The 241,781-nt window shown below is 58.0% G+C and overlaps 2 protein-coding genes and 2 long non-coding RNA genes across 6 annotated transcripts; 2 read left to right on the forward strand and 2 right to left on the reverse strand.

Annotated features, from left to right (window-relative positions):
- The first annotated feature begins 11,252 nt into the window (after positions 1 to 11,252).
- On the forward strand, positions 11,253 to 58,809 carry NCS1 (neuronal calcium sensor 1). 2 transcript variants are annotated; one of them, XM_042913452.1, is made up of 9 exons: positions 25,225 to 25,440; positions 26,061 to 26,126; positions 35,354 to 35,378; positions 46,832 to 46,970; positions 48,300 to 48,378; positions 50,088 to 50,176; positions 50,468 to 50,545; positions 52,073 to 52,190; positions 58,097 to 58,809. In XM_042913452.1, the coding sequence occupies exons 2-8, from the start codon at positions 26,081 to 26,083 to the stop codon at positions 52,169 to 52,171; spliced, it is 555 nt and encodes a 184-aa protein (XP_042769386.1). In that variant the 5' UTR covers positions 25,225 to 25,440; positions 26,061 to 26,080; the 3' UTR covers positions 52,172 to 52,190; positions 58,097 to 58,809. The 2 variants fall into 2 exon arrangements, with proteins under 2 accessions (XP_042769384.1, XP_042769386.1); XM_042913450.1 differs by lacking the exons at positions 25,225 to 25,440; positions 26,061 to 26,126 and adding an exon at positions 11,253 to 11,316.
- Positions 58,810 to 89,452: 30,643 nt separating this feature from the next.
- HMCN2 (hemicentin 2) lies at positions 89,453 to 233,906 on the forward strand. Its single transcript, XM_042912412.1, has 98 exons — positions 89,453 to 89,714; positions 109,658 to 109,728; positions 110,856 to 111,014; positions 112,327 to 112,449; positions 120,270 to 120,441; positions 121,322 to 121,428; positions 122,314 to 122,434; positions 124,534 to 124,797; positions 127,462 to 127,606; positions 128,092 to 128,213; positions 130,081 to 130,353; positions 131,613 to 131,754; positions 132,257 to 132,384; positions 133,050 to 133,163; positions 135,300 to 135,449; positions 142,027 to 142,215; positions 142,650 to 142,745; positions 143,047 to 143,174; positions 144,823 to 144,967; positions 148,071 to 148,183; positions 148,309 to 148,468; positions 150,096 to 150,261; positions 159,144 to 159,271; positions 160,981 to 161,235; positions 162,101 to 162,187; positions 164,869 to 165,063; positions 166,014 to 166,144; positions 166,380 to 166,527; positions 166,877 to 167,006; positions 168,359 to 168,513; positions 169,322 to 169,600; positions 171,107 to 171,388; positions 172,066 to 172,174; positions 172,365 to 172,534; positions 173,438 to 173,592; positions 173,958 to 174,054; positions 174,538 to 174,633; positions 175,374 to 175,550; positions 177,235 to 177,392; positions 178,017 to 178,140; positions 179,117 to 179,292; positions 180,340 to 180,436; positions 180,611 to 180,730; positions 181,702 to 181,863; positions 182,656 to 182,937; positions 183,562 to 183,729; positions 185,028 to 185,141; positions 185,625 to 185,711; positions 186,458 to 186,649; positions 187,367 to 187,540; positions 187,631 to 187,744; positions 188,295 to 188,437; positions 189,001 to 189,151; positions 189,772 to 189,990; positions 191,542 to 191,655; positions 192,041 to 192,228; positions 192,805 to 192,901; positions 193,169 to 193,330; positions 193,495 to 193,608; positions 194,503 to 194,705; positions 195,407 to 195,488; positions 197,052 to 197,183; positions 199,539 to 199,682; positions 199,775 to 199,934; positions 200,035 to 200,159; positions 200,627 to 200,810; positions 201,800 to 201,897; positions 202,397 to 202,663; positions 203,141 to 203,322; positions 203,791 to 203,872; positions 203,966 to 204,102; positions 204,425 to 204,566; positions 204,663 to 204,807; positions 205,770 to 205,897; positions 206,455 to 206,611; positions 207,941 to 208,062; positions 208,818 to 208,982; positions 210,557 to 210,664; positions 210,904 to 211,038; positions 211,382 to 211,516; positions 212,017 to 212,207; positions 213,046 to 213,259; positions 214,293 to 214,427; positions 215,349 to 215,539; positions 216,787 to 216,868; positions 220,608 to 220,877; positions 223,323 to 223,472; positions 224,495 to 224,632; positions 224,732 to 224,853; positions 225,666 to 225,903; positions 227,085 to 227,147; positions 227,280 to 227,402; positions 228,113 to 228,247; positions 229,343 to 229,471; positions 229,991 to 230,311; positions 230,992 to 231,111; positions 231,935 to 232,061; positions 233,067 to 233,906. Exons 1-98 carry the CDS (start codon positions 89,453 to 89,455, stop codon positions 233,410 to 233,412), a joined length of 15,228 nt encoding a protein of 5,075 aa, XP_042768346.1. The 3' UTR covers positions 233,413 to 233,906.
- LOC122204760 lies at positions 151,867 to 153,987 on the reverse strand. The gene is made up of 3 exons (XR_006195775.1): positions 153,518 to 153,987; positions 152,982 to 153,075; positions 151,867 to 152,240 (listed from the first exon to the last, which is right to left on the reverse strand). It is a non-coding gene; the product is annotated as an uncharacterized LOC122204760 (long non-coding RNA).
- LOC122204759 lies at positions 179,529 to 190,287 on the reverse strand. 2 transcript variants are annotated; one of them, XR_006195774.1, is made up of 6 exons: positions 190,063 to 190,287; positions 186,523 to 187,000; positions 182,154 to 182,250; positions 181,032 to 181,111; positions 180,584 to 180,680; positions 179,529 to 179,742 (listed from the first exon to the last, which is right to left on the reverse strand). It is a non-coding gene; the product is annotated as an uncharacterized LOC122204759 (long non-coding RNA). The 2 variants fall into 2 exon arrangements; XR_006195773.1 differs by having other exon boundaries at positions 180,584 to 180,716.
- Positions 233,907 to 241,781: the final 7,875 nt, after the last annotated feature.

The following is a 241,781-nucleotide window of genomic DNA, read 5'->3' on the forward strand; positions in this document are numbered from 1 at the left end:
TCCTTGGGATTCTCTCTGCCCCTCTCTCTGCCCCTACCTCTGCTCATGCTCACTCTCTCTCTCTCTCTCTGAAAATAAATATTAAAAAAAAAAAAAAAAAACAACAATGATCCAAGCTGAGAGGTGTCTGGGACACAGAGCCTGGGTCCCCAACCCCGGCTAGGTCAAGCAGAGCTTCAGGGAGGAAGTACCATCCTGTATAGAATGAATTAGCTCCATGAAGCCCGTGGTGGTGGACAGGTGTTCAGGCAGGGGGAACAGCATGTGCTAAGGCCCGTGATGAGAGAGAGCCTGGCCTATTTGGACAAATCCAGTAGAGCTGGAACCATGATGGGAAGTAGGGAGCCGAGAGGCGAGGCTAGAAAAGCAGGCGTGGCTTGACCGCAGTAGGCTGCTCTCTGCTGGAGTTTGGACTTACCCCAAGGGCAGTAGGAAGGCACTAGGAAGCTTTAACAGGGAACGGACCGGGTCAGACGGCACCATGACGGGCACCCTGGGAACTATAGCACCAAGGAGAGATGTGGGGGGACATCTCTTGGCTGCCTCTCTGGCTCCTATCCCCACTTCTTTATCCCAGACTGGACTCCTCCTTTCTCAGGATTCTGGGTTGGGGGGGACTGACCCCACATTCCTGCCTTTAGACTTGAGCCCTGATTGGTTTAAACGGATCAGTATATATCCCTTGTCCCCCTGCCCCACTACCTTGATTGGAGACTAGACCCATGACCTCCTTCCAGCCATCTGAGACCATGAGGCATCATCTTAGGGCCGTGGTTGGCAGGGTGAGGAGGAAACGGGTCACTTTTACCAGGATGTCCTTAGAATGGCCCCTGTGCTGAGGAAGCAGAGCCAGACATGGAGAAAGGAAACCCAGTTCCCGTCATAGCTGAAGTCTGGATCGAGCCTTGCCTGAAAGCGGAGACTGCTGGACTCCTGAGTTACACGAGTCAACTGAGTGACACGAGTCAATAAAGTTCTCTTTTGCATTCGTTTAGGTAGGTTTTCTGTTACTACAAAGCGCTGGACAGAAGAGACTCACAAGGCACAGGTTGCCCTGGAAAGTCCCAGAAGACTGCCCGGAAATGCTAGGGCAGAATTCTGAAAGAAGAGAAGGAGGTAATTAGCAAAGGAGGTGGAAAGGCTGTCATGGAGAGGAATGGATCATTTGTACGGTGTCTTTCCTGAGAATCTGCTAATGACATTCATTCATCATCAATACCCGGAAGGCAGGTGGCCGGGGGTGGATGTCATCAGCCCGTCAGGGGGAGGCCCTCACCCCCGACCCACACGGAGCATGAGACCCCTGCCGTCGAATTAGCTCATCCTCCCTCGCTGCTCCTCCCCATCCAAGGCGAGGCCCCAGGGGGCAGATGATCGGCCCACGGCCACACAGCAAGTGCTCGGACCTGGAGCCCAGGCGTGCTGCCCCTGGGCTGAGTCCTTTCCACTCACCAGTCCGGAAGCCACGAGCCTTCCAGGGCCCAGTCTGGGAACAGCTGATGTCATTGCTTTTGAGACAAAGCTCATTTACCCCATCTGGAATTCACACGCAGGCTCCTTTGCCCGGCTCCTTACCCGTGGGGCCCCTGGCTGTGGCTCCTGCCTTTTCACTGTCGCGGCCTCATCAAACCCGTCAGTGGGTGGCCTCGCTAACTCCCAGCCGGGCTTGACCTCCACGTAATGAGCCTCTCCAGGCCCCTAGGAACTACTCTTAACGCGGATCATCCAGAGGTTCCTGCACCAGGCTCATTCAGAGTTATTAACAAGGCTGTGTTTACTCCCCCGGAGGGGCTGGCTGGGGACCGTGACCTTGCCGCAGAGCAGGCGAATCGGGGGCCACTCGGGCAGTAAAGGGCCGAGTTATTATAGGGCTTCCCCACCCGCAGCCTCAGAGACCAGGCGGAGACAACCCGGAAGGGGCAGGGTGGGGCGGGGCTTGGCCTCCCCCAGGCCATGAGTTCACGGGGAAGGAGCCCAAGTTGCACCTGCCCCTCACTCCGCGCGTGTCGTCTTGCGTCTCTTCCCCCGCCCGTGAGGGTCACCGAAGGGCACCCGGGCGGGCTGCTCGGCGTCGGTGGGCTTCCTTCCAGGGGAGCCGGGAGCAAAAGTGGCTGGGGCAGGAAGCCCCAGGGAGATGGGGGCTGTGAGTCCAGGAAAGACGTTTCGGGAACTCCACCCCCAAACTCAGCCCTGTGCCTCCCACCTACCGGTGGAGCTTTTCCTACGTCCTCATCGACAACATTCCCGGGACCCACGGGAAGGCCCAGTCTGAGCCCCCGCAGCGGGCGGGTCGTTAGAGGGCGGGAATCCTGTGCTTGGCACGGACTTCCCTGGGCCGGGGGTGGGGTGGGGGCGATGGGGTGCCCACCGTCAGCAAAGTCCTGTTTGCTGGGCTGTCAGGCCCCATCTGCAAAGCTTCGGGAGGCGAAGAGCAGTCCCCACCCCCAGCTCTCCCAGGGCTCACTCATCTACACAGCAGTAAGTCCTTGGTAGCCCCGGATCGTGCGGACCCCCACGTCTCTCCGTAGCCGGATTCCGGGATGTCTCTGTGCTACAGAGTGAGCTCCCAGGCTGCGGGTCAGACAAGCCTGACTTGAATCCCTAGGGCCGGTCAGCAGCTGTGTGGCCCAGGCTCGGCCGCTCAACCTCTCTGGGCCTCACTGCTTAATTCACAGGATCCTGCGAGAGCTCCGGGGCCGATGGCACGAGAAGCCCTCGGCCTGCCGCCAGGCACCCTGCGAGGGTGCCGGTGAGTGGTGGCTGTGGCGGTTCCCCGGGGACCTGCTCTTTACCAAGTTCAAGTCTGAAAGCAAGAGAAGCTGAGGGACTGCAAGGGAAGGAAGGTGTCCTGCTTCCATCCCGGTCGGTTCTGACCCTTCGAGACTGGACCCCGACCCAGAACGGTTACAGCACCCAGTGGCCCAGCTGGAAGGAACCTCAGAGCCCCGCACTGTACAGACAGGGAAACTGAGGTCCAGCGGGTGACAACAGCTGTCTAGGTCTGCACCGGAAGTTAGTGGACCTGGGCATTATGGGATTCTGTGTGTGGCTGACCTCAAGGGGGCGGATGGACTTCATGTCATGGCCAATGAGGAGGTGAGGGGCTGGGGGGTCACCCCCGACCCATTTATCGCTGTTGTCTGAGCTTCCCGTCTGGGTTGGGCCCAACAGGGTGCGTGTGGTCCAGCCTTCCTGGGGCCCCTGCGTTGGCTCAGGGGTAACTGACGTATGGGGGACCAGCCCCCTACATCGGGGGCTCTTCGAGGAGCCACCCCTTGGATCTGCCCAGGGGAGCCCATATCCTGTTCCCTGGCCCCGGCACCCCCTGGGATGAGGAGGGGCTGGGCCCGGCTCAGAAACCAACAGGCATCTCGCTGATGCCCTGGGGACAGGCCAAGTGGCGGGCAGCTCCCTGGCACTGAGGGTGGTGATGGGCTGCTGGCCTTGGGCCTCCAGAAGAGCTGCTCCTCCGCCCCTGCCTCCCCCCCCCCCCCCCCGCTCTGATCATCTCTGAGCTTGACCCTGGGGGAGCCCGCTGCTTCCCGGAGGCTTCACCCTGCATCTGGCAGAAGCCACGGGAGGTGGCATCTCCTCTCTGCCATCTGGAAGGGGGGCACGTTGAGGCTTCCCGAATTGTGTGGTTGGTGATATTTGGCGGGTCAACCCAGCTCCCCTTTCCTGAGCGCAGACCTCGGAAGCCCTGAGCATGTGACCTGCCCCTCGTTGGCCAGGGCTCGTCGGACCCGGGCGAACACCTGACTCGCGTGGGCCAATCAGACCCTCTGTCCCAGAACCGGTCCCTGTGACTCACCAGTCGGTCTGGTGGGCAGGTGCTGGAGAGAACACGAGACCCAGGCTGGGGCAGGAGGCGCCGGGGAGGCTGCCTGCAGACAGAGAAAGTGCCCGGGTGTTTTATCGGATCCCACCCCAACGCCCCAACCGTCCCTCCCCATCCTTCTGGAAAAAGCACCCGGTTCCTGGGGGGAATTTCCCACCCCACGTCCGGTGTGGTCCCGAGACCCCGGCACAGCCCAGACAGTCTCTCTCAGGACTGCACTTCGAGCACAGACAGGGCCGCAGAGGGGGAGGCAGGGACCCGAGCTGATGGCTGCCTGAAGACACTGTTTTTCCTCGTTTTTGCCGGCGGGTCCCACATCCTGGAGATCGGGGGGACCTGCCCCTCAGTCCCCTGACGCTTCTGTGTGCCCCTTCTGCTGCCATCAGCTGCTTTGGGCTCTGTTCCCTCCCAGGGGTGCCCTGACCCTCGGGTGCCCTGGCTTGTCTCCTGTCCTTCTGATGAATTGGCCCACGCTGAGACAGCAGGCGACGGGCGGCCAGCCGTCCACTTGTAGGAAGAGCTTCACTTTGAGAGCCTCGCCGAAGGCCGCAGTGGGGAAGGTGAAGTTCAGACAGGGTATGTGCCCCCGGGCTCACGGGGCAGAGAGACTGTGAGGACCGGAACAGTCTGCCTGTTAGGGGTTGTCCTTCGGCAGGATGGCCGCGAACTCCCGGAGTGAAGAGACCTCCTGTCTCTTCCGGGGCATCCGAGAGAACCGAGGGGGGGAGGCCTTTACCCCCGGGCCAGATGGGCTCGGCACCTGTTTCTCGTTCCCGAATGTGCCCGCTCAGCTGTTCCACGCCTCCTGCCACCAGAGAAAGCGGCTCCGACCCGGGGCACCGCGGTCCCCGCTCACACATGAGGACACCGAGGCCCAGAAAGGCCACGTGCCTGAGCCCGGGTCCCGCAGGCAGGACCAGCACGCGGGCTGCTGGTTTCCGTGCTTTCCACAGATGGCTCCATTAAAGCATTGCTTTTCCCCCTTTGTCTATCACAGTGTGGATATTATTCAAATAAAATATTAGTCATCAGTAACAACAGCCGATCTTTACTGAGTAGTACGAAGTATTTTACACACATCACCTGACTTGATTCTTTTGTCAAAACTTTAAAAATTTTTGTTTTGAGAGGGAGAGCGGGCACGCCTGAACGTGCCAGCAGAGGAGGGGCAGAGAGAGAGAGAGAGAGAGAGAGAGAGAGAGAGAGAGAGAGGGAGAGAGAATCCCAAGCAGGCTCTGCACCGCCAGCAAGGAGCCGGACGCGGGGCTCGAACCCACGAGGCGCACGATCATGACCCGAGCTGAAGTCGGACGCCTAACAGACTGAGCCACCTCGGCCTCCCCCACGCTTGATTCTGATAATGGCTTTGTGGGGGAGGTGGTATCTTTGTCACGCCCATTTTCCAGGTGTGGAAACTAAGGCTTAAGGAGTTTAAGCAACTCGCCTCAGGCCACATCACCAGTAAGTGGCTTCGGGGCTGTGCCAACTGCTTCCCTCAACGGAGAGGAAGTGATTGGCCCCTTCCCCAGGCCCCTAAAACACGAGGCTGGCCAGAGGGCCCTCTGACACGGGTGGATGGTCCTTCCTCTCTGAGCCCAGAGTCCCCTGGTCCTCTCCGACTGCCATTTCCCCTGAGTGGGTATTTACTTAGGACTAACGATGCAGCAGCTCCCCGGCAGGCAAGATGGGCGGGTCAGACCAGAGAATTCTCCCAAGGGAACATCGGGAGGCTCTCGGCCCAGGCTGACCCTTCCTCCCGTGACCGTGACCCACAGCACGGGGGTTCACGCCACTCTCTCCAGCCACGCCCACCCTGTGAACACACCTTCTGAAGGTTGACTGCTTTACCTCCATCCGTCTAACCCTCGTGGAGGCTCAGTGTTGCCCCACTTACCTTGAGGGCATGCTCTCCCCATCATGTCTCCCAGGGGGGTCGGACCCATAAAGCAGTGGGTTCCTCGTGGTTATTTATTCCACAGGACACCAATTTTTCAAATGCTAATGGGAGTTAAGGGGGGGGGGGACAAAAAGGAGTGCTGGCCAAATAAGTTTAGAAAATACTTCAATAGAATAGATTCCTTCCCTGCAGGACTTCTCAGAGCCTTTATGGTACTAACCTACACCCTGACTTCTGGAGGGAGGGGGTTTATAGCATGGCGATTCCCCACAAGCAGGGGAGCCCTCCTCTTCCCGTGGGACGCATATACCGCACAGACTGGTGTTTTAGGAGGCACTGAATTACATACATTTAACAATTCTTTTTTACTGGAGAAAAATATGTTAAAAACTACTTAATTAAAATACTCAATGACGTACATACGTTTTTTTTTCCCCTCACATAGTTGGGATCATCCTGTAAGTTTTTGAAATCTGTGTGTGTGTGTGTGTGTGTGTGTGTGTGTGTTTGTGCTGTAAACAGATCTACACCATGTGAATAGCTTTCCAGCCATGCTATAATATGGTGTAGAATTCCACGGTTTGGTAGGTGAATGCCTCCTTTGGGATATGCAGATGACTTCCGTTTTTTTACTGTCGTTATTATAAACGCTGCTGCAGTCACATCTTTGAGGCTTGACATTTGTACGGATCTCTAATTGGTGGCTGAGGATAATTTCCTAGAAATGGAAGTGCTGAGTCAGAGAATATGGATATTTATTGTCAAACTGTTCTTTAACAGGACGTACCAACTTGCACCCTGCTTGGCGATGTCTGGATGCCCATCTTCTGGCTCCTTTGCCAACACTGGGTACGATTATTAACTTTTTGTTTGTTTGTTTGTCTTGGCCGATTTGTATTGTGCTTCTTTGATGGCTTGTAAGGGACAGCTTTCCTGTGGACTGGCCACTTGCATTTGCTCTCGTGTTGTCTAACCGGGTTCTTTCCCCAACTTTCTAATGAGGGCTCATCTTTTTCTTGGTGGCTTAGAAAGTTTTTTTTTTTTTAATGTTTATTTATTTTTAAGACAGAGACAGAGACACAATGCGAGCAGGGGAGGGGCAGAGACACACACACACACACACACACGCACACACACACAGAATCCGCAACCCCAAGGACCAGGGGGGCTTGAGTTCACCCGGGGGAGCCAAGGAGTCTCCACGGAGGTGATGTTTACGTGGAGACCTGAAGGGACATCAAGGAGCACTGCTCATCACGTGCAACTTTTAAGTTCCTAGTAGGCACTTAAAAGTTAAGATACCGAGGGGCTCCCGGGTGGCTCAGTTGGCTGAGCGTCCAACTGTGGCTCAGGTCATGATCTCGTGGTTCGTGAGTTCGAGCCCCGCATCCGGCTTACTGCTGTCAGCGTGGAGTCCGCTCTACTTTGGATCTTCTGTCCCCTGGTCCTCCCCCACGCCTGCTCTCTCTCTCTCTCTCTCTCAGAAATAAATAAAGCATTAAAAAAAAATTAAGATAGTGAAACTTTATATCCAAAGTATTACCAGTTCGATATGCAATTACCTTTTGAAAAATAGGAATGAGATATTTTTCATTCTTTTTATTTTGTACGCACCTTCAAATCTCCTTGGGATCTGGCGACCTTTCACGTGCTCAGTGGCATTTGCACGGGAGGGGTCTCTGTGTTGGACACTGCACGTCTAGGCGGTCGCTACAGCACGGGAGGGGACAACAGCCCTGGCGGAGCAAAGTCGATGAGGGGCGAGTCAGGAGAGAAGGCGGCTCAGAGAGGGCAGTGGCTGGATTAGCCTGGCTGGGGGTGGGGGATGGAATAAAGTGTTCAGCCTTGAGGTCTATTTAGGGAGTGACATCCAATGGCCGAGGTGCATTGGACGGTTCTAGAGAGTGGGGTCCCTGGGAGGGCAGGGGGTCTAAGATGTTGTACATTTCTGGCTAGAGCCAGAGTATAGGAGAAGCCATTTGCCCCAGGAGAGAAGATCCTTTTCTGGGGGTGGGGCGATAAGTTATGTTTCTGGCCTGGTGGATTTGGGGGACACTCAAATGGACACGCCCTGTGGCACATCAGATACGCAAGCTAAGGCTCGGAAGAGACTGGGCCGGAGCCGGGAAGGTCACCGTCGCCCAAAATGCAGTGACATAGGGAATATCTGATCCAGCATCTGCCTACCCCATGTACGTCATTTTTGTTCCCCGAGGGCTTTCTGGAAGAACTACTGAGCAAGCTTCTGGGGTCACACTCCCAGGCCACTTATAAAACAAGACAAGGGATTCTCTGCTGAAAGGCAGGGGGAGATCTAGAGGCTGGGTTAAGATGCGGATTCTCAGGCCACGCCCCCATCTCGTTCAGTCCCGCCCCTGTCTGGATGGCGTCTGGGCATCTGGGTCATCGATAGACTCTGGCAGGTGACTCGGGAAGGCACCTTCCCTGGGCCACCTGCACGTGAGCAAAATGACTTGACCAAATGTTTGTCTTATTCAAAAGCAGTATGTTTAATTGCAGAAAACAATCTGTCTAAAATACACGGGAGTTTCTGAATTTAGTAGTGGCGATGGTCGCACAACCCAGCAAATATGCTGAGACCACACAACTGTGCGCTTTAGAATAGTGAATCATATGTTATGTGAGTTACATCCAAGTTTTTATTTTATATACTTTATTTTTATTGTATTAAAAAAATTTTTTTAATGTTTTTATTTATTTTTGAGACAGGGAGAGACAGAGCATGAGCAGGGGAGGGGTAGAGAGAGAGAGGGAGACACACAATCCCAAGCAGGCTCCAGGCTTTGAGCTGTCAGCACAGAGCCCGACGCGGGGCTCGAACTCACAGACTGTGAGATCATGACCTGAGCTGAAGTCAGACGCCTAACCGGCGGAGCCACCCAGGCGCCCCGTTTATATACTTTATTTTTAAAGAACGTGAGCAGGGGAGCGGGGCAGAGGGAGGGGGAGAGAGAGAACCCTAAGCAGGCCCCCACGCTCAGCGCGGAGCCCATCGGGGGTACTCGATCAACCCCGGGATCATGACCTGAGCCGAGATCAACAGTCGGCCGCTCAACCGACTGAGCCCCCCAGGCGCCCCCAATTTTTTAAAATACAAGGAAAAATACAGAAGAGAACAGAAAACAAAGTGATCTGCATTCCCACCTGTGCTGGTAACAACTGAGACAACACCCAGGGGGTGTAGCCTTCAGACTGCTTTTCACAGGGGTACGTAGTTAATTCGATTATACTATACGCACGGGTTTATAACCCTCAGGGAGCCGCCCTTGACCCCCTTCCCCACCCAGGGACCCATCCCTGTTTCTGAGGGCTCAGTCCTCATGCTCCCTCCTTAGCGACCTCATCCTGCCACACAGCTCTTGATTCCATCTGTCCCAGGACGACTCCCCAGCTTATCGCCACAGCCTCCGTGACCCTGAACCCCAGGTGCCGGCATCACCTGCTTCCTCGGCATCTCATCCAACGCGCATCCATGCTTCACACGGCCAGAGCCGGACTCCTGCTCTGGCCGCCTCCACACCTGTCCACTCCCCACCCGAGCAACGGACAACCTGTCCTAACAGTGGCTCGGGCTCAAATCCTTGGCATTGACCTTGACTCCCTTCTCCTTGTCCCCCACCCAGTCCATCAGGCGATCCTACCGTCTCTCCTCTCAAAATATAACCTGAGTCTTAACTAGTCGACCCCACGTCCTCACCTGCCTCACCGGACCGGCCACCGCCACCCTGGCTGGCCATGCGGCGCCCTCCCGTGGGTCCTGCCTCTGCCCAGGCCTGCCGGGAATCGGTGCCCTGAGCAGCAGCCAAGGAATCCGGTTAAATGTCCACAGATCCGGAGTCGGACTCCCCTCCCACCTCCCCCAGGCTCTCTAAGCCCCACCTCGGCCGTCACCTCCTCCTTGCCTCTCCCTCCCGCGCCGTCCACCCCCAGGCCCCCGGCACCTTCTCATCACAGAGGTTTGCTGAGTGACCACTGCAGAGTCAGGTGCCTTGTCTTTGGAGCCGCAACTACACAGATGAAACAAGAACGCTGCCCCCGAGGGGCCTGGCGCTACGGGGGAGGGGACACACGCGACAGAAATACAACCACCCAGTGACACAGACAGTCTGTGATGGTTGCTAGGGCGTAAAAGGATAAAGCTGGTTAAGGGACAGGAAAGGTCCCAACATGTTGATATTGTAGCTGGTGTGGCCAGGGACGGCCTTGTGGACTCTCTTCTCTTGCCTCTGTCCGTCCAGGTGGAGCCCTGGCCACTGGCCTCAGCCTCAGCTCCCACCCGGAGCGCCCCTCCACAGGGGGGCCACCCCTCTGCGCGGAGGCTGGAGAAGATCTGACCCTGCCCCCCCTCTGCTTAAAGCCCAGAGGCCCAGTTCTTTGAGGAGGGGTCACGCCTGAGCCCACGGGCCCTGGCCCTGGTCCTGGTCTCGGGCATCAGCTCGTACCCCCCCTGCGCCTGGGGCCCTGTGCTCTGAGAGGAGCGCTCCCTGGGGTTCAGGCCTCCCCTCCTCCAGGTTTTCGGGGCCTGGAACGCGGTCCCAACCACCCACCCCTCCCTCCCCTGGCCTCGGAGGTCACCTTCCCCCGGGCCGCGGCAGGTATCCCCCATCATACATGTGACATCCCGCAGTGGCCCCCCCCTCCGCTCCGCCCCCCCCCCCCCCTGCGAGGGCTGGGACCGCGCCCGTCCCGTTCCACGGCGCGTCCCCAGCGCCCGACAAATCCGCGTCGAATGAATGAGTTTCGCCGCGCAGAGAGACTCGGCCTCATTCGCGTCAGATCTTCCGGGCCCTCCCCCACCCCCCACCCCGGCCGCGCCGCGGGGGTGGGGGTGGGGGGGGCCGGAGCGCGGGAGGGGGGCGGGGTGACCGTCCCCCTCCCGCCGCGGGCCCGGCGTGGGTGGGGGGTGGGGGGCGCCCCGGCCGCCGGCCGCCTCCGTGGCCGCGGGGCCGCCGTTCCGCGGGCGCAGGCCCGGCCGGGCGGGTGCGGGGCGGGAGGTGGCGCCGGGCGCTGAGTGGCGGCTCCGGGTCCACCCCTGGCGCGCCGGTGCGAGCGGGAGGCGGGAGGCGGGGAGCGCAGGGGCGGCGGCGAGAGGGAGCGCAGCAGCGAGCATGTGCCGCGGAGCCCAGTAACCAGGGACGACCGCGGCCACCCCGCGGCCCGCGTCGGCGCCCAGCCCAGCGCAGCTCCGCGCCGCGGCGCCCGGAGAGGGCGGCGGCCGGACGGCCCGGGCCTGCGAGCGGCCCGCCCTGCGCCCCCCGGCCCCGCGCCGCACCCCGGGGGGGGGTGGGGGCCGAGGCGCCGCCAGCCGCGCCGCGCCGCGCGCCGGAGCCCCCGCGCCCGGGCCCACGCGGGCCCGGCGCAGACAAAGGCGCGGCCCCGGCCCCGGCCCTCCGCGCGCCCCGCCCGCCGCCCGCCCCGGCCCGCGCCGGCCGAGCCGCTCCCGCCGGGCGCCCCGACGGGGTCCGGCCGGGGGGCGGGGGGCCGCGGCCGCCGAGGATGGGGAAATCCAACAGCAAGTTGAAGCCCGAAGTTGTGGAGGAGCTGACCAGGAAGACCTACTGTGAGTGCGCGCGCTCGGACCCCCGCCCCGCGCTCCGCCTCCGCCCGCTGGCGCCCCTCCCCCCGCGCGCGGCCCCCTCCCCCCCCCGACCTCTCCCCGGACCCCCGCGGCCCTCCCCCCTCCCGGCCACTCCCCGCCCGGCCTCGGCGCGCGCCCCTCCGCAGCCCCCGGCCGCGCCCCCCGGCCCCACACCTGGGCCTATTGTTCTAGGGCACCCCTCCCCCCCCTCCGCCCCCCCCTCCCCCCCCCCCCCCCCCCCCCCCCCCGCGCCCGGGACCGGTGCCGCCTGGCCGCGCGCGCGGGGCCACCCCCGGGCCGGGAGGGCCGGCTCCAGCCCACCCGCCGCCCCCCTGTCTGCAGAGCTGTCCCGAAGAGCCGGGGTGTGCCCGGGCGAGGGGCGGTGGTCGGGGAGGGGGCTCCCGGTTGCGCGGTGGCTCGGACTGGCACGGGCGCAGCGGGGTGGGTGATTCATGCATCACGATGCCGCTGCCGTTGCCGCCGCCGCCGCCGCCGCCGCCGCCGCCGCCGCCGCTGCTGCTGCGAGGTTGGCCTGTCGCCCCCTCCCTGGCCCGGATCGTGTGTGTTGGGGTGGGAGGGGGGGGGGGCGAGGCTTGTCAGAGAGCTCCAGGCGGCGGCGCGGGGTCCTGGGTGCCCTGTGGGCTGCAGGCTTTACGGGGTGAATTCTCCCCTGGCCCTGATCCCACCTCCCCCCCCCCTTTTTATCCCTTGTCTGCCACACCGGAAAATGGGTTTATACAGCGGGGGAGGGTGGGTGATCTGGGCGATCTCCACAGGTAAGCATTCGGGGCATCCCTGGGACCCCCCTGTCTGCCGATTTCGGACTTCTCTAGAGCTGTCTCCGTGTCTCTCCACTTGGCCCAACTTCACAAGTGTCCTGTACCCTCGGATCTTCGGTGTCTCCATGACAGACCTGTCCCTTCTCTGCAGCCTTCCCCCTCCCCCCACCGGGGGGGGGGACACCCCAGCTTGCCAGGGGTTAATGGTGCTGGGTCCTGACCGCTTGCTCTTTCATTTTGGGGACGGGGAGAAGAACCATTACATGGTCTGGAAGGGCTTCTGCCTGGGTGTCTGACTCAGAAGGGGACCCTGGCCCTGGGTATGGGTTGCAATTCGGAGCGGGCACCTGGGCAGCAGCGAGGGTCTAGCCCCTCTGCACTCTTCCGGGAGGCAGCAGACTGACTGCCAGCCTCCTGCGTTGATGGAGGCCGGGGAGGCAGCTTCTGGTGGTGCATTGCACAACCTCTGCCCCCCTCCCCCCTCCATCGGTCTTCTGGGCACGTTTGCAGGTCTGGCCAAGCCCACGGTTCAGGGCCAAGCCCACGGTTCCATGCCCCTCGCCCCCGTGTGCTGGGAACAAAGGGGGCTCTCCTGAGTGGGTGCTAGTCCGCTGAGAGGCACTGGTCCTTCTCCGGTGGAATTCTCCAGCAAAGAGCTCACATCCCAGTAGCTTCTCCTTGAAGCGTGGAGGCTCTGGGGACCGAGACTCAGTCCCTTACTGCTCTTACCCTCTTTCCTGGGGTGTGTGTGTCTGGGGGGGGGGGGGGGTGCTTTCCAGTTTGGCTACTGTTTTGTGACATTCGCTGGGCCTTCCCTCAGGCTCTGTGCAGGTGTGGGCCGCAGCTGTCCGCAGGCAGGCGGCAGGTGGGGCTTCCCAGGTTCCTGTGCCCGGGGAGGCAGAGGGCACCACAGGCTTTGCCAGGAGTGGTGGGCTTGGGTTGCACCGGGGCGTCCCCGTCGTGGTGGAGCCTGAGAGCCACCTGCGAGCTGAATGAAGCCAGGTTGCCCGCTATGGAGCATGTGACATGCCAGCCTCTTTGCGTCACCAGCTCATAGGATCGTCAACCGCCCTACACACGGTGGGCACTGTTACCAACCTCATTTACCGATAAGGAAACTAAGGCTCCCAGGGGTGAAGTCACGTGCCCGGGATCCACCCGGGACCGCGGGTGGCGGCAGGACTTTCAAAGTCCAGTCTGCCTCCAAAGTTCTGCCCCTTAAAAGACCTCACAGCTCAGGCCCAGAAGTCCGGAGGGGGTCTTCTTCTGTGTGTCCCTGCCCGGTGGCCGCCATCCGGCAGTGATGGTGGATTGTGGATGGGAAGGGGCGTGGGGCGGTCATTTTGTCCACCCCCCCCCCCTCCCTGGGGACATCCGTCAACTTTGGGAGAAGTTGAGTCAACAAGGCTTTGTTAGGAAGGGGTCTGGTGCGCTGGGCTGGCCTGGGCTATTTTTAAAGGCCTTTGGAGACGTGGAACAGTTTTTGATCGGAGAGAGCGAGCGGAGGAGTCCTTTCCTCGGTAGAGCCCTTATTAGGCGTGGGCTGGGGGAGGTGGCGGTGGGTTCATTTGCCTCCTGTCCGTCTCGCTCCCCGATGCTTGGGTGTGCTGGCACTTAGTAGGTCCACAGATATTTGCTGATGAAAGGCCTCCCAGCAGGAAGAGCAGAGAAAGCCTCCGGCTTGTTCTAGGGCCCTAGATGGACTTCCTTCTGATGGGGACTGGAGTCATCTGCTCTTTGTTCGGGGGGGGGGGGGGGTGGCGGGGAGGAGGGAGGGTTCTATGTGTGAGGTCAAGAGAGGAGCACTTAGCAAGGGCCGTCAAATGTCAGAGTCTCCTGGAGAGCCCGTTAAATACCAAGCGCCCGGTAGCTTCGCTCTGAGTTCTCGCGCTTAAGGTCTGGGCCGGGTCCAGGGCCTTGCATCCTGACGGGTGTTTGTCATGCGGATGTGGGTTCCCAGGAGCCCCAGTTGGAGCCCGGTACTGGTTCTGGGGGTCCTGGCATGCGTAAGCATCGCCCGGTGTCCTAGGCCACCTCGGGATACCGCAGCTGGCCACAGCGCCCGGAGGGGAGCCCAGATGTTCGCACCTGAGTCATTGCTGGCTGTCGCCCTTGGTGGTCATTCTCCTGCTCCCTTGGGAAGGACTGTCCTGGTGGTGTGTGTGTGTATGTGTGTGTGTGTGTGTGTGTGAGGAAGTCAGAGAAAGTCTACGAACACATCTGGATTCAGCCTAGCTAAAACCCTCCGTCTTTCAGGCTGAACACTGCAGAGGCTTTTTCCGCCTCTGCAGATAAGATTTTGTAAATCATCCTGCTCCATAACCCAGTCCTCACCCTTCCTGGCACGGCGCGTATCCAGAAGCAGCAGGAGGGGCTTCGACACTGGTGGGGGCCCCCCTGCCCAGAGCAGCAGTCAGCCGGCAGCCCGGTTTCTTTGAGGTCTGGCCCGCTTTCTTCCGGCTCGTCGGTGGGGCTGATCCCTGCGTGCCCAGGCTGTGGCACAGGCCGGCCCCTCTCCGAACCGCACCTCGCTTGCCTCATCCGCCAAATGGGTATGTCATGGCTTCTGGCTCCCCAGGGGATGTAAGTCGGCAACAGGACAATTCCCTTAGAGCCTGATTCATGGCCTGTGGCATAAAGGGTCCTCCTGAATGCACGACAGCAGTTGTCAAGGAGGCACGGGGGCCGTCATTACTGAGGTTTTGACTACACAATTCAACCTCATCTTGAATTGGGCTTAAAGGTATCTCGCGGGCAAAGTTCGTCTCTCCCCAGAGGAATCCTCCCTCGGCCCTGGACTTGGTGTCTAACACACAGGAGGCATGGAGAGGAAGGGGGGGATCTTTGGTTCTCCCGAATTTCAGCAGCTTCCTGTTTTACCTGCAGTGGTCTCCCCACACCCCCGCTTGTTAATTCTCGGTCTGCCCGGACCTGCCGTCCCCTGAGCGCTCGCTCCGTGCCAGGCGCCGACGCTGAAATGTGGGGAGAGATGTGGTTCTTGCCTTCGGATGGAAACCAGCCAGATGGCCCCAAACACCAGGCTTACGGGGCTCGAGGCGTTGGTTGTGGCCTGAGATGCATTGGTTTAAAGGCTTCTGGGCCCCAGCCAGGCAGCCCCAAGAGGCAGACCCCTCCACCCTGCCTCCCTTATCCTCCCCAGGGGAGGCCCTCCCCTGGGACCCTCTGCCCAGGGCCCAGAGGAGGTCACCTGCTCCTTGTCGCTCTCGGTCAGCCCAGGCTCTGCCTTGACCTTGCTTGCCAACCTTGAGTCTCTGCAGCCTTTTTCCTGATGCCCAGAATGGTGCCCGACACGCGGCAGCTTGTGGAGGGGAGGGGCCTCCAAATGGGAGGTCCGGGGAGCCGGCGGCTAAAGCCTCTGCCACCTGGGGCAGAGAAGGGGACCCTCGTTCACGGTCAGGAGCCTGGGGTGATGCTGGGTGTCACCATGACCCTCTGGCTTTGGGAAGCGTCCCTTCGCGTAAGATGAGGAATATTCTCTGATGATCACTCCCCCCACTCAGTGCCGCTCAGCCAGAGGGGGCAAGACATCGCCGGGGGCGGGGGCGGTATCTGGTACCCAGTTTGGGACAAATAAGGGCTTGGGGTGTGAAGGGCCCCACGGCCAGGCTAGGAATAAGCCACCCAGGAGAGGGAGGGCCCAGAGGGAGGAAGGCGGCTTCTGTGATCCCTACGTGTCCTGGGTACAAGAAGGGAAGACCGAGGAGCCTGGCTCCCTCTGTGTCCTGAGGGTGAGACACAGCGGCAGCCACAATTGAGATCGGGGTCTTTACGCCAAGGTGGGCATCTGGGCAAGAAACGCCAAGTCCGCTGTTAGGAAAGAACTCAGCATCCTGGAGAATGGAGCTGGGGCCTCAGTCGGGCTCTGTGACCTTGGGCAAGTCACTGACCCTCTCTGAGGCCCAGCTGGCTCGTCTGTAATACCTGCTCACGTGACTCCGTGGGTCCAAACGGGAGGGTGCTTTGAGGTCCAGAGCGTGGGCCAGAAAGGGAAAGGGGGTCGTTCAGCAGCAGGGTCTCGGGGCGGGGGTGGGGGGTGGGGGTGGAAGGCCTCTGGGACCAGATGTGTGGGTGTTCTAGCTCCTGTCTCCTGCAAGCTTTCTCCCAGAGTTTTCCTTTCCTCCCAGGGAAGACGGGCATCACAGAGGCCCCAGAGTTGGATTCACGGCCATGTGAAGGGTTTAGCCCGGTACCTGCTTCTGAGGGGACCCTTGAAACTTCTGGTGGCACTTGGTCCTGGGATACATGTCCTCTGTCTTCTAGAACAGGACACGCCGAGTGGGGGGGTCTGCAGCCTGCCCCCTTGTTGTGCAGAGAGAAGCAGAAGAAGCCAGGGAAGGACGGGACTTGCCGGGGGTCCCAGAGCCCAGGCCGCCTCCTCACACCTGTTCTGGCACTTTCTTTTTTTTTTTTTCTTTAATTTTCTTAACGTTTATTCATTTGTGAGAGAGAGAGAAACGGAGTGCAGCCGGGGGAGGGGCAGAGAGAGAGGGAGACACAGAATCCGAAGCAGGCTCCAGGCTCCGAGCTGTCAGCACAGAGCCCGACACGGGGCTCGAACTCATGAACCGTGAGATCGTGACCTGAGCTGAAGTCAGACGCTTAACCGACTGAGCCACCCAGGCGCCCCCCTGAAAACATTATTTTTTAGTGGTGTACCGTGTGAATGCAACATTTCATTTGATCCCCGGCCATTGGACAGTTAGGTTGCTTCCTTCCTTCCTCCCTTCCTTCCTTCCTTCCTTCTTCCTTCCTCCCTCCCTTCCTTCCTTCCTTCCTTCCTTCCTTCCTTCCTTCCTTCCTTCCTCTTTCTTCCCTCCCTTCCTTCCTCCCTCCCTTCCTTCCTTCCTTCCTTCCTTCCTTCCTTCCTTCCTTCCTCTTTCTTCCCTCCCTTCCTTCCTCCCTTCCTTCCTTCCTTCCTTCCTTCCTTCCTTCCTTCCTTCCTTCCTCCCCCCTTCTTCCCTTCCTTCCCTCCTTTTGCCAATATCAACAGTGCTGTGATGAACATTCTTGTACTAAATCTTTGTCAGAACAGCTTCGCAATAAATTTTGCACCAACTCTTCCTGAAGTTAATGCCCCAGAATGAAGCTGTGGCATTAAAGCCTGGGACATCTTAAAAGGCTTCTGATGGAAAAATTGTTAAATCACTCTCCGGAAAGTATGTTCCCATTTACATTTGCAGGGAACATGGACGAGAGGGTGCCTGTTGGCTTGCATTCTTGCCAGCACTGAGTCTTGCTGCTTTTCTGGATTATTGCTGATTTTGTGGGGCAAGAAAGGAGTGGCTCGCTGTTTCAGTGTTCATTCCCTTGATTAGGGGAGGGGCAGAGAGAAAGAGGGGGACGGAGGATCCGAAGCAGGCTCCGTGCTGACCGCGCAGAGCCCGACGCGGGGCTCGAACTCACAAACCGTAAGATCGTGACCCGAGCCCAAATCGGGCGCTTAACCCACAGAGCCCCCGAGGCGCCCTTGATTACTGTTCGATAGAATTCTGGAATCTCTGAGCTAGAGGGCACTTTGGGGTCATGTAGTCCAGTGCCCTTTTTTACAAATGGAAAACCCTAGTCTCAGAGAGGCGAGGTGTCTTTCCCAAGGTTATGTGGCAAATACCAGGCAGAAACCCAGGACGGCTGGCTCTCGTTGGGGGCGCCTCTGGTGAGGTCTTGCTTTTTTCTGAGATGGTTCGTCTTGTCCTAAATATCTCTTACTCTCGGGTAAGGAGAAAACCGGCATCCATTAAAAAGAGCATCCTTTTTACTGGCATCGTGAGATGAAATGCTTCGCACGTCCTGGGTGTGGTCTATTTACCAGGGCACAGAACCTCATAAATTAATGTGCCAAGTTTCCAGGTAGCTTGAAATCGGGGTCAGATTCCCGGCTGAGGGCAGGACAGCAGTGTGTTGAGGGCTTGTGGGCCAGCTTGCTGTCTTGTGGCCGTGGCCGTCCAGCCCCTGACCCCTCTGAGTTCTGGGTGTGCGTCTGGTGTGTGACACGGGATGGGCCGCAGGGTTCTTCCCAGCGGGAGGACACAGGGAGCGGCATGTAGTAAGTGCTCAGTAAATACCGTCACAGGAAAGAGGCCGCATAGCTGTTGGTGTCAGGGGACCGCGGTCCTCGGCCCCTCGCCTGGGCGGTCACAAGCCCTCTGCTAAATTGGGAGGGAGTGGCCAATAGGAGGGCCTCTGGATTTGGCCTCGCTGGCTGGTGGCAGGATCATTCTGAGTCGGGGAGGGAAGGCCTGCTTGGAGACGCTGGCCTTCCGATCCCTTGCATGGACGTGGCCTTGGAGGGCCAGAGAGATACCTGCCTGGGCTCCAGTCCCAGAACCCTCGCAGCCTGGACAGTGACTGTGGAGTCACCAGCGCCCCCCTGGGACTCAGTTTCCCCTTCTGTGCAATGTTCACATTGCCAGCTGGCGAGACTGTTGTGGGGCGGCTACACCGGGGCCCCCGGGGACGGAGCGCGCCCCGTGTCTGCCTCTGGTGTCTGCCTGGGAGAACGTGCTGTCGCGGCCACAGGCACAGTTCTTAGTTTCTCGTGCCTTGGTTTTCCCATCTGCGGGTTGGGTCCGCTGTGGGTGAGGTTAGGGATAGCGGAGGCGTGAATTTGGTGGCTCATCAGCGAGGGGGGAGGACCCGTAATCAACAACGCACGAGGATCAGCGGCCGTCTCTGCAGTAGGTTCGTGTGAGTGGGGGGGGGGGGGGGGGGCTCAGGGCTCCCATGTGCCCATCACCAGCTCCTCCCAGGAGTCCCTGGGGCGGGGAGGAGGGGGTCCTCGCTTACAGATGAGAAACCGAGGCTCACAGGGGATCAGGGTTGGCCCCAGGCCGCCCGTCCGCCGAGTGAGGCAGGTGGCCCTTGATCCCGGGCCAAGTGCGGGCCCTCGTGGGCGGGGGTGCCGCGAAGCTGCCGTGGCCGCGTGTGCGGGCGACCGTGAGCAAGCGTGGGCGCCTGGCGTGGGTGTGCGGCGGGGCGGGGGCTGGGATCACATGCGCCAGCCCCGGTGCCCGTGGGCGTGCTCTGGGTGTGAGTGACGGGGTCGCGGCGCGTGTCAGGAGTGGGCGGGCCGGCTCGTCTGGGCACGCGCGTGTGCATGCTGGTGTGCGTGAGGGCAGCTCCGTGCAGGTCGTAGATGTGGATGTGCACTGGCGCAGGCGGGGGTGGGGGGGGCAGCCTGGGAGCCTGAGTCACAAGCTGATTGCGCAGTTGCCAGCCCTGGGACCTGGCGACCTGGCTGTCCCTTCTCGGCCTCCTTCTGCCCTCCCCACCGTGGTCTGTGGGGGCCCGTCTGTCCTGGGGCAGTGGGGGGGGGGGAGGGACGTGAGAAGAATAACAAAGGTGACATCCCCCGTTTACCAAGGGAGCATGCGGTGCCCTGAATCCCGAGTACAGATTTATCCCCGCTGTGGTGTCACCGCGACCCGGGGAGGAGGGACTGTTGTGCCCACTTTACAGGTGAAGAAATAGAGAGGCCCGGGCAGATTCAGAGACATGCCCAGGGCCTCCCCGCCGGCCAGTGGCCAAACTGGGGCTCAGGCTCGGCTCTTCGTCTGACAAAACAATGCCCCCCACCACGTGCCTGCCTCCCACGGTCCCTGTGAGCCTTACGACCTTGGAGCTGCTGAGGAGGGTGGTGAACACCCCCCCAGCACCAGAGGCATTCAAGCAGCTGTTGGACATCAGATGCTGGCCGGGCGTCCCAGCTTCCCGGGCCGGATGTGAGCTCGGACAGCGGGTGGGATCCTTCTGGTTCCGTAGCCTCACGCACGGCCCTGCTGGTTCCAGATGTTTCGCCTCCTGCAAGGGATCTGGGGCAGCCTCGGCCTTGGCTGCCCCTGGGAGTCGGGCCTCTCTCTCGGCCTCTGCCCATCCCCGCGGAGGCTCTGGTGCTCGCTAGGTGCCCAGCGCTGTGCTCGCCTCACGGAGTCCTCCCGGCCCGTGAGCTCAGGAGCGGCGTGTCCCCTGGTGCGGTGCTGGCCCCATCCCTGCTCCCGGGGAGCCTGCGGGCTGGGGCCGGGAAGCAAGAGGCCGCCCAAGGATACGGCCGGCCGTGGAGAGCAGTGGTACCCCTGGAGCGCCCCCAGCTGTCCTGACCTGCCAGTGCCTGGTGCGGCCTGGGTACCTCGAGAAAGGTCTGTTGGGCGAAGGAGGAGACCACAGGTGCAGTGTGAGGCTCGGGGACATAGCAACAGAGGGGGACCTCAGAGGCCAGAGGTCTGGTAAGCTCCTTGAACGCTGGGACAACGTGCGGTGGAATTGTTTTTGTGCAGTGCCCAGCCTGGAGCCATGCACAGGGCAGGCCTGTGAACACCTCCGCATAAGTAAGGCTTTGGGCTTCCCAGAGTGTCCGTGTGTTGCTTTGTTTCGGTCGTCCCCCGGCCAGGGTGGGACCTGACTGTGCTCCTGACCCACAATCAGACGAGGCCCGGGGAACCTCCAAGGGAGTCGGGGTCTGGGGTCCTGGTTCCAGCCAGACTTGCTGTGGCTTTTGGCTACCCCCTCAGGGTCTCCATTTCTCCAGCGTCCTGCTGTCTGTGTGATGGGATGTCACCTTTTCTTTTTTTTTTTCTTTTAATTTTTTAAAATGTTTATTCCATTTTTGAGAGACAGAGTGCATCCGGGGGAGGGGCAAAGAGAGAGAGGGAGACACAGAATCCGAAGCGGGCTCCAGGCTCTGAGCCGTCAGCACAGAGCCCGACGCGGGGCTCGAACCCATGGACCGCGAGATCGTGACCTGAGCCGAAGTCGGACGCTTGACCCATTGAGCCACCCGGATGCCCCTGGATGTCACCTTTTCTTAGCCCAAGGGTATCCTGGTGGGGCCACCTAGGGGGCAGTGCTCCCCAGGTTGGGGGTGCCCAGAAAGGGGTGCAGGGCAGCTACTGGCTGTGGCACTCCTGGTCTCATGCGGTGGCACCGGGAAGCTGGCGGGGCGTCCAGGCCACCGGGCCACCGTGCTCTGGATTCCCTGGCAGGGGAGAAGGAGGAGGGCGGGAGGAATGTGGCTTTGAGGAATGTTTAACCCAAAGCAGAAATAGCACTCTGCTTTTTTTATTTCAGGCTTGGGTTTTCAGCTAGGAAGTGGGCTCAGAGTGCGCCTCTCTCTCTCTCTCTCTCTCTCTCTCTCTCTCCACCCTCCCCCGGCTTCCCTACTGCTCTGGCCTTTTGGGGACAGAAGGTGGCCTCTTTTCTTTTTTTTTTTTTTTAAACGATGAAGCTTCTGCGGGAACCAGAAAGGGCCCTGGATCTGGCGGCCCCCAGAGCCGCGTTCACTTCCCATCCCTCCTTCTCCACCTCCCAGCCCCGACTCCTGACTCCGCTTTCTCTTCTGCGGAGCAGGGGTGGGAGGGGTGGGGGTAGGGGGGTGGTGGGGGAGGACGACGGGAGCTGAGATGGCTTGTGCGCAGTGGGGCGTCAGGCGCTCCCGGGCAGGGTCCTGCCGGGCCTGCGGGCGAACCCCGGCTCCTCTCGGGAGCTCTGGGACCCTCGGCCAAGCTCGTTCCCTCGAGCCTCCTTACTTCACCTGTGAAATGGGCAGATGATGACGGTCCCACTTCCCAGGATTGTGGCCCGAACGAGTGTGAAAATACTGGCAAAGGGGCCTGGCCGGTCCCAAGTTCCCATACCTTCCTCTGAGCCCCGGCGGCCTCAGGGGACGGGAGATGCCTCTTGTAGGCTCGCTGCCAGGTTGAATGAGGGTCCGTGCCCCGGGCGAGGGGTCGCTCCGAGGCGCTTTTCACCCTCCCCTCCCCTCTGGTTCACCCTCTGCTTGTGCCAGCACCCAGCGGCCCCTTTACTGCAGGTGCCCAGAGACCGGCCAGTGGCCTCCCCGGATCGGGTGGCGGGGACACCTTCAGCTCGGCCCCTTCTCACTCAGCGATGAGCACCGTGAGCACGGACTCGTCTGGTCACGGGGGTCACCGCTGTCCGCCCCCCCCACCCCCCCGGCTCCCGGAAAGAAAGGAGCCCGGCGCATAACTGTTGGAAGAAATGAACAAACAGGAAAACGCACAAGCTAACAAGTGAACGGAGCTGCTTGTCCCCCCCATCGGGTCTTCACCCTCCGTTCCTGTGTGGCCCCCTCTGACCTCCTGGGCTGGGGCTGGGGGGCTGACCCTGTCTGGGGGGTGGGGGCCCTGAGAAGGCAGGCCTGGCGGGGACCTGGCCCCCCTCTCCTTCCGGGGCCGGGAGACGAGGAAGGGGTCCAGCCGGCCCACAGGGCCGCTCCTTTCAGCAACCCCCCCCCCCCCCCCCCGCTCCTGTCTCTTTGTTAGGAACCGAGAGATTCCTGTTCAAAGGCAGGAGATGGGGCTATTTTTGGCACTGTGGGGGAAAAAGCGAATGCTTCCCTTCTGTTCAAAAATACATGGTGTGTGTGCTGGGCAGACGAGGCTCGACAGAGCTCAAAGCCCGTGCTGCCTGGGCCTCTGCCCCCGCGGCCCCCAGGGTCCTGCCTCCCTCCCGTCCGTGGCTCAGTAGCCCCCACGGCCCCATGGGGAGGCAGTTATTTCCAGACATGAGGACGCCCTTGCTGGGCCGGAGCGCAACACGATCTTAATTAAAACTAACAGCAGCCGTCAAAATACAGAAGAGGGGCCTACGAGCCGCCCTTACCTGGATTTGTGTTTCCTTGGCCCTGGCTCTGTGGAGCCAGGGGCGGTCGTGAGAAGCGTTCTGGGCGCATCTCAGGAGAAGGAGGCCCAGCCAGCTGGGAGGGAGCGGCTGGAGGGCCTGGGTGCCCGTGCGGGGCGAGTTTGGCCAAGGGTATCCCCGGGCCACCTTGCCACCCTTCACTTCAGAGGCAGAACACCTCTGCGGATCCGCTGTCTGATGCCAGGTCCTGGGGGCGCCAGGACGCAGGGCAGTTGGATGGACGGATGGATTTCTGGTCTTCCGGCATTCGGAGCCGGCCGGAGAAACACGAGGCTCGGATAAGCGTCAAGACAGGACGTTCTGCAATGCTATGGGAGGCTACCAGGTCTGGGGTGGGGTGGGGAGGGGCATCTGGGAGGGCTTCCTGGAAGAGGTGATGTTTCAGTTGAACCCTGGGGATAGGGTTGCCAGCCATCCTAAACAGTTGCTCGTTGTTCACCTGAAATCTAATTTAAAATTTTTTTTTTTTAATGTTTATTTATTTTTGAGACAGAGAGAGACAGAGCATGAATGGGGGAGGGGCAGAGAGAGAGGGAGACACAGAATCGGAAGCAGGCTCCAGGCTCTGAGCCATCAGCCCAGAGCCGACGCGGGGCTCGGACTCATGGACCGCGAGATCGTGACCTGAGCTGAAGTCGGGCGCTCAACCAACTGAGCCACCCAGGCGCCCCATGAAATCTAATTTTAATCAGGCATGCTATATTTTTATATGCTGAATTTGGTGGCCCTACCTGAGGGAGAAGTGGAGAAGGCACAAAGAGGTCTTGGGGGGATTGGTTTGTGGGGGGGGCGGGTGTCGAGAGTGTTTCGGGCAGAAGGAGCGGCGTGTTCCAGGTCTGGAGGCATCTGGGTATGGCAGCTCTGAGGGGCTAGGGAAGGTGTAGGGGCCAGAGTGGAGGGGAGGCATGTGGGAGGGCAGAGGCCTGCCTCGTTAGCCCTGTGGAGGGGGGCCGACCCCACCTCGGGGAGCGCTGCTGGGGGCCGGTCTGGGGACCGAGGTGAGCCACGCGAAGCCCCAGGCACGCCTGGGGAGGTGGGCGCCCCTCTGGCCTCCGGTGGGTTCTGGCCAGGCCGACAGACGTGTGGCTATGCTTCTCTGTGCCCCATGACTGCTTGGAGTCCCAGTGCTGGGGTCCTCCTCCTGCCTGGGACCAGGAGAAGGACCGGGGTGGGTCACTTCTGTGAGGAGGGCCCATCAGGGTCAACCTCTGCCCTCGGTTCTTTTATTTTATTCGTTTTTTTTTTTTTTTTTTAATATTTTATTTATTTTTGAGGCAGAGACAGAGCATGAGCAGGGGAGGGGCAGAGAGAGAGGGAGACACAGAATCCGAAGCAGGCTCCGGGCTCCGAGCCGTCGGCACAGAGCCCGACGCGGGGCTCGAACTCACAGACCGCGAGATCACGACCGGAGCCGAAGCCGGACGCTCAACCGACTGAGCCCCTAGTTTTTTTCTTTTTGTTGTTATTTTTTGAGCGCGAGCTGGGAAGGGGCAGAGGGTAAGTGTCTGAAGCAGGCTCCACGCTGGGGCTCGATCCCGTGAGCGTGAGATCATGACCTGAGCCGAAATCGAGAGTCAGACCCTCAACCTTAACCGCCTAACTGAGCCACCCAGGCACCCCAGCCCTGGGTTCTTAAAGGGCCAGAGCCAGAGCTCGCAGCGCTGCTGACCCCAGGGTGCCTGGTTCCCATTCCCGGTACAGCCCCTGCTTAGTCTCAGTATCCCTGCCAGTGCTGCCTTCAGCGACCTGGTATGTGAGGGGGGGTGGGGGGGGGTGGGGGGGGCTGTCACCTTCCCTGGGTCTCTCAGCCCGCCCCCCTCCCCCCCCCCCAGCCGGGTTGGGCTCCGTTTACACAGATCATTAGATGGCTGTGCTGTCGTGTGCTTTAGGTCCGTCTCTCCTATTACATCGGAGACTCGTGGGACAAGGACCTGTGTCTGGGGGCCAGTGCCGTGTTCCAGCTCAGGGCCTGGCCCATACGCTGCTCGGCAATTCGTTATCGAATGCGTGAAGGGGGGAAAATAATCCCATTTGTTCTTTCTAACTACCCTGTTAGGAAGGTTATCGTTGCCACCATCGCCCCCGTTTTACAGACGAGGACACTGAGGCCCAGAGAGGTGAATTCCGTTTCCCAAGGTCACAGTGGGGCTAACGAGTGATTCCGCTCAGGGGCGCCCGGGGGTGGCTCGGCCGGTTCAGCGTCCGACTCTTAGTGTCGGCTCAGGTCACAGTCTCGCAGTTCGTGGGTTCGAGCCCCACATCGGGCTCCACAGAGCCTGCTTGGGATTCTCTGTCTCCCTCTCTCTGCCCCTCCCTGCCTCAAAATAAATACATAAACATTAAAAACAACAAAAAAGAGAAGGATACAGTGCAGAAAAAGACCCCTCCTGCCGACCAAGCACCCCGGTGCCTCCCACAGCCTCCGGTCTCGGCAAGTGCTTGGAAGAGGTTAGTGGACTTGGGCCGAACTGAGTCCCTAAGCACTTGGTTTGGTCCTCCACGGGGAGTCCTGAGAAGACCCTGTCCGCCGACCTTCCCCCGGGGGCCTCGAAGGAAGCAGGAGAAGGCGTGTGGTTCACCTCCTTCAGGACCGACTCCCGTGGGAGATTCAGAGATCCCGGGTCTCCTGACGAGGAAACCGACGCTCAGAGAGGTTAACTGACGTGTCTGAGGTCGCCCGGCTGGAACGCAGGGGAGCTGGGGTTGGTGGCTGCGAGCGGGCCTTGGTCTGGATCGCTCAGCCAAAGCGAGCTGTTAATAGATCAGCAGATTTCGAGGACCTTTGCTTCCCAGCCCGGGCGGGGAGTCAGAGAAGCCGGGGACTCGGGGCCTCTTTTGAGGAGCACCAGATGAGGCAGTTCAGGAGTCAGGCGGGAAGTGAAGAAGGGGACCCCCCCGAAGGCACTTGTGGGATGCTTGCAAAGCTGTACTTCTCTGGCAAGTTCGGGGAGTCACGCGGACCCTGCTTCTGGTCCCAGCCTCCCTGCAGACTGACTTTGGTCCTTGGGCAGGTGGCTTCGCCTGTTTGTGCCTCAGTCTCCTGATCTGTAGAAGGGGGGTACGAAGTCCTTGTCGGGCGGCGTCGTTCGGGCACTGCTTGTGTTTAATGCCTGCCAGGTGTTTAGTGCGGGTGGGTTCGCGGAAAATGCTAACAAATGGAGACGTTCCGCATGAGACAAAGTACATCTTCCTGCAGTTTTGACAGTTTGTGGGGGGGAGGGGGAGTTATTTAACTTATATAGAAATTGATAGATTTTATGACTTTATTTTTAGGGTAAAATAACTATTTATAAATGATGACGCAGAATGCAGACCTTGTGGAAATAGCTGAGCTGGAAAGTAAGATTTGTTTTTTTTTTAATGTTTATTTTTTTGAGAGACAGAGACAGAGCACAAGCAGGGGAGGGGCGGAGAGAGAGAGAGGGAGACGCAGAATCCGAAGCAGGCTCCAGGCTCCGAGCCGTCAGCACAGAGCCCGACGCGGGGCTCGAACCCACGAACCAGGAGACCGTGACCTGAGCCGAAGTCGGATGCTTAACCGACTGAACCACCCAGGTGCCCGTGGAACGTAAGATTTGAGCCACACCTTGCTTTTGGTGGCTGCCCTCAGAGGCTCTGGCGAGGGTGCCTTCGGGGAGCCCCTGGACGCCTCCGGCAGGCGGCCCTGCCCCGGGGACCAAGCACTTTCACCCCGCGTGAGCCGGTTGGAGCACACATTCTCACCCCGTTTGTCAGACGAGAAAACAGACGCGAGAGGCGTGACACAAACTGAGCTTTATCTGGAGGATGTAAATGTGGGGAGGGTCTCAGTGCCCAGGAGAAAGGTGGAGCCGGGAGCCTGGTTCTCAGGGGAGGGAGCGGCACGGGCCGCTGTGACGGTCGGGAGCCCCTGCTCCCTGCAGGACCATGGAGCTCACACTCCGTGCACCCCGTGCCTGGCCGCCGCAGGTGCTCGGTGAGTGCTGGCCTCAGCGGGTGGCCCCCTCCCTGGGGTCAACCGTCTCCAGGCTGAAGCCTCTTTGAGCACGCGGGCGACCAAGCTGGAGGGACCTGGGCGCCCGCCTCTACTCCTCCGCCACCGACTGTGACCTTGGACGATTGCCTTTGCTTCTGTGAAGCCTCAGTTTCTTCACCAGCTCGGTGGGCCGGCAGGGACCCCCACGTGTCAGCACGGGGCCTGTGGCAGCGGGAGGGCTCAGCCAACCGAGCCTGAGCCTCAGCCACCTGGGGCTCGGGAGGATCCTGAAGAGCCGGGAGGGAACAAGGGGCACCTGAACTGGGATTTGAGCGGCCCTGAGCAGCCTCTCCTCCCACACCTCGGTTCCCTTGAGGGCTTGGCTCCTCTCTGTCTGGGTCCCATCAGCCCTGCCCCATCTTCTGCCGCTGCCCCCACGGCAGTGAGACCCCGGACGTCTTATTCTGATACCATGGCCGTCATCGTGACGGTCCGTGTCCCCGTGTCCCTCGTCACGTGCCGGGCCCGGTGCTTTTGGCCTGCACCCTCTTTTTTGGCTCTAACGGCGGCTCCGTGAGGGAGGGGGGACCAAGGCTCAGAGAGGGGAGGCCGTTGGCGGAGGTCACGCAGCCGCGAGAGTGTGGCGGGCCTGTCTGCGCGAGGCCCGTGGTGGGGGAGAGCCTACCTGCTAGGGCTACGGGCAGGTCAGCCAGAGGCGGTCCCAGCAGCCGGGGGAGGGGAGGGCCTAGAAGGCGGGGGGTGGGGGGGCAACTCACCTAGTGCTGGCCAGAGCTGTGACCCCTGGCTTTACAAAATTCTGGGTGCAAAGGGCTTGGTGAGGGGCTAGACAGCTCGCAGATCTGGCCGCGGTGGGCCTGCGGATGCCCGTGGGTCCCCGCAGGCGAGCCGGCACCGAAGGTCCAGGGTCCGGTGTGAACGCGTCCCCGCAGGGGGCCGTGGGCCCCAGCCCACGCGGGTGGGGATAATGCAGAGGAGGCTGGGCGTCCGTCACCGTCACCCCGCCACCAGTGGGGAGAGGGGACCCAGAGGGGCGGGCTGGGGGTGGGGGGAAGGCGGGGGGCCCAGGGCTCGGGGGGGGGAGGAACTTGCTCCTTCTGGGTCAGCTAGAGGGGCTTCCGGCTCAGCCTGGAATGCCCTGGAATTCTGGGCGGGAGGCCAGGCGCCTTTCTGATGAACTCAGGCTGGCTCCCTCCAGCTGGGCATTTATGGAAGCCAGGAGAGGGGCGGGCGGGGGGCTGGCGGTCTGTCTCCCCGGCCTGGAGGAGGCGTGGAGCGAGGGTCAGCACCAGTGACCTGTGCGTGTTGTCGGCTTATAGCTGATCTCTGAGGCAGCCCCCTCTTACAGATGAGCCCCCCCCGCCCCCCCCCCCCCCCCCCCCCCCCCCCGGCCAAGGGCACCTAGCACCGTGCCTCCGGGACCTGGCCCGGGTCGTCTGGCCCCAGGCATGTGCCCCCCTCCCATTTCCGTCACGCTCCTGGTGGGTGTCCACAGCCTTCTCCCCGGGACACGGGGCCTGTGGGGTCCGCCGTCATCGGCTTACTGCCTGCGGGTCACTTCATGGGGTGCGGAAGCCGGCGACTGGAGGTCTCTGGAGACTGTGTGGCTGAGGGCGGCCGAGTCCCCTGCCCCCGCAGGAACACGAGTGTATTTCCACGCTGTCGTCTGAGCGCAGGGGCGGTGGGAAATGACTTGGGACTGCGGGGAGGGGGGGAGTTGAGGCACCTGGACGCTTGGGGAGTGTGGGTGTCTGCTCACCCTGCCCTCGGGTGTGGCCGGACCCCAGGGAGGGCGACTCCCAAGCATTTAACTCTTTCTTGTCTCCCCACCTGCGTGTGTGTGTGGCCAATGTGCGGGTGGTCCCGTGTTTTCTGCCAGGTAGAGCAGGAAGAGGGGTGTCCCCAGGAAGGAGAGGTCCAGGGGGAGGTGCGGGTCCTTATGGGCCACGTGGAGCGTGAGGGGCCCCTGGGCCACCGTGAGGAGCGTAGACAGGGGCTGAGCTAGAGGGGGGTGCGGGGTGCACAGGCTGTGCCCCCGGACAGCCGTGTGAGGAAGGGGCTCAGACGGACCCCGGTACTCGGAGGTTGAGCAAAGGAGAAGCCGGGGGCCCGTGGGCAGGGTGCCGCCCTTCTGGAAGCTGCCCTTGACTTCTGAGCACTCTCTTTGTCCGAGTGCTCAGAGGCGTCAGGACGGACGGAGTGTCAGATTTAGTGACAAGGGGCTGCCGGTGGCCAGGCCCGAATTTCCCCACTTCCTCTTTTTTGCGGGAATCGAACCAGAGAGGCCTCCTGGCTGCCCTGGAGGTGGGAGGTGCGGGTGACCCTGGCCCTTGATCCAGCCTCTGTCCCTGGAGAAGAAAACGGAGCCTGGGGCGGTCACAGGACGGTGGCCGAAGGGGCCCAGGGGAGCGTGGTCCGCCCGCCATCCCTCCAGGGCCTCTGTGGGGGCCGCCAGCCCCTGCTTTCCGTTCCCACCGTGTTTGAGCTGAGCCTCAATCAGCTGAGAGGTATTTTGCTTTAGGGAAATCAAAATCAGACTCAACATTTATCCTGGGCTCCAGGGACCGGCTCTCTCGCGTTCATTCCTGGCAGACAAGAGCTTCGTGCAGGGGGAGGAGGTGCAGGGAGCCGCCTCGGGAGCGGGGGGGGGGGGGGGGGGGGGGGGGGGGGGGGGGGGGGGGGGGGCTGTTCCTGCTCTTCCTCCTGGGTGTGGCAAGGAGAGGTCTCTGTCTGCACCCCTGCTGCAGGGCGTGCGGGCTTAGTGGCAGCGAGCCAGCTGGGGGAGAGCTGGGCAGAGGGCAGTGGCTGGGCCCCTCCCCACTCGGGGCCATTGAGCCACCCACAGGCCTTCTCCCCGCCGCTCCCCCTTCTCAGGGAGGTCCGTGGGAGGGGAGGGGAGGGGAGTGGAGGGGACACCCAGCCCCTCTCCTCCTGGCTCTCTGGCCTCTCTAGGCTGGGACTTTTCTTTCTCTTGTTTTCTTTTAAGATTTTTCTTTTTAAGTTGTCTCTATACCCTACGTGGGGCTCAAACTTACAACCCCGAGGTCAAGAGTCACATGCTCCAGTGACCGAGCCAGCCAGGCGCCCCTAAGCTGGGAGCTTTCTCTCCACCTTTTAAGAAGCCCTCCCAACGGCCGTGTCGAGTAGGAGTTTATGTAAACCCCATCTTTCAGATGAGGAATCAGAGGCTCAGAGAGGTTAAGTAACCTGTTCAGAACAACACAGCCTACAAATGGCCAAGACAGGACGCTGACCCTGAGCCTCCCAACGCCTCAGCCTTGGGGTTGTCAATACTGGTTTCCTATCGAGTCCGGGCTCCCCCCCGCCCCGCCCCGGCCTGCCGGCAAGAGCGAGCTGGAGAGAAAGACAGTCACAGGTTTCGTGAAGGTAAACCTGTACGTGAGAAACATAGTGTAGGATGTGTCCCAAATGCAGCCGGGTGGCTCGGTGACGGTGGGAAATCACCCGGGGTTTGTTCTCTGCCTCCGGTGTGCAGGAGGCTGGGCCGGGTGCCGAGGGCGATGCTAGGGTATGCCTCGGTCTCTGAGGGCTTGGCATCCAGCCGGGTAGAGGAGAAAACTGCTTCTGTTGAACACCTGCTAGATGGCAGACGTCGTGCCACGTGCTTTAAGGACACCCTCCTCTGATAAGACAGAGGCTGTCACTTGTCCCATTTTCAGATGAGCAAACCAAGGCTCCAAGGTGTGGAGTCATTGTTCAAGGCCACACAAGCAAAGCCCTGGCCTGGAGTGCTGGCCGAGCCGACCCCAGAGGCCTCTCTGCGGACCTCGCCACTTCACCGCTGTCCCCCTCGCCGACTTGGCCCCGGGCGGTCAGACAGACCGCGTGGCAAGCAGGGATTGCCACGGATCGGGGCGTTTCAGAGGGGGCCGTGGCAGGCGGGAGGGGTCTGTAGGAAAGGGGCATCCCAGAGGGGACCAGAAAGGTACATAGGGCTACCGAGGTGAAAGAGGTGAGGACGAGTGTCCTGGGCAGAGGGACAGCACGCGCAAGAGCCAGGAGGCGGGGGGATGGTTAAAGGGGCTTGGAGGCAGTGGTCCCGGGGCAGACAGCCCTGAGGACAGCCTTCCTTCCTGCTGGGCCCTGAGCCCTGAACTCCAGCCTTGAGCACGGACCCGCCCGTTACAAGTGCGGTGTGAGCGACGCCTGTTCATTTCTCACGTGGATGCAGGTTCCCCGGGGGGGAAAAAAACGAGCCTGGGAATGTCGCTCTGGTATCTGGGTGGGGCGTGGAGCGGGGGGACCCCATGATGTCCCCCCAGCCCCCTCCTCCCGCCCTCCCAGTGTCTGTGGTAGTCAGAGCTCCAGGACCCCCGGCCCTTCTGGCGCTGTGGGTGGGGTTGCGCACCCAGGCTGTGGACCCGAGGACTCTAAAAATCTCTCCCCCGCCCGCCGCCCCAACTTTTTATTTTGAAAAATCAAGAGAAGCAATTGAGAGGACGGCGCAGCGAGCACCTGTGTGTCCTTCCTCTAGAGTTGCCGGTGTCGACGTTTTTGCCAGGGTTGGCTTCTCTTTCTGTGTGTGTGTGTGTTTCTGAACCTCGTCCAAGAAGCTGCCGGTATCGCCTCTGGATCCTTCAGGGCACATCTGCGATGAAAAGGGACATTCTCCCACATAACCTGGGTGTCACTCCTAAGAAGATCGGCTGCGAGTCCATCAGGGCATCTAGTGTCCCCCCCCCCCACCCCCGCCCCGGTGGAGTTTCCCCAGCGCTCCGAATAAGGTTTGCTATTGTTGGTCTTTAACGCCAGATCCAGGACCCCATCCAGGCTTTGCGAGTTGCATTTGACGGCCTTGTCTCTTTTTCTGGAACAATCCCCTGCCTTGTACCTTTCACGGCGGCCCACTTACTCAAGTGTCCCGGCCAGCTGTCTTGTAGACTTGTCCCGCCTTCTGGATTTGTCTGCTGCTGTCCTCATGATTAGACTATTCTAATAGTCTATTAGAGTCTGATAGCCTAATAGGTTGACTATTTCTGGCAGGAGAACTCCGTGGGCACCACGTCCTTCCACAGCACCAGATTCGGTGGCGGGGGGGGGGGGGGGGGGGGGGGGGGGACACATGTTGTCGGCGTGTTTCCCTATCGGCGAGGCCAGGTTTGATCAAGGACGGTCATCTTCATGGTGATACTTCTGTTGTGTATTAGAAAAGATACGACCAGCACACGTCACGGGTGATTTTACGGCTGTTAGTGCTGAGGCTGAGGCTAGATGAGGCAATGAGTGAGCAGAGTTAGAGAAACGTCCCGAGTGAATCATCAGACAGGTGGTTAGGGAGGACTCGAGAAGGTGGTGCCGGGACGGCTGAGCTCCCGGAAACCCAGACAGAGTGGTCTCGGCATCGGGCGGACCTGGGCAGTGACATCCTGCCGTGCCTCCTTCTGGCCGTGGCCCTGGGTCCCTCCCTCGGGTCCCCAGCCCAGCTTCCTCGCCTGAACAGTGAGGTTCACCCTGGTCACCTCCAGGACTCCTGACCCTGGTGGAGGGGCCGGGGGCAGGTGGCTGGGCGCCCCGAAGGCTGCCTGATGCCTGCCCCACTCAAGACCCTCCATGGTGCCAAGGGGACACCTCATGGCTTCCTCTGTTCCCTAAAGGTTAATTGGCTCCTTAAAGCATCAGCAGGGCCCATCGCCCCAAGCCCCCCGGCTCGCATCCCCTGGGGCTTGGCTGCCTGCCCGACAACCAGTGTTCTGTGTTGAGGACCATAGCTGCTACATCCTGGAGACAGGGGCGACGGGGGGGGGGGGGGGGGGGGGAGGGGACTTCTGAGATAAGGGATATTCCAGGGGAGCCTCCTCGGGCCTTGTGAGGCCAGAGGCCAGCCCTGGGTCTGCTACCCGGCTCCTGCCGTTTCTGTCATGTGATGCCGAGGCCACACCTTGTGAGGTCACACGAGGTCAGGCAGCTCGTCGGCACCCGTCCCCATTGTGCGCTCATCCCGGGCTCCGAAGGCCGTCGCGGCCCTGCCCTTTCCTGGCAAGGTGGCCTCGGGTGGCTTCAGGCCAAGTACGCGGGACTTGTCTGGAACCTCAGCCTTGTTCGGGAAAATGGAACCACCACCTGCCTGTGGGATTCTTGTGCAGGTAAAGAACACCAAGCCAGTTAAGTCTTTGCAACGGCCCGTTTTACAGATGAGGGAATTGAGGCCCAGAGCGAGGAAGTACTTCCCCCCCCCCCCCCCCCCCCAGCCAAGGACACAGGGCTAGAAAGCTGTGGCTCTGGATTTGAATCCAGACGGTCTTGTCTGGCTCCAGAGCGCGGACCCGTAAGCTCCCGCCTGTGCCCTGGTGGGTTTCCTGTGTCTCTCCAGGTTTGGGTTTTGCACATCAACCCCTCCCCGCCCCTGCCGCCTCCCCCCCCCCCCCCCCAGGCGTGCGTGGCAGTCCAGGACAGCTCAGCTCGGGTTCGACCAAGGTCTGCTTCCCTCTCCACCCCCCTCCCCTGCCTGACCCCCTTCCCTCCTTCCACCCTCTGCCCGAACTCTCTTGGAAAATTGCATTCTCTAACACCGGGTCTGGCCGGTCCAGGTAATCGGCACCTCCCGCCCTTGTCATGCCTTCCGTGCACCAGCTGTCTGCTCTGGGACGGGCGCCTGGGATTTGGGCTTGTGGGGGGAGGGCTCTGGCAGCGGCCTCCAGGCTTCCCCGGGAGTCTGACCGCCCGATTCCAGGCTGTGGGGCAGGCGGCCGAGCCACACGCCCCAGTTCAGACCCTCACCCCATCACTTCAGGTCCTGGCCCCTTCGTGCCTCAGTTTCCCCATCCGGAGCCAGGGCAGAGTCACGCTGTCTTCCCTCGGAGCTGTGGTCAGGGCAGCTGAGCCAAAGCACAGAGGCCCGGCCCTGGCACAGAGCCGGGCTTCCAGTGGCCCCTTGGTATCTGGCACTTCGTACAGGCTCCCTTGGAGCGGCTTTTGGAAAGCGGCCTCCTCGTGTCCAATCAGCCACAGCAATTCAGGGACACCCCCTTGGGCCTCCCTTCCCTTTTCCCGGGGAAGAGATCGCAGTTCCTTTTCTCAGCTGACCTCCCCCTAACACCCACTTTCCTGTCTGTCCCTTCCTTCCTTCCCTCCTTCCTTCCTTCCTTCCCTCCCTCCCTCCCTCCCTCCTCCTTCCTTCCTCCTTCCTTCCTTCCTTCCTTCCTTCCTTCCTTCCTTCCTTCCTCCTTCCTTCCTTCCTTCCCTCTTTCCTTCTTCCTTCCTTCCTTCCTTCCTTCCTTCCTTCCTTCCCTCCTTCCTCCTTCCTTCCTTCCCTCCTTTCTTCTTCCTTCCCTTCCTTCCTTCCTTCCTTCCTTCCCTCCCTCCCTCCCTCCCTCCCTCCTTCCTCCTTCCTTCCTTCCTTCCTTCCTTCCTTCCTTCCTTCCTTCCTTCCTTCTTCCTTCCTTCCTTCCTTCCTTCCTTCCTTCCTTCCCTCCTTCTTCCTTCCTTCCTTCCTTCCTTCCTTCCTTCCTTCCCTCCTCCTTCCTTCCTTCCCTCCTTTCTTCTTCCTTCCTTCCTTCCTTCCTTCCCTCCCTCCCTCCCTCCCTCCTTCCTCCTTCCTTCCTTCCTTCCTTCCTTCCTTCCTTCCTTCCTCCTTCCTTCCTTCCTCCTTCCTTCTTCCTTCCCTCCTTCTTCCTTCCTTCCTTCCTTCCTTCCTTCCTTCCTTCCTTCCTTCCCTCCACAAGCCTGGACTGAGGCAACGTCTGTGCCAGGGAATCAGGAGCTCTCACACCGGTTTTGATTGAATTCTCAGGACAGCTCCCCTGGCAGCTACCGTTACTGTTATTCCCGCTTTACAAATGAGGAAACTGAGGCACGGCTTGCTGGACGCAGTCTCCCGAGGCCACCCCCAGGGAGAGTGAGTGCGGCCTTGGAGGTGGTTCGATGTGCTCATTCAGCGATTGTAGGGAGAGCGCTGGTTTGCCTCCAACCCGAGCCAATGTAGTACTTTTCAGAAAAAAAGAGATTTTTTTTGTTTGTTTCATGGTTCAATAAAGAATGACTCTTTGGGCTTGGCTGGATGTTCGACCACATTATGTGGCTTGTCCCAGGTTTTCGTTCTGGGCGCTGTTCTCGTACTGCCTGTAAAAGAACCTGGGACCGACCGCTGTAAGGAGCTGGAGGGGGCAGGCCGAGGAGGGAGGGCGGGGAGGGGGTGCGCAGCCTTTCAGTCCTGGGATCCCCCCGCCTCCCGTACACAGACAGGGCAGCCGGGTGCCCTCTCTGACTCCGCTGCGCTGTGCCAGGACTGCGAGGCGGGGAACAGCGTATCTTAAATGTTGGCCTGGGGGTGACGCTCCTTCCTGCACCCCTGCATGTGGGAGGCTGCTCTTGCCAGTCCTCGTGGACGCCCAGTGGGCGTCAGGAGGGATAGGCCAGGGTGGCCCCCGCGGGGGTGGCTGGACACGGAGCTCCTGACTGGGACTGGTCACCCCTGGGGCAAGCTCTTACTCAGAGCCGGCAGGTGCCCCAACATGGGGGGGGCAGGGGCGCCGCGGGGCGGGCTGGGGAGGGCGGGAAGGGGGCTCCCCCGGGGCAGCCCGTCCCCCTGAGACACCTCCCAGAGCTAAAAGGCTGCTTCTCTTTTCTCTTGCAGTTACCGAGAAGGAAGTCCAGCAGTGGTGAGTGACTACTTTTCCCCAAACTGTCGGCGGGGAGGCCTGGGGGCGTTGGCGTTGGCCTGCTGGGACGGCAGTCTAGCTGCCCAGGACGGGGGCCCGCGGAGGGGCTTTCTGAGAGTGGCTCAGCCACCATCCAAGGGGTTGGATTCCTCTGTTCCCAAGGGACTGACGGAAAGCCACTTGATCCGGGGCGGGGAGGGGTCGTTGGTGAGTCCTTGCTTTCTGCGGCGTCTCTAAGGACCACGGGGCCCCGCTCACCAGAAACGAGTCAGGAGGCTGGGTCCCAGGCCTGGCTTTGTCACTAAATCGCTGGTGGCCGTGACGAGTCTCTTCCCATTTCCGGGGTTCAGTCACCCCTTCTATTAAGTGATGGGTGAGACTGGACCAGGGATGGCCGATAGGTGTCCTCTGGGATGCCAGCTCTAATCAACCCGTAGCGGCTGCCCAGAGTGCCAGGTTAAGAAGGATTCTGAGGCTGCGTGCAGTGGAGCAAATGGAAAGTATGCCAGTGGGGGGTTAATGGGGGGCGGTGCCAGCTTACTGATGCCCGCCTGGGCTGGCGAGAGGGGAGTGGCATGTTGTCTTATCACCTGTGGAACGTGGAGCTGACAGCGGAGGTCACACACTAAGGCAGACCTGAGGTCGGGGCAGGGGGTGGGGGGCGGTGAGGGAGGGGACGAGGCAAGCTTGGACAACTTCCAGAAAAGTCTGGCGGTTTAGAAATGGACTGGAGAATCCTGACTTGGCCTTTCCTATCCGAGTGACCGAGGGTGACTCTCTGAGCCTCAGTTTCCCCATGTGTATGGCGGGAACGATAAAGCACTCGGAAGACATTCCCTGCAAAGGTCGTAGCACGGGGCCCAGGGGACGATGGCCACTGCCAGTGGCCTTCTGTGCACCGTTCAGGGGGAGCCTAGAGATGCGCCCCCCCACCCCCCATTGACAGCCAGGCCGTGAGGCTCCCGGGCAGCTGTGCGGTGCAGGGCCAGCCTCCCCCAGGGGCCACTCCGTGAGCACAGGCTGCAGAGGGTGGGAGCTGTGGTTGACCTGCCCAACCCTGCCGGCCCTGCGCTGGACGCCCGGCCGGTTGCTCCCACAGGGGGAGCGGATGTGGGGAGAACAGCCGCCGCCACCTCCCTCCCCCACCCCCCCCCCCCCCACATCCGAGGACCAATGCGTGGATCCGATCTGCCTCCGACCTCATTTTCACTTTCCTGCTTCCCCAGGTGAGCGTTCCAGAAAGGATCCTACTTCTCGGTCTTTATCTCCAAGGCTTTCCCTTCCAGAACTCGCCTGCCCTTCTTTCCTGGGCCTTTGTCTACCCCTATCTCCCTTCTAGAACTCCCCGCCCTTCTTGCCTACCTTCCTGGGCTCTCTGAGCTCTCTTCTCCCAAAGCTCACCTAAGTTACCTCCTCCAGGAAGCCTTCTGGGGTCCCCCATCTGTACATAATCCCCTCCTTCCCACCTGGCAGCCAGAGGGGCTTTTGCCTAAACCCTCCCTGGAGCTCAGGTGAAGTCCATGCCTCCGGCATGGCTATGTGGGTATGAGAACTGGTTTGGGCTGGCCCTGTTGACCCCTCCAGTCTCACTGCAAACTCCTTTCGCCCTCTGGCCTGCCTGAATTGCTGTCTGTTCCCGAACCCACCTCGCCCTCTGGGGCTTCCTGACCTTTGCTCGGGTTGTCCCCCCTGTTGGGGACACCCCTCCCCCTCTTTGCTTGGCTCCTATCTCCCCACCCTCAAGGCTTCCTCCCTGAAACCCCTGGGCCCTCCGGTTAGCTTCGGGGCCCCCACCACAGCCGGGGACACAGCAGGTAGCAGTCACTGCCTCTTTTCCTGGCCCTGAAGGCTGGCCCTGCCCTCTTCACGCCTGTGTCCGCAGAGCCTGGCCATAGTGGGTGCTCAGGCCCCAAGAAGCACACCCCATGTGCTTCCCATACATGGCTCTTGACCCCTGGGAGCTGCCCTGGGGGCCGACACGGTTTATTGTCTTTATGGCAGCTGAGGAAACGAAACAGAGGTGCAGAGAAGGGCCGGGCAGGGAGGAGGGTGGGGTCTGTCCCCTGGCGCCACCGTGTGCCCTGCAAGCTCTCAGACGCGGCCTCATTTTCCTCCTCACCGTCACCCAGAGGAGTGTGCCATCGTGGCATTTCCTAGACAAGGCCCCTGAGCCCCCCGGGTCCTGCCCTGCTCACACCTGTGTTTCCCCCCCGGGAACGCAGGGCCAGGTGGGCTCCAGAACCAGGGCGCTGGGCTTGAGCGCCCGTGCCCCGCATTCTGTTTGAGCAACCTTGAACAACTTCCTGGGCTTCTCGGTGCCTCAGTTTCCCCGCCTGGAAAATGAGGGTAATGATAGTCACGCTTTATAGGAATACTGCAGAGAGGAGGTGATCTGATTCACGTGAGACGTCCGGAACAGAGCCTCGTAACCTCCTCTCCGTTAGCGGTGTTGGTGATAATGCTGACGTCGTCACCAAGTATAACCCACAGAGCAATCCGGAGACTCAAGGCCCCCTGCTCGTTATGAAGACGGGGAAACTGAGGCCCAGGCAGGCGGAATGACTTTCGCTCACTCGCCAAGCTGGTGTGTCAGCTGCCCCCTGCACAGGGGCTCGGCCACGGGAGAGAGTTCCAGGCACAGGGCTTAGCAAGCACAGAGGCTCAGGGGGCTTAGGCCCTGAGGAAGCACAGAGAGCCCTGGAGGCTGGCCCGTGGAGAGCAGTTCTTGGGACTCCCGTGACAGAACTGGGGCCCGAGGCCTGGTGACACCCAGTCCTTGTGAGAAGGGGGTTCTCTCTAAAGAGCTTACAAAGACCGGAACGGATCTTGCTTTGCCGGAAAGTTCTGTGGGCCTCGAACACATGTCCTTTGGTTCATTTTGGTGGCGCCTTCGAGGTTAGGAGGTAGGTGAATCGGTGCCCACTACCCACCCCACTGTTGTGTTCTAGAATGGCTCTATCCCTTGGGGCGAAGCTAGACCAGGGATTGTTAAACAGGGACATTCCTGCCACCACTCTCTCCACCCATGCCCACAGCAGACATTGGTAATGGATCACAGATCCCGGCGCTCTGGGTCGTCTCCTGCAGTGCCCAGGGCCATCAGTGTCCTTGTTGCGGGCACACAAAACAAACGCATGTTATTATCCCTCGATTGCCCTGAACGTCACTGGTTCGCTGGGGCCGTGGGTGGCCCACTGTTCCCTCTGTCTTTTGCTCAGGAAACAGGTAGGATCCCAAGCGCCCTGGCCCATCTTCAGAGGACCTTTGTCACCAAGCCCCCAGCCAGCACCTTCCTGTTCCAGCCAGCTCTCAGGGCCCCCAACATCTGGGGAATGTGCCGATGCCCTGCCCTCCCTGGGAAAACACGGGGTTCCCAGGCCTAGTCCACCCAGGGCAGCAAACAGTTTAGGGCTGGACCGTCTGGGTGGGGGTGGGGAAGCAGGGGGAGGGGCATGCAAAGATCCGCAGGGCCACCGCAGACACTTCCTGTCCCACCTGCAAAGTGCCTGCACGGATCCAGCCAGGACAGCGGCTCCGGCTTCCTCCAATCTGTCTGTCTGTCTCTCTACACCCCACCCTCTCACTTAAAGCCCCTTAGGGCCTCCCACCGCCCTCGAAATAAAGCCCCAGCCCCTTCCCTGGCCCTTGGGGCTCCCCAGGGTCTCTCACCCCACCTTCTCCCCCGGCCTCACCGGGCACTTCCTGAACTTGCTGTCCGTCAGCCACACCAAACTCATTCCTACCTCAGAGCCGCCGTCCTTGCTGTTCCCTCTGCCCCCAGATCTTGGCGTCTCTTCGGAGAGGCCCGCACTGACCACCGAGTCCCTGTTTCTCCAGCATTGTACAGGATCACCTTGTTTTGTGCTGACTTTCAGCAGCCGCTAGGCAGCGAGAGAACCCAGGGCCAGGCTTTTTTTTTTAAGTTTATTTCTTCATTTTCAGAGAGAGAAAGAGAACATGAGCAGGGGAAGGGCAGAGAGGCTCTGCCCAGCACAGAGCCTGATGTAAGGCTCGATCTCACAACTGTGAGATCACGACCTGAGCCGAAACCAAGAATCAGAGGCTTAACTGACCGAGCCACCCAGGCGCCCCAAGATTTTATTTTTTAAGTAATCTCTACGCCCAGTATGGGACTTGAACTCACAACCCCGAGGTCTAGAATCGCATGCTTCACCCGCGGAGCCAGCCGGGTGCCCCAAGGCCCAGGGCTCGAAAGTGATTGTGTGATGGGCCCTGGGCCGGCCAAGGAGAGGAAACAGAGCCGAGAGTAGCACTCGACCTCGGCGCCGGTCGGGCCCAGGTTGTCAGGAGCACGGGCCAGGCCACAGCAATGGGTGCCCGCACCAGCGTCCTCTGGGCTCTCAGCCGGCACCAGGCTCCCGCTGCCCTCGGGGTCAACTCTGCACAGCCCTGCGCTGCTGTGCCGCGATCTGTACCTGGAGGGAGGGGGTTGGAGGCTGAGCGGTGAGGCCAGCGTCAGGGTCCACGGCCAGCCTGGGTCCCTGCCCCTTGCTCTTGACCGTCTCCGTTCCCATGCTGAGCATGATTTGTCCCCGTGGACGATCAGGAACCACACTGGGGGCTAAGAAACCGCAGCGGGTCCCAGGCCCTTCCAGATGATTGTGAAATTGCAGCCCTTGGAGAGCAGAGAGGCAGCAGGGCACACATCACCGCCCCCCCCCCCAGCCCGGCCCCAGGCCCTGACCGACAGCACAAGACGGGAGGGAAGCCGGCTGGAAGCTGGCGGTAGGTGCGTGGGTACCTTGGGTGCCAGCATCGTGGGTTGCGGTAGCTTTTTCTCTCGCATTTTCTATTTTCCAAATTTCCCCAAGAAACTAAAGCTCCGAAGGGCAGAGACGCTGGGCCCAGGTGGCCCAGGGCTGGGTGTATGTATGTGGAGTCTGGGTCCAGCCCTTTCCACCTCCGTGGCTCAGGCCGTGGGGGCTCAATCCTGCCGGCTCTTGCCTGGGCAGCCCCCCCAAAGCCGAAGACAGCGGGGGCTGGTGGGGGAGGAGAGCAAGGAGGAGAGACGTCATCCTCAGGGGGCGCTGGGACGGGGGTGCCAACGGGAGGGGTTGTTTGCAAAGATCACGGGCGCCGCGGAGACAGCTGGGGCTTGGGGCTGATTGCCGCTGGGGGTGACGCTTCGTCGTTAACTCACCTGTTCCCTGCCTTTCCCACGACAGCAGGCAGCGCTGTACCCTGGACAGGGAGGGACGGGCATGCAGGGAGTTGCGGCCAGCCTCCCACAGGGCCAAGTTCATGGCAACGGAGAGCAGTGAGTTCGGAAAGTCCCAGCAGCCTGGGGCCTCCGGGTGTCCCTCGGGGGTCTCAGAGAACAAGAAGCTGAATGGGAAAGGGATCCCCGTGTCAGGGCGAGCAGTCATTCATTCATTCATTTGTTCACTCACTCACTCAGTCGTTCGTTTAGCACCTACTAGGTGCCAGGCCAGTGCTGGGGGGGCTGGAGGCAGCTGGGACTGAAGGAGAGTCCCCAAGGGGACACAGGCGTTGGCCCAGGCTGGTGGCGCTGGGGAAGTGTTTTTGTTAAGTGACACGCAGCCTCCCTCGCTCTATGGAATGACACGTTTCTTTTTTTCCCTTTCCCTTTCAAAGAAGCGTAAGAATGCAGTTGTCGCATCCGCGACTCTCTCTTTTCGGCCCCGCCCTGTGTCGAAGAGCTGGCCCCCAAACACAGCCAACCCTGTCAGACGCCCGTGTGGCCGGAAGCTGCCCGCACGGCGTTCGGGGACGGTGCCTGTCTCCCAGGCTCAGTCCCGTAGCTCTCTGTCTGATTCCCAGAGGGGTCCCTGGCCCCCAGAGAGTTAAGAGCCCTGTTCTTGAACACGATTTCAAGACTAGTGACAGGTATAGAGAGAATTGATTTAATGAAATGTCTTCTTCGAACGTCAGTAAAAAGAAACAAAATAGCATCCACCAGGTCCTGGTAACTAACGATGGTTTTTAAAAGACAAAGGCAAACCTAGGTGGAGATGTGATGGTAGTTTGGTTCGGGTTTTATTTTTTTTATTATTTGTTTAACGTTTATTTCCTTTTGAGAGAGAGAGAGAGAGAGAGGGAGGGGCAGGGAGAGAGGGAGACAGAGAATCCCAAGCAGGCTCCACACTGTCAGCGTGGAGCCCGAACTGGGGCTCGAACCCACGAACTGTGAGATCGTGACCTGAGCCGAAGTCAGATGCTTAACCGTCAGAGCCACCCAGGCGCCCCCTCCGCAATAGCTTGTAAAAAGTCGCTCATTTTTTGGTGGATAACGGCCGATCGATTTCATGCTTCACTGATGTATCTGGATGTAAACAACTCTTAGTATCTCCGATTTGTCGTGTTACAGCCGACACATGTTGCTACAACACATGTGTTTCAGCCGACCGTACCTGTGTTTGATATTTTTATGCCTGATCTAGAACATTCTGTAATGCTTTTAATTACATTTTTTTCACGCGGTGAGATACACACAATGTGAAATTTACTGGCCTAACCGTTAAGGGCCTCCCTGTATGTGCCCCGGGCTAAGTGGCTGGATGCGGCAGGCGCATCAGGGGTCTTTGGTCTGCTGTCAACTCCCCCTTGGGACGGCTGGCCGCTCCGGGCAGCCGGGGCAGGGATGGTGGTGGGATCCAGCCAGGCCCGGTGGGGAAGCCTGAGCCCTTCCTTGTGTCGTGTTTACACTCCAACACAAAAATTTAACTTCTTTATATTACAGAATCCCTGCGTGCTCTGTGCGACCGAAGGGAACCATAAGCACAGAGCTTAGTCATGATAAGTACAAGCCAAAGATGCATCCCCAACTCCTTTCTGCCCCACGCGTGGGGCCCTTGTCTGAGGCGGGTGGCCCGTCACAGTGGGTTTTTGCGCAGTAGGCCCCCAGGGCCGTCCTTCCTCGGTGGTGCCTGGGGATTCTGGGGCTGGGCCCCAAGATCCTGCCCTGAGGTCCAGCCTGGGCTGGGCACCCCCAGTTGCCAGTTGGTGGAGGTAACTGACAGCAGCACAGGTTTTGTGTCTGACATGTGCCGGCGGCAACGCCGGGACCGCTGTGGCTTCCACCCTGGGCCTGGAAGCAAACAGAAGGCACCAAGGAAAGCAGGCCGACTGAGCGCGTCGGGCCTCGAAGGGCAGGATGCCCCATCCCGGCCCCCTCCCCCCATCCGACGCAAGCCCGGACGTGTGGCAGAGGGCTCTAGCGCCGGCTGCCTCATTTGCTGGCTGTGCGACTCCGTGCAGCATGTACTGAGCACCTACTGTGTGCCAGGCACGGGGCTGGGCCCCGCAGACTCAGGGCCGGGTGAGGAGACGTGGTCCCTGTCTCGATGCCCGTGTAACCGCCACACGGGTTACACGAGCCAGTCACCGGGCACAGCTGTACGAGGCGCCACCGAGGCCCGGGCCAGGGGCAGGGGGCTGGGAGTATGGCTCCGTCCGCGGTGGCCAGAGAGGGCTTCTCTAAGGCACACACCGAAACCAAGAATGAAAGGGTAAGTGGGAGTCAGCAGGGGAGGGAGGGGAAGAGTGGGCTGAGCAGAAAGTGTCCTGAGTGAAGGCCCTGTGCCTGGGCCAGACGGAACCTTCCCCAGCCTCCATTTCCCCATCCGTAAAGTGGGCATAATAGTCCTTGCCTCCTGGGCTCAGTGGGACCATTGCGTGAAATTGTGCCTGGAAAGTGCATAGCCGTATGCCTGGCTCTCAGTAGGTCCCCAGTGGTAGTCGTTTTGCAGAATCACAGACACCGGAAGGGCAGACGCTTGTGTAGACCCCCTCAAGTTCATGGGCTTCCCACGGGCCATCTAGTTCGGTATTTCTCCGCTGGAGTGGTTCTGCTCCCGGGGGGATACGTGGCCTTGTCTGGGGACACTTTTGGTCGTCCTCACTTGGGAGCAGGTGCTACGGACACCTAGCAGACGGAGGCCTACGTCGTACGGTGCGCAGAATCACCCAACCCCCGCAAGAATCACCCAACCCCAAATGTCGGTGGTGCTGGGGTGGAGAAACCCTGAGCTGGTCTAAGCCACTTATTATACCAGCAGGGGACCTGAGGGGCACTGCAGGGGAGGGGTACACGGGACTGGCATACAAGGCCCTGGCCTCCTGGAACGGGTTTTCTGGTGGCAGCATGTCTCAAGGGGAGGCGGGGGGGTGGGGGGCCCGGGCCTGTCGGAACCTGAGGCTGGGGGCCCTGGGTGGGGGCTGGAGTCACGTCTCTCAGTGACCTTGGAGCCGTGACGGCTCACAGGGTGGGGTGACCGGGGTGTCTGGGACAGCAGATCCCCCCATCTCTGCTCTGGCGAGGCAGGGTGCCCCCAACCTTCCCACGATGAACGGCGCTGCGCGGCGTTTGGGGAAGCAGGGCTCCAGCACGCGTTTGCACGGGGCGGTTTCTGCCTGGCCGGAGCTCTGATCCTGCTGCTGTGTGACCCTGAGCCGGTCTGTCTCCCTCTCTGGGCCCCCTGCCAATCCACCGAGGGCTGGGAGTCCATCAGTGGTTCTCTTGCCATCTGCAGGAAGCTCTCAAGTGCTGGCCAGGGTCCTCGGGGCTTAGGAAGAAGGCACTGGATACCTGGGTCTCACTCCGTCCTTGTCTGGCAGTTTGTGTGTTCATGCATTCGTCTGTCCGTCCGTCCATCCGTCCGTCCATCCATCTCCTCGGACAAACATTTACTGAGCCCCCATCATACACCAGCGCCCACCCCCCGCAAGGGGCTCTGCAGTGCCAGAGAGGTTACAGTGGGATGTCCCTCCAGGGATACGACCTGGAAGCAAACGGGATATAGCGACGTGCTGGGGATCTCCCAAGGGGTGAGGGAGCAGAGGAACCTGTCAGGCTCTGGGGCAGGCAGGGGTGGGGGGGCCTGGCCAGCATTCCCGGAAGCGACGTCAGAGCTGGACTAGGTAGGTGAGTGGCTGAGCCCAGTGAAGAGAAAAAAGATGTGTTTTGCGGCCAGAGGGGCCTACGGGTACCAAGGCCTGGAGGCCGGAGATAGTATGGCACGTTCTAGAAAGTGTGGCTGGGTGTGGAATATGGAGGTGGTTGGCAAGAGGAGGCTGGGCCCGGGGTTGCTTCCTGGGGATGGGCTTCCTGGGGCCCTCTGCAGGGGTACCTAGACGGTCCCCCTACCCCAGAAAGGCTCCCCATGGAGGCTGGCCTCTCCGCGTCCCCGCCTACCCCCAGCTATCACTGCAGGCCCCCCACTGCTGGCTCTCTGCAGCTGCTCTCAGCGCTGGGGGTTCCTGCAGCCAAGCAAACGCCCCCCCACTCAGGAGCCACCCGCAGGGACCCTCTAGGAGCGGCTTTTGTCTTCTCTCCATTGTTTTTAACAGGCTTTCAGGATCACTTAAATACCACACATCCATCGTGGGGCAGTGAGAAGCCTGCGGGGGGGCCCCCATCCCGCCCCCGAGTGATCTGGTGGCTGGAGCGCGCCCCCGCAAGGCCCCCACACGGGCACCAGGCCCGTCCCCTCCTCCTGCCCAGGGACCTGTCTTGGCCAGGAGGCCTGGAGTCACGGATCAGGTCTTGTCCCTAAAACGCCCCTGCTCCCTGGCCGTGCGTCCTGCCCGGGTATGAAGTTGGGGCCCAGAGCACCCAGCTGGGAAGGAGGCTTTAGGGGAGGGTCCTGCGGGAGGCCGGGTCCCTTCCTGGTACCTGCGGTGGGAGGGGCACCCGACCTCTTGCCTCCGCGCCTTCATCTGTGAACCCCGCATCGCTGAGCTCAGCGCCCAGCATGGGGCAGAGGGCGAGATGGGGCAGCCGTCCCGTTCCTGAGCAGGGACCTGGCCTCCCTGGGCCTCTGCTCCCTGCAGGTGTCCGGTGGGAGATGGGGAGGGGCGCGGAGGCCCGGCCTCCTTCACGGCCTCCTGCTGGCTGTGGGCGTCCACCCCGGCCCGACCCCCTCCCCCGTTCCATCTTCCCGCCTCCCCCTCACCCAGCAACCCCCATCCTGTTAACATCTGGCGTCCGTCGTGCAGGCTGACGATCCCCGAGTGTCCTGTGGGTCCCTTTAGGTCCTTGTATGTGCAGCACCCACCCAGGCCCCTCAGATTGTGCCCTGTGGGTGGGAGGGCAGCGGCCTCTCCACGTGCGACCTCTATGAATGGGCCCCCGCCACGGTGCCACTTCCCAGGGCCGGGCACAGGGTGCCCGGAGTCCTCTCCCTCGACGTGAGGGGAGAAGGGAGCCTTCACAAGGTCTCAGGACAGAGCAGTGGGGCAGGTGGTAGTCTCGGCGACCCCGTGGCTCGGAGCAAATGGCCTCAGCCCCGGTCTGGGTTGCGAGGACGTGCAAGTCGGCCCCTCCCGGGCCTTAGCTTCCTCATCCCTCAAATGGGCTTCCTCGCAGCCTCGCTCGCTGGCCGCCGTGGGCGTTCCGGGAGAGTGGGTTTGCAGAGAGTGGCCCAGCGAGGTAAGGGCTGGGAACAGAGAATAGCTGATGCCCTGCTGGCTTCCCTTCCTGCTAGGAATCTTCCTCCTCCAAGGAATCCTCCTCCAGCTGGGTTGCTAAGCTACGCCCAGGCGCCGACTCGCCAACTGGTTTCCGACAGCCCGTCTGAGTTCATAATGCAAAAGATCATGCTACTGATGGCTTTTTTTTGTGCCCAGCCCTATGTTAAGGATGCTACATCATCCTCTCATCTGAGGCCAACAAGACAGACGTGGCAGCCGTCCCTTTTTAGGGACGAGGAGACAGGCTCAGGGGGGTAAAGACACTTGGCCGAGGTTGCACAGCCAGCAAATGGCAAAGCCGGGGTTTGGGCTCCAGAGCCGTGCGGCGGTCAGCTGGCTGCTTAGCTGCAGAATCCTGGGCCGGGCGCTGGGAATACAGGGGGGGACAAACCAGGGTGCCCTCTGAGCTTGCTGCCCCGCTCCTGTGTCTCTTAGCACCGATCCCCGCGAACAGACGTGGGGGAGAGGGGGTGTGCGTAGTGGGGGGCGGGGTGCAAGCATGTGGGAGGAGCCGGCTGCTGGCCCCATATGGTGGCTCTGCCCACCACCGGCACCGCCAGCCTGCCCCCGCTCTGTGGTGCCAGCAGGGGCTCAGCGGAGACGGTGGGGGAGGCAGGGGTGCCCCGGTGTAAGAGCGTGACTTTAGGGGAGCTCGTTCGGGTGAGTTTTGTTTCAGCCCCGTTGTGTGGAGTGCAGGGCTGCGGGGGTAGGGGGGTGGCAGGTGCACGGTGTGCAGGTTAATTCTCACGGCGACTCTTATCCCCCTGGTACGGACGAGGCTCAGAGAGGTGCCGTCACCCGTCCCAGGTCACACAGCTAGCCAGAGGCAGAGGGGGGATGAGCCCGTGCTGCACAGTGTCCAGGCCTGTGCCCCCCCCCCCCCCCCCCCCACCCGGCACTGTCTCCCTGAACAGGATTCACAGCCTTCCGGGGACGCTGGCAGGTGGGTGGGTGATGCTGTCGCCTCTTTGACCCTCTCTCGCCCGGTCTGCCGCCTCCAGGTACAAAGGCTTCATCAAGGACTGCCCCAGCGGGCAGCTGGATGCCGCAGGCTTCCAGAAGATCTACAAGCAATTCTTCCCATTCGGAGATCCCACCAAGTTTGCTACGTTTGTTTTCAACGTCTTTGACGAAAACAAGGTGAGCCGGGGATTGACGGGGCCTGCGCGGGGGGGAAGGGCTCAGCTTCCCCTCCCCCTCTTCCCCCTTCCCCTCCCCCCCCCCCTCGGCTCCAGCAGGCCCCCCGCAGCGTCTCCACACCCACACTCCTCTGCCGATGTTCCCTTCTGGAGGAGGAACACACATACGTGTGCACACGCGCGCGCACACACACACACACAAACGCACTGACGCACGCACATGCACACCAATGCGCGCGCGTGTCCCGGGCGCACGCACTTCCTCCTGCGCCGCGCGGAGACGGGTACGCACGCCCGTACCGCGCACGCGCGCACGTACACACAGACGCACACGCACACGCACGCACGCCTCGCCCTTGCTCACGCGAGCAGAAAATGCAGATCCCTGCAGGGACCGTAGCAGGATTTAGAGCCGCAACTGACACTTACTGAATATTTACCACGGGCTCAGCTTTTCCCGTGGATCGTTTTGAGTGAGGTTTTACAACCAAGCACCTCTGGGGCACGTCCTTTGAATACCCCCCGTTTTGCAGATGGGGAAACTGAGGCTCTGAGCATCATACAGCGTGGGATCTTTTGTGCCTGGCTCCTTTCGCGCAGCGTCATGTTTCCAAGGCGTCTCTGTGTCGGGAGCATGTGTCCCCTCCCGGCGATGGCCGTGCTGATCTGTGGCGTATCCGCTGTGGGGCGCCCTCCGTCCTCAGCACCCTGGCCCACGCCTGCATTTTTTCCAGGCTCCCTCCTGTTCACGGGGCACTTACCGGAGCTCGATTTCACACTCTGGACTTCGGGCCCTCGGATGGTTTCCGTTCTGTCGTGCCCTGGCTTTCTCCTCCAGGTGCCCTCAGGCTGACAGTCACACTGCTTGGCCCCGGGAAGAGCTCTGCCCTCTCCGGGCCTCAGTTTCCCTATTGGCCAAACAAACAGGATTAAACAGTTGAGGGCCCTGCGCTCCTCAGAAGCCTCTGAGCCTGTAGTTTGAAGCGAGGAGAAGGGGTTTCCAGACTCTTGCCCAGAGAGGGTGTGTGTGGTGTGTGTGTGTGTGTGTATGTGTGTTAGTGATGACTTCTGGCTCTTTCTCCCATCACATGTGGAGTTGGGCTCTGCCTTGAGCCTCAGTCCTTCTTCTGTCCTTCCTACCTGGCCTGACCCATCTGTAATCGTCCCCCCCCTCCCCGCATCGCTTGTCCCTTCTCCCCCACCCTCCCCGCTTGGGTGTCCCTTAGCCGTGGGGTATTTGGTAGCTGCCACTGCCCATCAGGCGCCCGAGGTCAAGCCTGACGGGTGACCCGGTGCTGACTGCGGCCGCCCCACCCCTCTCTCCTGTCAGGACGGGCGGATTGAATTCTCCGAGTTCATCCAGGCACTGTCGGTGACCTCGAGGGGCACCCTGGACGAGAAGCTGCGGTGTAAGTCCTGTCCCCGGGTTCCGTCAGGCGCACACTGGCTGGTCCCAGGCTGGAGGGAAGCCAAAGAAGCGGGCCAGGCCGTCTGTCCAGGGCTGAGGGAGCGGCACAGATGTCCTGCCTTTCCAGGTCAAAGGAACTTTCCTGGAGGTGGCCGTGTAGGAGAAACGTGGCATAGCGAGGCACGGTGGACAGACGGGGCAGGCAACAGGTGCAGACACGGGCCACGGGCAGCTTAGCATCGAGTTAAAAGGCCTGATTCCAGCGCTGGCCGCACCACTTGGGAATTCACTGTTTTGACGACTGGTCTCACTCATTCACTTCATTCATTCATTCACCCAAGAGATACCAGGCCAACACAGCCACATGTGCTGGCCAGGAGGCGAGGACTCCACGGGGGAATCTGATAGGCAGGCACCTGCTCTCATGAGTGTCAGTCTGGCATGGGGACTTTTTTTTTAAAAATCCCATAAAACTGCAGCCAAGGCAGGAAGGAGTAGGTGAGCCGACAGGAGAGGAACTGTTAAGAGTCAGGGGCTGAGGGACGCCTGGGTGGCTCAGTCGGTTAAGCATCCAACTTCGGCTCGGGTCACGATCTCGTGGTCTGTGAGTTCGAGCCCCACGTGGGGCTCTGTGCTGACAGCTCGGAGCCTGGAGGCTGCTTGGGATTCTGTGTCTCCCTCTCTCTCTGCCCCTCCCCCGCTCATGCTCTGTCTCTCTCTCTCTCTCAAAAATAAATAAACATTAAATTTTTTTTTTTTTTTAAAAAGATCAGGGGCTGAGCTGGGGCCAGGGGAGAGCTGGCCGGGGTGGGAGGAGGGGAGAGGGTTGCAGGCAGGGGAAGAGCATGTCCGAGGCCCCAGGGGGGAGAGAGTTCCAAGCTGGAACACGGGGTGCAAAAGGGAGTCTGGAGAGAGGATGGGAACAGCTGAGCCAGAACTCCCTGCTCTCCTGGACCTTGACACTGCGTTGCGTTGGTAACAAGAAATGCCTGCAGTTTCTTTCTCTCTCTTTTTTTTTTTTTTTTTTTTTTTTTTTTGGAATAAAGGAGGATTTTATTCATGTAAAAGCTACACCCCGCCCCCATCCTGGGGGTATTCTTTGATTTTCTGAGTCAACCATAGCAGGAAGCAGCATGATTGTGGATGGATGGGCTGTGGGTGGAGAGGAGGGTGCGTCATTAGGGGGTCCTCCTGGTCCCTACCCCACTCAGCCCCGGCCTCAGCCTCCACTCTGGCAGACCCAGAGCCCCCTTCCTTTCTACTTTTGGTCTCTTTCTTTCCTTCTTTTTTCTTTTTTTTTTAGTTTATTTATTTATTTGAGAGAGAAAGATAGAGAACAAGCAGGGGAGGGGCAGAGAACGGGAGACAGAGGAGCCAAAGAGGGCTCAGCGCTGACAGCAGAGAGCCTGATGTGGGGCTCGAACTCACCCACGGAACCATTTGATTGCGGCCTGAGCGGAAGTCAGACGCTCGACCGGCTGAGCCACCCAGGCGCCCCTGGTTTCTTTTTTGGTTTTAAACCCTAGTCGAAATGGTGTGTATGTCAATGCGCGTGTGCCTGTCTGTCCATCCGTTTGTCCTGATGTGAATCCTCGTGGCCGATGAGTGTCGGGGCCCTTGGTCTCCCCTGTGGGCTGAGGGGCGGGAGGAAGGGGCGTGGCCCAGCCTGCCCTGCTCCCGGGTGACCCAGCCCCGGCCGCTTGCTCCCAGGGGCCTTCAAGCTCTATGATCTGGATAACGACGGCTACATCACCAGGAACGAGATGCTAGACATTGTGGACGCCATTTACCAGATGGTGGTGAGGCCTGGGCCCGACGGGGTGGGAGCGGCAGGAGGGGCGTCACATGTAGGGACAGGGCCTGGCCGCACAGCTGCGCTCCTGCCCGGGCGAGAGTTGGCCGGGGGAGGGGCGGCGGGCAGGGGCCACCGCCACCGCGGTGGGGCCGGAGGGGGGCGAGTGTTCTAGAGCCAGACTGCAGAGAGGGTGGAGGTGTGGGGAGGGGGAGCAGTCGGCGTCCAGAAGCAGCCCAGATCTGGGAGGCAGATTTCTGGCCGGGAACCCACCGCCCATCTTGTCTCTCCCTGGCAGGGGAACACGGTGGAACTCCCCGAGGAGGAGAACACCCCCGAGAAGAGGGTGGACCGGATCTTCGCCATGATGGACAAGGTGAGCCCGGGGCGGGGGGAGACCGGTCCTCGGCCAGGTAAGGCGTGGGCGGCAGTGGGGACCCTTATAAATGCACGGATGTTCAGGGGAGTGGCTTGGCCTGCCGAGATATCCACTGGTCGCCTGCTGTCCCCATCAAATGCCCAGAGTGTTAAATAAGTTTGCCTGACACTTTTTCCTCTCTCAATTAAGAGAGGGGCAGCTTTTTTTTTTTGTTTGTTTTTTAAGTTTATTTTTGGCAGAGAAAGAAAGAGAGAGAGAGAGCACAAACAGGAGAGGGGCAGAGAGAAAGGGAGACACAGGATCCGAAATGGGCTCTGCTCTGAGTGCAGAGGGCCCAATTCGGGGCTTGAACTCAGACTGTGCGATCGTGGCCTGAGCCAAAGTCGGGCGCTTAACGGACTTGAGTCGCCCAGGCGCCCCAGCCTCAACTAAGATTCTTAACCTTTTTTACTTCTTGCCATGGGCCCCTCTGACATATTGGAGATGTCTGTGGGCGTCTGAGGGTAATGATTTTCAGTGTATCCAATCAAATCCATGGGGTTGAAAAGGAAGGGGATGATTTTGGAATATAGCCATCAAAATATTTTATTTTATTTTACTTATTATTTTTTTTATTTACCTTGGAGACAGAGAGAGAGTGTGAGTGGGGGAGGGGCAAAGAGAGAGGGAGACCCAGAATCCAAAGCAGCCTCAGGCTCCGAGCTGTCAGCACAGAGCCCGACGCGGGGCTTGAACTCATGGGCCGTGAGATCATGACCTGAGCCGAAGTCGGTCGCTCAACCGACTGAGCCACTCAGGTGCCCCTTTATTTTTTTAATGTTTATTTTAGAGAGAGAAAGGGAGAGAGAGAGAGAGAAAGAGAGAGAGAGAGAGCGTGAGCGGGGGGAGGGGCAGAGAGAGAGGGAGACAGAGGATCCAAAGCGGGCTCTGCATTGTCAACACAGACCCCCCTGTGGGTCTCAGACTCACAGATCTCCGAGACCGTGACCTGAGCTGAGTTCAGATGCTCAACTGACAGCCGCCCAGGCGCCCCTCTGGGAGTCGTTTAAATGCCCTTCCGAGAGTGACTCCAGAGAAATGCATTCGGCTCTCAGCCCTTTGGAATTAACTGCCATTTATGGGATTTAATGGCCGTGATAGCAGGTGTGGAGTTAGGGGCGCTCGCAGGCTGCTGATCACTTTGCACATCTTAGGCTCCCAGAGCCGTCACCCCGGTGCCCTGAGGAAGCCATGTAGTTATCTCTCGTGCCCAGGTGAGGAAACCGGGGCCCGGGGAGGTGGGACACGTGCCCAAGGTCACCCTGCCGGCAAGCGCCCAGGTCTGTCTGATGCCCGAGCCCTCTTACCTAGTGAGCGACAGACACCGCCTCCCTCCTGACCTGACTTTGTTTCGAAGCTGTCTCTCGGCCAGTCCCGGGCCGGGCTTGGGGAGGGGATGTTCGGGGTCCGGCCCAGAGGCCCCTCTCCTAAGAGGCTGGTCGTCCCTCCACCTTTAGCTGTCTGTCTTTCTCTCTCTGCTTGCAGAACGCCGACGGGAAGCTGACCCTACAGGAGTTCCAGGAGGGATCCAAGGCAGACCCCTCCATTGTGCAGGCGCTGTCCCTCTATGACGGACTGGTATAGTCCACGGCCCAGAGCCGGGGTGAGTGGAGGGGCACCTGGGGCCTGGGGTGGGGGGTGGGGCAGGACACCTCCGTTCTGGAAGAGAACTGTCTCCCTTTTTCTTCCTCATTCTCTCCTTCCTCTTCTCTCTGCCTCTCCTCTGTTATGCGTCGTAGAGAGAATCCCAGGCAGGCTCCATGCTGAGTGCAGAGCCCGACGCGGGGCTCGATCCCATGACCTGAGCCCAAATCAAGAGTCAAACGCTCAACCGACTGAGCCACCCAGGCGCCCTGAAATTCACAGGGGTTTTGTAGATTAACCATATATCTATGATCCTGCTAATGTCATTTATCAAATCTAAGAGTCTGCCTTTGATTCTTTGGGATTTTTCTATGCTTTCTTTCTTTCCCTGCTTTCTTTCCGTCATCTGTTTCTTTGCCCTGCTTCCTTGCACTGGCTGGGCCTGCAGCACAGTGCCCCCTAGGAGTAGACAAGATGAGCATTCCTGTCTCACTCTTGGTCTTGGGGGAAAAGTTTCAAGAATTGACTATTAGATTAGTTAATTTAGAATTAATCCGGTAATTATTATTAGGATGTCTGGTATAGGTCTTCTGCTGGAAGGTTTTATCAGATTTAGAAAGTTTCCCTTTCTAGCTCGCCAGGAGTTATTTTTTATTTTATTTTATTATTTTTTACTTTTTTTTTAAACGTTTATTCATTTCTAACAGACAGAGAGAACAGAGCGTGAGCAGGGGAGGGGTCCATGAGACAGAATCCAAAGCAGGCTCTGGGCTCTGTCTGAGCGGTCAGCACAGAGCCCGACGCAGGGCTCGAACTCACAGACCGCGAGACCGTGACCTGAGCCGAAGTCGGCCTCTCAACCCACTGAGCCACCCAGGCGCCCCGTGGTTTTTGAATGCTAGGTCACCCTTGCATTCTCAGAATAAAACTCCACTTCCGGAGGTGTGCTAATCCTTTTGATGTATCGTCAGATTTGGTTTGCTGATACTTTCTTCCGGAGGCTTGTGCCGTTCCGAAGCTTTTCTGATGATGAGGGTGGTGACTGTTTTACACAAGAAATCCTTTTCCACTGAAGAGACGTCACAGAACAGGTTGAGGGGCTCCTGGCTGGCCCAGTCCGGTGGAACACGTGACTCTTGATCTCAGGGTCGTGAGTCTGAGCCTCGCGCTGGGTATACCTAAAAATAAGATCTTAAAAAAAAAAAAAAAAATGTTGAAGAAGAACGCCTGCCTACAAAAAGTTTATTTTTACAAGCCTTCATGTATTCCCCAGATAGAACCGCTGGGCGCGTTTTTGTGTCCGGGGCGATTCAAAAAGAATTGAACGCTCACAAAAACTGAATCCTCGGTAACTGGGTCAGCATGGGGATAGGTAATCAAACCGGTTTCTAAAGGAATCATCACAGTCCCTTCTCTAATCTCAGAAGAGCCCAGTGTGTGTCTCTGGATCCCACGGTGCGTATGATCCTCTGTCACATCTCCCAGAGGCTCCTTTTTTTTTCTTTTTTAAATTTTTTTTAACGTTTATTTATTTTTGAGACAGGGAGAGACAACGTGAACGGGGGAGGGTCAGAGAGAGAGGGAGACACAGAATCTGAAACAGGCTCCGGGCTCCGAGCCGTCCGCACAGAGCCCGACGCGGGGCTCGAACTCACGGACCGCGAGATCGTGACCTGAGCCGAAGTCGGCCGCTTAACCGACTGAGCCACCGAGGTGCCCCTCCAGAGGCTCCTTTTGTGTGGTATCTGTCACCAGTAGCCTCCGTGGCAGCTGTCACGTGACAGTGTTGCTTGGTCTCCTGCAGGCCGTGGAAGAAGCAGTATGCACAGAGGTTCTTGATGTTTCTGTCCCCCAGAAAAAGTCACATGGCGTCATTAGTCTCTTTACAGCAGGTGATTATTTTGGAATCACCCTAATTGTTTCCGTCTCACGGTTTTCTGTGAACACATATGGGTCTGTATTTCCCCAGCAACAATGAGCTCGTAACCATATGTTGGCGGTTGGTTTTTTTGTTTTTTGTTTTTAATGAACAACTTATAGGGAATGTTTCTGTTTTCTTTTGGCAACTTAACAGTAGGAAAAGAGATTTTCTTAATAGTTTTTTTTTATGTTTATTTTTGAGAGAGAGAGCGAGCGAGAGAGCAAGGGAGGGGCAGAGAGACAGGGAGAGGGGACCTAAAGTGGGTTCTGTGCTAACAGCAGAGAGCCCGACACGGGACGCGAACTCATGAGATCACGACCTGAGCCCGAAGTCAGACGCTTAACTGACTGAGCCACCCAGGTGCCCCAAGAAAAGAAATTAAAAAAAGAATTTTTTTTAATGTTTATTTATTCTTGAGAGTCAGAGAGAGAGAGAGAAACAGAGCATGACTAGGGGAGGGGCAGAGAGAGAGGGAGAGAGGGAGACCCAGAATATGAAGCAGGCTCCAGGCTCTGAGCGGTCAGCACAGAGCCCGACGCGAGGCTTGAAGTCATGAACCGTAAGATCATGACCTGAGCCAAAGTCAGACGCTCAGCCGACTGAGCCACCCAGGCGTCCCCAAAGAAAAGACATTTTTAACATATTTTACCCAACTTGGCACAAAGTCCACTTCGTGCTGTGTCTACACTGGCTTTCCTTCACACCATTTATGGAGACACCCATCTTACCCTCACCGGCAACATGGCGGCCGAAAACATGCTCCTTTATTTTCATGACAGACTTTTCACACAACCTTCCTATAAGCTCGCCCTGAAAATTGCCTTCCTCCTTTTCTTAGGCTTGTCCTCAAACCTACTGGATGGTAATTATATCCAACTTGTGTTCCATCATTTCATATTTATTCACAGATTCCTGATGTATCATAATTGTTAGATAAGCTCCTGTTACATAATTCGCTGAACCACTGAGGAACTGAGATCCTGTATATTTCCTGCATCGGTAAAAATGTTCGAGGCCATCATTTCTAATAGCTGCGTAGTATTCTGTTGTGTGGCTGGGCCATACTTGACCTAGGCCTGTGCTTAGGACACGTAGGTTGTTGGAAATCTCAAGGTGGATTTTGTTGTTGTTGTTGTTTATTTATTTATTTTGAGAGAGAGAGAGCGCGCGCTTGTGAGCAGGGGAGGGGCGGAGAGAGAGAATCCCAAGCAGGCTCCGCGTTGTCAGCACAGATCCCAATGCGGGACTCGAACCCGTGAACCTATGAGATCATGAGTAGAGCTGAAATCAAGAGTCAGACACTTAACTGACTGAGCCACCCAGGTGCCCCATGAGGTGGGTTTTTTAAAAACTTCTGTTGTTGTTTTTTTTTATTTATGAGAGTGAGAGAGACAGAGTGCAAGCAGGGAAGGGACAGAGAGAGAGGGAGACACAGAATCCGAAGCAGGCTCCAGGCTCCGAGACATCAGCACAGAGCCCGACGCGGGGCTCGAACCCACGAACCGCGAGATCATGACCTGAGCCGAAGCTGGATGCTCAACCGACTGAGCCCCCCAGGCGCCCCAAGATAACATTTCTTTATAGAGAGTCCATAATAGCGAAAAAAAAAACCCCAGTACTAATTCCCTGATACCCCCCAGTCTGCAGCTAAGCTAGTCTTCCCATTTCCTGTGGCCTCTCAATGTTTTGTTTCTTGGAAACAGAATCAGAATGAATTCCACCTATTGTAATTGGCTGATAGGTCTCTCACGTTCATTTTAATGTCTCCCGCTCCCCTTTCTTTTGCTTTGCTATTTGTCGAGAAATACATTCCGTGGAGTCTCCTACCTCGTGGTTTGCTGATTGTGCCCCCGGGGGTGGTTTTAACACGTTCTTCAGTTGCCTGTTCTTCCTGGAAATGGGCACTTAGATGGGCAGGCTTGCCCGGCACTCACTTTGACCCACTTTTGACGAGAGCACCTCCCGAGGGGGGCTTTGTGTGTCCGCCAGGCATCACGTGAGGTCTGGTGACATCAGCAGCCACTGGTGACGAGCCCTTCATTCGTTCGTTCATTCACGCATGCATGCATGCATTCATTCATTCAGTAGGTGGTGTCCCAGAGCTGTCCGTCCTTCTTTGTGGTTAGCTCGGTTGTTTACTCTACTGGGAAACTTCCCCCTCATCGACCGTGTGGTTACTGCAGCCTCATTTCTAAAGGAAAGGCCGGATAGAGACTCGATTCTTCCTGGCTTCCAGCTTTTCAAAAAGAGGTGGGTTTCTAACATCGTTCAGAGGGGACCAATCACGGATTTACGGATTTAAACGCGTTTGATGGGTTCCATCGTGTTTGCGGTTTGAAGCAGCAAGTCCAGTGCTGGGGATCACAGGGGGTCACAGATTTGCCACAGAAGGCAGGGCACGGGATTGGAAACTCAGCCAAGCGCCCCGGGGTCGGCACAGGGAGGACCCTTCCCTTCACCTGCACCCCGGCGGCCACCCCAACTCTGCTCCCGTGGGGCCTGCCTGCTCCTTTGGGTCACCACCGCGTAGCTGCTGACTCGCCCAGCCCAGCCGATGCTTTCTGGTCATGTCACACAGATCTGGGAAATGACCCCTTTTGGATCAGACGCCTACCCCGTGCGTTCGGGGCAGCAGGGACTTGGGATTTAAGTGGAGCAGGGTTACGGGAAGGATCTGTGGATCGTGCAGACGGTAGCAGGCAGCCCGGTCCTCCGTGCTGCTTTTTTCAAAAACATACTGAGGCGCAAGTCGCATGACATAAGATTAACCATTGCATTAAAAAAATGTTTTTTAAGATTTTTTTTTTTTTTTTTTTTTTTAAGTAACCTGGGGCTTGAACTTACAACCCTGAGATCAGGAGTCACACGTTCTACTGACTGAGCCAGCCAGGCACCCCCAAATTAACCATTTGATTTTATTTATTTAAAGGAGGCTCCATACCCTCGCGGGGCTTCAGACTTGACCCTGAGATCAAGACCTGAGCTGAGATCGAGAGTCAGACGCTGGGCGCGCCTGGGCGGCTCAGTCAGTTAAGGCATCCGACTTCGGCTCGGGTCGTGATCTCACAGTCCGCGAGTTCGAGCCCCGCGTCGGGCTCTGTGCTGACAGTGTGGAGCCTGCTTGGGATCCTCTTTTTCTCCCTCTCTCTGTTCCATCCCCGCTTGTGTGCTCTCTCTCTCTCTCTTTCTCAAAAGAAAGAAAGGAAGCAAAAACCCACCTTCATATCCATTAAGCACTTTCGCCCCATCCCGCCTCCAACCCAGCCCCCGGCAGGCAGCCTCAGCCTGCCTTCTGTCTCTATGGATTTGCCTACTTGGGACGTGTCATCGGAACGCAGTCTGTCACATAAAAGCCATACGCGGCTTTTGGCGTGCGGTACCCTTCACTTAGCGTAACGTCTTCGAGGCTCCTTGTCGGAGCGGGTATCAGGACCTCGTTCCTTTTTTACCCGGGAGTGAAATTGCTGGGTCCCACGGTAACTGTGTGGAGCCTTTTGGGTGACATCTTTTGCACTGCCACCAGCAAGGGTGAGGGTCCTAACTTCTCCACGCCCTGGCCAACACTTGGGACTTCCCCGCGTGTTGAGGATAGCCATCCCGGCGGGTGTGGGGTGGTGTCTCACCGTGGGGTTTATTTGTGTGTCCCCGGTGACGAAGCCTGTTGGACATCTTCTGTGCCTGTCGGCCACGCCGCGCCTCGGCCTTCGTGGCTGCAAATTATCTGATCCTAGGGCTGCGCCCTCATTTATCCGACCGGCTCCCTGGCTCGCTCCCTCCCTTTGTATGTCGCTGTCGCAGATGATACTGTGGGAAACGCCTCCTTTGCCTCTTAAGGAGACATGCGAAGCGCCAAACAGGTGGATCCGAGGGTGCGCACGCTGAATTTTAGGACTTCTGACGGAATGCCCCCCGGCCCTCCAGTTGCCTCCCCTGCCGGCTCCGTGGGCGTGGGTCCCTGGCAGCCAGCCAGCCCCGCACCTGTCTCACCTCCTTGTGTCTTCCAGATGCCTGGGAACCACTCACCTCCTCCCGTGCCATGAGGCCACCTCCACCCCCGACGCCACCCTCCTGTGTTCCCCCAGCCTCTCTCCGCATCTACACCCAGCCGGGCAGCCCTGGAGCCGCGGGGCCCGGCTCTCCTCCCCCCTGCCCTGCACCCACCGCCGCCTGAAGCCACTGGCTCCAATCGCCAACAACCTCTGCTTGTCCAGAAACCGACACGAAACGGAAAAGGCTACAGCCCCCTGCAAAACCAAGGCCTCGGCTGCTTCGCGGGCAGCCTCTGGGTCCTTCCTGCTCTCCTGTGCGTGTGCTTTTTTTTTTTTTTTTTTTATTTCAAACAGACATTGACAAAGGGAAAAAAAAAAAAGAAAAAAACAACCACCTTCTGTCCTAGAAGATACAGACTGACAGATGGGGAGAAGGCTGCCGTGGACCTCAGAGAAGACTGCCTCCCGCCTCGGCTGTCCTTCGGCAGCCGGAGAGGCCACGGGGAGTCACGGCCTCGGCCACGGTGTGCTCGGGGGCATTGGGGGAGGCCTGCCCGATTCGCGTTATTTGTCGTCCCATCCTCGAGCAGCCAGACCACCTGCGTGGCAAGGATGATGAATTATGATGATGATGATTTTTTTTTTTTTTTTTGTGATAACAGTATTGTGCTTTTTGTGGGGAAAGTGAGGTGTTTTTTTTTTTATACATATATAATTGATACCTTTTATTTATTGGTTGTTAACTGTTGCTGCTGCCTCGTGTGTCCAAAGTTCCCAGGGATGCGGGGCCTACCGTTTATATGCGCACGCCCCCGCCCACCTGCGCCGGAGAGAATGGTGGCCTGAAGCGGCCAAGAAGCCAAAAACCTTTTTTTTCTTTTTCTCTTCTTCTTCTTCTTCTTTTTTTTTTCAGATACTGTGCTTGATGTTTGGAGAGGGGAAGGGTGGGTTTCTTAAATGGCTAACGCACTGTTCCCCCAGCCCGAATGCCTCCTTCTTGAACCCCTTTTCTCCGCTTCCTGCCCATACTCCCCCTTCTGTTCCTCTTCTGGGTCCAGAGCATCTTTTCTGAGGACAAACAGGGGACGTCTTTTGGCTTCTCCACTCTTGCTTGGCGCTTGCAGCAGCCTGGGGACTGGGGGAGCCCGGAAGGTGGGCTGGGGTGCGTAAGGAAAGACGGCGGGGGAGGACGCTCTTGGCAAGCCGGTGAGCAGAGGAAAGTTTCCTTCTCCCTCCTTGGTGGGTTTTGAAGAGAGTCCTTCGGTTCTCTCCCACTTGCTTTTCTGCCTGCCCGCCTGCCTTGTCCCGTAGATCACGTGGCCTCCCCTTCCCTTTCCTCTCTCAGCTTAAACGCTGGGAGGGAGGGGAGGAGGGAAGGGCCGCAGACGGTCCAGTCCGATAGTGGCTGTCCCTTGGGGCTGCAGCCCATATGTGCTCATAGGAAGCTTGGAACGCTGCCTGCCACTGAGCCCGGGTGGCCCCGGAACCGCCACCAGGAAAGTCAGAGGCCAGGGAGCCTCTCCGGGAACCTGCGGCTGGCCCTTGCTCTGCGATCGCAGGCAGCCCCCTGCCCTCCCTGGGCCCCAGCTACCCCAGCGGCAGAACCAGGAGGCTTGGGCTGGTCGATCTGGAAGTTTCCTGTACCCACACCGAGGCCGTGTCATTGTGAGCCTGGGTTTCTTGCATTTATGATTCTGCGGTCTTCAGCTGTTTGCCACGCCCCAGCAGGCACGGGCACGGTGTGCGGCCCTCTCCTGTCTCTTGGCACAAGTCTTCAGGGACATGGAAGCCACTGGTGGTTGTGTGCGGGATCAGATGACCTACTTTGTTCTCTCTTCAGCTCTTCCTGGTCCCTCCTGGACTCTCGGGCTGTCTTTTTTTTTTTTTTTGGCCCAGAACTAGTCCTCTTCCAGGGAAGGCTCCCGGACTGAGAAGCAGCCTCCCAGACTATTTAGGGCCAGGCCTGAGTCTCGAATTCCTGCTTCTTGGCGAACTCAGCAGCCTGTCCTCTTCCTTGCTTGCCCCTTACCCGGGAGAGAAAAAGCTGGCCCTCGGTTCTCACTTTGAATTGTCCTTGGTTCTCACTTTGCACTTTCCCGGGAGGCCAGAGCGTCTGCCAATTAACCCTCAGCCGACAGACCCTCCGCCAGAGAGCGGCGCTGCTGGGGCGGGTCTTGCGTGTCCCTTCCCGCTGGCCGGACCGCTCAGCTCGTCCCAGACTCCTTTCTTGCTCAGCAGGGCCTCGGGCTGTGCTCTGCATCCACTGTAAGCCCCCAGATCACGCAGGCACGGGGAGCGCTTCTCACAGGCGACTTTGCAGGTTGGGATGAACTTGGTGGCTTGGGGTTGCGTGGGGGGGTGGTTCCCCGCGTGGCATTCCTCCCCTGCCTTCTGCCTGAGCCTCGATGTGCATCTCTGGCCCAGTGGGAAGGAGCAGTCGCACAGCCCAGTGCTAGAGGCACCATCTCGGTGAGGGACTCGTAGCCCAGGACCACCCAGGGTCAGGAGTGACGGATCCCGCCAGCTCCGGCATGGGCATCGATTCCCGGGTGTCTGTGGAGCAGGTGTCTGCGAGGCCTTCCTTCTCCCTTCTTGCCCTTCGGCCGTTTAGTTTGGAGCCACAGGTGGGGCTTTTGGCCTTAGCAGGCGGGACCGTGGACCTGTGGCTCAGGCGCACCTCGGGTCCGTGTCCCGGGGACGGCCCAGAGCTGCAGGGAAGGGCCGCCCTTCTTGTTGGGCAAGGCGCTGGATACTGGCCATTTGTGCCCGAGGTGGCCGGGCAGGGACAGTTGTGTCCCCTCCTCTCACCAGGCCTCCAGATATGGAACCTGAGCAGCTGTGGGCCTCTGTCCCCGGCACCGATTCACCCCTCTCCCCACCGCAGGCCCAGGTGGGTCACATGCTGCTCTCTGGGGATTCCAGACCCACCGAAGGCCAGGCTCTCAGTCCCTCCGCCGGCCCTCGCTCCTCGCTCCTCGCTCCCTGGCCCAGGAGCAGCGGCCCTGGCCTCTCCCCAACAGTGTCCGCTCCCCACTCTGTTGATGGCATTGACCAGAATGACAGACTTCCTGATATTTAACCAGGCAACGTTCAATGTCAAGGCAAACGCGTGTGTCCTCCTTTCCCCGAGATGCTTTTCACTTTGACAGCCAACTTCCCAGACGACACCTGGGCTTTCGGGAAAGCGTCTCTTCTCTGAGGGGAGGAAAGTGGGGGGTAGGGTGCCCTAGATCTCCCCCGGGAGAGACACCCTCTCCCTGGAGAGAGGCCCTCTGCGGACCCAGCGAAAAGCCACCCGGTTCCCCGCGGCGCCTCCGGGGTCCGAGGGAACGCGGGCGCGCCCCCTGGTGGCCGGGAGCTGCAAAGGCATGTGGGGACCCCGTTAGGCCCAACCGGAGCTTGGAGGGGGGACAGCGGGAGGTGCCCTGGGCCCCAGCCTCCCGTGGCTGGCAGTGTGTGTCCGAGGTGCCCCTCTTCTAGGTCTCCCCAGGGCTAGCAAGTTAATGAGCGTAAGGGCGCCGTGATGGGAAGCCTTGCCCTCCCCCCTTTTTTTAATATCTGCGGAATAAACCCAATGGTTGATTTTTGAATGAATAAAAGGCTTTTGTTGAATAAACAGCTGGTCCCATCTTCTGTCTTGGCCTCTAGGCTCAGGCTCCTGTCTACTGCCCAGGCCTGGGACAAACGCAGCATCCGCCTCGCCTCGCCCCACAGCCTGTGCCGTTCTGTTTTTCCCGCATCTTGACGGTGGCCCCGGCCCATGGCTCCGGGGACAGCCACCTGCTCCCAGTTGGACTCAGTGACCAGCTTTCTCTGAGGCTCGGGGCAAGTGGCTCCCGCTCAGTTGCTCTGTCCCTCAGATGGGAGCAAGTGTCTGTCCCTCACAGGGTGAAGGGGGAAGTGGGGAGTGGGCGTGGGCGGCGCGGTCACCTTGCAGAGGTCGAAGGCCAGTGGGGCAGGGCAGTCTGAGTGGTCACGTTCCCCGCCCCCCGACCCGGAGCCTGCAACTTTGTAAAGGAATTTGGACAACTCTTACCAAAAAACAAAACAAAAAACAAAAGCAACGTTTCCTGGCTATGGTTGTGTTCTTTCTGTTTGCCTCTTTGCCTTTCCAACCCCCTCGGGGCCTCTTTTGGGGGCCGCTGTCCTGTCTGAATCCGCTGGTGTCTGTCTCTGGGGACGAAGCAGGCCCTTGTCCTGGAGGTGCCGGTGGGGGCGGGGCGAGGCCCCGGGGCGGACAGGGGCCCCGCAGTGTGCCCAGGCCTCCTCTCGTGCTCCTGATGTATGTCTTCTGTGCCATGCCAATTAAACACGCTTCCTGACTTGTCCTTGCCTCCCTTGTGTGGACCTGTTGCTTTGTCTGTTTCTGTTCTTTTTTTTTTCGTTTCATCGCAGGCTTCTTCCTCCCCCCCACCCCGTGACCCCCTTTCTCTCGCTTCGGGGGTTGTCTGCCCAGGTTCCCCAAGACAAAGACTGTGCCAAGTGAGAGGCGTGGGCGTAACGGTTAAACCAGCGCATCGCAAGGAGTGTCGTGGGAAGCCCAGGCGTCCCCAGGGTGGGCCCCGACCCCACGTCTCACCCCCCGCCAGCCATTCCTGCCTGTGTCCTCTCCTGGGGGTCCCTAAAGCGTTTCTCTAAAGATTGTTAAAGGTTTGAAAACAAAGGCTAGGGCCTTTGCTAGGCCCTCCTGCGACCTGGGATCTTGGAGGGGCCCCCTCTTGCCCTCAGGCGAGGAACCAGCCCTTTCTCAATACAACGGGGGGCCTTCCCACATGCTGGGTGATTGGGGAAGAGGAGGAATTAGAGGAAGCGATGGCCCCTTCCAGAACTTGCCGCGAAAGCATTAGTTTGCAGAACAATAGAAGGTGATGTCCCTACAGGGATGTCCCTGTTGGTTGAAAATCCATTATTGCTCTGGGCCAAAGGCTCTTGGGAAAAACGCGTACGTTGATGAGATCCAACGGCCAACATGAGAACGAGCCCCCTCCCCCGCCGCCCTGCGGGAACGGGTTATGTTTCAGAGTTGGTTTTGTGAAAGGAATCATCCCACCGTCGCCACCGCCAGACGCAGCCCGAGAGCCCCATGTCATTTCCGCTTGGGGGCTACAGCGGCCACTGAGAGGGGGCACCCAAAGATGGCACCCTTTGTGGCCACTTTGGGCACCCAGCATAGTGCCTCAGCCTGGCAGGGTCTAGAGTAAAGGCTAGAACTCTAGACACGTGGGAGCGAGTCGAAGGCAATGTGGGAGGGCAGTGTGGGTTGGTGGTTAGGGGCGCCGGTGCCAGGATCAGACCTAGTTCCCAGCCAGCCTCCACCACTTGCCATTGGGCATGTATTCTAACTGGCCGGGTTTTCTGGTACAAACGTGGACCCCTAGTTAGAGGCACGTGATGGCTTCCTAGACCCGCCACCCCAACAGCCTTGCCACCAGATGGAATGCTATAACAAAAGCAGGTCTTAACCCCGCCAAGTGTCCCAATATTTACTAGCAAACAAATACAAAGGAAGCCAGACCCCCGTGCCTGGCTGTCCAAGGAGCGAGGGGACCAAGCCCCCAGGGTCTTGCCCCAGAGCACCCCCGGGGAGGTGCCAGGCTGCCGAGCTCACTGCCGGGAACCTTTTAGACAGTCCGCTTCTCTGACCACCTCACGCTTCTCCTAAGAATAAAGTCATTTCTAACAGTTCTTTGCTAAGGAATAAACTGTGGTATCGATTTTTTTTTAACTTTATTCATTTATTTTGAAGGAGAGAGAGAGAGAGAGAGAGAGCAGAAGAGGGGCAGAGAGAGAGAATCCCCAGCAGGCTCCACACCGTCCGCACAGAGCCCGGCGTGGGGCTCGAACCCACGAACTGTGAGATCACGACCCAAGCGTTGGTCGGATGCGTAGCCGACTGAGCCACCCAGCAGCAAAGGCTGCTTCAGATCCTCTGTCTACCCCCCTCTCTGCCCCTCCCCTGCTCGCATTCTCGTTCTCTCTCCCCACCCCCTCCCTCCCTCTCTCAAAAATAAATAAACATTTTTTTAAACGCCTATGTGATACCTTCTGGAGAGCAGATTCCTAACTAGGGTATTTCAGATGCTAAGGGACTGTCTGTGGGGCGGAAACTGGAGGTAATCACGCACACCCTTCAGTTCCACCTAAGCGTTCCAAGTAAGTGAGTGCATGGGGGCACCTCTCTCTGGAAAGACCGGGATCTGTCGAGGGGCTGGAGTGAGGGTAGCCGGGGGCCCAGCCGTGTCTCCAGCAGGCGGTGAACTACAAGTAGGTCACCGGAGTCGACTCCCGTGTTTTCCAGGCAGCCTGGGGAGGCATCTGCGGGGACAAGGTTCAGAGTTCCTGCTGCACGGGCTGTGCGCAAGTCATGGGTCAGAGTCCCTCGCTCGGGATCAAGCTGAGGTCTGCACTGACCTGCCCATGTGGGTTGAGGCTCCATGGAGGCAGACGCCTGGCCTCTTCTTCCCCGTCTGGGCCACCTGCTTTTCCAGGATGTCTCTAACTGGCTGCCATCTGGGTGTGACAGCGTGAATGAACCCCCCGCCCCCCACCCCAGGATGGCCCCACTTCTCCCCACCCTATCCCTTTAGCCTGCCAACCCCCAAACTCACGTCTGCATGTTAGAAAGTATCTCCCTGACTCTTTTTCCCCAGAGCCCAATTCAGAGCATCACCGGGCATAGAGAGGAGAAGGAAAAGAGGAGGGTGGGCAGCGGGGGCAGGGGGGTGGGGAATGAGATGTGCGGACGCCTGCTCTGCTCTGGCCGACCTCCTTCCCGCCATCTTTTGGGGGCGGGCCCAGACCAGGTTCCATTGGATCACATTTGGGGACAGAAACTTTATACCCTCCAGGTTCCCTGGTCTGGAGGAGCTGGGCCGGGCGGTGGGCGTGGAGAGGGGCTTTAAGGCCACCTGAGTGCAGGAAAAGTGAGCTCACATAGTTATGGTGGAGGCTTCTATGCTCATATCTCTTGACCCCTCTTAGCTGCACTTAGGGCTGCATGCAATAAAGGACTACATTTCCCAGCCTCCCTTGTCACTGAATATGGCCACATGACTCAGTTTTGACCAATGGGAGGAGAAGGATGCACACAAATCGTCTTCCAGGGTCCCTTTCCCTCTGGCTGGACTGAGGACTCGGAAACAAGCCTTCCTAGAACCTGGGTCCCTGACCCCACGGAGTCAACATGGGGCTTGAACTCACAACCCTGAGATCTAGGGTCGCATGCTCTACCGACGGAACCAGCCCCTGGGTCGTTTTATTTTTATTTATTAAAAAAAATTTTTTTTAAATGTTTACTTATTTTTGAAGGAGAGAGAGACAGAGCGTGAGCAGGGGAGGGGCGGAGAGAGAGGGAGATACTGAATTGGAAGCAGGCTCCAGGCTCTGAGCTGTCAGCACAGAGCCCCACGCGGGACTCGAACTCACAAGCCGTGAGACCATGACCTGAGCTGAAGTCGGGCACTTAACCGACGGAGCCACCCAGGCGCCCCGCTCCTGGGTCATTTTAAACGATCAGATGCCACCGACAAATGTCTGCATCTAAACTCTCAACTTACGCTAAAGTGATTTAACAAAACCGCACAGGGCAGTGTGTCCCCCACATCGTCTCTCCTTGCCTGTAGCTTCCTTTTTCCTCTTCCTGTCTCACTGTGCCCTCCTCCACAGGCTTAGGGACCGAGGGTGCCACTGGGGAGGGCTCCGGGGCGGAGGGCTTTCACTGAAGGACTAGGGATGGGAGACAGAGGCCGGGGTGGGGGTGGCCCTGGGAGGTCCCGCACGACTAGTCTCGTTGGGTCTTTGCTGGGAAACCACAGTGAGGGCACTGGGCGGGCCGGCCTCGTGTTAGGGGGCCCGGGGAGGCGAGGCTGGCAGGCCCAGAGCTCCTTGCAATCTCTTCCAACTCCCATCTCAGAGCCTGTGCCCGTTCCCCAGAGACCCGAAATAAAGGCATTGCATAAGCAGATCTTAGAATTAACAAATGTGATGAAACATAAACCAGCGTTGTTCAGAGACGGGGAGGAATCATCATCCGGCTGAGGGTGGGTTCTATTTTAGTCACGGGTCTGCTGGTGTGTTCTCTGTATTTAAGAGTCTCTTATGTCATATCCCCCTCCCTGGTTTTTTTGTTTTGTTTTGTTTTGTTTTTGCTTCCCGAAGGATCATATTTGTATAAGGTCAGAGGCCAGAGCTGGGACCTTGGGGTGAAGGTGCCACGGGCCAGCCTGGGAGGAGAGGGAAGGGAAGATCCCCGTCACTGGAAGGGAATCATCATCATCATCAGGGAAAGTCTCTAGCCCCCTCTGAAGTTCAGAGTCATGCATCAAATCAACTAGCCCAATGCTGGGTTTTCTAGGCAGTTTCGAGGCGACAGCTTAAAGCGAGCTGGAGTCCTTAACTAGCTTCTGCAGGGACGAACGGGTCTGGTACGTGAACTGTTGGGGAGGAAAAAATTCCCCTCCTGCTCGTCCAGGTTCTGTGGCTGGTCCAAGAATTCAATTGCCATAAGACAGACCAACAGGAAAAAGCAGATGTAGTCGTATACGTACATGAGGGAGTCACAAAAAGCTATCACTCCAAAAGTGGCCAGATGATTTACTCATGTGCCATCCTGAGCTCGGGAAAGGGATAGGGGTTTGGGGCTTCTAGGTGGGGAGGAAGCAGTTCACGGGAAGATGAGAGGAAGAAATGCATACGACAAATGTTACCTTGCTTTGCGGGGAAGTCTCTTGGACGAAAATAAAGTTATCTCTGGTAGCAGCTTCCTTCCAGGGACTGGTACCTTTTCTAATGGAAATTTCCTTTAGAAATACAGATTTCCCTTCTACTCTGTTTCTAGAGCGTCTCCTGCTGCTTCTCAGAAATAATCAGCTCAAAATAATCCTTAGGCCAAAGGGGCAGATGGGGTGGCATACTCTGCTCCCCTTTAGCGTGCTGGGTGGTCACAATGTTGGGCTTTGGCCACAGCCTTTGATAAACGTGCTGGTTAGTTCAAGAAGGAGGGCACGCCCATAGACGGTCAGGAACACCAGCCATGGATGGGCAAGGCCGACCAAGTGACTCAATGGGGGGCCCACCTGCAGTCACCAGGGGTCCTCCCGAATGAAGAGGGGCTTGGGGTGGCCTTGAAGAATGGCAAGATCCAAATGAATGAGGAGGAGGGAAGGGCATCCCAGGCAGGGAACAGCAGGTGCAAAGGTGCAGAGATAGGATTATAGGACATAGACCAACCAGGGGAGAGGGGAAGGCAGACGGAGCCAACGGCAGCTGCCTATATGCCAGTGAAACATCAGATTTTTCTAGGATATGATCCACACAGAAGGACAAGATACAGGTCACCTTCAGGGAGTTGGCACCCACACAAGCCGGGGGTGTCTGAGCTTATCACCCCGTGGCCCTCTTTCTGTGCTTTTGGGAACCCAGGTGGAAAGCCCCTTCTCCGTAACCCACCCATTTTAACTGTTAGCAAAGTGATCATGACAATATTGAGCTTGAGCAAAATAGTTGTGTGCTAGGTTCGCATGCATTAGCTCATTGACGCTTTCTGGCAGCGCCCCCTTGAGGCCAGTCTCAGTATTACCACCCCACATTTCAGAGACAAGGGTGCCGAGGCCCAGAGGGGAGGTACTTGTCCAAGTCTCACAGTCTGTAAGGGACTTCCGGGCTCCGATCAAACTGCGTTCGGTCGGAGGAAGGGGGCTGGGGGGAGGTAGCTTCTGTTCAGTCCAGATCTGGGCAGTGGCTGTTCACCACTGTTCTTGCCAGGTGCTTAGTGTTGAGGGAGGTAAGGTCGACCAAGAACGGGGCCTGCCCAACTGGGTCCATCAGTGGGAGAAGCAGCTCAGAGCAGGGTGGGGGAGGCAAGGGGACAGGGGTAGGGGCAAAGGCAGGGCCCATCGAAGAGGGCCCTGCTCACAACCTACTTGGAGCTGGGGGCCCCGGGACCCTGAGGGTACCCAAGCCCTAGAGCCCCATCCACACCTCGGTAGCCAAAGAAGTGTGGGAGGTGGGGGTGGGGGTGGGGGTTCTCCAGGGCATAGGCATGAAGCAGAAAGTCTAGAAAGGGTCCCAGGGCCCCTCCTGGGCAGGATTGGAGCTGTAAAATGGGGTTGATCATGGGATTCACCTTGCAGAACGTTGTCATAAACATCACCTGGCTGGGAACAGAGCGTGCTGATTGGTGCCGGGCTCTCCACGAACGCCCACGTACGGTTGTCGCGGTTGCAACGATGGCTTTGCTCGTGCTGGCTCCCAGCCCCTCCTCGCTCCTGTCTCTGCCAACCACCGCACCTGTGCGCTGTCCCCTCCCATCCAGTGAGGTAGCTGCTGTCCTTAGCTCCCTTTTCAGATGATGAAATCTAGTCTCAGAGCCACTAGATGGGAGAAGAGGGATTTGAGGCCAGAAATACTGGACCCAAAGCCGTAACTACCACTATGACCCATCACCTTTGGCCTTGTGTTCACTCTCTCTCTCTCTGACTCCACCTAGAGACAAGGTGGCACTTCCCAGGGTCTGGAATTTTCCACCAGGGCCACAGGGCTAAATCCTCATGTGAGGCAATGTCGTTTTCTTGATGCGAAGATGAGTCAGACCCTCGGCTCCCTTAAAGGGCTGACCCTAGTTGGGTGTCCTTGGCTGGCTTCTGGCCTCTGTCTGCCCTGGACGCTCCGGGAAGCCAAGGAGACAAGGAGCCGGCCACTCCCCTGACCCACCCACCCTTACCCTCCTGACCACTCTGTGGACAAGGCAGGACAAGAGGGTTTCTTTCACAAAAAGGGATCTGATTGACCTCCCGGTGGCCTGGGGAGGCCTGGGATTCCCCGGGGTGGGGTGGGGCCTGGGAAAAGACAGCTCTCATTGGCCTTGTGGGCTGGGGTCAAGACATCTCCAAGCCACCCCACTTGCTGCATCATCTGGCTGTAAATTAAATGCTGCGGGGGTTAGGAAGAGGGCCCCCCTCTTCCCCCAAAGTTTCTTGCCTCACCAACACAACATAATTATGTCCTTTCCCTGGGTTCCCATCGTGGCACCTCTGCCCGCTGAGGGATCTGGGGTAATACTGAATATGAACCCCTCTTTTTAAAAAAATTTTTTCTGGGGCGCCTGGGTGGCTTGGTCGGTTAAGCGTCCGACTTCGGCTCAGGTCATGATCTCACGGTCCGTGAGTTCGAGCCCCGCGTCGGGCTCTGTGCTGACAGCTCGGAGCCTGGAGCCTGTTTCAGATCCTGTGTCTCCCTCTCTCTCTGCTCCTCACCTGTTCATGCTCTGTCTCTCTCTGTCTCAAAAATAAATAAACGTTAAAAAAATTTTTTTAAAAATAAAAAAAATTTTTTTCTTTTTAACATTTATTTCTTATTGAGAGACAGAGCATGAGCAGGGGAGGGGCCGAGAGATGGGGAGACACGGAATCCGAAGCAGGCTGCAGGCTCCGAGCTGCCAGCACAGAGCCCAACGCGGGGCCCGAACTCACGAACCTGAGCCAAAGTCGGACGCTCAACCGACTGAGCCACCCAGGCGTCCCTGCATATGAACCCCTCTTAGCCTCACTTTCCTCGTACGTAAACTGGGGACGATAGAAGCACATTTTTTTTTCCACTGAGAATCAATGAATGCGACACGTCTGAAGGCCTTTTGCAAAGGGAAGGCGGTATGACTATTGCTAACATCCACTGGCCCCCATCCCAACGTTGCTGCCCCTTTCATTTGATCCAATTCTGGCCCAGCAGCATGGCCCCCAGCTTCTGTCTGTCACCATTTCTGCCACTGGTTAGACCGCACTCAACATCCCAATCTGAGTCCCAGATCCTAGAGGGAAAGACCCAAGTCAGGAGCCCAGGCAGAACCATTCAGTGGCCCAGGGAGGCTCCCTCCCTGCTCACAGATCTTCTGCCCTCCCTGCGCCTGCCCCCGTTGCTGTCTCTGGAGCACCCCAAGCCCCTAAAACCCTCCAAGTGCATGAAGGATGCTGTGCCAAGAGCAGGGAGAAAGCCCCTGCCTTTTGCTCATCCGGGGAGGGGTTTAGACTTAACCGTGACCTTGCTGCCGCCTTTCCCGTGCCCTCCTTTTCTGGAGTCGCGAGGACTCAAAGAATCAGGGAACTCCGCAGCAAAGGCAGCCCTTTGTCGGCAGTCTCCGCGACTGGCATCGGTAACTCGGAAATTCCCCAGATCGATACCCAGCGCAAAACGGGCTGAGCTCTGCTCCGGGCCACAAGAAAACCGGAGAGCTTACAAAGACACAGGGGACGGAGAGGGACGCGAACGTGGTTTTTCCCATAAAGTGAAATGAAATGATTTGTAATGCGTCCCTAGCTCCTCACGAGCAGAAGCAGCTTGCCCAGGGAGGGGACACGCAGCCACTTCCGGAGTCCGCGTCCCCGCCGGCCATCGCGGGGAGCGCTTCACCGTCACCTCGGGTCAACCAGACCGGGTTCGGATCCACCGGAAGTAGCCGCTGAACACCCTGAGCGGCTACTGTCCCCCAACGTGTGTGTGTGTGTGTGTGTGTGTGTGTGTGTGTGTGCGTTTGCAATGGAAAAGAGTAATGTATTTAACGCTTTCGTGCCATAAGCGTTCCACAAAAATGAAAGGCGAAGTTGAATTATATCAACGGAATGGACTTCAAATATGTCACCGATCAGGCCGAGAACACAGAAGAGAAGGATCATTTTATTCCCACAGGTTGAGGGTTACTTTCTGGGGCTACATGTTACCGCTGCGATCCAGCCAGCAGTCACTAGCGGAGAGGGCAAACGCTGATGAATTAGGCCTTAGTCAACACGATTGTGCCTCTCAGGATTCATGTTTCTTTTAATGCTTATTATTTATTTATTTATTTTTGAGAGAGAGAGACAGAGAGACAGAGCACGAGCAGGGAAGGAGCAGAGAGAGAGAGGGAGACCCAGAATCCGAAGCGGGCTCCAGGCTCCGAGCTGTCCGCACAGAGCCCGACGCGGGGCTCGAACCCAGGAACCGCGAGATCGTGACCCGAGCCGAAGTCCGACGCTCGGCGACTGCACCACCCAGGCGCCCGGAGATTCATTTTTTTTTTTGTTCATTGACCTAAAATTCCCGTAACACAAAGTTGGCCATCAGCCGTTTCGATGTGTTCAATTCAGGGGCATTTAGCACATCCACAGTGCTGTGCAACCAGCCCCTCTGTCTAGTTCCAAGACATCTCCATCGCCCTAGAAAGAAGCCCTGTTCCCAATGAAGCAGCCACTCCATCTCCCCCTGTCCTCGGCCCTGGGGAACCCCTCGTCGGCTTTCTGTCTCCGCGGATTTGCCTGTTCTGGATATTTCCTAAAAATGGAGTCCTGCAATGTTTGTCCCTTCGTGTCTGGCTTCTTCCACGTAGCGTGATGGTTTCGAGGCTCGTCCCTGTTGCAGCATGTGTCGCACGTCAGGACTTCTTTCCTTCTGTGTGCTCTCTAGTCTTTAAGTTGGGGTGACCGAGCCCACGTGGATCTGCGGAAGGGAAGGGAGTCCCTGCCCGCCCCCCCAGACTCTCCAGGTGGCTCCAGGAGGGTGTAGGTGACATCGCGCCACTGTCACACGCACAATCCTCGCATCAGCGGGGACAGTACACTCTCTCTCTCCTCTTCTGCCAAGTGGGGATCCCAGGAGGGTCCGCCTCCCAGCCCAGTGTGAGACTCACACTATACGTAGAAAACACTCGACAGGGGGGCGCCTGGGGGCTCAGTCGGTGAAGCGTCAGACTTCGGCTCAGGTCGTGATCTCCGCGGTTCGTGAGTTCGAGCCCCGCGTCGAGCTCTGTGCTGCCGGCTCAGAGCCTGGAGCCTGTTTCGGATTCTGTGTCTCCCTCTCTCTCTCTGCCCCTCCCCCACTCGTGCTCTGTCTCTCTTTGTCTCTTTTTCGCTCAAAAATAAATGCACATGAAAAAAAATAAAAAAAGGAAACACTCAACAAATGATCCTATGATCCTCCTGGGCTCCTCCCCCAGGCAGGCCTCGGCAGGAAGCCCCCTGTTCTTCGAAGGGCCCTTGATGTGATGAGCTCTAAGGGCGGAGGCCCGAACCCCATCCTACCAATGGAGTTGTCTGCTGGCCTGAGGGCTCTCCAGATCTCAAGGCTGAAGTATTCTCTCTCTGGACTCTGCTGGGTGCTCACTGCTCACGCGTGCTTTGGTTCCCGTCGTACTTCCAGGCTCCCCAGAAAAGGTCCTGCACGAAGGCTTCAAGGACCAGGATTTATTTAAGCGGTGATCCCAGGGAACCATTGCAACAATCCAGGAGGTGAGTACCATTCCCCCCATTTTACAGATGAGAAAACGGAGGCTCAGAGAAGGTGAACACGTGGATATTAACATTACGCTTGGACTCCTGTTAGATTTTGCAAAAGATGTTATTTTTAAGCAATCTCTATACCGTGGGGCTTGAGCTCACAACCCCAAGGTTAAGAGTTGCACGCTCCACCGACTAAGCCAGCCAGGCGCCCCTCCTGATAGATGTTTAAATCGTATTTTCTTGAAAATCCTCCTTTTGTAGACGGATATCATATGATTTCACTCATATGTGGAATTTGAGAGACTTCACGATGAACCCATAGGTGAAGGGAAGGAAAAATAAGCTAAAAACAGAGAGGGAGGCAAGACTCTTAAATGCAGAGAATAAATTGAGGGTGGATGGGGGCTGGGAGGTGGGGGAGTGGGTTAAATGGGTGATGGGCATTGAGGAGGGCATTGAGGAGGGCATTGTTGGGGTGAGCACTGGGTGTTGTATGTGAGTGATGAACCATGGGAATCTACCCCCAAAACCAAGAGCACACTTTACACACTGTATGTTAGCCACTGTGACAATTTGACAAAAAATTCTATTTAAAAACAATAAATGATATTTATTGACAATATTATATTTGACAATAAATTATATTTAAAAAAAGGGGGGGGCACCTGGGTGGCTCAGTCCGTTGAGCGTCCGACTTGGGCTCAGGTCGCAATCTCACGGCTCGTGAGTTCAAGCCCGGCGTCGGGCTCTGTGCGGACAGCTCGGAGCCTGGATTCTGTGACTCCCTCTCTCTCTCTCTCTCCGCCTCTCCCCCCGTCTCAAAAATCAATACAAACATTAAAGAAAATTTCTTTAAAAAAAAACCCCTCACACCCCTCGGAATGTCTACCGTCAAACAAAACAAAACACCCAGAAAATAACAAGTGTTGACACACGTATGGAGCGATTGGAAGTCGTGTGCACCGTCGTGAGTGTAAAATGGTGTAGCCATCGTGGAAGGAACTCCTATCACAGCCCCTCAAAAACTTCGACTTACCATGAGATCCAGCAACCCCATTTCTAGATACACACGCGCGAGAATTGAAAGCCGGGCCTCGAAGACCCGTTACGCGTTCATGTTGAAGCCGCGTTAACTCGCGGTGGCCAGAAGTGCAGCCCGGGTGTCCCGTGACGGATGAATGATGGGCAAAATGTGGCGGGTCCGTGCCACAAACACACTATTGAGGCATAAAAGGAAGGAAATGATACAAAGCCGAGTGCCTGGAACCAGCACGCCATGGATGAACCTCGAGGACATTCTGTGAGGTGAAATGACGCAGAAGGACACGGAAGGACAGGTACCGTGGGATCCCACTTAGATGAGGTGCCTAGAGGAGTCGAATGCGGAGACCAAGTCAACAGCGGTGGCCAAGCGCTCGAGAGAGAGAAGAATGGGGAGTTGGCGTTGAAGGGGGACGGAGTGTCCATTCTGCGAGATGAAGTGTTTTATGGATAGGTGGTGTGACGGTCGCCCGACAGTGTGAATGTACCTGACGCCCCTGGTCTGTACACTTAAAAATGGCTCGGATGGTTTATTTAAACAAAACAAAACAACTGTTTGCAGAAGAACACAAACAAGAGAAAGGAGGGCACTTTTCCGGAGAAGCACTGGGTGTCGCGTAAGAGGCGAATCGCTGGGTTCTACGCCTGAAGCCAAAATTACGCTGTATGTTGGCCAACTTGAGAATGCTACTAATAATAATCAAATCCTACTTTCGTGACTTCCGAGGGTGTTTAACACGTTCAACTTCATTAGTAAACCAAGAAATACATGTAAAAACAAGTATAACGTATTTCCATCTACCGTATTGACACAGACTTTTTTTTTCCTTTATTTTTCAAACATTTTAAGTCATCTATACACTTGACATGGGGCTCGAACTCAAGACCCTGAGATCAAGAGTCCCGTGCTCCACCGACCGAGCCAGCCAGGTGCCCTTAAAACAACTTTCCACATCGGAAAGGGTGTGGGAGAACGAAGAACATCACTTACTGCAAACGGAAGGATATATTGGTACAGATTTTTTGAGGGCAATCTACAATTTCTATCACAAATATGTATTTGGGGGGCACCTGGGTGGCTCAATCAGCGAAGCGCCTGACTCTTGGGTTGGGTTTGGGTCATAATCTCACGGTTTGTGGGTTCGAGCGCCGCGTCAGGCTCTGTGCTGGCGGTGAGGAGCCTGCTTGGGATTTCTCTCTCTCTCTCTCTCTCTCTCTCTGCCCCTCCCATGTCTCTCTTTCTCTCTCTCTCTCAAAATAAATAATAAACTAAAAAAAAATCATTTAAAAATATTTTTTCAATTCTTCAATTCCGAATTCTGCTTCCAGAAAACGTTCCATCCCAAATAAGTATGAATAGGGACACCCGGGTGGCTCAGTCAGTTGTGAGTCCGACTTTGGCTCGGGTCACGATCTCGCGGTTCATGGGTTCAAGCCCCGCGTCGGGCTCTGTGCTGACAGCTTAGCGCCTGGAGCCTGCTTCGGATTCTGTGTCTCCCTGTCTCTCTCTGCTCTTTCCTTGCTTGCTCTTTGAGGCTAATTTGTAGGCAATTTGTAAAGTGCAAAGATTTTCCTTTCTGCTGGCGAGAAAATAACCCCCCAAATAATCCCGGTGTTGTATCTAATTTAGCACTCTGTCACCGTTCCTTTGTTCACCAACTGTATACAACCCCACATGGTTTCATTGTCTCTGAACCAGTTTCATCGTTCTGCTGATTCCCTGGCTAATGAACTTGACTGCGTCACACTATTTGTATGTGAATCATGTTTTGATCCTTTTGAAAATTTTGCTTTCACAGATATAATATGAAAGATAGGAGCCAACAGCAGTGGCTGATGATAGGGCATTGGCTGAATAGATTACGGGGTACCCATGGCACAATGGATTATAAAGCAGCCACTAAAAAGTCAGGTTGTAAGGGTGCCTGGGTGGCTCAGTCGCTTAAGCATCTGACCTCAGCTGAGGTCATGAGCTCACTGTTTGTGGGTTCGAGCCCCGCATCACGCTCTATGCTGACAGCCCAGAGTCTGGAGCCTGCTTCGGATTCTGTGTCTCCCCCTCTTTCTGTCCCTTCCCCACTCGCACTCTGTCACCCTCTCTCTCAAAAACAAACATTAAAAAAAGGGTTGGTTTTTTTTTAATTAAAAAAGCCGGGTTGCAGAAGACTCTTTAATGGCATATTGTAAGTAACACAGCAGATTCCAAAGTATAGGCACAGGATGATGTCATTCTTGCCGAAAACAAAGTCAGATGGACCGAATGTTTGTGTCTCCCGCCCCTCGCCCACTGCAAATTCACGTCTTGAAATCCTAACCTCCAAGGTGCTGGTGTTGGAGGGGATTTGGGGAGGAGATTAGGCTATGACGGTGGAGACTTGTCAATGGGTTTGTGTGTAGAGATGACTTAAATAAAAAAAAACCTCTTTAATTAATTAATTAATTAATTTATTTATTTATTAATGTTTATTTTTGAGAGAGACAGAGTATGAGTGGGGCAGGGGCAGAAAGAAAGGGAGACACAGAATGGGAAGCAGGCTCCAGGCTCCGAGCTGTCAGCACAGAGCCCGACGCAGGGCTCGAACCCACACACTGTGAGATCATCACCTGAGCTGAAGTCAGACGCTCAACCGACGGGGCCACCCAGACCCTCCCCCCCCCCCCAAAAAAAAAACTTTTTAAAAAAGTCTCAGGTATATTAGTTTCAAAACTATAGATTGATAGCTCTTTCTATTCTAATCTTTTTGGGCTTCTCTATTTTTTAAGGTTTTGAATTAAAATCCAGTACAACTTACTTACTTTTCTTTTTTCTTTTTATGCTTATTTATTTATTTTGAGAGAGAGAGGACCCCCAAGCAGGGATCTTATGAACCAGGAAGCAAATCTTTTCCAGACACTGAACCTGTGGGCATGACCTCGGACTTCCAAGCCCCATTGCGGGGCTCGATCCCCCAAACCCTGAGATCGTGACCTGAGCCGGAATCAAGAGTTGGACGCGTCACCGACTGAGCCACCCAGGCGCCCCTGGTATAAAGTTCTGTGAGTGTTAGCACATGTTTAAATCTGGGTCAACGCCACCCCCTTCAGCATCCAGAACACTTCTGTTGAGAACACTCAAAAAAAATGCCTTTAGGCTGTCTCTTGCAGTCACGGGCCCCCCTCACTCCTAACCTACAGCAACCACTGACTGGGTCTTGTCTAGACCACTAGAGTTTTTGTCTTCTTGAGGACGTCCTGTAAATGAACACATGCACTGTTGGGGTTGGTCATCGAGAGGACAAGACTGCCTGCTGACCCTCGAGCCGAAGCAGAACAATGGGAGGCTCCTCACCCTCTCCCCTGTCCCCGGAATGTACGTCCCGCCCCCTGTCCCCACAGAGGGAGCCGCTCTTCAGGGACACCGCTTTGAGAGAGTGAGGGGTCTTGGAGGTGTCTGGACGGTGTATGCGATGGGCCCCAGAAAACCTCTTTAGAAACTTTTAGCATTCTGCTGGCGGCTGGGGAGATCTACTGGTCTTGCTGTCCCTAAGACAAACCTCCTAAGTTCCCTTGCTTCGTAAGCCTGCCAGATGCCCATCAGGAGCGCCCTGACTCCGTCTTTGGCCTCTCCCTGCCTTCTGAGTACAGGGGGCCGGTTTCAGATTTCACCCCAAACTCCCAAGGGCGCGAACTAACCTGCAGCCTATAACCTTTTTAGGCTGGCTTCTTCCTCTCTGCCTATGCGGGTCGTCGCCTGCCTCAGTAATCATTCCCGAGTTGCAGGGTTACAGGGAGGGATCCACTCACCTGCCGAGGGACATCGGAGTCATCTCTACACCCGACGTGGGGCTCGAACTCACAACCCCGAGATCAAGAGTTCCGTGCTCCATGGACTGAGACAGCCAGGCGCCCCTGCCCGTTGGTTTTGTATAAACCAGGTCAGGGTTCTTTTTTTTTTTTTCTTTTTCTTTTTTTTTATCGTTGTTAGTGTTGGCATATGGATGTCTAGTTGCCCCCAAGACCACCCTTTGAAGAGTTTATCCTTTCTCCGTGAAATCGCTTTCACACCTTTGTCAGAATCAACTGGCCGTGATTATGAGCGTCTGTTTCTGGACTGTCTCCTCTGTTCCATTGATCTCTGTCGCTCCTCCCTCACCGAGTCCTGCCCTGGCTTGATTCATAACCGTCGCTGTAGAGTAAGGCTGAACACCGAGGCGTGTGATTCCTCCCAATTTCTTCTTTTTTTCAAAATTGTCTTGCGTGTTCTAGGCTCTTTGCCTTTCAGTAGGAGTTTTAGAACCGGTTTGTTTAGATCTCGAAGGCTGCTGAGATCTGTATTGAAACTGCATTAACTCTACAGACCAATTTGGGGAGAACTGACATCTCTCCTATGTTGAGTCTTCAAGTCCGTAAACACAATATGTTCTTCCATTTCTTCAGATTTTCTTTCCTTCCACTCATTAGCACCTTGTCATTTTGGGCACGTGGGTCCTGTAGAGGTTTTGTTAGATTTATAGCTACGTGTCTCGTTTGGGGGACCTGATGTGAGATGGTGTCTTTAAAATTTTAATTTCCAATTGTTCATTCCTAGTTTATAGAAATACGATGGGTTTTTGTGTGTTGACCTTGATTCTGCTTCTATGGTAAACTTACAAACTAGTTTGTGAGCTTTTTGGAAGTAAATTTATTGGACTTTTCTATTCTGACAATCATGTCATGTGAAAAAAGAGAGTTTTACTCCTTTTCTTTTAATGTTTCTTTATTTTTGAGAGAGAGCATGAGCAGGGAAGGGGCAGAGAGAGAGAGGGAGACACAGAATCGGAAGCAGGCTCCAGGCTCCGAGCTGTCAGCACAGAGCCCGACGCGGGGCTCGAACTCACGAACTGTGAGATCATGACCTGAGCGGAAGTCGGACACTCAACCGACTGAGCCACCCAGGCGCGGCTTGGTGTGTTTCTTAAAATATGAATTTCTGTATTTGGTGTTAATATTTTGTTGCGAATTTTTGCGTCTTTGTTCTGAGAAATGTTTGTCTGTAGTTTTCTTTCTTTGCATATGTTTATCTGGTTTTGGGCTCAGGGTAATCCTGGTCTCATAAATTGAGTGACAAAGTGTTCCCTTCTCTTTCATCGGGAAGAATTCCCACCCCCCCCCCCTTAAATATTTGGTACAATTATCCACTAATTATCTGGACAAGGAGTCTTCCTTTCTGGATGGTTCTCAAGCTACAAACTTCGTTTTCTTTATCCGTTATGGGATGAATCGGATTATCTGTTTCACCTTGGTCGAGTTTTGATACTTTGCAGTTTTTGAGGGATTTGTTCATGTCAATATAATTATTGGGATTATGTGTACAGAGTTGTTTTTTTTTTTTTTAATTTTTTTTTTCAACATTTATTTATTTTTGGGACAGAGAGAGACAGAGCATGAACGGGGGAGGGGCAGAGAGAGAGGGAGACACAGAATCGGAAACAGGCTCCAGGCTCTGAGCCATCAGCCCAGAGCCTGACGCGGGGCTCGAACTCACGGACTGCGAGATCGTGACCTGGCTGAAGTCAGATGCCCAACCGACTGCGCCACCCAGGCGCCCCTACAGAGTTGTTTTGACTATTTCCTTATTATCCCTTTAATGTCTGTGATGGTGATATCTCTCCTTTCATTCCCGATATTGGTAATTTTTTTTTCCCTCTTTTGCCTTTGTCAGTTGGCTGGAAGTTTATTAACCGTATTGATCTTTTCAGAGAACCAGCTTTTGGTTTCGCTGATACTTTCTCTCCCCCTAATTTTTCTGATAGCAGAGTCATTGATTTCCGCTGTAATCTCCATTTCCTTCCTTATGCTTTGGATTTATGTTGAATTTCTTCTAGTGTCTCAAAGTGGAAACCCAGATTATTGATTTGAGACCCTGCTTCTCTTCTAACATGAGCCTTTAATGCTATACACGTTCCCCTGCTTTACCTGCATCCTGAGTATTTTGATACGTTATAATTTCATTTTCCTTCTTGATTTCTACTTTAGTGCCATGACGATCGGAGGACATACTTTGCGTCCTTTAATTCTTTGAAACTTGTTAAGGTTTGTTATGATCCAGGACATGGCACACCTTGGCCATTGTCCCCGCTGCTATCGAAAAGAACGTATATTCTGATACTGTTGGGTGGAATGTTCTATACACGTTCGATACAGGGGGTTGATGGTGGTGTCCAGTTGGATATCCTTGCGGATTTTCTATTTACTAGCTCAATCAGTTGAGAGAAGCTGTCCTCGCCTGTAGGCGTTTGTCACGTAGGGGACAAAATGCCATTTGTGAAGAACAAGATAGCTCGGTCTCCAACAGGCTGAGTCCTCACGGGGGCACGGGCGTCATTCAGTGCATCATCCTGGGAGGCAGACACGCCATGAGTGTGACCCTCGTCAGTCCCCCTCGCCCCTAACGGGGAGTTCACGGTTCGTGGGTTGAGTTTCAGACATGACCTATGTACATCCAAACGCGTGTATGCCTAGAACCCACTTGTCCTCATGTTCTCATTAGGACAATTTTTAAGGAGGGAAGGTTGACGGAGTCTGGGTGTTCACTGCCTTTCCCCATCCTTGACTTCCTAATGAACATTTTGGTGTTTTCTGTGGGCTCGTTGAGGGGTAATGGGTGAAGGTGGGACAAGTCTAAAGGGGGCTTGGTTGGTTAAGTGTCTGACTTCTGCTCGGGTCATGATCTCGCGGTTCGTGAGTTCGAGCCCCACATTGGGCTCCCTGCTGACAGTGGAGAGCCTGCTTGGGATTCTCTCTCTCCCTCTCTCTGCCCCTCCCCCCTCAAAAAATACATAAATAAACTTAAAAAAAAAAGGGCTCATCTTGGGGTCTCTGGGTGGCTTTGTCGGTTAAGCATCTGACTTCGGCTTGGGTCCTGATCCTGTGGTTTATGAGTTCGAGCCCCGCATCGGGCTCTGCGCTGACAGCTCAGAGCCTGGAGCCTGCTTCAGATTCTGTGTCTCTCTCTCTCTCTGCCCCCACCCCGCTTGTACTCTGTCTCTCTCTCTCTCAAAAATAAATAAGCATTAAAAAAGGGGGGGCTCCTTTCTTGATCTTGGGGTCATGAGTTCGAGTCCCACTTGGGGTGTAGAGATTACTTTGCATAAATTACTTTAAAAAATAATAAATAACAAATAAATACATAATAAAACGCTTTCATTGCTATCGGAAGGAGGAAATAATCGGAAGGGAGAGGGGAGCTGGAGTGAGGGAAAGGAGGAGAAACATTTGGGGGTGCAGCTATGGGAAGGGGACATCTTTGGGGAGACATGGGGAGAGGGGAGAGCGGGTATCGTGAAGCATGATGGCCCCTTTGCCAACACCTAAAAGTCTTCCGTAAAGATCGACCTGACTGATGTCGCACTTGTGTTTCTTCCGGCTGTGACGTCTTGCCGAGCGGGTCGTGAAGGCCAGACAGCGGCCAAGCTGTCCCGTTCGATGCACTCACATGGGAGGCAACGTACAGGAGCTGGTGGCAGTGGGTTTTCCCTCGTGGCACTCCCAGAAGGCACAGACCTGTGCGCCCTGTGCCCGCAGGGGAGACTTGGCAACAGCGTGTTGCAAGCTGGGAGTTCAGGAAGTCCTTAATCGTGGAAGTGCTGTGTTCCAAGCGGAGGGCTTCCTCCAAGGGCAGCTCATCGACTCCCTTAGTGAACACCGTTTCCTGGTCACATCAAAAAAAAAAAATGTTGATTTTTCCCTTCCTCAAGCTCACAGAGTTGTGGGAGGACCCACTCGAGGCGGGGTCGTAACTGGAGAGGTTTGGAGGAAAAGGGGAAGCAACCCACGCCAGACCCAATCCCCTTAGCAGCCTGCGAGTGGCACCACCCCAGATACAAGAGTCCTCCCTGGGAGAAACATCTCAGGGAAGGATGCTGATTGGCTGTGCTGGGGTCACATGTCCATCTCTAGACCAATCGCTGGAGCTGGAGGGCTGGGACCAGACGATTAGTTCAGCCTGGGTCGTGTGATCATCTTGTGGTTGGGGGGAGTCTGGGGGCGCGGTTATCGGAAGGAACGGATCAGTGTTCTTTATTATTTATTTATTTTTTGTAAGAAGACCTCACACCCAGCGGGGAGCCCCCTGCAGCGCTTGAACTCACGACCCTGAGAGCAAGACCTGAGCTGAGATCGAGAGGCGGGCACTCAACCGACTGAGCCTCCCAAGTGCCCCTAGATCAGTGTTCTTCACTGAAGACAGCAAGAGCTAACTTTTGCTCATTTAAGCAGTGCTTTTGGGTGCTCACAACGAGCTAGAGAGCCACACTTGGCGTTAACGAGGCGCGAACAAGCCTGATGATGAGGGGCTGGAGCTCACACCCTGCCCCGCCAGCCCTTTTTCCGGCCATGTGGTCCTGTTTCTACTAAATGTCACATGGGAAGTATCACACCTCCTTTTGCAAGGAGTCCACCCCATAAATCTTGCCACTTGGCAAGCCGCCCCTCTCCAGGCTGAGAAGGTCGCAGCTTGATGTCTGGGCTGGCGAGCATCATTTCTCTCCTTCAGATTTCCCAGTTGGGGCTTCGGGGGAAGCAGTTCCAGGCACCAGTAGTTTAAACACCTTTCATCTGATTCTTTTTGCGGTTCTCTGCTTTCATCAAAGGTCAGCTGTCAAGGCTCAGTTGTCCTAATTGATCTGTTTCTTTGATTGCCGCCATCTCCATGACACTATGGATCCTTCGGTGCAGACTTCCCGAGGGGAAATTGAATGGGCAAGAAGTTAAAGGAAGCTGGGGGGCAGGGCCCCAGGGTGGTGGGAGAATCCATCGTCCGCCCCCGCCCCCCCATAGGGGCTGGGCTCAGCCTTCCCAGAGCTACCCTCCCCAGATCCCCGGGGGCCTTCCAGAAGCCTTACTTTGGTTTTCCACCCATCTTCCCCAGGCATCCATGCCTTGCCTGTGTGTGTGTGTGTGTGTGTGTGTGTGTGTGTGTGTGTGGTGAAATACACATATCATAAAATTCAGCATGTCAATCATTTTTTTTTAAGTTTATTTATCTATTTTAGAGAGAGGGAATGAGAGAGAGAGAGAGAGAGAGAGCAAGTGGGGAAGGGGCAGAGAGAGAGAGGGAGACACAGAATCCGAAGCAGGCTCCAGGCTCCGAGCTGTCAGCACAGAGCCCGATGCGGGGCTTGAACCCACGAACCGTGAGATCACGACCTGAGCCGAAGTCGGACGCTCAACCGACTGAGCCCCCCAGGCGCCCCCATTTCATTGATTTTCAAGTGTACAATTCAGTGACATTTAGGACACTCACAATGTTATGTATGCAATCATGAATTCCATTTAGTTCCAGGATATTTTCATCACCCCGAAGGAAACCTCATACCTGCAGGGCACTCACTCCTCACCCACTCCTACCCCCAGCCCCCACTCATCTGCTTTATGTCTCTAAAGATTTGCCTATTTCATATTGTGGGTATTTCCAGATTCTACTTAGATGATTCCATATGAATGGAAACATACAACCCGTGGCCTTTCGTGTCCAACTTCTTTTACTTGGCATAATGTTTTTACGGTTCATCTGTGCTCTGGCAAACATGGGTAATTTCTTCTTATTGCTGGATAACATTCTGTTGTTTGGCTAGCCCAGACTCTGTGGATCTGTTCATCTCTGATGGACGTTTGGATTGTGTCCACCTGTCGGCTGTTGTGAGTAATGCTGTTATGAACATGGGTGGACAACCTCGTGTTTGTGCACCTGTTTTCAATTCTTTGGGGTCTCTGCCTAGGAGTGGAATTTCTGGACCACAGTGCAATTCCACGTTTAATCTTTTGAGGAAATGCCAAGCTTCCACAGCGGCTGCCCCACCTTACACCCTTACGCCCTGCTTTTCCTGACCCGGCGTCTTTAAATGTTTTGCCGTGATTTTTCGTGGCTGTCATGCTTCCCTTCCATTACCTGGGGGGCAGGCTCTCAGAATCTCCTGGTCGACAAGAGCCGGTCTGCTGAACAATCCAAGCTAATAAACCGACGAGAAAGGGCGAGGGTCATCTTATCTGAGCCAAGCGCTGTATCTCAGGGGCCTTCTGGAGCAAATTCCTTCACCTTTGCCATGTAACACGGAAGCGGTGCTAATGGTGAGCCCTTCGATGACAGGAGGAGAGCCACAGCTGTGGCAGGAAGGGTCCTGATTTGGGGGCATCGCTCTTTAATGACCCTGTTCCCACCAGAAGCCTGTCCAATTCTGATCACATTCTTCAAACATCTGGGGGGAATTGTTCCAGTAATGGGAGAGTGTAAATTAGGGAGAATTGGTTAAAGAACAAGGATACGGTTTATGGAATTTAATTGTCCCGATAAAGCTTGTGGGTTTATAACACAGCATGGGAAAGGGCTTGGACTTTTGTCGTTCATCCGTCCATCCATCCGCACAACATTTATTGAGCTCCGCTAGGTGCTGTATAGGGCTTGGGGCTCTGAATGAAACAGAGTCACATGTGGTCTCTGTGCTTTGGGGACATGTTCTTGTGGGTCGCTTTTCTGCAGCTCTTTCCTCAGGGTAAGTTAGCACCTGCCCCAAGGGTTGGAGGCCAAAGGCAATGCATGAGAAGAAACGTAGATATAGAAAAATTGTTTGATATTCCCTTAAACTAGTCATGACGATCAGTGTTCTTAGTTTGTTTGCCGCCTGAGTAGAAACATTTGTATCAAGTTGTATGCCATATGAAGGAAAATCAAGAGGACGGGCATGTCTCCCTGAGGATGCTTTTGGCTGCAAGTAACAGAGAATGCAAGGCAAGTGCCTTAACCAAGAAGGAAGTGCATTATTGCGCATGATGATAAAGCCACACACGGGCGGCTCCCAAGCTCTCTTCTCGTCAGGCTGGCTTCCTCATGGTGTCAGGCTGCAAAGTTCCAGGAGTCCTAGACAGACACGATATCAAGTGGAAGAAGAAGGGCTCTTTCTTCCTTGTGGTTCTTTTTCCAGGAGACTTATAGTTTAGCTTTTACACTTCGGCCTAGGAATCATTTCAAATTAGCTTTTGCGTATGGTGTGAGGTAGGGATCCAGGTTCATTGTAATTCCAGGCAGCTATCCAGTTGTCGTCCTAAGACCATTAGCTGAAAAAGACTTTCCTGTCTCCGAGGGCACCTCTGTCAAACATCAATTGCCCATATATGTGTGGATCTATTTCTAGGCTCTCTTTTTCCATCCTCTTGGCCTTGTCCCCTTTCTTTTTGCCTCTATTACAGCGTTTTCATCACTGTTGTTTTAGAATAAGACTGCAAGTCAGGTGTGTAAGTCCTCTGACTCTGGGGAGACCCCAGCACATGTTCCTTTAAGTCTCATTGGCCAGAACTGCATCAAATATCCCTCCCCAGAGTGAGACCGCAGGAGTGACCTATCCCATCAGGTTTCCCCTGAAGGGAGGAAAGGGTCACTTTTCCACAAGTCACATGGAAGAAGGGTAGAAACGTGAATCAGAAAGCTGATGGGCTCTGTGTGTGTGTGTGTGTGTGTGTGTGTAAAGCCAGGCTTTCCAGGAAGAAGGAGGGAAAGACTTTAGGGTAAGAAGTCAACAGTGTGTGTCACAATGTATGAAACAGTTCAATGGAATTTTAAATTATGAGGTAGATAGATAGATAGACGATAGATAGGGATGGAGAGAGGGGACACAAAAATAAAAGGGATGGACAAGAAACCTCAACTCGTTCTGGACATTCTTGCCAGCCACTGATGACAATGACAAAGGTGACAACATGGCCTTAAATGACAACACAGCTTAGCGTCCAGCACAGTGAGCTGCCAATGAGGCAGGCTCTTTCTGCCCTGATGACAGCATCTGGGGCTCGGTGGCACATGAGCTCCGTCCAGGGGTCTGGGTGGCTGGGAGCAAGTCTTAGAGCTCTTGGCTCTGGCTTAGCTCATCTAATTATTTGTTCTTGAAAACATGGGGATGGGCAAGGGTTCCTGTGTCTCTTGAGCTGCTCAAGTATTTCTTGGGACAGTCTCAAACCATTCTTTACGGTACATGTGACTTGGAAGCCGGTTCCCTAGAAGGACCGGATTCGGCAGTAAATCACTCAAGTGATTGGAGCCCTTGGCAGTCATGCAGATTCTAACTTCCTGCCTCCTCCTTCTCCTCAGTAGCTCGGACTCCCTGCTAGCCCTGTCCTCCAGGGCCCTCCCTTCATTCTTTAATTCCTCCCCAGAAGAGAGAAAACAAGGCTTTGAGACTGTTTCCACTTCTCAGGCCCTGGGCGCATGTCCACAGAGCGATGGCCAACCGCACCTGTTTACCTACATGGTGGTTTTCTCTCGAATCTCATTTTGCCCAGGCAGTTTGGCTAATTATGGATGGGTAGGCTAGTATTCTTCAGCATTACACAGGCGCTAAGTGTCTGAAACCTGAGGCCAGGTCCGGCCCGAGGAGCCGTGCTCCAGACTCCACGTTAGTTCTAGAAGTTTTGCTTGCTGGGAGCCCTGTACGAGGCACCCCCACGTTTCAGAGGCAGCGTGCAGGGGTGGGGCGGATCACAGGCTCTGGAGGAAGGCAGCTGTGATGCAAAATCCAGCCCGGATGCAGGACTTCACCTCTCCGAGCCTCAGTTACCTCATCGGTCACGGGAAGAGTAAATATTGACCTTAGCCGTTGTTAGAGGGGATCTAATGAGGAGGTGATCTCCGCAGAGTGCCTGGCACTCAGTAAGGGTTGGCCAAATGCCCTCCACCCGAGGGACGGGGCAGAGTCCCTCAGGAAGAGGGCTGGGTGGGACGAGGCGAGAGGTGCTTGTGGAAATCAGAGAATCTAATGGGGTCACACTACGGTACATTTAGGGCATGGGACATAAGGAAGGCCCACTGGTAGGGAGGGGCCGCTTTTCTTTGGCCAAGTGTCCAGAGCCCTGGGTTCTGATCCAGCCACCCATCTGGTCTTGGTTCCCCAGTGTAGACACAGTGGACGGGACTGGATTTCCAAGCCAAGGCTGAGGGCGGTGGGGTGAACAATAACAGTGCATGTTTCCTGGATGGGCCAGGCCCACGGTGTTCTCCACAGCAAACATGTGGGATGTTAGGAAACTAAGAACTCCTCCGGGACCGCTCCTTCTGGAAATAGGGGAAAAATGCAGATTATCGCCAGTTCAAAAATGTGGGCTCCCAGGTGGCCTGGAAGGTCGGGATGGAAATTGATTGATAAGGCTGGGTTGTTTTCTCTGGGCCTTCTGCTCTCTTGCTCGGTCCTGGGGCCTTGCCCCCTTGGGGGACCACAGTTACAATCTTGGTCAGCACTGAGCATCTGGAGAGGCCCATGCTTGGGGCGGCATACCTGGACGGAGCGACGGGCACCTGCCCAAGGCTCTCTTCCATGGCAAGTGGGGAGACTTTGTCTCCAGGAGCGGAGACGGTCTTTCGAACGTCTTTCGAATCCTTCCTGTGCCTCCTAGGGGCTCCTGGAGGCGGTTCTAGAATGGCGAGGATGCAAGAACCATAGGGGGTCCTCCCGTTAGCCCCCCTCCCCCTCAAATAATTCTACGGATGGGGAAACCAAGGGCCAGAGAGGGGGAGGGCCGTGGTCAAGTTCACAAAGCCATTTCAGGACTCAAATCCATGATCCCACAAGCCTTTGGGATCCGCCCAAGGCGACGCATCTTGTTTTCTCTGGGGTCAGCTCTGCTCTTACGTCCTTGGGGAGTAGGTTTATGGCTTCTTGGTGCCTGCAAGTTCGACCCTCTGAACTTCTGCCCGCTGTGACCTTTCTGAAATGCAAATTGGATTCGGTTGCTTCCCTCCCTGACACTCTTCAGTGGCTCCCCCGTGTGTCTTCGGAGGAATCCCACACTCTTCACAAACCGATTAAGGTCCTTCAGGATCTGGCCTTCGCCCCCTCCTCTGCCGTCACCTTTCGGTCACACTGGGCTAGCCGTGGGTGACTCGCGACTCCCTGTCTTTGCACATGCTGTTCCTTCTCCTCCAATGCCCTTCCCCTCTTGTTCTGAAAGGCTTCTCAGGCTCACTCTGAGGCCTCCTGTGACCCCTTAGGCTCAGCCACTCCTTCCTCTGAGCTCCCAGAGCTCTTGGTAATTCCTTTATTAGCACTTATGTCATTGACTTAGAATTATTTGTTTACTTGTCTCTTCTCCCCAGGGTAGGAAGCGTGTCTTCTGCATCTGTGTGTCCCCCCTCCCCCACCAGTGCCTAGCGGAGTGCCTGACGCCCGGCTCAGGCTCAGCCAATGTCTATGGAGTCAATGACTCGAGGAGTTGTTTGTCCCCAAACGTTCCCTGCACTGTGCCTGAGATGTCACCGTCCGTGAGCCCTGCCTGATCCTGGCTCCTGTTCGCCTTTGGGGCCTCTCTTCTCTCTCCAACAGCTGGGGCCTCTCTTCTCTCTCCAACAGCTGGCCCAGCCCTGCCCAGGCTCTGGGGCCAATCACGGAGATTTAAAGAGCCCGCGTTCGGAAGTGCAGGTGACACAACCTTCCGTGAGAGCGGCGGGGAGTTAGACTCTCACGGGGCACTTGGCTCCCACCAAGGCCCTGGTCTAGAAGTGAGTCCCCGAGGACACCCAGGGACGCCTCCCCTCTGCCGCCCACCGTTACCAATGCCCAGCTACCAGGCCTCTCTGATCCCCACTGACCCATTCATGGGGCAGACCTTCCTTGGGCACCTGTCGCGTGCCAGGCACTGGATCTCTGCTGCCACAGAGCTCACAGCCAGTGGGGGGGGAAGGGACAGATCTACGGACATGGCCCTGGTGATAGTGTGGGCTGTGCTAGGACGAGGGGGGCAGACTGTGGGGTCACAGAGCAAGGGCACTGAGGCAGCCTCAGAGGTGGGCTATGAGCTGAGATTGAAGGGGACTTTCTCCTGGTTGAGGCTCTGAAGGGGCAGGGGCTGGAGAATGCCCCCCTCCCCCCATCCCAACAACCAATCACAGACCCAGAGCCCTTAGCTCTGTCTAGGTGGCTGCCTGTCCCTGTAAGTTCTCTCGGCGGAGGGACCGGGTGGGGACGAGCTGCTCTCTCTCACATGGCTCTCAAAACCAGGCAGAGGCTCACTGTCTCTCCCTTATCTATTCGGGCAGCATGTGGTGAGTCCCTCCCTGTGCCAGAGACTGGGCTGGGAACTGGGGGCTCACTGGGGGAACCAGACACAACCCTGCCCTCAAGGTGCTCAGAGCCAGTGGGGAGAGAGGTGTAGAAACAGGCCAGGAGATCACAGAGGGGCGACCCTCATCCTCTGGAGGAAGTCTTACAACACTTAGGGGAGGCAGCAGAGCCCAGGGGCTCTGGAATCTTTCCAGATACGGCTTCTATCCCTGTCTTCGGTATCTGAGAGCTGACTGACTTCAGCAGATCTGACTTCGCCTGTTTGCAGCGGACCGCGAACCTCAGTTTGCTCATCTGTAAAATGGGGTTGTGTTCGTGGTTTCCCTCCAGGGTTGTAGCGAGCGCTGGAGGGAGTAATAACTATGTAAAAACGCTTAGCACACAGTAGGGGCTCAACTCAGGGGGCTTGATGATAACGGTAATAATTGCAACAGTTGGGAAGCGAGGACCTCTGCGGAAAGAAAAGGCCTTGCAGTGTCGGCGTGTGTTGGGGAAGGGGGGGTGGTTTAGGGGGATGGGTGGGGACAGCAACAAAGCCAAGGCCCCCTGTGGCCAAGCCTCTGGGCCGGCGGTCGCGTCGCCCCTCCCTCTTCCACCCCCACAGCGGGGCGCGCCTTCGGCGGGAAGCGCAGGTGTCCGCGGCTTCCCCGCGCGTCCCCATCCCTCGTCGCCTTGGCGGCGGCCCCAGCTCCCTTCTGCCGTCCGCCCCGCGTCCTCCGCTAACCTCGGGTCTGGACTGGTGAACGGCGGGGCCGGGAAAATTTGAGTCACGTTGGGGGGGGGCGGGGAGCGGAGGAGGCGGGCCGTGACCCTGAACGGGGTGGGCTCTAGGACCCGCCTCGGGCTCCCAGCAGGGGGACCCGGCGTGAGCCCGCGTGCCGCACGCACCGGCCCCGACGGAGGGAGACGCCGCGCCGCAGCCTCAGCCGCGCGCCGCGGCCGCTGGGTGCCCCCGGGACGGTCGCGCTCGCCCAGCGACACTCGCGCCTCCACCGCCGCGGCCGCCGGCCGCCCCGGCCCCGCACGCGATGCCCCGGGCGCCGCTCCTGCGGCGGCTGCTGCTGCTGCTGCTGGCGGTCTCCGCGGTGGCGGCGGTGGCCGGCGAGCCCGGGCCGGCGCTGCCCCTCCCCACGGGGGACGCCACCCTGGCCGTCGTCTTCGATGTCACCGGCTCCATGTGGGACGACCTGATGCAGGTGCTCGACGGCGCCTCACGCATCCTGGAGAGCAGCCTGAGCCACCGCAGCCAGGCCATCGCCAACTACGCGCTGGTGCCCTTCCACGACCCAGGTAGCGCCCCCGCGGACCCCCTTCGCGCCGCGGGCGCCCGGTCGTGGGCGCTCACCCATCCCCCGCCCCCCGCCGGCCTTCGCGCCCCGGGCGCACCTGGAGGGCCGCACGCTGCTCCGCGGCCGGGCGGGGGCGCCCTCTCCGCACATGCGCGCTGGCGGACCCCCGCACCTGGGGCGGCCTCCCCTTGCCTGCCCCGGGGAACCTGCTGGCTCCCTGCCCCGCGCCTTCCGGGTTGCGGGGTTGCGGACCCAGGCCTAGTGACCGAGAGCCAGCCTCTTGGCTGTGGGTCTGAAGCAGGTGACCTCACCTTCCTGAGCCTCGCTTGCCTTAGCAGCGAAACGGGGTGGGAACTGTCCCCAACCCTTGCTGAGCCGTGGATCACGACGCAATCGTGCCCAGGGCCCGGCACGCGACGAGCCTTTGCGCGGTTTGCGTTTTGACTTCCTTGTTCCTTTCTTAGACTTTGCTCCCAGCAAGGGCTTCGGAGGCCAAAAGAGCCCCCAGAGGCAGGCAAACACACCCACCCCTGCCTCGGTTTGGCCCTCGGTTTTCCCTAGGAAAACGGCGGCTCCTCCGGGTGGCCTCCACCTGCCCGATTCTCACGCCCCCCCACCCCTGCGCGCCGCGCCTTCTCCCCTGCAGCCACCTAACTTTCAGCTCAGCGTGAGGGGCACGGCCTTGAAAAGGGTCCCTGGGAGACCCCACGGTGGGGAGGTCGGGGAAACCGCTGCGGTGTCTGTGCAGAGCTCTAACTTTCTGAGCAGCGGGACCGCTTTTTCGCCAACATTTTTTTGATGAGAAATTTCAGATTTACATCAGAATGGGGAGGGGGGAGGGCGGAGGGCATCGAACATCTATCTGCACCCCCCCCCCCATGATCCTATGATTATTGTTTTAGAGTTTTATCAGGTCTCTCCATCGAGCCACCTTTCCATCCAGAACGATAGCTTTATAAAGCCAAAAAACAATAAAAATGGCAGATTCCTTGCAAAATTGGATTACAAAAGGAAGCCTTGTGTTGTTGTTGTTGAAGGATTTGCCTTTATTAATTACCACAGCATCACAGATTTGCAAAATGGGCAACAGCGGGTGTGATATAATCGCCACGCAGCCCCCCAGGCTCTGCTTCCACGAGTTCTGGGTTCTGCAGAGCTCTGCTGCTCAAAACCCAGAGGCCAGGGGGTCTAGAAAAATATTTCTGGGAGCATTAAAAGGATAGCTCCCACCTGCCGGTGGCAGGCAGTTGTGAAGCCATGGGGTATGGGGTGTCCTGGGGTTTCAGCTCAGACCCAAGTCACCCTCTATCCAACCCCCGCCCCCCCCTTTCTGGGTCATTCTCGGGCTTCCAGAAGCCATCGCCTGGAAAGAGCTGAGAGATCATCCAATCTACCCCTTTTTCTTTTTTTTTAATTTTTTTTTCAACGTTTTTTATTTATTTTTGGGACAGAGAGAGACAGAGCATGAACGGGGGAGGGGCAGAGAGAGAGGGAGACACAGAATCGGAAACAGGCTCCAGGCTCCGAGCCATCAGCCCAGAGCCTGACGTGGGGCTCGAACTCACGGACCGCGAGATCGTGACCTGGCTGAAGTCGGACGCTTAACCGACTGCGCCATCCAGGCGCCCCTACCCCTTTTTCTTAAAAGTGAGAATCTGAGTCTCAGGACATGGATGGGGCTTCCCCAAAACCACCTGCTAGGATGATGTAATTTCGGATTCATGACCCACATGTGTCTCTAAAATGCTTGGTCGCATCGCGGGGCAGGATAGGAGCCTGCTGGAGCCAGACATAGCGTCCCGGGGTCCAGGCTGGGGCTCCTGAGGGCTGTTCTCCCTGCCCCGCCCCTGTAGCTGCAGGCTTCTGGAAGCTGCCAAGTGATTACCACCCCCCAGCCTTTCCTCCCTTCCCTGGAAGCTGAGCAGGTGTGCGTGCGACTCTCTGACCTTCACTGAGTCCTCTATGAAACAAAAGCCCCAATACCCCGCCCCGTTCCCCCAAACCACCCTCCCTACAGACACCCCCAGGTCTGGGCACCCCAGCGTTTACTGAGCCCCTTCTGTGTGCACAGCCTTTGTGAGGCCCCCAGCGTGAAGGGGGCAGGCATCCTGCTGGGGACAGGCCAGGTGGAGAGTGGAAAGTATCACCTGGCTCCCGTACCAGCTCCCGACGATGGGTCGGTCAGCAAGGAAGGGCCCCGACCAAAGGCTCTCTGCGGAAGCAGCGTTGGAGCAGGGCTTGGACACGCATGAGCGTTTATCTGCTTTTGACCACGTGCCTGGCCCTTGCTGGGTGCTGGCCATGCAGCGGGGGTGGCGGTCTCCCTGAGTACGTGGAGGGGGGCTGCGTGGTGGCTGACATGTCCGGGCAGGTGTGTGTGGCAGCTGGGAGCGTAGGAGTGAAATGGGAAGGTGGGAAAGGCAAGACTGGTCCCGGCTCTGACTTGAGCACTGGGGGGTTTGGAGCACTTAGATTTCCTTGTATGGGCTGCGAGCGGCCACCGAGGGTTTCTGAGCAGGGATTAGACGGTGGTTTACGTTCAGCTGTCTTTTGAATCGGCCAGTGGAATTCTCTCTGGTGGAAGAGAAGCTTCAGAAGCAGGGCTTTTAGCTGACTGTTCGGGCCCCCAAGGCCCCCATACATAGAGGGTCTTCTTAAAGGAGACCCCCCCCCCCCATCCTAAACCCAGAGGGCCAGTCTTTGTAGGGCGAATATCAGTGGTTCTGGACTACAAGTGTTTGGAGAGAAACCAGGACCTGTGCTTTGGAAATATTCTTAAAGTTTTTTCTTTTTTTTAAGTTTATTTATTTATTTTGAGAGAGTGGGGGGAGGAGCAGAGAGAGAGAGAGAGAGAGAGAGAGAATCCCAAGCAGGCTCCACACCACCAGCACTGAGCCCGAATCAGGGCTCGAACCCACGAACCACAAGATCAGGACCTGAGCAGAAGTCAGACGCCTAACCGACGGAGCCACCCAGGCGCCCCCTTCTTAAACAGTTTTTAAATGAAAGAAAGTGCTGTGTTCCCATCCTAGAAACTTAGCGTTTTGGTAACGGTTTCATCTTGGCTGAAAATTCAGCTCGTTTTCAGGTTTTCGTTATTAACGTGTTGCCAAAAACACCCCCGTGTGCAAATACGTCTGTCTGTCTCTGATCGGCTTTTTTTTGCAGGATTCGGTTTCTGGAAGCGGAATTCCTAGGCCGTTTTTAACACACCAAATGGGTGGGCAGCTCTTCAGATTGTTTTCCAAAATGTGTCAGGAGTTGAAACTTGCACCAGGAGGCTTTGAGGGGCCAGTTTCAGAGCAACTACCCCCCAACGCTGGGAATTCAGATTAAACCGGTTTTTTTTTTCCCTAATTCAAAAGATGGAAAATATCTCCTTATTTTAATTTCTAGTGAACTTCACTACATTTTCAAGGGCTCACGAGATTTTGGTTTCCTTATCAGTCACTGTGAGGACTTTATATTGATAATATTAACTGTTTTTTTGTTAAGCGGTTAGTATATTTCCTGATTGTTTGCCTTTTAATATTTGTGATTCCTGGTGTTTTGAGTTTTAAACACGTATGTCGCAAAATCGATTGACTTTTGCTCTTTGTAGTTTCTTTACCTACGTGCTTAGAAAAAAATTTTCTTTTCTGTCACAAAGTCAGTTAGGGACATGTTCTTTTTTTTTTAATTTTTTTTTTTTTAAGTTTATTTATTTTTGAGACAGAGAGAGACAGAACATGAACGGGGGAGGGTCAGAGAGAGAGGGAGACACAGAATCGGAAGCAGGCTCCAGGCTCTGAGCCATCAGCCCAGAGCCTGACGCGGGGCTGGAACTCACAGACCGCGAGATCGTGACCTGAGCCGAAGTCGGACGCTTAACCGACTGAGCCACCCAGGCGTCCCTAGGTACATGTTCTAGATTGCTTTTCATTGGTTTTCTCCTTATATTTAAATCTTTAACCTGGAATTTTTTAAAAAGTTGGTGTAAAAGTCATCTACCGTAATTCCTAGAATGGGATAATTGTTCAGGTACATTCTATCAAACAATCTTCTTCTCCCTCCCCTCCCCCCGTTTATTTGGATCCTGTCCTTGTCTCCCATGACTTTATCTCTTAAGAATTTATCTGGGGGCGCCTGGGTGGCTCAGTCAGTTAAGCGTCGGATTTCAGCTCAGGTCATGATCTCACGGTTTGTGAGTTCGAACCCCCGCATCGGGCTCTCTGCTGTCAGCCTGGAGCCCGCTTCAGGTCCTCTAGCCCTCCCCTGCCTCTCAAAAATAAATAAACATTTTGTTAAAAAAAAAAAGCGGGGCGCCTGGGTGGCTCAGTGGGTTGAGTGTCTGACTTCCGCTGAGGTCATGATCTCACGGTTCGTGGGTTCGAGCCCCACATCAGGCTCTGTGCTGACGGGTCAGAGTCTGGAGCCTGCTTCGGGTTCTGTGTCTCCTTCTCTCTCTGTCCCCCCACCCCCTATGCTCTGTCTGTCTCTCTCCCTCTCTCAAAAGTAAATAAACATTAAAAAGAAAAACCCTTTTTTTCCCCCTGCTTTACTGAGATCCAAGGGACGCATATGTTGGGTTAGCATCAGGCAATGCGACCTGTTGATTTGATGCGTGTGTATATTGCAAAACGATTACCACCATAGCGATAGCGAACACCTACGGTCGCGTCCGTAATTGCCATTTCTTTTTTGTGGTGAGAACATTTAATATCTGCTCTTTGGCCACGTTCAAGTATATGATACGGTATTAGCCATAATCACCATGCTGTACGTTAGAACTCCAGAACTCATTTACCTTCTTCCTTTTTTTTTTTTTTTTAATGCTTATTTATTTATTTTTCAGAGGGGGGAGAAAGAGAGAGTGAGCGGGCGTGAGCAGGGGAGGGGCAGAGAAGGAGAGAGAGAGAGTCTGAAGCAGGCTCCACGCTGACAACCGCGAGCCTGATGTGGGGCTAGAACTCACAAACCGCGAGATCATGACCTGAGCTGAAGTCAGACGCTTAACCGACTGAGACACCCAGGTGCCCCTCTACTCTCTGTTGCGGAGTTTGGCTTTTTCAGATCCCACATGTCAGGGAGATCATACAGCATTTATCTTTCCTGGTCTGACTTAGTTCAGTTAGCATAATGCCCTCAAGGCCCATCCGTGCTATGGCAAATGGCAGAATTTCCTTTCTCATGGCCGGATAATATTCCATGATGTATAATCGTCTTTATCCATTCATCCGTTGATGGTTAAAAAAAATTTCAGGGGCACCTGGCTGGGCTCAGTCCATGGAGCATGTGATTCTTGATCTTGGGGTTGAGAGTTTGAGCCCTACGGTGGGTGTAGAGATAATTTAAAAAAGTAAAAAAAAAAAATCTTAATTTTTTAAATTAAACTTAATTTTAATATAGTTTCGTTTTATTATTTTTAGCACAGTTTTATTTCAGATTTACAGAATTCTTACGAAGATAGTACAGAAGTTCCCGTATGCCCAACTCCTTGTTCCTCCTATTATAATATCTTACGTTACTGCGGTACATTTATCACAATCGACCAACCAAGATTGATGTATTATTATTTTAATTTTTTAAAAAATATATATTTTTGAGAGAGAGAGAGAGAGAGAGACAGAGCATGATTGGGGGAGGGGCAGAGAGAGAGGGGGAGACACAGAATCCGAAACAGGCTCCGGGCTCTGAGCTGTCAGCACAGAGCCCGACACGGGGCTCGAACTCATGAACTGAGCCACCCAGGCGCCCCGACTGATGTGTTGTTATTAACCAAAGTGCATTCTTTATTCACATTTCCTCAGTTTTCCCTTCATGTCCTTTTTCTGAATCCCATCCAGGATCCCACGTTATATATTCAGTTGCCATGTCCCCTTAGGCTCCTTTGGCTGTGAGAGTCTCCCAGGCTTTGTTTTTGATGACCTTGACGGTTTTGATGAGGATCACTCGGACGTTTTGTCCCTCAGTCACGATTTGTTTGGTGTTTTTCTCCGGTTAGAGCGGGTGGTGGGAGGGAGAGCACACGTGCAATGCCATTCTGGTCGCGTCCGGCCACGGGTGCACGCTATCGATACGACGTATCACTGTCGATGTTGACCTCGGTCACACGGCTGAGGCGTCCGTTGTCTCTGCTGCGAAGTGACTCTTTTCTTTCTCCCTTTCCGTACCGTCCTCTTTGGAAGACAAGTCCCTAGGTGCGACCCCCACTGAAGAAATGGGACGTTGTGCGCCACCTTATTAGGGCTGGAGAATCTGCATAAATTATTTGGAATTCTTCTGGATCAGAGCCTTGTCCCTTCTTCCCCATTTATTCACTCATCCAGTCCTTTACATAGCTCACATGTATCATGTAGTTATTTCGGACACCGGGTTCTAATCCAGTGCTGCTTTATTTTTGTAGCTCTGTTTTTCCAGCTTTGGTCATTGGAAGCTCTTCTGTTGGCTCTTGGGTGTGTGTGCAAGCGTGTGTGTGTGTGTGTGTGTGTGTGTGTGTGTATAAGCACTATTCTTACTTTCTGGCACTACAGACGTTCAAGACCCGTCTTCTGTATTTCCTGCCCCCATCCTGGATGTAACAATGCATCCAAGAGTCCCTGGCTCTTTTTATTGAAAAATGGTGTCAGAAAATAGGATCTGGGTGCTAGGGGTGCTGGGGTGTCACTGTTTCTAGATCATTAGCTGACAGAGCAAAGAAATAGGCGCTGTATAGTAACCTGCGTGTATACCTGTAGCTGTGAGTGTTTACCTGTGTCTACACAGAGCCGTGCGTGACTTCGTACCGATGCCTCCAGCTCTGATTTTGTTACCATGTGGATCATTCCAGCCTTCTCCCCTTGCCGATCTATGAGCCCTGACCCCCACAGGGACAAACCTGGCCCCCCCCCCCTGCAGCCACCTTGCGTTTATTTAACTGTTATGGAACTATTTATGGAACTGTTCAGTTCCACTGTACGTAGAAGTGGTGGGAGCGTTGTTACTTTGCACCCCATGGGAGACAACCCTGTTAACCAGAGGACAGTTCTTTGGCCTTTGGTCTTACAGACTTATTTCCAGAGCGACTTAGGTCAGTCCCTGATCTGTAATCTTTTTATTCATCTGCTTCCTTTTCAAAATACTCCTGAACATTTATTCCGTTACATTTTTTTTTAGTGTTGATTTATTTTTGAGAGAGAGAGAGAGAGAGAGAGAGAGACAGAGCATGAACGGGGGGGGGGGGGCAGAGAGACAGGGAGACACAGAATCCGAAGCAGGCTCCAGGCTCTGAGCTGTCAGCACAGAGCCCGACGTGGGGCTCGACCTCAGGAACCGTGAGAGATCATGATCTAGGCTGAAGTTGGTCGCGTAACCAACTGAGACACCCGGGTGCCCCGAAAATTTATTCTTTCAGATGGCAAAACAGAAGAACTGAGTCCACTTCCAAAAAAAAAAAAAAAATTCCTGTTGTGATTTTCTTTGGAATTGTGTGAAATCTTGATTTGGGGAAAATTGTCATTAAATTAAAATCGTCATTAAAAAGTTCGGTTGTTTCCATCTAGGATGCGTGCCTCTTCCTTTGTTCACATATTTATTTCCTTTCGTAAGGAGTTATAGTTTTTTTTTTCTCCCTTATACGTTCCACCCATTTCTTTTAAAGATCATTTCTAAGTATTTTGTTTTTTGTTACTATTTTGACTAGGAATTTTTTTTCCATTACATTTTTTGCAAATGAGTATTGCTGGTATGTTGGAAAGCAATTCATTTTCATATATTTATTCTGTTTCCAACGTTCTTGCTGAAGTTGTTCTATTATTTTTTTTAACTAGTTCTAACTTTTTGGGTAATGGCTCAAGTTTCCATTGCCTATCGAAATTATAATATTGTCTTGCTTTTCCAATCAAGTATTTCACTGATTTGAAATGCCTTTTGTTCTTTCTCAGCCAGAACTTTCAAAAAAATTTTTATGTTTATTTTTGAGAGAGAGAGAAAGAGAGAGAAACAGAGTACAAGCAGGGGAGGGGCAAAGAGAGGGGCAGAGAGAGGGGAAGACACAGAATCTGAAGCAGGCTCCAGGCTCGGAGCTGTCAGCACAGAGCCTGATCCAGGGCTCGAACCCACGAACCGTGAGATCATGACCTGGGCCGAAGTCGGACGCTTAACGAACTGAGCCACCCAGGCGCCCCCAGAACTTTCAGAACAATGCTAAATACACAAACAACGGCCGTGGTCATTCTCGCCTTGCCTCTGATTGTGCACTGCTATGTGACGTTGGCTCTCGGTTTGAGGTTTTCCTCATCAGGTGAACGAGGACGATGCTTTCATTCCTAATTTACTAAGGGTAAAAAACAAAACAAAAAAAACCCACCCCAAAACACAAAACCCCGAACAGGGATGGGCGCTGAATTTTAGCCAGTGACTTTCTGGCTGTTTGAGGTATTCGTAAGCTCTTTTTCCTGTTGACCTATTGATATGATTCCTTCGTCTCTAACTACTTCCACGTTCCTTCCAGAAGCCCTGCTCAGTTGTGGATTATTCTTTCGTATACAGCTGGATTCCATTTGCCAGTGTCTCACTGGGGAGTTTTGCATTCTGTTTCAGCTCAGATCAGTAAGTGACATTCTTTCTTTGTGCCCTCTGTCAAGTGTTGGCATCAGGGCTTAGCTCTTTTGTTTATTTAAAAGCAACTTTAATGTTTATTTTTGAGAGAGAGAGACAGAGACAGAGCGTGAGCAGGGGAGGGGCAGAGAGAGAGGGAGACACAGACTCCGAAGCAGGCTCCGGGCTCTGAGCTGTCCGCACAGAGCCTGAGGCGGGGCTCGAACTCATGAACCGCGAGATCACGACCCGAGCTGAAGTCGAACTCTTAACCGAGTGAGCCACCCGGGTGCCCCTTGTCTTTTTTTTTTTTTTTTTTTTTTTAAAGTAAGCTCTACACATGGCCCAGGGCTCAAACTCACAACCCCAAGTTCAAGAGTTGCATACTCCATGGACTGAACCACCCAGGTGCCTCTATTTATTTATTTATTTATTTATTTATTTATTTATTGTAAAAATTTTTTAAAAATGTTTTTATTTATTTTTGAGACAGAGAGAGAGCATGAGCAGGGGAGGGGGCAGAGTGAGAGGGAGACACAGAATCTGAAGCAGGCTCCAGGCTCCGAGCTGTCAGCACAGAGCCCGATGCGGGGCTCGAACTCACGGACTGTGAGATCATGACCTGAGCTGAAGTCGGACGCCCAACCGACTGAGCCACCCGGGCGCCCCTCTATTTATTTATTTTTAAGATTAATTTTTTTTAAGTCAGCTCCACGGGCCCAGTGTGGAGCCCAACACAGGGCTTGAACTCACGACCCTGAAATCAAGACCTGGGCTGATGGGGCACCTGGGTGCCTCGGTTAAGCGTCCGACTCTTGATTTCAGCTCAGGTCACAATCTCACAGTTTGTGAGTGTGAGCCCTACATCGGGCTCTGCACTGACCGCGGATCCTGCTTGGGATTCTTCCTCTCTCTCTCTCTGCCCCTCCCCTGCCTCTGCCCTCTCTGTCTCTCGAAATAAATAAAAACTTAAAAAAAAAACAAACAACAACCTGAGCTGAGATCACGAGTCAGATGCTCAAACGATTCCAAACTGTACAACCTGTATGAAGCTCTCCTCTCAGTGGATTTCTTATTTTTATGTGGAATCTCATATCTTGCAGTGTCCTGTAAATAAATATTAAATTCCACCCTTTCCTTTTTTTTTTAAATTTTTAAATTTTATTTTTGAGAGAGAGAGAGAGTGAGAGGCAGACAGAGCACGAACAGGGGAAGGGCAGAGAGAGAGGGAGACACAGAATCTGAAGCAGGCTCCGGGCTCTGAACTGTCAGCACAGAGCCCGATGTGGGACTGGAACTCACCAACTGCGAGATCATGACCTGAGCTGATTAACCGATTAACGGACTGAGCCACCCAGGCGCCCCAGGGCTTAGCTCTTTTAGTTAATAACTATAATTATTAAGTTTTCTCCCCAAATTGCAAATTAAAAACAAAATCATTCATTTATTTTTTGTGGCCACCTCTACATCCAACGGGGGACTTGAACTTAACAACCCCGAGATCCAGAGTCACATGCTCTGCTAACTGAGCCCGACAGGCCCCAAATTGTAAAATTAATACACGCTTGTGAAATATTCTAATAATACTGCTCTCAGGGGATACAAATACTTTGAATAATTTTGCATCCCTCCAGACCACGTGTGCGTGTAATTCACTCCTACACATAGATGCACTTGATTTTTTTATGACACGAAAAATGGGATCATACGATGCATAGTGTTCTGCACGTTGCTTTTCTCCCCCGTGCAACACCCCAGCGATCTCTTTCCACGTCAGGAAATATAAATCCACCTCACTGTTTTTTAACGACTCCAAAAGATGCGACAGAAGGGATCTTCGTTTATCTGGGTCCTATCTTGATTTATCCAGCCGCGCCCATATTGTGGGAAATAGATGGCTTTCAGCTCCTTTCCCGCAAACGCATATCCGAATGATAGATCCCAGGCACGCCGTTGCTCTGTGAAGGCACGTGAGCGTTTTCAGTTTTGGTAACGAGATTGTCCTCCAGAAATGCTGTACTGCCCCGCCCTCCTGGCACAGTATGAGACTGGGTTTTTCCCACACACCTTGCCGGCATCGGGGGACATCATTCTTCCCTGGTTTGCTAATTTGCCGGGTGCGAAATGGTGTCCTGTCTTAACTTGCATATGTTGGATCGTTGGTGGGTTCCAGCATCTTCTCTGGGTCACCAGGCGCACCGTCAGCTTTCCTCAGGGAGGAGGGGTGTCAGCCTCCTGTCACAGTGACAGGAGTGACATTGCTGTTAACCAGCCTCTCATGAAATAGATCTGATTGGTTCTAGCTCTGAGGGGACGGTCCACCACCCCTGGCCGCCCTCCCCCCCGCCCCTCCGTGCGTGCTTCTCACCTTGGAGGCTGGGGGCTCTGAGCTGCCTGCGAGCCGTGAGCTGGGTTAGGCACGTCCCCGAGGAGAAGTGGCAAGATAAGGGCGGTGGGTCTGAGGACAGGAGGCTGCCTGAAGGGGCTGGGCTGATGCGTTAGGCTGGTCCCCAGGGATCCCTGACAGACCCACCTTTCACTCGCTCAATAGGCAATTCTCGAAGGATGACCACGGGCCAGGCGGGGCTCCAGCTTGCCGTGGCACCTTTAGTCCAGCCGGGCCCACAGCAAAGGGCCAAGTTCGTTAACCACAGTGTGGTCCCTGATACAGAGAGGCCTTAGCTGCTCTGAGAGGTGGGGATACAGGGATGATGTTTGAGCCGAGATAGAGAGGTGCTGGGTGGGTCGGGCAGAGCCCGTCCGGGCGGGGGAGGAGCACTGCAGGCTGAGGGGACAGCGGATATGATGGCTCTGAGGCTGCCAGGAATGTGGATGTGAACGTCTCCTTAAAGACGGCAGGGATTGGCTGATGCGGACAGTCGGGGCAGAGCCCGACTCCATTGGGTGTTGGGGGCGAGGGCCCCTCCGTGCGGATCTGGACTCCTGGACACCAAGGAGGAGGTGGAGGAAGGTTCTGGGGCCATATTGGCTCTTTGGACAGCGTCACTTGTCCAGCTGTTTCCTGCCCCCACCATGTCTGTCCTTTGCGGGCGTTTTCAAGGGAGTCGCGTTCACCCAGCCCTGGGCTCAGGGATGGCGGGGAGCCTAGCAGGCTAGACTTCACTTTCCCCAGCCCCTGCCTGGTAGAAATGGGAAGACGGTGTCCCCGAGAGGGGATGAAATTGTGCCCGCGATGGTGGCAGACTGTGGGACCCTACCCCGGGGTCACTGCAGCTGGAGGAGGGGGTGGGCGTGAATCCAGACTTGGCCCCAGGACTCCCGCCCTGCTTTTAAGGGGGAGGGGGGAGGGGCAGGCCCCAGGAAGAGTCCTTGACATGAGGTCGTTCGGAGGCCGGACCGGCAGTGCCTGGCTGGAGCCCTGACCGACGTCACTGGGGCACAGGATTCTGGGTAACGGGCTGGAGCATCACCTGGGTGTGATCTTATGCGTGATCCTCCCGTGTCCCAGGGCCTCCACACCCTCCCCTGGTCAGGGTGGAAAAAAATCCGCCTGAGGAGAGATGGTTCCAGGCCAGGCTTCTGGGGCTCAGATGCTCAAGGGCGGCACGAGAGGAGCCAAGGTCACGGGTTTAATGATTTTTGCAGCCGGGCGGTCGTTGAGACCTTGAATGTGGGGCTGGATGGACCCACTTTGAATCCCACCTCTACTGCTTAGGTGGTGGTGGGGGTCACCTCACCTCCCCGGGCCCCAAATTCTCATCTGTGAAATGGGGATAATAAACAGTTGACTTCTCAGGGCAGAGAACGGCACCTGGTGCTTCGTACATACTAAAAGGGTGGTAACTGTCCCCATCATCATCGTCACCCTTGTTTTCGGAGGCAGCCCAGCCGGTGGCAGAGGGGGCGTTGGGGGCGAACAGGTGGGTCTGGACGTTGTGCCCTCCCCCAAATTCATGTCCTTCCTAGAACCTCAGGATGCGACCTTATTTGGACAGAGGATCATTGCAGGTGCGATGAGTCAGGATGGGGTCATACTGCGGTAGAGTGGGCCCTTATCCAACACGATCGATGCCCTCATAAGAAGGAGAGACGCAGGGACAGCACAGGGAGAAAGCCCTGTGACAACGGGGGCAGGGCCCGAGCGCTTTACCAGCCAAGGAACGCCGAGGGTTGCTGGTGTTGCCTTCAGAGAGAGCACGGCCCTGCCGACACCCGGATTGTGGACTGCTGGCCTCAAGAATTGCAAGAAGGGAAATAGTTCTGTTGTTAAAAGCTACTGAGTTTGTGGTGTTCTCTTACGGTGGCCCCAGGACACTAGCACAGACGTTAACTATCGCTTACCAGCTGTTTGACCTTCACTGAGGGCGTTGTCTCCTCTCTAAGTCTTGGTATCCTCCGTGGTTACAGGGAGATATTTATTACGAGAACTGAGCTCAAATTATCAATATCATGCTAGCCAGGCCGGCATGCTAAGAGGTGGGGTGATGAGAGCTTTTTGTCCAGAGCCAGCCCTGCCTGGACAGGGTGAAGGAAGGAGATGGGGAGGCTCGTGAGACCCCTTCCAGTGGGTAAACTCATATGGGGACGTGTCAGGTGGCTTGCCCTCTCCTGCCCTGTCCTGGCACCTCAGTCTGTCCCGCTGGAAGATGGGTCTTGAAATGGTCATCCTGCTGAGAGCACCCGGTCCTGGTGGGGTTTCAGGATGGATGAGGTGCAGCCGGGCCCAGGAATGACAGATGAAAGCTAGAGGCCAGCGTGAATTAACGACAAGAAGGCCTCTCTCTTTCTGCCTGCCGCTGCGGAAGGGAGGGTGGCGGGGAGACCAGGTGGCAAGGAGACCTCCAGCCCCCCAGCCCCTTCTTGGCATCTGGGAAGCCAGCGCTCCCGTAGGGTGTTGGGACCTTCAGTAGCACCCTGTGCCCGGAGCCGGTTTGGGGATTATCTCTTCAGTAAAAGGAAGAAATCCCAGATTTTGCGTGCGTGCGTGTGTGTGTGTGTGTGTGCGTGTGTGTGTGTGTGTTCTCCTGAGAGCGTTCTTGATTCAGATGTTGAGGCAGGCATTTAAAAAACTCTTGCCTTCTGGGGCGCCTGGGTGGCTCCCTTGGTTAAGCATCCGACTTCGGCTCAGGTCATGATCTCACGGTCTGTGGGTTCGAGCCCCGCATGGGGCTCTGTGCTGACAGCTCAGAGCCTGGAGCCTGCTTTGGATTCTGTGTCTCCCTCTCTCTCTGCTCCTCCCCTGCTCATACTCTGTCTCTCTTTCTCTCAAAAACACATATGGAAAATAAAACAAAACCTTTTGCCTTCCATCTCAGCCAGGGTCGTGCCCTCTGTCTTGAGAGCAATCACGGACACTTTTGTCCGTCTGGCCAACCCTGTCTCAGTATGGCCAACTCCTCTGCGTGCCCCAAATAACCACATTCGTTCCCTGCTTCATTTTGTATTTGTTTCCCTGGGAGACGGGCAGCCAGCGTGTTGTAGGGGGAGGGTCTGGGATTCAGCACATGTTCGCTGTGTGTTGATCGTATGCCTGGCCTTGTTCTGGGACACGGGTTACAAAGGTGAGTGAAACTGTTCCGACCTGGGGCTGCTCAAGCAATTTGGAATTCACTGATGTGTTTATTCAGTTACTTATTTGAACCGGGTTTGTTGAGCGCTTACCGCGGGCCAGGCACTGAGCTCGGCTCGAGGCCTGCAGTGGAGAACGGAAGAAGGGGTCACCGTCTGTGGGGAATATCCCATCATTCTTGCACCAGATCTTCCCAGCTGACCTTGAAGGACTCCCGTCTCCTCTCTGGACTTCAGTTTCTCCGTCTTTAAGAAGATGGGAGTTTTGGATCTCTTTATCTTCAACCTTGTTAGGTTTGGCACATAGGTTTGTGGTCAAATTGGTTTTATTTATTTTATTAAAAATTTTTAAAATGTTTATTTATTTTTGAGAGAGAGAGAGGGTCAGAGCGTGAGTGGGGGAAGGACAGAGAGAGAGGGAGACCTGGAATCGGAAGCGGGCTCCAGGCTCTGAGCCGTCAGCCCAGAGCCCGACGCGGGGCTCGAACTCACGGGCCGCGAGATCGTGACCCGAGCTGAAGTCAGACGCTTAACCGACCGAGCCACCCAGGCACCCCGGTCAAATTGTTTGTTCCCAAGTCTGTTCTTGCTGGAGACGGGATGATGGAGGCTGTGGGAGGCAGGATAGATGGTTATTTCTGTAACCCACAGAACCTGTACATCAATTATTTGACACAAGCAAAGGGGCCTCGCACATGTAGTTAAGGTAGGAATCTTGACATGGAGAGATTATCCCAGATTATCTAGGTGGCCTCATTGTAGTCACAAGCCTCCTTGTAAGAGGGAGGCAGGAGATCAGGGTCACAGAAGGAGATGCCGCAGAGAAGCAGACGGGAGAGAGAGGGGCTTTGAAGATGTAGGAGGGGCCGCAGTCCCGGGAACGCAGGCGGCCTCTAAACGCTGGAAAAATCAAGGAAGCAAATTTTCCTTTAGAGCCTCCAGAAGGGACGCGGCCCTGCTGATACCTTAACTTTAGCACTTCTGACCTCCAGAAATGATGTGTGTTGTTTTAAGACACTAAGTTTGTAGTGATTTATTAAAGCAGTAGTAGGAAACTAACACAGAGGCCAACCTGAAAATCCTTTCCAGGGCTTTCCAGTGAACTCAGAGAAGCCTCCCTGGCTCCTGAAATTTTCCAAGTCTGTGTTAGCCACACGGTCCCTGGCACTCCTCATGTGCTGGCCCAGTGCTTGGGATGTAAGGAGAGGATGTCACTGAGCATTGCTGAGGGGTGTGGGGGAATCAGGACGAATCTTCCAGAAGAATCTTCCTCTCTCCCAGAGCGCAGACTCTCCTAGAACAGCCTTGGTCGTGGAAGGCTAGACCTTAGATGGTAGGTCTGGCGTCCTCCCCCCCTCCACCGTAGGGTCCCCCCGACTTTGGGTTTCTCAATCCGGTAAAATTGTAAAAAAAAAAACAAAAAAAAAAAAACGAAATAAAATAAAATAAAAATAAAAATAAAATAAAATAAAATAAAATAAAATAAAAATAAAATAAAAAAATAAAATAAAATAAAAAAAATAAAATAAAATAAAGTAAAATAAAATAAAAATTAAATTAAATTAAATTAAATTAAAAAAATAAAATAAAATAAATAAAATAAAATAAAATAATAAAATAAAATAAAATGAAATAAAATAAAATAAAGTAAAATAAAATAAAAATAAAATAAAATATAAAAATATAAAAATAAAAAAGCTAAAAGGAAAGAAAAGCAGAAGGAGTCGACATGGGTGACCAACTTTTGATCTTGCCAAGTAGAACCGTGAACAGAATCAACTCCCTGAACAATCATTGTCCCTCGATGAGAGAGGGTGATCCTCAACCCCCCTCCCACCCCCCAGGGAGGAGGCTCATAGACGTTACAATAACGGGGAAGCCCTTCCAACTGCTGTTTCATTTACGATAACTCACGTCGCCAACTTGATTCTTATGTTGCCGCAAATGGAAGAGAAGGTGGTCAGCCTAGCGCTGGCCCAACGCTGGGGCTGTCGGGGCAGCTGCTGTCCCTAGACCACCGTGGGGGTGGGCGGGGCCAGCCAGAGTCAGCCCTGGGCTCCCAGGGGCAGTGAGCCATCAGTGTGGATTCTTGAGCAGGGGCGGTGTGAGCCAAACTGGGCGCAGGCCGGCCTCTCTGGCGTTGGCAGGTGGATGGATGAGCGGCTGGCACGTCTGGAGCTGGGGAGGACGGTTACGAGCTTCCTGAATTCGCTTCCAAAGTCTTTACAAACGGCCTTGCCTTTGACCCAGCAATTCCGCTTAGGGGAGTGAATGCCACGGGGACGGCCGAGCTGGTGCTTAAATGCCACGGATCCGGAGGTGTTCTTGGTCACCCTACTCTTTTTAAACGTCGGAAACAAAGCCATGTGAGATTGGGCAAGTCCGCTCACGGTCATTTATGCAAAGGCAATACCTCAGAGTCATTCAAAAATGATTCTGGACTGAGCATTTGGCCTTCTGGAAGGTTGCTCAAAATACGTTGTTCAGTGAAAAGAATCAGGTTAAAAATAGTATGTTATTTACACTTTAGTAGAAATTCTGCCTGAAAGAGTAGGCATGCATTGTGAGATGTATATTTACAGATCTGCATGGAAGTTTTGAAGGTTATGTATGAAAATCAAAATGACTATCTCTGGTTGGTAGAATTCCTTTCTCTTTCTTTCTGTTTTTAAGTTTATTTATTTACTTAGAGAGAGAGAGAGAGCATGCCCATAAGTGGAGGAGGGGCAGAGAGAGAGCGAGAGAGAGAGAAGATCCCAAGGAGGCTCTGGGCACTCAGCACAGAGCCCGATGTGGGGCTTGAACTCATGAACCATGAAATCGCGACCTGAGCCGAAATCAAGAATCGGACGCTTGACCTGCTGAGCCACCCAGGCACCCCAGAATTCCCTTCTCTTTCCATGCATCAGGACAGTTCACAGGGAGCAGTGCTCAACAGCTCAGTGTCTGGAGTTGTACAGACCTAGGCTCATCCGTGCCACTTACTGGCTGTGTGTCTTTGGGCAAATTACTTAACCTCTCTGGGCTTCCATTTTCTCCTCTATAAAATGTGGGTAAGACTGAGACCTACCAGGTGCCAGGGAGGACTCAGTGAGCTAACGCTCTGGAAACATCTCGGCACGTGGACTGGTCCTTAGTCAGTGCTTAGTAAATTAGTGTCATTTTTTTAAACATCGAACGTGTATTATTATGTAATAAAGAAATAACCAACATTGAGTCAAATCAATTTTTTCCGTCAAACTAGAGTTTGAGGCCCTCGTGTTAGAGCAAGACTGTCTTGCCCTGTGCCTTTTGTGAGACCTCACACTGGAGCATAGGCAGTCGTGTGGCCGTGGGGGCTGGGCTGGCTCCCGTTCGCCAAGCCTTTGCTGGGTACCAGAATCCATGGCGGGGGGGGAGGGGGTGTCCCTCCCTGGCCCCACCAGTTCTTACAATGATGGCTCTCAGCTAGGATAGATGGTGTTGTTATAGGCCTCATTTTACAGATGGAGAAACTGAGGCTGGACACAGTGAGGTCAGGTCTGGGGGACCCCACGGCTGAAGGATGGAGCCAGCATTGCAGTCAGCTCTGTCTGGGGGCAAAGCCTGAGGGTTTGGTCGAATGAGTTACCGCAGAGTTCAGAAAGCAGGGGTGCGGAGGGGGGAGGCTTGGTAAAGGCTGGAACAGCTGAGGGAGGGGTGCTGGACATGACGAATACATTCAGAACACAGAGGCAGGGGCCCTCAGGGGACGAGGGGTTCTTAAAGTGCCCGGCAGAAGGGCTGCTGTCCGCACTCTCCCTTGAGAATTGTGGATCAATGCCGGATGATTCCACAGGCTTCCTTCCCTAAGAAGGACCAAGGTCTGCTGACTGGTTGATGAGTGTGGGAATTTTTGGGGGGGGTGCCTAGAATTTAGAATTCTTCAACTAAAAACGGTCCATTATTAGAGTTCACCGAGGACTCAGAGGAAATACTTTCCTAAGAAACTTGACATCCACGAACCTTGTAAAACCCCCATTGTGCATACGTCCATAGGGTGAGTCGGAATTCCGGGTCTACGTGGCGAGTTGGAATTCTAGCCCCGTTTTCAGTGCACTGGTAGCCTTGTCTTAGGTTAGCTGTGACTTTCAAGTATGGCTGTTAAACCTTTTTATTGGGGGAACATTCCGAATATACACAAAGGAAGCAGAGCAGAGTAATGAATCGGCATATACCCACCACCAAGTATCCAAACCGCTCTCATTCATCTATACCTCTTCCCACCCTCCACCCCAACTCAGTGATGATTGCTGTCTTTAGCTCTGGTTTTAGGAGGTAAAATTTACATACGCTGAAATGCACAAATCTTTGCTTTGCACTTTGGAGAGACCATATACCCACGGAACCCCCATTCCTGTTACCATATAGAACATTTCTGCCGTCCCAGACAGTCCTTTTGCCTCTCCCCAGTCCCCAGACAACCCCCGTTCTGATTTTTTTCCACCTTGGAATAATTCTGCCTGTTCTAGAACTTCTATAAATGGAACCATCAAACACGCACTCTTTTGTGTCTGGCTTCTTTCGTGCGGTGTTACGTCTGTGAGATTCATCACGCGGTTGCTTGTATTGGTAGCTTGTTCTGTTTTCTTGCTGAGCAGTATTTGATTATACGAAGAGACCACAGTTTGTTTACTGTTTCTTTGGTTGATGGACGTTGGACTGGTTTCCAGTTCTGGGCTATGATGAGTACAACCGCGCTGAACGTTTGAGTACAAGTCTTGGTGTAGACATATGTTTTCATTTCTCGGGAGCGAAATGGCTGGATCGAATGGTATGTGCATGCTTGATGTTTTTAGAAAGTTCTCTTGGCCTTCCAAAATGGTTGGACCCTTTTGCATTCGCACCGGCGGTGGACGGAACTTTCAGTTGCCCTGTGTCCTCGCCTACATTTGGTGCAGTCAGCCTTTGTAATTGAATTCTGTTCTTTTTAAATGAGCTACCAGGGGCGCCTGGGTGGCTCAGTCGGCCAAGCATCCGACTTCGGCTCAGGTCACGATCTGGCGGTCCGTGGGTTCGAGCCCCGCGTCGGGCTCCGTGCTGACAGCTCCGAGCCTGGAGCCTGCTTTCGATTCTGTGTCTCCCTCTCTCTCTGTTCCTCCCCTGCTCGTTCTCTGTCTCTGTTTCTCAAAAATAAATAAACGTTAAAAAAATTAAAAAAAAAATTTTTTTTTAACGTTTATTTATTTTTGAGACAGAGAGAGACAGAGCATGAACGGGGGAGGGTCAGAGAGAGAGGGAGGCACAGAATCTGAAACAGGCTCCAGGCTCTGAGCTGTCAGCACAGAGCCCGACGCGGGCCTCGAACTCACGGACCGCGAGATCGTGACCTGAGCCGAAGTCGGCTGCTTAACCGACTGAGCCACCCAGGCGCCCCACGTTAAAAAAATTTAAATGAGCTAATAAATGGATGGAGTTTCTGGAAGATTTCATTCTTGTTCATCAGCCTGGCGTTGGACAGCTCTCTGTTCCTTCGTCTTTCCAGAATTCCTTTCCCACTGATGGTGAATAGAGACGGCCGTGTTCAGAAAAGATTAGGGACCGTGGTTTTGAGGTTGAGCAGGGCGGGGGTTGCCCTCCGTCTCGCCTCTGTGCTCCCCTGGAGTTCTGGTCTGGTTTGGGGCAGGGCAGGGGGCTGAGTAGCCTGACCTCCCTTCCAGGTCAGATCCTGGCAGGCCTGGAAGCCTCTCTCCCTTTGGTGGGGGGGGGGGGGTGTCTCTGGGGCCCAGGCTTCACCCCCTTTCCCCCTGGTGGCACGTCTTGTAACTGTTCCCCCACCCCACGGAGGCGCTACATCTGGGAATCCAAGCCCACCTGGGCCTCTCTCTCTTTTCCCTGCAGATATTGGCCCGGTGACCCTCACGGCAGACCCGGCGGTGTTTCAGAGAGAGCTGAGAGAACTCTATGTGCAGGTGGGCCACCCTGCCCCTGGCTGCCGCCCATCCCCCGCCTCCTGCCGTCCTTCCCAGTCCATGCAGAGGCCAAGGTCTTTACCCTACCCGGTGGCCAAGATGGCGGCTCCCTGAACCGCCATCACCTGCCTCCCAACACTGCCGGGGGCCTGCACCCCAGCTGGGGGGTCCCAGAGAATCTGTACTTCTCGGGGTTCCTTCCTTTATTCGGTGAACCAAGTACCGACAGGAGTCCCTGTGCCTGGCACGTAGTAGGTGCTTATTATTCAGTGAACGGATGAAGCGGTAGCTGAAGGAGGATGCGAGGGGTCTCCTTGCATCCTCTGAGCACCTTGGTCAAGCGTCTGTCCTTCCCGCCTCCCGCCGCTGAGGACGGCAGCTTCCTGAAGGCAGGGGCCCCACATATCTGGCTCACCGCCGGGTCCCCCAGGACTCAGAACGGGGCCCAGCGCCTGGAGGGGACGGGAAGCGCTTGTGGGCCGGATGAACGGGCCCGGGAGAGATGCGTTACTGAAAAGCGACCCCGTTGCTGCGTGTGCAAAGCTGTCGAGGCAGGACACGCTCCCTTCTCGCAGAGCTCCCGTCCGTGGGCCGGGAGGGCGGGAGCCGGTGTTGGTTGGTCTGGGACTGATTCCGGGGCAGAGAGGATTCGGGGGGAGGGCTGGCTGAGAATGGCGTCCTCTGCCCAACGCCCACCTCTCTCTCTCCCGGCCGCCCCCTGTACCCTCCGTCGTCCAAGCCTTGGCCAACACGTGGCTTCTTTGGGGCATCTGTTAGACGTCCCGGGGCTCCCCTCCCTCCTCTCCATCCTGCATCACTCACCGCAGTGGTAATTAAAGAATCATGTCGTGCTTGTTAGCGCTTAGAGCAGGCCCCCACGGGAGGGACCCCACTCTTGCGTGGGTGAGCGAGCGAGCAGATGGTGCCACTCGTCTAAAGCAGGTTGGATGTGACCTTGTCTCAGGGAAGGCGTGCCGTGGCCTGGCCTCACCCATAGCTGGGCGGGGACAGAGGCTGGACAGAGGGGATTGGCCCCCTCCGGCCCCCCGTAGGTGTCAGAGGTCTACCTGGGTGGGCCCCACCTGGAGGAGGTGGGTGGCGGCCCCTGACACACCCCTGCCCCGCAGGGAGGCGGTGACTGCCCAGAGATGAGTGTGGGAGCCATCAAGGCTGCCGTGGAGGTGGCCAACCCCGGCTCCTTTATCTACGTCTTCACGGACGCCCGCGCCAAGGACTACCACAAGAAGGAGGACGTCCTGCGGCTTCTGCAGCTGAAACAGTCGCAGGTGAGCGGACCGGCCCGGGGAGCTTGAGCGTGGGGGCCCCAGGGGGGTCCTGAGGAAGCTGGGGTCCCCAGCGCAGGCAGCCCGGGCCCCCACCTGCCGAGCGGAGGGCGGGAGCTTCTCTTCCAGGGTCTCCGCCAGCCCTGGAGGCCGAGCCGGTCTGGTGAAGTCCAAGTGTGTTCTCATGCTCTGGGCCCCCCGCCCGCCGGGGCTCCCGCCGCCTGGCGAGGCTCATTCTTGATAAAGACCACGCCACCCCCGGCTCCCCTCGCGCCCTGTCAGAGTCTGTGCGATCCGTCTTCCTCCTGGCGTCGCCTCTGCTCCCGTCTCCGCAGAGCGAGGCGCCCTCTTCCCAGTGCCTCAAGGTCTGGACTCTCTGCTGGGGTTTTTGCTTCTTGTGTTCACAGCCAGGGCTGGGGGAGGGTGTGCACGGGACGGGAGAAGGGCCGTCTGACTGTGTGACCTCCTCGGGTGAAGCTCTCGAGAGCTGGGACAGCTTCTCTGGTCTCCCGTCTAGAACAAACGCCATTCTCCAAGGTTCTTCTTCTTCTTTTTTTTTTCTTTAAAATTTTTTTAATGTTTATGTATTTTTGAGAGAGAGAGAGAGAGAGAGAGAGAGAGAGAGAGAGAGAGAGCGTAAGCAGGGGAGGGGCAGAGAGAGAGGGAGACACAGAATCCGAAGCAGGCTCCGGGCTCCGAGCTGTCAGCACAGAGCCCGACGCGGGGCTCGAACCCACGAACCGTGAGATCGTGACCTGAGCCGAAGTCAAACACTCAACCTTAGAACACACGGTTTTTCTAAGTGTGTGGCCTCCAGGGGCTACTGCTCGGGGCCAGCCGATTTCCATCCCCTTCCTCGTTGTAGATTTAATAATGGCTCCCAGTGGCTCAGTCGGGTAAGCATCTGACTTCGGCTCAGGTCACGATCTCACGGTTCGTGGGTTCGAGCCCCGCGTCGGGCTCTGTGCTGACAGCTCGGAGCCCGGAGCCTGCGTCGGATTCTGCGTCTCCCTCTCCCTCTTGCTCACACACTCCCTCTCTCTCTTTCTCTCTCTCAAAAAATAAACACTAAAAAAATAATGGCTCCCATGTATTGAGGCACCTAGTATGCCTGGCCCTGTACCACACCCTTGACCTGTGTCGGTCCCGATCCCCTGGGGCGGGCGCTCTCATCATTCCCATTCTACAGTCGCATCCGCTGAGCCCGGAGGGGAAGGGGCTCGGCCCAGGTCCCTCCTCCCTGGTTCTGGCCCTGCCACTCCAGTCACACCTGAAGAAGGTGGCCAGGGAAGCCACCTGTGTGTCCCTCTTCCAGGTGGTCTTTGTGCTGACGGGGGACTGTGGTGACCGCACTCACCCCGGCTACCTGGCTTACGAGGACATCGCCGCCACCAGCTCCGGGCAGGTGTTCCACCTGGACAAGCAGCAGGTGACCGAGGTGAGCCTTCCCTGACCGTCCTCGCCCCTGGGCGGCTGGGCTTGGTGGTCAGGTAGCTGTGCCACCCGTGAGCAGTGCTCCCCCTGTGGCCAGCACAGTGAGTGCTGTGCTCCGGGCTGTATGAGGTCCTCTCGCCAGCCCCCCACCCTCTACCCGCCGCCCCGCCCCCGCCCCCACCCCAAAGGCAGGTGCCGCAGACTTCCCGATTTCGCAGGTAAAGAGGCTGGAGCTCGAAGAAGCACCCTGGGTCCCACAGGTGGTCCGGGCTGGCAAGATGGACCTAGCAAAATTTGCCAACAGTTGGGGGGCGGGGGTACGGGGGGAGCTTCTCCGCAGAGTCGGGGAACCCAGGGGCGGGCAGAGGAGTGGGTGGGGGGCAGGGGGCGTCCGATTCAGGCTGTGTTGCTGGGGCAGAGAGTCCTGCCGGGGAACGAGCAGGCAGGCGCTTGCTTGGTCCTGTGTCCTGAGATGCAGGGTTGTCAGTGACCTGGCATCTGTACCCTCGCCGTGTTCTTGAACTGGGTGCCTGCCCTTCCTCTCCTCCAGGCCCCATTGGCCGCTCAGAACTTGCCCTTCTTTCCCTCTCCCCGCGCGTCTGCCCGCTCCCTTTCAGGAGCCAGAGGGATCCTTCCAGTGACATGCTCATAAATGTTCACAACTGCGTCCCTGGAAAGAATAAGAATGTCCGTTTCCATCTCCCTCATCTGACCAATGAGCCTCTCCTGTTTGCCCCCTGGAGGAGGTCGGGGCCCTTATCCAACCCCGTGGCCCGTGTTCTCCCCTTTTGCTCACTGCTGCCACCCCACTGGCCTCTGCTGTTTCTTCAGTGCCCCGCGTCTTTCTACCCCAGGGCCTTTGCTCATGCGGCTCGTTTTTCCCACGTCTCCTCCCCTGGCTCCTCATTTTCCCGGTCTTAGCTGACATGCTGTCCCCTTGGGAGACCTCCCTTGATTTCCCTTCTTGTTACTTAATGAACGCCACTAGGCTGTGAGCTCCCTGACAGCCTGGCCCTTACGGGTCCTGTATCCCAGGTCCCGTCTGCTGCCGTATCCCCGGCACCTTATGCAGCCCCCAGCGTGGAGCAGGTGGTCAGTAAATAGCCGGTGGGTGGACACATGCGGGGTCCCTTGCGCCCAAGGCCCTGGGAGGAGGAAGGCAAGAGAGATTGTGTGTGTGAGGCAGGCCCTGGCCCCAGCCAGCCCTGCTGTAGCCTCCAGGAGAGGGTTTTTTTTTGTGTTCTGTATTTATGCTCTCCGGGGCCGTGTTTAGATTAGCGTGCCTTAACTCCCTGTTGACAGATGGCGTTTATGGCTCTCCGCGACACGTTGGACTTTATTCCTTGGCATGTGCACCTCCTCTGGCGCTGAGCCGCCCAAGTGAGGGTTGGGAGGCATTGAAGAGTGGAGGGATGGCTGGGTCCTTGTCTGGGGGGAGACCTATTTGGGCGGGAGCTGGGTGCTTGTCAGCGGCTAATCAGGCAGTGCGGTGCCGGGCAGGGTGGCGGAGGACGGCCCTGCCCGGGTGTGTGGGGCCGGGCTCTCCTGTGCTCTCTCTCGAGGCAGGGAAGTTGGGGCGACTCTGCTGGCTCCTGGCCATAGTACCCCACCTTCTGTTGTGGGAGCCTGACTCGGCGGTAGGTGTCTCACTTGGTGGGACCTCCGGTGGCCCAGCATTGGCTGCCTCTGGGTAGCGGCCTGGAAAGCGGCCGGGGCACCCGGGAGAGGGAACGGTGTCTTTGCCCAAGCCAGGGGGGGCTCCAGCTGAGAGAATGACTCCTCAGAAGTTGCGGGAGTCCCTAAATTATTGCCTGTGTCGTTAGCCCCTTCACCTTCCCAAGGTACGTCCCATGTGGCAGGAGCGACACGTTCTGTAATCTCTCTTCCCTTCGCTGACCGTGCACCTGCTACGCGCACCGCGCACAGCTTCAGGTGCCGGGCGCAGAGACAGAATCCATCCAGGTCCGGTCTCGGTGCTTCTGAGCCTTTACTTTCTTCCGGTTGTGGGGTTGGCCCTATGGGATTCCAGGGTAGTTAAAGCAAGGGGAGGATCCTCTCCCCCTGGCGGGGTCAGTTCGGAGCTTTTGCCAGCCTTCAGTGGACGGGGGAGGCGGGCATCATGGCCCCTTGGGGGTGTGCATTTCTGGTCTCGGCCGGGCTAGGTCCAAGGCCCCCCTCGCCCTGGCACAGAGCCCCCCACCCCCGCCCAGTTCGGTGTACGGTCACCAGCCCTGGCAGAGTGGGCCGGAATTGCTGGGCAAAGCCCCTCATTCTGAAGCTTTCTCTGGTCCTGGGAAGTCCATTCTGGGGGCCCAGACCCTGCCCCTGTTAGCACCGGCCCAGCCCGCACAAACGTGACAGATCGCCCAGATTCTGCACATTTCTCAGCTAGGAGAAAGGCGAGCCACCTTCTAAGGCAGTAAGTGTGGGGTGCAGGGGAGAAGGGGAGCTCTGACCAGGTGGTTCCAGTTAACAGATCAGGAGGCACCGGCCCCAGAGATGACTTCATCCCGGACTCTTCCCGGAGAGGGCAGCCCGGTGGAAGTTTAGGGCCGCGTGCCGGCTTCGGACCCCAGCCCTGCCACCTGCCTGCCGTGTGACCCGAACTCAGTCCTTAACCTCTCTGGGCCTCCGTTTCCCCCTGTGCACGGCTGGGTTTTTGAGAGCCCCTGCCTGGTGAGACGGGGGCGCTGTCCCGACAGGCACCCAGAAGCCCTTGGTGAGAGTTCGTGACGGCTGTGGCTCCAGCCCCCTGCTTTGGGGTGGAGCCCAGAACCCATGCCAGGCTCCGGCACACCCCCCTGGAGAGTAAGGGCTCTCTCGGAAAAGGTTCTCAGGACCCGAGCGCCCAGCGGTGGCGCCCAGCTGGCAGGGGCTGGTGCCCTCTCTCCATCACTGCCTGCCGGGCTTCCTGACCCAGGCTCCACGGTCCGGTCCCAGCTCTCTGCTCTGCGGCTCTCGGGCCCTGTAGACCCCCTGGCCTCCCCGCTCGGCCTCCTTGGCCGGCCTGGCTGTCAGGCGTCTGGGGGAGGGACCCCAGGGGATGATTTATCTGCCGTGAAAGGCCCAGCGGCAGCCATCTGGCCAGGGTAGCAGCTCCAGATTCTTTCCTTCCTTCCCCATCGGTGACAGAGAGATGAGCCCCATTGCAGCACAGGCTCGCGGGCCCCCGGTCCCGCTAACATCTGGAAGCCATTGTCTTCGCCAGATAAACATTGAGCTGGCTTGATGAAGGCACTCTGCTCCAAGGGCTCCCCAGATTCCTCTTGGAGCCCTGGGGGGATTGTAGGGTCCAGGAAACCTGTCCACAGGCCTGGACGCACAGGGGATCCGGGCTGGCTGAGGGCAGCGCCCTGGTGGTGACGGGCTTAGGGCAGACCCCGTGGGCACGCCGCCGCCTGGTGGGGTCCCTGGCACTGAGCTCAGTCTGAGCCTTCTCTGCCGGTCGGTAGCCTGAACTCCTGGGCACCGTCCCTCCGTCATCCTAGAACAAGCTCGTAGTGACAGTTGCAACGCAACAGTGCGTGTGATTTCTCTGGGTAATTGTCAGCTGGTGCAGCCACCGCCTCCAGGCAGCTTTGCTCGGTTGTGATTTCCTCCCGACCCCTGACAAGGCCCGGGCCCGGGGGAAGACGACAGTGGTCCCGGAGCTGTGGCAGCAGCTGCCTCACCTCGCTGGCTTCTGTCCGCCTCTCCAGATGGGAGCCTCGACTGCCGCTTCCTCCCGCCAGCCCCTGTGTGCGCGCAGAACCTTTTCAAGGGAAACATTACTTAGAAAGCTAGACGAGCGGGCGCCTGAGTGGCTCAGTCGGTTAAGCATCCGCATTTCGGCTCAGGTCGTGATCTCACGTTTTCGTGGGTTCAACCCCTGCCTCAGGCTCTGAGCACTGACTGTGTGGAGCCTGCTTGGGATTCTCTCTCTCTCTCTCTCTCTCTCTCTCTCTCTCTCTCTTTCTCTCTCTGCCCCTCCCCTGCTCAAGCTCTCTCTGTCTCTCTCAAAACAAATCAAATTGAAGAAAAAAAGAAAGAAAGCTGGGCGAAACAGAAGAAAGAGGGACCTCCAAGTATACAGAGAAGTGAGTTTTCGGAACCTGGGATTCGTATCCTGTAGTAACTGAAATCCAGCTGCAACGTGTAGATGTCCCAGCTCAGTCTGGACAAAATGTATTCACTTTTTGAATCTCGGGCACTTTCTTCCAATTCCCTTCTTTCCCTTTTCTCTCTCGCCGGCGATCGCACAGTAGGACTCTGATGCGGAGCAAGGTTGGCCAACATGTAGCACACGAGACCCGCTTTCGGACCCCGTATCCCAGCAGACATGACTCATCAGTCACAGAACATCTTCTCACTGAAGCCGAATGTGGTTTCGACTTTTGTCGCACAGTATCCCAGGAAGCTACTTCCAGATTAGATTTGATTGGCGATTGATCAGGTTTGATTAGATTGATCGGAATTGGCGAGCGCCAGGGTACCCCTGTGGTTGCCTAGGGGTATAGATTCAAGTCATGGCGTACTTGTTCTTTTTCAAGGACTTTCTCTTAAAAAAAAATATCATGAAAGATGTTAAAGATAAAGAAAAGTCAGAAGACAATAGAAGGAAGAAAAAGAGGGAGGGAGGCAAACCAGAAGACAGACTCTTAACTGCGGAGAACAAACTGAGGGTTGGTGGAGGGAGGCGGGTGGGGGTGGGGGAGGGGCTAAATGGGGGATGGGGACTGGGGAGGACACTTGTGGCGAGGAGCACTGGGTGTTGTACGTGAGTGATGAATCACTAAATTCTGTTCCTGAAACCAGTGTTGCACGATGTGTTAACGAACCAGAATTTATTTTATTTATTTATTTTTTAATTTTTTTTTTAATGTTTATTTATTTTTGAGACAGAGAGAGACAGAGCATGAACGGGGGAGGGTCAGAGAGAGAGGGAGACACAGAATCTGAAACAGGCTCCAGGCTCTGAGCCGTCAGCACAGAGCCCGACGCGGGGCTCGAACTCACGGACCGTGAGATCATGACCTGAGCCGAATTCGGACGCTTAACCGACTGAGCCACCCAGGCGCCCCACGAACCAGAATTTAAACCAAAACTTGAAACAAACAAAAAAGAACCTATGTCCCAACTAGATTCAGCACCTAACATGTTTGCCCTGCCTGCTCTATCTGTCTCTTTCTATGCCTTTTGTTGAACCGTGACACCTTATCCGTAAATAGTCATGGGTGGGTTTTTAAAAAATATATATATATATGACCTTGGACACAGCCCACGATACCCTCTAATAAAATGAATAGTATTCTGCTGGTATCGTCCGATGCCAAGTTCATATTCAGTTTCCCTAATTGTCCTCAAAATGTCTTCGGTAACACGTTTTGTCAAATCAGGATTTAATCAGGGGCTGTGCATTTCATTCACTTGTGTCTGTTACGTCCGCTTCCATCTGGAACAGTCTACCCTTTTTTAATGCCACTAACTTGCTGGAGAGGCATCGCCTGTACAGTATCCCGTGTTACGGATTCATCTGATTGTTTCCTTATGGTGTCATTAATTTGTTCCCTCGCCCCCCCCGTATTTCCCCTAACCCGCCAGTTAGCTCTCAGTGGCTGATTAATGGAAGCCAGCATTTCTGGCAGGAATATTTCATGGTTGGTGCTGTGTGTATTTTCTGTTGCATTGCCCCGGGAGGTAAATAACGTCTGATTGTCCCGCTCTTCCTGATGATAGTTTGATTCCTGGTGAAGGTGGTGACAGCCAGCTCTCGGTGCATCGTAGGGCCGCATTTTTCCCCTTATGACTCAAGTGGTCTGTGGGGTAAATGCTGGGGCTCCACATGGACGTCCCGTTCCCCACCCGCCTTCCGTCTGATGGTTGTGGCGTCCGTGGAGGATGCTTGCCTGAAACAATGATTTCATTAGGGGTTGCAAAATGATGATTTCCTCATTGCATCACCTCGTTCACATTTGTTAGTGGGCGTTCTTCCCTGAAAAAAGAGCTTTGGCTTCTCCAAAGGGATGGCTTGGTTTTTTGAGGCACAGTGCCTATGGAAAAGGCAGGGATCGCACTTAGTTCTTCGTCTTTAATTAGCAGGTTGCTTTCATTGGTGGCAAATGAGGTTTTATTGTTTTGAATTTCGCTTTTCTTTGGGTATTATGGGCACACGGATTCTTTAAAATTTATTTATTTTGAGAGAGAGAGAGAGAGAGAGCGCGAGCGTGCACAAGTTGGGGAGAGGCGGAGAGAGAGGAAGAGAGAGCGAATCCCAAGCCGACTCCACGATGTCCGTGCAGAGCCCAACGCAGGGCTCGATCTCATGAACTGTGAGATCATGAACTGAGCCGAAAATCAAGAGGCAGACGCTGAACCGAATGAGCCACCCGGGCGCCCCGGGGCACACAGATTCTATAGTTCAGTGTGTTTCACTTGATTAAAGTCATTATTCTTTTAGGGGTTCAGGTTGCCCCAGATTTAGCCAATGGGAGCTCTTTTCTCTCTGCGCCTATGGTGCTAATTTGTTGGACAGTGAGGTTCCTGTTTCATTTTGTTTAGTTCAAGAAGCATCCCGTGAAAACCTTAAAGTCACTTGGCCCGGGGCCGGCGGGGGGACGGGGGAGGCCCCCTCCGAGTCCTCTTGCCTGGTTTTCTTACTGGAAACTGTGGGATGTGGCTGCTACAAAGGCAGGGACCGGGATGGAGCTGAGTCAGGTGACTGCCAGGTGAATCTGGTGGCCCTGGTCGGGAGGTGCGTGCCCCGTCGGACCACACACAGTGAGCACATGCTTCCTGAGCACCCTGTCTGTGCCAGACGTTGAGCTCGGGGCGCGGCGGAGGGTCTCTGCCCTCCTGGGGCTCCCAGGCCAAGAGGGGAGACGGGCATGAATGTAGCCAGGAGTGGGTTGATAAAGAAGGGGCGGGTCATCTCTGTCACAGAACAGCATGTGTGGGGGGAGCTGCCTAGGGAGGCCCGGGGGTTCAACCCCATAAGCGTGGGGAGAGTCAGGGGCACGCTGACCTTGAGTCGGGTTGGACAGCTGCCTAAATCCTAGGACAGGACGCGGGGTCTCGAAGATCGTGGTCAGGATTTGGAGAAACTCAACAATTTTGTGCTCTGTGAGATAACTTAGACTGGATCCGGGGTTGCTGACATGGGGTCTGTGCATGCGTGGGGGGGGGGGTCTTTGAGAACCCCCCCCCCCCCCCCCCCGCCCACCAAAATCATACTTTAAATGTGTACCTGGGTGAGGGAGTCCTCGCCTGTTGCCTGCTTTTCAATGGGACCTGTCCAAAAACACTTAAGATTTTAGAATGAATAAGCACTTCTAGAAACCAGGGACTTAGGATTTCTCAACATTGTGAAATGAATCAGGAGGAGACTCCAACTTTGCAGCAGACCCTCTCGGTCCTGCTTAGAGAGTGTGCTACCCTGGCAGGAATGTGGCCTGAGGCCCCTTGGGGGGGTGACAGTGAATTACATTGCTCTGCGGGAGAGTCCGGATCTCCAGCGTTCATCTGTGGGTAGGAGGCATCAGGAAGGCTTCCTGGAGGAAGTGGTGGGTGCCATAGAAATTGGCCATTCCCTCTGAGCTGCCTCGGTTCAGGCGTTACATCTCCCAGCCGACGGGCCAGGAGGGTAATGATGTGTGAACTGGCCCTCTTGTAGAGCGGTGGGAGTGTGGGGGGACTGGGTGACCTGGAAAGCCCATACGCTGCCTGAAACCCAGGGTGGGGGACTGGATTCTGCTGGCGACCTGTTAGAGACCTGCCTCCAGTGGGTCAGACACAGGCGGGACCACAGGCACCTCTGCTGGCATCAGCTTCTCATAACCTGCCTCCCAGGTGCTGAAGTGGGTAGAGTCAGCGATCCAGGCCTCCAAGGTGCACCTGCTGTCCACGGACCACAAGGAGGAGGGCGAGCACACGTGGAGGATTCCCTTTGACCCCAGCCTGAAGGAGGTCACCATCTCCCTGAGCGGTCCGGGTCCCAAGATCGAAGTCCGCGACCCGCTGGGTATGCGCACCCTAGGACTGGCCGGCCTCTGCTTTGGCCCCAAGACTGAGCTGGGAGTCCGGGGTGGGACAAAGAGAGAGACCCGGGGTGGCAATGGGTTTGGACACAAGGCTCTGGGAATAAGGAGGGTGGGGGGGTGCCAAGTGGAGGGCAGAGGGGGTGCCCATGGTGAGCGAGGAAGCAGGGAGGCTGTTAGCAGCCAAGGGAGGGGAATTAAAACAACGACAGTCCTGGGGGCGCCTGGGTGGCTCAGTCCCTTAAGCATCTGACTCTGGATTTCACCCAGGTCACCATCTCACGGCTGTGAGATCGAGCCCCACGTGGGGCTCCGCATTCAGCTTCACATTCTCTCTGTCTCTCCATCTGCCCCTCTCCTGAGTGCGCCCTCTCTCACGTGCTTGGGCTCTCTTTCTCTCAGTCTCTCTCTCTCTCCAAGAGTAATGACGGTCCCTGGGATGCAAGGTTCACGCGGAGTCTTACCCGTATTCTCTCAGTGGGTCCCTACGGTGGGCTAGCAGACCAGTCGGGGCAAGAATTGGTGGCATGTCACCGAGATGGGAAGCTGGGGCTCTGGGAGGTGGAGTGATTTGTCCAGGTCACCCAGGGTCGGTGTGATTTGGACCCAGCCACCTGGCCTCATGGAGCTCCGAGGATGTCCTGGGTCCCCAGGTCTGGAGGCGAGGTGTATGGCCCACACCCGGGGGGTGGATGAGGCTGGAGTGTAGAATGAGGCAAAGGCCTGAGCACCGCCTAAGGCCTTTGTCACTTTCTCTGGGAAGGCTGAGGCTGGTGGTTGGAAAGACCATGGGTTCCTGGCAGAATGGGGCCTCTGTCACAGTCAGGAAAGATGTGGGGACAGAAACCCTTGGGCGTTCCACAGGGAGGATCCTGCAGAAGGACGAGGGCCTCAACGTGCTCCTCAGCATCCCTGACTCTGCCAAGGTCGTGGCGTTTAAGCCTGAGCATCCTGGGCTGTGGTCCATCAAGGTACGGGGTCCTGGTGCCCAGGGAGGGGACCAGTTTCACCGAGTGGAGACACTGTCTCCCTCCTGCCTGTCCCGAGAGCCTTGGGGCCCTGGGAGGCTGAGGGCTGGAACATGGGTGGCGAGGTGGGCGTATCAGTAGAAGCAAAGGGTCCAGAACAGAGGAGGAGTATTCTGCTTTGCACCAGTGAGAGGAAGTAGAGCGGTTTGGGGTTAGTTAGGGAACTTTTAAGAAAGTTGGAGAAGTGATTTGAGGGTCCAGAGGTGGGTGACTGAGCCGGCTTGAGGTTCAGAAACCTATCCTGTGAAGAATGAACGAAAGAAGCAAGGGTGACCTTGGGGGGAAGGATGGCTCAGAGGGACAAGGGCTGGTAGGGGGAGCAGGGCCCACTCTAATCCGCAAGGTGCTGGAGGCCAGGGACTTGGGGTAGGCTGGGCCCCCGGCAGAGTGTCCTGGGATGGGGGAGGCTGCTGCCTTGGAGGGATGTGAACTCTTGCTGATTGGACAAATGTTTGTGAAGCACCTGCTAGGCTCCAGGCCCTGGGCTGGGTGTGGGTGCTGCAGGGGAGGGGGCAGCATTGACTCCTGCCCTTCAAACTCTGAGTGGCTTTGAGCCAAGAGCTCTAATGCCAGTGGGGAAGGCAAAGCAGGGCTTAGACCTGTAGGGGGACAGACAGAGCTGCAGGTGTTGGGTGGGGGGGAGGCCAGAAGGGCAGAACAGCCTCAGGGGTCCCACTCAGGACACTACCGTAGCTGAGGCTTCTTCTGTTTCATTTGGGGAGCGTCGTGCTGGGCCCCCAGGGAGTAGGTAAGTTGCCCACGTGTCTGTCCCGGTGCTGGGGCACCGGAGGCGGATGCCCTGGTGACGTGGGCCGGGGCCTGTGCTAGGTCTATAGCAGCGGTCGCCATTCGGTGAGGATCACAGGCGTCAGCAACATCGACTTCCGAGCCGGCTTCTCCACCCAGCCCTCTCTGGACCTTAACCACACCATTGAGTGGCCCCTACAAGGTATGGTGCTCCGGACCCTGGGGACGATGCAGATCTGCCTTCTGAAGAGGCGGGGCTTGCCTTTGGGAATCGGGGAGCCTTGGGGGGCAGGCTATGAGTCTGTGACTGCAGTGTACCCGGAAGAGGCTGGCTTGAGCCATTCTCTCAGACCACAGTGAACCGAGCCCAGGGCCAGCACCCTCTCCACTGGTCCCCGCCCAGGTGACGCCGTGACCATTTACCTTTAGAACGCACTCCCTGCCCCCAAAGGCCCCCAGGACCTTTGGCTGTCCCCCTTACTAGTCAGTCCACACTTTCTCTTTTTTCTTTGTCCAGACTTGTCCGTCTAGAGCTTCTTCGGTTTTCCACGGAACAGCAGGCTAGTCCAAGAAACTAACCGGTGCTAGTCAGTTGTTAGCTTACTTGAAAAGGAGAACAGTATCTTACTCCAGAGGAATGAATGTCCTGGTGGACATTCCGATGTTCCGGAGGCTGATGGAGGTTGAGAGCCCAGGGGGATGTTGGAGTTGGAGGCACAGGGTCGGTTTTCTGATGGGAAGCCACCCCCTGGGATCTGGGGTTGCCTGTGTGTCCCATCGTGGTTCCATCTGGAGGAGGAGGGCTCCAGAGCAGGCAGGGGCTCTTGGCTCGGGTTGTCAGAGCTCCATGCCAGAAAGTACCATCTGGTGGCCAGATCAGGGGTCCCAGTGTATAGTTTGGGAAGTATGGCCCCTCACCGTGGGGCCATCAGAGGACTTTGCTGGGACCAGCTCAGAAGAGAGAAGGGGAGGGATCTAGACCAGGTCTGGTCAACTCGGACCACTGACTAATGACCAACACTGTGCATACAAGATCCTTAGAGCTTTTGAGCGTGTGTTTGCTCTAACTTTTGTCATTGTTGTCAGCCCTTATTGGTTCTGTGTGAGGACCATCTCCAAAGCGAAAGGGGGCTGCTTGCTCATTTCACGTTTGTTTTTCCCAGCATCAGGAAGAGGGGAGGCAGGGAAGCTTGGTTCCCGTTCTAGAGCCAGGAGAGAAAAGAACTCCTAAATGCAGCACGCGAGTGGGGATTGAAAACTGAAGGGTCGCCAGGACCAGTCCCCAGTGGAAGAGAGTGAAGGGGACCTTCTTGGGACCTTTTTGGGACCTTCTTGGGTTTCTGCTTTTGATAAAGATGTGGTTTCCAAGAAAGTTTAAAACAAAAAGGGAGAGAGAAACAGCAGGGCAATTGCAAATGAGAAGTGGTTGGCACTTGGCTTCAGTGCTGGGGCATCCGGGAGTCTGGAGGCCATGGCTATAGATGCACAGCAACTGCCCAAATACAGAGGACAGCAGCTACCTGCCGTTGGCTGATTGTTGCCACATGTGAATGGAGCCCAGTGCCGACACACGTTATTTTTCCAAGGAATCCGGACTTCCAGATTTTTATATGCCCTTTCCAGATTGTTCTCCACGCTTCTTCAAAAATGTTAAGGCATTCAGATTTTTATCCAACCACACCCTCTGTTCCCTGGTTTGTGACCTCTGAGAAAAAACACAGTAATCGCTGCCTGAAAAGGGAAAGACCCGAGTGAAGTTCCCAAATCAACTAAGGGAATTCAGAAACCCAGCTCCAGCTCTGTGTTTTCTGAAACAGGGTTTCAGGTTTTCAGGTTTTCTGAAAAGCCCGTGGCTAATAAGACAGAAAAGAAAGTCAAAGGAAAGTGGACCGCGGGGAGAGAGAGGATAGGCAGGAGTCCGCGTTCCCAAACTAGCGCGTGTCTCACCTCGGCTGGTCCCAGAGCCTGCCCGATGACAGCCCACGCCAGAGTTAACGGGGGGAGGGTGGTGGTGGAGAGAAACGCCCCCTCCCAGTTCTACTCCATGGGAGCCCGAGTCTGCAGAGTGGAAGGTGATGCAGCCGTGGGAAGCTGTGGTGTGGGTGGACAGTGGCGTTTCAGGACCACGGACAGTAGCAGGCCCCCTCTGCTTATCCACCCCCCAGCATTAGTTGGCACAGCAAAGAGGTGAGGGGGCCGCGAGGAGGGCCAAGCAGTCTGGGTCCCTGACTGTGGTCTGAGGGCCCCTGCTTGGGGAGGATCATGGAGCCGGCATCTTCTTCCTCACCCTTCCCTCTGCAGGGGTGCCCATCTCCCTGGTCATCAACTCCACGGGCCTGCAGGCACCCGGCCACCTGGACTCCGTGGAGCTCTCACGCAGCTCGGGGCAGCCCCTCCTGACTTTGCCCATGCAGCCCCTCTCCAATGGCTCCGCCCATCAGCTCTGGGGCGGACCGCCCTTCCACGCCCCCCAGGAGCGCTTCTACCTCAAGGTGAAGGGCAAAGACCACGAGGGGAATCCCCTTCTCCGTGTCTCTGGAGTTTCCTACAGTGGGGTGGTCCCAGGTGAGTGAGTAGCGCTCGTCACCCCCAGGGCCCCGGCTCACTTGGAGACTCACTTCTTCCTGGAAGCCTTCCCTGATTGCGTGATATTAGAAAATTAAACTTCTACGAGCAGGAAACTCTGCAATGCGTTATGCTAAATACTGGGATGGCTTAGATGTAGCAATCGGTCGGGGATTTAGTACAAAGCCATCCGTCTGCCCATCTACCCATGCATCCACTCACGCATTCGTCTCTCCACCCACCTTTCATTGACCCAAACATCCATCCATTCCTCTGCCTATCCATCCATCCCCACTCATCCATGCATCCATCCATCCAAATATCCATCCACCCATCCACTCATGCATGGGTGCCTCCATCCAAATGTCCATCCAACATGCATTCTGTGTCAGTCGTGGTGCTAGGCGTTGTAGACACAGCAGTGGGCAGGGCAGCGAGTATGGGTCTGCTCTTCCATAATCCTAATCATGGGAATACTAAGCTAGTCACCATTTTGAGCACTTCTCATGAGATAATCCTGAACCAAGCACCTGCCATACATTAGCTCATTGAGTGCTTCTGAGATGTGTCCCCATCTTATAGATGGAGAAGCTGAGGCTACCCATCTCACAGGGTTGCCCTGAGGGTTCCATAAGCTAATACACGTCACGAGACAGCTCTTGGGTGCTCTGAGGCTGTGCCCACGATGTGGGCATTGTGGACTTGGGCCCTCCAGAGTGGCAGCTGCTGTTACTGTTATGTCTTTGTAGGCACGGGTCATTTTGTGGTCCTATCTTTGGTCGTGTTGTGTTGGTTCCTACATGTATGTCTTTTTGCTTGTTTCCTTGTGTCCCTGAGGTCTCACATGCGGCTCAGAAGCTCCCAGAGGGCAGGGCTGAGTCTTTGGCTTTCTAGCTCTGCCTCTGGTCCTAGCATGGGGTATCTGAGTTCACTGGTCATCAGCTTCCTTCCTGGGCTTTGTTCCCTCCTCCTGCCCACTCCCCCCTTTCCCGTGGCCGTGGCCTGGGCGGGGAGCTCACAGAGGTGGATGCCACTGTTGTCCAACATCTTCTTTGCTGGGGATCTCTTAACAAGGGACAGACTCCTCTGTCTATTCCAAATAGGGATGCAGAGAGGGCACTAGGGTGAGGTGGGGGACTTTGAGGGCAGGGTAGGGAGGTTGGGGACCCCGTCTCTCAGCCTCCTGACCTCCACTCCCCTGCTGTGGTCCCTGGGCCCCTCCTCCGTTGGCTTCTATAACTCCAAGGAGGAATTTTCAGGAGGGAGTTTCAGCAGGGGCAATAATAGCCTGTTTCTCTCTGTCCTGTTCTTGCAGATGAGTCGAAGAGTTTGGATTTCTCTCTGGATTTTGGTTTTTATCTCAGGACTAGATTAGAGAGAGAGAGGGAGAGAGAGAGAGAGAGAGAGAGAGAGAGAGAGAGAGAGAGTGAGAGAGAGAGAGAGAGAGAGAGAGAGAGAGAGAGTATGTGTGTGTTGGCAGGGCAGGGAGAAGGGAGGTGGTTTGGTGTTTTGCTTCCTTCCCCACTTGATGGGTCGGGAGGCTGGGAGTTGGGATTAGAGCAGGAGGCTCTGGGTTTGGAGCAGGTAGTGAGGACTGGGCCATGGTCCCTGGGCCCATTCAGCTCATGGAAGACAGAGCCTGGGCTGGCCTTGCCGAGGATTCCAGTGTGTGTGGGTGAGCGGTGGCTGCTTTGCACACAGCTGAGGACGTGGCTAGATGGTCTGACATCCCTCTCCCCTGGGATGTGGCAGGGAGCCTGTAGCATGATGTCACCTGCTGCCCTCCCACCCCCAGCTCTGGGCTCGGAGGACGTCTGGTGCATTGTCTCACCCAAGGAGCATCTCTGGTGGGGATGCGGGGGAGGGCAGGACAAGAGTTGAGCACACGCCCGCGATCACCCAGTGAGGCACTGACAGCTGTGACTGACCCCGCGGGGGGGCGTTCTCAGACTTTCCCACTGGAGTGATTCTAATGGCCAAGGAAAGAGAATGTGTCATCCCAGGACCAGGGTCAGGCGGTGGGGGCGGTGGGGGTGGGGGGGGAGTGTCTCTCAGGGGCCCCACGGGGCTCATCACAAACTGTGGGATTTCATTGAAGTCTCTTATCTCAAAAATGCGTGTGAACTTTGCATTCACAGCCATGCTTCAGCTTCACTTATTTTTAAATAAAAAAGGCTTTCTTCCAACATCCTCGGGTAAAACCGACCCTCCAGGCGGATGAGAGGTCTGGAAGCTTGGAGAGCCCGGTCTGGGGAGCATTTTATCAGGTTTCTCAGGGCTGGTGCAACATCTACGTCCAGGACAGTGGAGAAGGTGGTTGCACAGACCCGTCTGTCTTGGCTGGTCTTCTTAGAAACCGTAGAAACAATGCCGGCTCGTCCTGAGGGGGCCTGCTGTGCCTTGTGGACATGCCAAGTGCTTTCCATGCACCGCCTCTCACCAGCTCCCCAGAGAGCATGGTGACATCGGTGTCAGGATTAAGCCCATTTTACAGAGGTGGGAACTGAGCTTACGGGGGGTAAGGTGACCCCGCTCTTGGTGACCCCCAAATGGTGGGGCTGTGGGTTGAATCCTGGCCTCCTGGCTCATCCCTGTGGTCTCTGCGTTGGCAGGCTGTGGCGGGGCGGGTGGGGAGGAATCCTGAGTGCCGGACCTTGCCTGCAGGTGCCCCCCTGGTCAGCATGCCCCCTAGGATCCATGGTTACCTGGACCAGCCCCTGCTGGTCTCCTGCTCTGTACACAGCACCCTCCCCTTCAGACTACAGCTGCGGCGGAACGGAGCCAGGCTGGGCGAGGAGAGGCACTTTCAGTGAGTGGGTGCTGTCTGCTCTGTGTCCCCAGCCCCAGGGGTCCGAGGGATGTGGGTGGCAGGAGAAGGACCTTGATCTCGGTCATAGTGTCCTGGGCATCTCCCAGCACGGCCAGGGATGGGGGGGAGGGTGGTCCCCAGATCTCCCACCACCGCTGGATCGTCACCCTGCGGAGGAGCTGTGGGCTTGCTGAGCTTCCGGAACATTCCCGTGCAGGGCCCGGGCCCGTGGGGTCAGGGTGGGAAGGACCCTCCGAGACCCTCCCCGTCGTGGATGAAAGCCCAGAGCTCAGAGAGGGAAAGGGACTCGCTCAGAGTCACCCAGCATGTTGTAGAGTTGGCACGTCCTCGGCTGCCTTGCCCCTCCTTGCCAAGCCTCCAAGAGGATTTGTCCCCTCTGGGCAGGGTTCCGGGGCGGGACAAGGCTGGGGGGCCCTGGCGGGGGTCAGTGTTATTGTGTGTCTCCAGCTGCTCTGTGTTCACAGGGTGTCGGGAAACAGCAGCTGGGAGATCCCACGGGCTTCTAAGACCGAGGAAGGGACGTATGAGTGCACGGCGGTCAGCCGGGCTGGGACCGGACGAGCAAAGGCCCAGATTCTTGTCACAGGTCTGTCCTTTCCGGCCCATCCCCGTCTCCCCTCCCCACCCCCTCCGGATTTTTCCCTCTAGGGTTTTATCCCCAGGGTGTCTCCATCTGTGGGGGAGCGTGCCAGCCAGCTGCCGTCACCCAGGCCCTGCTGCCCACACTGCCACCTGGCACCCCATTTGGGCGGTCACCCAGGAACAGCCTGTGGATCTTAGACGGGAAGGAGGCTGAGAAACGCAGCCAGGGTCATGCCCTCCTCCCCCAGGCCCTTTCGGGGGCCACTGCCCATCTGGAAGTCCCCCTCCCTTAATGCCTCCAGGTCCCTGCCGGGATGGCCCCAACCGGCTCAGGAAGGTTGCTGATGACACGGACCATCTCAAAATGACGTTGGCTTTGTGTTTTTAAATCAGGAATCTAAACTGCCTTAAAAGCCCAAGGAACATGGAAAGATTAGCCAGTCTGCAGCCTCTAATCCCACAGACTTGCTATGCTTCGATCTGGATAACCTGCAGTCTCATTCTAGAGACGACCTCCATAACATTTTGATTTACTCCCTCTTAGACCTTTATCTGTGTGTGCGTTTTAAGAAAACTGGGATAGTATTATATATATTATACAGACGTATGCATGTGACAACCTGGTTTTTTATCATCTAACAATATAACGTGTCTGCAAACATACTTCTATGGCATGAATTAGTGGTTTTACTTTTTATAAACGATGAGGACAGGAAAAGGGAAAGAGTATAAGGAAACTTGCACACCCATTCCTTAGACTTAATAATTGCTCAAATTTGGCCATATTTGCTTTCTTGCTCTTTGGCTGAACTCTTTTTTTTAATGTGTATTTATTTTGAGAGAGAGAGAGAGAGTGTGAGTGGGGGAGGGTGGAGGCAGAGAGAGAGAGAGAGAGAGAGACAGAGAGAGAGAGAGAGACACTCTTAAGCAGGCTGCACGCTCAGCACGGAACCTGACGCGTGAACAATGAGATCATGACCCGAGCCAAAATCAAGAGTCGGATGCTTAGCCAACAGAGCCACCCAGATGCCCCTTGGCTAAACCATTTTAAACTAAATTGTAGGCATGCTGACATTTCAGTATTTATCACTCTCTTTTTTTTTAAAGTAGATTTTCCCATATAATAAAGATTCTACGATCACACCTAATAAAATGAACAGTAATACCTTAATGGTGTTTAATTTGGCCATAGTTGGATTTTCTCATTGGCCCCCAGGTATTTTTTCTGGCTGGCTTCTACAATATCATTTTTCAGGACTGTGGCGTTCACAGGCTCTTTGTGACATCAGGTCACTGGCACGTGTAGCTTGTGTGGACCCGGCTTTTTTCCTGCAGGTTCTTGGGCCCACATCCCCGGTTAGACAAGTCTCTGATCTTGTCACTTCTCCCCTTTTCCTATCAAGAGAGTGGTTCTCTTAGCTCTTCCCTCCTCTTGGGCAGTGGCCTCGGTTGTATATTTTGGCTGTTATGATGCCCCTGCTATTTGTACAGAGAATAGCTCTGTACTCATCACTCTTTCCCTCTTGAGAGTTATTTCCAAGGCTCTGTTCCCCAGGGTGGGATTACTGGCTCACAGGGTGTAGAGCTTGATACATGTTGCACTTGGCCGTCGTGTGGAAGGCACGCACGCCCCACGCAGCCCTCGCCGGGTGTGTGATGCTGGGGGGGGGGAAGCGGGGGGCGGGCCGGGCCCTCCCTGGGGTGGTGCCGTCCCCGGGATGGCGAGCACGTGATACTTGGCTCCTCTGCTGGCCCACGCGTCCTGAAGGATACGGTGCCGGGCTCTGGAGTCAGGGCACCCCCGGGGGCCGGCAGGATGGTCCTTTCTCTGCGTCAGCCTCTCAGAGTCTCCTCTGTTTTTATCCGTTCAGACCCCCCACCGCAGCTGGTTCCTGCCCCCAACGTGACCGTGTCCCCGGGGGAGACAGCCATCCTGTCCTGCCAGGTCCTGAGTGAGGTCCCCTACAACCTGACGTGGATCCGGGACTGGCGGGTCCTGTCGGCCTCGACGGGCAGAGTCGCCCAGCTGGCCGACCTGTCCCTGGAGGTCAGCGGCATCATCCCCAGCGACGGCGGACGGTACCAGTGCATGGCCAGCAACGCCAACGGGGTCACAAGGGCGTCCGTGTGGCTCCTGGTGCGAGGTGAGGCTCTTCCTGCCTCTGCGATGTGTCCTCCTGATTCCGCACCCTAACTGGTGCTTTTTAACAAACGATTTAAAACAAAGTTTTTATTTATTTTTGAGAGAGAGGGCGCGAGCGGGGCGGGGCAGAGGTGGGGAGGGGGACAGAGGTTCCGAAGCAGGCTCTGGGCTGACAGCACAGAGCCCAGTGTGGGGCTTGAACCCACGAACGGTGAGATCATGACCTGAGACGGAGTCGGACGCTCAACCGACTGAGCCCCCCGGGCGCCCCTCACTACCTCGTGCTTATCCCCAGAGCCCGTCGATCCACGCCTCTGCCCAGACACCACCCCCAGCAGGCAGCGCCAGCCCCGTTAGGGTCTTCCGGGTTTTCAGAGAAAAAAGATTGTGTAGCCTCCTAGCCTATGTATAGCAGTTCTCGCCGTGGAAAGTTCATCCTGGTAGCTAACCTCAATCTCTACTGCTGTAGACCAAGCCAGTTTCGTCGTGTCCTGTTTACCTCCCGTGCCGTGGGTCAGCTCCATTGCCATATGTGGGGGAGGAGTGGGCTACGGGAAACTTCTGGAAGTCCAGAGATCAGAAGCGCGTGGCGGGGGCTGGGTGGCCCTGGCCAGATGGGGCGGGGGGGGGGGGGGTGGGCAGCGGAAAGAGCACCCGTCCTGGAGTTTTAGGACCCGGATGTAGCCTCGGGTCCACCCAGGGTTTAGCCAGATCCTTCTCTCTGGGATGCTGTTTGCCTAAGTGTAAAAGTGAGCGTGTTGGAAAAACTGCCCTCTCTTGTCCCAGCCACTCCTGACTGGAGTGTGTTGAGACTGCCCCTGGCATGGGAGGGGCCTGCTTGCCTATTCCGGATGAGTTGGCCTGGTGAGGTCTGTTCGAGTCTGACAAGCCTGTTGTACCGTGAACAGAACCTAAGTCTGGGGCCAGTACTTGGGCAGGCTTTGGCGTCCCCTCAAGGTCACTGGAGATGGGCGTTGCCCCCAGCCCTGGCATCTGCCTATCACCCTAACCCTCTCCAGGATGCTCAGCCCAGACCAGAACCCCAGGGAGAGCTTTGGAAAATCCTCCCCGTGTGGCCTGGGCGGCTATCTGGTCAACCCCAGCTCCCAGGAAAGCCACTCCCTGGGATTCGGGCCCTTGGGGGGCCTTTGCTTCCTACATCTGGCCCATCTGTGATTTCGGGGATGGAGTGGAGGCACCTGGGACAGCACGGCTGCCCAGACAAGACTCTTGACCACCTGTCCACTCTTTGAACTGCAGAGGCTCCCCAGGTCAGCATCCACACCCGGTCCCAGCACTTCTCCCAGGGTGTGGAGGTGAGAATTCGCTGCTCAGCTTCGGGGTACCCCACACCCCACATCTCCTGGAGCCGTGAGGGTCATGCTCTGCAAGAGGACAGCAGGTAAGGGCCCCAGGACGAGGGACTCTGGGACTAGAGGTCCCAGGGGACCTCTCTGGGCCCCCATCTTCTTCCCTCTAAGTGGGGTTGGGAAGAGAGGGTAGCATTCGCCCTGCCTTCTTCCTGGGATCACTTGAGACTCGGCAGCGAGATCGCTTTGAAAACATAGCGATGCCTCAGCATGAGCCCGGGGGGGTCAAGAGCCGTAGTTCCAGAATCCACCAGACCTGTGCTCGAATCCTGCCTCTGCCCTTCAGGCTGTGTGACCTCGGGCGAGTCGCTTTACCTCTCTGAGCCTCACGAATGAAAAAGGACAATCTATGTAAAGTGCTGGGCGCACCGCCAGCCACAGAGCAAGCAGTCAGTAGGAAATGGCGGTCGCTAGTGATGGGATTAATTCGTTTGTTATTGAGGGTGACTTTGTGTCATCCCCACCTAATCTTTGTGTGACCCCACCTAATCAGCCCCCTCCCGTTGAGCATGTTATTTTATGGCGTGACTCCAGAATCCGTGTGGATGCCCAGGGAACCCTGATCATTCAGGCAGTGGCCCCAGAGGATGCTGGGAATTACAGCTGCCGGGCCGCTAATGAGGTTGGCACAGACGAGGAGACGGTCACCCTCTATTATACAGGTACCTGGGCCTCTCCCCCTCTCTCCCTCCCTCCTTCCCGTCCATAGATACTCACTGAGCTGGGGATACAGCACTGAACGCACGCTCCCTGCCCAGGCACAAAAGAAGCATGCGGGCAGCTAACGGTACTCGAGGGGGATCACAGCGCAGGGTGATAGGCAGGTGGGGCGAGGGGGAAATGGCTGTTACACACGGGACCGGCCAAGGCCTCGGTGAGGAGGTGATGCTTACCAGAGAAGGGAATAGGAGCAGTGTTCCCAGCCCGGGGACCCGGTGAGGCAAAGGCCCTGAGGTCGGCAGGAGTCTGGGGTGCTCAAGGGGCTGCGGGAAGGCTGGTGTGGAGTGAATTGAGGGGGACTTCAGGGAGGGCTGGGCAGCCCACCTAGGGCATTTCAGGACCTTGTAGGGTTTCCACTTTGATGGCAAGTTCAATAAGAAACGATGTGTGTTGAGGGGTGGGGTGGCTCCAGGCGGGACTGGCTTTGATTTGAGATCCTGGGTCAGAAACCTTTCTGGGGTGACGGATGGTGGGGGATGGGGAGGAGGCAGGGAGGCCAGGTCCTTCTCTCTCCTCGCTGCACCGCCCCCCCAAACTGTGAAAAGCCGCCCTGTCACCCTAGGGGGTCTGTGGGTTGCTCCCAAGTTCCCCATCTGTTCCCACACAGATCCGCCGTCGGTCTCTGCCGTAAATGCCGTGGTGCTGGCTGCTGTCGGGGAGGAGGCCGTGCTGGTGTGTGAGGTGTCTGGGGTGCCCCCACCCCGGGTCGTCTGGTACCGAGGTACGAGAGGGGTCTGTGGAACTGTCCCGCGGGGGCCCCGGAGGATCAGCTTTCCAGAACAGTCATGGGGGCACCCCTCCCCCCACCCAGCCCAGCATTCGCACGGCTCAGTGGCCAGCAACAGGATTTAGAGTAGATTCATTGGGGCGCCCGGGTGGCTCAGTCGATTCAGCGTCCTGCTTCGGCTCAGGTCATGATCTCGCGGTTCATGGGTTCGAGCCCCGCGTCGGGCTCTGTGCTGACAGCTCGGAGCCCGGAGCCTGCTTCGGATTCTGGGTCTCCCTCTCTCTCTCTTTCTCTCTGTCCCTCCCCCGGCTTGCTCTCTCTCTGTCTCTCAAAAATAAATACAACATAAAAAAAAGAAACAAAACGAGAGTGGACTCAGGTTTGAATTCTGGCTCCCTGGGTGAAAAAGGGACAGGTGACTTGGCATCTCCGAGCCTGCTTCCTTATCTGGAAAATGGGGGGAGATCAGACAGGTTGGTTGTGCAAGGATTCAGTGTATAGTGTTTAGGACCAGCCTGGCACCCGGGCTGGCCTCGGTGTCCTTAGATGGTGACAGTGATGCAGTTACCCGAGAAATGGGGAGCCGTAGGACCAGGGTTGTCTGAGGCTCTTTTGAGTTAATGGGCACGGAGGGTCTTCCTGGTGCCAGACGCTGGGCTAGAGTTTGGCCAACGGGGGTGTTCTCGAGCCTTCAGCAGGGGCCGCCGGCCTGGGGCTGCTGCCTCAGTCTTGCCAGGAGCAGAACACTAGCTCCTTCTCAAGGGTCAGCCTCTCAGTCATATTGCCCTCTTCCACCTGGACGCACCTGAGGTATTAGCTCAGAGTCCTGGCAGGCAGAAGTAGCTTCGAACTTGAACTTGTCCAAGGCCACCCCTGGTGGGTGCCAGGGGTGTCGGGACTCCTCATTCAGTGCTCGCGTCTCATGTTCTGGCCGAGAGCCCGGCCAGCCCTTTTTAGAAGGGTATCTCTTGATGGAATATTATTCAGCCTTAAGGAGAAGTGGAATTCCAGTTGTACGACAATGTAAATACAGTTAACACTGTAGAACTGTGCTCTTGGAAATGGTGAAGGTGGTAAATTTTGTTGTTCCTTAAAAAATGTTATTAAGTTTATTGTTAAGAAAGAGAGAGCAAGAGCGTGGGGGAGGGGCAGAGAGAGAAGGAGAGAGAGAGCATCCCAAGCAGGGTCTGCACTGTCAGCACAGAGCCCGACGCGGGGCCCGAACTCATGAACCATGAGATCATGACCTGAGCCGAAATCGAAAGTCGGACGCTTAACTGACTGAGCCACCCAGGCGCCCCCAATTTTGTTGTGTTTTTTTTTTTTGCCACAAGTAAAAGTCTTTTTCATTTGAAGAAATGAAAAATGGGGTGGGGGGATGGGGAGTCACTGTTTACTGAGGGCGGAGTTTCGGTTTGGGACGACGAGAAAGTTCGAGAAAGTTCTGGAGACAGATACACAATAATGTGAACGTACTTAACGCCACTGAATCGGATACTCTGAACGCTGGAGATGGTGCAGTTGTTTGTTTTATGTGCATTTTACCGCAGTAAAAATAAAAAATGAAAATAGAATTTAGAACGTAGGGCAGAATCAGGGGAGCCATCAGGAGCCTGGGTGCAGACAACAGTCAGGAGAAACGAGGGAGGCCTCGGGGTGGGTTTCGGGAGGCCTGCCCGGGATGAGGCCTCTGAGAGGCAGCCGTGGGTGGGGTGTGCTCATCCCAGGGCGACCCTGGGCGCCCCCAGAGCTGATCCAGACCTCAGTCGCTCTAGACCTGGGGTGGAGGATGGGGACCCAGCGGGGAGACCCAGGCAAGGAGTTTGTTGGTGCTCAGCCCATTGAATGCAGGGGGACAGGCTGGGCCTCTACAGAGGTCAACGGAGGAGCTCAGGGAAGCCCCCCCGCAGGGCTGGAGGCTTTTTTCAACTTAAAAAATTTGCCTTTAATGGTTGTAACGTACAAATAACGAACCTGACATCTTAACCCTTGCTGGGGGTGCGGTTCGGTAGTTGTAATTATACGCGTGTCGTTGTATGCCCGTCACCAACATCCACTCCCAGAACTCTGTTCATCTTAGAAAACTGAGACTCTGTCCCCGTTAGATATGCTCTCCCTTCTTTGGTCCAGGCGGTCTTGAAATGATTCTGGGCCCCGAGGGCTCCAGCTCTGGGACGCTGCGGATCCCGGCAACTCGGGAGAGGGATGCTGGCGTCTACACCTGCCGAGCTGTCAACGAGATGGGCGATGCCTCTGCAGAAATCCGGCTGGAGGTTGGATGTGAGTATTGCAGCTGGCCCCCACCTGCCCCTCCCCCTTTGCCGCGCCTCTGAGCGGGGAGGAGGGAACGCTACCGTGTAGAACGCCAGTGTGGAATTAGGATCACGTGGATCCAGAGCACATGGGACCGAGGACACAGTGCCTCTTGTTGTGTAACAAATTGCCCCCAAACTTCATGGCTTAAACAGTAAGCATTTATTATCTTGCCGTTCTGGAGGGTCAGGATTTGGGAGTGGCTTGGCTGGTGGCCGTGGCTCAGGGTCTCTCGTGGGCTTGCCGTTAATGCTTCAGCTGGGGCTGCTTCATCTGAAGGCTTGACCGGGGCGGGAGAACCCAGTCTGAATTCACTCATGCGGCTGTTGGCAGGAGGCCTCAGTTCGTTCTCCACGTGGGCTTGTCTAGAAGGCTTCTCCTGACATGGATTCTCATGAGTGAGGTAGCTGAGGGAGGGGGAGAGAGAGAGAGAGAGAGAGAAAGAGAGAGAGAGGGAGAGAGAGAGAAAGGGAGGGAGGGAATCCAACCAGGAAGCTGCAGTCTTTAAAAAAATTTTTTTTAAGTGTTTTATTTATTATAATTATTTTTGAGTGTATTTATTTTGAAAGAACTTGCAAGCAGGGGAGGGGCAAAGAGAGAGGGAGAGAGAGAGAGAATCCCAAGCAGGCTCCGCACTGTCGGTGCAGAGCCCGATGTGGAGCTCAGACTCATGAAACTGTGAGATCGTGACCTGAGCCAAAGTCAAGAGTCGGACGCTTAACCGGCTGAGTCGCCCAGGCGCCCTGAAGTCTTTATAACCAGCCACAGTCGTGGAAGTGACATAGAGTCCCTTCTACTGTATTCTGTTGGTCACACCAACCAACCCTTGTGCGCGGTGGGTGGGAAGGGCTGCTCAAGTGTGCAGATACCGGGAGGCAGGGGTCACTGGGACCGTCTTGGAGGCTGCCTGCCACAGAGACAGTTTGGGTCAAGTTCGGGCGTTGTCACTCCTGAGACCTGAGGTCCCGTCTCGTCTCCGTCACGTCTTGCCACCTATGTGCTTTGGTCGAGTCATTGACCCTCAGTTTCCCCCTCTGTAAAACGGGGCTGACCATGCCATGAGGGTTGCTGTGAGCGTCCAAGTGAAATCAGGCATATAAAGCTTAGCACAGAATCTGGCCCATCTTGAGTGCTTGATAAACAGATGGCTGATTATCGCCTTTTTACAGATGGGGAGTCTGTATTCTCCTGTGGCTGGTGCATGGCCTTGGCTGTGACTGCCGTGACGTCTCAGTTCCAGGCCCGGACCCTGAGTCCTGGGGATTGCTTGAAGTTGTGGGCACCGCTCCTTGGCGTGCTGAGCCGGGATGGACTGGGCTTTGAGGGGTTCACTGTGGCCACAGTGGGAAAGCCAGGTGCTAGGAATTCTGGGGAAGCACAGAGAATCGGGGATGTGCTTGTCTAGGCTGGGTGGGACGCCCAAGGGGCTCTCCAAGGACGGTGGGGGGCTCTGGGGGGAGAGTAAGCCCTGTGAGTAGGAGGTTCTGGCCCTGAGGAGGACAGTCTCATCCCAGGGTTGGATCCTCCCAGGCTCAGGGCACTCTTGGCCTTCATTTGTTTGTTCCATCATTCATTCCTGTAGCACATGGTCACCAGGTGGCCGGGCCCTGTGCTGGGGACACAATGGCAGGCGAGACTCGGGCTCTTGGTGTCAAGGTCCCAGATGTCAGACAGACAATACACCGAACTTTTGCAGGTGGTATCCACGGGGAGCTGTTGGTGCCCAGAGAAGGGGTCCAACGGACGGTGGGGGCTGGGAAGGCTTCTTGGAGGAGGTGGTGTCTGAGATGAACCCAGAAGCAATCAGTCAGGTGGTGAGCTGGGGAACAGTGTTCCAGGTAAAGGGAACAGCATGTGCAGATCTCCCCACGGCAAGAGAAGCGAGCCAGGGAGTGAGACAGAGCAGGGGGTGAGGGGTGCCTGGGAATCTGCTACCTGCTGTGGGGTCACCGCCAGCCCCAGGCTCCGGGATGCTTTACGAGTGAGAGATACGAAAGGCCTGGGGGCTGGTGGGTTCTGATCAATGCCACTGTCATTGTTAACAGTCAGTAGGTTCCGGGGGAGCAGAGAGGGCGCTCCAGGCAAGGCTGCCCTTGGCATTGTTTCCAAGAGTCATCCTTTGTTTCCTGTCTGATTTCTTTGTAGCACTGCCTTATTTCCTTGGTCCGCTTCCTCTACCTGTCAGACACAGGCCTTAGGGCCATGTCAAGGAGGAGATGGGTGGCATCCCAGAGGCAGGCTTCTCGGCCACTGGGCCACTGGTGGCCTTCGGCCTTTAGGTCAGGGAAGGGGTGGACGGTGACCCAGCGCCTGTGTGTCTGGGGAGAGCTGGCCTAGCAGCAGCGGGGGGAAATCGAATTTCCTGCCCATCTGGATGGCAGCTGCGGTCCAGCCTTCCTAGCCAGGCCGGCAGAGCCTTCCAGGGCCAGGAACGGCTGGGCACAGTGCCCACCTGCTGCTGTTGAGCTGGGAACTCTCTTCCTGGGGGCGTTTGGGAAGGAGGGAGGCGAGTGCCAATGTCAGTGGACCCGCCTGCAAGGCACCTGTGCGTCACCTCTGGACGCGGAAGACTGGAGTCCGAGGTCCGCGTGCAGGCTCCCGTTTGGTCAAGTTATTGACCTCCCCGCGCCCTTCTTTCCCCATCTGTGAAAAGGAGATGATAATCACAGAGCCTTGCCCGTAGGGTCCTTGGGAGATTTGATGAGACAGTGTGCTACGCTCCGGGCTTGAATGGAATAAATACTCAACACGCTTGCCCACGGGGGCCCGGTGAGGCGGCGTGGTTCGTCACACGGCTGGTGAGCGGGGCCCCGCAGCAGGCCATGCCCGCCCCAAGTTCACTGCCCTTTCTGCTCCCTGAGAACAGCCGCTCTGAGCCGTCACGTGCGCCTGCTGGATTCTCATTCAGGATGAGAGGATGCTCCTTCCTCTTCCTGTTCCCGGCCCGTGGTCGCCAGGCAGATGAGCAGTGGGGGGAGAGCAGGTACTTTGGGGGGTGCAGAGGGCCCGTGGCCAGCCCGGGAGAGCAGGAGAGAAGCGGCGCTGGGATCCGGGGCAGGAGTGGCCAGGGTTCCGGGCGGCTGTCCCGTTGGGCACGGCGGGCACGGACCCGGGGTCTGCGATGCCTCCGGCGACCCAGGATAAGGCTCTGATTTTCATTTCTTTTAAAATGAGAGGGAAGCAAATGGGTACCAACAAAGAGATAAGAAGGAATCCAGCCTGGATAGTGTGTGCCTTTATGTCAATGTGGTCATAAAATATAACTGTTGATATTTTTCCACGAGAGGAAGAGGCCCGTGAGAGTCCTCCTGCGGCCCTGGCTGGTGGGGCTGCGGCTCCGGGCCCAGTTGCAGGACCCTGCCCGGGAGGGGGCTGTGGAGCCCATCCCCCCCAGCCACAGACACCCCGGCATTCCCTCTGAACGCAGGGCAGGGCCCGAGGCCGGCCTCTCCTGTTGCCCACCTTGCCCTGCTGTGTAGCCATTGGACCTAAGACCCTCTGCCTACTCGTGGCCAAAGTCAAGACAGACTGGAGCTCTCCTTCCTGAGCTGGCTCATCCTCACCAGCCCTGCTGCAGGGCTCTGAGCCACGGGAACTAGGGCGGGGTGATGGCACAGGGGACGGGGGTGGGGGGAACGCTGGGTCTGCGCACAATGATAAAGAACCGTGGAACTTTAAGGTATTGGAGCCAGAATAAAAATAGTTACCTCCTTCTGCATGGGGAAACTGAGGCCCCAAGTGCTGAAGGGGTTCATCCACGATGCCCACTGGGGCAGAGGCAGTGCAAGGGCCCAGCGCAGGCTTTGGGCCTTTAGGCCGGTGCCCCCTGCCCTGGTGGCCGAGTAGGAGGAAGGGAAGTCATCACCTCTGCCGTGGTCACTTTGCCGTTAGAATCCATGGGGACCTTTCCCCCCGAAAACCTCCTGGAGGTGGGGAGTGGCCCTGCCGGGCCGAGTTAACCAAACCCCTCAGCCCTTCTGCAGAGGAGGGGAAGCAGGGAGAAGGGGGAGGTGGCCCTCAGGGTGGCTAGACCCTCCTGTCCTTTCCCCCCAACCCAGGCTGCTGGCTGGCATCCTTCAGTGGGGCTGTCCTCTCTTCCTGGGTATTCTAGGTTCCCCACCCGGCACCGCGCCCCCACAGACACACGCTGCGTCTCCAGGGAGCCTGGTGGGGTTGCAGTGCCTAATGGTCTCTGGGCATTTGCAGCTCCTGCCCCGAAGCCCGCCTGAGGCCAAGGCAGAAGGGGCCATCCCTCTGGCAGTCGGGGGAGCCAGTTTACGGTCCCTCCCTGGGTTACCGCAGGGGTCACCTGGGAGTCTGTGGGGAGGGGGCCTGGAAGCAGAGGCGGCTGAGCCTCTGATGAGGCCCTGGGAAGAGCACTGGGTCGGGAGCCCAGCCCCCACCGACATGCTGCAGGACTCAGGGCCGGCCCTGCCCCTGCTCCGGGCCTCAGTTTCCCATGTGCAGAGGAGGTGACCAAAGGACCTCCAGCCCGGGCGTACGAGGATTCTGGGGTCCTGCCTTATTTGGGGGCTCCAGTGAGGAACGGGGTGAGGGGGGTGTGGCTGTGCCCGAGGCTGAGTCAGAGTTTTTCCGGGCAGGATCTGAGTCGGGATTTGGCTGCTTTGGGATTCACCCCAAAGAAAGGACAGAAGAGACGGGTGCGGCTCTGGCCGGAGCAAGCGGCCAAGTTGCTCCCGAGGACCCAGGGGGACGCAGGGGTGCGGTGGGTGAGAGCCTGGGCCTCAGCCGCAGCCAGACCTAAGCTCCGATCCCGCCTCTTCCATCGGCTTGGACCTGTGCCCTTTGCCAGTTTCCTTCATCTCCCTGACCCTCAGTGTCCTCATCTGTAAAGTAGGGTTGTGATGGCATCCACTCCAGGAGCTTGTTAGGGCCGTTGATGAAACTGGTGTTTCTAAAAGCACCGTCGCCGTGCCTGTCGCTTCGTAGGTGCTCCAGATGCTATGCTCTGTGCATATCATTTGCTGACGATCGTAAGTCGGTTGTCCCTTTCCAGGGGGAAGTTCAGGTCTGGGAGGAGAATGGGGACGAGAGTGTGTTTTGTAATGTCCCAGAGTCGGGAGACCAAGCTGGGCTGTTTGGGGACTAAGGAGGGAGGGGTCAAGAAGCAGGTGCGGCTGGGCGGGGCCGGCGAAGGCAGGTTCTGGGAGTGCCTGTCCCGGAGCTGAGGCTCACCTCTGCCCAGGGGGCAGGGCTCTGCTGGACCAGTGACCCTGTCTGAGGCAAGCCCGGAGCAGAGGCTTTCTGGGATTCTGGCCAGGGCCCAACAAGAAAGAGAGGCATGCGGGTGGCGTCTGAGGTTGGGTCCAAGACCGTTGGGTCCTCCTTGCAGTAATTTTCCAACTTGTGTTTATATCTCCTTGGAACTTCCCTAATCCCTGGGCCAGGAGGGAAATTTGATGTCATGATTTGGATGGAAATGGGGGTGATTTCTGGAGGGAGGCGGACAGAACAAAGAGGTGGAGGGGTTTCCATGGTGCTGGATGCTACAGGCTAAAAAAAGAAAAGAAAAAAAGGAAAAAAAAAAAAGGCTTCCTGGTCATGGGTCTGGGGACGGGGACCGGAGGACAGTGCCCGTTAGCTGCGGGGCACGGGGCCTGGACCCATCTGGAGTTGGACTCACTCCTGGCCTACGGAAGGGCAGAAAGGATCACGAGTTTCTGTTTGGGGAAATCACTTAATTTTCTCCTGATGATAAACGTCAGACAACGCTTAGAAAAAAGTTTAGCAGAAATGCTACGAGCTATTAACAGTGGTGGCCCTGGGGAAGGGCATGAGCTTGGGGGCGTGGGGAGCAAAAGATTGGGGGGGGGGGAGTAGATTCTTGCGTATTGTTGGAGTTTTGTTTGACCCAGATGAGTCCTCGTCGAGGACTGTTGCCCTGGGGTCATGATTAATGTTGAAGTATAAAGTCACCTGATTAATAATAAGCATGTTTTCATTTTGTGGTGGCGTTTCATATACTCATTGCAAAAATTTTGGCAAACAGAGATGTGGAGAAGAGAGTCAAGGTGGCCCGTAATCTCCCCACAGAGTGGGCTCTTTGGGGGTCGGGAAATGGTTGCCCAAGTTCAGGTGCAAGAGGTCCAGGAGGAGGGCGAGGGAGGGGAGGGTCTCCAAGGCGCGGGGCTCCTGTGGCTGGAACTTGATTTGCAGCCCCTCAGAGGTGGGCTTCCCAGGAGGTGTCGCCTCAGGAGCAGGCCAGTTGCCCCCGCCCCCCTGCACGGCCAGGCACAGCGGGGCTCCCGTGACCCCGTGCAGGGGCGTGAGGCGCGGCGGTAGCTTCCTCCTGCCAAAGGCCGCTCCCTCTGCCTCATCCCTAACCCCTCTTCAGGGCCGGATCCTTCCAAGCTCAGGTTGGCCCTAGAGCCCTGGAGATGAGTCAGCCCCAGGTTCACGAGGGCGAGGCCGGGAGAAAGGGAACCTCCCAGCCAGGGGAGGGGGGCAGGCGGCGGGATCAGTCCTCTGGAGGGGCACGTGGGGTTCAGCCACCGGGCATGGCTGACCGGTCACCTCCCTGCAGATGCGCCCCAGCTGATGGAGCTGCCCCGGGATGTCCCTGTGGAGCTGGGGAGGAGTGCCCTCCTGGCGTGCCGGGCCATGGGCCGCCCGCCCCCGCTCGTCACCTGGCGCCGTGGAGATGGCCAGCCGCTGGGGCCCAGGCGGGGTGGCAGGACGGGGCAGCCTGATTCGGGAGTGCTGTTCTTTGAAAGTAAGAGACAGGGGCCGGGGGAGGATGGGCGGGGGAGACAGGATGGCTTCTGACACGCCGAGTGCCTCCCCAGGCCGGGTGGCTCGGAGCAGAACGTTGATGCCTGGCATTGGCCACGGGTGAGGCCGACGCGGGCTCGTGTCCTGGCTGGCTGCCTCTGACCAAGTCGCCCCGCTGCTCTGAGCCCCCCACAGCCATGACAACGACAAAACCTACCGCCTGGGTTTAATAACGGGCCGGCCTGAGGGCTTGTCGCGCGGGTCGGATCCCGGGCACTGGGTTGACCACGAATGCCCTCCCAAGGCCTGGCTGCCTCCCCCCAGCCCTCCTCCCTCACCCCTGCAGGGCCGGGCTGTGCCGTGGGCTGCCTGCACCTGGGGGGCCGGAGCGGTGGCGGGTCCCGGCAGTCAGGCCGGCCTCTTTCCGTCCCTCAGGTGTGGCCCCCGAAGACCAGGCCCTGTATCTCTGTGAAGCTCAAAATGTGTTCGGGAAGGTCCGGGCAGAGGCCCGGCTCGTCGTGACCGGACACGGTTCGCTGGTGGATCTGGGGGCGGGGGGGAGGGTTTGGTGGGGAGGCCGGGCACCCCCAGGGAGGCCCCCTCACTATGGCGGCCCATCTTTTGGGACGGGTGTGGCCGTGCCAGGCTCTCCAAGAGCAGATCTGGATCCCTGCTTCCTGGGTAACGTGCCCCGGGAAGTGTGCCCTTTGACCCTCGAGGATCCCCTATCCACTGGTTCCCTGGGGAGGAGCGGGGGGCAGTGGGGTCTCTGTCCCCGCGACGGCCACCCGCGGGAATCTAATGTGACCCATACCGTCTCCCCTCCCCACAGCCCCACCGCAGATCGCAAGCAGCGCCTCCACTGTCCGGGTGCTGGAGAGGCAGCCGGTGTCCCTGCCCTGCATCATCCTGGCGGGGAGGCCCCTCCCGGAGCGACGCTGGCTCAAGGCCGGGCTGCCGGTGAGCGAGCTCTCTGGGTGCAGGCACCCGCAGTGGTGCCTGGGGGCGGAGGGGACTGTCACATTCCTCCCTCTGCCTCCACTTTGCTATTTGCTTGATTTGGAACGTGCTCTTCCTTGCTCCCTCTCTTGCCTGCCTCTTTCCAGAAACTTCTCTGGTAAATGTGCTGATAGCATCCATCACCCTCCCAAGTCCTGCCAAGGTTTCTGTGGCTGCTGGTCCCCACCCCCCGAGAGCCGCAGGAGAATCTTACGCTCCATTAGTGCTGAGGCTGGGGGGCAGGAATTTAGGGGGCACAGAGACAGTGCTTTCTGCCTCCCATTCTGACCGGATGTGCAGTTCAACATCCGCCCTGACTACGTAGCTGGGTACGTGATAGCTGCTTTATCCACTCATATGGATTCGGTTTTCTTTATTTTATTTTTTCTCTTTCTCCTCTCGTGGCCACTCCTTTTCTTTTTAACAGTTTAAAAAAAAATTTTTTTACATGTTTATTTATTTTTGAGAGAGAGAGAGAGAGAGAGAGAGACAGAGTGCAAGCAGAGGAGGAACGGAGAGGGAGACACAGAATCCGAAGCAGCTCCAGGCTCTGAGCGGTCAGCACAGAGCCCGACGCGGGGCTCGAACTCAGGAACAGCGAGATCATGACCTGAGCTGAAGTCAGATGCTTAGCCCACTGAGCCACCCAGGCGCCCCTGGCCACTCCTTCTTTACCCCTCCCCTTTCCTCAATTCCCGGGCCCTGTCCTCAGACATATTGGGGACCTTGTGCCCTTGAGGGAGGCTTCCTGAGTAGAATCTGATGCTCGCGTTGCAGAAAGAGGGCCCTGGGCCTTGTCGATGCCAGGCCAGCGAGCGGCTGGAGATGTGGGGTCTGTTTCAGCTCCGTGGCCACACCGGAAGGGCGCGTGCCCATAGGGCTGCCCAGTGCCACAAGCAGAAACCCCCTCAAGCTTGCTCGGCCCAAGGGGGCCTGGTACCAAGAGGGCACAGGGGCAGCTCCTAGAGCCGAGTCCCATGGGTGCAGCCAGGCTCATGGGACAGGGACAAGGATGCCGAAAGCGGGCTGAGTGAGGCCTGGTGGTGGAAAGGTTTTAAAAGGACCCCTCACCAAAGAAAGACTGGTTAGACATCTTTATGAAGGTCGCCCCGGGCGCCCTTCTGGAGCAGCTCTCCCTGGTCCCCATGGGGACAGATCTGGGCAGCCACCAGGAGCCACTGTCTCTGCTTCTCTCCCTGGGACCACGTCTGATGTGGCCACACCTCTGTTCTGCTCCTGTGGCTCTGTTCTCTCCTTGCAGGAATTTGTCCCTACTCTCTGTCCCTACCTTGGAGCCCCAGCCCCTACTCAGTAAAGGCTCTGGCCCCAGCCCTGTACTCTTGGGAGAGGCTCCCCCCGGCCCACTGGTCCGGCTGGTCGTGGGAGAGTGGGGTCCGAGGTGTGCCCGGGGTCAAGGTCACCTAGCCCCGAGGGTCTGCGGGGGTGGAGGAGTCTCAGGGAAGGGGAGAGAGTTCTCCAAACCCCCGACCCCTCGGTCCGGCTTGCTCCCCACTGGCCTGGTGGGCAGTGTGGTTTCCAGAGCGTTCTCTCTCTCAGCGGGCGCCGCGTGGGGCTGCGGTTCAAGCTGGGGCTTCCTCACCCTCCCCAGCTCCCACCTGGCAGCCGGCATTCGGTCCGAGCAGATGGCAGCCTCCACCTGGACCGGGCGCTGCAGGAGGACGCGGGGAGGTACAGCTGTGTGCTCACCAACACGGCTGGCTCTCAGCACAGGGATGTGGAGTTGGTTGTCCAGGGTGAGTCCTGGGGTGCAGGGTAGGGGTGAGGGATGTGACAGGGTGGGGAGGACGCATGAGGAGAACTTGATCTGCAACACCTGTGTTTAAAAAATCGGGGCGCCTGGGTGGCTCAGTCGGTTGAGTGTCTGACTTTGGCCCACGATCTCACGGTTCGTGGGTTCGGGTCCCGCATCGGGCTCGGTGCTGACCGCTCGGAGCCTGGAGCCCGCTTCGGATTCTGTGTCTCCCTCTCGCTCTCTGCCCCTCCCCCACTCCGTCTCTCCATCTCCCCAGAATAAACAAACATCAAAAAAAGTTATTTTAAAAAAATGCACAAATAGGGGCGCCCGGGTGGCTCAGTTGAGCGTCTGACTCTCGATTTTGGCTCGTGATCTCGCAGTCTGTGGGACTGAGCCCCGCGTCGGGCTCCGTGGTGATGGCCAGAGCCTGCTTGGGATTCTCTCCCCCTCTCGGTCTGCCCCTCCCCAACATGTGAGCTTACACACTGTATATGTCATGAGTTACATGTGACATAAATTGTATATAGCTTTGTGTACATTGTATGTAAGTAACTTGTACGTTATATATAAATTCTTTATAGGTCTATATTTCTATCCATCTATCTACGGATTCTTTATATACACATACACAGAAATGTTTAAAAACGAGACCGGGACCACAGCGTATTAGTGTCTTGCAACCTGGGTGTTTGTTTTGACGATAGATTATGATCTTATGATCGTATTCTGCAAATAAATAGAGGGCTCAGTTGAAGACGACGTGTCCTCTGTTTGGATGAGCCGTGAGCAGCTCACCTGCCCCCTCACGTCCGCCTTCTCACCAGCCCGAACACCCTGGGGGGGGACGGTTGGCGCTCTACCTTTGCCCGCACGCCCCATCCCTTCCTTAGGATAAACCCATTAATGTAGAATTGAGTTTTGACTGACAGAGACTGCCCATTTTTAGGGCTTTTAGTGTATTTTACCCAATTAACGCTGCCACGCACAGTGCTGGAGAGTCCCTGTTCCCTTTACCCGCCCATCCAGGTGCCACCGTTCTTTTTTTTTTTTTAATGTTTGCTTATTTTTGAGAGAGAGAGAGAGAGAGAGCGTGCTCGAGAGAGAGTGGAGGAGGGGTAGAGAGAGATGGGGAGACAGAGGATCCGAGCCGGTGCTGACAGCAGATGTGGGGCCCCCGAACTTATAAACCGTGAGATCATGACCCGAGCCCAAGTCAGACGCTCAACCGACTGAGCCCCCCCCAGGTGCCCCACGACCCTTCCTTGGAACCTAAGACGAGAGGCTTAAACTAAGTTTGGCTATATTTTGTCATTTACCAAGTATGTTAATAATAATCCTCCTTTTTTTTTTTTTCCTCCCATTTGTTTTATAAAACCCCCCAAGAGTGAGCGGGAAGAACACACTGTTCCCGTTTTCTAGAGGAAAACCAAAGTTCAGAAGGAGGCAGGGTCTAGAGCGCTGTCTTGCCTCCACGTCACCCCAACGAGTAGTAGTGATCAAAGCCTGGGCGTGTGCCCCGGGCCACACCTCTGCCAGGTTCTGTGTGGGTTCCGCTGAATTTTCATAACTACCCGAGACGTGGGGTTTAAAAGACTCCCCGTTCCGACGTTACGCCGAGGCCCGGAGAGGCGAGTAACTCCGCAGGATCTCAGGCGCCTCGTCCGTCCGTGGGGCTGGTGCTGGACGCGACCAAGCTCGTCCTCTTGGCTCCCTTCGTTTCCAATTCAACAGTAGTAATCGCCTGGCGGGCTTGGGCCACCTGGGAGGATCTAGAAGGGCATTTTCCTCCCTAACGGGTGGGTCTCAGTGTTACTGGCAGAGCCCTTGGCTTCTGGCTTCCCCTCCCAGGCTTGTCCAAGCCCGGTCTCTCCCCGCCCCTGCACATCTGGACGGTGCCCAGAATGGATTTGGCACTTGTTTCCAGTTCACTGTGTTCTGTGAATACTATTTTCTGCCATTTCTCATCTGTCCATCCCTGGAGAGTGGGCAGGCAGGGAATTGGGGTTAATGAGCTGTTTTGCTGATGAAGGAATCTGGGTACCAAAAGATTAAGTGGTTTACCCAAAGTCCCCGAGCAAAGAAAGGGCACAGCTGGCCCCGGGCACAGGCGGCCCTCTGTCCGGGGCGTGAATTCATAAAGGTGGTGGCCGTCGCACCATGCCCCTTGTGTCCTTTTGTGGAAATAGTTTTTTTGTTCGTTTCTTAAATTCTGATAAAATATACATAAAACTTACCATTTTAACCATGTCAAAGCCTCCAGTTTAAGCATGTTCGTAGGGCGGCCATCACTACTGTCTGTCCCCAGAATTTTTTCATCATCTCAACGTGAAGCCCTCTGCCCCACTGAACACCAGCTCCCCATTTCCCTCTTGCCCAGCCCCTGGCAACCACCATTCTGCCCTGTGGCTCAGAAATCGCCTGTTCTAGAGACGTCGTGTAAGTGGAATCACACAGCATTTGTTCTTCTGTGTCTGGTTAATTGCATTTCGCGTGATGTTTTCAGGGTCCATCCGTGTTATAGTATGTATCACACTCTGACTCCTTTTTATTTATTTATTTTTAATTTTTTATGTTGTTTGTTTTTTATTTCGGAGCGAGGGAGCGAGGGAGCGGGGGCAGAGGGTGGGAGAGAAAATCCCAAGCAGGCTCCACACTCAGCCTGGAGCCCGATGCGGGGCTCGATCCCATGACCCTGGGATCATGACCTGAGCCAAAATCGAGAGTCAGACGCTCAACCAACTGAGCCACCCAGGAGTCCCAGACTTTTACTCCTTTTTAAAGATTTTTTTTTTAACGTTTATTTTTGAGAGACAGAGCACGCAAGTGAGGGAGGGGCAGAGAGAGAGAGAGAGAGAGAGAGAGAGAGAGAGAATCCAAAGCAGGCTCTGGGCTGCCAGCGCCAAGCCCAATGTGGTGCTCAAACCCACCAACTGTGAGATCATGACCTGAACTGAAGTCGGATGTCCAACCAGCTGAGCCACCCAGGCGCCCCTACTGATGAATAATATTTTCTACGTACGCCCCACATTTTGTTTTTCTGTCCTCCAGTTGATAGATATTTGGATTGTTTTCAATTTAAAAAATTGGTTTGTTTTGGAAAGTGCCCCCTAGAATCCAGCCCGTGGCCACCCACCATGTCACCAATGAAGGGGTTCCAGCCTCCCTCCCCTGCGTGGCCTCGGGGGTCCCCACCCCTGCCATCACCTGGACCAAGGTAGGAGGAGCCTCTTATGCTAAGGGTACCCAGAGGGGTGGGCCCAGTGCATCATGGGGTGGGGGGATTATGCAAATCGCCATGCGGTGTGGGCTTTGCCGACGTCACCCCCAACTCTCCTGCAGGAAACCAATGCCCTGGCCTCCACGGGTCCCCACTACAACGTGAGCAAGGATGGCACCCTGGTCATCGCCCGGCCATCTGTCCGGGATGCAGGAGCCTATGTCTGCACGGCCACCAACGCGGTGGGCTTCTCCAGCCAGGAGATGCGGCTTTCTGTCAACAGTGAGTGGTGGCCACCCCCTGTCCTGGGAGAGGGGCTTGGCAGGCATGGAGGCAGGGGCATGGACGAGCTGACCTTACCTGGACCTTCCTTGCCCCCCTGCCTCGAAATTCTTCCCATCTGAAGGGCACGTGGACCAAAGCTGCCCTCCTCCAGCTCACTGTCCTCAGCAGTGTGCACATGCTCTAAGAGTGGGTCCAGTTCAGCCCTCTGTGAGCGGAGGGTGGGAAGCCATCACGTTAACAAGCCTCGGAAAAACACAGGCCCTACACTGGACCCCTGCCACCTGGGCAGCCCCCTTGCCCGCCACTGTCCCCGAGTCTCTGTGCCCCAGACTCTCTGGCCTCCATTCAGTTTCTTAAATGGGCCTTCCTGCCTCAGGACCTTTGAACGAACAGTTCCTTCTTTGGAATCCCCTTCCCCCTCCTGGGCCAGCTGACTTCTCCCATTGGTCAGGTATCTGCTCTCTGACTCCTCAGACTGAGTCAAGTCGCTTTGCTGTAGACTCTCTGGAATGTCCCCTTTGTAACTATGATTAGATAGTTAATTGTGTGTTGAGTTGTTCGGTAGCAGTGTTCCCTGTGGGCCCTAATGCCGGGAGGACGGGGGCAGGATCTGTCTCCTTTGCTGCTCCTTCCCCAAATCCACACAGAGCTGGGCACTCAGGAACCACCTGGAATGAAGGAGCAAATGTACAGCCAAGTTTTTCTAGACATACTCTTACAACCAGTATTTTTATACCACAAAAAAAAAAATTTTTTTTAGGGGGAGATTTTCTCTCTAAATGAATGTATAAGGGAATGCGTGAGGTCTTATGTGAGACAGAGAGAGACAGATCATGAGCAGGGGAGGGGCAGAGAGAGAGGGAGACACAGAATCTGAAACAGGCTCCAGGCTCCGAGCCGTCAGCACAGAGCCCGACGCGGGGCTTGAACCCACAAACCGTGAGATGGTGACCCGAACCACAGTCAGACGCTTAACAGACTGAGCCACCCGGGCGCCCCATCTAGCTTAATTATTATTGCTGAGACATGTCCTGGTATGTCAGTGTATGAGCAGCTGGCTAGAAATGTAGGGGGGCATAAGGGAGGAGGGGGACGGGGTAAGCTCTGTCATTAGGAGCCTTGAACTTGATACGAGAAAGAGGTGATGTGCACGGATTGGTATAAACCCCCGATCGGAGTTTGAGAAGGCCAGGGGGACGTTGTGCATCATCCGGTGGTTGATATCCTGAGAATGACTGGGGTGACCCCTGGGGGAGAAGGGGGGACAGAGAAGACGAGGACAGAACCTGCCGGAATGTCCCCGGGGAAGGGACAGCCGGGGGAGGAGAAGCTAGAGGGGAGTAGCCGTTGGGGCAGGAGTGAGCATGGCAGGGTCATCAAAGCAAGCCGAGCTTCCAGAGGGAGGGTGCTGGTGGAGAGGTGGAGGCCGGGACTGGGGGGGCCATGGGGTCTGGGGCCACCCCCACACCCCCACTCTCTCCTTAGAGCCGAGCCCACCCACTTTCTGCACCCCCCAGGGTGGGGGTAGCACCTCCGTTTCCTGGGGCGGCTGTCCTGGTCCCCTTTGGCCTCTGTGCCGCGGCTTCCTGTCCGTCTCACAGTCCCCGTGTGCTTCCGCCCACAGCTAAGCCCAGGATCCGTGGGAATGGGTCACGTGATGCAGATGAGCCTCTGAGAGTCACGGCCAAGGCTGGCGATGAGGTGACCCTGGACTGCGAGGCCCAGGGCTCCCCACCCCCACTCGTCACCTGGACCAAGGACCTCCACCCTGTGCCCTCCGTCACCGACAGGTAACCCGATCCGATGCCCTTGGTCCTGGAGATGGGCGGAGCTTGGGGTTTGAGGAAACTGGCCTCGAGGTGGCCAGCGACCCGGCCAGTGTCTGGGACCCTGTGGACTTTCCCAGGGTCGGGCGCGGATTCGACTTCACACATAGCACTTTTGTCCACGGGCCCCCTGAAGCCTGTCAGGGGACCCCTGAGAGAGAGAGCACAGGTGCCCAGGGTGAGACCCTTCGGAAGTTCACGTGCCCGGAGCCTCGTGCACCGGCCGCTGGGTGCTACGTGCGGAATCTCCTTTCAAATCTGCGCGGCAGCCCTTGTTGTCCGAGCCGACTGAGGCTCAGCGAGGTGGGGGGGTGGACTGCTTGTGGTCACCCAGCTAGGAAAGAGCCACCCCCCAGTTGGACGGCGCCCCAACGTTGTCACGTGCAACGTCCCCGTCTGCTCCTCAGACCAGATGTCTGGTGGCCGGGCTCTCTGACTCAGCTTCTCTCCCACCATCAGGGATGCCGGGATTGGGCACAGAGGGAGGCCGTACCCCCCCCCACCCCCACCCCAGGCAGGGCTGTGGGAGACGGTGGTTCCAGACAAGAAGGGTCTCGAGACTCCCGGGGCTCTTGACTTTTGAGCCCAGGGCGGGGGAGGCTCCGGCCAGTGACATCAGTCCTGGCAAGGTCTTTGAGAAGTTCCAGACCCAGAAGGTCTCACCGCAACCCCCCCCCCACCCCCCTAACACCCACACGTGTGTCTGTGCATCTCAGAACATCTGTTGGGTGAGCCCTTCCAAACCGTGGAGCCCGCACCCCTGAAGGCGGCCGGGGTCCCGGGCCTGGGCAGGGTCTGCAGTACCCCCACCCCCACGCCCTGTCGGTGTCCCCGCAGCTGTGTGTGTCCTGGGAACCGGGGGTGGGAGGCCGGGGGAGCCTACCGCTCTCCCCACAAAGCCTGGTGCGGAGGCGACGGCTGGCCGGGTGCGTGTTTCTTTATGGCTCGTTACGGAGACGAGGAAACACACAGCGCTCACTTGTTCGCCCTTCCTTGTCGTGATGTGTTAATAGATCAACCGGGAGCCATAAATTGTGGGAGCTGCTTGTGGAATCCGGAGTCCTGTTCTGTTCCCCTCCGCTTCTTGCTGGCGTTCTCCAGAGATTTACGAGATTCTGGGAGTTTATCTCAGTTAGGAGTTTATCTAAGGTGGGGGGGGCGGGGCCGGGCGAGGAGCTTAGACCCCGGAGTTCATCCCACCTGGCGGGGATCATCCCACCTGGCTGGGGGTCCCAGCTGCTGTCGTGTGGCCTCAGGTGGCTGCCGGCTCCCCCCGGCCTGTTTTTCACCTGCACGGCGGATGTTGGTTAAATAGTGCTCACTACTTCGTGCGATGCAGCGAGGGATGCGCAGTGTTTAGCGGATGCACGGGCAGGGGAGGGGAAGAGAGAAAGAAAGGGTGAAGCCCCAGCAGGCCCCACGCGTAGCGAGGAGCCGGACGCGGGGCTTGATCCCGCGAACGGGGAGATCATGACCTGAGCCAAAATCGCGATGCAGATGCTTAACCGGCTGAGCCCCCCGGGCGCCCCGCATTCTCACCTACTGTTTAAAATATATAAGCTTTATCGAGATACGATTCACACGCAGGACAGTTCGGGTTTGGGGATATTCGGGAGGGTGCGGCCATACCACAGCCACGTTTAGGACAATGCCATCACCCCGCCCCTAAACCCCACACTCGTTGGCAGCTGCCTCCATTCCTGCCCCTTCCCCCCTCCGGCCCATGTCAACCCCTCATCTGCTTTCTGTTTTGGGACTTAACCTATTCTGGACGTTTCGTAGAAGTGGGATCGTGTGATATGTGGCTTTGGGGGTCTGGTTCCTTGCACTCGACACGTTTTTGAGGCCCATCCATGTTGCAGCACGGAGCAGGGCTTCGTTCTCTTTTGCGGCTGAATGATGCTCCTTTGTGTGGAAAGACCACCTTCTGTCTGTCCATCCGCCTGTTGATGGACGTTTCTGTTGTTGCCCTTGCCGGCCAGGGGGAGTGACCTCGGCAAGTTCGATTGCATTGCAGCTTCGTCCGCAGGCTCTCTGGGTCCCCCTGGCTCTTTGGGCCTCCCTGCGGCTCCCACAACCTCCCCCCTGCAGAACTGAGCTTTGCTCGCAGATGCACAGCTGCCCTTAGTCATACGACCATCCTCCGGCTAGAAAATGGAGATTTAAAAACCCCCTGGAAACAGGCACCGAGCGAGCCGAGCGTGGCAGTGCTGGGCGGGGAGGGAGCTGCTGTCTGTCCGCTCCTTCTCCCTCCTTCCCTCCCCTCTTCCTTCTGTCCTCAAGGATGAAAAGCCAGCATTTGCTCTGTGGTTGCCCCGGGCCCGTCTTTCCTGACCCTGGGTGACGCGGGCCAGGGGCTCTTGGCCTTGGCTGTGGTTAGGGTCGCCGGCAGAGCTCCAATGCTGGTGTTTCCTCAAAGTTCCCTGGTAGCTCCGTGGGGGGGGGGGGATCCCCACGATGTGGGTGAGTCTCAGAGGCCCCCTCCATTTCTCTGTGGTCAGAGTGGCCCCCCTGGAGGTGGCTGCATGGAGCGTCACCATACCCAGTGCACTGAGGAGGAGACACAGAACATGAGGTGTGGAAAACTGGGATCCTGACCTTCTGAGTCCCAGGGCTGGGTCCTGACACACACACACACATAGGGACACACACACAGACAGGTCTACAAACGTAGACGCATTTACATCAGGCTTCTGGGCCAACGTTAGGCAGGCCGCTGCTCTCTCTGCGGGGTCTAGAGAATATTCCGGGCTCCTCTGTGCTCTGAGTCAGTACGTCCTAACAGAAAGAGAACGGTACGAGCTCGAGTGGCACTAAACTCTAAATCACTCACCTGTGTCCACAACCCTGTCCAAGTTGTTCATGTAGGTGCTTTTCTAGAATTAAACTTAGTGCACCTTCTGTTATGCCTTTATCATTGACATTCCCCCCCCCCCCCGCCCCCATTTACCCATTTTCTTGATTCATCCTGGCCCTTATCACTTGCTTTTCGTTTAAAGGGCAAAAGAACATTCCAGGGCGCTCAGCTCTCATGGTTGCTAAGCTGTTCCTCTGTTTGGGGCCATAGGCTCCATTGCCAGCTTTCAGCGGTAATAAATGGGCTGTTGGGACATCATCCCACAAACGCTTCTCTTTATCTTCTGGGTCATTTCCTTGGGGTATAGTCCCCAAAGCAAACAACCGAGTCCTGGGGTGGGAATGGTCATCGGGTGCTTCTTACCCTGTGAGGCCTGCTGTTTGTGAAAAGACCATCCGGCTCGTGATTCAGAACTGCAGTCGGCAGGATTCGCGAGCCATCTCGCGTGCCCAGCCCCGCGCCGCAGCGGCGGCAGAGAGAAAAGGCTCTCGGAGAGAGACGGGGCTCTGGCTGTGTGTGACATTCACGTGGCAAGAGACCTGGGATCCCATCCCAGCCTTGTCCCCACCTCGTTGAGTGAACGTGAGCGAGACCCTTCCCCGCTCTGGGCCTCAGTCTTCCCGTCTGAGAAATGAAAGGGCCGGGCGGAGAGCTCACGGCAGACGATGGTGGCCAGACGGCTCCTAGTGGCTCTGGTCCCATGATTCAGCCCCAGGATGCTGGGGCGAGGCCGTGTTGCCGGGCAACAGTGTTTGTTTGTGGTTCTGATGTGTAGCTGGGACAGCTGTGAGTGCTCTTGGCTCGGGCTCCAGCTTTCCAGCTCCGGGGGCAGCGGGCCAGGGTCCCCCACCGGGCCGATCCAGACGCATCTGGGGGAGGAGGGGGGCAAGCCGGCGGGGAGGGGACAGTGAGCGGATGGAGCATCCCCGGGATGCTGTGGGGCGGTTGGTGCGCCCACCCGCCTCTCTGGGCCCACTTGGCCCCGAGTGGAGAAGCGGGCTGCCAGTGGGGTTCTGGTGCTCCTGGAGAAAAGCTGCCTCCTCACCGGGAGCCGGTGGCGTGGTGGCGACGCCCCGGTGCCCTCCTGTGGGGTCTTTACCTTAGTGGATCGTCACCGTTTGTGCCGCTCCCTGGCCTGGCAAGGGGTCTTATTAGCTTATGGCCAGCAGCTCTCATTCTGGAGAACAGTCAGGGGAAGTAAGTTTCAGAACCGAACATTCTAGAGCACCGTGGCGGCTGGCAGCACGGGCGCAGCGTCCAAAGTCAAGTCCGTGTTCCGCCCGAAACGGGGGCAGCAGGATGGGCACCACGGGACCCGGCCAGAGGGGCTGAGTGTAGACAAGCCACCCGGACTCTGAGCAGCCTGGAGATGAGAGTATTTTCTCTGCCCCTGCGGCAGCCGGCGCACCCGGAACCCCGCGGCTCTTTGTCGAATGAATGAATGAATGAGTGAGCGAGCAGCTGGCTGAGCTGGGCTCCATGCAACTCAGAGCAGAGCAAGGGTCAGGGAGGGCTTCCTGGAGGGGCTGGAGCATGTGCTGCCTTGAAGGGGGTCTGGAGGGCAGGAGGGTGTGCCCTTGAGACCATGGGGGGACACAGTGTGAGCAGAGGTGGGAAAGGGCGCGTACGCGTGTCTGTGTGTATATGTGTGTGTGTGTGTGTGTGTGTGTGTGTGTACATCTGAGATTTGCCATCACATTTTTATCGAGCACCTACTGGGGGCCAGGGGCTGTGTTAAGGGCTGGGGACAGGGCAGGAACCCGGCCCCTCCCCTTCTAGAAGCGTCAACCTTGACAGGTGATCACAGGTGTGATGGCTGCCGTAATGGCTCCAGGGTCGGGTCACCGGAGGCAGGGCATCTCCCGGGGCAGGAGGGGCGGCTTCCCTGAACCATGTGTGAACCTCGCAGCTGCAGCCATCTGTGAAGGCTCGAGCCTGATGTGTGTCATAAACAGGAAATTCCCGGGGCGCCTGGGTGGCTCTGTCGGTTGAGCGGCCGACTTCGGCTCAGGTCATGATCTCGCGGTCCGTGAGTTCGAGCCCCGCGTCGGGCTCTGTGCTGACAGCTCAGAGCCTGGAGCCTGTTTCGGATTCTGTGTCTCCCTCTCTCTCTGACCCTCTCCTGCTCGTGCTCTGTCTCTCAGAAATAAATAAATGTTAAAAAAAAAAAATTAAAAAAACAAAACAGGAAATTCCCTGGTTCTCATCTCAGTGCCTCGGGCAGCCGTCTGGCTGTTCCGGCCACGGCCACGCCGGAGGGGCCGCCACTGATCACACCACATGCACGCAGCGGCAGTGTTCGCCCCGCCTCCTCCCACCTCTCCCCGGCCCCCACCCCCAGGCTGCAGCCCCCAGACCTGCAGAGCGCCTGAGGAAGGGGAGGGAGAGCTGGGTCCCAAGCCAGTGTGGTGGAGAGGGCTGCGACAGGGAGGGGAAAGGACAGGCAGCCGTGGGAGTTCACGGGCTGCACCTACCAGACTTGGGGCATCGAGGCAGGAGGCCTTCCTGGAGGAGGTGATGTCTAAGTACTGAAGGTCGAGCAGGTATAACCTGGGTGAACAGGAGGTGGAGGGGTGCCCCAGGTAGGAAGAGCGGCACGGGCAAAGGGATGAGAGTGAGACGAAGCCGGTCCTTCGAGGAGGAATGGTGGTCCATCAGGGGTTGGGGCGGGGGACTGGTCCGTGTGGACCCACACAGGCCAGGAGGCTATGCTTGGATTTTGCAGGGCAACCGCAGAGGGCTTGAGGGAAAGCAGTGATATGACCATTCTGTCAGTGACAGCAGACACAGGCTCCACGGGGCAGGTAATGGGGTCCTTTGGCCTCTGCTAGGCCTCAGCTTGTCCATCTGTAAAATGGATTCTCCCTTCATTCCGTTTTTCCTTTGTGGTAAACTAACAGCGTTCCTTTTCTGAGAAATGAGCTGGGGCTGGTCATAGGAAAGACAAGATGCCTGCTTTCATCGGGGGGAATTTTCCCCTTCTGGAAATTTCTTTTATTATTATTATGATTACTAATTATTTGAAGCTTATTCATTTTGAGACAGAGAATGGGTGCCCGCAAGTGGGGGAGGAGCAGAGAGAGAGAAAGAGAGAGCATCCCAAGCAGGCTCCAAGCTGTCAGCGCAGAGCCCGACGCGGGGCTCGAACTCACGAACCCCGAGATCGTGCCCTGAGCCGAAATCGAGAGTCGGACGCTTCATTGACTGAGCCACCCAGGCGGCCCTGATTATTTTTCTCCCAGAAGCTCCCAGTTCCTATCCTTTAAAGGTCTTGCTGAGGGACAGAGAGCGAGCGAGGGGTTCTATGGTCTCTGAAGTTTTCAAAACTAGAAGGCAGCTTCTGAATAAAAGAATCCGGAGCTGCCTCTTCAAATGGGAAGCAATTGGGGTTCAGAGACATTGACTGCCTGCCTCAGGTTGCACAGCACGTCTGTAGCAGAAGCAGATGTCAGATCCCGAGCTCCGGTTCCCAGCCTGCACCTCTTGCCGCTGACCCACGCCGTCCCCGTGTTCTCCGCTGAGGTTTGCAGTGAGGTCCTGGGAGGGAGGGAACCGTGTAGACGGAGTATATATATATGTTCCAGCCTCAAACTGGACCTGGCCCTTGGTTGGTGGATGTCAATATCATTTAATTAAAAAGTATATAAAAACCTGTGGATGCGAAAAGTCAGGGAAGCGATGCCACACGGGGGAGACGTGTACCCGTCGCTGGGACGAATCAGGATCTGCGCGGTGTTTTTTCCTCCTCTTTGAGAGATCAAGTGACCAGCTCAGGGCAGCCCCGCTGATCGGAGGAGAGTCGCAAGGAGACCCCGGACACTAGCGGGTCGTGCTAACAACAGGGCTATTTACTGAGCACTTACTACGTCCCAGGCACGTGAGCTTGGCGTGCGCCGTGTCACTTCATGCTTGCCACCTCCTGTGACTCCAGATGAGGACCCTGAGTCCCCTGGAGGTGGAGTCCTTGGCCCACGGTGGCAGACGGTGGTTCACGCGGGCTCACTCAAAGCCCTGCTCCCGTCTGCTCTTTCGTGATGCTTCTCAGGGTGGGGACACTTCCTCGTGTCCCTGGACAGTGTGCCCAAGGGCTGGTCCCCTGACCTATGTCAGAGCCACCTAGGACCTTGGTGAAACCCCAGTTCCTGCCCCCCGCCATCAGAGCCCCAGGTGGGGCTGGGAATCTGTGTGTTTCACACGAAGCCTGGAGATTCTGATGAGAAGCCCTGCCCTGCAAGGTGTGAGTGAGGCATCTGTGCCCATGACGGCTGATGGTGTGTGAGCCCTGGCCCAGGACTCCTGGTCCTGTTCAGGCAGGACCCATAGAGCAGTGTGCAGAAAGGTCTGGCGGTGGAAGGAAAGAAGGAAGGGAGGAAGGAGGGAGGGAAGAAGGGAGGGAGGAAGGAAGGAAGGAAAGAAAGGGAGGGAGGGAGGAGAGGAGAGAAGAGGGGAGAGGAGAGGAGAGGAGAGGAGAGGAGAGGAGAGGAGAGGACAGAAAAAGAAAGAATATCTAAATATTTAAATGTCCTCCGCAAGGGAACAGATTCATGAATTGTGGTACCACCACGCAAGGGACTACTATGCAGTGGTGAAAAATGAACGAATTAGATCTACGCACATACACGTGAAGCCATTCATATGAATGTTTTTATTTTATTTATTTTATTTTACTTTTTAAAAGTGTATTTTTTTTTGAGAGAGAAACAGAACGAGGTGGGGAGGGGCTGAGAGAAAGGGAGAGAGAGACTCCCGAGCAGGCTCTGCCCTGTCAGCACGGAGCCCGGAGCCCGATGTGGGGCTCAAAGTCAGGAACTGTGAGATCATGACCGGAGCCGAGACCGCGAGTCGGACACTAGCTGACTGAGCCCCCCAGGCGCCCCCGTATGATATTGTCTCCAGTTTCCAGAACGAGACAAGTGAGGCACAGAGAGGTTAAATGACCAGGCCAACCTCACACAGCAAGCATGTGGCCCAACAGGGTTGGATCCCAGTGGTCCAGCCCGGTGCTGGGGCTCTGAGGCCATTACCCGGTGTCACTAACTGTCCTCAGAGAGCTTGGCACCAAGTACCTGCTGGATGCTTCGGAGGAGGGGGTACTGGGCAGGGGGATTATTACCCCATCTTACAGATGGGAAGACAGAGGCCCAGCAGGGCAAAACTAGTAGCCCGAGGTCGCACAGGCAGCCCACTGCCAGCAATGAGGACCCGTCTGAGAAGCACATGCCCAGCACTTTGCTTGCAGCTGCCTGGGAGATGGGGATCATTGTCACCTCCATTTTGCAGAGGAGGAAACCGACACTCAGCAGAAAGGGGAGTGGGGACCCCAGCACTGTTGGACTCTAGAGCCCAGCTGTTATACTAGGAGCACAGGCTGGCGGCTGGCCTTTGGGGTCCCCCAACCCCGTGCTGGCCGCTTGCAGTTGGGGCCAGCTGGGGCCAGTGGCCGCAGCTGCCCTCCCCGATTTATGGGGACAGGGGCTTCACGGAGCCAGCACATATGGGCCGGTGACATCATGTCTGCTGGGGCCCCTTGGGGTCCAGCCCAGCTGCAGGAGCCTGGCTGGGGGTCCCAGATCCCTCTGGGAGTGGGGCCAGGTGGCTTTAGCAAGGTGGGCCAGATTGGGGACGGCAATGACGGCGGGCCTGCACAGCTTCCTCCCGAGGGCCCGGCACAGGGCTGGACGACAGAATTACCAAAATGCACTGGATTCGGAGTCTGGCCGGCCCTGGCACTTAGCCTCAGAGGGCCTCTGGGCTGGCAGCTTCTCCTCAGAAGCCGTGGGGAGGGTGTATGACCGGCCTCGTCCCCCGCCTCAGGGCAGGGCATGCAGAAGAGAGGGAGTTAATTGGTGACCATGTGCCTGGCCCCGGGCTGAGCCCACACGGAATCTGGCCATCTGCTGGGGGAGGCGGGTGCTCAAGTGGAGTCTTGAGGTCTTTCCGGCGGGGCTGGGATTGGTTGGGGTCTCACCAATGCCCCTCACTCCTGCAGGCATCGCCTCCTGCCGTCAGGCTCCCTGCGTGTGGCCCAGGTCCAGGTCGGTGACAGTGGCCTCTACAGATGCACAGCCAGCAACCCTGCTGGGTCCGCTTCTCAGCACTACATGCTCCGGGTGCAAGGTAGGGCCCGGGCTGGTGGCCAGGGTCTCGCCCACGGCCCCTCCCTTCCATCCATCTTTCTTAGGCCTTCTCAGTGTCCTTCCCTGTTTGCAGGCCAGGCCTTGTCGCCTCTTCGTGGGGCTCTCCAGTGCTTCCTCCCCTCCCCTCGGGGTCCTCCAGCCCTGTATCTCCTCAGTCCCTTTCTCCCTTCCCCTGTACCCTCGGATGGGGCCCCCTGAGAACAGAGGGCAGGGCCCAGGGTGGGCCTAGGGTGGTAAGGGTCAGAGGGGAACCCATGAAGGGGTTCTGGTTCCCGACTTGGCTGGGACCCCAGGGGTGGACATTCCCCTGGATGTCTCGGTCCCGTCCACAGAGGCCAGCCATGCTGTCGCTCCCCCAGAGAGGCAGGGAGCTTATTAGCTTCAAAAGCCCCAGGGGATTACCAACGCTAGGGGCCAACCGACTGTGGCCCGCGGGCCATGTCTGACCCATTTCCTGTTTTCACATGGCCCACCGGTGAAAAACGGTATCCGCTTTTTTAAACGACTGGGAAAAAAACCCAAACAACATTTTTTGTGACGCGTGAAAATTACAGGAGATTCCGATTTCAGTGTCCGCAAAACCAGCGTTCTTAGGACCTGAGACTCGTGTCCGTGTGGTCTCTGGCTTCTCTCAAGCCACAGGGGCGAGTTGAGTAGTTGAGAGAGAGGCCATCTGGCCCACAAAGGCTGAAATATTTACTCTCTTGCCCTATATGGAAAAAGAGACCCCGATCTAAGTTAGCACCCCATCTTACAGGTGGATAGGCTGAGGCTCAGAGAGGGAAGGGGTGAAAGGTTTGCTGTGGGTTTGCGTGAGCGTATGAGAGATACGGCAGTGGCAGGGGGCGGAGGGGAGGGAGGGGGCTGGGTGGTGAGCAAGGCCCCAGAGTTAGGAGGACCAGATGTGAGTCCTGACTCTGCTACCACTGACGGGCTGTGTGACCTTGGCCAGCCGCTTGGCCTCTCTGAGCCTTGGTTTCCTCCTCCGTAAACCAGGGGCCACAGTCACGCCCATCCCATAGCTGTCAGAAGGGGAAGCGTCACAGTGGAACCTGCTGTTGTTTTCAGCAGGTGTGAGGGGCGGGCAAGGCACGGGCACCCTCGTGCTCCTGGACACCGAGGTCCTGGGGTGGCCCAGGGAAGCGGCCTGGATTCCCACTCAGACAGACTCAGGGCTGGGGCTGGCTCGGGTTCCTCTCAGCTGAGGGATTGGGTGACTCTGGTCAATCACCTGACCCTTCTGAGCCTCAGCTTCTTCATCTGCGAAATGGGCTTGGTATCACCAGCCCGGAGGAAGGACCGGAGTGGGACAGAGGAGATGTAAACGTGGAAGGAATGATGGCCCCCATCTCCCCCCAGCCCAGGGAAGGGAGGGAGCAGGAGTAGGGGGATGGCGGGGAGAGCGGGTGAGGAGAAAGAAGCTGGGAGAAAGGAGGAGGAGAAAGAAACGATTCTGCGATGAGAGCACGTGCATTCAGGCGAAAGGCGGATTCGATTCACTTTGGGCGAATCACCTGGGGCGTCCTGCTGCCCTTTCCTGACAAAAGGAGGAATGGTCAGCCTTAGGCTGCGCCCTACAGTGATCCCTGCTGCTTGGCGATCCCCGGAAGTAAGGGCAGGTGGGTCTGGGCTCTGCGCCCCCCCACCTGGGGCCCCAGTGACTGGATCCCCCTCCCCGGGGCTCTTCAGTGCCCCCTCAGGTGCAGCCGGGCCCGCGGGTCCTGAAGGTGCTGGCAGGAGAGATTCTGGACCTGAACTGCATGGCCGAGGGCAGCCCGGAGCCCCGGCTGAACTGGTCCAAGGACGGGGTGGCCCTGCGGGGCGGGAGCCCCGAGGGTTCCGTCCACTTCTCGGCCATCCAGCCCTCTGACGCGGGGCTGTACCGCTGCGAGGCCTCCAACAGCGCCGGCGTGGATGCCTGGGAGCTGGAGCTCAGGGTGCTGGGTGAGTCTCCCCTGAACCCCCCCCAACTCACCGCTCCACATCCCCCCCACCCCCAACAGTAGCCTGGGCTTCTGAGAGTCTTTTTTATTTTTAATGTTTATTTATTTTTAAAGAGAGAGAGAGAGAGAGACAGAGGATGAGCAGGGGAGGGGCAGAGAGAGAGGGAGACACAGAATCTGAAGCAGGTTCTGGGCTCCGAGCTGGCAGCGCAGAGCCCGATGCGGGACTCGAACTCACGGATGGACTGGGACTCGAACTCACGGATGGAGCTTCACTGACTGAGCCACCCAGGCGCCCCTGGGCCTCTGAGATTCTTAACCCCTTCCTTCCTCCCGGCCGCTAGCCCCTGAGGCGGTGGGAGCGTCCAGTGTGAGGGAGCCTTAGGTCAGCCTCGTGGGCACCCTCTCTGCTCCGGGGTGGCCAGAAGGTGCCACGGAGTCATGATCAAAGAGCAGGTGCCTGGGCCGAGACTCAGCTCCTTCCGCTTTCTGGCTGGACGACTGTAGGCCATTTACACTCTCTGACCCTCAGTTTTGTCCCTTGTAAAATGGGTCCGATAATAGCAAGGAGTCCGAGAGAGTGTGTGAGAAGCATCCTGGTGCACGGGGAGGTCCGGTCTGGATCAGTGGTGCCACATTTTTCACTATTACGAGCGTAAGACAAACCCGGACAGCCGCTGCTGGAGGGGAGCGCGGGGCAGGACCCTGCCAAGCTTCGCCTCCCAAGCCCGTGGGGTCGCTCGTGGCCCTGGCGACCTCTCTGCAGGCCAGCCCGTGGGAGGTGGGGCTCGTGCCTGGCCGGGTTCTGGATGGGACGCCCTCTCCACCGGCCTGGGTGTAAGTGCGGCCACACTGCCTCTCCCCAGAGCCGCCGCACTGGGAGGCCGATGAGACCGGCGGCCTGCTGGAGAGAGTGGCAGGAGAGAATGCCAGCCTGCCGTGCCCTGCCAGAGGTGAGGCCGGGCCCCGGGGTGGGTTGGACTGGGAAACACTGTGGGCAATGCCCATGGGTTAGGGAGCGTTAGGGGGGTTCCTCACTCCCAGCCAGGCCACGCCAGACATGTTATCCTGCCGACGACCCTGTAGGATGGGTGTTAGCGTTAGCTCTCTTCTGTTAGGGGCAGTCTAGGCCCAGAGGGACTAAGCAACTTGTTAGGGGTCGCGCAGCCGGGAGGTGACCCACAAAGCGTGGTGTGGGCTGACCCCAGCCCCCTCTGCCTGGGAAATGCGGCAGCTGGGCTGAGGACGGCCCGAGGGTCCAAGGATTGGGGCTCAGTGCCCCGCCCCCACTCTTCAAGCCCGCCCCAGACTTTCTACCAGAGATGGACTCACGTGGCCCTAGGCAGACCACCCCTTGGGGTCAGCAGCATCCCGCGGGGCCAAGATGGGTCCCTCTGTGGCCAATTGCCCCGCGCTGACCCCTGCTTTGGCCCTTCCAGGCCAGGTACCTTCTTGGGGCAGTTTATACCTTCTTTCTGAGCCTCTGTTTCCTCGTCTGTACAGTGGGGTCATTCCAGGCCCTCCACGCGGGGCTGCTGTGAGGGCTCCGGGGGACAGCAGGAGTCTTAGGTCCCAGCACCGTGCCCGGCACATACAGGGGCTCAGGGCGATGTGTCGAACGAAGAGCCTCCCTTTCTGTCGGACCCGGTGGACCTCACTGCCTGCCCCAGCTGCCGCTTTTGGCTTCGGGCTCTTCTGTGGCGAGAGGGCCTGCCGTGTCCCCTGTGCGCGGGCGCTCTCCAGAAGGGTGGGTGTCTGGGTCTCAGGAGCAGGTGACAGCTTACAGAAAGCCTGGCAGGAGACTGGAACCAGGGAGTTTGCTGGAACAGGCCTGACGGAGGGCCAGGTAGGAGGCAGGTGCTGGGTGGGAGCTCTGGGCACCTCAGGGGCTCCTTTCTGAGAACGGCCCCTCTGGAGGGGCCGACGCGCCGCCCTCAGCCAGAGCGCCACCTTGTGCCTGTCGCTGGTAACATCAAGCAGCCGTCTGGCGGTCTGGGAGCGGGGAGGGGGATCCCTGGCCAGTCAGGGGCTTGTCCTCTGCACCAGACTTCAGCGGAATCAGCATAACCCAAGCCCCCGCTGATAACCATGCCTGGCCTGCGCCTGCCCTCAGGCTGCCCTTGGCCTTCTCCCTTTCGAGCAGGTGTTTGCTGCTGGGCAGTGCTAGGCACTGGCATTCACCAGCCACGTGGCCTTGGGGTCAGAGGGCTAAAGGAGAAAGTGCCCAGCCCGGTGCCTGGAATGTGGGAGCCCTGGTGCCTGCGGAGGGTGGCCCTGCCCGCCGCCTCCTTGTGGGTGGGACAGAAAGGCCAGGAGCCTGGCCACTGACTCGCTCTCTTGGCCCCTGTGAAGTAGGAGTGGGGAGGGGAGGGGAGTGGTTTTCAGCAACAGCCTGAGTCCCCTAGAATCTTCCGGGGCTGAGCTACAGGGCAGTTCTGTGGCTAGAGCTCATCCAGGGGAGAGACGTTTTGCCTGAAGAAAAAAAAAGATCCAAGGTTCAAGCCTCAGGCACAGAGGACGCGACGTGACGCAGGAGCACAGGGCAGGGTGGCAGGCAGAGGCCCAGCACGTGGGGCAGAGGGGCCAGCGCAGGCAGAGCGGGCCCGGGTCCCCCACCTGGGATGCCCTGAGTGTGCCACGTCCTGACTGCCACCCACGTGTCCACCCAAATGGGGTGGCCCCCCCCCCCATGGCTGTGGGTAAAGGAGTGGGTGAGACGGGAGAGTTCACGTCCACCCGGGGCCCCACGCTGCCCGGGAGGTGTCAGAGAGCGCGTGGGGTGTTGCGTTTGCCCACGCGTGTTAGCCCACGTTGCGGTCCCGATGGCTGACGTTGGCAGAGCGCGATGGGGAAGACAGAGGTGCCAGGTGCCGTCCTGTGAGTTTGGGGAGTGCCCCCCCCCAGGGAGGCCACCCATCTGCATGTGGCTGGAGAAGGACGGAAGGTGGCCGAGGCCCCAGGGGATAGAGGGCTGCTCTTGTCCCAAGGTCTAGAGCAGGTCAGCAGGGCTGGGGCTCGGGTGACCCCACGACCACTGGGTGCCGCCGCCTCACGGGCCTGAGTGGTGCTCAGAAGCCCGGGTCAGTCCCACAACGCCCATCTGAGGACCTCGGTATGGCCAGTGGCCCCAGATGGGTGCCGAGCACAGCAGGCGCGGTCGTTCACTTAGCGCCTCCTATGGGCCGGCACTGGGCTTGCAGCTGGGGGCACAGCGGGGAGTTAAAGCAAAGACCTTGGCCCCAAGGTAGACAAAAGAAACCTGAGTGAGTGCATCCTGTGCACGTTAGGAAGTTGGGGGTGACGGGCAAAGAGGAACGCGGGGCGGGTAACGGGGGCGGGAGTGCCATCCCACACAAGGCGGCCCTTCTTTGAGGAGGGAACCAGAAAGAGGGTTCTGGCCCCTCTCCTGTGGCCTTCAGGGCACTGGGAGACCAGCGGACCCCCAGCACGGGTGGGAGGCAGCGGGTGTGTGGGCCCAGAGGGAGCTGCTCCCGCCAGCCTAGGGGGCGAGGAGCTGCCCGGAGCCCCCCACGGGAGGGCCAGTGACATTTGCCCAAGGGGGGGCAGCGTGGGTGCCCCAAGGGGGGGGCAGATTTCAGAGCGTTCATGCTGATGACTCCGTGCGCCCCGCCAGGGGTGCCCAAGCCGCAGGTCACGTGGCGGAAGGGCCCAACCTCGGAGCCCCTGCGTGGCCGGCCGGGCCTGGAGGTGCTGGATGAAGGCTCCCTGTTTCTGGCCTCAGTCTCGCCCACCGACAGCGGAGACTACGAGTGCCAGGCCGCCAATGAGGCAGGCTCCACGTCCAGGAGAGCCAAGCTGGTGGTCTATGGTAAGCAGGGCCCCCAGAGTGGGGGCTGGCTTGGCACCCCTTCCCCAGAGAGACCGCCATGGGGACAGTGTAAGGGGAAGGACCTAGAACTCCCTAAAAGGCTTTTAAGGTGGTCTCGTAGGTGAATTCATTTTACGTTTATTTATTTTTGAGAGACAGAGTGAGACAAAGTGAGAGTGGGGGAGAGGCAGAGAGAGGGGAGACACAGGATCGGAAGCAGGCTCCAGGCTCCGAGCCGTCAGCACAGAGCCCGACGCGGGGCTCGAACCCACGGACCGTGAGATCATGACCTGAGCCGAAGTCGGACGCTCAACCGATTGACCCACCCAGGCGCCCCGGTGAATTCATTTTATAACAAGCACCAGTGGCAGGGGAGAGAGTCCCAGAGCAGGGAGAGCCTCCTATTCCGCCTGACCCTTTCCATGGTCTTGTGGGCAGAGGGAGGGGGCCCTTCCTCTTAACAGGAGTAGGGAAAGTTTTAACTGCTCCTGATGGGCCACCTCCCCCCTCCCCGTGACCAGCCATCCTGGCTCCCCGTATAACATCTTGCCTGGGAAATTTGTTATGAAGATACACCCAAGCCCCGTCTTCAGAGGTTGTGACTTGGGTCCCTCCCGGGTGACCGTGACAAACAGGTTATAAGTAGAGCCGGGTGGATCCGGGGGCTCCAGCATCTTGCAGAGCTGAATGTCAGAGAGGGTGGCATGGTGCCCGGGCACAGCTGGGGCGTGCGGGTCCCCGGGAAGGCTGCTCTGGCATTCCCAGGTCCACACGGCTCCCGGTGGCCAGATCGGGGACAGGCCCGGGCCTCCTGGGGCCTCAGGATCTGGGGAAGGGCAGGAGTTGGGACTGCCTGTCCAGGCCAGGAAGAGTGGCCCACGTGGGGTCTGGGTAGCGGTGGCTGTCCGGAGAGGGGATGGATGGTTTCTCCGCTTCTCTTTGCTCCCAAGTGCCCCCTAGCATCCGGGAGGACGGGCACAGGACCAATGTGTCAGGCATGGCCGGGCAGTCCCTGACTTTGGAGTGTGACGCGAATGGCTTTCCAGCCCCTGAGATCGTGTGGCTCAAGGACGGGCAGCCGGTGGGTGTCCTCTGGGGTGGCTGGGCTGTGGGTGGGATTTGGATAGGGACCTGGATGGGTTCCCGCACGGGCCGGGTGTGGCGGGGAGATGTGACAGGTGTTTTGGGGGACTGCAGTGGGCAGTGGAGGAAGCCTAGGGGGCTGCATGGTGGAGAGGGCATGGCACTCTTTTGGGAGTAAGAAGCCCCAGGTTCCGGACCCCTGTCATCAGCTCCCTCTGGCCTCTTCCACCCAGATTCCTGAGGCAGGTGGTCACCGCCTCCTGGACAAGCGGCGGGCCCTCCACTTTCCCAGGATCCAGGAGGGCGATGCTGGCCTCTACTCCTGCCGGGCAGAGAACCAGGCCGGGACTGCCCAGAGGGACTTCGACCTCCTCGTGCTCAGTGAGTGAGGCCCGAGCCCCTGCCCTTTGGCGCCGGCTGGGGAAGAGGAGATTTCGCCTGCTGAGAGCCGGGGGCCCATGACGGACTCCATCCCTGTCCTCGCAGAGCCATCGGGGCAGACGTTAGATAGTCACATGATCAACCACGTAATTAGCGTTGTGTTACGTGCTACAGAACGGTAGCGTAAGCTGCGGAGGACGCACCAAGCAGGGTCCTGATCAGCCAGGGAGCTTTGAGTCTTGGACCGGAGGGGAGGGAAGGGCGCACCTGGGGACCCGCACAGACAAAGGCCCGCCCCAGGGCCTTTGCCTGTGCAGGGTTTGAGGACTTTCTGCCCCCTGCCCCCTAGTCCCTCCTTCCGTGACGGGAGCCGGGGCTGCCCAGGAGGAGGTGCTGGGCCTGGCCGGTGCAGGGGTGGAGCTGGAGTGCCGGACCTCGGGGGTCCCCACGCCCCAGGTGGAATGGACCAAGGACGGGCAGTGAGTGGTCTTCCTGGCAGGTGGGGGGTGGTTCCTCTGCCAGAGCCGGGCGCACGGGGGCAAGGAGCTTGGTGAGCACTGCAGGTGCCTCCCTCCAGGGCCCAGGCGGGGGTCAGCATGGGACACCTCCCACCCCAGCCTGGAATTCCCCAGGGGGCCCTCCTCTCTCCCCCCAGCAGCATTTTTTCATGACTCAGCCAGTCTTGCTTTTTGCTTTAAACTTCTTTTTTTTTTTTTAGGTAAAATTCACAAAACATCAAATCAGCCTTTCTGAAGTGCATGCTTCTAGGGGCATTTAGTACACGCACCGTGATGTGCACCGCCACCTCTGTCTAGTTCCGGAACATTCCATCGCCCCAAAAGGAGACCCCCATACTCCCCAGCCCCTGGCGACCACTCATCTGCTTGCTGTCTCTGTAGATTTACCTAGATTTCATGGAAATCCCATGCAGTCGTACGGCGGGGGGCCTTTTGTGTCTGACGTGTCTGAGCGCTCAGTTCACAGGGTCCACCTGGGCCACAGCAGGTGTCAGTACAGGCACACGTCCGGGCTGTCGCGGGTTTGGTTCCGGAACACCGCAGTGAAGCAAATATCGCGATAAAGCAAATCAGACGACTTGCTTGGTTTCCCAAGAACAGTTAGGTTTACACTCTAGTCTGTTGAGTGTGCAAAATACTTACACAGCATACGTACTTTAATTAAAAGGTAGTTTAAAAACATAGCTCATCGCAGGGCGCCTGGGTGGCTCGGTGGGTTGAGCGTCCCACTGAGGCTCAGGTCATGATCTCACGGTTCGTGAGTTCGAGCCCCGCGTCGGGCTCTCTGCTGTCAGTGTGGAGCCCGCTTCGGATCCTCTGTCCCCCTCTCCCGACCTCTCCCCGGCTCGCGCGCTCTCTCAAAAATAAATAAACCTTAAAAAAAAAAAAAAAAAAGCGTATTGCTGAGAAAATGCTAACCATCATCTGGGCTCTCAGCGAGTTGTAACCCCGTGCAACAAACGTACGTTGTACATCACGGCATATCAAATATAACGAAGAAGTTTGAAATATTGTGAGAATGGCCACGATCGTGACGCGGAGACACGAAGTGACCAGACGCCATTGGAAAAATGGCACCGACTGGCCTGCTTGAGGCACGGTCGCCACAGACCTTCAGTTTGTCAGAAATGCAGTATCCGCCTATGCGTGACTGCTTTCAAGGGTTGAATAACAGTCCGTGGTAGGGATCGGCCACTGTTTGTACCCACCCACCTTACGGCGACCGTGAACCTTCCAGATTTGCTTTTCACAAGTGGCAAGCCCGCCTCTCTGTGGCCGGGCCCTGCTTACTGGCGGCGTTTTTCTCGACCCAGGCCCATCCCTCCGGGAGACCCTTATGTCCAGCTGCAGGAGGACGGCCAGGTTCTCAGGATCCCCAGCAGTCACCTGGGGGACGAGGGGCGGTACCAGTGTGTGGCCTTCAGCCCCGCCGGCCAGCAGGCCAAGGACTTCCGCCTCAGGATGCACGGTGAGCCCGGCCCCCACCACGGGCTGCCCACTTCCCGGAGGGAGGTCCTAGGGGAGCAGCCCCGGTCCAGTAAAATCTGGGGCGAGGGCCCGGGAATCTGGCCCGGCGCTCCCAAATCCCATCGTCCCCATCCCCGGCTTTGCGAGCTTTGCTATTCCTAATCCTGCTTGGGGGTGATCATTTCTGCCCCTGTTTCTTTAAATCGACTCCGTTTACTTTATACGGAAAGACACTCATTTAAAAGGATATTTACTGTCTCGAGCGTAGGTGGGAAGTCAGGGCCACTTGGCCTTCGGGGAGGAAGCCGTGAGAACAGATACAGCAGAAGAGCACTGATACAGGGAGTGCTAGAAGGGTTAAGTGCACAGTCTATCCAACCGCGCCTTGCCGTCTGTTGTAATCAGCATGGAAGGGGTTTGGGAAGGGCGGAGCCGTCCGTTCTCAGATGCTATTTGGTGCTGTGCCCACGTGCTCCCAGGATCGCCGTGGGTGTCACTAGCAGTGAACCCCCGATTTAGGCCCGACCCTCATTTTACAGACAGGGAGACCGAGACCCAGAGAGGGGAGTGACCTGTGCCGGGTCACGCAGTGAGTTAGAGGCAGCATGCGTCCAAAGCCCGGATCTGTGGCCCCCGCCGCCAGCATGTCCCAAGAGGCCTCTCCCGTCTGTCCCCAGATGCCCACTCTCCCCGCCCCACCCCCCCCACACACACACTCCACACCCCGCAGGAGCCAGTGACATGGGGTGGGGGGGACGCCAGCCGCCTTGAGGAGGCTCCCTGTGACCAGCATTTCCTATTGTCCTCAGCCCCTCCTACCATCTGGGGCTCCAACGAGAGGAGCGAGGTGGCTGTCATGGAGGGCCACCCGGTGCGGTTCCTGTGCGAGGCCCGAGGAGTGCCCACTCCCAACATCACCTGGTTCAAGGACGGGGCCCCTCTCCCGCTCAGCGCTGAGGCCGTCTACACCAGGGGCGGCCGGCAGCTGCAGCTGGAGAGGGCCCGGGGCTTGGATGCTGGCACTTACACCTGCAAGGCCAGCAACCCTGTGGGGGTCGCGGAGAAGACCACCAGGCTGGAGGTTTATGGTGAGCGGTGGGCAGCTGGGGTGGGCAGTGGGGGAGGGGGTGGTCTGAGCCATGGCGGCCCGGTCTTCAAAAGTCGCCGAGGGAAGTGGCCAGAGGTACAGGGCGATGAGACCGAGGCCAGGGAGAAGGGCCATCTCAGCTTGAATAACTTCCCTCTCTTGGACAGGCGAGGATGCTGAGGCCAGGGGCGGAAGGGCCTGTCTGGGGTCCCAGGCAGAGCCCAGGGGAGAATCTAGGTGTCCCACAGGGGGAAGCGCTTTTCCGTGCCCTTCAGTGAATAATTAACTGCTCTGCGAAAATCACTCACTGTGAACCGGGGCTCCTGGGGCTTTTCATAGCATCGGCTCATTTAATCAGGGTTCAGGGGCCTGGGCCCTTGTCGCCCTGGGTCCCACTCAGGTGTTCTCTGGGGATGAGAGACTGGCCGAGGGTCACTTGCTAGGACGTGATGGGACCCTGTTCATGGTGAGGGGAGCGGGGGGTGGGGGGGTGGTTCTGACCGTAAATCTTGTGCTGTTTATTCGGGTGTAGACCCAACGTGAGGGGCTGGGCTCTTAGGATGCATGGAGAGGGGAGGAAAATCCAAGTGTAGGTGGGCAGGGATAGAGTCTGAGCAGGTGAGGTTTGAGACCCAGAATGCAGGCTGGTGGCGTCATCCTGGCCCCTCGAGAGGATTCCACTCCGGAGTTCCGGCCCCCAAAGATGAGGGGGGCCTGGGTGCTGGGCTGTGTGGGGTCCACGGGCATTCTCTGAGTCCCCGGCTGCCAGCTCCAGGACTCTCCTTTGGGGATCGGGGGACCTCCTGGGAATTGAATGGAAAACGTGTGCTTAAAATTTTCAAAGGGGCTTGTGACCCAAACAAGGTTGAGAAGCTCGTCCCAGGCAGTTGTCCCCCACGTCCCCTGGTGAGGACTCCGTGGTCTCAGCAGCTTGGGGGCCCTCCTCAGGGGGAAGAGAGAAGTCCCCCTCTGGCTACCCCCTTGGCCATCCAGGGCTGAGCCCCCACAGACCAGGCCCTCTGGGCTCGGCTCGCCCCAGGCATCCGCTTCCTCAGACCAGGGAAGGGACTTGAAGGGGGCAGTCGTTCTGGTTTTGGGCCCTGGGGAGCCCGTCACTTAGAATTCAGCAGATACAGAGCCCTACTGTGTGCAGATATGCAGACACACACCGACAAGCTATTTATTCCGCTCTTGGTGAGCCCGCAGGGGTGGTGGGAATCGAGGGAAGATACAAGCAGCGGTGAGCCGTGGGGGGCCGGGGGGGGGAGTGGGGTGCGGGGAGGACATGCGGCCAAGGGGCAGAGGAGGGAGAGGAGGCTTCCAGCCAGGGTCTGGGGAGGCTTCCTGAAGGAAGTGACATCTGAACAGGGGGTTTCGGCTAGCGGAGGCGAGGGAGGAGGCTGTTCCCATGGGGTGGGGTCGGCGAGGGGCTTGAGCTGGCCCGCCGGGCGGGGAGCAGACTGGTGTCCCCCTCTGGTCCCTGAGCGGCCCTGTGCGTCTCCCCTAGTCCCGCCCACCATCGAGGGCACTGGAGGAGGACCTCGTGTGGTGAAGGCTGTGGCTGGGAGGCCCTTGGCGCTGGAGTGTGTGGCCAGGGGCCACCCGCCCCCCGCCCTCTCCTGGCACCACGAGGGGCTGCCTGTGGCCGAGAGCAACGAGACGTGGCTGGAGGCGGGAGGCCGTGTGCTGAGCCTGGAGAGCCTGGGGGAGGCGTCCGGAGGCCTGTACAGTTGTGTGGCCACCAGCCCCGCCGGGGAGGCTGTTCTGCAGCACTCCGTGGAAGTGCAGGGTGAGCCTCGGTCTGTCCCCCGCCTGGGGCCACCTGGGCTGCGGACCCCTCCTCCTACACCCACTGTGCGTGGGTCCCCGCGGGCCGCCCGGAGGGTTGCGAGGTGGTGAAGTGCCCGGGAGGCGGACGCCTGCGCCCATCTGGGCTGAAGGTCCTGCAGGGCCACAAGGGGGCGGGCTCGAACTCGGAATCGTGGTTCCTGTTCCCGCTGGGGACCCCGAGCCGGTGACTTGGGACGGGACCCCACTCTGCCTTCCGGGTGCTCCCGGTCAACGGGACGGACGTCGATCAAGGACTCCCTGAGGCCCAAAGCTGGGCTGTGGGCTTGGTTCCAGGGTCGGCTGGGGTGGGGTGGGGCCTTTTCGCCTGCTCTCTTGCCTCCGAAGGACACTTCTCAGGCATCAACTCTGGGCTGGGCGTGGTGCCAGGGATGAAGCAGGGATCAAGACAGACGACACTCCTGAGCTGTCCGTCTGGTGGGGAGACAGGCCAAGCCTGTGGGGAGGCCGGGGGGACCACTCACTCACTCTGTCTTGGGGGGTCCTGGAAGGCCTCCTGGAGGAGGAACCATTTCTGGGGGACCTGAAGGGTGAGGTGAGGTCTGGGTCTTGCTGTCGGGGTGCTGGGGACTTGGGTTCGCTCAGCTCCAAACACCCAATGGTGGGTCCTGCCCACAGTGCCCCCGCAGCTCCTGGTGGCCGAAGGCTTGGGCCAGGTGACCGCCCTCTTGGGACAGCCCCTGGAACTTCCCTGCCAGGCCTCGGGCTCCCCAGCGCCCACTCTCCAGTGCGTATGGGGCGGCGGAGGCCAGCGCCGGGGGGGGGGGGGGGGGGGCAGGCAGAGTGCATGCTGGGGGGTCGGTGGGGATGGGAGACCCTTCCCCTTCCCCGGAGTACGAAGCAGGCCGCCGAGCCAGGGAGGTCCCGGCCAGCCTGACTTGCCTGGCCTCAGGCTGACCTGTCCCCACCCTCCTTAGGTGGCTGCAGAACGGCCGCCCGGCCGAGGAGCTGGCTGGGGTGCAGGTGGCCTCAGGGGGGGCCATGCTGCACATCGACCATGTGGAGCTGGGCCACGCGGGCCTCTTTGCCTGCCAGGCCACCAACGAGGCGGGCACTGCCGGGGCTGAGGTGGAGTTGTCCGTGCACGGTGAGGGGGCGTGGGCAGCCTGAGACACCGGGCTAGGGCGTGGGGGTGGGGGCGGGGGAGGGGGAGCAGGGGGGCCACGGCCATCCGTGCCCTCGTAGGCCTGCCGGACGAGGGAAGGGCACAGGGCTGGTCTTTTCCTAGACGGCGTTTCTGGACTGGGCTTTCCCGCTCCCCAAAGAGACACAGTTGTGAGAGGCTGGCCTCGGCTGCTTCCACGCTTGTCACGTGTCCAGCCCACAGGCCCCCGCTCGCCGCCTCCCAGCCCCACCCTCTCTGCTCTGGCTCTCTCCACGCCGACCGCGCCGGGCTTCATTCCGTTCTTTAAATACATCCGCTTTCTCACCTCCACGCCTGCCCATTCGGTTTCCCCTGCCTGGAATATTCTCCCTCTTCCTCTTCGCCTGCCCAGCTGCTCCCTATCTCTCAGGCCCGTCCTAAAGCACCCCTTCCTCCAGGAAGCCCTCCTTGATTCCGCCGTGGTTCTAATCTGCAGTGCCTAGCCCGTCGTGGCCATAGCCTACCACCCACTGTCTTAAAATGGCTTGTTTGGCTGTCGAGCTCCACGGCCCAGCTCTGGGAGCTCTGGCAGGGCAGCGCAGTTAGCCGCTGTTCTCTGCTATACCCCCGGGCCTTGTACCGAATAGATGCTCAACGCACGTATGGATGGGTGGATGAAGGGTGGATGCATAGATGGGAGAATTCTAAAGGGAAAGACCTGCTTTACTGGCTCCTGGTCTGGTGCTCTCCCCCTAAGCCAAGCATCCCTCGGGTTGAGCGGGTGGAGGCCGGAGGCCAGCCCCGTAAGGACACTCCCTATTCTCCAGGCATTGAGGGGGTGGCTGGATACTCACTGCGTCCCTCCTGACCCTGACCGGGACCCTCCCTGCCTCTCCCCCTGCCCAGAGCTCCCACTGGTGGCCATCGTCAGGGGCGACAATATCACAGCCCCTTTCCTGCAGCCTGTGACCCTCCAGTGTGTGGGGACTGGGGTGCCCACCCCAAGTCTCCGCTGGTGGAAGGATGGGGTGGCCCTGGCAGCCTTGGGGGGGAAGCTGCAGGTACGTTTAGGGGCCCCAGGGCTGGTGGGGCAGCTGGGCGCGGGTGGAGGGGCCACTTTTTAGGGATCCTGGTGACCCTGTACGGGCCCCTGGCAGCCTGGGAACAGGATGAGTACTGGGTGGTGGGCCTGAAGAGGGGAGGGAAGTCGGAGGGGCATAGTCGGGGCAAGGGGAGCATCCCGGGAATCTGAATGCATAGCTTAGGACTCCACCCCCGGAGCCAAACTGTCCCCTGGACTCCCTTCTCCTGCCCCTGGGCTCTGCAGCGACCCACTGCTCACTGTGTCCCAGCATCCCTCTGACCACCCTAATAGGGCCCCGTGTTCCCCATGGCACACACGCGGCCGTCCCTCCTCCCCCTCCAGATCGAGAAGGTGGACCTGAGGGATGAAGGCGTCTACACTTGTGCCGCCACTAACCTGGCTGGGGAGAGCAAAAAGGACGTGGTTCTCAAGGTTTTGGGTGAGGACGGGGGGCGCCGGACGGTGGGGACGCGAGGGCCCTCGGGGCCGCCCTGGGCGGGCAGGGAGCAGGGGATTTTAAAAACATAGCACGTCCTCATCTGCGCGCCTATTTACTTTTGCTTCCTCCGTTCATCCTCGGGTTCGTTTACGTCCTCGCGTGCGTGCGCAAATCCCAGCTCTTGTCACTTTTCCCGGCTGCCTAACTTTCCACGTCTCTACTGTGCCGGCTCGCGGCTGTTCCCACAGAGCTGGGCGCTGGGGTCTTTCCGGTTGCGGAAAGGTGGCAGCCTGGTGCCTTTGTCCTCGTGCCGGTTCAGGAGTGGGGTTCCTCGGGCAGAGGACGGGAGCCGTTGGGGGCTTTTATGGCCCAGGACCCTTCGGGGAGGCTGGGGAGGGCTATCGGGCATGACCGAGAGGAGATGGGCCGAGAGGAGCCCAGAGCCCACATCCACCAAGACGGGGCTCTGCTCGTCTCCCCTAGTGCCCCCCAACATCGAGCCCGGCCCGCTGAACAAGGCAGTGCTGGAAAATGCCTCGGTAACCTTGGAGTGCCTGGCTTCGGGTGTGCCCCCTCCTGGTAAGACCCCTCCCCTTGGCCGAAAGCCATCCCAGCCAGGCCCCAACTCCCCATCTAATGAGGCCCGCCAGCGCCCCAGGCACCGCCTGGGCTGTGGACAAAACAGGGAGGGATCCGTAGGACCTTCCCCTATTTCTCGAATGTTCCTCTCTTCTCAATGTGTCGGTCACTGCCGGGGCCCAGGGCCTTTGCACTGGTGTCTGAAGCAAGCGGGGCTTCTGTTCAGAACTCGCGATTTCACAGGGCCGCCCTGGGGCCGGGGGCAAGGACCGGGACCTCAGAGTCGCCGTCTGTCTGGGGCTCTTGTCTAGAGCTTGGGGCTACGGGGCGTGAGTGTTCGGCGGACGGGATGAGCTCTGGCAGGATGTAAGGAGGCCAAGGCTACAATTGGTCCATGCTTGTGGGGCTGAGGATTCAGAGCGTGCCATGATTCCCTCTGCCTCGTGAGTGGTCTCCTGGCAAGGAGAGGAGTTGAGGGCGGCTGGGCTGGCTTTGACTCTCCTTGCTCCTGGCAGCTCCAGCCTCCATCCCATGGAACTTCCCCTCTGCCTTCTGCCCTGTCTCAGACAACCCTCCCCTGTTCCAGCCCCAGCCTTCTTCCTGGAAAACTCTGGCTTTCTCCAGTGCCTGACATAAAGGCACACCATGTGGCCACCCTGGCCGCCTTTGATGGGTGCTCACGACACAGGCACAGCCTGAAGGGCGGGCAGGACTCCTTGCATCTCTCTTCTCTCCCCCAGATATCTCCTGGTTCAAGGGCCGCCAGCCTGTCTCAGCCCGGAAGGGAGTGACAGTGTCAGCTGACGGGAGAGTTCTCCACATTGAGCGGGCACGATTTTCTGATGCTGGGAGCTACCGTTGTGTGGCATCCAATGTGGCAGGCAGCACGGAGCTGCAGTATGGGCTACGGGTCAATGGTGAGCTGCCCTGGGACTGAAGGGGTCCTTGTCCCAAAAGTAATCCCTGCATTTATGTGTCTGTCAGTCTGTCCGTCCGTCCATCCTTCCACCCATCCATCCATCCATTACCCGTGCATCCATCCATCCATCATCAGTCCATCTACCCATTATCTATCATCCATCCATCCATCCATCATCCATCCATCTACTGATCCATCATCTATCCTTCCATCCATCCATCATCAATCTACCCATTATCTATCGTCCATCCATCCATCCATCATCCATCCATCTACCCATCCATCATCTATCCTTCCATCCATCACCCATCTATCCATCCATCCATCATCAATCCATCTACCCATTATCTATCATCCATCCATCCATCGTCCATCCATCCATCATCCATCCATCTACCCATCCATCATCTATCCTTCCATCCATCACCCATGTATCCATCCATCCATCCATCATCAATCCATGTACCCATTATCTATCATCCATCCATCCATCCATCATCCATCCATCATCCATCCATCTACCCATCCATTATCTATCCTTCCATACATCCATTACCCATCTATCCATCCATCCATTATCCATCCATCTACCCATCCATCATCTATCCTTCCATCCATCCATCCATCCGTCCATCCATTACCCATCTATCCATCATCCATCCATCTATCCATTATCTAGCCATCCATCCATCATTCATCCGTTATTCATCCTTTTATGTAACCATCCATTCAATCCTTTGCCCATCCACCCATCTAACTATCTATCTGTCCATCTACTTACCCATCCATCCGTTCCTCCATTTATCTGTCTTCTGTCCAACCACTTTTATTGAGTACATCCTCTGGGGCGGACCTTGGGGCTGTAGCCCCAAGGAAACAGACCCAGGGGCCTTCTGTCTAGTGGAGAATACAGTAGTTACACAGTCACCCAGTATCCTATCTTCTGACGATTGTGATAAGAGTTAGTAAAGAGGAGGTATGACCCAGTGCCTGGAACTGGGACACTGACCTGGCCTGGGGAGTCCCAGAGGTGTCTTTGACAGTTGGATGCCTAAATGGAGACCACCTGCCAAGGGCTGACGCTGCAGAGATGTGGGGAATTATGGGAGCTGGAAGGAGGCTGGGGGCCAGGAGCTTACCGGACAATGGGAGGAGGGGACGGGGTGGTGCAGGTGGCCAGATGGAGGCTGGGGAGGCAGAGCCTTTATGCTAGGAGCAGTAGGTGGCTGGGCAGGAGGCTGGGACCCTGGGCATCGTGACCGTGACCGTATCTCCCAGATACCGTTGAGTCTTCTGACCATTTTCCGCCCTCGAGGGGCTGCCTGCCAGATAGCTTTTCATCTGATACCTCTGCATTGGGAAACAAAACTTCCCAGAGGTCGCCCCCTGCCGTCTGCATCCTAAGGACCTCATGCTCACTGGAAGTCCCAAGTTCAAGTGCCATTTGTCACTTTCGAACTGGTCAGCCTTGGCCATGACTTACCCTCTCTGAGTCCCCGGTTCCCTTCGGTGGAAGCCCCCTCATGGTGGGGTCAGGATGCGAGGAGCACCCGTGCTGGGAGTGACGTCCCTGTGCTTTTGTTTGTGGCCGTGTGCCCCGTGGGGTGGCCCGGCCAGGGGCCCTGCTGGCTTCGCCCCCAGTGGGGCTCACCCTGGGCCCTGCGTTGTCCCCCGCCCTGCAGTGCCTCCGCACATCACACAGCCACCCAGCCTGCCAGGCCCCGTGCTGCTCGGCGCCCCGGTCCGGCTGACCTGTAATGCCACTGGAGTCCCCAGCCCCACGCTGCTGTGGCTGAAGGATGGAAACCCCGTGTCCACCGCAGGGGCCTCTGGCCTCCAGGTCAGGCTGGGCAGCCCTGGGTCACCTCTCCGGTGCCTCAGGAGGTGCTGGGAGCAGAGGTCGGGCCCCGGGAGCTCCGAGGCGAGGGACGAGCCGCGGCCGCCGAGGATGGTCGGCTGGCAGGAGGAAGGAGAGTCTAGAGCCCCGTGGATTCCAGAAACACGATACGTGCCGCCAGTGTGAGCCATATATGTAGTTTTGGGCTTTCTAGTGACTACGTTCAAACGAGTAACGAGAAATGCACGGAAGCGGTTTCAGTAAAACATTTTAGTTAAGCTAATCTCGCCAAAAAATCCATGATCAGTATGGAAATTATTAAGGCATTTCCCAGGGTTTCTTTTTGTTCCAACTCTTTGCAGTCCGTTGTGTCTTGTCCCCTTGGGGTTCAGCCCCATTTCAAGGGCTCCGTAGCCTCAGCCCGGCTCTAGAGGGAGCACCGATGTAACTCGTCCACCAGCCGGCGGAGGTCCCGAGGCCTGGGGACAGCTCACGGCTCCCCCGCATTGTGGGGGGGCTCTGGGGTCTGGGGCAGGCTGCCCAGGGGTGCCCAGCAGCAGGGCCAGCATGGGAATGTGTGGGTGCTGCCGTGCGTAGCTTGACGTGGGCTTCCTTCTGGGGACACAGGTCTTCCCTGGGGGCCGGGTCCTCACCCTGGCCAGTGCCCGGGCCTCCGACTCTGGCAGCTACTCGTGCGTGGCCGTGAGTGCAGTGGGCGAGGACCGTCGGGACGTCGTCCTGTACGTCCACAGTGAGTCTCAGGCTCGGGATGCTGCCTGGGCTCGGCCGGGGGCTCAAGAAGGTGGGGCTGGGGGCGTCCCTCCCCAAACCACGTCCAAAGCGGGGTGGCGGAGGGGGCGCGCCGGCCTGAGACCGTGGCTGCCTTCGTGGGGGCATCAGTTGGAGGTGAGCTGCTCCCCGTCGCACACAGGGAGGCAGGTGAGTGGCCCGCACAGCCAGGAGCTCGTGTTCGGGGAACAGGTGGAAGGAACACGACGTGGCAGGGAGAACCCCGGGCCGAGTCAGGAATCGGATGTTCTCACGGTCCTCGATCAAAGGGGTAACTGCTTTCGGGGAACATTTAAAAATTTTAAAAACTTTAAAAAAAGGTTTTATTTTGGTTTTTTTTACATTTTTTAAGTTTAGTTTGGAGAGAGAGACAGCATGAGCAGGGCAGGGGCAGAGGGGGGGGGGGCAGGGAGAGAGAGAATCCCAAGCAGGCTCGCACCTAGAGCCCCACGTGGGGCTGGAATCCACAAAACCGTGAGATCGTGTCCCGAGCCGAAACCAAGAGTCAGACCCTTAACCAATCGAGCCACCCCGGGGGCCCCAAGACACTATGTTTCTAAAAGAATTTGAGATCATCGTAAATTCACATGCACTTGTAAGGATTAGTACAGAGAGATCCTGGGTCCCCTCTGCCCAGTGTCCCTCGACAGAATCCTCCTGTAAAGCACACAGCCACACGTGGGGGTATCGACGTGGCTATGCGTCACCATCCTGCTCAGATTTGGGGGCCTCCTCTTGGAGCAGGACTGGGAAGGTCCTTGCGGGGAGGATGAGAGGCCACAGCTCGGGCCGGAGGGCCCCTCCCAGCGCTGACCCCCCCCCCCCCATGCCCTGCTGTTTGCTCCTGGCTGCCAGAAGTGGCCAGGCCTGACCCCAGGCCTGGCGTCCTGCCGGCCCCACCCACGTGCCTGAGACCCCTCTCCTGCCCCCTCCCGCAGTGCCCCCAAGCATCCTCGGGGAAGAGGTGAACGTGTCCGTCGTGGCCAACGAATCCGTGGCCCTGGAGTGCCGAAGCCAAGCCGTGCCCCCTCCCGTGCTGACCTGGAAGAAAGACGGCCGCCCCCTGGAGCCGCGGCCCGGCGTCCACCTCTCCACAGACAAGGCCTTGCTGGAGGTGTGCAGGGCAGGGCCTGGGGGGGCCCCTACGAGATCAGTTCAGCTCAGCGTGACCCGGCGCCCGGGGCACATCCTCCTGACCTGGTCAGAAGCTGCTGCAGGGGCCTCGCTCGGTCCCCACAAAGCCGAGCCTCTCGCTTTTCACCTGTTTTTTACTCCTTCTTCCAAAGCCTCCTGGCCTTTGGGGATGGGAGCCCTTCGTCGGGCCTCTGGCCCAACAAGGGAAGGGTCGATGAGGGCCGGGGACTGTGGGGACCGCAGCCTGGATTTAAATGTCAGTTCCACCTCCTCCTGGCTGGGCCGCCTCGGGCAGTGTCTCGACCGCACCAGCCTCTGGTCTGTCACCTGTAAGCACATCGGTGCTGCTCTTCTGGGGTGGCTGGAGTTCAAAGCCAGCCCCTCGGATGCCTCATCCATGTCCGCTAGGGGAGGGGAGGTACTTCTCCAGCTGTTGGGGAGAAACTTCCACTCCAGCCTCTTCCTCCTGCTCCCACCCCTCTACACCTTGTGATGTGATCATTCTCAACTCTGAACACCTCATTTTGGTTTCCTGTACCCACAACTTAGCTTCGTCACCTCCTCCGTCAGGATCTGACCTCTGAGGACGGGACCGACCCCCACCCCCCACCCCCCACCCCCCGCCGCCCAATCCTTCTTCATTTTCTACCTTCCCTTCTGGTCTGCTCTGTTGGACTTTCCAAAGAGGCCGGGAGCAGATTACAGGCGGGAGAGGGGCTGACCCAGCCACACGCAAACCATCCTTAGCGGGGCTGGGGTGTGGATGTGAAGTGGGGTGAGGCGGGCAGGGCTGCCATCTGGGGAGCCCAGTCCCCGTGCCGGCCCACGTCAGGCCACCACAAGCTGTGGCTTCTGGAAACGTCATGGTGCACCAGGTAGGGGAGGTGCTATCATTGCCCCCAGGTTCCAGGTGGGGAGGCTGGGGCGCAGTGAGGTCAGATGACCTGCCCAAGGTCACACAGTCTGTTCAGGGGTGACCCCATCCCGGTGCTGCCCCCGCTGATGGCTCATTCTTGCTTTCGGCCAGGTGAGCAGAGCAGAGGTGGGGGACGCAGGCCACTATACCTGCGAGGCACTGAACCAGGCGGGCCGCTCGGAGAAGCACTACAACCTGAATGTCTGGGGTGAGGGTCTCGGGGGCTGGGCCGGGGTCCCTCCCCTGTCCCTGCCGTGGCTGGCTCTCATGCCCCCAGAGGAGTGCTGCCTCCATGGTCCCGGGATCCAGGCTTTTTCTCTTCCCCGCCCCTGTCCCTTCCCGGCCCAGCACCTACCTCATTTGCCTCTCTGTTCTCCCCCAGTGCCTCCTGTGTTCCCCTCGAGGGAACCCCGCATCCTGACCGTGACCGAAGGGCACCCCGCCAGGCTGTCCTGTGAATGTCGGGGCATCCCCTTCCCTAAGATCTCCTGGAGGAAGGACGGTATGATTGCCTCCCTCGCCCAGCCCCGCCCTGGGTGCCCCCCACAGTGGAGGGCTGCTCCTTGCCCTCGCTGGGTGCCCCCCCCCCAGAGCCTAGCTGAAACAGAGACGGGTGGGCTTCTGACACTGGGGGTAAGGGTGCTGTTTACAGAAGTGACAGTGCCCTCAGCCCCTCTCTGCTCGGTCCCTGAGTCTGCCAGTGAGTGCTGGGTTGGGCCGTGGCCTCCTCTTCCAAAAAGCCCTCCCTGACCCCCACCCTAGGCTGGGGCAGGGCCTCCTTGACATAACCCCTGAGTGTTTACCTGTCGTGTAACCACCCTAGTTCTTCAATGTCTGCTTCTCCATGAGTCTGTGAGCCCCGTGAGGTGTCGTCTTGGCCCCCCTGAATGCCAAAATTGGTATAAAACGGGTGCTCAATAAATACTTGTCATTCATTCATTCACTGAACCAATAGTTGCTGAGGGCCTCTCCGTGCCAGGCCCCGTTCTGGGTGTTGGAAATATGGCAGCGGATGGGGGGTAGTCAGGTAACAGGGAGTTAGTGAATAACTTAGATGGTAAGTACTACCTATGGAGGAAAATAAAGCCAGGAGACGGAGGAGGTGTTTGCAGTTTCAGGCTGGGTGGCCACGAACGTTTGGCCGAGCAGAATTTAAGAAGGGGAGGGAGGGGTGAACATGAGAATATGGTAGGGAAAAACATTTCAGGCAGCGGTCTTAGCAGGTGCAAAGGCCCTGGGGCCGGGCGGGGATTCAGGCGGGACCGGATCTGCAGGCAGACCCGTGATGCGGAGAAGCCCAGGGATTGTGGGAGCTCAGGGATGGGATTTGGCACTCGGGGAAAGCTTCCTGATAGATGTGCCGTGTAAGTGAACGCCTTCAAGGGTGAGCAGAAGCCGGCCAGGACGGGTGGGAGGACACACGTGCCGGGCGGAAGGACCGGGGACCAGGGGCTTCTTTCTTGCTGCCTCCAGGTCAGCCCTTGCCAGGGGAGGGGAACAGCCTCGAGCAGGTGTCAGCGGTGGGGCGGCTGCTGTACCTGGGACAGGCCCGGCCGGCCCAGGAGGGAACGTACACCTGTGAGTGCAGCAATGTGGCGGGCAGTCGCAGCCAGGACCAGCTGCTGGAGGTGCATGGTGAGCCGGGCTGGGACGACCTGAACCCGGTGGAAAGGGCCAGAAGGGCGGGCCACCAGGCACCCCGGTAGGGCAGACCCCACCCTCCAGAATCCGAGCAAAGACAGAAACAGTGACGACGAGAACAATTTCCCGTCCCCCCTTGACCACTGGGGTTTTACGAGCTGCCCCCCTGCTCAATCAGCCTCTTCCAGCTCGTGACCTATGCGCGTGCGCGCGAGAGGGGTGCCACGATCCCCAGTAGCCCCCCCCACCGTGGGCCCAGAGAAACAAAGTTTATCTGGACAAACCTCTGTGAGGTTCCTGCACGTAACGGGAGCCTGGTCCAGAGACTTGTCCTGCAGCGGTGCAATTAAATACCGCAGCCTTGTAGACATCTAGAAAATTCTAGGAAAAAAAACCAAGAAAAGCACCGTTCAGCATCCCACCTATGGAATGACGCCCTGCCCCAAACAGTCCCAGTGTCCCGTTTAGGCCCCAGGAAGCCCCTCGTTTCTGAGGAAGGAGACCCCTCACAGACCTTCAGGGCTGTGCTGTGACTTTATTCTCCAAACAGAGGGCCTGCCCCTGATTTCCAGGGTGCAGGAGAGGGGCCAGGAGGTACTGGTGCGGCCCCCATTATAGAGATGGAAAATGGAGGCCCAGAGAGGTGAGGTCACCCGGCAAGGTCACACAGCCAGGGAGTGGCCGGGGGAGCACAGGCGGAGTGGGGGCCGGCCCGGCTCGCGGCAGATGCTTGGTGCCCCGGTGGCCACAGCAGCCCTCCCTGACGCGCTTTCCCCTCCTCCCCAGTGCCGCCTCGGATCGCTGGCCCCCGGGAGCCCCACACGCAGGTCTCTGTGGTCCAGGACGGGGAGGCCACTCTGTGGTGCAACGTCACAGGGAAGCCCCCGCCCAGGGTGACGTGGGAGTGGGGCGGCCAGCCGGTGAGAGCCGAGGCCGGCCTGCTGCTGCGGAACCAAGGCCAGAGTCTGCACGTGGGGCGGGCGCAGGCTGCCCACAGCGGACGCTACACCTGCGTGGCCGAGAACGTGGCCGGAAGGGCCGAGAGGAGGTTTGCGCTCTCCGTGCTGGGTGAGGACCCGCAGCGTGTTGAAGGAGGGCGGGATGCGGGGCCCGCTGGGGAACACACTCTACAGAGGCCTGGACAGGTGACACAGCACTTTCAGGGTGACTGCCGCCCCATCCTCGTGATTCCAGTCTTTTATTGAGCGCCTACTGTATGCCTCAGGGTGGGGGCAGGAAGTGGTAGGAGATAAGGTGAGCAGGGATGGGTTTAGCGAGGCCTCTCTCATCATGGCCCCCACCCCTGCCACTGCCTCAGGATCCCTGGAGCGTGACCTCCTTCTGAGTGGGTCCTTTAGAAAGCACAGAGGTGCTTGGCGTGTGGGTTTAGGGGGCACATCTGTGTCCACCCCGGCCCTAATTCCGGTCTCGTTGCTGAGTTCTTACTGAATCCTCCTGGCATCCTTCTGAGGGAGCGGGGAAACTGAGGCCCAAGGTTTGGCTACTGCCAAAGCCCAGCCTGTGGGCACCCGTCACTCCCTCCAGCGGGAGCCACTCTGATCTTGTCACTTCTGTTCCTCAGACTCTCCCGACCGGGGGTGAGTCTCCTTGCGGGGCACGACTGTTGGGGGACAGGGAAGGAGCATACAGCCCCCATATGCAACCTGAGTGTGGTTTCTCCTCTGTGTCTAGTGCCCCCAGAACTCACCGGAGACTTGGACCCAGTGACCAACGTCTCTGCTGCCCTGCACAGCCCCTTGACGCTGTTCTGCGAAGCCACAGGCGTCCCACCCCCACGGGTCCGCTGGTTCCGAGGGGAGGAGCCCATCAGCCCCGGGGAGGACACCTACCTCCTGGCAGGTAAGGTGCCAGCCAGGGGAGAGTCTGGTTGTCAGGTCTGGACCTGTCCCTCTGCCTCTGTTTATCACTTGCCCCTGCCCACTGACCCTTCGCTGCCAGGCCTGGTTGGGAAAACCATTTAGCCATCGGTCCCCCAAGAATGCAGCCGAAAACACTGGCTAGGTGAGGTAAACGACTGGCTTTAAGCGTGGAAAAGACTTCCTGCTCGGTTTCCCTCCTGAAGACGGACAGCGACTATGTGCACAGTTAAGGCTCTGATAAGTCTTGCAGCAAAAATTCTCATGGCATGTCCATGACATCCCCCAGAACAGTGACACACTTTCAAAATGCTGAGCCAAGCACCTTCTCCTCTGAACATTCATCCTCCCCACAGAGCTGGTTTGTGATAGTTCTTACTGGAGAACTATGAAAGGGGAAACTGGGGCCCAAGAGGCAGTGTCCCATCCACGTTTTGCAAGAACCTCAAGACCCCCCTGAAGTTCAGCCTCGGTGACCCAACAGTTGTTCCACGTAGCCAAAGCTGGGATGACAAATTAGGTTCCCCTGTGCACCACTTCTGAGCACTTGGTGGGGGGTTGCCAGATGCCTTGCGATAGGAATTCAGAGACTGCATCTGGGCGGAGGAGAGCATGGTGATCCATTAGTGATGTCTGCCTCCCGGGTGATCCATTGGTGATGTCTGCCCCCCGGGTGATCCATTAGTGATGTCTGCCCCCCGATGATCCATTAGCGATGTCTGCCCCCGGGTGATCCATTAGCGATGTCTGCCCCCGGATGATCCATTAGCGATGTCTGTCCTGGGTGCAGGAATAGCAGTATTGGTCTATCCGGTGTATCTGCCTTCCCTGGGCAGGTCTTAGATGATCCTTGGGTTTTCCTGGGAGGGACTGGCTCACCTCTGAGAGGTCCTTGGGAGAAGGTGGCTTTTTTCCAGAGCCACCAGAATCCCATGGCGGGGGTGGGGGTGGGGGGTCCGGAGTCTGACCTAGACCAGGACTACAGAGCCCATTTTTAGCCATAGTCAATTTCTAGAACCAAGGGTAGCCAGCTTACAGACCCTTCTTATTAGAACAGGGCCCTCAAGTTTACCCATGCACTAATGTCCGGGGCTCTCTCTACCTGTTTATCCTCCTGGGCCTTAGTTTTCCCATCTGAGGAATGGAACGCTGGGGGAGGTAGACACACACACAGCGAATTGCCACACCTGACACACTCCTCTTCTGGTGGGCAGCCTGGGCTCAGCTTGGGACAGAGGCTGTTCAGAACCGTGCCTGGAGTCCACTCCCCTCCCTCCCCAGGTGGCTGGATGCTGAAGATGCCCCGGGCACAGGAGCGAGACAGAGGTTTCTACTCATGCCTGGCAAGCAACGAGGCTGGGGAGGTTCGGAGGAACTTCAGTGTGGAGGTCCTGGGTATGCCCCAGCCCGTTCCTATGAGCACCCCACGAATCCCTCCTCTCTTGTCTTGGAGCTTCTGGGGGCTATCCCCAGGACTAAGGGCTCATGCTATAGGGGGCATTCAACACAGGAAGGGGGGAAAGACCAAGCCTTGTTTTCTTTGCCTCATCAGCGGCCTCTGCTCTGAAGGTGCCATGGAACTTTCCGGAAACAGCAGGGACTAACCCCAAGTGACAGGGGGCACATATTCTCAACACCACCCAACCGTCTTCCTCTGATCAGGGCCTTCCCGCAGAGGCACTGGGACTTCCCTCAGCCAGCAGCAAATGTTTATGGAACTCACTGCCCGTGGGAGCAGGCCTAAGGGGATGGGAAACTGAGGCACAGGAAACTGAAGGCGGTTGCCTTGGGCACTTGGTTCTGGGCTCTTGGCTTCCTGCTTCATGGTTGTTCAGCCAACCCTGGTCAGCAACCGTCCGTCTCCCTGCTTCTTCCCAGTTCCTCCCAGGATTGAGAACGAGGACCTGGAGGAGGCAGTCAAGGTCCCCGAGGGGCAGACAGCCCACCTGACGTGCAACGCCACAGGTGAGGGCCCCTCCGGTGGGTTGGGACAAGCATGAGAAGTCAGCTTCAGAGAGGAGGGGGTGCCCGGGGGTTCTGGCCTGCCCCCAGCCCCAGTGCTCCCTGTGGAAGGTCTCTGTACATCTTGAACTTGGCACCACATCCCTGCTCATCTTCGCACTGGCTCTGCCTCTGCCCCAAACACTCCTCCCCACTCCTCCCCTGGCTAGAGACCTCAACTTCCAGGACTTTCCACAACGCGTCCTTGGCTGACCCCTTGGGCCCGTGGGCTGCCTCCACTGGGGTCCCACAGGCCCCAGGGCTTTCTTGTCCCAGCCCCAAGCACCTTCGACCATAGTAACCTTGACATCTGTATACCCCAGCTGGGATCTGAGGTCCATGAGGACCCAAGGACTGCCTTGTCACCGTGGTTCTCCCAGTGCCTACCAGAGGAGGCTCCCATTAATGCTTGTGGACTGGGGGGGATGGATGGGTGAATGGATGAAAGGGATAACTTGCCTTTCTGTCTTGCCTGTCTACACCAAGCGATCTCTGCCCCGTCCTCCCTAAAGAAAAGGCAGTCAGCCACATAGGAAAGGTCCCGGGCCAGGCTTGGAGGCTGCTCCTATGTCGTGCCCTGCTGCAGGGGCCTCTGGCCTGAGAATGGAAAATCTATGTCCCCTGCCCTACCCCGGAGCCACCTCTGACCTCTTGGCCAACCCAGTCAGAACCTTCCGAATGGTCTCCTCTGCCTGTCCCCCTCCTTACAGGCCACCCACAGCCCAAGGTCACGTGGTTCAAAGATGGCCGGCCCCTGGCTGGTGGAGACGCCTACCGCATTTCTCCAGACGGAGCTCTCCTGCAGATCGTCCGGGCCGACCTGTCTAGTTCTGGCCACTACTCCTGCATTGCAGCCAGTGCCGTAGGGGAGAAGACCAAACACTTCCAACTTAGCGTCCTGGGTAAGTGCTGGGCATCTCCGGGCCTCCCTGGGCGCCGAAAGGAGGGGGAGCCAAGGTGGCCAGCTGCGAATAGACAGCTTCCCGCAAAGCACTCTGCTATTTTTTTCGTTCCCATTTCTTCAGGTTCAGCAACAACAAAAATAGTCATAGCTGTATCGGCTGAACGTTTGTCACGGGCTGGGCGTTTGCGCAGGCCTGATTGGTTGGACAAGCCTAGGGGGTGGGAGATGTGCTCGTCCCTCTGTGTCACCAACGAAGCGCTGAGGCTTGGGGAGGTGACGGGGCCCCCAGGTGTCCGTCCGTCTCCCGAGGGTGGTCGGCACGGACTGTCTTGGCAGGAGAAACGGGGATCTAGAAAATGAGAAGACTTAATAAATAAAATCTGCTTGTACAAATGATGGTAGAAGGGACGGTCCCCTGCAGGACCTGAAAGAGGAAATCTTAGGACCAACGAGAGCAGAGGGAGAGGGGGACGGATTGGAACACAAGCCGAATTGACAAGGCTCTGGTACATTAGTAGATGGGCTGGCTGTTAAGAGCCTTCTGGGGAAACTGAGGCGGGAATCGTCCTAAACTTCCCCTGGGGCACTGCTTAGCGGTGGAAAGCATAGGCTCAGAAGCGAAGCACCAGGAGCTGAGATCTTTCTGGATCCTCGGGCCCAGGATTAGGGATCTCTGTTAAGGATCGTGGCACCCCCCACCCCCGCCTCCCAACAGTGGCTCCCACCATCCTGGGAGTGACCGAGGACAGCGCGGATGAGGAGGTGACAGTGACCATCAACAACCCCATTTCTCTGATCTGTGAGACACTGGCCTTCCCCTCCCCCACCATCACCTGGATGAAGGACGGCGCCCCGTTTGAGGCCTCGAACAACATCCAGATGCTCCCAGGTGATGCCCTCTGTCGGTTGGAGGAAGGGACTGGTGAGCCTGAGTTCATGTGACCTCGGGGGTGACCCTGCCCCCTGCCCCCACAAGCAGGCACCCACGGGCTGCAGATCCTGAATGCCCAGAAGGAAGATGCGGGACAGTACACCTGCGTGGTCACCAATGAACTTGGGGAGGCCATGAAGAACTACCACGTGGAGGTGCTCAGTGAGTCGGGGACCCTCCCGGGCACCGGCAGGGCGGGCAGGAGGCTGCTTGGGAGCCCTGGGGCCCCGGCACCTGGACCACACGGATGCCCTAGGTATCTTCATGTGGCTTACCTCCTCTGACGGTCCCCAGGCAGCCAGGGCTGACTCAGTCATTGTAGGACCAAGGGCACCAGGAGATGGAAACAAGTGACTTAGGACTTGGGCCACATGGACGCAGATTCCCGCCGGTCCCGGTTTCCTTCTGTCATCCGCGCCGCGGTGCGGCCAGAGGCCCTACACCTTGAGACCTGGCACCCCCAGAATGGCCCCCAGAGGTCACCCCAGGAAGTCCCCTGCCTCAGACCTGCCCTGTCCCGTAAATCGCTCTCAAACCAACACTCTCTCCCCTAAATGAACAGTGACAGGAGCGGGTCGGTCTCCAGGGTCCCTGTGGCTCTGCTCTTGGGAACCAGCCGCCCATTTCTGGGACCGCCCTGGGGCCACAGTGGGCACTGGGTCTCAGCAGCCCTTTCCTAAGCCTGCTCCTCGGACCCCCTTGTGGCTTTCAGTCCCTCCTTCCATCTCCAAAGACGACCCCTCGGGGGAGGCCGGCGTGAAGGAGGTGAAGACCAAGGTCAACAGTACTTTGACCCTGGAGTGTGAGTCCCGGGCCGTGCCCCCGCCCACCATCAGCTGGTACAAGGACGGACGGGTAAGCTTGGGGCCCCGGGGTCCCCCTGCTTCTGCTTGGAACCTTCCGGAGAAGGCAGTCAGAGCACCTGGCCCCCGAGCTGGCCTGGGCCCTGCCCCACTTTATATTTTAATAAGAAATCCAGCTCTTTGTAGGGAACAGGTGTCATCAACATTAAACTCCACATTCACCTGTCTAACTCGCCCGTGTTTTCGGCTACACGGGCTCAGGGTTCAAAACTGTCAGAGCACTACCCTCATTTTTAAAATCTTATTAAACTCTTAAGTACTCTCATCTAGGTCTTTTCTGCCCCCTTCTTTCTTTTTTTTTTTTTTAATGTTTGTTTATTTTTGAGAGAGAGAGAGAGAAAGACAGTGAGCGGGGGAGGGGCAGAGAGAGAGGGAGACAGAATCGGAAGCAGGCTCCAGGCTCGGAGCCGTCAGCCCAGAGCCCCATGCGGGGCTCGAACCCACGAACCGCGAGATCGTGACCTGAGCTGAAGCTGGATGCTTAACCGACTGAGCCACCCAGGCGCCCCTGCTCCTCATTTCCGATCGCCCCCCCCCCACTCTTCCCACCCCCAGCCCGTGACCCCCAGCCAGCGGCTGCGCATCCTGGGCGAAGGCCGGCTCCTCCAAATCCAGCCCACGCGGGTCTCGGATTCAGGGCGCTACCTGTGCGTGGCCACCAACGTGGCTGGCGAGGATGACCAGGACTTCAATGTGCTCATCCAGGGTGGGTGGGGGCCGGTGGGGCGGGGGCGGCACAGGCGGGGTGGGGAGTGTCCCTGCTTCTGGAATGGTCTAGCAGGAGGACTCTGTCCCAGGCGGCTGGCTCTTCTTCTCATTGCTGGCCGCCATGTCTCACCCCCAGACCCCTGGCCCAGGCCTCTTCCCTTAACTGGCGGTGACCTGGGGACATCACTGCCCTTCCCCCGCCTCCCGGCCTTGGTTTGACCTTTGTAAGATGTGGGTCATCCAATCAGGTGGCCTCGGGGGCCCCCTCCACTTCTGAAAGCCAGTGGTTTTGTGCCTCTGTGCTCCGCTCAGCAAACCCTAGTTACGACTTCGTGTCTGCTTCCTCCCCTGAGAGGTGTCACCATGCCACACAGTCTCTTGAGTCCACTGGACGTGAGCTGCAGAGGGCAGAACTCTATCCCAGTGCCTAGCGAAGTAGCTGCTCAATAAACACTGTCTGAAAGAATGAGTGTCTTCGAAAGCTGCCTCGACCCTAGGGATCTCCTCTAACAGTGGACTTCTCCAGCCCTGAGAGAGGCTGGCACGGGAGTCTTTTGGAACAGAAGCGCACCCCCGTCCCTCAGCTGTGCGTCCTAATGGCTTTGTCCCCCACCCCAGTGCCCCCCATGTTCCAGAAGCTGGGCGATGCCGGTGTGGACTTCGAGATCCCGTCCAGGGAAGAAGAGGTCCGCGGTGGGGTGACGGAGTACCGGGAGATTGTGGAGAACAACCCTGCCTACCTGTACTGCGATACCAATGCCATCCCTCCCCCGGAGCTCAGCTGGTACAGGGAGGGCCAGCCCCTCTCGGCCGCAGACGGGGTGTCTGTTCTGCAAGGTAGTTTAGGGTGTCGGGGCGTCTGCCAGGGAGGTCGGGGCGTCTGCAGGCAGGGATCGGGGGCACACTCACCTCGGACTGCCCTTACGTGTCCTGGGAACTCTCCTGGGTGCTGCCTGCTCTGTGACCGCGGGCAGGCCGCACAACCACCCTGGACCTTAGCTGCCTTTTGTAAACTCGGGCTAGACACTCTTTGCTTATTTGAAGGCAGGAGCAGGATCCCCCTTTGCCTCTGGTTTCTAGAACGAGCCCACCTCTGGGCTTCAAGGCCTGTAAGGTCCTGGGATAATTGGCCAAAGCTGGTGTCTTTCTCTGCAGGGGGAGGCGGTTCCTTTATTGTGATCTCATGAGGACCACACTGGGGCGGGGGGTGGGGGTCCAGGCACAGAGCCCTGTATCATCTCATCAGGGGGGAGATCATGTGACCTTTCAACGTAGGATTTGGCCTGTGTCCTGCCAGGCCGGGGGCGATGGTGGGGCTGGCTGGGGGAGCCCAGGCCTCTAGACGAACAGGGCCATTCCAAGGGTCGTACTTTGGTGCTTGCAAAAGAAGACAGCCTCTTGGAGATGGACGAGAGGCGATGCTTACTGAAGCTGCTTATTGCTGTCAGAAACCCCCGGACTGACCCCTCAGCCAGGCTACTGCCCTTGGACTTGGACACTGATCCAGATCCTGGGTACACAGTGAGCTCAGTCACATGCTGATGCCTACCTCAGGGCCCGACCAGAGGTTAATCCCAGCCATCAGCTGATCCCCTGGTCCTAGCCATTAACCTCCAACCCTACCACTGCCCTCTGACCCTGGCCACCGACCCCTAGGCATGGGCACATGGTGGTGGTGGCCACAGGTGGACCTTAATTCTGAACCTGACCATAGATCAACTTTACGTATCAAGTGACCCCCCCCCCCCGCACCCCCCTCCCCCGCCACGCCAAAACGCAGCCACTGTTTCTCCAGTCCTGGCTACTGTCCCCCGGCTCTGTAGGTAACGAGCCCCTGCTTCTGACCCTGGCCACAAGCACACCACAGCCTGGGCCAGCGATCCCCCAACCCAGACTCCTGAACTCATAGTGACCCCAACCCGGCTCCGCGGGAGACCATCGCTAGCCCCCTCCATAGATGCCAGGATCTGGCGCTGGCTGTCTCTTGATCACAGAGTCCCAGGTGACACCCCCAGCCCCCCGCTTCCCCCTCCCCCGCAATCACCACAGCCCAAGAGCTGCCTCCTCGCCTCCGAAAAGCCAATGCCTGGACCTTTGCCCAGCTCTCTGCCCCCTCCCTCTGCCTTCATCACGGAGCTGGGCTCAGCGCCGCCGGGCGCTCTTGGGAAGCCTCAGTCCTTCCATCTGTGAGATGGGAGTGGTCCTAGCACACAGAGTCAGAGGCCGGGAAAATGCTCAGCCCAGGGCCCGGCACCCCGCAGGCGGGGCAGGCTGATTCTCCTCCATTTATCTCCGAGGAGGTGGGCCAGGGACGTCTCCCAGGTCCCCTCCAGGGGAAAGAGCGGGCCTCCTTGCCCTCGTTCAGGTCTCGGTCCTGTGTCCCCGCAGGAGGTCGGGTCCTGCAGATTCCCCTGGTGCGTGCAGAGGATGCCGGGAAATACTCATGCAAGGCCTCCAACGAGGTGGGCGAGGACTGGTTGCACTACCAGCTGCTTGTGCTGAGTGAGTGGCCGGCCTGGGGCCCGGGGGGGTCTGGGTCTGCAGGGCCCATGGCAGGGGGTGGGGAGGGGCTCCTTGCCGTAGGGGCTCAAGGCAGAGTGCATAGCCAGTCCTGCTGTGCCGAGAGGTTGATAACATAAGGCACACGACCTTGGACTAGGGGCAGATTCCAAGTGGCTCTGTCGCCTTGGGCAAATCACGGGCGTCCGTCCCTGTGCCCCAGGGTCCCTAGCTGTGGCGCCGAGGGGGGCTTGGCCGGTAGGGCACAGGGAGCCCCAGCCGGAGCCTGGCGCCACGGGCTGCTCTCACCTCCACACCCGCCCCCCTACCCCAGCGACCTTTCCCAGGCAGGCTGCCCACTCCTCAATCTGCTCTCTCTGACCCCCAGCCCCACCTGTGATCCTGGGTGACACAGAGGAGCTGGTGGAGGAGGTGACGGTCAACGCCAGCAGCACCGTCAGCCTCCAGTGCCCGGCCCTGGGCAGCCCCGTGCCCACCATCTCATGGCTCCAGAACGGGCTGCCTTTCTCCCCGAGCCCACGGCTGCAGGTCCTGGAGGACGGGCGCGTCTTGCAGGTGAGGACGTCCCCCGTGACTCAGTCCTGCTGGTCCGGGGACCAAGGAGCTGACGGTATCTGTGCCAGACGAGGCTCTTTGCCCGAGAGCGTGTCGGAGCCCCTGGGATTAAGTTCTGCCCACCAAATAATCCTACGTGAGGAGCTCGCTGGCAGCCCAGGGCCACACGGAGTACCCGCAGAGGACACATACGTGTGCCACATCTAGAGCCCGGCGCGGCAGGAAAGCCGCGCGACCCTCACAGAGCTGGGCCCGGCACCCTCGGTCACCCGGATCCAGGCACAGCTGTACGGGTGCCCAGCACAGCACGGAGCGGCCCTGCTCGGGGCTGGGGTTGGGGGGGGACGGTTGTCACCATCTAGTTTGCTCTAGGGGATCACCTAGCACCAAGCTCACGCTGTGCCCCGAATGTCCCAAAGAGCCCTTGACGGACGTGGGTGGGGGGTGCCCCTCGAGCACTGCTCCGTGCAGACAAAGGCGGCGGGCAGACAAAGGAGCCCTCACGGTCCTTCCTGGGGGAGCCCAGAGCCCGCAGGCCCGTGGCGTCTCCCAGGCACCTTGTCCCTGCGCCCGCAGGTCTCCACGGCCGAGGTGGCCGATGCCGCCAGCTACATGTGTGTGGCGGAGAACCCGGCGGGCTCCTCGGAGAAGCTCTTCACCCTCAGGGTACAAGGTGAGCCGGGCTGAGCAGCGGCCCCTGGGGGGGCTCCCAGCTCGGGAGGGCCGCTGCTCCCTCTCTGATCTCTGAGCCTTGTGTCGTCATCTGTGGGGTAGTCGTGACAAATAGTCGTGACTGCACAGCCGTGCTTAAAAGATGCTCCAAGGCAAGGCGCCAGGAGCTCCGAAGGGCCGTGTTCCACTCTGTGGCTCCCTGCCCCCCCCCCCCCGACCCGAACGCGCTCTCATGGGTCTTTCTTTCTCCCGGTGGCTGCGGGGACAGCCCCACCACGAATCACAGGCCCAAGCTTGGAGCAGGTCACTGCCACGGTCAACAGCAGCATCTCCCTGTCCTGTGACGTCCATGCTCACCCGAGCCCTGAGGTCACGTGGTACCGGGACGGCCAGGCCGTCTCCCTGGGAAAAGAGATCTTCCTCCGGCCTGGTGGGTAAACTGAGGCTTGGAGCCCAGCCTGAGGCTGTGTGGGGAGTCAGAGTTGCTTCCCCAAACCTGGGAACCACACCGGGAGTCTGGGAGGACTTGGGGACTGTGGGCCGGGGCCCCGGGGCCCATTTGCTGGTGCGAGGGGCCGGCTCCCCCCGCCACAGGCACCCACACGCTGCAGCTGGCCAGGACGCAGCCATCAGACTCCGGGATGTACCTGTGTGAGGCCCTCAACGCCGCCGGCCGAGACCAGAAGCTGGTGCAGCTTAGCGTGCTGGGTACGTCCTGCCTGTCCCCCACTCCTTCAGTGAGCCCTCGGCCCCACACGCTGAGGCAGCACAGACAGGAAAGGGGGCAGCTGGCCCGGGGGGGAGCCTGGGATGCCCTGCACCGTCTCTGGGCAGCAGGGTGGGTAACATCCTGGCCTGCAGAGTTGGACACGTTGCGTTTGAGACCCACCTGTGCGCTTCGTTGCTCTGTGATCTGGGGCAAGTCGCGTTCCCTCTCTGAGCCTCGGGCCTCCCGTCTGTAAGGTGACAGTTGGCACAAGGATGGCTTGTGAGTGCTTACCCGGCACGCCGTGAGCCCTGAGGTCGAGGAGGGGACAGCAGGACAGCTGCGGGGGGGCTGGCCCAGGAGGGGCCCTTCCCAAGCCTGATTGATCCGAGGTTCTCAGCATGCGGCCTTTGTCGGGGCCTCTGGTCTTCAGACTCCTCTTGGGGAGAAGCTGGCCCAAGTTGTCATGACCCAGAGCTCACTGGAGGTTTCCATCTAGCCCCGGGGCCGGTTGATTTATTAGCACGGTGTTCACCTACTGTGTGTGCCCTGTGGCAGGTCCCGTGGGCTCACGGCCGGGGGTGGGGGCTTCCGTGCTGGTTTGCTGGAGGGACGTGGACTGTGGGGGACCCCCATGGGGGGCTCTGACCCAGCCAGGGCCTGCCCCATGCAGGAAAGAGCCCAGGAAGGCCATGGGAGGATCTCCCCATCTAAGAAACTGAGGCCCAGAGAGGGCAGGAGGCTTTTCCCAGGACCTGGACTCTCGTCCCCCCGCTCCCTGGGGCCGGCTCCACTGCGTGACCCCTGTGGGCCTCCGTCGGCTGTCTCCCCTGGCTGGAACCAGGGAGGACGCCGGGAAGGCTGCTGTGCCTCAGTCCGCTCACCTGTTTTCCCAGTGCCCCCCACCTTCAGGCAGGCTCCCGGCGGCCCCCAGGATGCGATCCTGGTCCGGGCTGGGGACAGAGCAGTCCTGAGCTGTGAGACCGACTCACTCCCTGAGCCGACCGTGACCTGGCTTAAAGACGGGCAGCCCCTGGTCCCGACGCAGCGCACCCGGGCTCTGCTGGGTGGGCAGAGGCTGGAGGTCCAGGACACCCAGGTGAGCGGCCCCGAGGCGTGGGCAGCAGTGGGTGGTCGTGGGGCCCGGGCCTGGTGAGCCCAGGAGGCAGGCAGGGTCAGGCAGCTGCGTGGCAGGGTGTAGGGACGGTCACCTCCTTAGTCTACAGGGCCTCGCACCAAGTTGCTTAGCAGCCTGCAGGGCAGGTGACGTGAGAAGAGCACGGGGCGCCAGAGCTGGCTCTGAACTGACCTTGAGCCGTCCGTGCCCCGGCACCTGCCTCCATTTCCCTGGGATCTAGAAGCCTTCTCCAGGCCCCCCTGGCTGCGACCCTCTGGGAGCCTGCTCTGCCCACCCTCCCTGGTGTGGATTAGACGCTCACAAGTGTTTGTTGGATGGATATTTGCTGCTCCTTTGGGAAACCTTGCTGGGCTCCCGTCTCCTGGCCCAGCTCCGTCCCCCTGCAGCGAGGGGCTTTTTCCTCCAGGCTTGGCTGATGTGCAGGCCCAGGGGCGGGTGGGGGTCCGGAACCTATGCACTCACCCTCCAACAACCCTCCTGCTTCTTGAGGTTCTTGGGAAAAGCCAGCGGGTCCTGTCTCCTCTTTGGCTTCCCAGGCGGGACCAGCATATTTGGGGAGTCCCTTCTCCAGAAGGTTCTGAGGCCTGGGTGTTTTGGGGGGGCCCTAGGTATCCCCCTCCCGGCCCCGTGCACACCATCACCACGTGTTCTCTTTGTCCCAGGTGTCGGATAAAGGTTTATACAGCTGTAAAGTCAGCAATACCGCGGGGGAAGCCATGCGGACGTTTGTCCTCACCGTCCAGGGTAAGCTGGGGACCAGCCTGAGAGCATTGCCGTGGGACCCCCCTAGCAGCACACAGGGCCGCCAAGGATGGGAGGGGCAGTAGCTAGAAAGAGTCAGTGGCCCTGCGTACTTAGGGCACAGGATACGGCACTGAAAAGACCAGGACTGTTGTTGACTTACTCTCTGGGGCTCAGCAGGGCGCCTTGGTTCCTCTGAGCCTTGGGTTTATCTTCCGGTGAAGGGAGGAAAAGTGGTACCTGCCTACTCGGCAGACAGGGAGCGTTCAATTGACGGGCTGCCGTGAGTGTATCTATAAAGTGCCCAGCACGGCCTTGAGAGAGTCAGGCAGTGGGAGCCCTGTGGCCATGTCGCCACTATTTTGAGCCCTGGGGGGCCTGCTCCCTCAGCCCAAGGACCGAACACAGATGGCATTTGACTGGATGTGGCTCAAGCTGGGGGAAAAGGGGAGCTCGCTTTAGGGAACTAAAGGATGAAGGCTCAGCCAGACTTTCTTGGCATCAGGTATCGTATCAGTTAGAATATAAGCTCAGCTGTGTAACAAAGAGACCCCAAACCCCAGTGGATTAAACGAGAGAGAACTTTACCTTTCTCGTGCAAAAGCCCAGAGGTGAGTGTCTAGTCGGGGGGTCGGTGGGCTGGGGGGGGGAGCTCGGGGCCTTCCGAGTGGTAGGTAAATTACTGAGTGGTAATTTGGGGCCCCGGATCTTTCCGTCCTGTCGGCCACCCACCCCTTAGGGCACTGCCCCTGTCCACATGCATCCCGTCCCAGTTCACAGGAAGCAGAAAGGAGCAGGAGCAGAGGGCAAGCATTTTTGTTCTGAGCGAGTGATGCGGGTCTGCCCCCTTGCCTGGATCCCGTCAGTGGGAACATAGGCCGCTGGCCCCAGCAGGCTGCAAGGGAGACTGGGAAATGTAGTTCTACCTGAGTGAGCCTGTACTCTGCTAAACTGCTGGGCGAGATGGGAAGGACAGGTGCGTGTTGGGGGGTAAGGGGGTGGGGGGGCGGACATCAGCTGTCCGCCCCAGAAGGCAAAGCCAGGAGCCTGCCCACCAGGCAAGTAGCAGGTGGAGCCAACCGTGAGCCATATTGAATACGGCTGTTGAAACTTATCGACAGCAGGTTTGCTGCTTCAAGCCTTCTCCCGTTGGCTGCTTTGACCAGTGGTGAGAAGTGGGGGGAACGTCTGGTCCCTGAGGACAAAGACGTTTCATCCTGAGCACAGCCATTTTTGTTCCACTGGTAGCGGTTGCCTGGGACGCGTGACGCCATCCTGGCTGAGCAGGAGAGAGTGTTGGGATCGATTAGTGATGTCTGCCCTGTTCACAGCCAGGCACTCACCATCCTTGGGCTGAGTGGACCCCTCTGGGCTCTGCTCTGCAGGCAGTTGCTGGTTCTGTTTACATCTGTGAGTGAGGCAACCTTTATTGCTACCGATGGCAAAGCATAACATGTCGACTGCTAACCAGAAGGAAGAGCCCGTTGAGTGTCCCTAATCCGCCTGGGCGGAAGGAAGGGGGCCGCGGAATCTTAGGATCCTGGCAATCTGGCTTCTCTCCTGCAGTGCCCCCAACATTTGAGAACCCCAGGACAGAGAGAGTGAGCCAGGTGGCCGGGAGCCCCCTGGTGCTGAGCTGTGATGTGACCGGGGTCCCTGCACCTACTGTCACCTGGCTGAAGGACAGAATGCCTGTTGGTGAGTGCATCCTGCCCTCTCAGCGATGACACAACAATGGCAGCGACCTTGGCAAAATCAAAGGCCGGCGGGGTCCTGTCATCCCACCCCCTGTTTGTCTTTCGACCCGATCGGCCCTTGAAATCCCAGTGTGGAAAACCATTCACGTGGGGGCTCAAAGGCTCCCTGCGTTTGTGTCCCCAATCAGCTCCCACAGGTTGGGTGCAGGGTGGGTGCTGAGGGCCCGGGCGGTCTGCCCCTGGGCTTGGCGTCGGCCCCCAAAGCTGCTGCTTCCCCCAGCAACTCAGCTCCGTCTGGCCCGGCTGCCGGTCACCCCCCCGTCCAGGCCTTCGTCCCTCTCCCCTCACCCACCCGTAGGTCTGTCGGCAGAGCCCTCCCTTCGTCAGCTGCTAGACGCCTCTGGTGCCGGCCAGCTCTCTGCTGCCCGTAGCCTTTCCCTTTCCGGCCACCACGGTCCCCCTGCCCCGGGAGGGCAGCAGCCCCCACACGGGTCCTTGGTCCAGTCCCCGTCTCTAGTGCCGTCTCCAGACGGGGAGGAAGGGATCTCAAAGTGCAGCTCTGAGGAGGTCCCTTGTCTTTCTCTGTCTCTCGGTCTCTCTGTCTCCCCCACCCAACCCTCCCTCAAATACAGCTTTATCCACATTCACATACTGTGCAATTTATCCGTTTAAAGCTTACGATTCCATTCTTTTTAGTATATTCACCGACCATCCCCACGATCAATCTTAGGACATTTTTATCACCCAAAGGGAAACCCCATTTCCCCCCCAGACCTGCCCCCAACGCCAGCCCTAGGCAGCCACTGGCCTGTTTTGTGTCTCTGTAGGTTTGCTTGTTCTGGACACTGCACACAAGTGGAATCATGCACTACGTGACCTTTTGCGACTGACTTTTCTGCTTAGCTTCCTGTTTCTAGGGTCCATCCATGTAGCAGCGGGTGTTAGTTCCTCATTCTTTCTTTCTTTTAAGTTTATTCATTTGTTTCTAGAGGGGGAGAGAGAGAGAGAGAGAGAGAGAGGCGAGAAGAGGCAGAGAGAGGGGAGGAGAGAGAGCAAATCCCGAGCAGGCTCCATGCTGTCAGCACAGAGCCTGATGCAGGGCTCGAACTCACGAACAGTGCGATCATGACCTGAAACCAAGAGTCGGACGCTTCACCAACTGAGCCACCCGGGCGGCCCCGTTCTTTCTTTTAAGTTCAAGTTTTTCTCTCTTTTTTATGGCTGACTATTCACTGTGGGGCTATATCATATTTGCTCTATCCTTTTCATCAGCCGGTGGACGTCCGGGTTGAATCCCCCTTGGGGCTCTCATGAATGATGTGCTGTGAAGTGTTTAAGGACGAGTGTCCGTGTGGCTCACGCTCTCCTGTCCCTTTGGGCTACACCTGGTTGTGGAACCTCTCTGGGCCCCGTTCTCCACCTCCTCTCGTGGCACACGCTGTTTCCTCGCGGAAATACCCACCCCGGGCCCCCCCCCCACCCCGCCCAGTGCCTCTACTGGCTGGTTCTTACCCGCTTGGTTCAGCTGAGACCCACCCCCTCCCAAGACCTGCCTGACCCGTCTTGGCTCCCTCGGGGGCTTCACAGGGCTGGTCGTGCAGGATCCCGCGGGTCTCACTGTCCCCGATGCACTTTGAGCCCCTAGAGGCCACGGGCCGTGTCTCACTCGGCTTTGATCCCCAGGCGGACAGCCGGACGTGCAGTCGTTGGTTTAGTACGTTTCGTGTCCAGAGACTGGCCGCACAGTTGAGAACCCGGGTGAGGGTGGCCCGGCCTGGGCTGGGCAGCCAGGGGAGGCTTCAGGCCGAGGTGCGGCTGGACAGACGGGGGCCATTCCAGGCTGGAGTGGGGGGACAGGTGCGTGCAGCCTGAGCAGAGGCCCTGGGGAGCCCCTCGCGAGACTTGCATCGGGGCCCGGAAGTGGTCAGTGAGTGGCTGATTTACCCTGATTGGAAGCCCTGGTGGGTGACAGCGGGCAGGGTAGAGATGGGCGGGAGGGGAGGGGGGCCCTGGGGGCCCACAGGAAGAGGGCCAGGCCTCGGACACTAAAGGAAATGGGGCACCTTGGCGAGAAATGCCAGTAGGGACAGCTGTGGGTGGGGCACGGGGCCCTTAGAGACCCAGCTGAGGAAGGTTGTGATGTAGGCAGCAAAAGACCCTGCCCCTGTCTGGGCCTCAGTTTCCCTGTGAGCCCCAGAAGCGGGTGGGCGATGCCAGGGTTCCTGGGGTCCCGCGAGTGTGGGGGATGGGCGCCTTCTCCAGGAGTCACGTGACTTGCGTGGGGGGGCCCCGTAGGTGGCGCCCGGGGCGGTGCGGCCGTGCGGGTGAGGGCCTGGCACGTCCCTCCGTCCCACAGAGAGCAGCGTGGCGCATGGCGTGGTCTCCCGGGGGGGCCGCCTCCAGCTGAGTCGCCTGCGGCCCGCCCAGGCTGGCACCTACACGTGCGTGGCGGAGAACAGCCAGGCCGAGGCCCGCAAGGACTTCGTGGTGGCCGTGCTGGGTACGTCCGCGCCCTGTGCCCCCCACCCCCGTGTCCCTCCCCCTTCGTCAGCCCCCGCGCGGGCCCCCGCCTCACCATAGCCCCCGCCGCAGCGGCCGCCCGGATCCGGAGCTCGGGTGCCACGCAGGAGCACAGTGTCCTAGAGGGGCAGGAGGTGCGGCTGCACTGTGAGGCGGACGGGCAGCCCCCGCCCGACGTGGCCTGGCTGAAGGACGGTGGCCCGCTGGGCCAAGGCGTGGGCCCCCACCTCCGGTAAGGCCCGCCCCGTGTCCTCCCGGGTCCCCCCGCCCCCACCCCGAGCAGCAGCCACAGCCCCTTACGTGCCGGCTCTCGGCTCTCCGGCCCCGAGCAGGTTCTACGTGGACGGCGGTGCCCTGGTGCTGAAGGGCCTGAGGGCCGAGGACTCGGGCGCCTACACCTGCGTGGCCCACAACGCGGCCGGGGAGGACGCCAGGCTGCACACAGTGAGCGTGCTGGGTGAGCAGCGGAGGGGCGAGGAGGGGGGCGGCTCTGCCCTCCCGGGGCTGCCGCGGCCCGGCCACTGTGGGGCCTCCACCGGGGGCATCTGGAGGGGGGATGCCGGGGCCGGGATGCCGGAGACCTGGTTCCAGCGCCAGCCATGTCCACACTGTGAGCCAGGCCACCATACGGCCTCTCTGGGCCTCTGCGTCCTTTCTGAGACTAAAGGAACAGGCGCTCCCGGCCCAGGGGCGCGGCGGGAGAGTTGGGGAGTAGGGGGGCGGGTGAGAAGAGAGCCATGGGGTGAGCCCGTGCCCCCCTGTGCTGGGTTTCTTCCTCTCCTGGCACCGATGTGTGGCTCTAAGAACCCCATACGAGATGGTTGCTGCTTTCTGGAATTTGCCCAAGAGCATCCCATCTCCCCCACCCAGACCCTCTTCCTCAACGCCCTCACCGCCCCCCTTTTCCTCTCTGCCCGCCCCCAGTTCCTCCCACCATCGAGCAGTGGGCAGAGGGCTCGGGGACCCTGGTGAGCAGGCCTGGGGAGCTGGTGACCATGGCGTGCCCCGTCCGGGGCTCCGCGCCCATCCGCATGAGCTGGCTCAAGGACGGGCTGCCCCTGCCGCTGTCCCAACGCACTCGCCTCCACAGCTCGGGCCGCACCCTCAGGTAGGGGGGAGGCTCCCCGGCCCCTGGGCCAGCTGGTCCCAGACACAGTCTCCAGGCAGCTTGGGTTTCGGAGCACATCTGAACGGTTTTCAAATAAAAATAATACATATAAGCACGCAGAGGTCTGTGGTGGGGACCCACCCCCAAATGGAACTCCAGTGACAAAAGAGGACTCTGCCCTCAGGTTCTCCCCGCCGAGGGAGGGAGGCAGAGAGCCAGGTGATGACATCTGGTGGTTTCCAGTTCAGCCTGCCTTGGGGTGGAGGAAAAATCAGGGAAGGCTTCCTGGAAGAAGGCTTCTGAGCCTTCTTCGACACTTAGTTCCGGGCACTGGGAACTGGGCAGTGAGCAAAATAAAACCTCTGCCCCTGCAGCTGCTTTATCAGGGGAGGAGAGCGGACACTGGGTAGAATGTCACAAGGGATACACACGCTGCAGAATAAAGTAGGGGAAAGAAAAAATGAGAGGTAGCAGCGGAGGCTGGTATTTTAGGGTGGTCAGTGATAGGCACTCAGATAAGGCGACCTTTGAGCAGAGGTGGGCGGAGTTAAGAGAGCGAGCTGAGCGGATTCTGTAGGGAGGAGCTTCCCTAACCGGAAGAGGGTTAGAGCAGCAAGTTCAAAGGCCCTGAGGTGGGCATGTGCCCGTGTATTCAAGGAATGGGGGGAGGCTTGCAGGGGGGGGGGGACCAGCAGGCAGGTGTCTCCTTGGGTGAGACAGCGTAGGCGGTGGGAGTGGAAAAGCAGGAGATCTGGCCTCGGGGTGAAGTGAGTCAGAGAAGGCAGCAGGGGCCAGGGAGTCTAGGGCTTTATTCTGGGGGCACCCGGGAACCGGAGAAGGGGTTTGGGGCCGACGCTGGGCCCGTTCAGGTGAGTTTCAGAGCTGCCTCTCTGGCAGGCAGGCCACTGGGAGACAGGAAAAGAGAAGGACTGTTTTCATGAGCCACCTCCCCTCCCTCTTTCCCCCTCCACCCCTCTCGAGGGGTTCAGGATTTCCCAGGTGCAGTTGGCAGATGCTGGTGTCTTTACCTGTGTGGCTGCAAGCCCAGCTGGTGTGACCGACAGGAATTTCACCTTGCAGGTGCACGGTACGGACCGGGGGCAGGGGGTGGGGGGTGGAATAAATGTGTCCCTTGGCCTTGGGCGTGAGAATCAGGCCCAGTGGGCAAACACAGAGACTCAGTCTTTGATTCGCTCGGTTGCTCATTCATTCACGCCACAAGCAGCCGTTAGACCCTGCGGTGTGCCAGGGCCTTGCTGGGCACCGGGGTGCGACAGTGAGCAGCAGAGGCCCCTGCCACTGGGGGTCAGTGCAGGAAACAGCTCTGTAAAGAGGCAGTCGGAATTCCAGGCAACTAGTGACAGCAGGGGAAGGAGAGGAAGCTACCGGAGCCCAGAAGAGGCCGCCTCGACTGGCCTGGGGAGTTCAGGGAAGGCTTCCCGGAGGAGGCGAGGTCTACGCTGAGGACTGGAGACGAGAGGGAATAGTCCAGGAGAAGGGCGTTCTGACTGATACAAGAACAGCCTGCGCAAAGGTCCAGGGGCGAGGGCCATGCGAGGACTCGTGCCCGCTCTTGCCCTCCACAGTGCCCCCTGTCTTGGAGCCGGTAGAGTTCCAGAATGACGTGGCGGTCGTCCGTGGCTCCTCGGTGGTCCTCCCCTGTGAAGCCCGGGGAAGCCCTCTGCCCCTAGTGTCGTGGATGAAGGATGGGGAGCCCTTGTTGCCCCAGAGCCTTGAACAGGGGCCCAGCCTGCAGCTGGAGACAGCGGGAGCTGGAGACTCGGGCACCTACTCCTGTGTGGCCGTGAGCGAGGCGGGGGAAGCCAGGAGGCATTTCCAGCTGACAGTGATGGGTGGGTCATCTGTCCCCCCCACCCCCCGCCCCGTGCCAGCGTCTCTGGGCCCGGGGGCGTCGGAGAAGGTGGCGAGGGAGGTGACGTCCCCTGGTGCATCTCCCCAGGGGCGGCCGCCTGGGTGCAGGGTTTGGGGGGAAGGGCGGGCTCATACCCGATGCCTCGCTGGCCTTGACGCGGGGGTTGGATGGCCTCGTTCTCCTGGGGCTCTGCTCCTCAGCTCTGTCCCCCAGTCTTGTAGAGCGGAGACAAAGGGCCTGCCGTGTGCTTGCTGGCTTTAAAGCACAAATAATTGTCCCAGGCAAATGGGCCCGTGGTTTCTGGTGTTCTCAGGATCCTCTGGCACAGCGCCCCGCCCCTCCGCCTTTGGTGGCCCCTTCTGCGGTCAGCGTCCGGATGGTGGGGGCTTGGAGATGCACCCCAGCTCCCAGCGCTGAGTGCAGCCGCCATGCTGACCCCGGGTGGGGTGTTTTGCAGACCCCCCCCACATAGAGGACTCGGGCCAGCCCGCAGAGCTGCTGCTGACTCCCGGCACCCCCTTGGAGCTCCGCTGCGATGCCCAGGGCACCCCGCCGCCCAACATCACCTGGCATAAGGACGGGCAGGCCCTGAGCGGGCCTGCAGACAGCAGTAGGGTGCTCCGGGTAGAGGACGTACAGGTGCAGCTTCCCCACTGCTGTGGGCTGGGGCTGGCGGAGGGGAGGGGAGGGGAGGGGAGGGCAGGGGACGAGAGGAGGAGGGAAGGACCCCACAGCACTTGGCAGTTAGGCTGAGCTCTTCCTTTGTGTGGGGGTCACCCACCCGGGCCAATGCCCTCGAGAGCTCCCAGCCAGGTCAGGGCCAAGGCTGATGCAGAAACCGGGTCACTCCCCAGCCCGGCCAGAGGAGGGCTGGTGCAGTCAAGGGGCACTTCCTGGAGGAGGCAGGCTTTACCCTGGCCGCAAAGCAAGGGTGAGCTGGAGATGGAGAAGGAACGTCCCAGGGAGGGGGCTGGTGGGAAAGGGGGCGTGGCAGACTCAGCCGGCCTGAGTCTGAATCGTGGGGCCCGAGTTGTGTAGGAAGGAGACCAGATCAGGAGGTGGGCAGGCTGGGGCCAGAGGCAGCTGCTAACCCTGGCCCATCCATAGGTGGGCGATGCTGGGCTGTACACGTGCCTGGCCCAGAGCCCCGCCGGCCAAGCGGAGAAGAGCTTCCGGGTCAGGGTTCAAGGTAGGGCGTGCCAGGGTGGCGGCCGGAGAGGCAGGCGGGATGGGACCCGCAGGGGCGAGTCCGTCTCTCATGCCCTCTCTGCTGCCCACCCAGGCCCCCCGCACGTTATAGGGCCCCGAGGCCCCCGCTCTGTGGTCGGCCTGGCTCCCGGGCAGCTGGTTCTGGAGTGCTCGGTGGAGGCGGAGCCAGCACCCGAGATTGAATGGCACCGAGATGGCATCCTGCTGCAGGTGGGTGCCAGGCAGGGGCCACCACCTTCTGTGGCCCTCCGGCCCCGGCCCCTGACCAGGCCGGGTGACCCGGGGCTAGTTACTGAGGTTCTCTGTGCTCTCCCCTGAAATGGGAACCGAAGCTTGCAAGTCTTCTGCGAGCATGAGTCCCTTCTGCGACATCCCCAGTAGGCAGAGCCCGAGGGCAGGAGGCTCATTCCCTACCTGCCCCCTCCCCCACCCCGCCACCCCCGCCCTCACGAACCTGTTTCCTCCCTGCCTGGTGCCTGGCCCAGCCTGGCCCGGTGCTAAGGAGGGTCTCTCCACCCTGGGGACCCTGTAGGCGGACGCCCACACCCAGTTCCCAGAACAGGGAAGGTTCCTCCAGCTGCGGGCCCTGAGCACGGCCGACGGGGGCAACTACAGCTGCACGGCCCGCAACGCCGCGGGCAGCACCAGCGTGGCCTTCCGCGTGGAGATCCACAGTGAGTGGGCCTCACCCCGCCGCGCGCTGACCCTCCCGAGGGCCGCAGGCTCCCAGCACCCACTCGCTCTGTGCCCCGCCCCCCCCCCCCCCCCAGTGGTGCCCACCATCCAGCCAGGACCGCCCGCAGTGAACGCCTCCGTGAACCAGACGGCCGTGCTGCCCTGCCGGGTGGACGGCGCTCCCCCACCCCTCGTGAGCTGGCGGAAGGACGGGGCCCCCCTGGATCCTGAGAGCCCCAGGTGGGAGCTGGGAGGGGAGGGTCTCGGGGGGGGGGGGGGCGCGGTTTATAAACAGCAACCGCCTGGGCACTTGGAGCAGAAAGGTGGCTGTATTGCCAGCGCACGGGTCTCCTCCGAAGCCAAGGGGACAGGCATGTCCAGGGCATCGAGGGTGTCAAAAATCCCAGGTGGCTGGCTGGCTGCCTGTCTGTCTGGTTTCGACTCTTGGTTGCTAATGTCTGTTTCTGTGTGTGTTGCATGCCCCCCCCCCCCGCCCCCGCCCATCCCCGTCTCTCTCTCTCTCAGACCAATTTTCTACACCTTCTTTCTCTGTGAACATGGCAGAGACAGCCCCCAACCCCTCCCCGGGCTCCCCCTGCCGCCGAGTTAGAGTTTCTCAGTTCATGCAACCTGCAGAGCCTGGAAAACTACCCGAGGACCCCCATTTCCAGGGCAGAGCATTCCATTGGTCCAGCCTGAATGACGTGTCTATCCCTTGTCCAACTGACTGTGGCTGGGGGCGGGGCTATCCAGTGCAGACAGGGCCTGGGGGCGGGGCTACCCATTACAGACAAGGCCTGGGGGCGGGGCTACCCAGTCCAGACAAGGCCTGGGGGGCGGGGCTACCTAGTACAGACAAGGCCTGGGGGCGGGGCAGTTCTCAGATCCGGGGGACAGGCGCGGAAAGGGTGTTTTCTGGATGCTGCTGACTCCCAGAGAGGAGCTAGGCCCAGGTGCGAGCATAGGAGCCCCCCCTACCCCCTGCCCGCCCCGATGCTGGGTTGGGATGTGGGGAGCTGCCCATGGCTGTGACCTCCTCTGACCTTGGCCTCATGGATGCAGGACTCCAGAGTTAGCACCTTCTTACTGGGAAAGCCAGGAGCAGAGGGGAGGGTCTTGCTGGAGACACTCCCGGGGTCCAACCCCTCAAAGGGCCTCCCTAGTCTGCTGGTCTCCATGGCAACCCCCTTCCTCCACTCCAGGTTGCAGCTTCTTCCTGAAGGTTCCCTGAGGATCCAGCCAGTCCTTGCCCAGGACGCTGGCCACTACCTCTGCTTTGCATCCAACTCTGCAGGCTCAGATCGGCAAGGCCGTGACCTCCAGGTCTTTGGTAGGTGGACGAGGGGAGCAATGTTCCTGGCCTTCATCCTGCACCCCCAGTCTGGGCCGGGTCCTGCTTAGTTTTTGGGTTTATCCTTGCTGTCAGGAGCCAAGAGCAATGAGCTCTACATGTTTTTGACCATGAAGCCTACTGGCAAAACTTTTGAACATGCACGCGCCAAAGATGCGTATTGATTTCATCAATATCGTACGGATGTTTGCTCCCATACCATTGTATCAAGCAAGTGATGAAACATGCACAGATAAAAGACATTTGAAAGGATAAGATTCAGAGTCACCGCACCAGACGCGCTAATCTGCTTTTCCCGCTCCAATGGATCACCTTGGTGGCGGCCGCTCTTCTGGGCGCTGGCCTCCGGCAGGGCTGAGTAGAACCCCGAAATCTGCATTCAGGGAGAGGTGGCTAGGGAGCCGCCAGCCTTGGAGAGCAAAGGTTCCATCACCCCAGATTTGGGGTGCCTGTTGGAAGATTCCTGCGGAGTGTCTCCCGCCTCTCCCCTGCCCGCATCCTAGGCCCTTGTCTCCTGATGACTACTCTCTCCCCAGAGCCTCCTGCCATCGCCCCCAGCCCCTCCAACCTGACCTTGATTGCCCACACCCCTGCCTCACTGCCCTGTGAGGCCAGCGGCTCCCCCAAGCCCCGGGTGGTCTGGTGGAAGGACGGACAGAAGCTGGATTTCCACCTGCAGCAGGGAACCTACCGGTACTGAGCGGGGCCTCTGGGTAGCCTCACGAGGTGCTCCGGGTGGGGGGACAGTGTGCCCATCCCACGGTGGGGAGCAGGGCCAGACACGAGGCAGGGGTGGGGTGGCTTATTCAGTTAAGCCTCCAACTTCAGCTCAGGTTGTGATCTCACAGTCTGTGAGTTCAAGCCCCGCGTCGGGCTCTGTGCTGGCAGCTCTGAGCCTGGAGCCTGCTTCCGATTCTCTGTCTCCCTTTCTCTCTGCCCATGTCTGACTCATACTCTGTCTCTCTCTCTCTCAAAATAAGTAAACATTAAGAAAAGAAAGAGAGAGAAGAAAGAAAGAAAGAAAGGAAGAAAGAAAGAAAGAAAGAAAGAAAGAAAGAAAGAAAAGGGAAGAAATGAAAGGAAAGAAAGAAATGAGACAGGGATGTGTTCAGGTCTCAACAAAGCCAGCACCAGGATCTATATCCTGACCTCAGGGGTCTAGGAGCGTCTTTATACTGAGATGCCTGATAGGGGGTAGGGGCATTTGGGACATAGAGCCAAACAGAAAGGAATGGCTCTGAAAACCATCCCAGCCACTGTGGTCTAACAACGATCGATATCCATACGTGGAGGCCTGAGTTTGGCTGAGCCTGGATCCTCGTCTCCCAGTTTCTTATGTGCAGCTGACCATGGAATGATCCCTGGGCACGTTAAAGGAGTCAGTTCACTAATTCGCCAAATATTTCTTGTGTCGGGTGCCAGGCCGACACAGAGCTTCTGTCTAAAGCAGGGGCGCCTGGGTGGCTCAGTCAGTGAAGTGGCCGACTTCAGCTCAGGTCGTCATGTCACGGTTTGTGGGTTCAAGCCCCACGTCGGGCTCTGTGCTGACAGTTCAGAGCCTGGAGCCTGCTTCGGATTCTGGGTCGCCCTCTCTCTCTCTCTCCCCATCCCCGGCTTGTACTCTGTCTCTGGCTCTCTCAAAAATAACTAAACGTTTAAAAAGAAAAATTTAAAGCACGTGCTCAACAGACCCGAGCTGTTCCAATCAAGGACTTGGGTACCGTCGCTATTATGGAAGGTGTCCGATCTGGTGATTACAGAAAGCGTGCAGGGACATAGAGAACCACGGGGGTAACAATTAAACTTGCCCACGAGCTCAACTGCCAGACCTGTAAGCGTAGAAACTTCTAGAAGAAACTTCTACATTCGGGGCTGGGGGCCAGACACCAGAGGGGAAATTAGTCAGGAGACCCCCCCCCCCCCCCGCCACCCCAGTCCCCTGCATCCAGATTGCTGCACAGGCTGAGCTCGGGTCAGCCAGGCCGGCTGGTTAGCGGTCATCTGTCTGTCTGTCCGTCCCAGGCTCCTGCCCTCCAACGCCCTGCTCCTGGCAGCTCCCAGCCCCCAGGACTCAGCCCAGTTTGAGTGCGTGGTGAGCAATGAGGTGGGCGAGGCCCGCAGGCATTACCAGGTGACCGTTCATGGTGAGTTGGAACAGAGGGAGGAGGAAGAAAACAGGACAGGCACAGCGTGCACGTCTCCTGATCCCACATACCCACGCTGACGCAACCCTGGCCCCAGCACTGTTCGTGGCACTTGGGAGCTCTCGGGAGAGGCCTCTCCCCAATCCAGAATGTTCTGAACCCAGATCTGACCTTGCCATCGCCCTGGTTAAAATTCCTCCCTCCACGGCTGCCCACGGCTCTCAGGATAGAATGCAGGGTGTCACCTGGGCCCACAGTGTCCCGTGCATGCTGGCCCAGCCACCCGAAGTTCAGCTCACCCAGTGCCCGCCTCGCTCTGGGATCCAGTCATGCTGCTTAGCTTTTGGTTCCTCACCTCAGGGCCTTTGTATATGCTGTTCCCTCTGCCCTTCACCCAGCCAATCCTGCTCTTCCTTCGGGTCTCAGGTTAAATGCCACTTCCCCTGGAGGCCTCATGTGGTGTCCCCAACTCTGAGCTCCCACAAAGCTCCCTTCTCTTGTAAAACCCTCCGGAGATGCCTAGCCGGCACCCCTACAGAAAGCAGTTCGTAACTGTCCCCCAAAGCCCAGCAAAAAAAATACCTCCCAAGCGGGTGAATGTGACCTCTCTCTGTGGCCCCCCCCCCCCCCGGCCCTTTATCACTGATGTCACCTGTGTCTTAGTCTCTGTTGATAGTTGTCATTCACCTGGCCCCATGACTACGTGTTCCCCCAGTGGACCTCAGCGGGGCCTCAAGCCTTGTCTTACATCGTAGTGCCCCCTACCATTGCTGACGACCAGACAGACTTCACCGTGACCAAGATGGCACCCGTGGTCCTCACGTGCCACAGCACGGGCGTCCCGGCCCCGGTCGTGTCCTGGAGCAAGGCAGGCGCCCAGCTGGGGATGCGGGGGAGTGGCTATCGTGTCACATCTTCCGGTAAGTAGGGGTGAGCCGTGAGGGTGGAGACGGGGCGTCAGGCCGAGGGTGTGAAAGCAGTGGAGAGTCCCGGCCTGATTCTGCCACTCCCTGCTGTGTGACCTAGGGGAACCCCTCACCCTCTCTGGGCCTTAGTATCCCCACTCACGCACTAGCGCGTTGATATTTGTCAGTGGTTCTCTGATGATAGTTGACAGATCAGTGCCGCTCCGTGGCAAAGTGAGGAAAATAATAGCTACGTGAGAGTTTCCGTAAAGCGGGTTTGAGCTCATTGGAAGGATTTTCCTTTATTCTGAAATTACGCTTTTCGGGGCGCCTGGGTGGCTCAGTCAGTTAAGCATCCGACTTCGGCCCAGGTCACGATCTCACAGCAGGTGGGTTCGAGCTCCACATCGGGCTCTGTGCTGACAGCTCGGAGCCCGGAGCCTGCTTCGGATTCTGTGTCTCCCTCTCTCTCTGCCCCTCCCCTGCTCATGCTGTGTCTCTCTCTGTCTCTCAAAAATAAATACAAATGTTTAAAATTTTTTTTAATTATGCTTTTCTTTTTTAAATTTTTTTTAATATTTATTTTTGAGAGAGAGAGCGTGAGTGGGGGAGGGGCAGAGAGAGAGGGAGACCCAGAATCCGAAGCGGGCTCCGGGCTCCGAGCTGTCAGCACAGAGCCCGACGCGGGGCTCGATCCCATGAACCTTGAGATCACCACCTGAGCTGAAATCAGGTGTCAGGCGCTCAACCAACTGAGCCACCCAGGCTCCCTGCAATTATGCTTTTCCTGCTATTTTAGTGTTGGAAGTTCCTTTCTTCTATGAGATCAAGGTGATAGTAGATGGGTGATTTGGAAACGTCTTTGCTCGTCAAAGTTAAAAGTTGGCAACTTTACGGGGGTTCTCCAAATGGCATTTATTTGTTAGTTGGTTAGCTGGTGAACTCGTGAAGTCTGAGCACCGCTGGCCAGATCTGCGGTTTCCAAACTCTTCTGAAGAAGTAGAACTCTTTCTTCTGACCAGCAGTTACGGGGAAGCCCGTCATGTACAAGAAGCTGAGGTTCTGGTTCTATCTGGGGCTGGGGTGGTCCAGGAAGGTTCAGATGGTGTTCGTTGAGCAGCCAAGACTAAGAAAGAAAAGGTAAAGAGAGGACGGATAAAGCAGTCATCTGGGGAGGCTGCCCGGAGGAGGCAAGTTTTTGAGCAGAACACGGCACGGGTAGGAGGGTGAGGGTCTAAGGAACTACCGGTGGGCCAGGGACTCTAGGCAGGGCAGCGGCAGGTCCTGGAACATCACAGCCTGCAGCTTCGAGAGACCATCCTGTCTCATTCCTCACTGTGCACGTGGGGAAACTGAGGCCCCTAGAGCGGAAGGGACTTGCCCACCGCTATGCTCCAGACAGGGAGCGTAGGCAGGCCCGGAACCCGGGTTTTCCGGTGCTGCTTACAAACGGGCAGGGAGGCAGGTCGAGTGGCCAGCAATAGAGAGACACCCGGGTGGGGGGGATGTAAGAACCCTGCCAGCCGTCACTAGGGACGTCCGTCCTGAGTCCCCTCGCCCCTCTCCACGGGCCCCGTTGCCACCCACAGGTGCCCTGGAGATCGGGCAGGCCCTCCCCATCCACGCTGGCCGCTACACCTGCACAGCCCGCAACTCTGCGGGCGTGGCCCACAAGCACGTGGTCCTCGCTGTGCAAGGTAAGGGCCCCCCAGCAGGTGGAGAGCTAGAGGCAGGCGGGCAGGGGTGCGGGGGGCCCGGGTTCCAGGCGCCCCGACCTGCCTCTCTGCTCTGCCTCCCTGATGGGATTCTGTGGGAGAAAAACCTCAGCCCGCCTCTGTCCTCCAGTGCCAAGACTTCGGGAATCCCCTGGTCCTTTTAGAGGCTTCTCTCTCTGAAGGCATCCCCAGGGACCTCTGTGGCCCCCATTCCCTTGCAGCCTCCCCCGTGGTGAAGCCTCTGCCCAGCGTGGTCCGGGCACTGGTGGCCGAGGAGGTACTGCTTTCCTGTGTGGCTTCGGGCATCCCCCAGCCGAGCATCACCTGGCAGAAGGAGGGGCTCAGCATTCCCGCAGGTGAGTCTCCCCAGCACCGGGAAGGGAAGAATCATCCGGGCCCGGGATCCTCCCGCCTGCTCCCAGAAAGCCCTGGCCCGCCTTTCCCTCCTGCCAGCTTGTGTCTGCTCACCAGCCAGAGCTTGAGACTCTGCTGGAGCACTCGGTGGCTGACTTGGGAGGCTGGGGAGCGGGGCAAGCCGGCTGGACTCCGGGTCTCTGTCCGCCCCCATCACCCTGTGACCACAACGAGTCACTTGCTACCCGCTCAAACAGAACAGTCCACACGGCCCTCCTGCTCTCCTCGGTGGTCCTGCTGGCTCAGCCACGAACCCCCGATTTCCCTCCCCCCCCACAAATCCAGGAGCGAGTACGCAGGTCCTACCCGGTGGACAGCTTCGGATTATCCACGCCAGCCCGGAGGATTCCGGGAACTATTTTTGCATTGCCCAGAACAGCGCAGGCAGTGCTATCGGGAAAACACGGCTGGTGGTGCAAGGTGGGCCCAGGGAAGGGGGCTGAGGTGGACCCCGGCGAGCTAGGGGCTTTGGCGTCCCGGGCAGGACACGTCCCTGCATCCTCCCCCGTGCCAGCCTGGCTTGTGCTCGAGAAGGAAGTGAGGGGAAAAAAAACACCTTCTCCTGTTTTGTGCCCAAGGTCTCCCTTTAGACAGTGCCTCGGGTCCCTCTGCCTCCTCTGACCTTTGCTGAGCCAGTGGTCTGGGCCTCCCTCACTCGTTTTGGCGCTCCGGCAACCATAGCCATTTCTGTCCCTTTAGTCATTGTGTGTGCGTGCGTGTGTGTGTGTGTGTGTGTGCACGCTGGGATCACCCCGTCACAGCTTCACCAAACTCAGCAGTCCCCAAATGGTCCAGACCATGGGCCGTGGCCTGTGACAGGGTCGGTGGAGGAAGGGGCGAGGGGCACGCCAACTGCCAAGGGCGCTGGAGCGGGGGCAGCCCGCCCTCACCCCCAAGCGGACCTCTCTCTCCCCCCACAGTCCCGCCCGTGATCAAGACTGGCCTCCCTGACCTGTCCACCACCGAAGGCTCCCATGTCCTCTTGCCCTGCCGGGCCAGCGGCAGTCCTGAGCCCACCATCACCTGGGAAAAAGACGGCCAGCCTGTGTCCGGGGCCGAGGGGAAGTTCACCATCCAGCCTTCTGGGGAGCTGCTGGTGAAGAACTTGGAGGTGTGGCTCCCTCCCTGTGTAGCACCGAGGGGTCTAATGGTAACGGCAGGAGCGGAAAACGCCGGCCGAGCACCCCGTTTGTCATGCCCCGTGCTGAGCGCTATGCAGCTTCTAATCCCAGCAATCTGGGGAAATAGGTATCATAATCCCCAAGTGCAGATGAAGAAACTGAGGCTCAGAGCGTATCCAGTTTTTCCGAGGCACGCCGTTGCCGAGAGGCAGAACCAAGATTCGAACCTGGACCTCAGTGGCTAATGCCTGAGGGAGAGAAGGAGCCCTGGATGGGGTGGGGTGGGGGGGCGGGACACAGAGCTGACTTTGTGTCCCCAGACTGGTTGTCCTCAACCACGCGTTGTTGTTGACCTGAGCCAGGGGCGTGGGTGGGAGCCCCGACCACCTTCTCGGACAGCACTCGGGTTCCACAGTTACAAATGGACGCCTCTCCAGCCGGGGGGGTGGTTGCTCAGGGCACACACCTGCTGCAGGGCAGGGTCACAAGGTCCTCGGACAGTGGTGAGTGAGCTAGCTGTGCCGGAGAGCACCGTGGAACTTCTCAGAGCTTGGCTGAGCCCTCTGTACAAAGGGCAGCAAACACAGGACCTCAGGGATGATGGGAGCACGGATGAGCGGGTGCGGGTGACCTTCGCGGAGTCTCATGAAGGCTGTAAGGGGCGCCATGGGGCGGTGGTGAAAGGGAGCCATTTACTGCAGCTGTGTGACCTTGAGCAAAGCACTTCACCTCTCTGGGCTGCACGCTCTGAGGGGACCTCGGGGAGAATGGGTCCCTAGGAGCTAGGGGTGGGGGCAGTTCTCAGGCCGACCCCTCCTCTGCCCGCAGGGCCAGGATGCTGGAACCTACACGTGTGTGGCCGAGAACACTGTGGGCCGCGCCCGCCACCGTGTTCATCTCACCATCCTGGCACTGCCCGTCTTCACCACCCTGCCTGGGGACCGCAGCCTACGCGTCGGGGACAGGCTGTGGCTTCGCTGTGCGGCCCGGGGCAGCCCGACCCCCCGCATCGGCTGGACCGTCAACGACCGACCTGTCACGGGTCTGGGCCTATTGGGAGCGGGTGGTGGGGGTCTCCTGGGAGGAGGGTTGACAGGTGGGGAGACCCCGCTTAGTAGGGAGGAAGAGGGTGTCCGTCAGCCTGGTGGGTGCTGGGTCTCCAGACTTGGCCCTCTGCGGGGGGGCACCGAGCAAACACAGGTGTGGCCATATGTGACCAGCACATGTCAGACCTGACAAGAAGCCACCTGCAGAAAAGACTCAGCCCCAGAGACCTCAGGGCCCGGGAGGGAGCACGTGTCACACCCCAGCACTGCTGGGCCCCTTGGCAGACCCCTTTCCTGGTCCCCAGGTGATGTTGAGGGAGGCACGGGGCCCGCACAGGGCACAGGGTCTGGAGTGGGTGTTCGATGAACGTCTGCCGAACTGGCAAATGGCTGAGTCCACTCCACCGCAAAATGATGTTTTCAGGGGCGCCTGGCTGGCTCAGTCAGAGGAGCGTGTGACTCTCGATCTCAGGGATGTGAGTTCAAGCCCCTGGTTGGGCGTGGAGCCTACTTTTAAAAAATAAAATACAAAACTTTTTAAGATGGTGTTTTCAGGCGCTCCTAAACCGGAGTCCGGGCGCGGAAGCTCGCCTCCGTGCACCTGTAAAGAAGGCGTCGCCCTGACCCCACCAGCTCCTGGGGTGGGCGTTTGGGGGAGTGATTCAGCCTCTCTGAGCCCAACTGCCTCGTCTCAAAATGGAGATAAGAGGGGTGCTGAGGGCCAACTGGTTTAATGCAGGAAGTGCAGATTAATAGGCCCCCAAAGACCTACCCTCAGCCCCGCAGCAAGCTTGCGGTGTGGACCTGAAAATTGCGGAAGGCTGGTCCTTCAACCTCATCCTCTAACATGGCCTGGGCCTGCTGTGAATGGGCCTGATGTGGTCAGCCTTCCACCCTCGGGAAGAGACACCTGTTTTCTGTGTCTTTGTCAAACACCTGCTGGGTGCCCGGCCCGGGTTAAGTATTTGGGGCAGGAGGTCCCTGGCACCCTGGGCTCAGAACCCTCTGGGGCATCTCTTTTTCCACCAGAGGGGGTGTCCGAACAAGACGGGGGCAGCACGCTGCAGCGGGTGGCAGTCACCAGAGAGGACAGCGGGACCTACGTCTGCTGGGCCGAGAACAGAGTGGGCCGTGTGCAGGCCGTCAGCTTCGTCCACGTGAAGGGTAGGGCGTGAGCCGTGTGGATTTCTTGAGACCTCCACTAGACCCAATCTGTTAGTTTTTCTAAGAAATCAATCTCCTGGCCTCTGAACTAGTAACCCTCTGCCCTGACTGTGGCTTGGGGTGTCCTGGGGGACTTTATAAAATGCTGAGAGGCCCAGGTGCCAGCCCTGACTCTCAAAACCAGCCTCCCTGGGGTGAGGCCCCAGCATCAGTATTTTTCTCGGCTCCCCAGATGACTTGGCCGCGGGTAGAATGAGATCTGACCCGCTGGCCTACACCGCCATCAGCTGCATGGTGCCAGTGTAGAAGGAGGGCACGGGGACCAAGGTGTCCTGGCAGAAAAACGCCTGAAGCTGGCCAGCCTACCAGTTGTCCCCCAGGGCCCTGCTTGGTCAAGAGCAGCATGCTAACCCTCCGAGATGCCATGACCTAGTTTGCTTGATTTCAGGATGGGAGGGGTAGAGCTTGATGGAAGGGAACGAGCCACCCAAGGCACCGGGACACGGCCGCGGCCGGTTTCGATCTCAGGAAACCAGCAAGCATGGAAAACTGACACGGGGCATCCGAGAGTGGTTTAGGATTCGCTTGCACGAAGTGAGGATCAGGGGCGTCTTAGTGTTGCTGTGTCCAACCGAGGTGTCCCAGTGGCTAGGTAGTCCTTGTTTTCCAAAGTCCCCGGCAGGTACCCTGCAGCTGGGATAATCCATCCAGGCGGGCAAGCATATGACACTCCTCGCACTGCCTGCCATTCCTGGGCCCGTCTCAGGCATCACCAATCGATCACGGCACTGTTCCCACTCGGTTTCAAATCGGCGTTCCCGGCAGTCTGTTTCGTTTGACCCGTGCCACGGAAGTTGTCTTATGGGAGGCTGAGCCTTGAGGGAACCTTTCTGACCCCTTGTCCGATGTCACCTCGAGCAGAAGCTCCTGTCCTGCAAGGGGAGGCCTTCTCCTACCTGGTGGAGCCCGTGGGGAGCAGCGTCCAGCTGGACTGCGTGGTCCGTGGAGCCCCTGCGCCCGACATCCGCTGGATCAAAGACGGCCTTCCGCTCCGGGGCAGCCGTCTCCGGCACCGGCTGCAGAACGGCTCGCTGACCATCCACAGGACAGAGGCAAGGAAGGACCTGGTGCCTCGGGGCGGGGCCACCCAGGACAACCGCAGCCTTTTGTGATGGCTTGGGAGGGTTCTTAGTGTTGGCCACCGTCCTCTACAGTCTGCAAAGCACTGTCCTGCCCACCTCCCAGATTCTCCACCCCAACAAACTAGAGTGCCCTCCAGCCAGTGACTTTTCTCTGTGCCTCAGTCACCCCAGCCATTCAGCGGGGCTACCGGTTGTTTCTAGCTTATAGGTTTGCAGTAAGAAATCAGCGAGATGACCCACACCGGTATTCAAGAGTGACTGGCCCCCGGGTCATGCCAATAAATATTATTAACAACCTCATGGGGCGGAAGAGACCAGTAAGAGTGCCCCATTTTACAGATAAAGACACTGAGGCTCAGAGAGGCCCACAACAGTTAAGTTCCCAAGGCAGGACCCCATCCCAGCTCTCCTGACCCCTGCTCCGTGCTGTTTACAAAGCCTTGGGTCTCGGGCCAGACCCGTTCACCTCCCCTCCTGTGTCCCGGGTCCCGGTGATCATGCAGAATCCACAATCCCGTCCTGTCAGGCTCTTCTTAGGGGCCCTCGATCTTGCCCGCTAAGGTGACCCGAGAGTCTACCACGGGCCAGGCACTGGCAGGTACTTTGGCTTCGACGAGCATGATTTCCTGTAATGCTTCCGCCGCTCTCAGCGGTTACAATCCGCATTTGGCGACGGGGAGATGATTCGCTCCAAAGACACGGCGTACTGGTCACGAGTCGGGTGTGGTCAGCAGCGGAGCCAGGGTTCGGCCCCATCCCGATCTGACCCCCAAATCTCCACTCTTACCTGCATGCTGGGCTGTCCCGGCAGTCCCCTTGGGTGCAGCATCCAGGCCGTCACCTCCCGGGTGTAGACGGCGGCCTCAGCCCGTCCCCCAGCTGCCGTTCAGAGGTGAAGCCGAGCCTTGTTCTTCCTGAGTTTCCCCAGTGGCCAGGGTAGTGCGTGCCCCGTGGGAAAAGCTTCCCTCTCACTAAGCCGGGAAAACACTGCAAACCGTCTCCCTTCTGGAAGCCTCGCTGCGCTCCAGCACCATAAGAGCCCCGAGGAATCCTGCGGCCAGAAGCGGGGTGTCGTCTCAACTCCGTGTTTCCCAGACTTGCTTCACCACAGACCCCTGGTTTTCAGTAACGTGCCACGGAGTGATGATCCTTCACTGTGCACGGTCCCCTTCCTCCTGCTCCCCTGAACACCTGCTCTCCCCCCACCCCACCTGCAGATGGACGACGCGGGTCGGTACCAGTGCCTGGCGGAGAATGAGATGGGCGCAGTGGAGAAAGTGGTGACCCTCGTGCTGCAGAGTGAGTCTCGGCCTCCCCCTCCCCCTCCCCTGGGCCCCGGCGGGGGGGGACAGTGCAGAGTGGGTGCCCGGCGCATGTCCCCGGCTGTCTGACAAGAACGGAGGGCAGAGGGGCACCTGGCCGGCTCAGTCAGTTAAGCGTCCGGCTCTATAGATTTTAGCTCAGGTCATGATCTCACCGTTTGTGGGTTCGAGCCCCGCGGCTGTCTCTGTGCTGGTAGCACAGAGCCTGCTTGGGAGTCTCTCTCTCTCTCCGTCTCTCTCAGCCTCTCCCCTGCTCGCACAGCTCTTTCAAAATGAATAAACAAACTTAAAAAAGGCAGGGCCAGGGACTTGGAACTCTCTTACAAGTATTTACTCAGAAAACACAATTGAAGTCCTATGAAATGGCTCCCCAGTTGGGGAATGGGGAGCGGGGTGAGGGCTAATGAATATCCAGGGACCCGACAGCCAGGCCCCGGGGGGAGCCATTTATTCAAACTCACAACCATCAACAAGATCGCAGGGACAGCTCTTGCATTTGCCAAGTAGCTTGCAGATTACAAAGCACTGTCTGAGCCTCGAAGTAATGCTGTGAAACCGCCTAGAGGTGTTTAATAAAACTTTTTCCTGAAGATTAACATACATAGGGACAATACATGTTAGAAGTGAACAGTTCAATGAATGTTTATCATGTGAACCTACCGAGTTGACCCAGAGCAAAAATAGAAAAACAGAATACTGCCAGCTTCCAGACACTTCTATCTGTACCCCCTTTCCAGTCAATGCCCTGCCCCAGGTAACTTACCCTGCCCGGAGTTTTGCTTTTTTTTTGAGAGAGGGGGAGGAAGAACACCTGTGCAAGAGCGGGGGAGGGATGGGGGGGAGGGAGAGGGAACCGTAAGCAGGCTCAGTACTGTCAGCACAGAGCCCGACACAGGGCTCCATCCCACAAACCGTGAGATCATGACCTGAGCCGAAATCAAGAGTCAGGTGCTTCACCGACTGAGCCACCCAGGCACCCCCAGGGTTTTGCCTTTAAAAGAAATAACAGCTTGGGCTGCCTGGCTGGCTCAGTCAACAGAGCCTGCGACGCTTGACCTTGGGGCCGTGAGTTCGAGCCCCATGTTGGGCATAGAGATCGCTTTAAAACAAAAACAAAAAACAGCTCTGTCAATATATACACTGCAAAATTCACCCATTCGTACCCTGGAATGTTACTCACCCTTTAAAAAGAAGGAAATTCTGACACCTGGTGCATGAACGAAACTTGAGGTTGTCAGGGGAAGGAGGGCGGTCACAAAAAGACAAACGCTGTGTGATTCCAGTTCTGTGAGGTGACCAGAGTTGTCAAATGCGTAGAAACGAAAAGCAGAATGGCGGCGGCCGGCGGGGCGGGGGTCGGTGGCAATGGGGAGACGTGGTTGAATGGATCTAGAGTTTCAATTTTCCAAGACGAAAGGGTCCTGGAAATGGACGGCGGTGATGTGAACGTGCTCCACGCTACTGAACTGTACAACTTAAAAAATGGTTAAATGGGGGCGCCTGGGTGGCTCAGTCCGTTAAGCGTCTGACTCTTGATTTCCGCTCAGGTCACGATCTCACGGTTTGGGAGTTCGAGCCGCACGTCGGGCTCTGCACGGACCGTGCAGAACCTGCTTGGGATTCTGTCTCTCTCTCTCTCTCTCTCTTCCCCTCCCCTGCGCGTGTTCTCTCTTTCTCTCTCTCGAAATAAATAAATACACATTTTTTTTAAATCTTAAGAAATAGTAGCTATGAAGAAGAAACGAAGGGAAGTCTTAGGACCCAACTTCCATAAAATGAAAACCTCAGTGGATGGGTGTGAACAGGTATGAAGAGGACAGAAGGAAGAATTAGCGACTTGTAGGCATAACAATAGAATTCGCCTAGTCGGAACCACAGAGAGAGAACAGACTCGAGCAGGACAACCAGAAGAGCCTCAGAGCCAGTGTGGGACGAAGCCAAGACCTGACATCGTGGCATTAGGGTCCCGCAAGGAAAGGAGAAAGGGGTGAGAAAATACCCAGAGACGCCAGAGCCGAAAAGTTGTCACAAAAGACGTAAGGCTACAAAATTCGAGCAAGACGCAAACAGGATAAACCCGGAGAAGTTCTGCCCCAAGACGTACCCCGGTCAAACTTGCTAACGGCTAAAGGGCCAAGAAACTAAGGCCTCGCCGCCCCCCACCCCCCATCCAAGCATCTGGGTGAGTCAGAGTTGGGGCAGGTGTTGAGGGGACCTCGGCCTTGACTCCTCCTGGCCCACCCCCGCCCAGATCCCCGCACAGGTGCACGCCGTCCACAGCAGCCAGGGATGTGTAGAGACCCCGTCTGGCCTTTCCAGGGCTCCCTCGTTTCCAGGCTCTTCTCGTTAAGCTTCCGGCGGGTCCCCTGGTCTCCGCAGGCCAGCAGAGGCGTCAGTTCCCTGCTTGCTTCCTGTCACTTCTGCCCCTCCCCCCACAAAACCCCCCCGCATCGTCTCCTCCCGCAAATCGGATCGGCCCCTTGTGATAGCAAAAGCTGGGGTCTCACGGCCAGCCCCGCCCCCAGCTCAAGAGTAGGGGTGGCGGATGGGAGCAGGCCCAGGCCACACGCCTCCACTGTTCTCGCCCAAAGTTCTGGAAGCTTTTCGCGGGTCAGTGATTCTCCATTTGTGGCTTGCCTTCCGTTGACTTCTAGAGCCCTGAAATAGTTAGTTTGGATAATTCTGTCAAGTTGTGCATTTGCTGACCTCTTCACGCGGCCACGGCCAGCGTCTTGCTCTTGCTTATTTTTTGACCGTCGTCGCAACGAAACCCCATCGCGTGCGCTCTCGTGTCCGGCTTCTTGTGCACAGCGCCGCGTGAGCTCGCACGCGGAAGTGGCTCACCCGTCGTCCCCGTTGCGGTCTGGCTCGCCGCTGTGCGGACACGTCACGGTTTGTATGGTCCCCTCCACGTGGGGGCAGTTACGGGCCGCGCTGCTTCGGCAGGTGACGCGTGCCTTTGGCGGTCACGCATGCACCTTTCCGTTCGGGTGTCCGTCCGAGAGTGGCCGGGCCACACGATAGGCATGTGTTCAGCGTTAGGAGACATTGGCCGTGGTAGGCTGACAAGTGGCCCCCCCCCCCCCGACATTTGAGCGACCGTGTCCTCGCCTCCCAGGCGAGAACGTGGTCTTATTTGGAGAAGGGATCTTTGCAGACATGATTACGTTCGGGGGTTTAAGACGGAAAGGGATTTCTTGGATCAGAATGCTATGGTTTGGGACGCGTGGAGAAGCCAAAATGCTATCACGAGTGTCTTCTTTCCAGCCGTTTCGGAGGGTCTGAGGTAGCAGGCAGACAGGGATTGCCGTCTCTCAGACGAGAAAACGGAGGGCCAGGGAGAGACTTGGTGAGACTCACCCACGGTCGGTGACGGGGCCCCCGTCTCCCATCTGGCATCGTTAGAAACATCCCCGTGAGGGACCCAAACGAAGGGAGGCACTGAAAACGAGTATCTCATGGCACGGAAAGGTAGTTAGGATTTATTGTGGGGTGAAAAAGGAAGGAAGGAAGCAGCTATGAGCCATGCAGTCATGTTCTACGGAAACGGTGTCTGGAAAGGCGTACTCAGAACGGTGATGGGATGTGATGCTCACTCATGATTCTGTTTTCTCCTTTCTACCTCTGCATTTTCTAAGCCGTCTGAATGAACAAGCAGCAGCTGAACATACGAAAATAACCAAACGTTCCTAACAGCTGCCCTGGGCTTCCCACAGGCGCCCCGGTGTTCCGGGTGGAGCCCCGGGACGTGACGGCGAGATCTGGGGACGACGTGGCCCTACAGTGTCAGGCCTCGGGAGAGCCGGTGCCCACCGTGGAGTGGCTGCGTGCGGGCCAGCCCGTGCGGGCCGGCCGGCGGCTCCAGACCCTGCCCGACGGGGGCCTGTGGCTGCAGCGAGTGGAGGCCCAGGACGCGGGCATCTACGAGTGCGTCGCTCACAACCTTCTGGGCTCTGCCACGGCCCGAGCGGTCCTGGCCGTGAGAGGTACGGGGTGTCGCCGCTCAGACCTTTGTGGACAGAGGCGGGCGGGATCTCCTGCTTCGTCGGGGGGACGTGGCCCCCTGTCCTGCCAGCACCACCACCCCCCCCCCCCCCCCGCGACTCTTCCCTTCGCTTAGAATCACAGACTTAGGAGGAAAAAGGCCTTTTGGGTCACCCTACCCACCCTGCCCTTTACAGCTGGGGAAACTGAGGCTCCGAGATGCTAAGTGTTTGCCGCTCGTATCGGCACAGACAGTGTCCTCTCTCTGGATATTCCACAGCGCTGTGAAGTGGGCAGAGTAAAACCAGGTGCCCTGGTGCCCACTTTGGGGGTTGCTGGGAAAAGTCTGTGACTTAGGCCATGATGGGTGGACAGTGACGGATACTGCTTTCTCACATTACGACACCTGCCACCCCCCCCCCCCACCTCCGGGCCTCACCGTTCAGCTCCCTCCTCCCTGGGGCCAAACTTCAAAACAGAGAAAAGGACTATCTTGAACCACCGTGAAACGACTCCGACCGCACCGCGGATAGTCACTGAGTCTCATTTCTGAAAGTTAATAGTGTCTCTGTAGCAAATACGCCGTATTTGTGGCTTTGGATTGCTGTCCCTGGCCGTGACAGCCATCACTGATCTATCACCGCCCCCAAGGCCAGATTACTTCCTCGCTGCTCCAGAGGGCACCTTTCCAGCCCCGGAGCGGGGTCTCGACACTTTGCCGCTTGCAAACCCACTTGAACCCCACCGCCAGCCAACTGTGGGACCCTCTGTGGCCCCTGGTCGCCTCATCTCCTGCGGACAGGGACAGAAGACCAACGCACACGGCTCCAGAAATTCAGCGGTTCTCTGACGCCTGGCCACACGCCCTGCCTCGGGTCTGAGCGGTTCCTCCCTTTAGTTCAGAGCTGGGTCCCGTCCTTACCCTCTCCTGTTGGAAAGCTCACGCCCCAAACCACAGCGCTCTGCACATGGCTTCTGGATGAGTATCTCAGGGCCGCCATAGCAAAGTGCTATGCTATGAGCCATCAGCACAGAGCCCAATGCGGGGCTTGAACCCACGAACCGTGAGATCCTGAGCTCAGCTGAAGTTCGACTCCCAGCCAACTGAGCCACCCAGGCGCCCCGCAAATGGCTTTGTTAAATAAGCAACGGGCTTGGGTTTTGTTTTTATTTTTTCCCAGTCCCCCCACCCTCCTCCCTGAAAACTACCCTGTGGTGTGCACCTGTCCGCTGGCCTGAATATTTCTACGGGCTGAGTTCTTCCAACAGGGCATTGCTAGGTAAAAGGCATTCAGAGGTTTCGAAGGCTCCCTCACTCTGAGCGCTGTCTTCTCTTCCTCGTTTCCCATCAGCCTGGGTGGCGCCCAGCCTGGCCTCGTGGGAGGCAAGAGGCCTGCTGAGTCATCCCATGTCTGAGAAAGTTGACAGTGGCTTGTCATTCCCGGCCTCCAATTTCTTGTCCCCCTCAAAAGCTGCCGGGCCATTCTGCTGCTTATCTGCACCCCAGCTTCTTCCTCCTCCCCTTGTTGAGAAGCCAGGGGGTAGGTTCATGGCCGGTTCCTGTCCCCCCATAAGCCCCAGAGCCACAGATATTGATGAGAGACATCCCAGATGGGCATCAGATCTCATCAAGCCCCAGCTCTGGACTGGGTAAATGGCACTGCTTCCCGGAATCCAAAATTAACCAGCCCCCTGATTTGCCCATTAAGGACCCTGGCCGTTGAGTGTTTTATGTTATTTTTTCGACAGATCATGGGCAATTGGTTGTTAATTTCCCCAGAGAGCTGGCAGGGGGAAGAGGCAGGCCAGCTTCTGTCTCTCAGCCCCCAGGATGCCATCTGTGCAGACAGGACAGCTGGCCCATTAGCCAGAGGAAGCACCCTCTGTGCCCCCACCATCCGTCTGATTAGTCCTGAAAAGCGTGGGTGCTTGCAGACCCGCCTGGCTGCTGTGAGAGATCCGGCCCACCCCGGCCAAACCAGCCGCAGGGCGGAGGGCGCCAGGGCCACCAACGGAATGGGGGACGTTCAGGTGGCAGCATGCCGTCCCTGGCCTGGTGCCCCGGCTCCCCCAGCATGCCGACCCCGCCATCATGAGCAGCTGGCATTTTAGAACCCTACAGGTCTCTGGCACATCTGTGGTCCCACCTCCTCGCTCAAGTGCGTCTCGGGGGCCTGACTTGCCCAGATTTCCAGGGAGGTGACAGCAGAGCCACTGTTCAAAGCCAGCCCCGTGCCAGTGCAGGTCTCCTCCGAAAAGCCTCCCTGTCTCTCAGAGCCAGGACCCCCCGGGCATCGAGTCCATCACCCGTGAGCTATGTGGCCTTGGGCGAGCCACCTGAGCTCTCTGAGCCTCCGTTCCTGTTCCATGAAGTGGGTGACAGTACCCGCTCATGCTGAGGGCGTGGAGGTGGATAAAGCCGCTGCCATCCCCTTCCCTCCTCACAGGGGAGCCCCGTGGGAGCCGGGGCGGTGTATCCGGGGTGATCAACGGCCAGGAATTTGGCATGGCCACCCTCAACACCAGCGTGCGCCAGGAGGCACGTTCTGGGGTCACCACCATCTGGAGCGGCATCAGCCACATCCCTGCGAGCGTGGGTAAGCGGGGGCCCCTCCGACTCCAGGCGGAAGCCAAGCGTGTGTTCTGAGGCTTGCCCAGGGCCCGACTGCCGGAGGAAAACTCTGACCACCCCTAAGACCCGAGTCGAGGCCAAAGTGGATTGAGGTGCAGGCCACTTCCTCCCCACCCCCGCTACCTCCCAACAAAACGAAATAAAAATCAGACCCAGAGAGTGTGAAATAATCGGGATATACGAATGCCGTCAGATAACGATTCCATCCCTGACCTCCACCATCCCTGACCCCCCCAAGCGAGTGGGGTTTCCCCCTTCCCCGGACTGAGGCACCCCTTGCCCCATCGCGGAGGGCTGGGCAGCACGCGCAAGTCTGAGAATCCACATCCAGAGCCAATTTGGGGCCCTTTGTTCAGAACTCAGTGACCGTCCTCTTCCGGGAGGCGTCTGCGAGTGAGGAGACCTGGTTGACTTTCAACCTGGTTCAGCACATACGTCCCAGGCTCGGGGGTGACCAGTCACCCTCAGGATTCGTGGAACTGAATGGACTGTCAGCAAGTCACGTGCCCTTCTTCGTTTGGCTTGTTTTTTGTTTTTTTTTCTTTAAATGCTTATGTATCTGTTTTGAGGGGGGTGGGGGAGGAGCAGAGAGAGAGGAAGAGAGAGAGAATCCCAGGCAGGCTCCGCACCGTCAGCACAGAGCCCGACACGGGGCTCGAACCAACGAACCGTGAGATCATGACCTGAGCTGAAATCAAGAGTTAGAAACTTACCTGACTGAGCCCCCCCGGGCGCCCAACCCCCATGCCCTTCTTTGTATTTTGTTAGTTTTCAAACACCGCTCCACAAACTAGATGTTTGCTTTTACCCTTTCCCAGGTTCTGGTCCAATAACTGACCCGGGTGGTCACGGGGCTGGTCCTGGGCAGGGAGGGAAGGGGGCCCGAGCCCTCCCGGGGCAATAGGGAGCTGCAGAGGGACCTCGAGAGGGGGAGTGGCGGCCCTCAGGATCGGTCCCTCACTCGGCCTCCGTGCGCACCCCGTCCAGGGCCTCTGATGCGCGTGCTCTTGGTCACCGTCGCCCCCGTCTACTGGGCCCTGGCTGGAGAGACCGGAGACGCCCTGAACGGCCACTCTCTGACGGGCGGCAGCTTCCTGCAGAAGTCGCACGTGGAGTTCGCCACGGGTGAGCAGGGGTCTCCTCCCGGGGGGCCGGGGCGGCTGAGGCCCGAGCCCAGGGCCTCTCCCCCGTGGTGACTCCAGGCCGGGCGGGGGGTGATTACAGGCGAGTTGCTCACGATGACCCAGGAGGCCCGGGGCCTGGATCCCGACGGCCTCCTGCTCCTTGACGTGGTGGTCAGTGGCGTCGTCCCTGGGAGCCTGGCTGACGCAGATCTTGAAGCGCAGGTGGGGACGCACCCCGAGGCGTGCAGGTGGGGGTGGGGGGCGAATGGGATGTGTTGCCCCAAGCGTCCCCTCCTGACACCCCAAGCGGGGCCTGGGGCGTGGCCTGGCCCGGACTTAGCCCAGTGGGAGGGTGCCCTGGGTCCAGCCTCTCGGGGACAGGTGTCCTCCCCATTTCATAAACCAAAGGGAAGCCACCTGCGCAAGGGTCCCCAACCGGCTAGAGGAAGAGGTGACAGGCCTACCAGGCTTCCACCTCCAGCAACCCGGGGCCCCTTGAATGAGGGGCTAAGGCTCCTACCCCTTGGAAGTTGAAATCTCAGACATTCTCGGTCTCGTTGGTCCTCCCCCTCCCCTTGCTCCCCTCCCCCTTCTTCCCCTTCCTCCCCCTCTTGTTCTCCATTCTGCTTCCCCTCCTTCCCTTCCACCCCTTCTCTCCCCTCCTCCCCTCTTCCCCCTCCTCTTCTCCCTTCCCCTCCCCCTCCTTCCCCTCCTCTGCCTCCTCCCCCCTTCCCCCCTTCTCCCTTCCCCTCCTCCCCCTCTACCTCCTCCCCCACCTCTTCCTCCCCTTCCTCCTCCTCCCCCCCTCTTCTCCCTTCTGCTTCCCTCCTTCCCTTCTACCCCTCTCCCCTCCTCCCCCCTTCCTCCTCTTCCCTCCTCTTCTCCCTTCCCCTCCCCCCCTCCACCTCCTCTCCTACCTCTTCCTCCCCCCTTCCCCCCTCCTCCCCCTCCTCTGCCTCCTCCCCCCTCTTCCCCCACCCTCCTCCCTACCCCTTCCCCTCCTTCCCCTCCACCCCTCCTCCCCCCTCCTCCAGGACTTCGAGGAGCAGTATGTGCAGGTGGGGCCCGGCCGTCTCTTCGTGGGCTCCACGCAGCACTTCCTGCAGGACGGCCTTCCCACGTTCCTGCGCTGTAACCACAGCATCCAGTACAGCGCGGCCCGGGGCCTCCAGCCCCAGCTGGTGCAGCGCTTGCGGGCCTCGGCTATCAGCTCGGCCTTCGACCCCAAGGCCGAGGCCCTGCAATTCCAGCTGACCGCAGCCCTGCAGGCTGGTGAGGCCCCCGTCCTTTGTCTCCACTCCCCAGACACCCACCGGGGGCCCCCGATGCACCTGGCCGAGAGCCAAGGTGACACCCCACCTCCTGCGCCCTCTCACCACGGACCGGAAACTGGGGACGGGGACAGCTCACCCCCCTGGTCCACTCATCTCCAGCCTGTCCCTGGTCCTGTCTGACCATCCACACCCCCAGCGGGGACACAGCTCTTCCGGCCGCTCCTGTTCAAACCCCCCAGAGCCTTTTCCCAGGCCCCATGGGGAAGGTCCAGGTCCACCCCCCAAGCTGACGTCCAAGACTCCAGCCATATGCCCCCCGTTCTCAAGGGTGCCTGCACCAGAGCTCCCCCCGCCCCGGGCAGCCGGGAGCCCCTGTTGGAACGCCCGGAGGCCCCCATGAACATGCCATATAATCTCAACCGGTGGATGGTAAAGATCTGTTACCATTATTTGAGGTCCCCGCTTGTTTTTAACATTGAACGTGGGACAGCGGTAAAAGCGTAGCTTTGGGGTCAGTGAGGCCCTCATTCAAACCCAGCCACACCATCTCCCAGCTGTGGGACCTTGGGGGCGATGCCCTGGCCCTCTCTGAGCCTCAGTGTTCCCACCTGTAAAGTGGGCACAACATCACCTGCCTCGCAGGGTATCAGGAATAGCGGTGTTTTCTCTAGACCCCTCGCCGGGCACCCGGGGATCGATTGCTCTGTCCAGCATGCTGTCCTTACAGTGATTTCGGTAGTTGGTCTTTTTGTCTCCAGACCGCAGCCTGCCGCCACCCCTCGGTGTGCTCGCTGCCCCCATCAGATGCTGTCATTTGCCCATTCTGCACACCCCCCACCCCGGGCACAGCCGGGGGCCACGCCCACTCCTCTGGATTCTCAGAGTGCACTTTTGCACGCATGGGCATCCGGTGGGCATCCTTCATGATTTCCCCTGCGTCTGTCAGCTTACACTCCAGCCAGCTCGTGTGGCACGAGCCACAGCCAGCGCCTCCAGCAGGCCTGAGCTGGGAACAGGCTCGCTGACTGGCTGGGCACGGGCCTGGCTCAGGGCCGAGGGGACATCGGCCTGGCCAGGCTGGCAGGAGGGAGGCGCATTCGGCCGGGGCTGCTGTCTGTCCCGGGGCACCTTGGGTACGGTGCCCTTGTGTGCTTAGGACCTACCCCCTTCGCCTTGCAGAAGAGAATGAAGTCGGCTGCCCAGAGGGCTTCGAGCTGGACGCCCAGGGAGAGTTTTGTGTGGGTGAGTGCCCTCCCCTCCCCTGGCATGGCCGAGGGAGGCCTCTCAGCCGGGGTTGGATGATGTGTCCCGCCCGGCTGGCAGGAGGGCCTGTGGGTGCAGACCACCAGATCCCGCCCACCCCCCTCTTCCCAGACAGGGACGAGTGTTCGGCCGGCCCCAGCCCCTGTTCTCACTCCTGCCACAACGCACCCGGCCGCTTCTCCTGCTCCTGCCCAGCCGGCTTTGCCCTGGCCAGGGATGACAGGAACTGCAGAGGTGAGTGGGCCCGGGTGCAGAGGCTCTCCTGGGAGGTGGCCTGGGTGTGTGGGGGGCGCTGCAGAGCCGGGACCCTGGCCAGGGGCACCCGCCTCAGGACCTGGCTCGTTCCCAATGGCACGGATGCCAGCCTGGGGGTGGCGATGCCCAGTTTCCCGTGGGAACTTCCTGCTAGGAGGGCTGCAGATCAGAGAGGCTCAAGTCCTGGGGGTGCTGGGGAGCCCCAAAGACATACATGTGCCCACTGCGTGCTCGTGCATACGTGCCCGCCGAGCCCGGACACGGCCTCAGGCGCTTTCCTAACATGGCAGTCGTTTCCAGCCAGCTGGGGTTGGAACGCAGTGGACACCCATCTGTCCCCTTAACACAGCTTCTGGACAACAAATCTGACCGTAGGGTGCTGTCCAGATGCTGACCCTCCCCTCTGCACCCGTCTGCTTCCACCAGGGAGGCCTGGCATGGCCAAGTCCCCACTGGGCTTTGAGCTGGGTGCCCGAGGGACACTGTCCTCAACCTCCTACCAGGTGCCCCAGGCCAAGGCCTATGGCAACATGCTGGAAAGAGCTAACAGGAGAGGTGGGGACCTTCTTGCCAGGGGCTCCTGGGCCAGGGGATGAAGCCTGTGCAGTTAGGTTGGCCAGGGTCAGGGTGGCGAGGAGGGCCCGGGGACACACGTTCACGCAGCCCCCTGCCCCCGTTTGCCCCGCCAGATGTGGATGAGTGCGCGTGGGATGCCGACCTTTGCCAGCAGGGACAGCGCTGCGTGAACCTCTTCGGGTCCTACCACTGCCTCCCCGACTGCAGGCCTGGCTTCCGGGTGGCCGCTCACGGGGCCGGCTGTGAAGGTGACAGGGGCGTGACGTGGGTGGGGCTGTCCGTGCTCCGGTGGTTGCCTGGGTTCAGCGGAGGAGGTGCTGTGTGCCACGGGGACTCTGGGCCTTCGGGGGAAGCAGAAGGAGCAGAGAGGCCGGGGAGAAAGCTTGAGCTGGACTCAAGAGGTCTGAGGCCTGGCCTGGCCTAGCCTGGCCCGGCCGCTGGCAATTTGAGGACCCTGGGACAAGTGTCTGTTCCCGTCCAGACCTTAGGTTTCTCATCTCATGAAGGGGGACCAGGTCAGGGATGGCAAACACATGCTGCGTCTGCTGTCGCTTCCCCGATTTCCCCTTGTGGATCGTGGCCCGGCCCAGACACAGCCTCCGGATCCTTCTCGACACAGCTTCTCCAGCAGCCGCTATGAATCGGCTGCAGTGAGCCTTTGAGAGAAGCTCAGTGCCTCAGTGCCACCCCTGGAAGGGTGACCCCGCCCCCGGGGCTCTTCCGGCTCCAGCCTCCCATAGCCTCCCCATCACGATCACGATCACAGCTCCTCGGACAGGCTCCTCCTCTGAGTGGTAGGACCACCTAGTGAAGGGGCAAAGTCTGGTAAAACCGGAACTCAGAAGAGGAGGTCACCCCATGTGCGTGGCCTCAGGGAGCGCCCTGTCCACCTAGACGGCTCCTCTGCCCTCACCGCCTCCTCTCTTACCAGTTCTTGGCGCTCTTTCCCCCCATCAGGCTCCTACCCGCTTCACGCACGCGATCCAGTTTTCTCCCCATGGCCCCGTGAAGAGGTCCCATCCTGACCCCTCTGCACAGATGAGGAAACTGAGGCCAGGACAGGGAGAATTCCTTGCTCAGGGACTAAGGGATATGACAGAGCTCAGCCCAAACCCGGGACTCTGCCTCCAAAGCCCCTCCTTTCTTTTGGATCCGGAACCTTCTCACCCTCCAAAGTGGGTGTGATGAGGAGAGGTGGTTGCAGGCAGGGGCCTTCTACCTGGTGGCACTCAGGTTGGAGAAGGGGACAGGGATGAGGCCCAGATGTGCAGAGGCATGCTGTGTCTGTTGGGGGCAGGGGGAGGGGCTCGGCCCCACCTCTGTCCGCACCCCTGCCTCCCCAGATGTGGACGAATGTCTGGAGCGGTCTGACGAATGTCACTACAACCAGATCTGTGAGAACACCCCAGGCGGGCACCGCTGTAGCTGCCCCAGAGGGTACCGGCTCCAGGGCCCCGGCCTGCCCTGCCTAGGTATGGGGCCACTCACCCCCTGGTTGCAGCCCTGGTCAGCACCCCCTAGCTGACCCCGCAAGCAGCGGGTGTTTATGACAAGGGTGTCGTTGAGTTTTGCGAGTAACCCAAACAGCAGCTAACACTGCCCGTGCGCCCAGCGCGTGCGCGGGTCGGGGCTCTGCCGCTGTCTGGCACCGAACCTTCCCGGGGAGCCCGGGAGGAGGAGGTGGAGGAGGAGGGTGGGGAGGAGTGGGGTGGGTCTCAGAGAGGCTTAGCGGGGAGAATGGGCCTCACCGGGATGCTGCGGCACAGGGGGGAGTCTGGGATGAGGCTCAGAGCTGGGGGAGGCTGGGGCCTCTTTGCGCAGCAGAGGCAGGAGGCGGTCCGGGAGAGGCAAGGCTTGCGGGCAGGCCTGGAGGCGGTGGGGGAGGCAGCTGGATTCTGGGGAAGGCGGGAGACCTGGAGGGATGAGGCGGGGGGAGCTGTGGCGAGCCCTGAGCCGCCCTTGGCTCCCTGCCTGGCCTTGTCCCTTTCCAGATATCAATGAGTGCCTGCAGCTGCCCGGGACCTGTGCCTACCAGTGCCAAAACCTCCAGGGTGGCTACCGCTGCCTGTGCCCGCCGGGCCAGACCCTCCTCCGTGATGGCAAGACCTGCACCCCCCTAGAGCAGAGTGAACAAAATGTGACCACTGTCGGCCACCGGGGCCCCTTAGTGCCCTGGCTGCGGCCCCGTACCCCTAACCCCAGGGGCTCTTACCAGGCCTGGGTCTCCCTCCGGCCGGGCCCCGGAGCCCTGAGCAGTAAGGGCCGGGCCTGGTGCCCCACTGGCTTCATCCGGCAGAACGGCGTCTGCACGGGTAAGGCCAAGCCCCAGCCATCCCACTGGGGACACGCCCCGCTCCAGTGTGTCGTGCGCCGCGGCCGGGCGCGTGGGCACCACACCCCATGTTCAGAAACCCGGGGCTCACGGCAAGCAGGGTGGGAGGTGCCGACAGTCACTTTCGTGGCTACGTGCCATCGGGAGGCCCTGGCTGTACTAATGGGCAAGGGGCTCCCAAGAGGGGGGAGGGGCTCTTGGCCCAGAGAGAGGGTCTGTCCCCCGGGGCAGATGTTCCCGGGGAAGCCACTTTGGAGAAACACTGCTTTCGGTGCGTAGAGGTGAAGCAGTCAGGGAGGGAGATTTGCAGGAGCGTTCCAAGTTGATCTGAGACCCTGAACAGAGACTGGTGGGTAGGGGGGTGGGGTGGGGGGAGGCTAGGGACAGCCCCCCCCTAAACCCTCCCCGCGGAGGCTGGCGCTGGGCTGCAGAGGCAAAGGGGAGACAGTGTCGAGGGCAGACGTGCTTCAGCATTCCTGCCTGGGCAGAGGGGTCTGGGCAGCGTCTCCCCACCAGGCCCTGTGAACGTGGGGTGGGCAGGGCGGAGAGAAGGCGTGGGCCGCCTCAGCCAGAGACATCCCCTTAGCCTGGCGCCCTGGGCGTCTGTGACTCAGTGCGTGTCTCTGGCCCCATCCCCCCCCACCTCTGCTCCTGGGCCAGACCTGGACGAGTGCCGGGTGAGGAACCTTTGCCAGCACGCCTGCCGAAACACCGAGGGCAGCTACCGGTGCCTCTGCCCCAAGGGTTACCGCCTCCTCCCCAGCGGGAAAAACTGCCAGGGTGAGCCATGGCCCTCCCCCCCTCCCAGTGCGGGAGGGACCAGGACAGGGCTTCTCACGGGTGGGGCAGGGAGCCGAGCTCAGAGCACCCCAGGGGCCCACAGCCAGGCAAGCCGGAACGAAGAGATGGGGGGGGGCGTGGGCAGGCTGAGAGCAGCCCTGGGGGGCGTCCATCGCAGCCCCGCTGTGTGTCCCTGGACAACTCACTTCCCCTCTCTGAGCCTCAGCCTCCTGGTGAAATGGGGCTGACGCGCTCCCTTAAATGGCCGGATGAGACACGTGGAGGGCGGGCCCAGAGCCAGCTGCTGGTGGGAGCAGCGGAGCACTCCCCTTGATGTGCTCCAGGGGGCTAGTGCCCCGCTCCTCCTCCCCACCCCTGTAGAGTGGGAATCTGCCTCCAGCCTACCTTGCCCGTGTCCATCCCTCACTTTCTGCCACGAGGGTCTGTGAATGTCCTCCGAGGAGGGTGGGGCTTCCACTAGGGCAGACAGGGGTCACGGGCAGCCTTCACTCGGGGTCCAAGGGCAGCCGTCATCTCTCCCAGGCTGTGCAACCCAGCTCTGGGCTCAGGAGGTCCCCAGGGTGCCCCCCTAGGGAGATGGGGAGGTGCTCGGGACCTGCCGCTTGGGCTATCATAGGTCAAGGTGGCTGGGTTCAAGGGGAGAGGGGCTGCCTACCTCCCTGGTCCCCCAAAGGCATTTTTCTCTTTAGCACCTCCCTTCCCCCCGCCCCCACTCCCATGCCGTCTCTGGCTCCTGCCCTGGTCCCTTCCACTTTACTCCACTGTTTCACTCCCCATTTCTGTGCCAACCTCCCCCACCCAGACATCAATGAGTGCGAGGAGAACGACGTCGAGTGTGGACCCAGCCAGATGTGCTTTAACACCCGCGGCAGCTACCAGTGCGTGGACACGCCATGTCCGGCCACCTACCGGCAGGGCTCCAGCCCAGGGTAAGGGCTGAGGCGGCTGGGGGTGAACTGGGGCACACTGCCAGGAGCTGGGGGCTTACATTCTGGCTCCTGGGCAGCCGGAGCCTTCCCCCAGAAAGGCCATGTCTCAGGCAGGGGCCAGTGGGGTCACCCCTGCCAGGACTCCCGAGTGAGGCGACTATGCCCACAGGGCAGCGTACCTCCCCGCAGCCACACGGGTGGCAAGCTGACCCGAACGCTGGCATTTACCGCGGTGACGCTGCGGCCAGAGCAGAATCCTGGGGGGCAGGGATAGGCCAGAGGCCACACAGAATTGGAGATGAACACGTGAGATGTAGGGGAACACATGACTATGTACATAAAACCCTAGACATGGACACACACGCACACACACACACACACACACACACGGACACATAAATGCCACCCAGAAACCCCCCCAAAACCCCAGGACTCAGACACACACTGGCGCACGAACACGAAACACATCTCCTTCACCCCACTCCCACCGGCCACAGATGCTTGGAAGGATGCGGGGACTTGGGGATCTTGGCGGACACAAGCTGTAGCCGCAGCAGTCAGGGAAGGTGACTTTGCCCAGGCAACTCTACCCCTCAGGAAGACCAGGCCGGGGGTGGGGACACCGATGCCCTTGGCAAGGCTAAGCAAGCATCTTTGAGCCCCACCACCCCTGCCCCCTTGCAAATCCAGAGCAGATGACTCGGTTCCGGGGCTGCAGGCAGGCCTGGAGGGCCCCAAACTGTATTGCCGCCCTGCGCCCACCGGCGAGCCCTGGAGCGTGGGTCTGGAAAGTTCTGTGGGGTTATGGGACCCGCTCCGATGGGAAGGCTTCTTTGGGCCTCAGTTTGCGGATCTCTAAAGTGGGCTAATGGTGCCTGTAGAGAAGCCACTGGGGGGCAAGGGGCCGGGCGGCGCACGGGAGAACCGCGGGGCCTGGGGCCGAGGTCCGGTTTGCAGACCACGCTGCGACGGCACCCGGAGTCGATCCGTCTGTCCCGCCCGCAGGACGTGTTTCCGACGCTGCTCGCAGGACTGCAGCGCGGGCGGCCCCTCCACGCTGCAGTACAAGCTGCTGCCGCTGCCCCTGGGCGTGCGCGCCCACCACGACGTGGCCCGCCTCGCCGCCTTCTCCGAGGCCGGCGTCCCCGCCAACCGCACGGAGCTCAGCGTGCTCGAGCCCGACCCGCGCAGCCCCTTCGCGCTGCGCCCGCTGCGCACCGGCCACGGCGCCGTCTACACCCGCCGCGCGCTCACCCGCGCCGGCCTCTACCGGCTCACCGTGCGCGCCGCCGCGCCGCGCCACCAGAGCGTCTTCGTCCTGCTCATCGCTGTGTCCCCCTATCCCTACTGAGGGGCGTGGTCGCTGGCCGCCGCTTTGGGGGCCAGTGACCTCCAGGGATGGGGAGGGGGGCCAGGGAGGAGCCGGAGCGGTCCCCACCGCCCGCCCGCCCAGGTGGCTCTTGCCCTCACCACCTGCTGTGGCAAGAAGCGTCACCCCCCCCACACCTTGTGCGTCATTGAGCCCTTCAGCAAACACGACCCTGTGCAACCTTGACCCCAGGACGTCAAGGACCCGATCTCCCCCCACCCCCCGCGGAGGTGGAGCTGGGCACTCAAGAGTCTAAGGCCGTCCTTGGGTGGTGAAGCCTGCTTGTCTGACGGGGGCGCCTCCAGGCTTGCCCCAAACTCCAGGGAGACCTGGGCTGGGACACAGCACACCAGGAGGCCCCAGGGGAGGGACAGACCCCTAGAGGGTGACAGCAGCTATCCTCTGCCCACAGAACGGTGTCCTCCTGAGCCCCGTGTGTGTGTACGTATAACATAAAAACGTTTCTTTTTAACCAACTTCATCTCTTCGTCCAGTTATTTTGCTCTGGTCAGGAGGGGCTTTGGCTGGACCACCCTTCTGGTCCAGCAGCCCTGGGCCTCGGGCAGGAAGGTGCTCCCTGGTGGAGGTCCCGGGAGAAGGTGGGGGAGGCTGGAGTCTCCGCGGGTTGGGGGGAGGAAGAGGGAGATGCTACCTGAAAGGTAAGCATGTTGGGCCAGATCCCTGGGGCCTCTAGGCCATCGCAGGGACTTTGGCTTTGACGGAATGAGCTGGGAAGGGACAGGATCAGAACATCTATGTACGTAAGGGCACGTCTCCAGGGTGCTGGGGAGGGTCTGAGTCACCAGGGACTCTGCAGAAGCGCAGGGAGCTGCTTCTCCGCCCACACCCCCGACCCTGCCTCAGCCACCACCCTGTGGCCGCCCTTGGCCACAACCTCTGGCAGAAAGAGGCTCTATCGCACGTGGTTTTGAAGAGGAGAGACCCTTCCTCCCCGTTCCCCTTGCTCAGCGTGACACCGTCACCTCCCCCTTTGCGTCCTCATTCTCTCAGCCGGGCAGGGAGGGAAAAAGCTGTCTTGAGTTATTTCTCACTAACGGGTGAATGACAACCAGACTCTGTAAGCAGAGACTTCCAGCAGTGCTGCATGAAACGGGGAAACGGCTGTGTCCATTTTACAGATGGAGAAAAGGAGGCTCCGAGAGGGGGCGTGACGCAGCCACTAGCCGGATAGGCGACCGGTTCATGGTTCGACTGGCCCTCCGGATTTCCACTGGACGGCCCCACCTGAACCTCCCCGGGGCATTTCCTCCTCAAAGCTATTTTGTTCTCCTTGAAGCCAGGGGTCTGCGAACTTTTGCCGTGAAGGGCCAGATAAAGGAAAGCTCTGGGCTTGGCGAACCTCGGCTCTGTTGAAATCACTCCCCTCCCCGCGGCAGCGCTCGAGGAGCCACACAGCACACGAATGAATGAGCGTGGCTGTGTCCCAATGAACTATGACTGGACACTGACGTTGGACGTTCATACAGTTTTCACATGTCACGAAATACTCTTAATTTTTTTTTTCCAACCATTTACAAGTGCAAAATCCATCCTGAGCTTGCAGGCTTCACAAAAACTGGCGGGGGGGTGCTGTAGCCCGCCACTCCGGATTTAAGCCACGGAAGTCACTAACGATGGAGGAGAAACTCGAGGGGGCGGGGTCCGGCAAGCCCCCCCCCCCCACACCCATTTGTCCGGCGCCCACCTGTGAGGACCTCCCTTGGGAGAAACGCCCCTCTTTGTGCAACCCTAGGGGCCAGAGGTCACAACCTGCGCCCTGCCGTTTGCTGGGCTGTTAATTTTTTATGGAGCCCGTGAAAAGGTCAGCCCCAGGGTGAGGCACTGCAGAGGTGAGACCTGTGGAGGGGAGGTGCGGCCTCCTCTTTCACCCCTGCTGCCTCCTGTCTGCTGCTTCCCAGTCTCCCCCTGGCCCTTCATGTTTGCAAACCATCTGTTGGCATGCCCAGTGCCTTGTGGGCCCGAGTTTTCCTTCTCCCAGGAGACCCAGAGGCAAGAAAGAGTATGCCCATTTCAAAGATGAAGGAATGGGGGCTCAGAGAAGGCAAGCCGCTAGCCCAAGCTCACACAGCCTGCAGGAAAGAAGAACTCAACTCAGGCTCTCTGACTCCAGAGCCCGGGGGGTGTTAGCCTGCAGGCCCCCTGTCTCCACTCCCCAAGAAAGGAGGATGGGAGGTGAAGGAGGGCCAAGAACAGGATGAAGAGGAGGGACCGCGACAATTCAAGACAGTTCAAGACCTGAGGAGCCACGAGGGGAGTGTCCATTCAGTCCTGCCTCCCCCACCTTCCAAATGGCCATCTGAGCTGGTGGAAAGGGCTGATTGCTCAAAGTCTGGCAGTGAGCCAGTAGCAGACCTGGCCTGGAATCCGGGCCGTGAACTCTCAGGCTTGTGCTCCCCTGCCCCACCCGCCCCTGCCCAGATCCACAGGGAGCAGATCCAGGAGCAGAGGAGGAGCCAGCCCCAAGGGAGCCTTTTCCACTTCTGCTTTTCTAGCTGCCGACCAGCTCCCGTCATTGGCCAGGGCCCCATCCAGCCACCCCAGCCCCCAGCACCACCTGACCTCCGGGCGGAGGCTGTCCCGATCCATCAATGGTGATAAACAGCCCTGTAGGTCACTCATTAAACTCCCTGATGCCGGTTTTTCCAAGAACCCAACAAACAAATGGACTCTGTGTTCCCTCTGGGCAGGGACTGGCAACCTGGGGGTCTGGCCTAGAGGACACTCTTGTTCCTGGAGCCGGTGCCCAGGCCTGGGCAGCAGCAGAATGGTATCCAGTGCCAAGCATGGGATGGTTGTGCGGTGAAGTGTCTGCGGTCTCCACATTCCCAGGCCCCTGTGTGACTCAGGCGCGAGCCCTCGCGTGGCAGGGGAGACACGGAGGACAAGAGGGGTCTGCTCCTTGGTTAGATGCACAGGCTGCATCTACGTTCAGACAAGTGGCGGCAATAGAGCCGACCCTTAGAAAAGCCACCCCGGGGGCGCCTGGGTGGCTCGGTCGGTTAAGCGTCCGACTTCGGCTCAGGTCATGATCTCACGGTTCGTGGGTTCGAGCCCCGTGTTGGGCTCTGCGCTGACAGCTTAGAACCTGGAGCCTGCTTCGGATTCTGTGTCTTCCTCTCTCTCTGCCTCTCCCCCACTCATGCTCTGTCTCTGTCTCTCTCTCTCTCAAAAATTGAAAAAAAAATTTAAAAATTCTTTTAAAAACGCTTATCTACAATATCATCACATCAAATTAAAAATTCAACAATCCTGTCAGTGTTCATTCACGTTTCCAAGTGGTCACAAAAAGGGTGTTTCTTTTATGCTTTTTTTTTTTTTTTTTTAATGTTTAGGCTTAAAAAAGTCAGGATCCAAAGGAGGTCTACATATTGTGATTAAGTACATCCTTTATGTCTCTTTGAACCCTAAGCCCCCCATCTCCTTTTTTCCCCCGTAAAAAGTTAAAAATCAACTTTACTGAGATATGATCATTCCAGGAATGCAAGAGTTGGTTCAAGGCTTGAAAATCAATCAATGTAACTTACCACGTTCATAGAATAAAGAGAAAATCATATGATCATCTCAATAAATGCAGAAAAAGCACTTTATAAAATTCAGCCCATACTCATGATAAAAACTCTCAACAAACTAAGAGTAAAAGTGACCTTCTTCACCTGATGAAAAGTGACTATGGAAAATCTACAGTTTGGGGCACCTGGGTGGCTTGGTTGGTTAATTGGCCCCACATGGCGGGGTAGGGGGTGGGGGAGGGAGGATTCTCTGCTCAGGATTCTCTCTCTCTCTCTCTCTCTCTCTCTCTCTCTCTCTGCCCCTCACCGACTCATGCCCTGTCTCTCAAAATAAATAAATAAATAAACTTAAAAAAGAAACCCTACACTAACATCATAGTGGAAGAGTGAATGAATGCCTTCCCCAAGAATATGAACAACACAAGGATATCGTCCTTCACCATTTTTATTCAGTCTTATACTGGGGGTCCTCACCATTGCAATAAGGCAAGAAGAAAAAGCACAGAGATAATACAGGGAAAAGCAAGATTGTCTCCATTCACAGTGGACATTATTGTCTACATAGAAAATCCTAAGGTATTTACAAATATCTACTAGGATTGGGGTGCCCGGGTGGCTCAGTCGGTTGAGTGTCCGACTTCGACTCAGGTCGTGATCTCGCCGTCTATGGGTTAGAGCCCCGCATCGGGCTCTGTGCTGACAGCTCAGAGCCTGGAGCCTGCTTCGGATTCTGTCTCCCTCTCTCTCTGCCCCTCCCCCACTCACACTCTGTCTCTCTCTCTCTCTAAAATAAATAACATTAAAATAAAAGTCAGGGATGCATGAGTGGCTCAGTCAGTTAAGCGTCTGACTTCGGCTCAGGTCATGATCTGGTGGGTTCACGAGTTGGAGCCCCACATCGGGCTCTGTGCTGACAGCTCAGAGCCTGGAACCTGCTTCGGATTCTGTGTCTCCCTCTCTCTCTCTGCCCCTCCCCTGCTCATGCTCTGTCTCTCTCTCTCTGTCAAAAATAAACATTAAAAAAATTTTTAAGAAAAAAACCCCAAATATCTACTAGGATTAGTCAGTGACGTCAGCAAGGTGGCTGAATATAAGGCAAATATACAAAAACCAGCCGTATTTCTATATACTAGCAACAAACAACTAGAAAATGAAATTTAAATCATGTACAATGGTATCCAAAAATTTAAAATACTTAAAATAGGAAGAAGTTTAATGAAAGATAAGCAAGAACTGTACATTAAAACCTACAAAACATTGCTCAGACATCTGAACCAAGATGGATCCTTTGACACTCCTGTTGAAACTGAGGACTTTTATACCACCCATCAAGGACACACCAACCGGCCGGGTTTTCCTCTTCTCTGAGCAGAATAAGGCCCAAGAATAAGCCTCCAGCTGGCAAGTCATATAACCTGTCCGGTAATATATCCATCCCAAGGCTGGGCTCTGAGGCTGGTTTAAAGCAAAAATTGAATCCATCACAAATGAAGATCATCTCAAGATGTAACCTCCTATAGATTGGCCTGACCTCCTTTCTCATTGCTCATGTAAATAGCAACTAATACTTTTCTTCTTTTTTTTTTAAGGTTAATTTATTTCTGAGAGAGAGAGAGACAGAGTGCGAGCAGGGGGAGGGGCAGAGAGAGAGGGAGACACAGAATGTGAAGCAGGCTCCAGGCTCTGAGCTGTCAGCACAGAGCCCGATGCAGGGCTCGAACTCAAAAACTGTGAGATCGTGACCTGAGCCGAAGTTGGAGGCTTAACTGACTGAGCCACCCAGTTGCCCCCAACTAGTACTTTTCAGTAAACAGCCTGAAGTCTTTTTAAATGCTGGAAAATGTAAGAAGATATAAATAACTGGAGAGGTATACCATGATCATGGATTGAAGAATTCAATATTGTTAAGATATCCATTCCCCCCCACCCCAAGATGCTATATAGATTTGTTGGAATTCGCAATCAAAATTCCGGCAGGCTTTTTATGGAAACTGGCAATCTGTTTCTACTATTTATATGGAAATGCAAATGAGCTGAAATAGCCACAATAATTTTGAAACGGAACAAAATTGGAAGATACAGCCTATCGGACTTCCAGGCTTACTATAAAGCTGTAGTAAATCAAGACGGTGTAGTATTGGCATAAGAACGAATAGATCAGTGGAACAGAAGAGGGAGTCCAGAGACATAGTCACACTTGCATGGTTGGTTAATTTGCAACAAATGCGCCAATGTAATTCAATGGAGAAAGGAAAGTCCTCAACTAATGTGACTAGACCAACTAGGAACTAATATGGGGGAAATGAACCACCAAAGGGTTGAAGAAGGGTGTGACTTATTCTGCGTTTTTAAGAACTCTCTGCTCTTGTGCAGAGAAAGGATTTGTGGGCGGGGAGCAGGAGACTGGAAGAGAGAAGCAGGGAGATGATCAAGGAGGCTATAGCAATGGTCTGAGTAAGAGAAGACAGGCCAGTGGGGAGGAGGTGGAGACGGGAAGGAAAGGGCAGGCTCTGGATACACGCAGAAGATTCGAACTTCTCAGTGTCTCCGCTCGGTCAGGCATACGTGCCGCTGTTCTTTTAGAGGCACCACCCAAGGGCACTTACCTAGGAGGTGTGGTGCAGGGTCCTTCAGGAGCCCTGACCTGGGTGTGGGTGAAAGGTAAAGGCCAAAGTGGCTCAGCCCCAGGTAGGGGAGCCCCTCTGGCCATGCCCCGGCCGTGGACCCACGACCTGTTCTGCAAGGTGAGGGCCAGGGCAGGGTGTGGATGTCCACCTGGCAGATGGAGGGGTGCATGATGAAAGTGGCTCATCCAGAAGCCGGCCAGTCCATCCTGGCCTTGATCTCTGCCTCTCAATCACCCTGGTGCCCAGTGGGCGGGACCCCTGCTAGCAGTTGGGCCCATTTTCCTCTTAGGAGAGCTGTGTCACCAGCTCCTGTGCGTCAGAAAGGGACAGTCCCCTGGACTGGAGCCATTTCTGCAGCAGAGCGTAAAGGTCCCTGCAGCCTGGGACCCTGGGACAGAGACCCTGGTGCCTCTATCAATTCAACCCAAGCCCGAGCTCGAGCAGAGGGTTTGGCCGGAGCCTCAGACCCTGGGGTCTAGTCCTGCTCTGCCACTAACATGCTGTGTGGTCTTGGGAAAGATATACCCTCTCTGTGCTGCAGGTTCCTATCCGTAACATGGGGATAACAGTCATAGTGGCCTCATATAGGGGGATCGTGAAGAGCAAATAAAGCTAAGGAGGATACAACCGTGCTTCGTGATACCCACAAGGGTGTCATTGAGCCCCAGATTCACCCAGATGAACTCACTTCCTCCTCCATCCCGCCGCCCCTCCCCCATCTGTCCTAGACTGACAGGGGCTTATCCCTCACCCCACCCTCTTCCTAAGGTTTGGGTAATGGGGCTTCTCTCTGGAGCCACCACTGGCTCTGGAGAGCTTGGGGGAACATCAGGCCTCCCTGCCTCAGTTTCCCCCCCCCCCCACTTGCTCTGCAGTAACTCCCAGGAGGTGGTCCCTATTCACCCACACCCTCCCCAACTTTCTCAACCAGCAGTGACATCTTAAAGGAAGAAACAAAGACCCAGCACAAAGTCACAGGACGGTCCTTCCCCACTCCTGCTGGGGAAGGAAGCCGCCCCAGGCTGCACGCCCCAGGCTGCAGGCATGTTGTGTCGGCTGTTCCTCACTTGCTTCCTGCTAGTGTGGAAGGCCAGGGGCTCTGCGAGGCCCAGAGGCGGCTGAGTGAGTGGGTTCAGGGGCCAGCCGCCATCTCGCCTGCTGGCAGGAAGGTGCCTGAAGTCACCCAGCCCCACACAGCTCTTGGGGCGCTTCCTTGCCATCACGGCCACTCCTGGGGTTTGGGTGTCTGAGGCTGGGGCGTTCACAGGGACCAAAAGCCGTGGTTCTGCTTGTCAGTTGCTTTAATGCCTTTTGCCTCCTGATGGGCTCACAGCCACTAACCTGGCAGACGTGCTTGGTGGCCAGGCAGGGATGCCCGGGGCTGGGATGGGCCGGGGCGGGGGCGCTGACTGGGAGGACTAAGTGACTAAGCCAGCGGCCTTCACTCCTCTCTGCCAAGGGTCCCCTTCTCTGTCTGCTTCTTGGTTGCAGGAAGGGGACAAGGCTGCCTCCTCGACACCACCTATCCCCCACCTTCGCCCCCACTTTTACAAGATGGCTGAATGGCAAACCAGCAGTATGGTCTGGGGCTCCCACCTCCCGGGGGGGGGGGGGTGTCAGGGCCCAGAGGACTTGGGAGTCAGTCCTAACCATGGCGTTGCCTTGGACGGGTGGGCACCTGCCATTTCACTCAGCTGTAGAGGTAGGGATTGGTGCTTTGGGGCCTCTAAACCAGGCTGGGGAACTTCTGACACACGGAACCTTCTGCAGGCCAGACCGGGGTGGCAAGTCCCCGTTTCTTTTTTGCAAGCAAGAAGCCTCGCCTCTGTGAACCTCAGCTGTGAACCCCGACTGCCCGCCGGCTTAGCAGTTGGCCAGTCTTCTCTTCACTATTTATGGGGTGCCCTGGAGGGGGGTGGCCCGGTGCCAGGCTCTGGGGAGACAGCCAAGAACCAGCCCTGGACGGAGGGCTGAAACCGCGGCCTTCTGGGGCCGCCTTCACCTGGGCTCCGGTTCCCGGGGGCCACTGTGGGGGAAGGGAGGTCTGCAGAGAGGCCACCGCGGGATAAAAGCGGGCACGAGATGCACCGCGCCTAAGGGACTTCTGTTCCCACTCCCACCCCCGGGCGGTGGCAAGCCTCTGGCAGGACCGCCTGCCGTGGTCACCCTGCCAGTTGCCCGCGTTCCAGCTACT

This window comes from Panthera leo, chromosome D4 (genome assembly GCF_018350215.1).
Source record: "Panthera leo isolate Ple1 chromosome D4, P.leo_Ple1_pat1.1, whole genome shotgun sequence".
NCBI lineage: Eukaryota > Metazoa > Chordata > Mammalia > Carnivora > Felidae > Panthera > Panthera leo.

Bases quoted from the DNA above. Each gene is read 5' to 3' on its own strand.
- NCS1 (XM_042913450.1), top strand. From the start codon at position 11,253: ATGGGGAAATCCAACAGCAAGTTGAAGCCCGAAGTTGTGGAGGAGCTG. The intron at 46,971-48,299 runs GTGAGCCGGGGA...CTCTCCTGTCAG, and splicing joins ACGTCTTTGACGAAAACAAG to GACGGGCGGATTGAATTCTC. The intron at 48,379-50,087 runs GTAAGTCCTGTC...GCTTGCTCCCAG, and splicing joins CCTGGACGAGAAGCTGCGGT to GGGCCTTCAAGCTCTATGAT.
- HMCN2 (XM_042912412.1), top strand. From the start codon at position 89,453: ATGCCCCGGGCGCCGCTCCTGCGGCGGCTGCTGCTGCTGCTGCTGGCG. The intron at 178,141-179,116 runs GTGAGTCTCAGG...CCCCTCCCGCAG, and splicing joins CGTCGTCCTGTACGTCCACA to TGCCCCCAAGCATCCTCGGG. The intron at 187,745-188,294 runs GTGAGTCGGGGA...TGTGGCTTTCAG, and splicing joins CTACCACGTGGAGGTGCTCA to TCCCTCCTTCCATCTCCAAA.